Source organism: Pocillopora damicornis, chromosome 3, assembly GCF_964200805.1.
Source record: "Pocillopora damicornis chromosome 3, jaPocDami1.2, whole genome shotgun sequence".
Taxonomy (NCBI): Eukaryota; Metazoa; Cnidaria; class Anthozoa; order Scleractinia; family Pocilloporidae; genus Pocillopora; species Pocillopora damicornis.
This window is the reverse complement of record NC_142672.1, coordinates 9,962,210-10,228,141: the sequence shown is the minus strand read 5'-3', so window position 1 is coordinate 10,228,141 and position 265,932 is coordinate 9,962,210. Positions and strand designations below refer to the sequence as shown.

Below are 265,932 nucleotides of genomic sequence, written 5' to 3'. Positions count from 1 at the left end.
GCAACTCTACAAAAATTTTGTTCTCGATTTGTATATTTTTTGAGTCATTAATAGGTTTGCATCCACAGCCTAAGATAAGAAATTTAAAATTTCCATTAACTGTAGTTTTTTTAGTGTTTATTATGTAAAATTCAATCGCCCCATTTCACGTGGAAAAAGGCAAGCGGGAAAACACTGAGCTTCGAGAAACAGCCAAGTCGAGGCTAATGCGTTTACCATGCTTAAATATTTATAATCAAGGCAACTCGTTTGGGAGATCTTTTTACAAAAGATCCAGACGTTAAAATAATTCGGTTTTCTGTTCGAAGTGTTTTTTTTTCCTATTCAATTTAACAAATGCACTCGGGATGAAAACTTAACGTCCGAACCGAACGGCAGGTGAAAGTTTAACAAGTTTAATAATACTTTTTACCATTGTTCCAGATAACAAAACAAAACTGTGTACAGGGATATTCAGTAATCGAGTTCTGAAGGAATTCAAACTGGAAGCTGACATCACAAAATTAGTTAAAGAGTTCCAATAAGTTTAAATAATGTTGTGTGGGCGTCTCCGTGAAAGGTATATCCAGACGACTTACATGGAAAAACTGGCCTCAGCTATCGCAACTAATTTTTTTAAATTGTATTTAAATCTAAACTGGTGAGCAGCACTCTGCGAACAGTAGTTGTAAAACTTCTCTATTCTCCGACGCGTTTCGTCTAACTGTCGTAGACTTCTTCGGGGAGTTTTACAAATAACACTAAACGCCTGTATTTATAAGCCACGGTTAGCGGCTATACGGGGGCCAATGACCATAAAGGCTTGGCCAGACCTACGAACAGGAACAGCCGAAGTTGCGAAAAATTTTAAAATTTTTTGGGGAAAGGTGGGAGAATTCATTTGGGGAACACGGTTATAGTTTTCTTTTTTCGCCACGCACGTCACGCAGTAAGTTACAAAACGTAAATATGATTCTTCTTGATGCCCTTCCTGATGCCACCGATGCCCTTTCCAATGCGTCCGTTGTTTATTACAGCAGTAACAGATATTTGTGCAATAAACACTTTTAGGAAGTGTTCAAGAAAAGGGCTTTTCTTAGGTACGTTGAAAACCTCGAAATGGACAACTCGCTAAAATGGTTTCTTTTCATCGAAGTAAGCGGTCAGATAACAAGTGATACACTTTGGAAGAAAGGTGAGGTATTTCTATTGAGAATTTGACGTATTTTTTTATTCCTTAAAGCGGTCGTAAATATTCCTAAACAAACTCTTATAATAGTCCGCCATGACTGTTATTGCACAAGATGATCATCTCACAGCTGGAGTCTTGGCCGCCTGTGTTTTTAGCCACAATGTTAATGTCTACTTTTGGATCTTTTGAATTAAGCTGTCTATGTTAATGGTACCTTGAGGTATTTTTGAACTGTCTATGCATCTGTAGAGCAGTAATTACGTAGTATGTAGTACATTAGTACCATAGTTGCAGTCAAGTTTTATGTTTTGCACAAACCCAGCAGATAATGTGATGGAAGGGGTGAATTTCTGTTTATTGCTAGCTTTGTGGTTCCCACGCAGTGTTAATAGTGTACCAAACACATGCCCAAGTCTTGCCATAAATCATCATTAGATGTGATTTCTTAAGTATTAAACAACATTTTGAAAATTATTTACATGGAATGTTTTCTGAAGTTGCCAAAAAATGTTTTGAAGTTTTGATGTCAGTCAAATTCTAAAAAATCGTTTTCCATTGTTCTGTTCTTAAATAGGAATTATGAATGTGGAATGCATGTGGAATCAAGCCAATGGTTAAAAGGGATTATACTCTTCCAGCTTTACCTAAATATCCTTCCAAGCATATATATTTTTTAAAGACTGTAATGCTTTGAGTCTGTCTTCATTCGGTAGAAATTTGGTAAGAATGTAACAAGGGCTTAACGGCAGAACAAGTAAAAGTAATATTATAATTGTTTTATTTCTTCCCAGATGGTTGAGAACAATCTCAGTAATACTATTTCTCAACAAACAAGATTTGCTCAAAGAAAAGGTGCGGGCTGGCAAGTCCAAGATTGAGGACTATTTCCCGGACTTTGCGCGTTACAGAACTCCTCCTGATGGTAAGACGTACAGAAGAAAATCAACCTCATAATGGTGTAGCTCACTGTAGAGTCTCTGTGTCTTAGTGTTAGGAAATGGGAACACCTAATACGAACCCTGTGGTCCGATTCCTCATGGGGATCAGATTTTTTTTGTCAGAAGCTTGTGACGAGACGGAAAAAAAAACCCTTTTCTCTAGAAAAAATGGAGTTAGGTTTTTGACGACGGCTTTATATGCTGTTCCTTTCAATGACTTGATGTTAACTGTGGAAGACCTCAGAGGTTTAAAAAGGTCATGTTTTTGAGTCGTGATTGGTGCATTTCTACTTATTTTGTTTTGTGCTTAGTTACTATGTCATTAACAAGCACGTTAGTGTATTTTTTAGCCGTATCTGCTCTTTAAAATTTGATTATAAATTGAGCTACAAAGTATTCACTAACTTTTCGGAAATTTAAACATTCCCTACTATCTGAATCGTGGCTGTTTTACGTCTTCAGTCAGTTCCTTTGGTTAATGGTCAGGAAATATGTTTGATTTGGTGTAGGTAGTGTATTGAGTGCAAGTGAAAGTGCATTAGTGCTCAGTGTGCACTGATTTGAGTCAGACAATCTAACGTGAATCTATGATAGTTTTTTCTAGCTGATAAGTTGATGTGCGCCACAATGAGCAACATAACAGTGTCAACGCGGTTAGGAAACTAATAGCAATTTATTCACCGGGTAGTTGCTACCCATCCTTCAGTTAACTGAAGTCAAAACGAATTTCCTCTTCTCTTGGTTATGCGGTCACTCAGATTTTATATTGTAGAAAGCTCTCTTCTTTGTGTCTGAATTTTAAAACAAAATGAATGAGATGGGCACTAGCCTGTATCTTCTGTAATATCTTCTCTAACAAAAGTCCATCGTCTCTTCACTTACCTTCTTTTTTTTGTTTAGCCACGGCAGAGCCTGGGGATGAGGAATAGGTGACAAGAGCTAAATGTTTTATTCATGATGAATTCCTTGTAAGTACTGCTTGGATTCTCATTTAAAGGGAGCCTCGTCGATGTCTTTATTTCCTAATTGTTGGACAGCCTTCAAAGTGATGTAAAAGATTACACGAGTTTTCTCTTTTGGCATTACGATTACGTAACAATCACATTTAGCTCTCTACTTCTGATAGATATCAGCTTCTATCCGTTCGAGGAATTAACCGCTTGGGAAACAACTCCAATATTCCATTTTGGAAACTTCCTCTCCCCCCAACCCTCTACCCTCGCCGCGTGTCATATTACCTTGGGATTTCATGTAACAGTTCCCTTTTGTCTCATCCAGCGGATCAGCACAGCCAGCGGAAATGGTAAGCATTATTATTATCCACACTTTACGTGCGCAGTAGACACGGAGAATATTCGACGGGTGTTCAACGACTGCCGCGACATAATCCGGTGGATGCATCTCCGCCAGTATGAGCTTCAGTGATGGGTTCCCTCTTCTCCTTCCCCAACTTTTCATCCAGCTTTCTGAACAGCCCTGACCAAGGCTGCTTGCCATGTGCTGTGCTATTATACCACACAAACATTCAGCTGTTTTATTCCGATATGGGACGGGGAATGCAGCGGGGCGTCGGCTTCAATGTCTACTCCAAATATACCAGCGATTAAATTATATCAGAAACCAGCCTTGTGAAGTAGTGTACAAAAAAAATTTAATGCAGTGGAATAATGTAGCGTTTAGTTTTCTGTGGCTTTTTTTTTGTCTATCAGCTGTATCGTTCTGTGCCGAGAAAAGGAGAACTTCGTTTGGGGTGGGGGACGGGGGATTTAGCGCGTGGTGTCTGTCCACATAACGTTCTTTGGTTCTTAGTCTTTGAAACTCGAAAACTTATCCTAGAAGATGAATTTCTTATCGCACGTTCCTGGCCGTAGGCGCCAAGAACTCAGCTAATGAAATTTTCTAGATCTTGAAAAAAAACTCAACAGTGTGCAGGCAAAGAAAATGTATTTGTGAGATTGGTTACTCATGTCAGTGAAGACGAAGTTGTCTTCCTGGTAGTTACCATAGAAACGAAACGTGCCAGCTCTCTTGGTAGAAATTTGTCTTTCTTTTTTAAGACGCGTGAAAACTCTTAACAAGAATTTTCTTTTTTTCATGGTACCTGGTGACCGAGTAAATTAAAATATTCCAAATTAAGTAGTTATTGGTCATTTCTGAAATGAATGTAACTCAGGCTTCGTACAGGGGGGGCCTGTTACACTCAACTGCAGTGTACCAGGGCATCTTGGATTTTCTTTGTTTGCAGATTCCTTATAATATTACTATCAAATCTGAATATTGTCCTTTTGAAGTGTGAATAAGTGCATATAATAATTTAGATTTATATTATGAACATGGAAAAGGCTTTTTAACTCACCCGTATTGGAAGGAAACCATAGTGTAGGCAGCCTGGATTAAAACGTGATGTAATTGTAATATTTGCCTCCCCCCCCACAGTTCTAAACTCCCCGATTTCCATGTTTCGTTGATTGAAAACAAAACTATTCCGTTGCTTCTAGTCGAAAGCAGAAGCGAAGAAAGTTCATAAAAAAGAAAAGTTATAAAAAGGAACCTGTCTTAATTTGCTCCTTACTAAGATGCTGTACAGTAAATGTGTTGACTATTTCTTCTTGGTGTTTGTGTCCGTGAAAATGTAAGTAGATTAGGTCATGTAGACCCAAGTAGATCATAGAGAAGCTCTGTCCCTTTTCCCTGCTAATCGTCGTTTTCTCTTTTCCTCTCCAAGAACTTGTTTTGTTCAGAAATCAGTTTGCAGAAATATGCTGCAACCCTCAACATATTGTGTATTGACCCGAAAGCGAAAAAAACAAAGAACACAAATCTTAATTTTTTTTCTGACATGCAGGATTGTGTGTTGTTGTGTCTTGTGCCGTCAGTACGTGTGTTTGTTTGTTTGTTTGTTGTTTATTTGTATGTATGATTTAGTCTGCCTTGGTAGATTTAGTGGCTATTCCAGAATGCGAACGAAAGAAAACTCTTGGATCTGCTTTGAAAAGTGTGATCAAACTTCCCGAATCAGTGATCACGACAGTTGATATCAGAGTAACTATGTAGAGCTTTAAGCCGGAGCTGTCATATTAAGTTTTATGTCAAAATAAACTATTACTCAATAGTTCGTGTACAGTCAGAAACCGTCTCATCTTTGTGTCTCTGAAATAACAAGGGTTGCACGTGGGTTGAAGACAGCGGTCTAGCGTCGGGCATGGGTCAGGGGATTAATTCTGGTTAACCGCTTAACTCCCGCGCAAAATTTCAAAAGAAAACGAGAGAAACCGTTGTCTCGCAAAAGAAGCGAAAGATTAATGGAATGTTCGAAGAAATCTGTAGAAGGAAACAAAGTGCACATGCGCAGACGATTGACAGCTGTGATGTTGAGTGGTAGGGATAATTAATGCAACTTTCAACTTGCTTAGAACGTCAACGAAGCACTGTTCTTGGTGTGAGGGTTAGGGCGCCGTATATCATTCTCTTTGTAACTTCACTTTATTCGCCGAGTGTCCAGCATAGACGATTGACGACTTCGTAAAAGGATTAACCTATTTTTCCAGGAGTGGTGTAAAACGAAAATGCACGGCGACGTCAAATAGCCGACAGTGATAAGTGAAGATACGCCGGTCAGATCGGGAAAGTGGTAGAGGAACTTTAAAGCTATGATGAAAGACCTGGCTTCCTTGTAGTCGGCTTCGCAGCCAATTTTGGGTGAAATGGCCGAGAAAAGGACTAGCTTGCCCTGCCCTTTAGAAAGTCGGGATCTCGAGTGCATTTGAGTGAAGGACAATTCAGAGAATATTGTGTGCAAGTTGCCACGGGCAGACCCATCAGGGTCAGTTCTGGGCACGAAATACTCTTTTGAGTGTTTGAGTGATAAAAACTGTTATGAAAGTTCCACTCTCACGAATACCGTCAAACACTTCGAATAACTTCATAGAAAATATACCATTTATTTGTCTAATTGACAGCCACTTAACAGCACTCTCCTTCCTTTACGCTCATCCTTTACAATCACAATTACAGTTGACCGGAGCTTGGATTCAAGATCGCCAAAGACCTCTCCAAGACAACGATTTCACCTTAAGAAAGCCTACGCCCATTAGGAAGGGGTGCAGGGAAGAGAGATCAGACCACAGCTGTTCGAAGGTCTGATCACGCTATCTACTTGATGAATCTCTATCCAAAAGTTCTAGATAACGGTACTCGATTAATAAAACAACAGAATTGTTAGTTACATTTTATCTGCGACGTAATGCGAGCCTCTACTTGTTTCTTATCAATCACTTTATTGACTCGTTCCGCAATCGGGAATGAAGTCTACTTCAGATACGTTTGATTAAAGGGCATGTAAACCCAAAAATACATGTTTTTCTCATGCTATGTAAAAAGTGGCGTAGAGAACGAATCTGAAATTCGTTTTGTCCGATTCGACTTATCTTAGGAGAAAATCGGCATTTTCGCTTGAAATTCCATTGCCGGTAAAAACAATAGCGAGAATCGTGACGTAAGCGGTGGAACTAAAATATTGCGCAACACATATTCCCTAGTAGAACTGGTGTGGTAGCTCGTGTAAGTAGCGGTAGTTCGAAGATGTTTTTCAGAAGATAGCGACTCGAATGCCCTAAGCTTAGTATATGACGGCGATGGGGATGATCTAGAATCTTTAGGAGAGTCTGGGCCACGTCCTTAACAATACGAGCTGCGTAAGGTTCACCGAAGCGATCCGCACGAACACAGTGTTGACAGTGATGCGACCTCCTCGGGAAACTCAGACTGGTATCTAATTTACTGTGTGATTTACTTGTATTTGATATGAAAATCCAATAAAGCAAGGGCACAATCTAAAAGAATGCAACAGAAATTTTTTAAACCCGCTGAGCTTCCGTGGGTGTTTTATATAAAATTGTCGAAGGTGCGAGTGTGGAACTTGTCAACCAATGCCGACAACTCGTGAAAGTGTTTGTTGTTCGGAAATCGGGCAATTGTGGCAAAAAGTAGAGGAGCGAGGGTCTGAAACCCAGATAAGTTGTATCACTGAGTATCCAGGTTTTAGTCAATTTGCCTCGATTTCTGGGTGCTGAAGACGGCCTATTACGCGTACAGGCAGCAGTAAAGCACAGAGAATCACACCGGAAACGAGTAAGCTAAATGTTATCCGTTTAATCTGTTTTGTTACATTTTGAGATCGATTTGCTTGAGTTGTTTCTGTCATTGATTTAATAATACAGTACTACAGCTAGCTGTTTATAGTTTCGAATAATTTGCTTCTGGTAGGGCCTGAATTGTCGGTACAACACCAGGAAGAAAAATGACTGCTAAAAACAACAGAATGTTCGAACGGCTCGACGAAATCGGCTATCTTCATTTGAACAAGTGGCTTCAAATTTGCGTCATTGGAAATATTTGCGTTGTATGCCGTTTTGTTTGAATCAGTACAAAACTGGACGACACAACGCTTTACCATTATGAAAGAACTGAGTATATTGAAGCAAACTGTGAGTAAAAAAATCATGACGAGACCGGCAAACAACGGCTGTGGGAAAGACTCCGTGTCTCACGCTATTATTAAACGAAACTTTGGAGGTTCCACCCGTGAAGTCACAGGAAAGATGGCGCCGTTCAAAATGGCGAATGTTTCGAATTTGGAAGAGCTTTTTCAAAGTGAAAATGGACTTTTGAGAAAAAACGAATGGCACCTTTGGTGTACTTGATATATTTACTAAACATCTATGTGAAAAGAAAATGAACGTTTTATGGGTTTACATGCCCTTTAACTTCTGCCACGAAAAGTGACTCTTTAAAACAAATGACTATAATAACATGCCCTGCTTACTACAAACTATTGTTAATAAGCACTACTGAAAGGTATCGCGATCCTTCCATAGTTTTACTCACAAGAGAGACACCTTTCAAGGCGCTATAGTCGTATCACTTTTACAGCCTTTCAAAGTTTGGCCCTCAATCAATAACGGGTAGGTTTCGGAACCTCGGAATCGCCATGTATTCTGCAACGATGTTTCTGTTGGCTCGCTTGTGGCACTTGATGAAAATGCGAGGGATTTCAAGCAACCGCTGAAAAAATACGAGACGACGTAGATTGAAATTTTGGTAGGTCTAAATCTACCTCTTTTTTCCTTTTCCTAGTTTGAGTTATACTCAATGGTTGGATCACGATACAAAACTTATTGCTTTTGTTACTACAGCAATACCGTATTAGCAGTGATACTGCGCAATACCTTAGTCAATATAAATATTTATCAACATTAAATACCGATCTTCAGTTTTTTGTGCTCACAGGTCAGCTATCCTCGCAACAAAGCTAAAGATAGCGTATGGTAATCATGTCCCATAAAATTTCACAACTTTGGTGATCGAGATAATTTTTTAGGCATGCGCTCAGCTTAATCATCTTACACGAACGAATTCCACTCATAGCAAAATTTAGTATATACTAAAACAGTGGATAGTGTTAAAGCACGTTCTGATTGGCCGCTCAAACTTCAAATATCCTTTGCTATTCACTGCCGAGCAACTCGCGCGGAATTGCACTAGAAATTATTTTAATTGCTGCAGGAATAAGCGAGTTGAAATCATCTTTTTGGGCTATATTATCTCACAGTTTTAGTATATGTTAAAAACAGCTATTCCCTCAATGTCAGTGGCTGGCGGTGGATATTTACCTCGCCTCATCGCGGCTCGGTAAACATTCACCACTATCCACTTCCACTTCGGTAAATAGTTGTTTGGTAGTAACTTGTTCTCATGCATAACACGCACATTCGCCTTCCGTTCCCATTGACATTTGCAAAGATTTTTCTTGAAGTGTTCATCATTTCCCCTCACGGTCCGAGTTAATGGGTTTCTACAGTGTCGTAACCAAACCTTTTCTGTTTGAATCGAGTTACTTACACATTTTATCTTAACACCCACTTTAGGCTTGAATAAAAGAAAAGCACTGCCTTCTTTCATGCTTCAGTTAATAACTGAAATAAATGACAAACTTTCTTCAATCTGATTGGCTGGGAGATATGCAGTTTTCTGGTAACATAATGCAAAAGAGAGGTACTTCTTTGCAGAAAATTGCTCATTCGCTGCAAAAAAGGCAACAATTTTAAACCGTATTTTGGACCTATTGGCAGCTCAAAAACCCGATTTCCAGTAAGAAACATAAACTAATCAGTTAACTATCCGATCTGTTATTCTGCAAGCACTCCTACCATTATAGCTCCAGCAAACGGTTGTGTAGTTAAGTTTTTTTCGTTCTTGTTTTAGTTTTGATTGAGTTCGTTTGTCTTTTTGTATAGCCTACAAAAAAAGTTACAAAGCATACCAATATAAATCCATAGAGTATTTTCGTATTATCAACCATAAAGAGTTTCAAAGCTGATGTTTCGAGCGTTAGCCTTCGTTAGAGTGATATACGAAGGGCTAACGCTCGAAACGTCAGATTTTGAACACTTTACGGTGGCCAATTCACGTTATCAGCTCGGTCGATAATACTTAATTACCCCTGTCCACCGACGCAGCACCACAGTTTTTTAGAAACTTACCCCCTCTATTCAATATAAATCTATGTTTACCACGTCTAAACTTCAAAACAATAAAGAGAAAATGTTCCGTTCCGTTTATAAAGTATTTCTCTTTCATCTATGTTCACAAAAAAAATCGTATCACGGTGAACCTGATTATCTCTCTCTTTTTCACCTTATGCATATTGTCTCGTAGCTCAAAACAGCCGATGTGAAATCGCCCTATGTACAGCATTTCGTACAACATGCTGAGATCAATTATCCTGTGCGCTTGCGTGTACCATTATCAGCATGCGGAATGTCAATGCGCGCAGAGGACATCCAAATTGACCATCTTCACAATTTAAGGCTTTGACAAAACACATCGTGACAACTGCTATTTTTTAAGTACCTCTCTCTAAATTACCCTAACGATTCAAACTTCAGCTATCTTTTCTAACATTTTACTGATTCAGTACCAAATTGTTGATAAAAGCTATCGTCATCTATAATTGCATTTTATCAGTAACCACTCCTCTATAACATCATAATAAAATAATACTGATCGTGTCTGAAGACTTACTAACTACCTTACCGAACAAGTTATTTCGGAGAAAATATCTGTACGCTTTATATCTAAATGAACACAACCAATAGTATCAAAAATTGTCTCACGTTGGCTGTTCAAGTTCATCGATTATTTCCTCCATACACGGTCTCGCCTCAGGCTCTGTTTGTAAGCATCTCCGGATGAGAGCTCGAATCACGCGGTTTTTTACAAGTGCAACTTGCTGTTCACGCTTTTTAGGATCTGGCATTTCCTGGATCGACATCTCACAAAGAAGAACACCAAAACTGTATACATCAACCTGAATATCGAAAACAAATTACAGAAAATTCAATGATAATAACCACAATAGCGGCAATCAACTCGGTGGTAATGATAATGTCGATGATGATGTGATAATGACCGCAACCTCGCGTTAAGTGAATAAAATTTGAGGATACACACCATTGACAAAGGGTCATTGTGGAGAAAAAAACAAATATTAAATCAAACATACCTTAACGGTTTGGTTTTTAGTGACTGCTTCAGGTGCACTGTAAATTGGCGCTCCAGGTGCAACTGTCATGGTATGTTGCATGAAATTGGCTGTGCCATAATCTGAAACCTTGGCTCGCCATTGGTCACCTTGTCGCCATAGTAACACATTTGCACTGCTGATGTCCCGGTGAATGATGGGAGATGGTTGCCTCTGATGAAGATAGTTTAATGCTCGAGCCACATCCAGGGAAATAACGAACAATTCAGTGGCGGAAAGCGGTCGCTTTAACAGTGCTCGTAAACTTGTTTCCATCAGCTCTGTGACAAACAAAGGACTTCCTTCGTCATTTGTGGCCCCAACGAACTGCAACAAACATGGGTGACGACATCTTGAAGCAATGTTCATTTCTCGCTCAAACAAACTCCGGTTGTGATTGGAAAGAATCAAGTCATGGGTTTTTTTCACAGCTACGGCACAGCCACAATACTTTCCTTCCACGACAATTCCCCAGCCTCCCCTTCCGAGGCATTTATCTGTCACCTGAATTTGATTGCGTGAAATGACCCAGTCAGGTGACTCCTGCCGTTGACGTGCATTTAACGCTAATTGTTGAGCTGTCGAGAGACTCATTTCGAGTTCGGTCACCTGATTTCTTAAACCAGCAATTTCTTCATCTTTTCCCTGTAGTTGCTCTTGGATATTGGTCAATTGCTGTGTCGCCTCTCTCACTTGTGCTTCGGAGTTCACTAACTGATCATGCTTCTCTTGTAACTGTCCTTGAGCGTTTGTCAGCTGTTCCTCCATCTTTTTCACTTGTTCCTCGGAGTTCATAAACTGATCATGCTTCTCTTGTAACTGTCCTTGAGCGTTTGTCAGCTGTTCCTCCATCTTTTTCACTTGTGCTTCAGAGTTCACAAGCTGGTCATCCTTCTCTTGCAGTCGTTCGTGTTCGTCTGCCAACCGTTGCTCCATCCCCCGCAGCTGTCTCTGTAATCTGTCACCTTGTTCCTGTTTTTCCGATTCTTTATCTTCCAGTTGTGCTCGTAATTGAGTCACCTGCTGCTCCATCTCTCTCAATCGTACGAGTAAACTCTTTTTTTCTTCGTCATTTTCTCTCGGTTTCTCTTGCAAGCTCGGCAGCTGACCTCCCATGTCTCGTGATTGTCGCTGCTTTCCTTGAGGGGAATGAAACATAAATGACAAAATGGAAAACCTCTAAATGCAAAGAACCCACACACAACACAGGTTGTTCCAACAAGTTGATACATACTGCCAGGCTCCTTTCTAGGGGATATAGTCACGAAATGGTTGAAAGAATCTAACAACTGCACCTTTTACAGCTCGTTGATCTTGTAATCAATTCATTCTCATGAATTTGCCCCGTTTTCCCCAAAGTTTCCATCGTAGTGACAGGGAATAATGTCTATGGAGAAATCTGATCGAACAATTTCTACATTATAGAGCGAAAAATATTCTGCTCCGATTGAATAGCCTTTTTTTAACCGGAAGAACAAATTCTCAACATTTAAATGCTTTAAGATAAGCTTATGGGAATTGAGCGATAGGGTAATCCGTTCACAGATTATGATTGCTTCTACTCCAAAAGAATTCAATGAATTAGTTCATCTTAGATTTTTGGCACCTTTATTGCATGTATCTCAAGAAAAGGAAACAATAGAGTAAAATACTGTGCGATTTTCACGTTTTGCTTCAAGCCATTTTAGACTCTTACTCAAATTTGTCACAACTATAGGGTTAAGCTTAAATGCTGTTCAAATTTCACAAATAATTTGACAACACTTTTGCTAACCTTTCATAATAGGAATCCTGCCTCTCACTGACTAGAAATTCGTCAATTGCATAGCACCTTATCATAACATAATTCAGGAATTTAGTTCTTAGTGTTAGAAAGGCTTGTTCACACCAATGAAGCGATCGTCGTAATCGCAACCACAATTGTAAGCGTAGTCGCCAGAACGTTGTGACCAAGTGTGAATCAATAAACCGCATGCTTTTTTAAAGATTAAACATGGCGACTAAATTAACATGAACATTTGCTTGCCTTTCTTCTTTAAAGGTTCATTTTTCATTTGAAGTCGTTAAAGGGACGTATAAAAGAAAAGAGGAAAACAAAATTCCCATGCTTGTCTTTAAAATCTTAGCACGATTCATTCTTAAGACCTGGATATTTTCGACACTTTATCGCTAAAAAAACCAAAGTTGCGCAAAAAGGGATGGAACAGAAGGTGTATGACATCTTATTACGAAGTCTACACGAACCCACGAATTAAAAATGAAAGGTTTTTGTAAAAAATTTGTACCTTACACGTCCCCGCATAAATCAATGATCTCCTCGGAAAGAAAAAAGGTATACAAACATCCAACTCTAAAGGAATTTGTGACACTTTTTTCGGCTCTGCATCTCACACAACAACAACAAAGATCAAGGCCGCGCAAAACAACATGCCCTTTGAGGGACCTGGTACAGGGTTGGCCAATCCCGGCATTCATTCTGACCCAAGTTATGCCAAAGTTGCATATCAATCTGTTACAAACCATTCATACTAACAATTCTACCAGCAAAAGACCTAAAATTTCAGAAAAAAATGCACTTTGGGACACCACGTCATCATACGACTTGAGTGTTTCAAAATGTCCTGGGCAAAAATTGAATGTCTCAATTTCAAATACTTTTTTGAACTAGAAGAACAATTACTCAACATCTGAGTGTTTTGAGGGAATTAGGTAAAAGAGACAACAGTTCACAGATTATGATTTTCTGCTTCATAATGTATGGTGTGCTTGACTAAGTGAATAAAAAATTTATAAAACAACTGAGATATCAAATAATTTGTCTACCTGATGGTACATTAACACAGCTCATTGATCTTGTATACATTTCATCTTCACGAATTTGCTTCTTCTTTCCCCGAGCTTCTTGTCCCGCAGCTTTTCCAGGATTACCATCAAAGTCATTTTCTAGTATGACAGTTTTCAATGGTACAAATTCTGCATAACCTCTCTTGCAAATAAACTTTTGAGAGCCACATCTTTTACCACAACCAGATCCCACTCTTTCATCCTAAATAAAAATGTGACAGACGGACACAACAACTTTTAAAGCACCACATTGCCAATTCGAATTTTACAGTGTAGGTATTTTTCTTACAACCAGTTTAAACTCTATCGCCCAGCCTGTATAGGCACTTGTAGTTTCAGTAGGTTCACATAAAAGATCTGCAACAACAAAACAAAACAAAACCAGACCTAATTTTAAAGAAGTAACGCTTGAAATATATTCCAAGAAAAACCAGCAACGTCCCAGTCAGTTTCTTTCTAAATTATGCCTTCAGAATGTAAAATGAAAATTTTTGCTTCTTTGTCAACTCTGTTCGTCATTGATGCACGAGCTGACAGGGGAGAGAGCACGTTGCGTGACGAGACCAAACATCGGATGTGGAGGAGACTACGGAAGGCGTGGCACCAATGTAGTTTATTTTTGCTAACAATTATTTAGGATACCAGCAGCAATAGACCATATTAAACGTGTGTCATGGTTTATACCAGATATTTTATGAATGATATTTTTTATGGGAGTCTTTTGAAAGTAAACGCTCTTTTTCTTTTGCAAAAATACAAACGTCAGTTACTTAGTGTCTCTTTTCAACCTACCCATCTTAAAAAATAACTTTGCATGTGTAGCATACCAATGTTTTACAAAAGACTGGCCTAACTTGGTTAAATTCCGCATCATTTGACAGGTAAAAATTGATCCCTTCATAGGGTATGTCAAATTTTTAACAACTCTGGGATTCATAGCTGCATCTATGAACAGCTACCGTCACTACACTATCATTTGGACGAGGCTGGGGAGGGTAGTGCACCCCAGCCACTGGTCTAACCCAGGATGATCAAACCACAATCGTGCTGGCTAATGCATGTTTAGTAAAAACTTTTGACTTGGTAATTGGTTTGGCAGAAAGTCCTCAAGTTTAAATCATGTCTTTGTTTGATCTTTTTCGAACTCAGATAAAACCAAACAAAACATTGAACCTCAATTAGTACTGCAATAACAAGCACAATTCACTCCTGTTAATACTGCAATAAGTTATCCTCCTGAAATGTTTCCTTACTAGTCCTTCAAATCCACTTTTCTTATAAATAAAAAAAAAGTGACCACCACAATTTCATAGTTAACTAAATTCTCATTCTCACATTTGGATAGGAAAACAGATCAGACATCTATGCTTTTACTAAAATCGGGCTACACCAAACAATCATTTCTTTTTTTTCTTTTATTTCCTCTTTGCAGAAATGATAGACCCATTTTCACATGCAAGAATGCAAAGGGAAAATGAAACATAATCACTCAGCTTAATCTCCACTGATTAGCTGGATAACACTTCAAGACTCAGTCACAGTTGGTTAAATAAGCATGTTAATAAACTTACCAGTTCTAATCCTACAATTATGTAAACATTTCCAGTTGAATTCGTCTCCTCACCAATATGTCTCACAGTTCCTCTGGCTGGACTATCCTTAATAAACGTCACAACTCTGTCATCAATCTTAAGCACTCCATCAATTCCTCCAAATGACCTTTGCTCACATTTTGCCTTCCAAAATGACGATATTGAATCCTTAAGACTTGACTTAAGTTTAGCCTGAATATCTTCATCTTTTTTTGCAATTTTTGAAGATTTCAAGTCATCTCCATCTTCTCTGGGCCTCAATTTGTCCAGTCCAACAAAAACCCCAGAGTCTGGTTCACACACAAAGTATCGCTTGTTTCTGAATGTTCCATTGCATGTTCCTGACCCTGGATGTTTCTAGATATGTTGAACCACAGATCATATTGAAGATTATTTTCATCATTAACTATCATTATGACTTTCATTATTATCATCATCATTAACATTACCATACTTGCCATCGTAATCGATGAAAATTTTATCCTATACTAACTGCTCAGCATCCAGTGTGTGACATACATGTACAACATACTATCAAGAAAGCAGGAGATTTTAAAATCTTAACAGTAAACATGACATGTTCTTAAATAGAGATGACACCTTACAAATGATTGTTTAAAGGGCAAGTTTTTATCATAACATATTGTTTGTGAACTTTACTAGTATTTCATGACAGTTATGAAGTAAAAAATTTATAAATCCAAGTCATGGGCAGAATTAGCTCATTGAAATCTTGAGATGTTCATTCTAAATAATGGTCAGTTTATTTCCACTAGATCTTACCACTATGACTCTAAGAATTCTCTTTTAATGACATGTAGCTGCTCCTTGCTGCTAATCAATGTACAACTTCATAGTGCAGTGATAATAAGATACTTGGGTATGATGGAGAAAATTGTCTATGCCTTTAAATTCAACACTCACATGTTTCAATCAAAACACTTGCCATTGTGAAACTTAGAGAAATTGTTAATCAAACTGGTATGAGAGTTTTTTAATAGATGCAATTTGTTTGCAATTGTTTGTCACCCCCTCCCCACCCTCTTGAAACAAGAGGAGATATTAACTGAATATATGCCCAAACAGTTCAAACAACTGTGCCAGCTGTTTCAACAGACCCTTAAGCTAGAAAATATGCTAGCTTGAATCACTACTTTGATTTAACAAGAATCTGCAAGCAAACAGAATTCTGTAAGAAATCTAAATCCTGTGGTTGTGTGTTTTTCTAGAGCAGGTCACGAAGGTCACCTCAGAAAAGTGACAAGGTTGTCGTAGATTAAACTATTTTCATAGATTGCTGTATTAATTAAGTGTGTCAAAAGTAAACAAAATCATGAATTTTCCTAAGTAAGGTAATGTTGAGTGTTACTTTCTTGGCTTTGACTAGCAGAATCTCCCTCAATGCTCACAAATGAAAGGTTAAGAGGATGAACAATGACTCTTTGACAGTTTCCTGAATGGTGATTAAACTTCTTAGCTATCTTGGTAAAAAAAAGGTGGAAGGCAGCTTCAAAATTTACTAGCAGAGAGGCAGTTTCCATGCTAATTGACAAAACTTGACACAATAAGACTTTTCTGTTGAATTTTTTTTGTTCTTTATGAAAAGAACACAAAAAGGAATCAACAACATTGTTTACTGTTAAATTATAAATCCTGGAAAGGAAGCCCGTGTCACATGAAGTTGTCCATATTGTTATATCAAGAGAGGTAAATTTTCAAAACTATACCCAGGCCTGTCAAAACTTATGAGGCTACAACGAAAACGAAACCAAATTAGAGTGAATAAAGCATTTAAATCTTCCCTTCAGCCTAGGAGTCTTCTAGGAGGGTAGACATTGAAAAAAAGATTCTAAGAGTTGAAGTCAACTTCACTAAGTCTGAGAAGGTTAACTGAAATACTAACCAAATGAAAAAGCCAGCTTAACTCGGTGTGACATGTTACCTTCATGTTGATTCATGATAAGTTTGTACAATCTGTTGTGTTGCTGTCTGTACGAAATTTACATAAATAAATGCAAATTGTTACAGTCAACAAACCGACTTAACTAATGCACCAGTACTTACAATGAGTTCAACTCCAAACCAAGTTCCAAGACTGGGTGGTAATACACCATTGTACCGAACAATACCTGGCAAAACCTTTGAGGCTCCTTTCACTTCAACGAAAACAGCACTTCCGGGTGACAATTGTCGGCCAAACATCAAACGTTTCCTATAGTTTTGTCCTTTATGACGCGAGAGAGCAAGATAGTGAGTCTGAGTCCAGTAAGCTTCTTTGAACACAAACTTTAATCACTTGAGAGGCAGGTTACCTTTAGAGCTAACGAAACAACAACAACGCGATAGCGACTCTCTTATTATAAAATATGTTTTTTTTCCGTGTAACCCGAGAACTGACACGTGAGTAGTCCGAAGTGATTACATAACCAGTCCAGAAAGTTACATAACAGTTGAGAGTTACATAAGAAAGAAAAAGCAAACGTTGATGTCCGGAAGGTTTTTTTTTGCATATCATAACATCTTTCCCTTTTTCCTATTTTTCTTTTTTTTTTTTTAACTATAACTCAATGTCAAAATTTTTAGGTGGCTTGATCAATCGTCCATGTCGTGTCCGTATTTCAGTTGTAGTAGCTTCGTGAGGTGGTCTTGCACTCAGCTCTGTTTGAGGTGTTGGGGGTAGTTGAGATCTTGGAGGGGACATGGATGTTCCTACTTGAGAACTTGCTGGAGGGGGTTGGTCCTGTTCCTGCAGATTGTCTGGAACGGTCAGGTCATCTTCGTCCATTTTGAAGGGGGTTTCTTGAAGTGGTTCCATGGTAGAACGCAACTGCTTGCGATTACGCCTGTAGGATCTACCATTGACTTCAACCTTGTAACTGCGAGATGCCACTTTAGAAGAAACAACTGCTTTTGACCACTTTGTTTCTCCAGGCATCTTCATGCGCACTATGTCACCTGATTTGAGTTCTGAGAGTTGTTTAGCATGTTGGTCGAAATGTTTCGCTTGCTTGACACGATCCCTTTTGAGAAGATCACTAACTGTTTGGTCAGTCTTGAGTAAAGACTCTGAGAAGGGTAGAAGTGTCTTAGTTCGGCGACCAAAAAGTCGTTGACACGGAGACATACCTGTCGCAGCAGTGGGGGTGTTGTGGTGATCCAATAAACCAAGATATGGATCGGATTGAGACAGAAGAGCTTTCTTCATTAAAGTCTTGCAGGTTTTGACTGCGCTTTCGGCCATCCCATTAGCTTGTGGATAGTGTGGTGAGGTGGTGATATGAGTGAACTTCCACGTTACTGCAAATCTTCGGAACTCTGAGGATGAGTACTGAGGACCGTTGTCAGAAACTACGTAATCGGGTACCCCATGTCGCGAAAAATGCATCTTCAGCTTGTGAACGACTGTCTGGGACGTAGTATCGGCAAGATGATCCAGCTCGATAAAGTTGCTGTAGTAATCAACTAATACGAGGTAGTTTCGGTTCTCGAAGGTAAACAAATCTGTTCCAACTCGTTGCCATGGCCTGTCAGGAACTGGGTGAGGCTGAAGAGGTTCACTGGCTTGTTCAGGTCTCACACTTTGGCATATAGAGCATTTATCAATACGATTCTTGAGTTGTGCAGACATTCCTGGCCAGAAGAAAACCTCTCTGGCCCTTCGAAGGCATGCTTGGAGTCCCTGATGGGACTTGTGTGTTTCCTCTATCATGTCACGGCGAAGGCTCTCTGGGACAACGATCTTCGTTCCTTTGAAAACTAGGCCATCTTGGAGCGTCATTTCATCTCGGTATTTGAAGAAAAGCTGTGCGCTTGTAGGTACCATGGAAGTTTTTGTAGGCCAGCCAGCGCGTATGACTTGTGACAACGCTAGTAAAGATTCATCCTTGGCCGTTTCCACTTGAAACTTGGCAAGTGTCGACTCTGATATCGATAAGTCTTCAACAAAGTTGACAGTTTCTAGATCTTTATAGCAGGATGAGGTGCTAGCATTTGGTACCTTTGACTGCTTAGGTAGAACGCGAGAAAGTGCGTCAGCGATGTACATCTCTTTGCCTGGCTTGTAAGTGAGATTCAGGTCAAATCTTTGAAGACGTAGCATCATACGCTGTAATCTCTTAGAAGCTGTATTGATTGGCTTCTTCTGTATAGCAATCAGTGGCTTGTGATCTGTTTCGACTGTGACGTGCTTGCCATAAATGTAATGCTCGAAGTGCTCACAAGAGAATACAACAGCTAAGAGCTCCTTCTCAATCTGTGCGTAATTTTGCTCTGTCGACGTCAGTGCCCTGTTGGCGTAGTGAACTGGCTGTCCTTCCTGAAGTAGAGTTGCGCCAATGCCATACTGTGAGGCATCGCACTGTATAGTGACATTCTTACTCACGTCAAAGTACTGTAGGACTGGGGCTTTAGTGATGAGCTCTTTTATCTCCTTAAAGGCTTTATCTTGGGGGTGTTGCCAATGCCATTCTATTTCCTTCTTTTCCAACTGTCTTAAGGGCTGTGATGCTGTAGACAGATGTTGGCAGAATTTCGCCAGATACTGCACCATTCCCAGAAACGTTCTGAGTTCAGCGAGATTGGTAGGCACCGGATAGTCCACTATAGCTTGTACCTTTAACGGGTCAGGTTTTAGACCTTCCGCTGTAAGGAGGTGTCCTATGAAAGGAACTTGTGACTGTCGAAGTTTCAACTTCTCGCTGTTGAGAGTGAGGTTTCTTTCTCTTGCGCGACTGAGGAAAGCCTTGAGATTCTGATCATGGTTGGCAATTGCAGCTTCATTAGAGTCTCCAAAACCGCAAACTAGGAAATCATCGGCGATGACTTCAACACCTGCGAGTCCTTCTACTAGCTCGTGCATTCGTTGTTGCCATACTTCTGGGGCTGAGTTTATTCCGAATGGCATTCTGAGCCATCGATAGCGACCAAAAGGTGTGTTCATGGTTGTCAAGTAACTACTCTTTCCATCAAGTTGTACCTGCCAGAATCCACATTTGGCATCTAACACGCTAAAGACTTTAGCACCACTAAGGCGAGTTGCTACTTCCTCAATAGTTGGAAGTGGATAATGTGAGCGTTTCACTGCGCGGTTGAGATCTCGAGGATCCAGACATACTCGTATTTTCCCGTTAGATTTCTTCACTATGACAAGGCTAGAGACCCATGATGTCGGTTCAACTACCTTGGCGAGGATACCACTCTTCACCATGTTATCCAGCTCTAACTTGAGGGTATCTCGAAGTGGGACTGGCACTTTACGAGGGGGATGTACCACCGGGCGGAAACCTTCGTCCACTTGAATGGAGTAGGTTCCTTCAAGGCAGCCAATTCCAGTGAAGATATCGGTAAATTCATATAGGATAGGATCACTTCTAACATTTGACGAGACGTCAATTCTTTCGTCGTGAATCGCATTTACGTCAGCATCCAAGATTTTGACCAGGTTCATCTTTTCACACGTCGTTCGACAGAGGAGGGGTGTCAAATCTTGCTTCACAATGTGATAAAGAACTCCATATTTTCTTCCTTTCCGTTCAGTTAGTAGGCGGATTTGACCAAGTGGCCAGACTACAGTCTTGTTGTGCATGATGAGCCTTGTAAACGACTGTTCAAGGTTTGTACACTGTTTGTCTCCTGTAGCCCGGATGTAGGCACTTTTGGGGAGAATATTACATGAAGCACCTGTATCAATCTGAAGTTGTACTTGGGCATTATTGTTAAGGCACGCCGTTACATAAGCTGATGTGGGGGAGGGTTTGTGGCTGTAGATTTCACAATCTTGTACGTGATTGACAGAGCGAGAGTGGCATTTTTTTGCAAAGTGTCCGTCTCTGCCACATTTGGTGCATTTCTTGCCAACTGCTGGACAAGCTGACTTTTTCATCTCGTGAACAGTACCACAAAACTTGCATTCTCGTGTGTATACATTGTCGGGGTTACCAGAACTTTTCCCTCTTGACTTCCACGGAGGAGTCCGCTTCTTACCTGAAGTGTGTTTATGCGGTGTTGTATCCTCAGTCTGGGTCTTAGGCGGTTTCGTTTTCTTGGCTTTTACCCTATTCACATTGGCTTCTTCAGTTGTCATGTCTAAAGCGCGTATATCAGTTAGCTCTTGTGTTCGCAGGATATCCAACGCGTTATCCAAAGTGAGATCTTTCTTCTCTAAAAGTTTCTTGCGTGACCGATCATTCTTGACTCCAAGGATGAGGCGGTCTCTTATCAAGCTGTCTCTTAGGGTTAGGAACCCACAGTGTTCAGAAAGGCGCATCAGTGCTGTGCAATATTGATCGACACTTTCTCCTGGTTCTTGCTCTCTCTTGTTGAAGAGGTACCGTTCATACGTCTGATTTCGCTGCGGCAAACAACGAGATTCAAATTTAGCCAGGACGTCATCAATATTGTCAGCGCTTTCGTCTTCAGCGAAGGTAAAGGTGTCAAACAATTGGACTCCTTCTCTTCCAACGATGTTAAGAAAATGAGCAACACGGACTGGGCCGTCCTTTTGACTTATCCCAGCCGCCCGTTCATAGATTTGCCATGCTCTCTTAAAGTGTAACCAGTTATCGCCTCTACGTGACCTGTCTTCGAGATTAAAAGGATCTGGAGGTTTGGCTAGCGGTACTGTGGTGGTATAGATCGGTGCAGCAGCCGATGAACCAGAAGGTTGCTGACTAGCAGAGGTCGAGGTCATGACCAATATAAAATAAACTTCCACCAACAACAACAAAGCTCGTGAAACGTGATCCCACTCCTGACACCAAGTTTTGTCCTTTATGACGCGAGAGAGCAAGATAGTGAGTCTGAGTCCAGTAAGCTTCTTTGAACACAAACTTTAATCACTTGAGAGGCAGGTTACCTTTAGAGCTAACGAAACAACAACAACGCGATAGCGACTCTCTTATTATAAAATATGTTTTTTTTCCGTGTAACCCGAGAACTGACACGTGAGTAGTCCGAAGTGATTACATAACCAGTCCAGAAAGTTACATAACAGTTGAGAGTTACATAAGAAAGAAAAAGCAAACGTTGATGTCCGGAAGGTTTTTTTTTGCATATCATAACACCTATCTGTATACATTTGGTATCTTCCTTCAGGTGAAGTAATTGCTAAAAGCAAGTTGCTTTCTTCCTCAGATAGTCGAGTCACATCCTCCATAGGACATTCAAGACGTAATGACTTACGTTTAATTCCAACAACAGCCACTTTAGTAAAGTCTGTAGGCTGATCAGCCTTAGGAACACCTTCTAATATCTCGCCTCGCAAAACTTGTATTGGTGTACAATCAGGAAAAAGGGCGAACAAGATAGAGTCTTTTTCAACTACGTGTCCGAGTCTATCACAAAGAAGAATATACTTTAGACTGGGTTCTTCCATTTCGTGCCGAGGAGACAGGAACGACGATTTCACCTTCACTGTGAACAAACTATTCAGGAATAGCTCCGACCCAAGCCTGGCAGTGTGCGCACTCCGATTGCGTTGCATTATGGTAGCTTCATTTTCAATATGGCGGTGAAAGCAGCAGAATTCAGCAGATTTTGACTGAACATTCCGTAAAAGTTAGGCCGTTCCTTTTTCCTTTCACCATCGGTAAATGTAATTTGATTTATTCTGAATATGTAAAAGTATTTTTTGTTCGTATTTGTCGCGTATTCTATGGTTCTCAAGGACAAACGCGATCACTGTTTTTTTTGTATGTAACTTGAGACCGGATTTCAAGAAGGTCAAATTTGATGTACGTCGTAGTTTGGAGCCTTTCAAAGATTTGGATGGCTGCTTTGATCCTTCTTTAACAGCTCTGACTAAACGATCTCAAACGCTCTCCAACGGTACATGTGTTTCTCGCATTTTAAGTGCGGGTGTTTGAGACCGATTATGGCCGAGAAAAAGCTTATTGTTGCGTTACACAGCGTTACTATTTTCTACTCAATTGTGTTGTAAATCTACTTTCCTACGTAAAAGGAAATTAACTTATCGCGAGTGTTGTATGGTAAATCTATTATCTTGATCATTGAATGAAGGACAGTTGAATTTGAGCCATGAATAGAATCACTTGACCAATGAATAACTCCACAATACACAAGGCGACACACCGGGTAAGCCGGAAAGCAAAAGGTAGTCGATCGTTAAGCGGATGTCTACAAAACGAAGACCGAAGACCGAACACCAAATACCGAAGACCGAAGCCCGAAAAACGAAGACCCTACTAATTTTTTTGCCCGAATAAGGTCACCATAGCTGACTCAGTGACAGGTTTCGCATATGGTTTATGTCAGTGGGCGACAGCATCGGAAACTCACGCCCACGAACCGAAGCTCCGTCATAAAATTGGATAGCTCGTTCTTAATCAGGAGCTCCGAAATCATGACCCCGTCGGGCAGCACATACCCCTATAAGCAATGTATAGGAGTTCCCCCCCCCCTTCCCCGGGGTCTGACAAAGCGTTTTAGCAAGGATCTTCGTTTTATAGATTCAAGCGGCTTTTTCTACAAAACGAAGACCCCATTGATTTCGCGTCAATTGGCGTCTGACAAAGCGTTTTAGTGAGGGTCTTCGTTTTATAGATTCAGGGGGTCTTTTCTACAAAACGAAGACCCCCTTGATTTCGCATCAATTGGGGTCTAACAAAGCGTTTTAGTAAGGGTCTTAGTTTTGTAGATTCAGGGGGTCTTTTCTACAAAACGAAGATCCCCGTTATTTTCACATCTGTTTGCGTTGAGGAACGCTTTGGCTTGGTTTTTTAACTGTCCGTGCCTTATTCGGGCAAAAAAATTAGGGTCTTCGTTTTTCGGTCTTCGGTCTTTGGTCTTCGGTCTTCGGTCTTCGTTTTGTAGACACCCATCGTTAAACGGTGTTGATTGCTTGAGCGACTTCTGCCACTCGCTTGCGCTTTTAAATCTTCTAACCTGAAAGCTTAGCTGTTATTAGGATATCCTTTAATGACTTCCGTTTACGATGTGATATTAAGGGTTAGTTTTAAGGTGTCATTTCCCCATCTGTATGTTCTTGAGATTTGGCAAAGCCGGATGAGATTGTGTTACAAAAGGTAATATTTTCATGTGTGCGCGCTATTTTTTTTTTTAAGTATCAGTCTCTCCTGCAGAATACAACTCCAAAGATACGTTTGTCAAAACCTTATTTTAGGTATTCTATATTCTTTAAGCATATTTGAAACTCTGTACGTTTTTTAATAAACGTTGAGCATGACGAATTTGGTGTTAGGAGGTGTAAGGCTTCTCCTTTCGCGAATCCCGTATTCACGGCTTTAAGTGTATGACATGGAAAATAGTTCGTGTATTAGAAGGTCGCTGCCTCTTTGGAATGCGCTTGCATGTCAAGGGACGATTCTCCGTTAAATAACTTGTGGATTTGATATTATTCACACAGCCATCAGCTGTGTGTGAAACTGCTGCAAAATGAATAGATTCTCGGGCAAGACTGCTGTTTCGATTCTTTCTGAATGTCTTCAATTGCCTCCTAACAACGAATTTGTCACGGAGGAATAACAGGAGTCGCACAGGCCCGCAAACGCTTTTTAATTTTCGAAGGAACTGCAACAGACAGTGAATTTCCATTAAATTCCACGTTTATTCACGTTATCTTGCTGCGACCAGAGAAGTTCACTCGACCACGACAGGATGCAAATGACTTATTGTTTCATTTTACGACCATGATACAACGCAATCAGAGTGCGCACACCGCCTGGACCCAAGCGGTGCCTGGCTCCGACCCAGGCGGTGTGCGCACTCCGATTACATTGCATTGTGGTAGCTCCATTTCCAATATGGCGATGAAAGCGGTAGAAATCGGCAGATTTTGACTGAACATTCCGTAGAAGTTAGGCCGTTCCTTTTTCCTTTCACCATTGGTAAATATAATTTTATTTATCATGAATGTATAAAAGTATTTTTTGTACGTATTTGTCGCGTATTCTATGGTTCTCAAGGACAAACGCAATCACTGTTTTTTAGTATGTAATTTGAGACCAGTTTTCGAGAAGGTCAAATTTGATGTACGTCGTAGTTTGGAGCCTTTCAAAGATTTGGATAGCGGCTTTGATCCTTCTTCAACAGCTCTGACCAAACGTTCTCAAACGCTCTCCAACGGTACATGTGTTTCTCGCATTTTAATTGCTAGTGTTTGAGACCGATTATGACCGAGAAAAGGCCTATTGTTGCGTTACACAGCGTTACTATTGTATACTCAATTGTGTTGTAAATCTACTTTCCTAAGTAAAAGAAAATTAGCAAATCGCGAGTGTTGTATGGTAAATCTCTTTTCTTGATCATTGAATGAAGGACAGTTGAATTAGAACAATGAAAGGAGTCACTTCACCACTGAATAACTCTACATTGCACACGGCGACACGCCGAATACGCCGGAAAGCGAAAGGCAGTCGATCGTTAAAAGGTGTTGAGAGGCTTGTGCGACTCCTGCCATTCACTTACGCTTTTATATCTTCTGACCTGAAAACTAAGCTATTATTAAGATACTTCCTGCTCGTGAGTATTGTTTAATCGTGTCTCTCGAAGCGGAAAATGAAATATCAATGCGAGTGAAAACACCGATGTGTCAAAAAGAATGCTCCATCTTAGCCAATTGTTTCCTTAAATTTTCTTCAAGTTGTTCTTTTTTCCTCAGCTGTTCATATAATTTGGTCTCTCTCAACTCTTTCTCTCGTAGTTCTGCTTGCAAATGTGTCACCTGCACCATCGGTTCTCTAACCAGTCTCTGACCATTTCCTTTTTGCTCCTCTTTCTCTGTCAGTAACTAGTCTGTTCACAAGACAAGAAATGTACAATTTATTGTAAATTGTAAATCCTGTGCCTGGCCTCAGGATTTTCTTGGTCATTTTACCTATAAATTTCACGTGCAAGCGAAATTTGCTGAGTGAAAAGCGTTAAAAAAATATGGGAAAAATGTCACCCCTTCAAAAGAGCGCTCTCAAATGCTTTTCACTACTTTCTGAAGTTTTCACGTGAAAAAATTGGACTCGCACAAGCGCTTCAGAGCCTGCTGAGTGGTGACTTGTGACTGAACGCGAACGATCCTGAACTTCAAACACACGTCTCCTAAGGAGCACCTAAGTGGTAAGACACCTCCGTTGTGCACGTGCCCTCACGTTACGTAAAGGATTACGGTTGATTAGATTGATAAGATGGATAAAAAATAACGATGATGAAGATTATGATAGTCATGACGATCACTCTGTAACTAATGATAATCTTGCGCAGTCAGTGTTCTTGAATCGAGAAAGATCAAATATATCTCAAATGCATGGAATTTATACACAAAAGACATAGGCGAAGAGAAAATCAATAGGTAATCTATGTGGTACAAAACTAAACTGGCTAGCAATTAAATACCGTACATGGGGCACTTTGGCTCAGTAGTACATACCATGTAATGATCCGGCCGCCTCTGTCATGATATTAGTCGCAGCTCTCACATATTCCCTCAAGGTTTTAATGATTACCTCGGCCTGAAGAGCAAAAACTTGATACAATATATCAAAAGCTCGCAACTCATCGAGACATGCACTTGCGAGTCTTAAAGTTGTAATCTGAATAATAAATGAAGGGTGTTTGCCTGAAGACAAGAATTTCACCTTTAGACATGGGGTAAAACTGCCCAAAAAAATACTAGTAGGATTGTAAAGTCATTTTCAAAAATGGTCGATAGGTTTGTAATATTTTACCCTTGTAATCATCCTCAATCATCAAAGAGAAATGTGTAACTAAGAACGTACGAACCTTTCATTCTCAAATGTTTATGCGTTTGCTAAAATAGATGTTTGATTTGAATATTACATGGAAAATTTTTCCTTCGGTAGAACTTTAGCAAATGTAATGACATCACAAAAAAATTATCTTTATATTTCTAAAAATTATAGTGTCTGTAGGTATTCTGGTCGGTCTACAGCATTTTTCTTAAAGTTTAAAACCTTCACTGCTGCGGTGAAAAGGAGATATTTTACGATTTTACTACGAAAGTTATTCTCAACCTGAGAACCAAACAGAGTGATACTAGTTACCGTAAAGAACTGCGCCAAGGGAAGTCTTAGGGATAAAAACAAATTTATTTCCAGAGGTTTTCTGTCAAATATGACTCCATTCTAAGACTAGACAGGCTACCCCTGTGCAACCCATGGAACAAATCGATTTGCTTTGACAACCTTAGCTCTCTCTACCTCTGCCCTAAATAACTGGGCAATCTCTATTGGTTATGATGAAAGAAACCCTATGAGTTCCAAAGCCTGGTCTTGCATATTGTTTTTCTTTAAAGAAGACAATATTCCCACTTTAAACTCGTCCATAAATAAACAGGCTACATGAATTCCTAATAATTCAGCTAAATTATCACAAGGCCTCTTTAATTTCACTTACTTCTTCAGACTTAAAAGCATAAATACATGTATTCAGTGTGGTAAGGTTGACTGTACACATAGCTAAATACTGTTTTGTCATCTGGATCTTGAGTAATGAATGACAGTCTGCTGATGGAATGAAAATGCTTTCCAGGCTATAAAAATGTAATCAAAGAAAAACTTGACATACACCTAAAAGATGATTTGTAAGATGTCCAAGAAGACATCTCTGTAGGGAACTTAAATATGATCAAGCAAGTCTGCAGCCCAAATTCTGATAAAATGAATAGACTGTAAAAAATTGGGATTGGATTTGAGAACTGATTAAAATTTTCGGGATAAAATTTATACAATATTATGATAAACAAATTCTAAACTCTGTCTAGCCATGAGTCCTGCCAATACATAGTTCACAATGTGTCTTCCAGTATCCTGCCCAAAAACGTCTCGCCTGTGCCTACAAAGGCGAATTTCAATGTACAACATCATTTGGCTTTCTACGATTGATTTATGCATGAAATGTTCGCAGCCCTTGCCAAATTTTAAATCTTGCATGCGATAAATGAACCACATGTTCTGCTTCCAAACATAAATGTTACAGGTACATAAACCCAGGTATGTTTATTCACAATCAACATATCAAATTTGATTGTTTTGCAAAGTTCAAAATAAACGTGTGTTACAGTTTCAGTGTCACCTTAATTCTGCAATAATGCAGTGTATTTAAGGTTGCTCTGAACATACTTCAAATATTATTTTAAGACTTCAGTTACAATTCAGGCCGGTTTGAGTTAAGTGATTTTGCCTCACACACACTTAACGTAATTAATATTAGTATAATTGCTGTAATGATTATAGAGATGCACATGCTCTAATTGGTAGAGGATTGCATCATATCTTGTTTGAGGTGATTATAGCAGGAGCACTAAATTTCAAAATGGCTGCCTCAGGTTTTGTCAGTTTTACAGAGGAAGTGATGAACATGATAAAGAAAATTCAATTCCATATAGCACAAAAGATGCTAGTAAGTTTGGAGTAACACTTTTCAAAAGAAAGACATGAAGTTTTTGCTGATTGAATTTAATGAACCTATCAAATTCTAGTGGAAACTGAGCTTTTACATGGGGTAGAAGAGCACAGAACTCTTCATCACAATGGAATGTGCTGCATATAAAATTAATTACCTTAGAGTAACCTTGAAACGTGAAAATGAGTGATGTGCGACTAGCTTACTCGCATATACCTTAACTTGGTAGTGTGGAAGTGTGGAAGTATGGGAGTGTGGAAGTGTGGAAATAAACAAATATGCAAATGAGCCTTTACTCTACTGACATACATTTATCTTAACTTGGTAGTGTGGAAATATGGAAGTGTGGTAATGATAAATGTTCTCGCAGAGGAAGATTTCTTGATCACGGCCTACAACCTCGGGCGGTGCTCAAGACCTCGGGTTCAGTTTTTCCCATATATGTTTATTTATGGCATATATTTATTGACGCACATATATTAGATAGTTAATAAAGTACAATACGTTGGGTAGTAAGAAATTTAAAGGACTAATATTTTTTACCTTATATTCATTTGTCACCATCTATTTAAGATGATTTTTTTAAGGAAGATGTCAGAAAGAAGAAAATTCCTTCAAAAAATTTCACTTACAAGACTTAGTGCTTAGTCTGTTCACATCTTTTCCACCCTTTTCCATTTTATTAATTATTCATTTATTTATTCACCTCTAAAAAACATCTTTGCTAACTCCGCAAATATGCATAGATGTTACTAAAAGCAGGAATAGGGAATGGGAAAATGAAATGGGAGTTTGAAAATGGGAAATTATTCAGACATGGTTTGATGCTACTCTGGTATAAAGAATTAATGAATGTAACTGAGAAGTTACAATTCAAAGACCCAACGTTTCGACACTCCTGTCTAGTGCCTTCATCAGGGGTGATCTAAACGCTGCAAAAAGAGGTCCTTTTATACGCTCACTAATTAGCTGCACTTTTTTTCGGCGAGGTGTAAATGGGCGTTAGGAAGTAAGCCGCCATCATCACGATTTAAAGGATTGTAGGCGGAATTGATATGCCAGGCTTCCAAACAAAGGCGCTGGTGGTACCGCATATATTTTTCAGTGGTGGTAACGTGATGGTAATTTTAGAATTATCCCACTCAATTGCATGGTTGGTGAGACATGTGTGCTCCGACAAAGTTGAAATTTCATTTTTGCAAAAGAAAACCGCTTTTTAATGCTCTTTCAAACGTGTACCAAACTGACGTTTGGTCTGTCCGATATACTCGTGATCACAGTCATTGCACGGAATAGAATAGATAGCGTCGGTTCGTTGTCCTTTCGTGACAGGATCCTTAGGTTTTGCGAAAAAATGCCCCAAAGTCTGAAAAGGTTTATTGCTTTTTGTCCATAACCACAACACAATTACCCTTGTCAGCATATGGTACAAGCCTGTCCGGATCCTTTCTAAGAGCTATAAGCGCATTGAAAACATCCTTTTGAATGTTTTTGGAAGGAGGTTTAGCACGCCTGAGTATACTGCTAACATCTGCTCGTACCAAGTGCTTATGGCTGAGGAGAGAAAATATCTTTCTAAAGTCCTAAAGGCAAATGGCTATTCCAAAACTTTTCTCCGTAACTGCTAAAAGCCAGTTACAACTAATAGCACTCCTGATGAGAGGGAACCAGCGACTTGTTTTGCCTTTACTCCCTACATTCAGGGTGTTATGGAACCCATATCAAGAGAATTTTGAATAGCCACAACGATAAAATTGCTCGAAAACCTTTTCATTAAGCCTTTAAATCAGAGTAGCATCAAACCATGCTGATTATCCAGCTGGTCGCCATGTGAACTTTAATATATCTGGGAAATTATTAATTTTTTTTAGCTTTACTGTTTATAATACGAAACAATACGAAACATATATTTTTCAGCGGTCATTATCGATAACCACGTTTTCTTTCAAAAACATTCAGGGACAAAAAATAAGAAACGGAATAAATTGATGATATGGAAAGAAGTTACACTAACTTGTTTCGTTAAGTCACTATCTGAAGCTTAGCGCGTAACCAAAATAATTTCTATGATACTTTCAATCAATTTTCCAAAGGAAGGAATGATTTTGGTTAACATCAACAATCGAGGCTCTGTTCGGCTGTTTGTTCACACTTACAGGATGAGAGTACTCATATTTGCGGGAAACCCACGGAAGTTCAGGAGTCTGATGCATCACGCGCTATTAATATTTATGCGAAATTCCCACCAGCTTGGCGCGTCTTAAGTACGGGGCCATTGAGTTCTATAAGGAACCGCAAAGCCGTAGAAAAAAAAATCACGCAAAACCGCAAAAAAAATTAGATCAAACCGAAAACCGTATGCAAAACCATCACAACCGATAATTTTTTCACATCCCAGTTATCAAAACCCTAATCGATCCGATACAGAGGTGACAAGTAGAGCAATAAGAGGTCTCGCGTCCATGCGAGATCTGTAGAGGCGAAAAATTGTCGCTCAGATCGAAGAGGAATGGGAACCCAACACAAGCAGACCACGCTATTCGTGGTTAATTATAGTTGACATGAGACGAACAAAATCTATGAGGGTCACGAACAAAGTTCTGAAAATTACATATCTAAATTACATCTCGGTCTGAATATCTCAATGACAATAAATGAAATGTTGATCGATGCATTCGTGGTATTTTTTTGCCTTCATGGGCCGTTTGAAGGGTCCTCATTTACGAAATTACTTTTGACCGGAGGGTACGAGTCACAGACATTTGAACTAAAGCGGATCCTTCCATCACAGGCCAACCTGGAAAAGTGGACCAAAGTTTTTTTTTCTTCGATGAAATTTTATCTTAACATATCTTGCATGTCATGACAGCTAATTGTTAAAGAAAGCATAAATGTTTGTTAAGCCAAAATTTGGAAGCATCCGAGGCAGGACATCGGGTCCCTCGAAGATTGGCTAAAATTTGGCGACTTGCAAAAATTGGGAAAGGTTTTCGAATTGCATGTTTTTCCTTTTGAAAAAAAAAAAACAGAAGTGTATTTATCGATTATCACCACTGAAAAAAGATGAAAAACCGCATCTCAGGCAAACAACAAATCTAAAAAATATATTATTCTTCCATTTTCAATTTCCCATTTCATTTTCCCGTTTCATTTTTCTGATTCCCCATTCCCCATTACTGCTTTTAGTAACATCCTAAATATTCACTGGGAGTAAGGTGCACAAAAAGTAATCACTAATTTTCGTTCACCCCACTCCCAGAGTTCCGCGCTAGAACAATCGAATTGTTAGGGAGACACCGATATGCAAATGAGACACTCACTCATTCACCAAGATGTAAACACTGTGGTAATCAGTCGTCCCGAACTTACCCGAGCACGAAACCATATTGGATTAGAAACCGCGCATAAAAAGAAAGAGAAGCTTTGTTACGGTTTATGCTCAGCATCGTTACCTTCAGAATATCACCTCCAAGTGAACAACAAAAAAATTTTTTATCGAGTTCAGGCACAAACTTAATGCTGTAAATCGCCTCGATTGTTTATGATCTGATATAAGAGGGCCCAACATAGGTTTGGCGGGATGCAGGATGCGGGATGCGGGATGAGGCTTAAATCAAGGCAGGATTTGGGATATGAGGGATTTAAAAGGCGAGATGCGGGATGAAAATAGGAAGACGAGACCGGGATATGCTCCGTTTCGAAGACGGGATAGGGGATTGGATGGGTATGGGCCAGATCATAATTAGCTCAAGTTACCAGTCACACGACCTCAGACACATTAAACAATATTTATTTGCTTTAAAAACGAGCTTAATTGGTGCCCCCGTGTAGACTGGGGTTGACTAGCCTCAATGACTCCATAATATGTCCAGTGTTCTCTCTATTTGTCACAAGTGTTAATAGGCCCTCACGGCTCCATTGTATGTTATAATTTTGCTTTTGCGAGTATTTCTTTGGGTGAACGCCCCTTTTTGTATGATATTATCTGTTCTTTGAAGATTTCTCTTAGCAATAGTTGTAGCAGTATTAAATGACACTTGCTCATGAGGATTTCTTTAAGTTTGGAACTTTTGGATGTTAATATGTTACAAAGGGCAAGATTCGATTGTCTGTTTTTCCCTGTTGGAGGAGGGCCCGTTTACGTCCTTAAACTTTCAATTCTAAGAGCGTGTGGTTAATTAAGTTTTTCGGGTTTCCTCTCTCTGCCTCTTTCTGCCGCAGGTTTGTTTGAAAAAATCTTTGTTTTGCAAAAGTTGTCCAAAGAAGTCAAGACGCTTATTCTTTAGCGAAGCCTTTTGCTTCTGGTGGGTGACACTATGTGTAGAACTTGCATTGTGTACTATGTGTAGAATGTCTCTATTGGTTTGAAGCGGGTTCTTATATCAAGAACCGACCTCCTGTTGAATCTTTCACTCTCATAGATAGTTGTGTCTAAGAGAGTAGCTTCTTAAACAGATATTTCAGTCGTTAATTTGATTGTTGGGTTGTGTCATTTGCTCAAGCTTGTTAAATGAACTGATTGACGACATCTCTGTTGGTTTGCAAGAGGGATATTATGTCGTCGATGTAGCGTTTGCAAACGAGCGGTTTGTTAGCATTATTATCGAAGATTTGCGTTTTGATTTTTAGCCATGAAGATGTTTGTAAAAAGCTACTGCCTTTTTGGTGACCATGGCAGTTCCGTGCGTTTGCAAGTAATTTTTCCGTCGAATTGTAATGAATTCCGTCTAAGTGCTTTCTCTTGTAAAGGTTTTGAAATGGGGGGGGGGGGGGGGAGGGGAGAGGGGGGATGTCAAAAATGTATAAAGTCTTGTACGCTGTGTATACTAAGTTTATATGCCCTCAGCTTGTGGAATATTTGTGTATAAGCTCGTACCGTGCATTGAAACGAGTATCACTTTTTTCGGAAGCCTTGTTTTCAGTCTGTGAAGTTCATGAAGTTTGTTGTATCTTTGACTTCTATTGTTGTGTGATCAGCTGAAGAATTTGATAGCTTTTCTGTTACTTCTCCCGTGGGTGGTGTTTTTGTGCCCCACTTATAAAGACTGTAAACACATCGAGGAACAACTGGTTTTTTTTAAGCCGACCAAATATGCCATAAGTAAGTCTTTGCCTTTCTCCATAATCATGTAAAGGCTTTCATTTGTCCATCAGTTTAAATAAGGCGGTGAAGTAGAGCAACCTGCGTTTAACCCGGCAGGATCGGAATGAAACTGTTCATTGCGGCTGGATGGCGGGATGCATTGAAAAATAGCGGCGGAATGCAGGATTGGATAAGCCGGTCGAATATGGACCCTCATATAAAGCAAGAACCGCGTGATTATCGATATCCTCTCTTTCTTTCCATACGTCCATTAGCAAAATTAAGGTAAAGAATTTCTCGATGACAACGAAAGAAGTGATACGTGACACCTAAAGAATGTTGTAAAACCAAACTTTATTTGTTTCATTAACAAATGATATGTCAAATCGAATTTGTTAATATTAATAAAAGAACTATTTTCATGTTTATCTGAAAATTAGTAAATTAGTAGTTTCAAAGAGGTTAGCCGTTAATTAAGTGCTTGATATTTCAGAGTCCAATTCTCTTCTCAACTCCGAACGACGAACGAGCTCATTGTTGAATATTCGTGTTACAAAGGTATAATTTTAATTTTCGAAGGAAGTAGAAGCTTTTGCCAAGTAAAGAAATTTCGATCAAACAAAGCATGCAATTGTCTCTTGAGATTCTCTGCTCTCATGGTGTGCTGACAGATGTCGCACAATCCTGGGGGCCGTACCTTGAATGATCCTTCGGGAACAGTTCAGGCAACGGATAAGTGTTTGTACTTGTTCGACAAAGTGTTTGCTGACTAGAATTCCACGGGAGGGTCATCGGCGTTTATTTGGTTTTCAGAGACCGAAAGTTGAGCGAGTAACCAACAGCAACAGCATCAAACAGTACCCCAGAATCGAACAACACGCAGAACTCCTTTTCGCACAACTACAAGGCCAACTATGTGCGGATATTCTTCTTTCATCGCGTACAACGCATGCGCAGAACGTAAATGCGCTTACCGACCTAACTTTAATCTAAGCTCAATATAAAATCAGCAGGTTTCAATGTAGCAGACAGCGACGAGACTTTCATTGTGTAACCGCATTCACGACTTGAAAAGGAGTTGTTTTTGAGCGTGGTTTCGTTTGCATCCCGAGCACACTGCACTGGGCGTCAGCCGTTGGTAAGGGAGGTATATAATCTAATAGAACAAAAATTGACGAGGAAAGTGAAAAGTTGAAATAAAAACTTAAATCACTGTTAACAATTTATGTGAATGAAAGACAATACGTGTCCAAAGTATAGCGAACAGAGACGATATTCTTTTCCTTACTTTTTCACAGTCAATTTTTTTTTAGCGATGTCATGAACTGAAACTCAAAGTGATAGATTTGTAACATTAAAGAACTAACAAACACACCGATGGATTCTGTTACACTGTTGGGTTTAAAACCCGTAGAGGCCTGTACTACCTTTCTTTAAAAAAAAACCCTCAAAACATGGATGGAAATATATCTAGTTCCGCGAACCTTCAAAATAACACATTTTTCATTAAGGATAAGTTTCAATTTAATTATTTGATATCGCGGTTGACTGGCGTCCTAGCTTTTTGCCATAACCGCTCTACGCAATATATATGCAAATACATTTTATTCTAGTTTTTCTTATAAAACGACCATTTGTTTTATCATGAACTAGTAAATTATTTGGCCCATAAACCCGGTTACCATGAAAGCTGTAATATTTCTCGTACTTTTTGTGGTAAAAAATATTCCTGGCGCTCCTATTGCTCTAAACGGCAATGCATATATATCTCTGGATTTGAAATCGACTGAATCGATAGAGATCCATCCCCGGCAGCTGATTTTACAGCTAAGATTCCGCACCATACACCCGAATGGGCTTCTTATGTACAGTAAAGGAGCCAGTGGCCGATATTTCAGACTGGAGATCATCCAGGGAAGAGTAAGGTAAGAAAAAAAGTTGTGTTTTAACCTCTGGACCAGGAAAGAAAAAGATTCTGATCAAGTAAAGTAATCCTCGACAGTTTTAAATTGAGAACGCATTTCATCAAGTGATTCCAATTTGTCTTTGCTATGTAGATGTATAGACGATGAATTTGTTTTGTGTCGTCCATTTTCTCCTACATAAAAAAAATTGTGTATTTTCGAGCCGTATATGTATTTGAACTAAAGCTTATGATCGCTGATGAGTCGGATTAGTCGAAGCGTGGTCGGTATCAACTCTCCAGCGTGTCCTCGTGCAAGGCTTAAAAGATGAATAAATTTGCTGATTGACCGAAGCAGTACGTACTTAATTTTCATCGCCGATCACAACGACGTTTAACACTGATCCCAAAAACTTTCATTTAACTTTTGAAACTGGACCGGAGAACTCGTTAAATCTTCTTAGACTTTCAGTGAAATATAAAAATGAAATAATGGTTTAATAATTTACCTGAAAGAAACGAATTGTTTTCTTTTACTGCGCATTGTTTCAGAAAAGTCTATTCACGCAATAGGCTGAGGATCGGAGATAAGATAATTCTCGAAATGATTCCGTACCTCATAGAGGCTCAAATAATAAGCTAATTTATTTTCTTGGTGCCAGACTTATTAATTTTTTATTTTAAAAATATTCAGAAACTGTTGGACATTTGGTGTCCTGTATTCTTGAGTTTAAATCAATATAAAGCTTGGTACGTTTGAGCGGCTAAAATCTCGATCGCTTCTCAACATAAACTAACTTGAAATAAACCAGCAGGAACCTAGGGAACAATGAGGTCATCTATGATCTCTTCTGAAAATTCTTCGAATTCTAAACGTCGTATGAATTATTTGCAATTGGCACTTCAGCTATTTGAAAATATCATATAATAAGAGGTACAAATGTCTTCTTATTGTAAGAGAAGTCTAAACATTAGTATCTCACCACACGAGGGATAGAAAGAAAGATTTACCCCCTACATCAGGAAATCTTGCTGTAGATAACCAGATCCAAAACCGCAAATAAAAATAAGGATCAGCAAGAAAAGATGTATTAAAATGAACATGCATATGTGATATGTTTATTGGCATATCTTTATCATTTTTTAAGCATAAACTAGTGTCCCAGGAGTTCAAAGTTTATTGGGGAATATAACTATATCACGTTATTACGAAAAATTGTCTAAGTTAAGTCATAGAACATTCTACAGAACAGTCTAGGACTCGAAGTCATCCAGCCGTAACCTTCTTGTATTAGAACATTCTAGAACGTTCTATTTCTTATGTAATTACTCAGAAATCGTGTTAATCTTCTTAATTTAGTTATTTCGAGAAGTTTCTAGATCCTTAGACTTTATGTATATAAGAGCGATAGTTTTGTCTGAGACAGAGAAGTGTGAAGAAGCTCAGTGCTGTAAAGTCGAGAAGTTAACTACCTGGAAATAAATCAGTTTGTTGCTGATACCGACGATCCTGAGTTTTGTCTAGGAACAACCCTGCTCTACATTGACACTCGTAACACATGTCACAATTGGTTTAAAAAGACTGACTCCTAGAGTATCATTAGCATGAACTTGTAGCATTGATTCAGCAACGTCCAATGAAGCAAGCAACCTTGTATATGTCTGGGTGTACGCGTTCTGTTGGAATTCTCAAACCGTTAACCGAAAGAAATTCCATGTTTAAATACATGATGCAAATCCACTTCTGTCCAATAACCCTAAAAGATCCTAACTATATTCACGACTCACTACTCTTGGGAAGTCTTTTCGAACATCTCACCACTTCCAGAGCGTTTCACATAAGAACTCGGCGTCGTTTCAAAGTACCCTAGCATACCACACTCTTACATGAAATTCACAATTTCCACTTTTCCCTACATATGCTACTTACCCTACCTTATAAAAGGGAGTGCAATCTTTCCCTCTGTTCACCCCCTTCCCCCTCACACGCACAACCACTCCCACCCACACATACCCACCCAGACAAACGAAGGGCGGAAAGGTTCACTATAAATAAGTTACTTACAAACCTACACCAGATACTCAATCAACAGGTCATAAGAACATCTTATTCTAAATTTGAATTTTTCTACAGATTAAAGTACGGAAAATACACGATCCTTAAACCTTCCTTTTACTTTCCAGCTATTCCTCCTATTTTCATGGTAGCTACCAAAATGGCCTCCTCACAATCTTGTCCCCAAATAAAGACCTGAATGATGACAAATGGCACAATGTGACACTCATTAGACACGGACGAAAATTTTCCCTCTGTGTCGACAAGATCACTGCATTCCAAATACACCAGGGAAAGTATGAAAAGCTCGACATAAATGACGTCATTTACGTCGGTGGAATGACGGAGCAAAGTTACCACTCCCTACGCGTTACAGGGTCTAAAAATTTCCGTGGATGTCTTAGAGATGTAAAGTACGGCAACGTAAATATTCTGGCTGGTGCTGTAATGGGACTACATGGTTTTGAAATCCATAAAAAAATTTCATTCCAGTGTAAATCTGCAGCTCATCGCATTTTTTCAAGCATCAGTCCTAATTTGAGCGTGCGGATACCTTACAGAGCAATGGGTGACTGTTTCTTTACGACAAGTTTTCAGTTCCGTACCTATTTTAAAGAGGGTTACTTCATTTCGGTTATTTCACCCAGAGTGAAGTCTTACCTTTTTCTCTCGAACGGCGTTCTGGTCTTGAAAGTCGTTGACGTTAGTGGATTCAAATCAGAGCTGAGACTAGGCACTAACCTTAATGATGGTGAATGGCATCAACTGTCAGTGCGTATCGCAGGCTCGGAAATTGCTTTACAACTTGACGGACAGGTCACGACGAAAGAGGTTAATAACTCTCTTTTATCGATTAGAAATTCCAGAAACAAGCTCCGACCAAAGATTTCTCTTGGGAAAGAAAGGAAAATGAAATCGAATATATCGGGCTTTGTTGGGTGTATATTGGATTTGATAATACAGGATCGTCAAATTCCATTGAGCGGCATACGAAGAAGGAAGTACGTTCAGAGTGTGGTGATGAAATCTTGTCATTTGGAAAACTACTGTGAGCCTAATCCTTGTAAAAATGGCGGGCAATGCTCGCAAGATTGGAAGCAGTTTTATTGTAATTGCGATCACACAGTTTTTGAGGGTGAAATTTGCGAAATTTCGATTTACAAGCCAACTTGTGAACATTACAGATTCATGGGGCTGCAGACGAGTACTTTATGTTTGTTGGATTCCAAGGGAGAAGGACAACCTTACACTGCATTTTGTAACGTAACACGCTCGTCACGAACATACACGATTATAGCTCACAATAAAATGACGGAAACTCCCGTTGGAGACGGGGAACTCTTGGACGCCCTCTACAGCCATGAAATCACGTATACTGCCCGAATAGGAATGGATCAGATTAAGGCTCTGATAGAGAAAAGCAAACATTGTCGTCAGTATGTAGAATTTAATTGTTTTGCTTCTAAATTTTTTAACACACCCCGTGGATTCTCACAAGCGTTTTGGTTATCACGTGACAAGGTAAGACAGGAATACTGGGGAGGAGGACAACCAGGGAGTAAAAAGTGCGCATGCGGAATGACCGAGCCACCTTCATGTGTGGGTAAGAAATTCTGCAACTGTGATGCCAGGGATAGGCTTTGGCGCGTTGATGCGGGGTACTTACGTGACAAGAGCACTTTACCTGTGACTGGGCTGCTTTTCAACAAGAAAAGCAAGAAATCAGATTTCACAGTTGGACCATTAGAATGCTGGGGAACTGAGGAAGACAGCGAAGCATCAGCAAGCTTCGGTGAAAATCTGAACGAAAAACAAGTTGATCGTCGATTGAAGAGGGTCTGCCTAAGTGAGTCAAAGTTGGAGAAAAAGTTTGTGAAGGATTCACTGGAAAGCCCACAATTTTCAAGCACCACCCTAGAACAGAGTCAAGGGTCGCCAAGTAACATCACGTCTGTAACAGCAAACGCTTCTCAAAACTTTTCTATCCTTTCAGAAAACAAAACGTTTGCTGTTAAGACCCTTCAAAGTGGGAATTTCAGCCTGGACAATTCCCAGAAAGCCAATGCAATGGAAAAAACCGCAAACACGGATAAAAATGAAGAAACTGGGTTGTCAACTATGGCCATTGTTGTAATATCATTTACACTCACCTTCGTTATTTCTTTTTTTATCGTATTTGACAGAATCAATCGAAAATTCAAGTCTCCATTCCCTTGTAGATATTTTGGGGCAAAAAAGGTCGATGTTGCTGACTAAAATGTGAGAAAATCTCACAAAAGCACAATTTTAAAGCTGCATGGTTTGATTTCCTAAACAGAACTTGCCCTCTAAGCTTTGAAGATAAGCAAAGTATTCTATCACCTTACAGTACATTTATCTAATTAGCGAAGTAGTCTATTTAATTAATCCATACAGGTGTAGGTGGGTCGGTCAGAATCTATGTTGCGCCTGCGGTCAAACATGGAGCATGCACAAATGGGTAAATTTGAGACGCTCTTCTGAGTTCCGCAAGGACACAGACTGTAAACAGATAAGGACCCGTAGACTTTGTAAAATCCTCTTTGTGGTTATGGTTTCATTGCAAACACTTTTTTTTGTTATCTTTGTTACCTGATCGCTAGAGAGAGTTGACTTGGTTCCATATCGTGGAAAGCTTTACTGTGATGAAAAACGTTGAATACCAGGGCACCTTACGTCGCGTGCAACAAAATCAAAAAAAGAAAATGAAAAATGGGAAGAACACTTGGATGAGAGGGGAAAATGAGTGAATTGATAAATGAAACTTGAATAAAAGTAAATGAATAATTAATAAAGTATTGATATGGATTTTTGCCGTCCAGGAGATTGGTTTAAGATACACCACCCCTTGCGTAGCAATTATTTGTTTCAGTAAAGAAGGAACTCAATGTGATGAATTATTTGCCCGATATACGCATCGTGTACATCTAGCGGATTTTAAAAAATCTCATTTTGTAATATTTAATGCTATGTTATGTATGTTGCCGATTTTAAAACGGAAAATACTTAATTTCACGCCATTAATTCCATTTGAGACCATAATCTTCGATAACGAGAAATTTTCCCAAATTCCCGTAAAACACATATTTCAGCCTTGATAGCCGCGCGATATCAACAGGGTTCTTATCAACTCAGTGTCTTAATTGTGTCGGCCGCTCACCGAGACATTTTGATCATCGGATCTATAGATTATTTTGGAGGTTCTGTCATATTGTTGTTTGCGAACACGAAGAATCTCTAGGAATTTGTAGCCTGATCTCCAATTCTTTTTCTTATGGCGGTTAGCGCCAGTTTTACGTATAATACAACTTGAAGAAAGTTACCATGTTATTTCAGTTTTGGTTGAAATTTTCTTTTTTCTTCCAGAATATCATTCACGTAACACAATTTAATCAAAGTCTCTCCTGTGGTTACTTGCATACTAATCAGTTTACTGAATCTTACTGAAAAAGGAAAATGTTTTACCCCCCAAAATTTAGCACCTTTGGTGTTGCGATCAAAAATCAACTTTTAAAATGTGGATATCGGCGAACTAATTGAATTTTGATTCAATTTCACTTCATCATCGTTTGGTGTTAGTGTAATCTTTATACTCTGATTATATCCCTATTTACAACTTAGTAATTTTTCTTTTGTGACCTTGTCCGCGACGACAAATTTAAGTAGATATCCGAGATAGCGATCACAGAAATAAACGCCGACGAGGCAGGTTGGAAAACACTTAACGAGCAAAATTTATATTGTTATTAAAGGCGAAAAGATGCAAATTCAGAATAAAGAGGTGATGTGTAACAATTTCCACCAAAGGATTTATCATTTGTCGTAATTTCAAAGCTTTAAGTCCAAGTTTTAACAAAACATCACAATTTCGACCAAAGTAGTCCACTGCAACTTTTCATTCTGTTACAAATATTTTCGATGCTGTTTTAGTTTGGATAGAAATTTCGAGAATATCGAAAACACAATTTTCTTTTTTAAGATTAAAGGGAAATTTAAAAATGTATTTAAGGAATCACTGGAAGAGATCCGAATTTGGGCTCAATGGTAGGTACTGGTTAATATTTGTAAAGAGAATGTTCCTCAAAACCGAGTGTCCACCAAAAACGACACAATTTCAAAAAGTTGCAAATTATTTCAGTTAACATTTGTTGTCGATATTTGACAGCGGTTCAAAAACCAAATACGCCGAGAAGTATTCTGATAAATCTTTCTTCTCTTGTAGCTACATGTGGAACCTCGAAATCAAAATATACTCAGTTGGCTTCACGGCCTAGCGGCAAGCAACTTTTTTACATGCCGCGAAATTGTTGCGACATGTTAATAAATTTCACGCGAGCTAACAGCGTAAATGAATCAATTCCATCATTTTGAAGCTCCTTCCTTTTCAAGGATATGCGAGATAAGCGTTAATAATCCTAAGAGAATCATTCAGTGGTATTCCTATTAAATGAAGATATATTTTTGCATGAAATATTCACGAATTTGGGCGGCTCGACGCAAAAATAATAGAATTTGAAGTGACTGAGATTATCTCGTAGATTTTACTTTCACGCGAGTGTATAACAGCCTGGGGCATGAAAATATCTCCGAATTTGTTTTCTGTGAGCACCTCAACAAGACATCCATGATAAGCTAATTCTGTATCCTCATTGAGCCAGTTGTGCTCCTTGAATGGTGCACATTTTATAACATAAATTGAATTCGATTCCTTCGCACTGCGATTAAAATTGAAAAGATCCCTCCCTATGCGACAAATCTCGTTGTTAGCCGCTGCGGACAGAGCGCGGCTAAGTAGAGCGCATATATTATGTAAGCTCATTTGTCTTAGTTAGAATTGTATGTCCTTATTAGAAATCCAGTCTTGATTATAATAAAATTCATTCTTCCTTGGACAGGAAACTGTATCACATTTTGAGACAAACACATTGTTCGAGTCACTATTGTTCGAGAATTAAAAATCGTGTCCATGCATTTTTTTCGACGACGTTAAAATATCCTCGATATTCCATGCCGGTTTTCTTTTAATTTCAACTAGCTTTTGAAAGGTTATTAAGCTTGTTTTCCTTTCGTTGATTTCGTGGATTGAGAATCCTCGAAGTTCGCCGAAGAAGTGTCAAATGAAACACCTGGCTCGTGAAAAGAAAGAAAATCAATTAATGTTTATTAACACGCTATCATCTCATTGGATGATTCATAATTTCCAATCCCCTTCTGACCAAATTTTCCGCCCTCTAGAGCTTCGAAACCGAAACAGCTTGGTTCTTCTTGCGGGGAACACTCGTGTTGTGTTTCATTCTTTGATGCAAATCGGCATGTTTGAAGTGCGACAGAGCGCCCGCGGAGGCCATCTAAAGTTTATTCGCTTGTAATTACTCGGCTTGTAATCTGCAATTGTGCTATTCTTTTGAGGCGCCTCGCAGAGTCGAACTTGCAAGTACGCGATGGGTCTGCAATACGGTTGGAGCCCTCTACTGCTTTTTCTCACTCTCGAATTTTCAATTCCGATAACATTTGCCTCTCAAGTGCAGCTCGAAGGCAAAAGTTATATCACTTACGGCATAAGAGAAAACACTGATCCTCGAAAAACTAAAATAACGTTGCGATTCCGAACCATACACCCAAACGGCCTTCTCATCTTCGGAACCGAAGAAACAAAAGTGATGGATTACCTCCAACTTTGCCTCCACCATGGACAAGTGCGGTGAGTTTATTTATTATTGCTATTTTTAACAAGCTGAAGAGAATGGGAGTGTTTTGTGAAATCGTAAACAGGTAGACATAACTTTTTTCTCTTCCTATGCAAAAGCAAACAAGAGGAAACTAAGGGCAGATTTCATTGTATACCAATTACCTCTAAATAAATAGTTTTAAATGCTTGATTTCAAAGTGAGTCTTTGTCCAAAAAGAAATGATCATTTCCAAGCGGTTTATTGAGCTTCGTCTGATAGGTGACTTATCCACATAACTGGAATTTTTGGCTAAAAGAGGGCTGATTCAAACTACCTAAGGAAGTAATTCAAGTTTGCATGCTGAGAAAGTTAACAAATTTTAGGATAGAGTAACACTTTAATCCAAAAATATAGTAATACATCGGTATACGAGTTCCTATTTTACACGTAATTTCATTCGTATAATAATCGATCGAAACAAAGAGATATTTACATTAAGCACCATAAATAGTGTACCAAACAATACTGTCAAAAGAATGAAATCGTAATTTTTGGACATTGTACCGAATTTATCGTGCCGTAAAAGAAAAAATGCGGACATGATTTAAAAAGGGTACTTTGTTGTCCACAAGAAAGTATATTCAAAATTATTGTTTCTAGTAAATGTTGAAATCTTCTTATCTTGGTTATCAATGCAAAATTCGTGGGTTTTACGATCAAGATATGTTCACAATAATTTCTCTCTTTCGGTCAAGCTCTGTCCAGAGTCGCAGAGTAATGATAAATATTTTGCCCAAACCACCAACTGCGATAAAGTCTTTTAATTCTATAAAATTAGCAGGAAATCTTTCGAAATCAGAAACAACCTTATTGTCCCACTGTTTTGAAGCAGACGAAAATTGTTTCTTGTTGTAAAAAAGAGGGAAATAACTGAAAATTATATAAAACGATAAGGAGTACATTGTTAAAAGAAAAGTTACTCCAAACTCCTCACAGAGAGCTCGGTAGGGAGTGATTTCATGTTTTGAGATTTTTTCGAGATTTTTTTCCACACGTGAAGATGGGATTAAAAATTCTAATTGAAGAAATTTCTCAGTTCAAAGAAAGGGCATCTCTTGGTTTCGTTTTGAGTGGGTAGGTTTCCTCCTCAAGGTTAAACAAAAAAATTGACGGTTCGTTTATATTTGTTTATCAGTGAGAACGAAATGTTTTATTTTTTTTTCCTACCCAAATGCTAGTTCCTACCCTCCAATAGAAGAGGAAGGAACAATGATGATAATGACAAGATAAACTGCTCTTAATTTCTTATTCTCAGACTCCAAATGAGTAGAACATCATAAAGTGATTTGAATGTTAATGTCAGGGTTCATGATTCCCCTTTAAAATTTTTTTCATTTTTTGAAGCATGATTGATGGTTAACACTGACATTTCTAGGATCTGAAAACTTAGTCTCCTTATTGTCTGCCATAAATCTGTGATGATGTTAGTAATGAAGAATCTGCTGTTAAATCGAAAGTATTCTTCTATCAACATTTTGGCTTTGTTCTTTCTATTTTCACACGTAAAAATATATTGATATTACGAAAAGAAATTGCCTATGGGTGAAACTGATTTCTTTGCTGCGTGAAAATTTCACTATTTATATAGATGTATTGGCCAAAAACTCAACTTTACATAAGATGACGTCGGTTTGGTATTCTTGCATTTACTTTTTTAAATAAGTTGATTTTGTTACCAAACTAAGCACGATTTATCATATTATTCATCCGAAGCAACTCTTCGACGATTCAAACTCTCTCCGCTTTTTGTCAGACTTCCAATGAAAACCTACTCATTTTGCAAATGCAGATACATAATTTGTTACACCTCTATAACGGCTACTTTGAACAAAATGTGTGATTAATGCTCAGAGTGCTTCACAATTTAGACACAAATCGTAGGAATTGCGATAAAATTGGCTTTAACAACAAAAAAGGGAAGCTGCCACGCCAAGACCAAATTAGCAGTTTTACCGCTTATTCTAGCCAGAGTCATTTTCAATTCAATTTCGAATGTCGTAAGTGATGTTGTGGTTTTTGTTTACAATGGTATGTGATTGATATTGCAAAACTCGTTCCACAACCAATTAGATGTAAGAAAAAAACCATGAATTATATGCGTGATGGTTGACTCGAGCTTAGCCCTCATCAACTATCACGCGATAGAATTTTCACGGTCATAATCTTAGTGCTAATAAATTAGTGGTTCTCGTCTAAGAGAAATAAGACTAATTATTTGATTATTTCATATTCATTTATCATGTATGACCATCGATCGGTACATAGACATGAATGCATCCAGGAAGAGGCATTAAGGCGTGTCACACAACGGGAAACTGACCTTAAAAACTCAAAAATAGGAATGAAAATTCGCCGAAATCAAGTTCTGAAATAAGGTTAATACGATGCGGCCTGTGAACTAAATCCTCAAAAGAGCCAATTATCACAAAGACCAAAGTTTCACACAAAAAAAATTTGAAGGGTTTGAGAGCAAAATTTAAACCCAACAAGGACACAAAACCTCATATTATTTCCGGAGGGGGAGGGGGGTGGGGAAGTAACAAAGTAACTGTGACTAGTGGCTGGCTTAACCTTTTGTTCATACTCGGTTGTAACGTGTCTTCCTAATGATAAGCAATAATTGGATGAGGTTAAGCATGATATCATGAATCATTAAAACCAAAGTCTGAGATATCTGTCAAAGCCGAGGTCTGAGGAACACCGACACGATGATTGATAATTCATGTCATCATGCAAAAACCGAGTTCTGCGGCAATAATTATACATTTGTTTAAACGATCTACAGAAGGAGACACTTCCCTCTAAGTTTGCAAAAGTTTATGAACGCTGCACAAATGAAGGGCTTGGAAACTATGCAGACTTTTAACTCGACATGATAAATGCAATATCCGCTGCAGATATTGCATTTATCAATTCAACTTCGAACACTATCGTATATTGATTGAATGCTCTTGAACAATCAGATTTTTGATATTAAGTCTACTTGGTATTATAACAAAGTTCGGATATAACGCGCGCCGTCTTGGTTGAAAGAGCGTGCTCTATCAGAGCTAAAGCTGCCACGCCATCTGCTAAATTATACTTTGTCCGACCTTTTCCGGGAATTCTCTTTACTAAGCTTTTTTTCGGTAATTGAAAGTGAAATTTCGGAACAAGCGAGCCGGCAAGTTACAAAAGAAGGGCCAAACAAAGGTTTGTAAACATGCCAAGCGCCGTAATTTACGTTATTATAACGTGAGCAGGGACAAGAATCCTCAAAGAGAAAACGAAATGGACAGTCCGAGTTATGAAGGTTAGATTGCAAGCTTACGTACGGTAATAAAAATCAAACACAGCGAACACTCGTATAGTACGTATAGTTTCGTGTTCAAAAACAAAACAGAAAAAAACAGGAATGATAAAAAATGTAGCCAAACTGGCATAACTGTTAAAATTCATACTAATTATGACGATGTCAGACCGACTACGATCATGCTGAGGTCCATTGCGGCTAGCACATCATCATCAGAAATTACATCGGCCGCCCTTCAAGTGAAGAACTAAGAGCTTGATCTGATGTCCTTTCCGATGCGTTGAGTGGAAGGCCACATCAGTCACAACAGGCTAGTTTTATGGCGCTGTCATCACGAGCAATCTTCATGTTCCTGTGAATTCGGCTGTCGTTCATTAATAAAAAACACACACCTTGAGCAGTTTGTTTTCAAATTGCTGTGTTGAAAAACTCGCTTGTTTTTATGAGCCACAATTCGGCCGGATTTCAATAAATATTTCACTTTTACATTTTGTTTTAGAGACTTAAAAAGACCTCAGGCAAAAAAATTGAATAAGTGGGGAGAAACACGAGACGTAGTCTAGTGTTTCTCCCTACACTTCTTTCGTACTCTAACCGCTTCCTACGCGCTTTATAACAGAACACAGTCAAGGCTTGTCTATTTGTTAAATAAAAAAGGCAATATGTATTCGATGGGTGGTAGTAAAATGATGGAATTAAGCTGACTCATTTGCGCAGTTTTGTGCGAGAGTCACTCTATTATTCAGTCAGCGAAATCTACTGATATTTCATCTTCTTACTTGTAGTTACCTTGCTTATCTTGGAGGCAATCATAATTTGGGACAGCTAGACATTGTTCATTCAAAAAATAATTTGAACGATGGCAAATGGCACAATGTGACTGTGCTGCAAGAGGGCCGGAAGGCGGAGGTAACTGTAGATTCTGTACCGAGTTTTGAAATTACGCGACAAGAATATGAAGATCTTGGTTTGAAGAAGGTTTACGTCGGTGGAATGACACCCCCTGAATACAAGTCTTATGACTACTTAAAATGTCCAAAAATCAATTTTAATGGTTGTATAGAAGATTTGACATTCCGTGATAAAAACGTCATCAGAGAGGTTGAACGCGGTTCTAACTCTGGATATTATCTATTTGGACAAGCGCCGTTTAAATGCAAGGAACTCGACTATCGTGTTGTAACAATGACTAGCCCTAACGAGGGTTTCAAAGTGACTGTCAAAAAATTACCGATAGATAATGACACATTTTCTGCCAGTTTTCGGTTCCGCACGCTCGTGGGTGATGGTTTTCTTCTATCGCGTAGCGCCATCAAAGTCAAGTTATACATCTGTCTGTCAAGTGGCTCTTTGCGTTATAACGTCATTGCTCCGAATGGATCTAAGACTGAGTTGGCTATGGGTTCTAATCTTGACGATGGAGAGTGGCATAGTGTGAACGCCAGTATCCGAGGAAGAGACGTGAGTCTTCATGTGGATGGTAAACTGAGAACAAAACAATTTAATCATTCACTTTTAATGCAGGAATTCTCAAACAAGTCTCGTTTAAAGATTTTTCTTGGGAACTATGACGCAGAAAGAAGATTCTATCCCGGTTTCGTTGGTTGCATATTAAATTTAAAAATTGACAGTCAAAAGATATCTTTAAAGAATCTTAGAATGAGTAAACACACCAAAGATGACCTGAAATATTCTTGCCGCTTACAGAATCACTGTCAGCCGAATCCCTGCAAAAATAATGGTAAATGTTCTCAGGATTGGGAACGTTTCTATTGCGACTGCAAATATACTGAGTTCGAAGGAGACAAATGTGAAACATCCAAGTACAGGCCAACTTGTGAATATTACAGGTCCCTTGGATTAAAGAGAAGCATGGCATGTCTGCTAGATTCACAAGGAGATGGAAAACCTTACACAGCATTTTGTAATATAACGAATGAACATAAACGGACTTACACCGTCATAACTCACAATAAAATGAACAAAATACGTGTTGGCGATGCTCCGGTCGTAAAAACGTTTTATCAACATGATGTTACGTATTCTAACTCAATTGAAAAGGAGCAAATCACTCAGCTGATAGAAAGAAGCAAGGAGTGCCGCCAATACATCCGGTTTCATTGCTTCGCTTCCAAACTTCTTAACACGCCTCGCGGACCCTCGCACGCGTTTTGGTATACACGTGACAACTTGCAACAGAAATACTGGGGAGGAGCTGAGCCCGGAAGTGACAAGTGTGCCTGCGGAAGCAAAGAGCCTTCTTCTTGTGACGGCCCGGGAAAGTTGTGCAACTGTGACATCAGAGATAACCGGTGGAGAGTTGATGAAGGGTATTTGACAGATAAATCTTCTCTTCCTGTTAAAAGATTGCAATTCCATAAGAAAAGTGAGAGATCTGATTTTACGCTCGGCCCACTGGAATGTTGGGGCAATTCTCATAGAGAAAAATTTCCTCAAAAAACTCAAGGGAATTCAAACCCAGGTTACCGCACAAACAATGAGATTATAGCTTTAGCTTGCCCGTCCACCACTCTGCCCCCTCCACCGGAAACACCCAGTACAACTCTTACAACGCCGACAGGAACGACTATGTGCCCCAGCGAGGATGAAGAAAGGTGCTTAAATTCGTCTTCGTCTTCGTCTTCTTCACTATTGGTAAACTTTACATCGCCTACTGTGACGGCAGAAATGATTAGACAGGAGGAGCCTTGGGATGAAGGAGATATTTCAACCATTGCAGTTGTTATGATTTCTGCTGCTCTGGTTGTTATAGTTCTACTCTCAATGAAATTCGCCCTTCCACGTGTTATCATGTGTATTCGAACTCATAGTAAGCGCGGTGAATACATTGTCCCCCCAACAGGATCGTCTGGATATACGGCAAGATTATTTCCTATTGTGACCAAGAGGTCGTCCATCCGAGGAAAGCAGCTAACACAGTGCAGTGGCAATGGCAGGTATGTGGAGGGAAATGGAGCAGCTGGGCTCAAGTCATATTGGGTGTGATATGACGTTTATAGACTGAAAATGAAATAAATGAGTTGAGGGCCCGTGATGTTGAGGAGTAGTAAAAGTTCAAAGACAGAACGACATGCTAAAACTGCGCTTGCGCAAGTGAGATCAATATCTAACGTGTACATTTCAGATATAAGGAAGAATTTGGTAAGTGTCTAAATTGCTTGCAGTACGGTCGGAACGTTCGTCACACTAAAAAAAAAAATAAGAAAATTTTATTAATACAATATCTTTACGATGGTGTATTATACACGTAATTTTGAAAAAGGAGATCATTAAGTTCAATTTATTAGTATTCATGGATGTAAAGTCAATTAAAACAATTTTACACAATGTAATGTTTCATCAGAGCTGAGCTATTAAATTGCACTATACTGCATTATCTATCAGAATAGAAAACAGTGGTGTAGTTTTCTTCTCTGGTAATACTTCCAGTTACAATCGCGGGAAGGCCTTAAACTTTTATCGGCGAAAAGCGAGACGACACGTTTTGACAAACTTGAGCAAATGGAAAGGATGAAATGTCTTTTTGGTTAAAACCTGAGGAAACAATCCTTTTCTCAACTCCCAATGGTCCATCTAATCTGAGCTTATTCTGTTTTCCATCAAATGGAGTTACCTGGAATTTTTCTCCCCCCCCCTTCCCCTCCCTCCCCCCTAAATGGGATGTTTAGTGATCCATGACATGCGGACACTGCATTTCCATCGTAGTTTGTGAGGTATCAGTGGGACTGGGAAGACGTACTTGGAAAACAGTGTCTCGCCTAGGAACACAGCACAATAATCTTCGATCCATATGTCTGCACATCAAATAATCTAGCCGTTTAGCCGCCCTTTCCCCTTCTGGTAAAGAAGTCAACGTCGAGTTTTATCAGACAACGACAAGATGTGTGATTGTAAGGAGCAGGGGTTAGGGCGCTGCTGAACAGGATCAGAAAACACGATTGAGCTTAACACTTTGTGAAAATTTTGATTTCATTTGTAACTTTAATAGTCGATTTCGTATCTTATGTTTTTCTGGCCTTAAATTTTGCCCTACAGTAAGATAATATGATATGATGATTTGGCAAAAAAATCAAAAGCAAGTTTAATTTTTGACCCTGAATTAGCGCTTAACGCTTTTCGAATAATCGACTCTTAGGGCTTAACATTTAACTTTATGTCATCACAATTAAAAATAAAAAAGAAAACAGTTTACTTGATAACTTCCCTTTATTACGTTGTCACGTCGTACAATACAGATATTCCAGGATTGAACTCGCCAAACCTGTTTCTAATCCGGAGTAAAAAAGGTGAAGTTGAATTAATAATAGTTTTTCAAAAGCAGGCTGAGACGCACAAAAAAAAATTATATGTCATTTGGAGCAAGGTGGAATACTGCTTGTCCGTTCCAATTAAATTGAGTTGATTTGACATAGCATAAACTAAGTCGTATCTACACGAAAGTGCTAAAAATCACGGGGACACTCATAACTTCTTTTTCTTGTTACGAGTCATACCTTCTTCAAATTTTTCGCCACCGATCTGGTCTTTTGCGAATCAGTGGGCTGACCCTAATTCATTTTTGAGAAATTATGGTTATGTCCATCTTAACGGTGATTGATAACGCGTTATGCAGGTACGCCAGAAATCTTTGCTTTCATTTCACAATCAACTTTTCTCATGGATGTCATAAACCATCTTTGTAGTAACTCTGTAGTAAAAATTGATCAGTGTAACAGTTTTGCTGAAACCTTTGTCTTTTCAAATTTATCCGGTGTTGGTCTCATAACTACTCTAAAACAGAACCCACCCACTAAAAATGAAACGGAACACTGCTTTGCACGTGTAAAACAGACACAAAAAGTGATTGACAACAACTATATGGTAAAGCTATGGTAAGCGTTACCTTAAATGCGTCGCTGTTTCCCGTATGTAAATTGTCCTATTGAACTTGTTGGAAAGGTGACAATGATAATTTCACTTAAATTAACTTCTTCGAGAAAGAATATGTTGATTACTCACTCCCTCTCTCTACCTTGACCGTGAACAGTCCTTCTGTGAGATCTAGCTATTATGAGTACTAACACCATTATCTACCAGTTCAAGCATATCCTTAGTAACTACTTCATTTGCTACGTGTTCTAATCGGTTTAAGCCAAGGCTAATCGTTTTTATAACGTAATTATTTAACTTACAGCAATATTCGTTATGATAATTTCAACTCAAAGCACTAGTTCTAATCAAGCCTTTTCATTTTATCCTACAAGTCGGATATTTTTTGATCAACTTATAGAAACTCTCATTAATTTTTTCAGCTGAAGCAAAAATTTAAAAGAAAATAATTAGGTTGTGATAGGTGCAGGCTTGATATTATGGGTTTGAATTTTGATCATTTGGAACAATTCTCATAACCTTCGAAATTTTCCAGACAGCACACTACGTCAGCGAAAAGCTGACACAACAAACTGGAAAATCAAGTTCGTGATTCCAGGGGTTCCTTTATCGAGTTTCTATTCCACATCTGTTAGATGTACACACGCAATGCGTGCTAATATTCGTGTATATTCCAACTATCTTCGCCCTTTTGTTCTAATTGGTTCGTTTTCCATTGCCAGAAGTTCCTTATCACCCAATCCTGAGTCAGCATAGATAATATCTTCCTTGTAGACCTCAAATAACTTGTGCGTAATTAAAACAAAAATTCTTCTGTCACAGCATGAGTCAAGCTTCATTGACAGAGTCAATCTAACATATTCCTGTAAAGATAGCAACGATGATAATCAAAAAGAACAAAAAAACCAGGAAAAGTTTGTTTAAATTGAAATCTTTCTCCTCTACTTGAACTTCAAAGATAAAATGCATATCTTCGTTTTTTCCGCTCGATTTATGGCCCACACACCTCGCGCATGGGCCATAAATCTGTGCGGGAAAAACTCGATCGGCATCTTACAGTACAGACCTTGAACTCGAATAGTAAAAGATATGTAACTAATGAAGGCTTAAGTCAAAGAAGTGGGCCGGGAAATTCTTCAGAGTTAGTGCCATGCTTTGGTATCTTATGCTTTCAGCAGGTAACTGCCTAAGATTAAGAAAATTAAAGTAAACTGATTCATTGAAATTAGAGCATTTGAAGTGAATTTCGTCTCTGATAAAAATAAATACCTTGATATCCGGTCTGAATTCAGAGCTTGGAGGTGGAAGCTGAAAAGGACACGTATTTTCTGACGTGCGAATCTCGATGCACCGAGTGGTAAACTGTGGTGCCGTTACTCATATTGTAGGCCCCAACCTCCATCGTGCCGTGCCCCATCTCATCCAGCTGGACCACATCCGGAGAATCCGTACGAACCGAATGGCGATACACCTCAATATCCGGGATATTCTTGTTCCTCCTGAAGCTCTTACAGGAAATGCAGCACACGTACCTGCGACCAGACCGCTTCAGGAAAACGAAAATGAGAACACAAATGAGAAGAATGAAGGCCAGTACGGACGAAGCTACCAAGATTATAAACCTTGCATCGTAAACCACTCCTCCTTCAACCCGCGTGATGTAGTCAATGTTACTTCTTGTTATAACGGTCACGTTGCGGCTTCTGTTCGGCTCCAACGGCGTGACAGGAGGCAGTGTGACAGTCTTTCCTTTGGTGGTGATGCTTGTGTGCACTGTCACGCCAGATTTACCTGTGGTAATGGAAGAATGTACTGTCACACCAGCGCTCTTTGGTTCGTGAGTAAACACTGACGTCACCAGGGTTGAGTTTTTATTCGTTGCGATAGTGGTCGTCATGGTAACGTGATGTTTAAGGGAAGACAACGAATTTCTATTGTTACCTGGACTTTTAGTGGTAGTGCTGCCTGTCTTTTCCGCCTGCAGCTTGGGAATAGTGGATGGGGTTGTGGTTCTTTGCACTGGCTCAGTTTCAGTACGCACTGTGGGGGGCGGGTTAACCAATCTGCAGGCGGACGAAATAAAGTTCGCATTGCTCACTTCTTCGGGAGCGCGACCCCCAGTCCCAAAACATTCTAATGGACCAAGAGTGAAGAAAGAGTCCTTGGCATCCGAATTGAACTGCAACATATTCACTGGTAATGATGATTTGTCATGTAAATAACCTGTAAAGCAAAGATCGCGAGGGACATGAATTAGTTTTAGTAAATGTAAACATGAACTTGGTTTTAAATTTTCACAAGACGAGTGATTTACTCTTTCAAATAAGCTGACAGTCACACCAGTTAACCTTTGGCCGAAATAAATTGAATGCACCTTAAGATATCAAAATCAGTGTGATACAAAATTTTCTGGAGGGTTTTCCTCTTTTCACGTATAGGAATGCTGCCAACGAAGCGTTAATACATATTGTTAAGTAATTGGGCCTAAATGCATCCAACGAAGCCCATAGCCATGCCACTGATTTTTACTCACCAGAATCTTCCCTCCACCGATCTTTGCTGTCGGCATCACAGTTACAATATTTTGAAGGATCTGCACAGCTCTTCGTCTCTCCACATGCGCACTTGCCACTTCCAGGCCTCGCACCTCCCCAGTAATTTTGTGGGACTGCAGTACTTGATAACCACTGCACATTCTCAGGACCAACGGGAGAATTCAACAGTTTTGAATTGTAACAGTGATAACTGATGTACTGGTGACAGTTTCCGCTACGCTGAATCAATGCACGAATGCTGGCCAAGTCAGTTCCATACGCGATGCGTTGAAAGTAATAGCTATCGACGCGCGAGGCTTCCCGCGTCACGGGATATTTGCCCTCCTTGTTGTGGTGTAGTACTGTCTTGGCCGCGTCAGAGGCTGTCATGTTGCACAACACTTCAAAGGCCCCTAACGGTCCAGTGCCATCAGGATCCACTTTGCAATATGCATCCTGGACCATACCCAGTATTTTGTATTCGTGGCATGTAGCACGGTAAAGAGGATCCTCACACTGGGTTCCTCGGTAAAACGTCCCTTCGCAGTCACACGTGTAAGTTTCCCATGTCTGTAAACAGCGGCCACTGTTTTCGCAAGGATTTGGAAAACACTTACTAGTAATTTTACATCGGTCGATGACCGCTCCGTTTATACGAGAGCCGGATAATCTTTTCAAATTTACTAATTCATCGTTCAACCTTATTTGGTGCATGCAGCCAACAAATCCATCACTATGTGTTCCATAGCCAATATGAACACGATTTTGGAATTTACCGATTCGGTCCAACAAGGGGTTTTCGTGACGGAGCTTTGGTTTGGAATCCAACTTCAACCAAAGTTCTTTACGTGTTACTCCAGCCATTACGTAGTGCCACATGCCATCACTTAAATCTTCACCAACACTTATTTTGACCGGTTTTTCAGTTCCTACAGATATTTTAAGCTCAAGCCTGCTTGATACCAGAGAAAGGTAGAGGCGCGCATGAGAAGCTTGTTTGTAAACCAAAATACCTTTATCGTAGTAAGTGCGAAAGTTGAGTTCCACCGTAAAATTCTGAGGAGAGGCCTTACTGAGTTTCAAATGCGTATTTGGAGTTGGAAAATTGACCGGAACGTACGTGTTGACTGGACAGTAGAAGCGCAAAAAACCGTGCGTGTCATATCCAAGAAGGTCAACCTTAGAACAATATAAAATGTCTTTGTAATCGAAGTGCAGATTCCTCAAACAGCCGTTAAAATTCGGAGTAGTTGGCGCTCCGTGTAGATTAGAGGTCTCACTCGTATCCAGGCCTGCCACGTAGAGGAATGAGTCAAGATCAAGTCGAACGAAAGAGCCTGGTGTGGTTGATTGGCTTCTGACATCATCAACAGTCACCACAAGTGTTCGTTTGTTTCGATCCACTTGAACCTCATGCCATTTGTTGTCCGCTAAGTTATTGCCAACAAGTACTGAGTGTTCTCCTGATACGGTGGAACTTCCAAGATTGATAGTAAACCTTACAGAAAGTTCATAAATGCAAGTTATTTGAAGCATTTTAAACGAGAAGTTGCCATTTCAAGAAATGCGCAGTCTTTCCCGGTTATAAAGTCTAAGAACATTTGGTATCCAAATAAATACGAATTGAGGGGTATTTAATTCTTTATTGTTTCCTTGGCCGAGAGGCCATGTCAATCTCACAAATCATTTTCTACCAAGCAAATTGATCCAAAGGCATTCTGGGGGTTTTGAGAGCTATGCATTTGTTTACTAAATTTTGCTTCCCTAATAATTATGTAACTTTGGCTGTTGTCAGTGAGTGAGATCCTAAAAAGTAAATCGATTGATCAGCATGACACGACTTCGCTTTTGCGGCAAGGTGATTAAAAGAAAAAAAATAAATAACAAAGAAACAAAACTGCCGAAGAGTAAAAGACGAATTTGGAAGTCCTTCTTCTGTGGCAGAGACGAATTTAAAGCAATCATTTAAAAAGCAATTGTAAGTCGAGCTGATAACCCTAAACATTTTATTTGCATTTAACTGCCCTCGGAAAATAGACCAGGATTCGCTGGTTTTCGACTGATCAGCCAACAATTTTAAATCTGAGCAATTTTTAGAAGGTTGATTTTGTGTTTTTTTGTTGTTAGTTGTCAAATCTCTATCTATACTGTAATATATATAGAAAGATTTATAGCGAGATACCATGGATACCGTGCTGTCAGTCTATGCAGAATATGTGGATGTAGGGCAAAATTTTACATGTACAAAGATGAAACCCTAAGATAGAGGAATTTCGATCATGAGATTTTTTATGGGAAACGTCGGAAATAATCACAGTGAAAGAAATTCTTAACAAAGTGCCTCTTGAAAATGTCCTCAACTATTATGCGGCAAAGAGCTGACTTTAGTCTTCAGCACGTTTGAAAACAGGTGAAAGAAAAAACAAAGGATAAATCTGCACCTAGGTCAACAGGGTGCGTCGGTCACGAGAGCAGAGAGATTGTAAGTGTCTGGCAAAAGACCTACTTTGATTTCATGAACATGAAGTTCACAATGAAAACCTTGCATATATGTAGGAAATTTCCTCATCTTTTCATTCCTCTTAGCTTGAGGTGATACACCTTCATCACGGAGACCAACTGGAAATCCTATAACTGCTTTACGAGCACGTACAGCAATTAAGATTAAGTTCCTTAAGTGTTTGTTTACAAAATAAACGTTAAATGATTAATTGTTAAAATTGCCGATAATTGTGTTTGGTTCACGCGCATATTATCGCAAAACCACAAAACCAGGACAACCTTAGTCTAAGTCTAATAATAGTAATAGTGGAGACCGGCAGAGTACAACACTATTCAAAGTTAGTTTTTCTGCTGATATTTTCCTAACTTTCAGTGTTTCCATAGTCCCACGGTATCATTGCAATTTAGAGCCGGAAAGGAGTACCGTTTATTCGGTGGAAGAAAAATATTCCTCTAAGGGCAGTCGTAGAAGAGAACTAAGATGACGTTGAGTCAGGAGTATGCTCGTTGTGAGTGTTTCAGTCGTATTAGCGAAAACGCGGTTCTTAACGAATCGAGCTGCAAAGAATTCGTTTCTACGCTTAGCCATTTACTTCGTCCACGAAAACTCCGTCATACTAGTTAGATCAACGATGCCACAAGCACCCTATGAATTTGAATTCAGCGCGGCAATCCAACTAGGTCACGGGCGTGGGACATCTGCAAAAGGATATTACCTTGAAAGACGCTGTTTTCGTGGTCGGATGCTCCACAAATTGAAGTGGGTTTTGAAATAAAATGCAAAGAAGATATTGACGCTAGTTTTATCTTCATGAATTCAATAAAGGAGGTCAATTAGTTTTATCGACGTTATTTATCCTCGTCACTCGGCGTGGAGCGGTCTTAGACATAATAATGGTAATAATGTATACTCATAACTTTCAACCGATTCTGATCAACGGAAATATTTTAATCGGAAAAGCCGAGCATTGCATAGTTTGTAACAGAAACCTTTTCGAGTGTAATTACGAAAAGATTTTATCTAAAATTTCCCATGCTATTTATCGCGGTTTTTGTTTTTTATGGCTATCTAACTTTTTCATATTATCTTAGGTATAGGACCCCACTTGCTCGGTGTTCGTGGGAGGTCCGCTATAACGTAAAACCACTATTTGAATGGGTTTTGTTTGATTTTTTTATTCTGACGGTACAAAAGAGAAAAATTTATTACTCTAATTCATCTTTCATCAAGGTTCCTTTTATATATTTGAAGTTTACGTAATTAAGGAGCTCTTATGACGCTGTCTTACAAAACTTACTGCAATAGTTTGACACACCCTAATCCGAATGAGTTGCGAATCAATAAACCTTTCTATCGCCAGTAACGAAACAATAGCAGTGTGTTCATTCACAGGCAGCTGAAATACATAAAAGACAAATTTAAGTTTTCTTTGATAAGGAGGATTTTCAGACGGGATGGTTAAGTTGAAATTGTCTAGCACAATTTCTATCAACTGGCGATAAATTCAAGCTCCCTTCCTATATTTCCCCTCGTTTATTCTTCGAAGCAAGCACGGAAAGAGTTCAAACTAATTTTATTTGTTGTTGCCGACCCCAGTTGATTTGGAAAATACTAGTGTATAGCGTCCTTTGCTCTCCAAAATAAGGGGTTTCATTTTCTACGAAAAAGAGATGTTACAAGATAACAATCTATAAAGTTGCAAAGCGTGCCATATGTCTGGGAAGGAACGAGTGATCAAGGACAAAAAGTTGACATGGTTTTCTTGACTCTTACAAATTCTTTATCTGCTAAAATTTAGTGGTCCCGTTCGAAACATTACCTTTGATGTTTATGACCGAAGTAAGAATAAAATTCACAGCACATTTCAATCTGTCTTCACCGTCTTAACAGGTACTATTACAATAATTGGGCGCGTGCCTTTGTGTAATTATCCCTCGGTTTATCTTTCTTTCAGGTTCTTTTTGTCTTTTTCTCTTGCGACAGGTGACTAAAACCAAAACGTTGCAAAAAAATACACATTGTGTTATTTGGCAGGTAAACAAAGAGTGCTAAAGATATCTAAACTGGGTTTTTGTGCAAGCTTCCTAATAAATACACCGTTTGCATATATGGTGAACACCGATTCAAGATAAAGAGAAAAAAACAATCACGATTGCAGTGCAAAACGATGGTTTACATCAAGTAGGTTTTTCTTCAAGCTCAAATCTTCACATTGTAATGATGAGGTTTATTTCACACTTTAATTACTCCGATACCACCTGGTAATTGCAAAAACAATTTTCAGAGAAGAAACTGTGTTCCTGCATACACTCTCTGTTAAAATTGTTATCTGCGTGTTATATTAGTCATTTATTTAAAGAAATCCTCACTGAAAATTTTCCTGACGACATTGATTGTTCTCATGGACGGAAGAAACATTTTCAGATTTGTTAAATGAGATGTTCCCATGTTTAATTGAATATGCCATTCTATCCAGTATGGTTATCTAACAAGGCTTTCTCGACAGCTGAATGATATTCTACTCAGCCAAAGAAAGCGTCATGGTCTACAATTATTGGTTAAGTTGAATTCTTGGCCAGCTTCGATGTTACGTGAGAAAGAGCGTTTGACTATTTGTCGATGACCAAGAATCAATTTGCATCTCTTAGTCACTAAGTGAAATATAAGGCTTGATATGCGCCGAGATAACAATACATTATCAACAATTCTGTGAGGCTTATTAGAAACGCTGAGCTATTGATCATCTACTTTTGTTCAAATTGAAAACATCTCACTTCTTTGGTTGACTAATTTTCACCTCTTTTCAAAGCAATTAAAACATGATATACAAGATTTCTGGTCTTTGTTTACCTAGCTTGACGCTACAAACTTTTAAAAAAACTTCTCTGAAGTTGACAGAAAACTATATTGAAGGGGAGAGGCTCTCTTTCGAAGCAACTTTTGCGTTAGAGATAGTTTAGCTCGAAGTCGAGAAAAAAATCATGCCCATTGGTGGACATACTCGTACTCGTTTTAAACATCGATCGTTTAGTTCAAGAGCTTTTTAATTCTTCGGCGTAAACTATGCCTCTATGTTTTTGACATCGTTTTCTATAGAATCGAGTTTTACCAACTGTCCCAATTTTAACAGAAATTTCGAATGAACTGTGCTTACCTCAATCGTCCATGAATGAGCTCAATAGATATAAAATCTCCCTGAGACCCGCTGCTGTAAAGCAATAATCCAGAAGGACGGAACGTTTTAAACGAAAATACGATATGGTTTGTTAGGGATGCGATAATATTGGAACGAAGATCGTAGGTAATGTAGCCTGTTCCTTCCATATTTACTTCAGTTGCCGAAGAAAAACAAGAATTCACGAAGATTAACGCAACAAATATGGAGAACCCCCGACTCGAAGTCATGTCGATTCGGTGTTAGAGTCTCGACTCGTGATACACATTCAGTTTTATCACATTTGAACGCTTCTCACAGCATCCGCTTATCAGAGAACTGTATATTTTACGAAATCAAAACACCATTTGTCTCTACAAACCCTCTTTGGCTAATTAGCGGTGAAACGGCGCTAATAAGCGATAAATAGCACTATGCAACACAAAGCGACAGTTGGATCCGTAGGCGATTGGAAGATACTGATAAATTAAGTTAATACAGTGCGCTGTTATCCAATCAGTACCACTCTTGTGGGTTGTGTCGAACAAACCAAACCAAGGTATCAATCTCAGTATAAAGCTGTGGTTAAAGACTCTGTAATGATCGCTTTTCGCCTTTTACTCTCTACAAAGGGCCATATTAATCACTCTTTGGTCGAATATTCCGCTATCTTTGGTTAGCGAAAGGACTAAGTTTATTTCAAGTCAGTTTTCGATTGCGCGTGAAAATATCTTGCTTAAAATGCATAGCTATTCCGTTTATTTATACTTTGAAACTAAAGCATTCTCACCTGCTGCGCAAGTTATTAAATTTGCTTAATTTCCTCATAGGAAAGAAAAAACACTGTTTTCCTTAGTTAATTTCATGACTCAAAAAACAAGTCAATCAATTTTTAAAATGTGTCACGTAGAAAAATACTTCCGTTGAAGACGATTTCCATATTCTTATCCTATTAGAGGAAGTTTGGTAGTTCTCGAAAAGACGAAATTGATATACGCAACTTAAACAGAGCACAGAAAATAATTTAGAAAGATGTCGAGGCCGAAACAATTTGTACGTGGAACCTATATGATAAATAAATGAATAAGATCGGCTCGTCAAAACGTATTCTCTTTTCACGAAAGGTAACCGAGGCGTAATGAAAAAAACGGCCCACTAATTTCGCGTAAACGTTTGTAGTTCAGATTCACAGCGAATAATCAGCGACTGCAAGAAATCATGTATTTATCATCGACAAGAAAACTCTTTTTTAAATTGCATCCGTGGATTTATTTACCCTGATCAGTTTGTGATTCTAAGCTTTCAAAGCAGCTAAGTGGAGGAAACACAAAATTTTACAAGAATCTATACTTCTGTTTAATATTTCTTAAAATCATTATAATTTCTCGTTAGTTTCTTTCTTGACACCAAGAAATCGAGTTTAATTGTTACGCTATAGTCGTAGAAAGCAACGCGAAGGAGAATGAAAAGGTATTACTCGGTAACCGAATAGTAACGTCGGTGTGACGTAGGAATAGATGTCCATTATGAAGTGGAGACTGGAAACAGATATTTTTTTATTAAAAAAAACTGCACAAGAATCATAATTAACAAAGACGTTAACACGTGTTCACCTCATGGGGTTTAACTCAGCTATCGCGGAAGCAATAGCTATAGATGATGAAAGAAATGTGATAAATCGAATTTGGTTCAGGTAACCACATTGTGCCTACTCCTGTATATTCAATTTTAGCAGCCCAAGTAGGAATTTGTGTTAGTTTTTGTTGAAGGTGGAAAACCGAAGAAACTTCAAGAAAACCCGGCTCCGACGAGAAAAAATATCAAACTCAAAGAATAGAAATCGGACCACAATAGTAGACGGCGAGTGCTCTCATTTTTTTCAAATGGTGTGGTATAAGAAGTAAATTTTGGGAGCGTTCGGTGTTAGCAATTTTAACACGAACTGATTAAACGCTGTATTCCAAAACGCTTCTTGCTGACGCCTCTTTTTTCGAAAAAAGTACACGCTGTTAACAGCCCTACGGAAATTACGCTGTCTAAGGGAAAAAAATTGTCATATCTTTTCTAACAAAATTTTTTTAGCCTCTATTTCTCGAACTACCAAAAACAGACAGAGCATGTACACTCATTGCAACTGTTTTCCCGGCGATCTGATGTGCAACCTAAGAAATTACTTAGGAGCATCAGTTCAAAAGCCCAACAGTAGAGAAACACCATGGATGGGCTACGAGGTTACTACAGTGAAAACTGGGACGAAATATACGACAGATCTCGTTCATCAGCTTCCATCATTTCAACGAAACGGCGCGTGCAAGTCTTCGCGCGGCTTTTATACTTTTGGTCAGCAAGAGAGTGTGACGAAAGTTTCGGGATTACTTCTGGTCTTCCTTCTCCTTCAACTCCAACTGCCATTGAGTGTCCTTCGAACCGCCTGCATATAGATAATTAGTCAGAAAATCACACAAAATACCAATTGATCAGTTTTATTAAAAAGTAGAGAGGTATTAAGTACAATTCCAGTAATATAGCTTAAATTTTCCCCGATTTATCATGGTAGCAGTCACTTTAATCATATTGCTTCCCGAATAAAAAAATATTGCTGTAAATTATGGTTGAATTTTCAGTCTAAGGGAACACAATGGCCGTTAGTTAAAAAAATTCTATATATTACGTAGGGATTCACAGAGAAGATTTATCGTCACACAATGTTTTCTAATTTCAAAACGCATCAGTAGCTAGAAAAGGGTACAACTGCCTTTGGTTGACTTTCCAAAATAGCCTGGTGGATTATGCGTACAAAATCTTTCTGAATTTCAGCAATTCTGGAAAGGGATCTTCAATAAATATCAAGCTTTGTCTCTGATTACGATAAATATCTTTTACTGTTATTTCATAAATAAACATGCAATTATCCTCTACTTGCTGGATAGCAAGTAGCAGTATGAATATTCTTCATGAAATATTTTGTCATCTTGTTTCTCCCTTTTCAGGAAAAATAAATTTGCAAATTCCCCATTATGATTTTCAACTTTGAATAATAAGAAACATTTAACAACCTTACAGTCGTTGGAAAGCATCCAATTAATTATATTATACTTTATCATTACTTCTTCATTTCAGTTTTCATTCTCATCAGTAGTATTTCGCAGACTCAATCAATCTACTGAACCGCCTGCTTGCCGGCATGAATTAGATGCTCTAAGTAGCATACAAAGCTATACCCACATTTCTCTTTCAAAGTTTTTCCTTTACGAACTTAAACAAAGGAAAAGCACTTTAAATGGTACCCTTACCAACAAATCAAATAACACATGCTTGAGTTGTGTGTGTCAGTCATATAAAAGGCGAGTAAAAACCACATAAACAGACAAAAGAAAGAATGGAAATAGTGCGACGACTACGATTGTGCAAGACGTTCGAAGGCGCACCTCAGTCAAATCGTTTCTAAAGTGAATATCAATTCAGCAAAAGGTACGCCTTCTTTTCTAATCTTTTTCTTCCGTACATGTCACTAATTCCGTTTGTATTTCGTCCATTTTATGAGCGTCTGCGGTGACCGGTACAGAAACATGAGCTTGGCAAACAAATCTTCTTCTAACTTGAGTTCCTTGCTCTCTCGCACCATGAAGATATCCAGGCACAATTTGAGAACCTTATCAACGTTTGGCATCTCGTCAAACATGATACGGTAGGATATGGAAGTGAAAAACAGACGGACAAACTTGCCAACCAACCAAACGAAACCCACATAAAGTCCGATTATCCTGAAAGAGATCATCGAAAAAACCAAAATGAAATAAAAATCCGTAATAATTCAGCAGTGGCACATCCACGGGATGGCTCCTTGCCCAAAGTTTCCAGGTCAAGTTGATTTTCGTGGATAGACAAAAACCGCAGAATCCAGAGAAAAATTAACAACAAACTCAACCCGCATGTAATGTCGGGAGTCGTACCAAGGCTACAGAGGTGGGAGGCGAGGCACCCTCTAATGCACCATCGTGGTTCCCTGCTCCCAAACAAACTGAGGCGCTATGACTTTTTCAATTAACAGTTGTCTCAATCAAGAGTCAACATATTGGCGACAAAGTGCTTGATCTTACATGACACACTTTACCATACCAACAGGCTTATGTTTTTTCTTCAAACTAGCAGTCTACAGAAAATAATGATACAAATCCAGCCCCCACCCCCCCCCCCCCTTCATTTAATTTGTAAGAGTAAAAAGACAACAAAATTGCATGAGCCTGGAGGGCGAGTGCAATGTGTAGTCTTCGAAAAATTTACAAGTGCTTATTTACATCAAATTGCACGGGAAATCATGTTGTTACTTGTTAATAATTTACATGAAAAACGCATAACAGAAAGTCAAGACGGACGAAATTTTGGCAGCGAGCGAGCGCGCTATTTGTAATTGGCACTCGTGTTGCAACTTTTATTCGTGCTACATGAAAATGGAGTCGTTTTCACCCAATCAGACGCTCGTAGTATTTTCATGTATTTGTTCATTATTCAATAAACTATGTATCCTGTGGACTGTATGGAAGACAGAGCGGAAAATTGAAATAAAAATCTTGGAAGTTGAAGGGTAAACACAATAATTTAAACCTCCTACCCAGTGCTAGTGAAGAAAGAGAAGTGCAGCGGCGGTACTAAGTCATTGAATGTGATCATTTCCAGTACATTGTCCTTGGCACCAAAAAGTGGAGTGGGACTCTTCTGTGTCAGTTCCCACCAATCAAACACGCTCTTTGATCGCATGCGCAGACGGCACGTCACAAAGTTCTTTCCGTCGTTATTTAAGACCGCAGTGACCGAGCCACTAGCTGGGACGCGTACGAAGCTTGGGAACAAGTCCTTAATCAACCTTGAAATCGAATATGAAAATTAACTCACAAAATGATAAGAATGATCAGGAGAGTTGTGGATGGCAAGGTGTGAGGAACTCGAAAACATTGAAAGATAACAAAAGAGCCTCGGAAAAGTCAAAAGCCTATTTGAATCTGAGCAGGAATCAACTCGTAACTTTTTGGTTATGGTGTTGTTTAGCTTTATTCTCCGTGCAGAATATCCTCAATCTTTCCTTTTATTTCAAGTTCACAGATGTATCAATTCACGTTGAAACTGTAAAATAGGAAAAAGAAGATAAAAAAAAAACAGTTACCTAAAAATTTCCACGTAAGGATATTTAACAACAATATAAAGCAGGTTTCCTTACACGTCATCTTTGGTTGAGTTCCCTTCTAACATAGCAGCCAGTTGACTTTTAGTGGAATTGTCGAGGAGGACCTGGGTCACACCGGATATGGTCTCCTGTGCAAGGGCCGTTTTAGGCTCTCTAATGACAAATGAGCAGAATGAATAAGCAGGTTTAATGAGAGTAAGATGAATATACCATATTCTCTCTCAAATTGCGATTGATATTAAAAATTTCACGGGTTCTATTCTGCAGAGCGGGAGCGAAAACAGCACAAGTAGTGTGAAGGAAGATTCTTTACTCGAGGAGATGACAATCTGAAATCGTTCATGCGTACTAACATTTACACAAGTTACGGGATAACCAACACATTCTTTCATACTGATTACTGAATTTTAAGCAATTTAAAATAACAGTTCCTCAGCTACATCGACACTTGAAAAAACGAAACATTTAAAAGATTGCCAATTGAAATGTACTTACTTAGGGGCTGGTATGATTTCCTTTATAAAATGTATTTTAATATTTTCGATAATTTTCAACCACTTTTTCCGGAGAAGTAGATTAGGGGGAATGTGGAAATAGGAGTTTGTGGATTAGGAATACATTGAGGAGGAGAAAATGATGGAGACGAGGTCAATTAAAAAATGTGTGATAGCGGGGTAATGGATGAAATGGGATTAATTGTCTATTGTAACAGCAGGTTCTCGTTGACGAGAACATGTAATACGAGCGGCAAAGAAATGCGGACAAACGAGCCATCTCCTCGCTAACCGGTTGGTTACTATTGGCCTCGCCGCTTGTAAAACAGAAAGCACGAAAACCTCGCAGGATAAGGGAAGACGTGCAAACGATCACAGGTAGCCCAACTCTCACCTTGTAAACTCATAACTGAAGCGCATTGTAACGTTGTTGTCGGCAAGGTACTTAGTCATTAGGTCACGTGATGGTGGACTGATGGTCCAGATGGAGCTAGAATTACCAACAATCTTCACCTGAACCACTGTACCTCTCCCTTTAAAACTTTGGAAGAATGTCTCCAACTATGAGAGAAACTTGTGGTTAAAGTCAACAAAAAAAGTTTGATATGCAGAAGGATGATATTTTACATTCCTCGACCACCTTGACAAATCCAATCAAAAGCGTCCCTACATAGCCATTTAGAAGAATATGACGTATTCGTGTTTTCATAAAGCGCCGTGTTCACTCGAAGCGCAAGCTACAGCCAGTTGCAAAATACTGAATTACCTTGAGCAAAAAGCGTGTTCACCAACTTTATCAGATAACCCAAGAGAAATTAAGTGCAAAAAAATAAAAGCTCTCCCCCTTTCTCGATTCAAAGTTTTTGATCGAAGTATTGTACATGATACTGCTTAGCTACCAACATTGCAAATAGGGGAGTGGGGGAATACATTACGTTGGGTCACAAGGTGAAAAATTGTCTTTTGCAACTGGTTGTAGGTGCATACAACGCTAAATGGACCTACGAGAAGATTAAACAAATTTTCTTATCGACATTCTCATCACGGTTGCTTATCAAAAATCCTTTTGGCTAGAGAAACCAAACCTCTCGAAATGACTGATCTAACCCTAGGGTGTTTGCAGGCTCCATTAATTACACAGTAATAACTTTTATAGCACTTCATAAATCACACGGTTCGAGTCATAAAGTAAACAGCTTCCACATCTACTCTCAGAGAATATGAGTCCACAATACAACGAAATGATTATCTTTCACAATTGAAGGGGGCTTGGTGAACAAACATTTTAACTGTCGTAGCTTGTTACAATTTAAGAAAAGGTAAAAAGTTGAATGGAGAGACCACTTTGATTTGACGGTCAATAACATTAATTTTAATGGGCGAAACGAGATTTTTTGGGGGTTTCCAGAAATTACTTTAGGGCCAAGTCAAGTAAGCACCTCAGTTTCTGAATATCCTCCTGGACGTTCTTTTTTTATCTTGTCGATTTCCATGTCAGACAACACGTTCAAAGATTTCTCTTGTGCGCTGACTTTGAATAATGGCTGTGGAGAGGGAAGATAAACATAAAAACGTTTAATGAAGTACTGAGCCGTGACTCGCATTATGAACTTGATCTGGGCATGAAATGCTCTTTCACGTGGAGATCAGCTCTTCACTTAACCCAACAGAAGGCTCTTATTACTTCCGCCGCCGCACGAGTGTTTCCTCTCCCGCGAGAAAGTTGGAGGCCTGGAGCAAAGCGAGCCGGAGAGAGAGATCTGCAAGGGGTCTGGGTCCAGATGCAGATAAAGACCTCTCGCCGGTGCGCTTGCCTCCAGGCCTCACACTTTCCACGCAGGCGAAGAAAAAATCGCGTCCCAGCGCTGACTATGAGGGCCAGCTCGCAAGTCACTCTTTATCGATCTTATTTACTTTCTCTTTATAGAACCTCATTTATCAGTAAAACGTTTTTTTTTAAACGATAATAGGACCGAAACAGATGTTTCCGTGTGATTTAGTGCTTTTGACTAAGTTGCTAACGTAAATTGGCCACCGTGATGAGTTTAAAAGCTGACGTTTCGAGAGTTGGCCCTTTATCTATCGCTCGAAACGTCAGCTTTTAAACCCTTCACGGTGGCCAATTTACATTATCAACTCAGTGTTGATACTATTAAATTACCCTGTTATACTCTCCCACCGACGTAGCCCCACAGTTTCTCCAAAAACTTACCCCCTTTATTTAGCAGAGTCCGTTAGCTTAAATGAATCGATCTCACACTGGGAATTAATTTAAGGTTACTCCTGAGAATTAAGGTTTAACTGCCAGAAGTAAACATACAACTAAGTATGCACAGACCTGGTATCCTCCGATAGACAGTGTGAACGTTGCGTCCTGTGGCAAGTTACTTGTATATACAGAATTGATGTAGGACATAAACAAAAGAGGGAACCATATCACGATCACCAGGAGGGCCACCAGGAGTCCGCCTAGGCCCCATTTGCTCATAGTCCAATACTTTTGGCCCCTGGCTTGAAACCATGTCTAGACACCAAAGAAAAAATGGATTAACCTGTGAATCAAGTTTACTTCACCATAGCCGTGGCCAAAGTTACCTTCTCGGCGTAAGTCACAGTCAACTGAGAGAGGTTACGCGTGACGTTTGCGGCAAGTGTCAACAGCAAAATTTGAACTTCTCGCCATCTTTGATCTACCGTTTTCATTTTACGCATAGACCGATCACATCGACCATCAATAAGAGACTTTTGCAATACTTCATCAGGTTTAAAATCAAGTAAAATTTTTACCGCTTGCCTTTCCTGTAAACATCCCGTTTAAACTCAGGAAAACAACGCGTTCCACCCCAACCACACTTTTCCCAGCCGCCACTTGATATCAGTTCTTGAGACGTTTTGGGTAACGCAAAAGCACACAACTTTTTTTATTTTAACATGATGGACAAGGGGACAAAAGCGGATAAAAGCGGATAGCCGCCATTTCTTTTCTACCGGCTCTAAACGACTGAACCATTCATTCAATAACTCCAGTGGACTACCGCTGGCAAAACTGTTCTCACCTTCTCGGATTCTCTGTAACACTTCAAGACATAAATGTTAGCATAAATATCCTCCATCTTGAGCCAGTGATACAAGGTCAGCGTGGTATCCGTACAAACCCAGTCCAACACACTGCGCAACTCAAGAAGGAAGGGAATGGCCTGGAAACTAGTAACATAACAGATGATGGAGACAAATCTAATCTTGAAAATAATTTCGTGGCAGATCAAGGAAATTGAAAATAAAATTAAAGCTCATTTCAAGTGGTGAATTGAGGGAGAAATTTCGACGTTAGAGATCATCTTTTCAATCTCAAACGGACTTACCCCTGGAATAGAATTCCACTGGTCAAGGTATAGCTCTTTGTCAAAAAATTACCCAGAATCCTGGTCGGGTAACCGCAACGCACTTGATAGGCGGACAGACCGAAGTACATACACATGAAGATGTACATGAAGATTGCGGGAATGTTCTTGATAAAAGGCCTAGAGTGATGACAAAAAGCATATTCCGTACAAATATTCCTTCATGATTTTCTCAAACTGCCACCTTTAAGAATGGCAATCAACCAAGAACAACAAAAAAAATTCGGCACCAAAGCTAGGGCAATAATAAATCTAAGTGTATATGTAAGGATTTAAAGCGTAGTATGTTGGGATCTGAACATCTCTATGTTCGCAGTATGTTCGAACTGAGCTCCCTGAGAGTCGCTGGCGAACTAAACTGCAGGTGATGTATAAGGTTTGCATTTGACAAGTACTAAGCACACTGCTAAGAGCAACAATGTCGAAACTGATCTGTGTGCAGTAAGAGAGACGTAATGTACTGCGTTCCGTCGTCGAGAAACGTTTTTTTTTCTTTCCTTTACATACCTTTGCGTAACGAGCGGCACGATAAAAAACATGAACAAGTGGAAAGAAATCACCAAGAAAACATTGTACATCAGCTTTGCAATCACAAACTTCCTTAAATACAAATATCTGTAAGGAAAAAATAACGAAGTGTTTTAAAATAATCATATCACTTGCAACAATAACAATACCCAAGAGTCACACATGCACTTTTAGCCAAGGAAATCATATTTACCTGTCGATGACGATGAGAAAAAACTGCGATAACAACATGTAAAGAAAGGTTTTCGGCACCTACAAAAAAATTAGGCGAAATGTCAATTAGATTAAGTCTGAAACACATATCTTTCTACCAAGCCTGACCTACAATCCACAGATGGCATCGAAAACAGTCTCCAAAGAGGAGAAATTGGAAAGCGCCGGCTAGATTGAGTGGTATGGAGATGACGATCAAATAGATGACGTCAAATGACCAAGTAGTGATTCTAACAGTCCTCTTTTGAACCATGCATACGCATGCTCTACCTATACCAGTCGTCGAGGACTAGAAAGCCAATTTATCCATATTATTGAGAGGAATAAGATGAAAAACCCTTTTTCAAATTCATCCACATTTGTAAGGGGGATTTTGGCTCCTGCTGAAATAACACTTGAAGAAAACACAACTTACCACATTTTGCTCAATTATCTGCATAAATTGCGCTTGCGGTTTCGTCTACATACAAAAGAGAAGAAACTTAGAGAGAAGAATAATGAACAAAAATACATTAAGCTCAATTAACTCGTATATTTATTTCTCCTGAATTCTCGTTTAAGTCTTAAGACTACTACGCGAGTTTTAACTCCAATTAATATATCACCTTTTGTTCTAAAGGGTAATACTACATTGCAACTAGTGAAAAGATCATCTTGTACTAAAAAGGCGTTCCATTTTCAGTCGATAGGAGAGACATACTTGGCGGGTGTTAAGTTACGTGGAATGGCAGAAAATGCACGTTTGAAGGCACTAAAGTCTCATTTAACTAAACATTACACATCCCTGTAGGCTGACACGGGCAATTCCAGGGATATCATTGGAACTCTTAAAACACCCATAAGCAGTAACCTCTAGGTAACTACGGTGATTCATACCGCTACTCGTCGCAATAATGTTAAAATGAATGTCAGTTCAATGGCATGTTTTAGCGTTGTTGTAAATTGAAATCGATAGCCGCTGACATGTACAATTAGCTGCAAATTTCCATATCAAAATGCAACTGGTTCTTGTACGACAAGTAGTCCCTTTGAGGGGTTAATCTCGAAAACAGCCAATTTCAGTCCCTCTAAACACTTGTTCTACTTCCCTGATGATGCCGTGAAACTATGAAAACTCGGAGCTTTCATTCTTTTCTAATGGTTACAGTAGTTACGGCCTCACTGGAAACTATCACGCCATCTGCTTCCGAAGTCTGTCTAATCAAGAGGTATTGAAATGTTCCACTTTACCGACTATTCTGATAGTCCATTGGTAAACCTTCTACTCCCCGCTGACATTTATACCGTTTACTTTCATTAAAACTGAAAGATTCCTTACCTCTGAAGAGGAAAAAGCCGACCAACTGAACACAATTATGATGAAGATGATAAACTGACACGCGAACATCATAGCATAAACATCCACAGCACCAGAACCAACTTCAGGATCATAAATACGACGCAAAAACGTAGCCACTGGATGGCACAATCCGCTGAGGAAAGAACAAAATTGAAAAATGTATGTTAAGAGGAAATGCATTGATTGAACTGCATGCTGTTAAAATGCGCAAGGAATGTTATTTACCATTCTTGCTTGCTATTTCTCTCTTCACCATCCGTCGCATTGGTTGTCTAAAAAGAAACATTTGATTATTTTTTTACTTATTTTACGTTTTACTTTGAAATGGTTTCTTGGCAGAGCAGATGGTAGAAAATGAAATGTTTTTCATTGAGCCTTCATGTCTACCACCTAAAACGGTCGCTTTTGGACATGGAAATCTGCCCTGAAAAAACCTTGTCCAGGACGAGATCTGCTCATGTATGCGAACTTCCGTGCACACTTTCCAAGGAAAGGGTGCATGATTCAAGGGAAACCAACTTCAGCAAATGTTAATCGACAAAGGACGCTATCACGTTTTCTATGCTGATGTATAAAGGAAGGAGAAGTCAGCTTGTGAACCTATAGGCACATGCCGGTTTGTCTAAAATATCAAAAGAGGAAATTACGGTAAAAATTTTTTTTTGATCGCGAAAATCTCTCTATGAGGACGGTTGGTTTGAAAACGTTTCCCTCCCTTACTTGCTAGCGATAAGGCTAAAATCATGAGAGCTACAACACAGTCAGCACCGAGATCTTCCATAAACAGTAGTGACTGACGGCAAAGAATACGCACCACCTTCGCAACAGCTTGGTTCAGTGTTAATTTGCCAGATTTCTTGCGCAGGCGAACAATATATAAGCGAACATTTAGACTAACCTGCGATTGCTGAGTTGATATGCTGCTCTCGATGGAAGACGATCTGTCCAGCACTATAGAGCCAGAATTTACTTTACTAAAAGGACCTAGGAAAATATGATAAAAAAAATTACAATTATCCATGCACTTCAAACTTCCAGCTGCAAAACGTCGGCGCTCTGGAAGCCTCGCTTCTCATTTTAGCGGCTATATCACTCAAAACTGTCACAAAGCCACTAGCTGTAAATACTGGATGTACCTGGTGATATGGGTGACATTGGTGGTTCATCAGTGTCCTCACCGTCTTCTCGATTCGCGTGGTCTCTCCACAAACCGTGAACCTAAAGTCGAACATACAAAGATACAAAAAAAATGCAATGTGGGGAACATATTGCAAACGGTTGTGTATTGAACTCCCATGTAGTTTGATATTTGGTGGTTACACCTTTGAGCCATAACTGATCAGTTCGATGGTTTAACAGCACAGTTATTTTATAGTCTTTTTGTAATCCATCCGTTTCTTAACTAGCAAATTCAAATTTAATCACACAAGCGTGCTTCATATTTCCAATTTGGATACTGATGACGTTGCGCCTCCAGAAATCCTTACACATCTTTCATGCCCTTCAAACTTCCCCCGTGCTTCATACCTCGATGAACGCACAGAGACGCACGAGCCAATTCTTAACTGAGCGGGAGTTTTACTGGTCCACCAGGGAACCAAAGAAGGAAAGCAGAGTCCCTTAATGCATTTAAGCGTGGTCTGTCTAAAATTATATTAAAATTGTATTATATTTACGACATTTCCCTGGTGCTTCTACTTTTATTTGTTTGCTTCTTGGCTTTTTTTTCCTTTTAGTTTCTAAATTTTAGGACCCTTATGTAAACCATATCTTGTAACGTTGGCATCCTCAACAAAGATCATTACTACTAAAAGAGAATGTTACCTTCAAGGAATATCTGTGAAAGAACAGCACCAAAAGCAACAGCAGATCATAGGCAGACGTGTGTCCAACCCGTTCAATACCAATTATTCTCGGTGAACACAACGGACTGTTCTTCTCCAATCCGTCTGACGGATTACAATCAGTAATGTCGATAAACTGAAACTTGAACAGATACTTCAACACAATTACGACTTGTGTGTACGTCATCACGGTGATCCAAAAGATCTTGGTCGGCCTGGGAATGGACAGCATACCCCACAGGAATACCAAGAAAGGAAGAGGCATCGACAAGATGCTGGCGTACACCATGTGGTTTAAAATCATCAGCATGTAACACAGGATGTCAGTGTTTGCCAAAAGCGCGTAAATGAAAGCTATTGTTAGACGAGAGATACGCATGTTGGATTTACGCCAGCTTGCGCTTCCGTCAATATCCTCGAAATCCAAGTTTGAGGCAGACCATGCGTCCTCGTCCTCCATAGTAAAGCGTGACGTCATACTCTGTGTGTTAAAAAACTACTTGTAAAATTACTACTTGAAGGTGAGGCTGAGTATAGCATATATATATATATATATATATAAATAAATAAATAAATAAATGAATATATATATATATATATATATATATATGTAAAAATCTGACTTAAAAAAGATAAAAAATTTAATAAAAACGTTTCGGTCAAAGACCTCCTTCAGTTATTTGCAGTATATGTATGTTTATATATATATGTATATGTATATATGTATATGTAAAAAGGCACACGACTTTCGTGCTCTTTCTAACTGCATATTTAATGACTATCCTTAACGTGCTCCTGGACTTTGAGGATGTTTACCACGAAAAAGTTGAGATATAGCCGCCTGCCATAGCTCTCAGCTACAGAGCATTTCTCTCTGCTTACGAACACTCGATAGACTGGGAGACTTAGAAGGCGGCTGAAATCTTAACACCATGTTTCTAGTAAAATTAAAATCCATCTTGCTGACCCTTTGGCCCCTAACAGAGACTAGCATCTATTTTTTTTTTGTCACAATATCAGCCCTGAATCACACATTGAGGTCACAAGAATAAAGGAAATGAACACCAACTAACAAAGCTCGATCAACAAATTCTCCTTTCCAGCACCTCTGGAAATGTATGGAGATAAGTATGGAGAATATGCATACTGATATTTGGGCGTAAAGGGTTGAATGTAAGTTACAATATGAAAGAAAAAAATTATTCTCACGCGCACCTTCGTATCTGCTTCGGGATCCGAAGCTTCACCGAACCGAATGCGAGCACTTCCGTAACCAAGCTTAGCACGACGTAGCTTCTCATGTCTCTTCTCTTTTTGTTCTCTCTTAAGCTGACCGGCGATCTCTCTGTAGTCTTTGGAGATGTCATTTAATAAGTCGATGACTTTATCCACAGATATGGCGATATAGTAATACAACCAGCTCCACCATTTTTTAATTTTGTTGACAAACCCATCCGCCTGGCCGTCATCGCTACTTGCTTCCGGGACGAAAACTTCTACGAATTCATCTTCATTGCCAATTGAACTGCTAGAGCTCTTCCGACCCCAGGCTGCCCCTCCTGTGGCCTCTACTGGAACTTCGCTCGGTTTCTCTGTGATCAAAATTGTTTTAGCAAAATGAGGAAGCAAGAAAATTCCTCGCAAAAGTTCCTAGTTACAGGGCAGGGTGACCACTTGAGCTAAAATTGATGTGGAATACTAAAAGGCGGTCTGATTAATGAAGAGGCCTCATCAAAGAGATGGTCATTGCCGTGTGTTGGGCTAAATGTAACCAAATCTCGAAAGTTTTTCACACCTCATTAATAATGTCATAACTTGCTTTCTTGAACTTCGTAATTTTTTCAGGGTTGAAATTGATTTTAAATCTCGACGTTTCGGAAAAGTACGCTTTTTTTCTCGTCACTTTTCTTCTCTCTTCCTTCTTTAACCTTCCTTCTTTTCCCTTTTTCAATAAACAAGAGACATACCCTTGTCTCCAGTCTCCTCAGCTACACCTCGCCCTCTTTCTGCCTCAGTGGGACTGTGACTCCTGTCATGTGTTGGACTCCCCGTCGCTGATTCACCCTCGGACTCTGCTTCTGATTCACTTTCAAACCACTTGTAATCGCCGGAGTAAATTGCTGCAAAAGATGAGAGAAACGAGAGCGAGACATGTCAAGCGCTATAAGCCAAATACGAAGAAAAAGAAGCCAAAAAAATAAAAATAAAATAAAATAAAAAAAAGCTTGTGTATGATGGAGCAAATATACACCAAGCCAAATTAATGATCCATGTCATATCTATACCAAGTAGCAATGCAGAGCCAATTTTATTTACGTGTAAAATACTTCAAAACAGGTTGCCGGCGGAGGTAATTATAACCAAGTGCGACGCCGGATTGTAACGGATGCAATGGTTCACAAAGAGACTAACGACCCTGCATTAAATCAAAACGTCGATTGGTTGGTAGCTTTGAGCTTTCAGCGGTTGTCGTAAAATTGTACAAATTTCTTTTGATTTGAAAACCGCGTGAAGAAGACACTGAGTACGTTAAGTCTCTAGCAAAAGGTTTTCCAAGAGCGAAAAGCTAACGGTGGCATTACAGACAGTGTTACCTTCATAGTGTGACTGGGGTTCGTACTGCATTCCTGCCGGGTGCAACTTGGCCAGTTTCTGTTTCAGCTTGTGAAGCCTGAAACAAAAAAGTTACAGCAAAATTAAAATACTGTCAGTTATAACGGGGCACCAAGCTGAAATGCACAGTGGAAAGTTAACCCTTTCACAGTGCGGCACCTAATATTCTGGTTAACACCTCGATGTAGCAGGAGCAGGTTATCAAGCGTTCAACTTACGATTTCCTGATTCTATCCATCTTCCCTTTGTCTTCTCGTCTCACGGCATCTAACTGAGCACGAACATGTTCATTAACTAACTCAGCACCCCTAAGGAAGACAAACATACATCCATAACTTTAATTCACGGCAATAAAGACTTCAGATTTACCTGTTATTGTAATATAAATATAAATTTCACAAATCCACATTAACTGTGAGTAAAATCGTATAAGAATTGATGAGCATCCATAAAGAAATCGAAATTGGAGTAATGCTTTTTAGGGAGGGTTGAAAGGGAGGGAGGAGAAAGAGTTTCATTGAAAAAGTAGAAATTTAAGGCTGGGTTCGCAGCGCAGATCCCTGTGACAGTATCACTAAGAAGATGTGAGCGCTCTCGCTGCTGCCATAACTGTTCTCTCCCTTCTAGAAGTGCAAGAGACATGAATTTTTAGCCGTTCCTGACCTGCTGGCCATGTCTGACTGCTCTCTATGATCACGCACCACGTGCTTGAAATAATCTGATGTGAATACACGATACTGTATGACAAGGAACGTGAAGCATGCGCAGTCCATAGCAAGTCCCGTATCATCAGGAGCCACACAAGGATCATTCTTGGTTTCTACGTTGTTCTTGTATCCACCTTCTCTCAAACAGTACAAGCTCAATAACTGTAACGCCCAGCAGCCGGTGTGCTTTTTCACATATTCTACATACACACAAGACACAAGCTGAAAGAAATCATAAGGACACGAGAGGTTAAGATGTAGTTAATCTTGGATCACAGTCTACTGAAAAATTCGCTGAAAACAGCATATAATAACTGCAATAAAAAGTTAACCAATAAAGCGAGACAAAACAAACAAAAAAATACGAACGGATCCTCAAACATGACCCACAATTTCAAACTGTGGAAGGAGTAGTCAGACGTCGATGGGGTTTACGGGAACCTGTGTTGTCGTAGCCTGAATTTCCTTCATTGCCCTTCACCCACGATGATCAGTTCATTATTTTTGTGATTCCTAAAGGTCAAAATATCCTTCATTTATTTGTGAACGAATGTAAACCGACCATACAGGTCGCGTCATCTCCATTACTCCTCTTAATGTTGGAAATACTATAACGAAAATTTCGGTGACCTAAGAGTGTTCACAAACGAGCAATACTTCAAATTGTGCAAGGGTAGGAAGGGGAAAAAATTCACAGGGAGCAAATTTTATCCTTGACCTTTGTGACGAAGGAAGCGAAAATGTGTTTTTCGGGTATGTACTTCTCACGATCATAAAATCTAGGAAAACATTCAAAATGTATTACAAGGTTTGCATTGAGTGCTTTAAGTAAATTTTCCATAAATAAAATGAGTGTCTTTTACCTGTAAACAAACTTTAGCCAAAAGCGTAAAATAATTGTATCCTATGAAGATTTTCCAAAGTCTGAATAGTCTTGTCCTCGGCTGAAGGTAGAGCGCTTGGCCGTGCCACAAGAAGAAGAAACACCACAAAATAAAACCAAAATTGAAGATGCTGATGGTGCTTTGAACAGTGATGTATACTACGGCCAAAGTCACCCAGTACATGTGTTGAAATACGAACACCTGCGACGATAAAGTTACCAGTTACTTTCTGTAGAGAGAGGCGTGGTTTGATAGAAGTAATGTCTTGAGTTGGGCTGCCAAATGTGCCGAAGGGGGAGGGGTAAGGGTAGGACGGGTGAATTATTAATGTCTCTTACAACTAAAAGTGGGACGGAGAACGTTCCTACTGATGTTGTCTGTCAGTCACTGTGTGAAAATAAAATACGAAGAGTTACCAAAGACTCGGAAAATAGTGGTATTCCTTTGACTGATAGAGCATAATACACTGTTCGTGACGAAGGAGAACGTCAATTGTTGATTTTCGCCGATGTTTACAAAGTCTACCTTAACGAAGTCAAGCCAAGTTATATTCCACATGAAGTCAGGAGTAACAGTTTTTCCGCGGCTTCCACGTCTGTTGGAATTAAAAGCTGAACCCGAAGAAGCTTGCTCAGTTGATCGTTTAAAACGCTCCATAGAGAACACGTTTTCTTGACAACAGGCGAATAGCAGTTGGAAGAAATCACCTAAAAAGAAAACCATCATCAGTCAAGAGTCACTCAATTAGAATCAAGGAAAACTTTTAAGTCCCTCGCGTCAGAACACGTGACATTTGCCACCAAGCATAGAAACCACCTGACAGTCAACCTCAAAGGAGTAGCATCAGTTGCAATAAAAAAAAACCTCTCACTCTCAGCAAAAACAAAAATATTGTAACAGGAAAGATCAGTCAAGGTACGTCACACACGACAAAAAAGTTCACTTGAGGTCACAGGACTTACCTAAAAGAAGCTTAGGGTCGGGTGGGAGCTTCACATCGGTTAAATACAGCCAGTGAACGAGGTTAGGCTTCAACGCATTGGTCCAGGGATAAGCTACGCCGGGAGGATAAATATGGTTATGGTTAGAAACTTGTTTATGTACACGGAGAGAAATCTTCAGCAATAGCTTAATAAAGCAAAATGAGCGCGATCTTGACAGAAATATTCAAATTCTGCGTTGCGGTGTCCTGCCACTGAGCTACAGAGAAATCCTTCCTGAGTTAGTCCATTACCAGGTTCATTGTGCTTTATTGCAGTTCTCACACTACAGCTCTGGATGAACATAAATCCAAACAGAGATTTAAAAAAAGGATACAGCCCGCCGGGTAAATGTTTAGAGAGCAGCTGAAGGATTACCAGTAAAAACACAAAACAGGTATTACACGAACTGAGGGAAGCACTACAAACCGATACAAGTAATCCGTCGATAAAGTTAAAACTTTGATCAAAAGAACGATGTTTCATACCCAGGCATAGTGCAGGAGGCCATCCCAACACCAGGAGATACTGCAGAGGTAGGAGCACTGCCAAGAAGCCCACATAAACAGGCCACACTATCGAGCAGTTCTGTCGGCCCAGTACCAAAAATGTCCCTAGCCAAATGGCATATACCACTGACGTGATGTCACAACGAACAGCCATGTTTATTACGATCATAACTAAGCAAACCTGAAAACGGTGAGAGGATAGCCAGTCATTTCTAACAACCTCTACTCAGCCTAACATCCGATACAGTGACGAGTAACCAATCGATCTCATCACTTGACGAAGAGTAGCAGTACGCAGTCTTTAAGACGCGAGTTACAGCACAGGTGACTAAATTGTGAAATACAGCATCAGACACCACTAAAACAATGCATGTGAAGGTGTTGGGGGGAAGTGGAGGAATTGGGAAAAACTAACGTTCGACGCCGACTGAATACGATGCCTTTACAATATGGTGCAAATGTTAGCATCAGTTCATTCGTTTACTTTCCCACCCCTGGCTTGTAAAGCGTTTTGAGAACCAGTTTAAAGGCTATGTCAGTCAGTTTAATAACCAAATTGATGAAAAAGGTAGTTTTGCTTTTTAGGCAGACGTTGTCACGTTATCGGAAAGTGGAGGGGTACCTGACTGATATGGCGAACTTCTCACGCGCCAGACTACCGTAGTAACTAAATATGACATAACCCATGATTTAGTTTAAACTATGATTCTTATACAGTCCTATTTTTTTCTTTTTCGGTTGGAGATGAGTACTCCATTTTAATTGGGATTGACTTCCTAGTCGGAGTTTGGTTAACTTAGGTTTGGTATGGGAGTAGCATGGTGTTTGACTAAGAGGGCTTCGATAATAATCTTGTGTATGTATGTGTTTTGGTTCAATTTTAACCTTGGTTCAAATTTTATCTCCTTTTGTTTTTGGGTATTGTAATGTATGATAATGAGTTTGAAACAAAGGAAAATAAAATTTGAATCAAGGATAAAACTGAACTACAACATAAACATTGAATCAAAACATCATAAACTATTCTCTCGTTGTATCAAGAGATTTCATTCTCTTGATTGTTTGTGTGTCAGTAAAACAAAAACCATGATGCAGGTTAAGCAAGATTGTTGGGGGCATCAAAAAGATTATTAATAATTCATTGAATGTATCGTAGAAACTGAGCATCCTACAATTACAATCACTTTTAGTTTTTCGTCATCTAATAATCATAATAAGGATTAATGTAAGCTTACCTCCCAACCAAAATGGAAGAAAAACTTGTTAAACAAATACTTGATACAATCTACAATTCCCTCATCAGCATCTGGTCGTGTTATTCCCGGAAACAATATTCCGACATCTGGTTCTTTCAAATTATTTCTCCAACGGTAAAGTTTCTGTCGATAAATAAAACGACGGGGAAAAAATTTTGATTAAGAACGTTTAAGAGATGATCGTTTTCAGCAGGTTAGCTAAAAAAAGAGACTGTAAAGACTCTCCAGAAGCAGTGTGGTTGAGTGGTTAGGGCGCTAGGCTTGTAATCCGGTGCCCACGGGGTTCAAGCCCCCCACCCTGCTACTCACTGGATTGGTTCTTGGTTGTTTGTATACAGCCAACTGGTCTCCCTCTAGCCAGCTGAGATTTTTAAACACTTTGTTTGTTAATTCATCATTCATTCACTGGTATTGGCCTTCAAAATCTCCATTTGGGGAGTGGTTAATTAAGTCTACATGCATAAGCACAGGACAACAACGAAAAAATAAACCTAGTTACAACAGCTAACGAATATCGACAACAACGAAGGAAACTGATGTTCTTCAAATGGAACCAAATCGCCTACCTGATGATGTTTAATGACAGCATGTAAAACAATAACTATCACGATCAGCAGGTATCCCTACAAAAAAAACAAATAAAATAAAATAAAACTAAAAAGTGAAAAAAAAACTTTAAGACTCTCGTGAAAAGGACAAAAAAGAGAAAACAGTTTTGCTCAAATGTCAACCGCGTGTCTGCACTCTGGTAAATCACAGGATCACAGGCTACAACTAATCACAGAAAGCGTAATAATCAGTTCAGTGGATGAAAAGATAGATAGATCACAAGGAATGACCATTCACGTAACGTGTAATACGCAATACATTGGATAAAAAGATAGAAATGTTTTCAATACCTTTATGTCTTCCGAGATGTTATCTGTCTTGTAAAAGCCAACCCACAATGCATTGTTGATAAAATGATTAAAAGAGGACGGACGAGGCAAGGTCTGAGGACAAAGAAAGGAGAATGATAAAACGATCAAAATATGACTTTTCAAATCTCTGCTAGCTCTACTTAAAGCCAGACTGACTCATTCCCGCTATACTCAACAAACATACTGAGAAGATTTCTCAAAATATAGCAGAGCCCGTTCCAACCTATTGGCCAAAAGAGAAGAGTTGAAGCGCCAGCGACAAACGATGTTTGTTGTTGCCGGTCAAAGAAACTGCTTTTCAATTTCTATTCTTAGCCTGCCCTCTTTGTTTCTCGCGCCCACACTTTCGCGCATGTTCGCGCATCTTAGCCTTTTCTTTTCGTGACAGTGACACTCTGCTCTGTTCGTTGCAACGAAAATAATAATGATGCTCCCAGCTTGATTCGGCGTCAGATCGCATTCGCTACTTTCAAACGTGATTTAAAATATTAGTTGAGAGGGAGTTAACTGCGCTCTGTGGCTTACTTTGTGAACGTGGGCAAAATCTGTTGCGAATCGCTCTTAATTATTTTTGTTTTGTCTTGTTTTCGGTGTTTTTTTCCTGTTTTCCTTTTAAGGTTTTATTTTGTGTGAGTGCGCGCGCGCGTATGGTTTATTTCACCCCGTTTATCGATGGCTACACAGCACTAGTGTCTAATAAATTTTAGTTTCCACTGGGCTTGTTCTGCTGGTCTACTTTGTCGTGACTATTTCTAACACTCAGGCATAAATACTCCCCGAGACTTACCTGGTCTGTGCAGTTGTGTTGAAATAAATCGGCTTGTACAAATCTCAGCTGATAAATCATTTTACTTAGAATAACAAGCGAGCTCCAGATCAGAAAACAGTAAGATAAGGCCCTCTGGAGAAGATGTGACGGCATAGAGATACCAAGCAGAATAATAATTACTGCGTTGATAGCACAGACCTAAAAGAGAATGACACATCGATGAATAAATTAGTCCTCAAAGACACAAATAGTATTCGTATTCTACAAGCCTTAAAAAATGAAACTGCATAAACCAGCAGATCAACCATTAAGTGTAACAATTTTTAATAATGCTCTTCAAAAAGAAAGTGTATTATTCAAAATCCTCCGTTACTTATTTCACCGAATGGGTATCTGGTTGGCAAGAAAAACCGGCTGAGAGCCTAACTAGTCAATTGACTACCAGACAAACAGGCAGACAGACCGGACGACTGAACAAACGACTGACCCATTGACTAAGACCTATTAAAAGCTTTAGCGCACGTTTGCCTTTGATTTGATTGGTTGCCTAAATTCCAGCACTTTTTGTAAGCGTGCGAACTATGGAGATGTAGATCATGTCCCTCAGACGTGTCGCTTACTTTCCGAATATCATTGCCACGTTTCAGAGGGTTTTAAGGGTGATTTTTTCAAGTTGTGATTGGAGGATCTCGATCCACTTTGTTTGTTTCTCCTCCCAGATACCCGCTGTGATGATAACTGACGGCAACATAAAATAAATCGCAAAAAAGACGTGCTCCTAACGTTACAATTAGCATGATATTGAAAGTGACATTAATCTAACCTGATGAAGCACCACGCAAATCAGCGTCAAATTGACAAGTTTCAACATGTGTAGCTCTCCTACTCTCCAAAGAAACACAGTCAGATCATTGTAAAAATTCACTATCCTGATAAGTGCCACAACTAACAGAGACTTTTGGGTAATCGGCCTAGTCCCTCGTGCAGTGCCTACTGGCCCAGCACCATCTTGTTGAGACGTAGGTGGTGGGACGTGCGGGTCAACAGCTCCCCTGGCGGAGGACTGGTGCACGGTAGAGTTATTTCGCACTTTTAGATCAATCATGGCCAGAAATGGACGATGGAAGAAATGAAGTTGTATAACAATGATGATTGAAAAGGCGGTAGGAGTGAGAAGTTCTAACAGAAGGCTGGCTTTTGTATGTTGACGAAGCCCAAGGTTGTATAACCTGTAAACAAACAGGATGACGATCGTAATTCATGCAAAAGTTAACTCTTGGCGAACAACGCAGCAAACAAAAATCATAATCTACGGAAAACGTTCCTTTTAAAACTATTATGCACCCTGTTCACACTGCAAATTTTGGTTAAGGAAAGAAACTCATTGGTAAAAGAAAGAAAGAAAAAAGAGCTGAAGTGCTAAAGACGGAAAATTTGCCGTCAGGTGGGAGGAACAATTTGCTATTGGAAATAAATCATGAACGCTTTTAAATTTTCAATACCAATTTGGAAACCGATCAGCCTTTGTTAAAGATTGTCTCCGTAGAACTGTATTATGGATAAATTTATGCATATTAATTGTCAGTTTTAAAACACAAGTCGTATAGCATTGCCAAAAATTCTTTTTCAAGGGGCATTTTGTATAACACAAAAGTCACATTACTGAAAACAAGATCTTACGAAACAAAAACGAATGACAAGATGATTGAGTTGAGACATTTCTTGTGGAGACGAGCCAGCAGGTTTGTACTTACCATTGGTCTGATAGTCCAGTAGCATTGTGCCAGTAAACTGGCATGTTGTCAAACTGGTAAGTGTAGATAAGTAACAAGATGCAAATTGAATAAATGACCATCACCCACCACAGGGGACGAAGGATTAATCGCCACGTACCAATGGATATCTTCAACAACAAAAAAACAACAACATTGACTTGTTAATTCATTCATGCTTGGTGATTAAATCTATGGTAAGGTAAATTCTGTACTCGAGCCCAGTGTCCCACCCAGCCAGAGCCTATCCCGGCTTCCCTATAAAATGTAGCATGAGGCTACTAAGAGTATTACGACTCCCCCTCTGGATGGGATCCTACTCCATCGCAAGGTTACCTCCCAGTATTTTACCAGGGTTCCCTGACAATTCTTCAGTACCCATTTCTACTCCTGGGTAGAGAGAGGCACTGTGAGAATTTAGTATTTTGCCCAAGAATACAACACAATGACCTGACCAGGTCTTGAACCCAGACCTCTCGACCCGGAGTCTAGCGCACTACCAATTCGGCCGACGCGTCTCCCACACCCACTGACAAGGAAAAGCAATATGTAAACCAAGAATAAAATTCAACAACAACATAACGCATTCATAAAACGCTTTCCATCTACAGGCTTCCACTGGAGTACTGTTCCGCACAAACAGGTCATTGTGATGAACTGTACTGTATGGACATCTGTATGAAACTACATAAAGTTTTTAGGGCTGGTAGATTTTTCTGGGATAAATGGCTGTGGGTCACCTATTGTATTATTTGCCTTTATGTCCTCATTCAGTTTGTTTGGCAAATAACTACATCACCCCCACCAAAGTTATATTGGAGATCTAGTAACGTCCGTAGCAGTCATTTTTTAAGGTGCCTAAAATAAATATAGACGCTGGGTCGTCAAAGCCAGCGGCTACAAATCAAGTAAAAAAACTGACAGTCCCTGCAAATCCTCTTTCTGCTTCACCACTGATTTTCTGAGCTCCTCTGTTCAACACTTTCAATATATATATATATATAAATATATTTGGTATCCTGAAAAATAATTGATACATATGTATGATCTACTCACCTGATAACAAATTAATATGAAGAGGAATATTGCCATGTATCCAATCTGATAGACTGACACCTCATTCTGCAAACCAACCAATAGGAATGCACCACAGCATAGTAAGATCCAGTACTTAGCAAGTACTGATTTTACCCACATCATGAGTGCTTTGGCATCATCTGATGCTTTAGGATCCAAAGAATCACCTTCCTCTGAACCAACAGCTGAAAAAATAAATAATGTTTGTATCATCATCAATAATTGGCAAAACTACTGCTTAAGGTAACTCTATTGTTTCTAACATTAAATACACCTGTCAGATAACGTACAAATACTTGCACATTAAGTGGTTTTATTGATCAAGAAAAGAAAACAAGACAAGTGGAGTAGCCAAATAGACAAATATGAAAATGGTGAAGAATTCAATTCAGTTTAGGAAACTAAAATAATTATGCTGTGAGCTGTATTAGAGGGGTAGTCTGCTCATTCTTTTCAGTCACTTCAAGAGTAATAAGATTCTTGATTATATATTGATAGGTATTAGAAAAGAGGGCAATGTCAAAGTCCTCAAAAGGTGAACAGATATCATGCTTTTAAAACTTTTTTCATTTCACACTAAAATGTATGATAAGAAATAAACATATGCACTTGCACATAAAACATGTTTGAGCTTTGAACTTACATAGATAAGATTAGTTCTGCAACTAAATTTAAACAATTATCATCAATTCACTTTATTATACAGATTGCAATCACAGGAAAGTTTTTAAAAGACTTTAAGAAAATTAAATTGCCAAAATCTTCTTTACAGTTATTGAAAGTTAAAGGGCAAGTATCACTAGTTTATTCATTGATTTTAGGATTGAATTATTTTTTAATTGTTCATTTACGTCATGTATTCACTCATTTACTTATTTCTCTCTAATTGGGTAATAATTAGACTTAATGACTAGAGATTAAAGATTATATACAAAAGATAATGGTTGATTTATACTTTATCATAAAACTGTAACTAGGTATAAACATGGTAATTTGGTATTATCAACTGAGGTGATAACATAAATTGGCCTTCATTAACCCTTTAACTCCCATGAGTGACCAAGACAGAATTTCTCCTTACAATAGCTATACAATATCAACCAAAGAAGTGACGAGAATTAAGAAAAATATCAATTTAGGGATAATTAGTTGATCCAATACTAAGTTCTCTGAACTAACATTATAAGAACTGTATGGTTGACAGTAAAGAGAATTACAAATTTGATCTGGGAGTTAAAGGCTTTAGAAATAGAAAGCTGACATTTCCAGCACTAGCCCTTTGTCATTTCCTTTGATGAAGGGCTGATGCTCCAAATGTCAGCTTTTAAACTCTCACCACAGTTCAATTTACGTTATTCAACTCAGATGATAACACCAAGCTACCTTGTTCTGCTATCCCACCAATGCAGCATCCCAGTTTCTTTAGAAACTTACCCCCTTTATTCATTTTCTTAAAATATATATATATATATATATATATATATGTATGTATTAGGTTACATTTAGTTCATTCATTTACACATTACCTGAGGAGGAGGATGGTTCCATGGAGGCTTTAGAAAAATAACCAAAGAAAATTTTACATTTTTTAAAAAAAAAAATTATTATCATTAATGTAATTTTATTTCATATGTGCTTGGATTGGCAAAAATCCAAACCTGATGTTTATCATATAACTAAAGAAGTGTTTAATGACCATTTTTAATCAATCACTGATGACTTCCATGCGTTAAATAGTCTACCCTTACACCTTCATATCGATGAAAAGATTTAATTTGCAGATTTAGATCCTGGCTAGGAACTCATCTTTTAAAGGTTGACATTAACTAATGATAAATGTGAAGACTGACCAGTGCTTTAAATTTATAGTTTAATTTAGTCTTTTCGTTATGTCAAATGGTAAGTGAGCTGTACCATATAAATTGTTCCTTCCAAGGTAATGTTTCATTCAGTAAAACACTTTTTATATAAATTTTGCTTTATCATTTTTTCATTCTAATTTTTGTCTCTACAATATACTTACACATCTTTCGAAGTGCCCTTAAAAATGGATGAGCCAGGTTTCTCAGTGGCATAGATTCTTCATTTTCTCTCTCCCTTCTTTTCATTTTCTTCTCTCTGATATGCTGTCTCAATGTCACCCAAAACACCCAAGTAAAGAGAGTCTGAGGGAAATGAAAAAAAAACTTCAATTGAAACCCACTTTCAAATAAAGGCAATGTTATGTGTGATAGTACTTCTACAGTTTAACAGTGTAGTGCAAATGAAGCTCTAAAAGGACATGCCCTTGCAAACCAGAGCAAAAATTTTAACTTAAACTGGAATTGACATTTTGCAGGTAAAATTTTTGAAATTGTTGGTGGATAGATAGAGGATATTACATGGCTGTGTGGGGATACGAATTTTATCTTCTCCTGCTGAAAGAGATACTTTCAGCATGAGAAGATAAAATTCATATCCCCAAGCGGCGATGTAATGTTCTGTTTATTTTATAGATACTGATGAAATTCCTTCATAAAAGACAACTATTTTTTAATTTTCAAAGAACCGGCTGCACGCCTGAGCAGGAAGCTCTCTTGTAATTGGCTAATCATTTAGTAACCATGGCAACACCAATATCCTCACACGTGAAAGATAAAAATAGTATCTTCACTGAGCAAAATGAAGATATAATTTTTTAGTAAAAGGAAAAATCCTGGTATTTCATCGGTATCTATATAATAAATAACCATTTTAATAAATTGTGTTGCCAAGTTGTTGTCTGATATTGATTTTCACCAACAACGATGCAAAAATAAATAAGACTGACCACTCCTGAATTATTATGCAATATAGCATGGTAATTGTGAAAGACAAGTGTCTTTTCAATTTTTCCACATGCAAGTTCAGTTTTAGATCATAGAGGAAATGAATGTGCCAAGAACATCAGTGACACCCTTCCCTATTGAATTCCAAGCCACTTTTTTTCCTCACCAAATTTTTATATTACCTGTGATTGGATGCACACACAAAAAGCACAAGGCAAACTAGAATCCATTTATTATAGATATTTTAAAAAATATCACATCACTGGCTTCAAATGATGTTACTGAAAGTGAAAATCTTGCCTGAGCACCAAGGTGCAAACATGGGAACTCCCACTTCTTCAGCCCAAGTTCAGAATAATCAAATGTTCCTGTAGGATCTTGAAGTGGCAGCTCATCATCGGTGAGCTGAAGGCCATAAACATATTGTACAAGAAGAAGTAACTCAGCATAGATGACAAGTCCCGGCGATGAAACCATACAGAACCAACGTGCAAATGGAGTAATCCAGATAAGACACGCCCACAATAGGAGGACAAATGTCAACCAAGAATGGTAGGTAATACTCCAGGCCTTTGGACCAGGACAAATATAAAATTAAAAATGTGCACTGCTTAAAATAATGTGATAACCCCCACTGAATATGATCATTTAAACTCTCCTGGAAACCAAACTTTGGGGGCAGAGCACACACTTGTGAGGCAAACAAAATACCTATGGTATATCTAATACAATTTCTTACCATCAGCTTCAAAAAAATCATTATCTAAACTGACAATCTTGGAAATGTCAGAACCTCCTCACTCAAATAGTGATGCATGGTCCCATGAGCCCTTTCTCCTTTCTCCACTCTCCCCAGTGCCCTCTTTCTCAAATAACCCTTTAACTCCTAAGAGTGACCAAGACAGAATTCCTCCTTACAATATCAATACAATATCAAGCAGACAAGTGATGAGAATGAAGAAAAATATCAAATAGGGGACTATAAATCGATCCCATAACAAATTCTCCAAATTAACATCACAAGAACTGTATGGCAGACAGTAAGGAGAATTATTAAATAATTAAGATCTTGGGAGTTAAAGGGTTAAGCATCACAGCGAGACAAAATTTACAGTCATTTAAAAAAGAAAGTCTAATGCCCATTTTTCAGCTTGTAACAACTTTTGCCATGAGTATGAATTGATTTACTTGTCCACCAAGCGGGAAACTGGTTTTCTTTAGAAATCACCAACTCAATATAATCTTGGCTAACATTAAAAAGATATCAGCAAAGAGTCACTCTACAAAACTATTACTAACCACGTCTGAGGTCTATACAGTAAATTACTGCCTGATTTTTTTCCTCAAAGATTTATGGCCAGATCACAAAAGCACTTGGGTCACAAATGCAGAGGGAAAACCCAAAGTTCTGTAATTTACAGTAAAGACCTTGAACTAAGTTAGTAAGATATTTGTTTTATTCCTGGATTCAGATAGAGGGTGGAGATTTCAACTGAAACATAATATTGAATTTAGCAAGCTCCACTGTAATAGCTAAACGCAGCCTGCTGAATTGACCAATCATAGTGCACATGTATACTGACTAGGAGATGTAATGAAAAAAATACATACGAGAGTCACTACACAGAAGTCAATCTATGATTGAAACTTACCATCATAATAATAAGAGCTGCAATGTAGCTTTGTCTCATGAGGAACATCATGATGCTTCCCAGAGTTCCCTGCACTCCTGGATATTCATAAGGCTCCTGAATTGGTTGGACTGGCTCCTCAGTGACAATGCTCTCAGGAACAGGTCCCAAAGTATTGTAGTTGGTTTGGCCCCCTACCATTAGGGACTATGGAATGGAGGTGAACATTTAACATAAACACCACATCAATTTCATGCAAATCTTTTCTTTCTTCAGTGATAAAAAACAGCTGCAGTTTACATGAATATTCATTTGTTGATGAGTAATAGTCAAATCAAAACTTAATGTTTGTGGGTATAATATGTTTTGGGCTCCACTCAGAACAACTTTAACCCAGAGGCAAGGGTTAAAATGAGTTCTGAAAAGGGCCCTTGATACATTTTTGTCCAAGGAAACTATATTGCTATGGTTATCACTCTTGAAGGCAAGAAAACAAGAACAGTGTAAACAGTCTTGTAAAGGTGCCAGTAGGCTAAAGCCAAAATCTCCATTTTGACCTACAAAATAAACCATAATGCCCCACAAAGTGATTATCATAATGTTTGGTTAATGATGTACATTTTCTATCCCTAGAACCTTCTTATAGTAATGATCTGAAACTTTTTAATGCACCAATTCCCACACTACAATCAATTGTAGCTAATCGTGGATATTATTAATTTAATCACAGCTTACATAAAGAACTTATTTCTAAGATTCACTCTGAAAGGCTGTTACCTGTCTCTCAGCTGAGTAGGTCTGGGGCCAGGTCCTGGGGTCCCACCAATGTGTTTGCCTTTCATATCTTGATCCATTTTCCTGTTCATTATAAAACCAAAAATATTCAAATAATCAGTAAGAACTTTGTTAATTACCTCTCTACTGAATGAAAAACCAAATAAAACTGTTAAAAGTAATGAATACAATAGTGAAAGCCAAGCAAGAAAATTTTAGTAGACATAGAATGAGCCACTAGAATCTGATAAAAATTATGATGATAAAGCATGCAAAGTGCATTAAGACAGAACAAAAAAAGAAGTAGATGTACAGTATTGGAAGTGGTTTGAACTCCAGAGTAACAGTTGATTGTGCTGTCATATCGTCATCTTAATAAAAATAGCTCTTAAAAAGGAGTCTTGGCAACAGTGGCCTACATCTTGACAACCTAAGCTGGTGTTATCACCAGGATACATTTCAAGATAATTTCTGATCAGAATGTAGAAATGTCAGAGAAAGGAAAATTCAAAATTTTCAATACAAAAATAAAGCTCTAAAATGACAATTCACACACAAAAACAATGTTGCTTACACGAATAAAGTAATATCGTGTCTCTGTTGCTAAAAGCCAATAAAGTGCCAAGATCACCCCAGGAGATGCACACTGAGGCCAGTCCAAGTAAGGTCTTACATGAAGTGCTAAAGGAGCACTACAGTCAGTGTATATTATTCCCACAAGGCCAAATAGTCTATAAGAAAACAAAAACAAATAAAATGTAATGCATCAATTTACACAGGGATCAACAAACATTTGGTTTAACACTAATGTAAGGTTGCATGTAGCCAACAAGAATATGGCAGGCACATGTTTGAATCCCATGAAAACCTGATTTTTTTTTTTTTTTTGGGGGGGGGGGGGGCTTCTTTTTCTTCTCTTTATTTCTTGATAGCTGCAGTCCACTGGTGAGAACCACTTCTCACTTGACTTTAATCCACAGGTCAAATGAAATTTACTTCTTTACAAGTTGTTCTCTAAATTACAGCTGTACATGTATTTATCCCTTTAATTCCCAATAACTGCTAATTCTCCTCCAGTTGAGACCCATTTTCATGTAAATTAGTGACAAGAATTTGTCATAGTTCTACCTGATAAGTTTGGGTATTCTCATTACCTGTTTGCCAGATAATGTACGGACATTTTAGGGAGGAGTTACATGTTAATCACTTCTAAGAGTTAAAGGGTTAAAACAGTATCCACTGTTAAGTACCTTTGTTTTACATTATTGTATACCAGTACTAGATGTCACTGATTTGGTTTAGTGATCATTAACAGCCTACTTTCAGGCTCTCTGACAGAGTGTGCAGGTCATTATGGATGTTTTAGTTATCTTACCTGGCAAGTAAACTTTCAGGTGGAAGAACATCTTGAAAAAATTGGAACTGGTACATGTAGAAAGTCAAAACATGCACACCAGAGTAAACCATCAGAGCAATTCTAACAGAAGCAAATGCTTTCTTGCGTCGTAGTCTAACTGCCTTATGGCATGCCCACATTGTTCCCAAGATCAGGAACATTAAAAAGTATATTGCAGAGGCTAGAGATGGAAGCATTATTCCACCAGAAAGTAGCATAACAGCAATAAAATATGGCATCACATTATCCCATGAGGAAGAGTCAGATGTTATCCTAATACGCTGTGGTGTTGTTGAGTGGAGAGAAGAGGAGTCCACTAACCCTCGGCAACAGACAACACATGTTATAGATACAGCTACAACCACCACATCTGGGACAATGATTCTAAACACATCTAGAGCTGAGACACCATCAAACCTGTTTATAAAATAAAACTCCCTGTTATCAAAATGTTCTTCACTTTGTCACATACAGCTGTACAATACACATTTCAAGAATCTAAATTTGTTCAGACAAGTCAATATGGCCATGACTATAACCTCATAACAGATATATTAACTGTATCTAGGCCACAGATCACCATTTCTATCAGTTTATTAGAGGTGTGTGTTTAATACATTTATATTGTTTGGAGATGAAAATAAATTTCTGTATAAAATACAATAATTTGAGAACTTCTCTTAACCCTTTAACTCCCAAGATCTCATCAGTAATTCTCCTTACTGTCTTCCATATAGTTCTTGTGATGTTAGTTTGGAGAATATACTATTGGATCAACTAATAATCCCCTGATTGATATTTTCTTTATTCTCATTACTTGTCTGCTTTGTATTGATGTTGTAAGGAGAAGTTCTGTCTTGGTCACTCATGGGAGTTAAAGGGATAAACTTCTTTGTGATAAGACCACCCAGAGAAAGTACATGAAAACACTAGCTGAGTTCCACTTTTAAAAGAGCTACAGGCTAGTGTAACAACAAATTCAGATTGAAAAGACGTATGGGAGAAAAGTCAGATGACAAAGAGCAAATGTTTTACCTACTGAGTCCAATTTGCCTGGTAAGTTGCTCATACCTAGAACCTACATTGAAAATAATAGTAAATGATTTATTGCATAATATTTCAACCCAGAAATATAGATAAAGTTGAATCCATATACTATTAGTATACTATCCAAATTATATTGAAAAACAATTAAATCTAATGATATATGTGACAGAAAAAAAATCAAATTAAATATTTAGCATCAAGATTTCTCAATTCTCTTCATTATCTGCCATACTCTTTCTGTTCTTTACCTCTAAGAGGTTGATGATATTAATAAACAACATCCTGTAGTTGTTATTTTTCTTGCTCCACCTCACATTTTTGCTTGAAATGTTATTGATATTGCAAGGAGAAATTCTGTATTGGTCACTCCTAAGGGTTAAACCTTTGACCACTGAGAGTGACTAACATCTTACTTCTCCATACATTATCATTACTGAATCAAACAGTAAGGTTATGAGAATACAGGAAATGACTACCTACTCACAAAGCTCTTGTTTATTGTACAAATCCTCCTCATCAATACCATAGGAAATGTATAGAGAACAGTATAGAGAATATGCATACTGATGTTAACCCTTTCACTCCCTAGATCTAATTAGTAATTCTCCTTACCATCTGCCATACAATTCTCACAATGTTAGCTCAGAGAATTTGGTATTGGATCAACTAATAATCCCATGATTGATATTCTTCTCTATTCTCATCACCTGCCTGCTTGATATTGTATTGATATTGTAAGGAGAAATTCTGTCTTGGTCACTTGTGGGAGTGAAAGGGTTAAGGTATTCAGGGCTAAGGCATTGAAAAAAGCAAAGAGAACTCACACAGTTCCCCTTGTACTTACAGTTTGGAAAGAAATGTCCATATGGTGGTAATGCTGCTAAGACTATCTGGAATGCAATCTGTGCCATCAAGGCAAACACTGATAGGCCAAGAAGGGTCTTCTGAAAATTTCCTGTGGGGCCTAAAGCTGTTCAAATAATCAAAGTGCTCTGTGAGCAAACTCGTGAATTGACACATGATTTTTGAGATTATGTTTAATGTTATCTGGTTTAGGGAATTTTGTGGTTGATTGTCATCTAGAGTACGAGCAGTAGTTCAGTGTTCGCTAATGTAGCAAAGAAACAAAGTAACGTTGGGACAAGAAGGCATTACAATTGAAATGATCATGCTATTACATTTAACAAGGTGGATGATGTCATGTGTTTTAAACGTCTATCATTTTTGTTTCTGGTTCAAAAGAAAAGGTTGGAAGTAAATGTGGGTGAAAAGTGAAATTTACTGTCTTTCGTTGTAAATATTAGAAAATCAAGGCAATACTGTCTTAATGAAAACATTAACGATTCCCTCTTTATCAAATGAGACAAACGGGAACGAGTTTTGAGTGATATAACTAGGCCAAGCCTGCCACCGTCATTTTAGATCTCCGCCTGGGTAGATTTAAGTCACGTGCTAGGCAACGTATAATCAATAACAAGATAGAATTTCATTTCAGGCCTATTTATCAATTTTGTGGTGTGTAACTTTCGCATTTTAGTACGTTGTATATATGTTGAATCTTCAAATTGTCTTGAAACTTACGAGAAAATTGTTCTTTAAAAATTCACTGAAAATCGGTAGCTAAAATTGTTTGTCTAAGTGTTATTTGATTTTCGTGTTAACTTGTTATTTAGTCAGTCGCCGGCATCTTCTGTTGCTTCACACAGGAAAAACACACGCGACGAAACGTAATGATCAATTTTGTCCTCAATCTCACGCTATAACAGAAAAAGCTTTTGAACATCTGTAAACTCCGAGCGCTTCGCAGTAAGTGATATTTTCAATGAATCTTCGGATTGTTTTCAAGTTCAAGGATTGTAAATTACAATTTTATGAAAAACGAAGGTTGTTGTTATTTCAGTGTGAATCCTTGAATGCTTGCCAGTCGCTGGCGCCGCTTGTTGAAACTAAAATGAAAAAAAAAACTCTTTTAAGATTATCATTGGCTTCTTTTTCACCCCACCACTATTCTTAGCAACAAAGATCGCCATTTCGTCTGTTTATTGCTCGCCAAAAACTATCAAATGTACTCAAAAGCCTAAAATCTAAAAAAAGTTTACAGGAATCGACCAATCGAGCGAGCGAGCGAGCGAATGCTATTCCCCACATCGTATCTATAACTCGCTCTTGCGCATGCGCGCAATTCACGAGTTAAAAATTATGAGTTAGCTTAGAGTTTGTTTAAAATTTCACATATTGTGGATAGAAAAAAAAAATTATTCAATTCATAGGAAATAAAGCAAGAGATATTTCAAACCTCGTGATGGATTTGGAAGAAGAGGAACTGCTAAGAGGCAGCATAAGTAGATAACAGAGAATCCATTAAATCTGAAACAACAAGCTAAAAACGAACAAAGAAGGAATAATTTTACAGATCCAAGACCTTGGATGATTCTATGCATCAACAACATGTGACAACAAAAGGTTTATTGATCAATTTATGTAAATGAAATAAATACAAGAGAAAATATTTGATTAACTTCTTGTTACTGCAATAAAGAAAATTTTAAACACGCACTGATCGATTGATGTCTCTGCGTGATAATTCCGCCTTTTACAGCGTTCACAACATAAGAAATTTGATAACCAGAAAACAATGGATCAACTGATATTGATTTATATCGATTTTCAATGCCTGTTGATGGCTATGATGCAATGTGTAGATTTGTAAAATGGGTAATTATGATACTGGTTCAACTTCAACAGATTACGTCACCACCAAAATACTTGTGGTAATAAAGCAATTAAGAGCTTTAGATACTTGAAATTGAAAGAGGCACAGTTTCGATTATACAACTAATGCATTTACTCTTCAGAAAGAAAACGAATGTGCTCAGTAAGCGACTTTCACAGTCCGCTGGTTTGATGACATTTGAATTAAATTCTTATTCGTCTGGACAGGTTCGATCTGGGAGATCGATCTTCGCCGGGTTAGCAGGAAACTTTTGCTATAATTATTTCTCCACCGTTTACGTACATAGAAGAAGTTGAAGCTCGAAGTACTGAAAAATATCCAATACTTAACAAAGATAGGCAAAATGAAACTTAACTTAGCCAAATATATTACAGAAATCCCCCAAAATTTTCAGTTTAAAAGGTCCTTGTGTAATAAATGTCGTGATACCGAAATGGGATAGCTTGCTGTTATGAAACAATCGTTCAAAATTTAGTACCCACCTCCAAGCAAAACGAGTGGGAGAATCCACCTGAAAAGAAACGCACAAACCACAGGCGAAGACATCTTTCAGTATTCAGCAAATATACGCCTCTCTTTGATCTTCTACCCAAAATATCACGTTGTGTCGTACGCGTGTTTCTCAACCCCCGAAACGGGGGACATGTCCAAACGTCTTCGTAAAAACGCTCCTTGTAAAATGATTGAGTAAAGATAAGCTTGTTTTAAAGATTCTGTAACTAACTTTAGTCCTAGGTAACTCTCTTTCCCTAAATTTCAAGCGAAGATCAAAAGTTCACCAAATTTTTCCCTCCGATCATTTGGAAAACGAAAGCATAACATGAGCCCACAGCGTTTTCCTTAGTGGTCAGCTGAAAGGAAATTGCGTTTCGCAGTAACATAATGTTGTATAAAGCATCCTATTGTGTCAGAGGACGTGTAAAAATAATCACCACTGCTAAATGTGTAATTTCAGAAAGTGACGTCTGTTTCCTTCATGCGAATCACTGTTTCAGCGACCAACAATAAAGAAAACCTGGCTGAACCTTAGGAGCAACACTATTCATGTCTAAGTTTCAGTTGAAAGGTCTTACTAAGGGAAAGAAAAGTTGATGATTTTTACATGTGTACTCCCGCATGCTAGGCGGGTATTTAAAATATAATTCAGCTTTCATTTTCACCACTTCCACAAACAGTTTAACCACGGGAGGACCACACTAAATGTTCGTTGTGAAGGGACGAGCTACGCTGAGGAGAAAATATCTACCGAGATAAATGCAACTTAGTCATTTGAGAGAAAACCTCAATGAAATTTGATTGAATATTAATAGACTTAACTAAGTTTCAAATAAATCACTTAGCTTTATGTTTAAGGGAAGGAAAAAACATGTACAGAAACACGCTATCAATCAGATACTGCTGTTTGCGACACTTCCGAGCTTGAAGAGAACTGAGGTTTGGGGCCTGTTGTCCGTGAGGTTGTATTGACCATGCCTTACCTCGTTCTCCGACACATAGCTGGTGGGGAGGGGGAAAACTGAGATAGGGGAAAAAAGAGACACGATTTAAACGCCCCAGAAAGGAAACAAAACTTCTCAGAGAGGTACATGAAGATTTCATTTGCTCCGAATCATACGGATCTATATTGCGTTAGTTGATATTAGGATGAATTACATTAGTGATGGCCTGTTTAGCTGAAGAGGAGAGAGGGGATATAATTTCATTTCCATGCTAAAATCTCAATCTGTTTACGCAAATGGTTAAGCTGAGACTTTCGCCGTCTACATCTGGCAGCAACAGAATTACCAATGTCGTTTTCAGACAAGTTCAGATAAGTTAATGTAGCATTGGCTGAAAGAGTCTGAGAGAGTGAGTTGCAGCACCAGAAACACTAGTATTACTGTATTACCCCTCAAGTTTAAATGGTTCAAAGGGCCTGAGAAAGAGTAAAGTGTAGTATTGACTGAGAGAGCCTGAGAGAGAGAAGCAGCACCACAGTCACCAATCCCTTTCCATTTCAAGTTCACATCAGTGAATGTAGTGTTTAATGAAAGATTCTAGGAGTGACGAGGATCACCGGTATCACCAATTTCCCCATTAAATCCAAATGAGTCAGTAAAGTACTAACTGAATGGGCCTGAGAGAGAGAAACAGCAACAAAAACGCCAATCCCATTCCACTCCAAGTCCAAATTGGTCAATGTTATGTTAACAAAAAGCGTCTGAGAGAAATGAACGAACACCCAACTAAGGCCACGATCTTTGATATCAACCCTCCACTGAAAACTTGATTGACAATACCTACAAAATTATTTTTGCTACTTGCCTAGCGTCAGATAACAATATAACAAAACAAATCGGGGCAACTTCCAACCAATTTATTCTGATCCATTCACTTTTATGCAGAAAGAGACAAAATAAATCCAAGACTTTCAGACTCCTGGACCAAAAAATCGTTAACATTGTTCTTGTAATTTTGGCCTGATCTAAGAAACCGTAAGTAATTGAAGTGCAGCGCGGAAGATTGAGATTAACCAAGGAGAAAAACTCTTTTACCTATTAGAATATGCATTTTACGACTGGTCTGATAGAAATACTGAGTTTTGTCACCCCTAGATTCTCATTGTGCGAGCAGTAGCGGTAATATTTATACTGCTTTTGATGTGGAAATAATCTGGTGTTTTGCAAGAGTTTTACTGAACAATTTCGTGTCAAGCGACACATAACTGGTTGAAGTACGCGTAAATCTTCTACCAGTCATGTTGAGATGTCGTTTTGGCTGGTCAAACAATGATTGCGCGTGTTTCCCCAAACGTTCACAAAAATACTCTACAATATTTTCTTTCCTTTCTTAGTATACCCCTTCGGTAGTGAGGGTTGTCCAATACACGCAAACCGCTACGAATCGTCAAAGGCAATTGACGAATTGTTAAACCGAAAGTCGATTCGCGGCATGGTGTTTTGATACCGGAGGTCTGAGAAATCATCTCTTATGATATGGAAACGCATACCGGAAGTAAATTTGCAGGTGACTTAGAAAATATTCCGCAAGTGTCTGCGATAGGGGGTTGAAGATGTTGTCGAACCGACACGAATCGAAAGAATCGTGACAACAAATGACGACCCGTCATTCCGGATGTCGATTTGCAAGACACTTAAGACAGCTAAGTTTTTCGTTTGTCTCACGATGTAGTCACGTATAGTCGCGACGTTTCGGCTGCATACTGCTAGTCTTCTTCAGGCGATGAGGTGGACTGGTCATGCGTGATCTTATATAGCATGATGCTCTGCTGTAATTAGTTGTTGTTTTTTCAACAGCTGTAATTGGTGCATTTCGATCCTTGCTGTTCACTCAGTGATTTGCTCCCTCAGCCGTCCGCTGTCGTACGGCTCTCTTGTTGTTGTGGTTTTTGATCGTGGGCATCCACGCCTGGAATTTCTATTCCACTATCCCTGTTGACGTTGAAAGGGGGAAGTCTTATATGAAATGCCTCTTTGACCCTGCGCGTGTAGTAATAAGGGTCACGATCAAAAAACTTTACTTCGTTACAGAGTGACTTGTGTCCGGTGTTGTGGCCATGCTCTGAAACGGCGGAGGTCTCGGTTCGGGCGAGTCGAATGTCTCGATCGTGCTCCTTAATTCTGTCTTGCATAGGTCTTCCAGTCTCTCCGATGTACACCTTGCCGCATTCGCAGGGAATCCTGTAAACTACGCCATCTTGTTTAGCCGGGTCGACAGCGTCCTTTGGTCGTACTAACTGAGATCTTAGTGTAGTCTCCGACTTGAAAACAGCGCCTACGCCTTGTTGTTGTAGGCAACGGCGAAGCTGTTCGGACAAATCTTTGACATAAGGTAAAACCGCAGTAGTTTGAACTTGTTGGCGGGTTCGGTACTGTTGTTTGGTTTTTCGGTCTTGGTAAGTTTAAGAAAGAAAAAGGATAACCATTGGAAACCAGAACAAATGACAGATGTTTTTTCTCCTCGGAGATGACGGAGGGTTTTGTTACGAGACGTTTGGCGCGCTCTTAAAGGCACTTAATAATACCGCGTTTTACTGTTTTAGGGTGGTGTGAATCATACGCTGAGTATTGATCGGTGCGCGTGGGCTTCCTGTATACGTTGGTGGTGAGGCGGCCGTCAGGTTCTCTTAAAACTACGGTGTCTTGGAAGGCGAGTTTGTTGTCTTTCTCTGTCTCCATGGTGAAGCGGATGGAAGGCTACTGGTTGTTTAAATGCTGAAAGAAGTCGTCTACGTTTTCGCGATCCAGGATGGTAAAGGTATCGTCCACGTGGCGTTTCCAGATCCTAGGCTCATAGGATGATGTAGTTATTACCTGTTCTTCGAAACTTTCCATGTAGAGGTTGGCAATAACAGCGGAAACCGGACTCCCCATGGCTGCGCCGTCTTTTTTCTCGTAAATCGATCCGTTTTACTTCTAGTATAACGGATTTTTAGGAGAACCTGACGGCCGCCTCACCACCAGCGTGTAAGACAATAGACTTCGGGTCATTTCACGCTCTAAGAACGTGGGAGGTCCATGTCTTCTTCTGCAAATCGACATCCGGTATGACGGATCTTCATCGACTTCCGATATGTTAACGCACGATTCGACTTCCGGCATACTATCGTAATTTCACATGTTGCTTACGCCTCTTGACTTCCGGTATGTTAACGCACGATTCGACATCTGGTGTGACGATTCGTCAACGAATCGCAATTAATTTGTTATTTCTTGACATCCTTCCAGAGGCAATCTGTGGTAATAGATTAAAATTCCTTTTTTAATTAATTTTGTTTATTTTGTTTTTTATTTTAGGTCCCTCGCCTCCTTTTCCGCTCCTATATAACTTCTAAGAGAGTATTGAAATATTGAGTTGGAGTTGACCATTATACAGTCTTAATCTTAACACCTATCTATATCCTAGTCTCTGACTCAAACACTGTCGGAAACGTCTTTCTTTGGATTAGATGCATTTTTACTCTTCCCCTTTCCGATCTCCTCACGTGGAAAAACTGTGCCCCCTCCTTCTGCTCCGAAAAAAAGACACGAAAAAATGCGATCCAACTGTCTTGATAAAACTTTATTTCCAACTCTTATTAAAGTTACTTGACAGTGTTTAATTCATGAAACAGTTGTTTTTTTTCCAATCAATCATTCGAATACAACACTTCATCTTTTCAGAAAAAAAAAAACTAGTACCAATAATTCAAGTCGTTTTTTCGCTTGAATTAATCAAGTATACAACAAGGTAAGATAATGGTGCATATACCTGAAAGTAAAGGTGAGGTCTTCTTGCACATTTTATACTTCTCTGAGTGAGGTGCTAGAAGTCATTAAAGACTGACACTCATCTTTCGTCGTTCACGCGAGTGTAAATATTTACAACCCATGCAATCATGATATTGAACTAGGTCTGGAGCAAAACTAAATCAAATGTCGAATCATTTTGCTGTTTCCAGTTAAAATACAATTAGCTTGTAGCTCATTAAAGAGTATAAATGCACATGGCTGCTAGAACTTTTGATCATATCTGGATACATTAGACACATTACTAGAGATATCGATCTAAATATCCAGATCCGCAAGATCAATCACATCACATCACATCACCAGCAAGATCAATGTTCTGCCCATTCAAGATCAAATGAGCCAATGAAGTATTGACTGAAAGAGCATCAACGAGACATAAACAATCACTTTTATCGCAATCCAAATTCAAGTCAGTCAACTTAGTGTTGGCTAAAAGAGCCTGAGAGAGAGCAGTGACACCAGAATAATCAATCTTATTGCCACACAAATTCAAATTAGTCAAACTTTGATTGACTGAAAGGGAAATAGAGAGAGAAGCAACACCAGAAGAACCAATCTTATTGTTAGTCAAGTTCAAATTAGTTAAACTGCTATTGACCGAAATAGCATGAGAGAGAGAAGCAGCACCAGATGCACCAATCCAATTGAAACCCAAGTCCAAATGAATCAATTTAGCGTTGACTGAAAGGGCACGAGAGAGAAAAGTAGCACCAGAATCATCAATCATATTGCCGCCCAAGTTCAAATTAGTCAAACTGCTATTGACTGAAAGGGCATGAGAGAGAGAAGCAGCACCAGAAGCACCAAGCATATTAAGCCACAAATTCAAATCAGTCAAACTGCTATTGACTGAAAGAGCCTTAGAGAGAGAAGCAGCACCAGATGCACCAATCCTATTGACACCCAAGTCCAAATGAGTCAATGAAGTATTAACTGAAAGAGCCTGAGAGAGAGAATCTGCACCGGAAGCACCAATCTTAATGTTAGTCAAGTTCAAATCAGTCAATGTAGTATTGACTAAAAGAGCCTGAGAGAGAGAAGCAGCACCAGAATCATCAATATCATTGTGACCCAAATCCAAATTAGTCAACGTGGTATTGACTGAAAGAGCCTGAGAGAGAGAAGCTGCACCAGAAGCACCAATCTCAGTGCTAGTCAAGTTCAAATTAGTCAATTTAGTATTGACTTTAAGAGCCTCAGAGAGAAAAGCAGCACCAGAATCATCAATCTCATTGTGACCCAAGTTCAAATTAGTCAATGTAGTATTGACTTTAAGACCCTGGGAGAGAAAAACAGCACCAGAAACACCAATCTTATTTCCACTCAAGTTCAAATGAGTCAATGAAGTATTGACTGAAATGGCCTGAGAGAGAGAAGCGGCACCAGAATCATTAATCTCATTGTTACCCAAGTTCAAATGAGTCAATGTAGTAATGACTGAAAGGGCCTGAGAGAGTAGAGCAATTCCTTTGTCGCTAATCACATGACCACCGAACTCGAAATTCCTAGAAATAGGAATTAGAAAAAAAAAATCTAGACCAGTCAAAAATGTATTGCATGAAAGACTTTCCAAAAAAAAGTCTAGTCGCGGAATCATTTCTAAGGTGCAAGCGTTAAGCTGGAGGTGAGTCCCAAACTCATGAAGCAACTGGGACTGAAGGTTTTTCTTACATTTTCCACATTCCTCTATTAAACCAAATGCCAATTTTATGATTCTCCCAACTTTTTTTTTCGCTCTTAACCTATTTACATAAGCAGTAATTTTCCGTATAAGGAGTTTAGCAGTTTCCTCGGATTGCATGGCAACAACTCCACATATGTACAAAAGCACCTGCTGCAGTTCACCTAGAAATCTTTTATCTATGAGTGTGATTTCTGCTTCCTCTTCTTCTCTGACATTCTTTAAAGCAAGATAAAAACCGGCAAAGAACTCTTGAAAGCTCTTGTGCAAAAAGCCATATCGAAAGCAAGGCTTTCTCTTACTACCTCCAGACTGAACTGACAGAAATCCAAACTTCTTTACAGTATTAAAATGATTAGCGTTTACTTTGCTTCCTTCGATATATAGCTCACCCTCAAGAAGAGATTGTAACGCTATACGCCCCAAGCTTCTGAGTTCCCCTTCGTAAACTTCAATTAAATCTTCATTGTTGCTGGAAAATCCTTTCTTTTTTTCATATCTTCTCAAGACACACTTTACGATTTCAATGTACAACTGAGTTCTGCTCTCTGGAAAGGCTTCTTTAAAATCTTCACAAAGAATGCACAGTAGTGCGGTGTTAAGAGGATTTGATGTCAGTTGGCGTAAGTCTGATCTTGACCTAATCTCTTTAAGAAGTCTCTCAGCTAAGTTTTCCATGTTTCTAAAGTACTTGTAAATAAAACGTTCGGCGTCTTCATTTGTGAATCCCACAATCTCCCACAGATTGTCACAGTAGGGCCTCATTTTCATCCCAGATTCATGACGAGATGTGAAAACAAAAAGGCATTTGTGGAGTCCTTTACTTTGAGCGAGATCGATAAACATGTCTATTTCACTATGGTCTGCTTCGTCTAAGCCATCAAGAACAAACAAAACCCTGGACTGATTCTCACGAATGAACTTGAAAAGGTTTTTTTTACATTCTTCGTCGATGTCGTCAGGAAGAAGTTGGTCATCAATTGCTTGCCAAAGGTTAGATTTGATATCGTGGCACCTGAGCAGTAAAAGTAAAGCAATCATCGGGAAGGACTTGTCCCAGTGTTCTCGTGAAGTTGCCCAGTCGTACGCCAGCTTCTGACAATAGGTTGTTTTTCCCATACCTGGATCCCCTTCGATCAAAACTGTCCGGGGTGCAGTCTGGGGCGCAGTCTGGGCCCGAGTCGAGGCCCGAGGCGTCGAGCCAAAATGCCTGTGCAAAGTCTAGGGCGAAGTCCTGGGCCTAGTCCGAGGCGCACTCTGGGGCCTAAACCGGGACTTTCTGTATTCTTCATGGGTTTTGGTCCAGGGCTCTTCGCATTCTTCATGGGTTTTGAAGATAGCTGTCATGTTTGTGATATCGTCCTTCATTTCTCCTCTAGTCTTATCTTTGCCTACAATTCTGAACTCAATAAAATTGACCTCGCTCCCAATGTGTGGCTTCATAGCTCAGTTGGTAGAGCATCGCACCGGTATCGCGGAGGTCACGGGTTCGAATCCCGTTGAAGCCCTGATTTTTTTCAGGCTTCTTCTTTCCAATTGCTTAAATTGGAAAATTTACTGCGATGATCACATTTCACTTTCATCTACAACCGCAGTACAAATATGAATTATTTCATATAAAAACTTCACATCATTTCACTGCACGGGAAGATATGAACTCAATAAAATTGACCTCGCTCCCAATGTGTGGCTTCATAGCTCAGTTGGTAGAGCATCGCACCGGTATCGCGGAGGTCACGGGTTCGAATCCCGTTGAAGCCCTGATTTTTTTCAGGCTTCTTCTTTCCAATTGCTTAAATTGGAAAATTTACTGCGATGATCACATTTCACTTTCATCTACAACCGCAGTACAAATATGAATTATTTCATATAAAAACTTCACAATTCTGAGCCTGGTGAAAATCTCGTTCAGACTAAAACTGAAATCTTCGCACCAAGGGACTGGCAGGAGTCGTTCTTCACGTATTTTGTACAGTTGACGAATCCTCTCAATCAACTCGCAAGGCTCAGGAATATCTGCGGAAACGAATTATCGTATTATCATGTGGTAAATATCATGCCTTTAAGTAGAAAATCTGTTAAAGAAGTCGTTATTTCATTTAGGTGCCAACACCACTCTAGTTGTCTAAGGCACAACACCTGTTTCAAACACCTCGCCTGATATGAAAATATCCAAAACGTGGGTGGAGCCAAGGAAATAGTTTTAAACAAAGAGTAAAACTTTTCATGAGTTTATCGTCCGCTTACTGCTTACTGTCTAATTTTAAGGCCCCATAGCAGAATGAAGATTTAGCTAACTGAAAACCCTATTTCTTCCCTTTTCTCATATCGACGCGGCTATTCCTTTAACCTGCTGCTATATACTGCAAGCTACCATTTATGCACCCTTCTACTTATTGGCCTCGCCGCCTATATACCTACCAAAGATTACATCTGATTATTAGCCTCCCCGGATATAAGCCCCCCCCTCTATCTTTTCTTGTTTGGGAGATAGGAACTCTGCCGTGAATTAGACATTACAATTCTTATAACAGGAGAGCATGATGAATTTCAAGGGAAAGCTCTAGGCTTCCGTTTTGTTATGTCTCAGCTTTCTTCGTGTTGTTAGCTTCAATTCATTCAAAAATGTATTTGAATGAATTCGATTTATTGTGACGTTTTGATTTTTGATTGGCAGTGCTATAGCTCGTTTTGAAGTTCTTTTCCTATTCCGGTTATAGGCCCCCTTGGAGATAAGCCCCTCCGTTTATAAACACATCTAAAACCTCTTCCGAAGTTTTAGAAGCCCAGGGCTCCTAAGCAGAAGACTAAAGCACATTCAGCTCTTAAAGAGGGTAGCGACGAGCTAAGCTGGTGAGTTGGTTCCCTCGATGACCGGTGTAACTCGTTCATTGTTTAAATATAAAATTTTTATGGAGGTGTCATTTGCATTTCCATCGCGTCTGGTCAATATATTTAAAATGTGGAAAATAAGGGGATTGGAAAGAGAAGTACAGTACATTTAGGTGCTAACGACACCAAGAGATTATCTGCCAAGAGTATTTTTATCCTGCACCTTGTTTGAGTTGAAGGCTTACATAGTGCTTCTCATGAATGTGACCAACCACAAATGTACTGGTGTTGACAAAACTGGGATGACTTGGATTGATCGTAACATCGCAGCCAAGACTGCTGATCACACGAATACTAGTCTTGTAGCAGTTTGCTGCAGCATGAAGTATCACGTGATCACCCTAAGTGCCGTCTTTCTTCATGTTTCTCAAGTAATCAGACCAAGATGGATATCCGTGGACAAACTTGAACAGCTCTGCTCCATCGGGCTTTGGGGGAGAAAAATAAGCAAATTAATCAAAAGACTTAAAATAGCTATCAGTCAGTGGATTTTAATGTGTTCATTGGTAGTCAGCATACTAATAAAGTAGAAAGATAAAAGACAAGAGTTTTGTCACGTGATTCAAAGTAAACCATGAGCGCTCTTTTCTTCTCAAAAGATTTCCATCAATATCTTGCCAAAGTTTGCGAGTAACTTTAAATCACTCGGTCACTTTAATAAAGTTTAGTGTTAATGATCGCCCGAGCAAGGGTCTTACCAGGTTGGGAAAGTTTTTGAGGAACCTAACTAACTCCTTCCTTATTTCTTTGTGTGAGATGTTGATTCCTTTCACGTGTTGTAGTTGTTCTGACAATGCATAGAACATGCAGTTTCCAGATGCTGGATTGTCACAAATGACAAATCCTTTGTCTGCAGCAGTTTTCTGGAGGTCCAACAACGATTCAGTCTCCTTTTTTGTTGGTTGTTCAGAATTCAATTGTTGCTGATCATGAATGATGTTCGTAGCTGGAAGAAAAATGAAAAGCCTTTCATCACAAAACGATGTGACCGTCCTCTACTTGAGCTTTGCCACAATTGTCCTCTTTACAATATTTTGGCCATGTCCAATGATCTTCTGAAATATCGTTTTCACGCTGACGACATTTAAGATTTAGTTCTATGGTATACTGGGTTCTGAATATTTCGTTGCGTGTTCTACTCTTATGCCAGTTTCAGACGGTATTTTTAACTTTGAAAGTCATACATGGTAAATTTATGATGATAAAAGAGGGATTTATAGTGCTGAGCTATGTAATACCTGCGTGCTGATCATTATCCTTTTGCGCAACCTAGGAAAGAGATAAACCTGATGATTGGTGTGGATGTTGGGCTCTGCCCACCTCACAAACAGAAGCATCTACTGGAAAGCAAAAAAAAAACTATTTGCATGTCTTAATTCAATGACGTCGTTAAAGTAATCCAATCAAAACTTAGTTTTCTAGTTGATCTGTAGGGGTTGGAACTGATCTATCAGCATTAATCATGGTTCTAGATTTCTATACTGGTCTTTTAACAAACTTATTATCATTGAATCATCCTGTTAGCAGAATATTGAAAGGCTCTCCCTTACCTTGATTAAAATCTTAAAGTCTATGCTTTGTCTCTTGGAATCACTCTCTTGATAACACTAAATATTCTCTTTTTATGGTTCTCACTAATCCGCCCCCCCCCCCCCCCCCAAAAAAAAAGTCAGTTTCAATCAATCTATGCGTTTAATTCACATCAGTATCACCAGATATTCGCCACTATTTTTTTATGTAGGGAATCACCTGGTCGACCGTTAGAAGTAAATGACGCGCTTATAGGTAAAAGGAAAAAAATACTTTCGCCGATAGTTAAAATAACCTGACGAAGATTGTTAAGCGTTGTCTCTGCAAGCCATACCGTTAACAATGCTGATCATTTCGGTGACGAAAGCTTGAATTTGCTTGGCCCAGCTGTATTTGTTGCCGCAAGAGGTGCGGAGTGCATCAGCCTCCTGTAGTTGTATCTGTCTTTTTTTCTGCCGGACTTTCTTGATCTCTTCAGCCCATACCTTGGAATCTTCTGAATCAATCACACACGTTGCACCAAATGGTACTTCATTCAGGGCTTCTCCGAACCCTGAGTTCTTACTGACAAGCACAGGGAGACCAGCTGATAAGGCTTCCAAACCAGTTAAGCCAAAACCCTCAGTCCTTGATGGCATAAGCACTAGATCCACTTAAAGCTTGGTATCAAGAAAGCTTTATTTTAATTTTTTTTAATGCAGCACTAGCTTAATTAAATTAGTGTTAATTTTTTTAATATAATGTATGTTTTTCTGTTTTATTTTTCGATTGTATTTATATTTACATTTTTACGTAATTATATTGATTTGTAGTTACCTTTAGAGGACCCTTCTGTAAACCACTCTTTCTGTGATGTTGGCATCCTCAATAAAGATTAACTATTATTATTATTATTATTATTATTATTAAAGCTTCCCACAATAAGGCGGTCGGCAGGCACACCGCATTCGCGAAAACGTTTGGCTATTTGTTCGTGTTTTCCTTTCGGAGCACCAACGAAAATAAGACGAGCGTCTTCAACGTTAGCAACAGCTTTCGCGGCAATATCGAAACCTTTCAACTCAAAGTCTTCAGCATCTCCTCGGCCAAACACTAGAATGCCACATTGTTTCATGTCTTTATCGACGTGTTTAATATTCACAGATTCATTAAAAACACCTGGAGTGAAGTCAAGAATGCTTCCATCTTTCTTTACCTGCACGAACGCAGGTATCTGCGAAATACCTCGCACAACTTGGGTCCAACTCCTACAATCAAGTCTGCCATCTCATAGAGTTCTACTTCTGTTTGGCGCTTTTTCTCGCCTGTGGAAATGGAATTTTGATAGGTTTTGAACATTCCAAGCTCCTCCGGATCAGTGTGGACAACTTGAATCCACTTGCATTTGTGAGACTCTCTAATAACTTGAGCTTGGTGCCCAAGTTTTACCCCATGGCCAACCACGACATCAATTTGGAGCTGAGCTGGTGGAAAGCTCAGCCATTCAAGTTCATCGTAGCCAGGCCGCCTTGTTGCTTCAACAATTTCGATGTTGTGGCTGAGTGCAGCTCTCTTGTCCTCTTCGCTACATTGTGGGACAAAGAAGGAAATTTGCACTTCAGGAAACTTAGCCAACTGAATGGCTAACTCTCTGTTCAACTTGGATAGTCCACCTTTGCTTGATCCCCATTCTGATGCAAGGATTGTAACCCTTATCTTGTCAGCTGCTGGAAACAGTTGATCATTATTCTGGGAGTTATGTTTGGACAAACTCATGCCGGCTCAAGACACAGCCAGCTGACTCCTATGGAAGAACAGTTGTTGTTAAAGGAAACCATTAAGCAGAACGCGCAACTGACGATTATACAAAAAACGTATGAATCTATTGGATTCAAATCAGCAAGATGTCAAAGCTAGGATAAATGCTGAATAAGATTGGCCAGGTCTTCGATTTCCAACTGAGCTTTTAAAATTCGGACTGCCTTAAAAATGTGGGAGTGTTGTGTGAAATTCGGAGTGCAATTGTGGCAACCGTACATTGTTGCACATGAAAGAGAGATTAATTAGGACGTTTACGGCAAACAGGAAACGGCTACTTGACTTCTGACTAAAAAGTTGCCTATGTTTTTGTCACGTTTGAATGAAATAAGTGGGGGTTGCAAAAAGATAGTGCCAGTCTCTGAATCGTTTTGGAGTAATTTAAAATTTTTAAGAATGATAGATTTAACTGCGTGGTTGTGAGGGTGAAATGTAAGAGTAAATGAAATGCGGTCGGTGTTTTCCTTCTCAGCCGTTTGTAGAGCTGACTGTCGATCGATTTTGTTTTTTAGTCAGGAGTTCATTTCAAACCAGTGACCAATCTGGAGCTTTTAAATGCGCTCGCTCACGATGCAAAACTTGTCCTTTCATTCGTAACGTAGAGATGGCTAATTTACGTTTTCAACCCAGTTGTTAACACTAAATCACCTGCTATACTCTCCCACCGACGCAGCACTACAGTTTCTTTAGAAACTTACCCCTTTATTCACCTAAATCAGGATTCACAAATTTTCTCTTACTCTATACGGATATTAAGCCCAGAGCCAATTTTGATTTCGCTGAAATGGTTGGTACAAAATGTACTGAAGGCTATGAACTAGTGTCAAACTGAGTCAGTGTACGGAATATTCACTTAATGCAAGGTGTGGCGAGTAGTATAATACAAGAATCACAAGACACCGAAACTCTTGTTTGAAAATCTGGGATCGAGACTGAACGATCTGGGCGCTACACTGACTCTTTATTATCACATGTACCAGCGGTTAACTCAGTTCATTGCAAGTTCATAAAGATCTGACAGTAAATTATTAGAGTTGCACTACTCTTCCGTTCGTTAGCTTTTGCGATGTATCAGCATCTCCATTGCGATATTTTTTAAACGACAACGGTGTTAAACAGACTTTCTTCGCTAACTCTGGCTATCTTTTGACGAGACCATCAGTTGCAATACAAGAAATTTCCAGAACTTCAGAACTTTGAAAGAAATGGGAGACTTGGAGACTTACGACAAATACGAGATTTAGAGATCGGATATAAAACGTTGCGAGACCCACGATTTTTAAGCATACTAATTGAAACCCCACATACCATTTCCGCGTCTTAATACAATTTATAATCGAAACACTGATCGGCATTTCCCCGTAAGATTCGTCTGTCGACTCCTTGAACAAAATGAGCCCCCAGCGTCACAACACAAAACAAGCTATTAATAAAATTATTTCGAGAGGACATTAAAAGCACAAACGCTTTCGATAGTTACTGATGTTAAGAGCCAGCTTGCTTCCTTTAAAATTATGCGAAAAAATACAGATGTTCTTTAAAACTATTGAGCCCGATCACATTAGCACGACCTGAACCTTCCAGAAACCAAAAAGCGGCATGTACGAATAGTTAAATTTTTTTACACACCAATATCTCGAGAACCTAATTTTGATGCCGCCAAATGGCTCGTAACTCTGTGCATACCATCAGAATATGACTTTAGATTATCCATTTACCTTAAAAAAAATACAGAGTAATTCAATTTTGTCTCTAGCGAGTTCCAAGGAACAGAGGAAAGAGATATTCTTGCATAATAGACGCTGAAAATTAAAAAAAGGAGGCGATTTGAGGGGGCATTCCATTGATAGTATTACTTCGCGAAGACTTTTAAGAGCACAAGCGCTCCGCTCAATAAATACGTCAAGACCTGGCTTCTTTCAGTTAAAATTATGAGTAAAATTAGAGATTAGAAATCAGATTATTGAGCCCAACAGCACGGGCTTCGCAGAACTCACCAAAAAGCAAAAGCGGCTTGTACGAATGGCTGAGTTGATAACTTTGCCATATTCAAATATACCCCAACCTCACGATCATGCGCCAGTGGCTCGTAACTCTATGGTCTCTATGCACACCATCAGAGTAAACCTTTAGATTATTCCTATAGCTATAACAATATACAGAGAAATTCAACTTTAACCAACCTGTCTTTAGATGTCCTAGCGAGATTCAAGGAACAGAAGTTGCATAATGATTATTAAAAATAAAAAAAGAGGAAGCGATTTGAGCAGTAATTCAATTGATAGTATATGATTTCGTGAGGACACTGAGAGCACGAGCGCTTTCCATAGCTATGTAAAGAGCAGGCTTGCTTCAGTTGAAATAATGAGTAAATTGATTACGGAATTGACATAAAACTATTTAATTTAAGCTCAACCAGACCAGCAAGAGCTGAACCCACCAGGAATAAACCAGCTTGTACGACCGAACTGGCTTAATATCTTTGCCATATTCAAACGTATCAAGACCCTAGTGGTGATCGATCAGTGGTTTTTCTCTATACACACTTTTCCGGATATGCCTCAGGTTATCAATACAACGTTAACATTACAGAGTAATTTAAAGCTAACAAACCTGTCTCTGACGAGATCCAAGGAACAGAGGACAAAATAAAGGGGAAGCGATTCTGCTATCTATAGCATTATTTTGAGGAGATATTCGTTAATTACATCAAGAGCCGATTTGCTTCATTTAAAATGATGACTGAAATCACAGATCTGAGATCAGACTACTGAGCCCGATCACATCAGCACGAGTAGAACCCACCTGAAATTAAAACGCGGCCTGTACGACTGGGCTAGCTTACCCTACACAAATCAGTGTGCCGCGATTGAATGCCGAGGCGTCAGTAGCTTGTGTCTCTACACACCACTAAACATACCTTAAATTAACCATAAAGCTTTTTAAAACATCATAGAGAAGTCAAACGTTAGCAATCCTGTATTTAGAGGGATCCAAGCAGAGGACAGTGATGCGTTTGCACAGCGAACACTGAAAATAAAAGAGGAAGTCATGTGGGGACGCTTAGAGGATATGATGTGACGTAATCGACGGATATAGCAATGTAACCTAATAGTTTCCAGAACTTTCTCTGCTTCAACAAAGGACTGTAGGCCGTCTGGAAAGGTAATGACGGGAAAGGATAAAGCATCTTTTATGACTACCATATTTAGATACACGTTCCGAGACGAAATTTACATTTTATAGAGAAATTGTAGTATTCTCTGTATGCGGAATTAAAAATAATCCTTTGGAAGAAACTTTTATAACTATCATACTTAGAAACACGTTCCGAGACGAACAATTCATATTTTATAGAGAAATTGTAGTATTCTCTATATGTGGAACTAAAAAGAATCCTTTGGAAGAAACTGATCAGAAACCGTGTCACGCAACGTTTCTGTTGAAAACAACGATTATGATAAAGACATTTGATTTTGCACATTTTAACCTCATAGGGTGTCAACCCTTGCAATATTGTTAAAAAAAATTGCACTATGATTCATATTGTATATCCGAGGCAAACAAAAATTTCGGTAATTTTAGAGGTATATACTAACACGCCCATCCTTGCTCATTTTACTAATTCTTAGCTAAAATTTAATTTGACTGTGTCCGACATATCATGCAGTGTAGTGACAATATTTTCACGCTGGCGCTGCGGCTGGAGTAAGTTACTCAGAACATTACTGAGGGGTATAGTATTCCGTCTGATTCATAAGGACAACGTGCTTTACCGAGAAAATATTTCGGCACTAAAGACAAATTAACCCCACAAAGGCATCTCAGCTTGTCTTCGTAAAAACAGTGACTTCCAAGAATTAACAGGGGTCTGATTGGTGAACTTTGAGAGTGTCGGCGGCCAATTGCGAGTAAATCTGATTTATCTCAATTGTTAGATAAAAGTAAAAAAAAGCACCACAATAAATTCAAGACTTTCAGACTCTTGAACCAGAAACTCGCTAATGCTGTGATCGTAACATTCAGCCTGATTAAATTGTAGTGCAGCACGGGAGAGATTCAGATAAGCAATTAAATAACATTTTCGTGATCTGGTAAAACTCTTTTGCCAATTACTATGAGCAATTTATGACTGGCCCAGAGGGAATACCTAGTTTTTCTCCCCGACATCCTCGGTATACGAGGCAATAGCGGTAATTGATTTCGAGATATTCTGACGCTTTGGAAGAGTTTTAATTCAGAACAATTTCGAGTCACGCGAGATAACGTTGGTTAAACACGGGTCAAGTACTATCGTACAAATTCATGTTGACATGTCATTATGGCGGGTCAAGCGATAACTGCGCTTGTTTCCCCAACCGTACGCCGATAACACAAGCTAGAATTATTTTTCTTTTCTTTCTTAGTATACTCTTTCGTTAGTCTGGCTGGTTCTTAAACCCTTTTCGTTGAGGGAGCAATCAGGAAACAAGGTGGGTTGATAAATTATTTCATGACGTCTTTTCAAAGGTAATACGTGGTACTGGATTGAAATTTTCTTTTCTAATAACTCTTATCTCTCTCTCTCTCTTTTTATTTTAGGTCCCTCCCCTCCTCTTACGCTCCTATAGATCCACCGAGTGAGCATAAAATATTGAATGGCGTTGGCCGTTATACAGTCTTAATCTTAAAACCTATCTATATCCTAATCTCGGACTCTCACACTTGCGGAAACGTCTTTCTATAGATTAGATTTATTTTTACTCCTCCCCTTCCGATCTCCTCGCGTGAAAAAAGCTGTGTCCCCTCCTTCTGCTCCGAAAAGAAGAAACACCGAAAAAAAGTACGATCAAGCTGTCTTAGAGAAACTTTATTTCCAACTTTATTTGAAATAATCAACTATACAACAAGTTACATTAATGGTGTATGTGCCATTTAGAGTATAAATCTCCATGGCTGCTAAAACTATTGATCATATCCAGATAAATTCGACACATTATTAGAAATATCGACCTAAATATCCAGATCTGTCAATATATACAGGATCCTAGTAGCTAAGCAAAACCAATAACACTCATTAAAGCTCCGTCTATTCTCAAAACAGTCGATAAAATATTTAATAAAAGGGCCATTAAGGAAAAGCAATAACCAGCAGGACCAATGTCCTTCCCATTCGAGATCAAATGAGCCAATGAAGTATTGGCTGAAAGAGCGTGAAAGAGAGAAGTAACACCAAATTGACCAATTTGATTGCAATCCAAATTCAAGTCAGTCAATTTAGCGTTGACTGAAAGGGCCTGAGAGGGGGAGAGAGAAAGAGAGAGAGAGAGAGAGAGGCAGTACCAGAATCACCAATTTCATCACCACACAAATTCAAATCAATAAAAGTGCTATTGACTGAAAGGCCTGAGAGAGAGAGAAGTAGCACCAGAATCACCAGTCTCATTGCTAACCAAGTTCAAATCAGTATTGTCAGTATTATAGTCAGTATTGACTGAAAGGGCTTGAGAGAGAGAAGGAGCACCAGAATCACCAATTCACCAATCACATTCCATTTCAAGTTCAAATGAGTCAATATAGTATTGACTGAAAGGGCCTGAGAGAGAGAAGCAGCACCAGATCACCGATCTTATTAAAATGCAAATCTAAATAAGTCAAACTGCTATTGACTGAAAGGACCTGACAGAGAGAGGCAGCACCTAAAGCACCAATCCTATTCTTACTCAAATTCAAATGAGTCAATAAAGTATTGGCTGAAAGAGCCTGAGAGAGAGAAGCAGCACCAGAATCACCAATGTTATTGTCACTCAAATTCAAATAAGTCAATGTAGTATTCTTTGAAAGGGCCTCAAAGAGAGAAAAAGCATCAGAATCACCGATGTTATCACCACTCAAGTTCAAATGAGTCAATGTAGTATTGACTGAAAGAGCACGATAGAAAGAAGCAGCATCTGAAGTACCAATCCCATTGCCACTCAAATTCAAATGAGTCAATGAAGTATTGACTGAAAGAGCACGATAGAAAGAAGCAGCATCTGAAGCACCAATCCCATTGCCACTCAAATTCAAATCAGTCAATGTAGTATTGACTGAAAGAGCACGATAGAAAGAAGCAGCATCTGAAGCACCAATCCCATTGCCACTCAAATTCAAATCAGTCAATGAAGTATTTTTTGAAAGAATCTGAAAGAGAAAAGCATCACCAGAAGCGTCAATCTTATTGTTACTCAAGTTCAAATGAGTCAATGTAGTATTGAATGGAAGAACCTCAGAGAGAGAAGCAGCATCTGAAGCACTAATCTCATTGCTGCTCAAATTCAAATCAGTCAATGTAGCATTATGTGAAAGAAACCGAAAGAGACTAACAGCACCGTTAGCGTCAATCTTATTGTTACTCAAATTCAAATGAATCAATGCACCATGGCGTAAAAGAGGAAAATAGACATAAAGTTCATTGGCATCAATTCCATTGTTACTCAAATTCAAATGAGTCAGTGTAGTATGTCGTAAAGGAGATTCACATGTCTGAAATTTAAAAAAATCAACAAAGTAATTGTCACTCAAATCTAAATGAGTCAGTGTATCATTTTCTGTAAGGGCCCAAAAGAGAGAATTAGCATTTGAATCACCAATGATATTACCACTCAAGTTCAAATGAGTCAATGTAGTATTGGATGAAAGAGCATGAAAGAAAAAAGAAGTATCGAAAACACCAATCTCATTGCTACTCAAATTCAAATCAGTCAATGTAGTATTTTCTGAAACAACCTGAAAGAGAAAAGCAGCACCAGAATCATCAATCTTATTGTTACTCAAGTTCAAATGAGTCAGTGTAGTATTGTTTAAAAGGGCCTGAAAGAGAGAAGCAGCATCAGCATCTGAATCACCAATCTTATTGCTACCCAAATTCAAATCAGTCAAAGTAGTATTACGTGAAAGAGCCTGAAAGAGATGAGCAGCACCAAAATCACCTACCAAATTCCCATGCAAGTTCAAATGAGTCAGTGTAGTGTTGAATGAAAGAGCAACGGAGAGGCGAGCAGCACCATGATCACGTACCAAATTACCATCCAAGTTCAAATGAGTCAATGCAGTATTGACTGAAAGAGCCTCAGAAAGAGATTTAGCACCAGAAGCGTCAATCTTGTTGTTACTCAAATTCAAATGAGTCAACTTAGTAGTATGGCCCGAAAGAGCCACAGAGAGAGATCTAGCACCAGAAGCGCCAATCTCATTGCCACTCAAATTCAAATGAGTCAATGTAGTATTGACTGAAAGAGCCTGATAGAGTAGAGCAATTTCTCTGTTGTTAATCTTAGCACGGCTGAACTTTGTCCTCAAAAAACTAAGATGTAGGTCTAAATCAGTCAAAACGGTATTGGATGAAAGGCTTTCCAAGAAAAAGTCTAATCGCGGAATCATTCCTGAGGTGCAAGCCTTAAGCTTAAGGTGAACCCCAAACTCATGAAGCAACTGGGACTGAAGGCTTTTCTTACATTTTCCACATTCCTCTATTAACAAAAATGCCAATTTCATGTTCCCCACAACTTCTTTAAAATTCGCTCTTAACATATTTACAGCATCGGTAATTTCTCGTAAAAGACGCTTAGCATTTTCCTCGGATTGCATAGCGACAACTCCACAAATATATAAGAACACCTGATGCAGTTCACACAGAAATCTTTGATCTGTGATTTTGATTTTCGCTTCATCTTCTTCTTTGGGATTGTTTAAAGCAAGATGAAAACCGGCAAAGAACTCTTGAAAGCTCTTGTGGAGAAAGCCATAACGAAAGAAAGGCTTTCCCTTACTACCCCTAGACTGAATTGACAGAAATCCTAACTTATATACAGACTCAAAACTGTTAGGATTTACTTTGCTTTCTTCGATATATAGCTCACCCTTAAGAAGAGATTGCAACGCTATACGCCCTAAGCTTCTGAGTTCCTCTCTGTAAACTTCAATGATGTCTTCATTGTTGCTGGAAATTCCTTCCTTTTCTTCATATCTTCTCAAGATACACTTTACGATTTCAATGTACAATTGAGATCTGCTCTCTGGGAATGCTGTTATAGAATCTTCACAAAGAATACATAATAATGCGGTGTTCAGAGGATTTGTTATCAGCCGGCGTAAGTCTGATCTTGAACTGATCTCTTTACTAAGTGTATCAGCTAAGTGTTTCCTGTTTCCAAAGTGATTGTGAATAAAATGTTTGGCGTCTTCTTCTCTGAATCCTACAATCTCCCATAGATTGTCACAGTAGCACCTCATTTTCATCCCAAATTCATGACGAGATGTGAAAACAAACAGGCATTTAGAGAGTTCTTTACTTTGAGCGAGATTGATAAACATGTCAATTGCACCATGGTCAGCCACTTCGTTTAAGCCATCAAGAACGAACAAAACCCTGGACTGATTATCACAAATGAACTTGAAGAGGTTTTCTTTACGTTTTTCATCGATGACGTCAGGAAGAAGTTGCTCATAAATTACTTCCCGAAGGTTAGATTTGATATCGTGGCACCTTAGCAGTAAAAGTAGAGCAATCGTCGGGAAAGACTCGTCCCAGTGTTCTCGTGAAGTAGCCCAGTCGTACGCCAGCTTCTGACAGTAGGTTGTTTTTCCCGTACCTGGATCCCCTTCGATCAAAACAGTCCGCGGGGGCTCTTTGCACTCTTCATGTGTTTTGTAGATACCTGTCATGTTTGTGATATCGTCCTTCATTTCTCCTGTAGTCTTATCTTTGCCTACAATTCTGAGCTCAGTGAAATTCTCGTTCAGACTAAAACTGGTATCATTGCACCAAGGGACTGGCAGGAGTCGTTGTTCACGTATTTTATACAGCTGACGAATCCTCTCAATCAAATCGTTAGGCTCAAGAATATCTGCGAAAACAAATTATCATGTGGTGAATATCATTCCTTTGAGTGGAAAATCGGTAAAAGATGTCGTCATTTCATTTCAGTCTGATATGAAAACACCCAAAAAGTGGGTAGAACTTATGGAAATATTTTTAAAAGTAGAGTAAAACTTTTTATCAGTTTATCGTTCGTTTACAGCTTAAAATCTATTTTTCATTGTGGGTTTGCAAGTCGAACTGTAAGGCCCTATGGTAGAATGAAGATTTTAATTAAAAAAAAACTCCAATATTTCTTCCCTGTTCCCATATCGACTTGGCTATTTCTTTAACCTGCTGCAATATACTGCAAGCTACAGCTTATAAGCCCCTCCACCTATGCCCCCCCCCCCCCCGCGTATATTCCCACCAAAATAACACATCTGATTAGAGCCCCCTCCCCCCGATATAAGCTCCCCCTCTATCTTTTCTTGTTTTGTGAGATAAGAACTCTGCTTTGAAGTAGACATATCACGATTCTAATAATTGGAGAGAAAAGATGAACTTCAAGCGAAAGGTCTAAACTTCCGTTTTGTTACGTTCCAGCTTTCTTCGTGTTGTTAGTTTCAATTCTGTTCCAAATGTATTGAAATGAATTTGATTTATTTTGACATTGTGATTTTTAATTAGCAGTGCTATAGCTCGTTCCGAAGTGCTTTTTCTGTTCCGGTTATAGGCCCCCTTGGATATAAGCCCCTTCGTGTTGTTAGTTTCAATTCTGTTCCAAATGTATTGAAATGAATTCGATTTATTATGACGTTTTGAGTTTTTATGTTGGGCTCTGAATATGTCATTACGTGTTCTACTCTTATGCCAGTTTCAGACGGTATTTTCAACTTTGAAAGCCATACATGGTAAATTTATCCTCATAAAAGAGGAATCTATACTGCTGAGCTATGTAATACCTGTGTGCTGATCATCATCCTTTTGCACAACCTGGGAAAGGGATAAACCTGACGATTGTTGTTGATGTTGGGCTCTGCTCACCTCACAAACAGAAGCATCTAGTGGAAAGCAAAAAAAAACTGAATGCCTGATTTAATTCCATGATTTGGATAAGTTGTTCCAATCAAAACCTGCTCACTCTTCCATCAGTTTAGCTGTAGGGGTTAGAACTGACATATCAACACTCGAATCATGGTTCTAGATATCTATATTAGTTTGGTAACAAGCTAATTATCATTTAATCATCCTGTTAGCAGAATTTTAAAAGGTTCTCCCTTACTTGAATTAAAACCTGAAAATCTACACTCTGTCCCTTGGAATCACTCTGTTGACAACAATAAATATTCTCCTTTCATGGTTCTCGTTAACCCCACCTTCCCCCCCCCCCCCCCCTCAAAAAATAATAAATCTATGCGTTCAATTCACATCGGTATCACCAGATATTCGCCATTCTTTTTGTGTGTATAGAATTGCCTTATCAACCCTCAGAACTAAATGGCATCCTTCTAGGTAAAAGGAAAAAAAAGACGTTCGCTGATAACTTAAAATAACTTGACGAAGATTGTCTAGTGTGGTCTCCGCAAGCCATACCATTAACAGTGTTGATCATCTCGGTGACGAAAGCTTGAATTTGCTTTGCCTAGCTGTATTTGTTGCCGTATGAGGTGCGGAGGGCATCAGCCTCCTGTAGCTGTATCATTATTCTGGGATTAATGTTTGGACAAACTCATGCCGGCTCAAGACACACCCAACTGACTCCTATGAGAGAAGAACAATACAATTGTTGTTGAAGATAACCATAAAGCGGAACGCGCAACCAAAGTATATGCATAAAACTAATTAATCTTATTACCAATTGAAAATTTTGTAGAATCTAGAGTTATTATAGAAGGGTTAAAAAGCCAAATTCAGCTGAATTGAATCCATCTTCTAACTTGCTTTCTTCCTAACATACAAGCCAGCCGCTAACAACCCAAACTATGGCATGCATCTAATCTTCAAATCGATGAACGAGGTATTCTAGCGTCGTTTTGAAACGGAAGAAATTGCAGAATAATCGCGAGTACAAAGCAGACTGAAGAATAGAACCTACCGTACTTGAAATGATCGAAAATGTCATGCAACTTAGTGCAACTCAGTATCTCATTTTGGTTACGCCAAAGTGCATTTCCCGAACACGCTACAATTAGACCTGAGTTGGTCTTCTCTTGTTCTGTGCCGGTGAAGTAATGAATGGTTGCTTTTGATCCGCATCAACTTACTCGCGCGTGTCGTGAGTTCCAAACCAAAATCATCGCAAGAAACATAAATGCCAACATTTTAAGCAAGGAAGAAAGCCATAGAAGATGGTTTTCCTCATCGTGATTTAAAGCAAGTGTCCAATGGGAAACATAAGCAGTTCTGTACAAATGCACAATTATGTAACCGCAGGGAAAGAAGAATTGAGAAGTTTCGGCAATGATTATGCGCCAAAGGTTCTTTTCATTAATCTACAACATGTCTTCCTTGGTTTCTAAGGAGTCGACGACTCCCTCGCTTTCATTATGTTGAGGTAGTTGCGTGAACCACCAGAATCAAACAGGAAATCGTGGAGAAGCTCTTAGCACGTTTCATTTAAAACATTGATCAGAACTCAAAGCGCGAAGAATTATGAACACAAAAATTATTTCTACGTTTCATCAAAAATTGCAGATTGCAGACTGATCCCGTATACAGTCTTCTGATTGTCCAATACTAAGGATTGCACTTAAAATTTACCAAGTCCAACAGAAAGAGTATCAAGTTCATTAATACAAACCACCTTTAGCAAAGTAAGACTAAACACTTATCTGAGATGCTACCTCGAACAAATTAACTCCCACGCCTACGAGCGTGTTGAAGCAATAATCTTGAATAAATAAGCTATGTTTGCCTATTGCGATAAATCCTCCCTTAAGAGAGAAAAGAGGAACGATCGACAAATGCCGAGGTGGAACAATGGAAGACAATCCTTGTTCGAAATTGTTTCCACACTGTCATATTCAGACACTAAGCTGAAAATCACGCATGAATTCGTTCGCCGCTTCTTCAGTCGAGCGTGGAGTTGTAAGTAGCGAAAATAATTTATTTGAAATAGCTGCAGCTTTGTGAAATGTGTTTTACATTGTTATAATTGGAATTCATAGTGAAAGTGACAACGCCGTTATTTACTCCTTTGTTAGCTTTACGAGTTTTTCTGCCGTTAAGCTAATCCAAAGGAGTTGTTAAAGAAGGCGATGTGCTCCCATCTTAGCTGCGGAAACTTCCTTGCAAAATTGAAACGTTCAGTTGAAAACAAGAAGTTACAGGGAAAAAATAATTTCATGTTTTCGTCGACTCGCAGTGAACTGGGTAAGTTGTTCATCATTAAGACATTACAGAATTAGGTGAGAAATCAAATTTTTCCAGCCACAAACGGTTTCCCTCATTTTACACTCAAATGATCTTTATCCATATTGTATGATCTTTCTGTAGTTAAGAAGTGCCATTCTATGAAAAGAATCTATGTATAACAGTTGTTAAAGGAGCTCTTCTAAAGCATAAATGAATAAAGGCCCTTCGATTGACGAAGGGGTATCGCTCGAAACTTTTATTAGTTTTTGAACTCTTGAACGGTGGCAAAGTTACGTTATCAACTCAGCTGATAATACTCAATTATCTTTGCCGGAAAGCATGAAATAGTGGCTGATGCATGGGTACAACGTTCAATTCTGTTTGATAAAATTATCAAAGATAAATAGTTTTGCAATTGGGAAAAGTCAATCGAGCCAACGTTAATAAAGAATATTTTCTCGCTAACAAGATATCGAAATGAGTATCTCAAATGCACTCATCGGATGCTGGGTTTTTTTTAGCATCACGGTAGAGAGGTGATGACGACTGTTCATTCACAATGATGCATGGGAGAGAATGATCACCTACAAAACTGAAAGCTAGATTCGTCTGTTTCCTGTAAACTGACCCGCTGCAAATTATGATTTCAACGATTTTGCTTGACGGCGAATATAACTCATATTACACGCCATTAAGGGCTTGTTTTGATAATAGGTCGGTTATCATAAAGAGTAATGGAGCTTTCTTTTGCTTGAACCATTTCTGATATCAACGGCCATTTTGTCTACCACGACGAAGTCACTCGTATAGCTCTCTTGGTTAAGTTTACACAGAAAGCATGGTAGGAACCGTTTTGGAACTGTGGTATGTTGCTTCCACTTGCATAACTCTATGAAAGACTGGTAGTTAAGCGAGCCAATTCCACTCAAACCATCAGATTCGTTGGCGCAGCAAATAGTGGGGGAAAGCGGTGGATAACCAGCAAAAGCCTGTTGTGTAAATCTAGATACTGTAATTCCGAAAAGTACTCACACGTAATTCGCAAAGCCACACACGTGCACCCAGTTAGTAGTAGAGGTAGATAGCAGAGAAAACTAACCTGCATCGATGATGATTCATTGCTACGTAGTCTCAACTTAACGACAGTTAAAACTGAAAGAGGAAGTTTGAGAAAGAGGCGCTCCCTTTTTATGACGTCATTTACTCAGGCGAGTGTCCCTGGCACTAGTGGCGTCACGCTACGATTCTCGAGATTTTGCACATTCCCTCCGACTGATTTGCAATCCGCTGACTTCAGCGTCTTCTGTAATACGAGTGCTTCTTGAAACCATTTCCATCGCTCAGCGAAATTACTCGCCGCTTCCCTCTTCAAACTCCTATACAATTCAATTGGAGATTTTTTGGGGGGAGGGGAGGGGCAGCCGACCATACATCATGCGTAAAATCTCTCGTCAGTTATTCATTCATGTCCTATGTCAAGTGAGAAGTACTTTCTGATAAAAAACACTTAATGTGAATTAGAGAACTTCTGCTTCATTTTTTGTGAATACTGCAATTTCATAATAGTACTGCAATCCGTTAGGATTTTTTAATGAAAATACTTTTCAATACACATTCCGTAGATAAATAAAATCGTCTTGCATTATCTTCGTTATCAACCGTACAGCACATTTCTCTTCAGTATAAAAGACAAGGCTGTCTGAAGAAGAAAGACTGGCATCAAAAAAATTAAATAATCGCCTAATGTAAATTAGTTGGGATGGGTGCTTGAGTGGTGAAATTACCAGTAATGTTACCACTAACTGTCTTATTGTCAACGGTCGCTGTTTCATATGACGGCGGTAAAGGAACAAAAAACCGGACAAATACGGCGGCACCTAATATCAGCAATGAAATACCCAACGGAATAAGACGTTTTAGAATGAGGGACTTTTTCTCTGATGATGTTAGTCTAATATGATGATTTGTACCACACGCTGTTTCTAACGCACTGTCCTCTAGGTTAGATTCAAGTTCGCCATTACACTCAGTCCGTTTGTTCCCGTCACTAGTCAAGAGTTCAAAATGATTGTTTGCGGCATGAAATCGGCTTAAGAATGGAAGGGATGAGGTCTTGTAAATCCAGCTGGACAGCATCGCATCTGATGAAAAAATGAAGAAAACAAGCAGATAATCTTTCCGTTTTACTTCATATCAAGGGTCAGAATTAGGAACATGGTTATTATTGATGGTTCTCCACTACCCGAGAATCTCAATGAGGTCAACCGTTAGCCGTAAAATTGTCAAAATTTTTAACCGTTAGCCGTGAAAACCATCAGAACTGACAAAAAATTCCTGGGCGTTTCACGTCACGCGGAAATAGATGAGCTCCTGCAAAAGATGGGCCCGTTGGCGCTAACACTTCACATCACATGCCGTGAAGAGGTGACGTCTTTTCAGCGTTTGGGGCAGGCTAGCACAGGTTGAATTGATTCGAATAATTATCACAGAGAAGTTACAAGCACCCTAGGACCCCTTTTCACCTCCTAACCACACCCTTGATATAACACCACTACCTCTTTCTCTTCTGCTAACTTCTACATTTATCCAAGTCTCTGATACATTGTACAACGCTGCCTTGATTGCTGTTCGTTCTTTCGCCTGATTGAGGCAAACAAAAAAGAAGCAAAATGAAACGAAGTAACGAAGTAAGAAAAGAACCCAAGGTGGGGGAATTAATTTACTGCAAACTAACAACAACTGTAGTATTCAATTTAATAAAAACCGTAAATAATATTACGTAAATAGCTGAAAATTCAACAAAGCTACTCTAACGCCTCTTTTTGTCTTTCGTCCTTTTTTTTTTATTCACCAAAACCTCTCTGGCAAAAGACCTCCCCACGTAATGTTCAGGGAGCTTCCAGTTAACCCATTGAATAAAATCGCCCTAGAAAAGGCTCTAAGACACTACCATTACAATGAGAGGTCATCTAGGACAGATATGTCTTTCTCCGCTCTATTTCAAGGTAAAAGTACATAAAATAACGCCCAAATACAGACCACTACAAATATTGAATTACACTACAATAATATGAAATAATAAATATTAAATATGATAAATACTGATTGATATACTAACCAGCTGTGCTTGCCTCTCCCAGTCTGTTCTCCAGAGTAGAATCACATATAAAGACGCCTAAAATACAATCATAAGAGAGTTGAATTTTGAGGAAAAGAGATCCAAACTATTCCAAAGACACCAAAAGTAACCGGGCGCAAAAGCTGAACAGTAATTCAATGGCAATCAGCGGCTCACCTGAGATACGACTCCAATCCCCAAGCCTATCCAGAGACCTTCAAGCGAAATGACATCGGTAAGATCTCATGACAAACTTAACACGCTCCCACAAAGCAAAGCGAGCACACATAAAAAACGATCATATGACCTTACGCGAGCGCGCGCAAAAGAGCACACCGAGTGAAACAAACGAGGAACTTTAAATAGATGAGTAAATTTCGCCTCCAACAATACGAATTCATGTTCCACTTGTGACCTGTCAGCGCTTTCAAAGGTGAAATAATAACATCCAAAGGCTATTTCATTACGGTTTTATTTTTCCTTCTTTTTTTCTCCTCGACCATACCGTCTAGCATTCTCTAAGACCATCCAATTCCTTATTAAATTTTTTTACACCAACCCTCTTAATCTGCTTTTTTTATGTGTCATCGAACATGGCAAGAAAGTACTAATGGTATAAGCTAAACTTTGTTCGAGCAGGAACTACCACAACCCACACGTATCATAAAATTTATTCTTTCACCGAAAACGGCTATCAAACATTGACATATTTGCTGAATTTGAACGCTGATGTAGCAATTTTCAATTCCTTTACCTGTAATTTCATGGAAGACTAAAAACATCAACGTTATCCCACAAGGAAGCCCAATACAGCAATAGGCAACAAAATTTATCAGTACTCCTATCGTCTGCCGGCCTGATCCTCGGACAATACCACTGCAAACACCCTTGAAAAAATATTAACCGAAAGAAAACTCATTTGACAATGACTTGAGTCTTGGGCCCTGCAGTTGCTTTGAAAGTTGTGTCAGCGGTCTACTACAAATGCGGCTAATGCGATGTTTTTGGCAATTTTGACAACAAATCATATAAATACCATTTAGAGAGGAAAGAATCTTTGAACTCTACTGACAGCCCAAACATCCGTTACTACCTTGCCTGACCAATTTCCTTTGAATTTTCACCAGAACGTAATGAACAAGAAATCGTTATTCGTCAATAATCCATTAAACAGTTAAATTTCATGAGAGCGAGAGTGGCTTGATTACATCTTCTTTTCAGTTGCTATGGAAGTACAAGATTAGCAGCTAGATATTTTCGACTATAAATACTCTTGTAACATTGTAAAATACAACGTCGAAGAACGGAGGTGACGAAAACAGTCAAGTAAAAAATTAAAGTTTACTTGACTTCTGGTTGTTAATTTAAGACACTAAACGGCTAACAATTGTTCTTTACCTGGACTCCATCAAAGAGAAAATAGGCAGACATGAAGCGAATATTCTTTGTGTATAATGACAACACTTCGCTGCACAAAAAAAAAAAACGATTTTCATTCAGTAAACATAACGTTAAGATGTTTAATAAACAAACAAAATGACAGACAGAGAAATGGTCTTCGTCGCAGGTGCGACTGATTTAGACTGACATGCATGAGCGAGGAATTTTGACCGGCACGCACGAGAAGTTAGGCGAGATGCACACAAGAGCAAAACCTTTCTTTGGAAGGGAGCTCTATCTCGCGTGTCTGTTCCCTCGCACGCGTGTTTCTTTGGTGCACGCGTGTTTCTTTAGTGCGTGCTTTTTTTTTTCTACGCTGACTAAGAGACCATTGCCTTAATTTTGAGATCCTTTCAATGACGAGGTAATAAAGCGGTAATCTGAGGTTCATACGTATATCTATCACAGCATCATAACTGATAACATTGCTAATCAAAAAATTACAGTTCACTTGTCAAGTTGTTATCGGACAGTTCAATAAGCCAATCACACTCAGAATTGTAGTGCAAATCAACCAATCACAACCTGGGTCTCAATCACCATTGAAACTGTGTACAGACTCCAAAATTGAGGTTTTCTTTAATATGGAGAATTTTTTCTCCTCTTCATGGAAATTGTAATTTTATGATGAATTAGTAATAAGACTTCGTGTCATCCAATTTTCGGTCTGTAATCATACTCGTGATAAACAAATCGGAATGTCTGATTTTGATAGCACTCACATGATTACAGACTGCTTTGGACTCCACTCAGTCCTATCACCATTTCAAATTACCAATGAATAATGTACGAACCTGTTATCGGTAAACACTCTTCCAGTCATGTCTTGCAGTCCAAAGAAAACGGCAAACACAACAAGATCTATACAGACTGTAGGTAAAAGAGTTTTATCTTCAACTAAGAGTCGAAATCAATCTGCCTTTATTTCAAGAAGTAATGGCTATAGGTGACTGCAAATTTTGGTGAACTTGTATTGGTATCTAGGATTCCACAACGAGTTTAAGGTACTTTTCGAATAATTTTCTACAAGTTTTTACCGATAAGTCCAATGGCCACTTTCGCTGTCCTTTTTGCCGCAGCTGGGTCGCCGGCACCCAAAGCATTTCCAACACGGACACCAGCGGCAATGCTTATTCCAAGAGGAATCTACACATGTTAAACAACGGGATTAAATGACTATACCATATATCTTATTTGTGGAAAAGTCTATTGGCAGAGACATGTATCACGAGAGAGTGTTGATCTAAACATTCAAGAACAATGGAAACCTGAATGCATTGTCATAAATCTTAGTGCTATTAATGGATACCAACGATTTTAACCTGCATTTAATCATCATACTTTTAATAAGTTTTGTTTTCTCACTCACCATAAAATGAAATGCGGCCCACTGGAAAATTACCCCATATGTGGCCAGTTGGTACTCACCATATGACCCTTTCAAGGTAAAATAACAGAAACTATCGTATTACTTATCACCGCATGGTTATTAAAATAAAATTAATTGTATATCATAAAAAGTAAGTGCTGGACAAATCTCTAATTGAGCATCAACAATAATCCTTGACTTTTAGATGTTAGTTTTATTTTACTTCACTCTGTGATTAGATGCTTTGAGTTCTCATCAGGTTGTTACATGTTATTTTCCTTTGCTCTAGAATGCCTTAGTTTAGCTAAGTTTTGTTTTAATAACATTAAATCAAAATTTAAAGTAGTAATAATGGTTTTGCTAAAGACTATACCAATTGAAACAAAGCAAATTGTGGAAAAACATCTGTTGTCTTTTAGATAAGAATTAGTGTAACAAGCAGACACAGGAGTGTAGGGTGTGTCTGCTGAATTCAAACTTATTTCAAGTTAACACGAGAGGAGAACTTTACTTCCTTGGGCAAGAATTCACTTAGCACAGGGTATCCACTAACAAAATAGCATCTGCTTGGCACAGGTTTCGCTTGTTGTCAATTTTGCTTACTCATAGGCCTCAGTCAATAATGAATTTCATAACATAAATTAAGTATGAGCCAGTACATGGAAAAATTGCTACAAATTCAAATACTATATATTGGACTGACTTAAAAATTGCCCGAATTCCCACTTAAGAGTCCAGGAATAACTTTCTGTTGTTTGAAACATTTATCTCAGTACCTGCAAGAAATGATCCCATTTCAAAACTCCACCACTCAATACAAATCATCACCATTCCAGCCACAGCAAGCTTGATAAACTGTCCCCAGTCTAACAGACTTTCTATGGTCCAGCCTAAAATGCAATATAATAGGACAAACTATATAAGAGAAGCTTGTAATCTCCCATGGTAGAGCTATGCTATAGGGCAAATCTACAGATAATAAATACAAATAAATATCCTTGATGATGAATTTCTGGTTAAATTCTACAGTGCATGATGGTTTTGGTGACCAACAGATCAAGAAGGTTTAAGATAAATGAAAACTAGTTTCCATGTAACCCCCTCCCATACAACAATTCCCAATTGAAAGCTTCCCTAAAAGTTGGCCTCTACTTATTTTTACTCCTTGGTGTAGAAATGCACATTGAGAGTAAAGTTTCTCTTGCCAGGAACATAATGCAATGGCTCTGCCAGTCCTCTAACTTCTCTACCCACAGCCCAATTTTGTGCTAACCTTGGGGCAATCCCATCTATATCCTTTCTCCCTAACCAACTGTTATTCTTATTCCAGAAAAGGAGAGAGGATAAGATACCACCCAAAATAATTCATGCCACCCTGTTATTCTTCCCATGTGAACAGTATAAACAGGAAACAAATTTTAACATATTTCTATACAAATTACAAAATTTGTCCTGCTACATGTCAGAGCACCATCCTGATTACTGAAGTGGCCCTTAATGTGTGTATCCAAACTGACTCAAACAGTCAAGCTGTTAATTTAATTATTCTGTCTACCAGTGAGTTAACAAAGCAGGGGTGTGCTGTCAATATTAATGATGTAGGTGTGTTTTGAGTACCTGGCCATGTTTTTGCATCCAACTTCATAACCTTCATATAAACAAAGGTCAACAAAAATAGAATCACATTGGTAAAAGACCAGCTGATGGCAATCCCACTAGAGAGTCAAAGCTAGATTAGCAATATTTAGTATTATCAAAAGTCCCACACATTCAAGTGTTACAAAGTTAATAAACCCCACAAACAGTCAAGGGAAATGAAAAAAGTTTAAAGTATGGTGTGAATTTAAGCCTGAAAAGTGTTCTTCAAAGAAAATGGCTCTATGTCCACTTTAGCATGAAGTTAAATTCAAATTAACCCTTTAACTGCTAAGATCTGATTGTTAATTCTTCCCTCAAGCTGCAACTCATTTCTTCGTAAATTAGCCATAGATCTTGTTTGCTTTTTTATTTTTATATATTCAAGACTTTATCCAAAGGAATACAAGTTCTATGTCAATCATATGTTTGTTTCTACAGCTGTACCTAATTTTAGTGCAAATTTCCCTATTTTAGCAGGTTCACACTAGCATTTTGGCTGGGTAATTATTCAAGCTACGATTTAACAACCTGCACTGTCAAAACAAGAGATGCACCAACTGATTAACTGACCAAATGACTGCAAAACAATTTATGAGACACTTACCTGAAACCCCATTTTAGGACATATACCATCAAAGCACTTACACCAATCTGAATAGCATTGGAGACAGCACCAACATAAAGAATTGGTTTCACAACACCCTGCAAAGAAGATTAATAATAAATAAATAAAGATCATAATGAATCCACCTGTCAACAAGCAACATTAAAGTGCACTGAAATGGCTTACTGAGAGACAGAAAGAAAGCCAGACAGAGAGATTGAGTCAATCATAAACAACAGGTTTCACCATTGCACAAGGTATTGTTTCTTCGATGTGAAATATACATGCATCATCCATTGCCTTTCAAGTAAGAAACGAAAAGGTAGATATATTGAATGTATATTTTCAAATTGCAGTGTTTTTGAAAATGGGTGTATGTATATGACTTCTGTATGAATGTGTACATACATGTACATGTGTTAATTTTCAAACTGTATACATGTATTTACTTTTTAAAACATTTCATATATAGGTGCAGCATAATATGAAGTGTGTGCAAAATAGTTAAACACATTATACCTGGGTCTGAAGATATCTTTGTAATAGAAAGAACATGAAGATAGCCTGTGGAAACCAAGAACATTCACTTGTACTTAATGAGATTTCTGATCGACTAGGATGATATTTGAGTAATACTAATATTGATGTATTTTTCTATGGTAACTACAAATCAATCTTAAATAGCCCAGGTAGGAGTTAAAATAGAGACTAGGGAAGTAGTATGTACAGGAAAAAATCCTCCCTGGTCTCCCCCCTACAACAAAGTCTGCTTTACCTGTATGGATCCAAGATCATGGTATAGCTACAAACTTTAATATGAAATAATAATTTATGGAAAAAAAAAATTGAGTTACTTACTATTGAAGCAGGAATGCATGTAAGGGTAAACTCCTGTGTTAGACTATGGGAAAAATAAAACAATTAGGTACAAGATATCACAATTGGTAATATTGGGGCACAGCATCCAATTTCTGCATTGTGTTTTAGTTTACATCTAGCATTAGGTCACACTAGCCTGCTCTCCCAGCTTCTGAACCTCAGAATCTTATATGCTGATCAATTTGAAGCTTTAACATCCCCCAGTCAACCCACAGGGATTTGACCATCATCCATGCCCAGGGGGTGAGGAATTTGAACCAAGCCAGGGTGAGGTGAGACATTTAAACTGAAAGTGTCAAGTCTTTCTGGCTTAATACAAGAAGAGGAATTAAAAGGTAAAGAGACTACGTTCATGAGCAAATGGCTTAGAAAGACAATTTCCACACAGGAGACTGATACTCACAATCAAAAACCCTTGCAGCAGCCCCCCAAACTACTTTGTTACTTTGCTAAAATTCTACCAAAAAAGAATTGGGCAGAGCATTTGAATGCAGCTTTGGCTACAGGGGGGGGGAAGGGGGAGGAGGGAAAGGAATATGAAATATATGAGCTATTCTCCAAAAGTTCAAATGCATGGAGGGAGAGAATTTATAAGCTTTGAATTTGACGCATTATTGTCTGCTGTTTATTGCAAAATGTATCAAGCAGATTAATTATTATTAAAATTTCATTTGTATTTTCTTTTACCCTTCCTCTCTCCACCTCTAAAATTCCTGCATCAAGCCCTTTTGTCTTTTGTTGTAATCAAGATGATGTCATACACTGTTGAGTCCTGGTATTTCGCTACTGTCTTCATAAATTTTTTTTTAAACCCTTCAAGAGATCAGGGCTTAATTGTTTCAAGGGCAAATAAAGCTCTCTCGGGAGTGGATAAATCCCCATCCAGTGGATAAGTGTTAACAAAATGTATTGTGTTATCCATCAGATATTTTTCTATCCTTTGAGCAACCACGGCATTTGTCTGTAATTCTCCTCTCTAGCTTTATATAACATATCCTTGCAAATTATTTATGAGAATTTAGTGTTAGATCAAGACAGCAATCTCTATCTGATAAGTTTAAGTACTCTCACTACCTTATGGCTGTGTATAATGGATTGATGTTATAGGAAAAAGTCACTATTGTTAATCATTTGTGGGAGTTACAGAATCTGATATGAAGACTGGACTGAATTTTCTAAGGCTAAACTTGCTAGTGAAGGATTCCTGACATTCAGATTCATAAAAGTTTATCATTATCATTACTTTCTAAGTATTATAACTTACTGGAAGTTTCTTTATACTTTACTCACTGGGAAACATTTCTTTTCTGTTCTACCCTCAGCAACAGCAGTTCAGCATTGATCCAGAGTGCCCAGGTTAATATACATGCAATACCCAATATCCAAATCCCTCTCTGAAATGCGATGCCTGCCATGCGATAGTTCTTGGCTCCAATGGCTTGTGAGCCTAATGTCTCCAAAGCTGAAGACAAACCAGTGAACAAAGATGGTCCCGTGACATTGACAAATGAAATAGCTAATGTCCCTGCTGCTAGTTCAACTTCTCCAAGACGTCCCGCAAAAAACAGGGTTATCATGGAGATCAAATGGTAGAAAAAATAAGAAAACACAGTGGGCCATGCAAGAGTAAACAGTCCTCTGATTTCAAGACAAGTACCACTTGATAACAATCCACCTAAACAGCCAGATGTCCTTTCCAGTCGATAGTGTTCATCCTTTTGTCTAATATGTATATCAAATTCATTGTTTGGTGACACAGATTCCAATGCATCATTGGCCATTAGGTTTTGGGTATGAGATCTATAAACAAGATCAGTCAAACAGAACTAAGATAAGAATTGGCTACCCAAAAAATCCCAAGTCATATACACCTTTCCAGCTAAGTTACATTATTGATTTTATGTTCCATAAGCAAAATTGTATCGCAAGTTACTAGCAAATCTTCAAGGGATGCTTGAAATAGTAAACCTAACTACCAGTATACACCAAATTTCCTTGAAAAAAATGTCCACGCTATAAATAACCACCCTCCTTCCACCATTAAATCAAACAAGTGCCTGTCTCAAATTAACATCTCCCCCCTCCTCCTTCGTCACTTTCTTAAATAGAAGGGATATGAGGAAAACCTGTTTCTACTGCCACTTAAGTTAAACTTTTTAAGCTGCAACTGCAGTAGAACTAGTACAGGAGAATAATAAGCACCCCTCTTGATTAAGTGCCCTCCTTCCCTTAAGCAATGCTCCTTTTAGCAAAAATTTTAAATAAGTGCCAAGGTGCTCATTCAGGGAAATACAGTATCTTAAGTTTTACCTGTCTTGACATATTTTCAAGTTCCATTAAAATGAATTCTCAGTCAAAAAAGTTATTATTGCAAATGTATCATTTCAAATGCATCCCTCTTTGGGTTACACAGTAGTGAAATTTGCCCATATTCTCATAGAATTCTTAAAATGAGTTGTTGAAGGGCTAGGAACAAAACATCCCCATCCTTTCCCCGGTTAAAGGGGGTAAGAGTACAACTGTCTCCCCCCTTACTTTCAGTCTACATCAAAAAACAAGAGTGACTCACTGACAAGGAACAATGGTCACAATTTATTCTCACTGAAAAAAAGTAGTATATCAGTGGTGGAAGAAAAACTTTCAGCGTTGCTACATAATTATTCAACAGTTTTATAATAGAGATGTAAAAGAGAGAAAAACAGGAAGATGAAACATGGACTACGGGACGATGGATCGGAATACGGACTTGCGAACCAGTCGCGTAACGCGAAGAAGGGTATCCAACGAAGAATAGCAGTTACTCGAGAGAATCGTGCGGAGCGACTTAAAGAATTTTAACTTCTATTCTTGAAGAATTTCATATTAGGAGTCCAAATTTCTCAAGGTTGTTGATGTTGACGAGTTTTTGTACATCACAAAACTTTTGATCGACGATTTTCGACGCGCGTTCAAACAAAGCCTTTGTTATTAGCCTTTGCCCACTCTTTCGGGTAACCGCCACACGTTCATAGCCTTTGCAATCGTACCTTGCCTCGAAATGCTAATAGTTGTCTTTGCAAAACGGATAGTAAGTGAAAGATCGGAGCTTTCTAATTTTAATAGTGCATTTATCCTTTTAATATTGGACCGATAGGAACCAAATTAACAAGACAACCGCACTCGAGGACCTCAAAGCTAAGAATCATACCGTTCTTACCTATTTGAAACGCTACGGCTTTATCCAAAGGCTCACGTTTACCACCTTGTCGCGTGACTTCCAACACTCCAAAAGATCTACACAACGTTTTCGCTGACGTAACAAAATTCACCTTCTCAAATACCCTTCTAAGGCCTACGACCTTCAATGGTTACCCCGACCGAATTGCCATTACTTACCCCGAGTCCCTCCTGTGTCCAGCCGCCCCCCCCCAAGTTTTCCCAGACCCTATTGGGTGCAATTCACTAAGACAACAAGAACAAAAAGATTACCTTCCCTGTAATATTCTTGACTCAACGTGAACTGGGCAGCTGTTTTTGAGCTATATTTTTCCCCAAATTGAAAGAAATACAGTTATCTTGCACCCCATTAGTCTCCTGTAACCTTTTCATTCCAGTACTAAGTAATCTACATGATCTAAAGCTCTTGATACCTGATTGTTTCCCATGCTTCAGTCACATTTCTTTCAACTTTATATTGGTTAGAATTACTATTTGACTATCTAACATCACAAAATAGTAATCAGGAAATTAAGTTTCACCCTTTAACTCCCATGAGTAACCATGAGAGAATTTCTTCTTACAGCGTCAATGCAATATCAAGCAGACAATTGATGAGAATAAAGAAAAAAATAGCCATAAATGAATTGTTAGTTGATCTGATTCGAAATTCTCTAAACAAACATCATAGGTAAATTAATGATGAGATCTTGGGTGTGAGAGTTAATGCTGGCTAGCATTTGTCTCTGGAGATTCATTAGTGTCAAGAGTTTAAGACTTAAACAAACAGCAAGGAAAGAGTAAATTTTAAAACCCTTTAATCCCCAAGAGTGACTAGCATGCACTATTGCCTCAAAATCAATGGCAACATCATGAGAATACAGGAAATAATTATGTTGCCAAATATTGAAATAATTTAGGGGCCAAAATTTTTTGCTACTTGCCATGGAGACAGGTAAGGTTGAAACTTAGAGCACTGGGTCAAGAGTATGATTCTGTTCCTAGAGGGTTAACAATAATAATAATAATAATAATAATATTAATAATAATAATAATAATGATAATAATACAAACATTTCTATAGTGCCCTATTTTAGAGTTCTAAGGCGCTTAACAATAAAATGTTTAAACAGTAACTTAGCAAATAATAAATTCGAAAAATACCAAAGCAAAACTACAAATTGAAATAGCACTTAAAAAGATGAGTTTTAAGGTTGCTTTTAAAAGATGTAAGATTTAAACTACATTTCATATGCTCTGGAAGATTATTCCAAAGTTTAGGGGTACAGACCAAAAAAGCACAATCACCATAAAATTTTAACCTTGATCTAGGTGTCACTAACAAGTTCCTGGTTGATGATCGTAAACTCCTAGTTGGCTTGTAAGCTTGCAACAAATCACGAACATAGCTAGGACCTAAATCATTTAAAGATCTATAAGTCAACAGTAGGGTTTTGAAAACAATCCTCTGCTCCACAGGAAGCCAATGTAGCTCCCTTCGTAAAAGGGTAATACGATCATATTTAGAACCACATAAGATTAGATGCACCGCACAGTTCTGAACTAACTCTAACTAACTCAATAAGTATTTTTACTAAGATGGAATATTTCACTCTTTAACCCCTTAGCCCTTAAGAGTGACTAGCATCTGATTTCTCCTTAACATTTCACCCCTGAATCAAACATGAAAGTCATGAGAATAAAGGAGATGATAACAAACTAAAGCAGCTCTTGATTGTTAAACAAATTCTCCTTGTCAGCCTCTTTGGAAATATATTGAGAACAGTATGGAGAATGTGCAAACTGATGTTAGGGTGAAAAGGGTTAACAGGAAAATTAAGAATGAGATAATGGCAGTTTGTTAGGTACATAATGATCTTAAAACAAGATTTTACTGCACAGAACAACAACTGAGACTGCAAAGAGTCACTGAAAATTGTGTATTTAATACAAGTGTGGACTTAAATTGATGACATTTTGACAGCTCACTACTAGATGAAGCAAAAGAAATGGCTCTATCTTGTTCCTGAAGGTTGTTTACAATTACTATAAAAGCTTCCTCAACCAATGAAATTCATGACCACAAGATGGAGAATGATGCTGGCAAAGATAAAATCAGCAAATGCTCTCTCTGGAGAAATCCCTTTGAAATCAGAATAGTTGGCTGGGTTGCTTTGCACTCGTAGACAAACTGTAACAAAAAGTATTACACCATTACACAAAAGAAATTGCTTCATGGGGGATCAGTCATTCAGTGATTTGTTATAAGCCAAAACAAAGAAACTAGTAGACATGATTTGAAATCAAATGAAAAAATTATAAATTAAATGTAAGTGCATAAAAGTGCAAGATAATACAATGCTAAAGCACAAAGCCACCATCACTCCAATTAAATTTCCTCTCTGTTCCTGTGCAACAGGAGTTGCAGGTAAAGCTTTGTCTTGAGCATATGTTAAATTCCACTATTGTAGAACATTTGGCCATTAATTATGGTTTTGTTATTTTTTTCTCTCAAAATCAAGCCCACAAATGATCTTAAATATTTCAGAAAAACCAATGCAAATTGTGAGCTCAGTGTTTCCGGAAAATTACAGCAAATTGTTGGCTATAAAATTCTGTGCTAGAGTGGTATACTTCACTTACGCAAATACCACGTGTCTTGTAAGATCTTTCAATGTACGTGTCACACGCAGAAACTGAGACAGTAGATTGCCCACAATTTACTCGCAAAACATGCTAATATAACGAGTGAATATCAGCGTTCGCTCTATATATCTTCTTACCTCCTAAAACAAAAGATCCGACACAGGAAATAAATCCAGACAGGAATGAGTTGAATGGAAAAGTTCCCACTAAGCAACAGTACACAAATTGAATGATTCCCGTTAGCATGATGTAAAACAGATATGCATCGACTATCTTGAGCTTCTTTGGTGTCGTCTGGTTGTATTCATCATAGAATTTCACCAGGATGTTCTTTATGTTGGAGAAAGTATCCATATTCGTATCCCCTGAGGTACGTGGTGATCTTTCCACACGACAAAGAGCTCCAAGAAAGGAAGAAGAATGAAATGCAAAGCATCATGGGTTTTGTTGACGTGTTGGACTGGTGCTAGTTTTAGAATTTTGGCGCCGAAAGTTTTTTCCTGATCGATGTGATTTCTGCGAAGATTTTTAAAATTACGCTGTGTTTGCTTTTTTATTCCTCTACCAGAATGTTGTGTTGGGAAGAGCTACAAACGAAGTCGTAGATCAGAAACAAGGTTAACACAAAAAGAAACGCTACTTCGTCGAAGAAAAATATATCCATTATGAGTTCTGAAGGGCCGCCGCTTCGTTCTCATCCAAGCTCAGAGCTTGATTACTATGACATCGACGACATACTGGCCACACAAGGAAGAATTCCATGTAAACTAGAAGCACAAGTTTATAATCTGGGCTTCTTAGATCCTAGTTCTGAAGGAAGTGATCTCCAGGCTGGATCAAAACTCGAGCTTCCATTCTGGCTGGCGAAAGAACTTTGCAACAGAAGAAGAAAAATTGTTTCGGTGGACATTCCTAAAGCTTACAAAGACGGCTACCGTGAGATTTTTAAAGCTGACGCTAGTGTTGTGGATCTTCATCGATTAGGACCGTATTTTTACGAGTTTGGAACAAAGTTGCTGCTTTTTGATTTTGAAGAAAATTCCCAAATGGCTTCTTCCATGCAGGAGGTACGTTAACTTTGTGTTTAACGAGAGATAGGCGAGGTGGGGATGAGGTTTTTTTTTCTTTGTTTGTTTGTTTTTCTCTTTTCTCTCCCTGGGTTGTGTGGGTAAGGGGGAAGTTTGCGTAGTCAAAGTCTTAAATAAAGAAGTGGGTAAGATTTCTGCAACACCACCATACTTTATCATTGAAAACAATGACAAGGACGTACCCAAACCAGTCGCTAAACACTCTAATCTCCCTAATCTTCCCAAGAAGTAATCTTTCCAGGTCTGTTACGATAAAGGAAAATGCAGAAGAGAGTGTTGAAACAAATTCAGGCTTTCACTGGAGTTGAACCCATGCCCCCCTGCCCCCCCCCCCCCCCCATCACTTATTAGGTACAACTATTTAATGAGTCACAAAGCCACAAGTAAGGAACATTGTAGGTTCTTCATTCCCACAGAGGAATGAGATCACAATTAAGGGACGATTCATTTGATTGCTTGGCTGGTAAGATAATTTTAGATGATAGTAAATTCTGTTGTCAGACCTATCGCAAGTTCTGCCCTTATAACCTTCTTATAATCTGACATTTCTCTATGTAGAAGTTGATATTCCAAGAAAAAAACCGTCCAGTAATTTTCCCTTTTAGCTAAACAGTAAAATGTGCTGTTGTGGAGATTTCCCTCATTTAGTTTACTTGTTTGTTTGTTTTTAATTTTCATCTTCCTTAGACCAATTGATGGAAATACTCATCTCAATGTTAACTGCAAGTAAATTTGAAACACCTATTGATGTGACTGGGCTTTCCTTTCAGACATTCATGAAGAGATTTAGAAAAATAATGGATTCATCTCAGAATGCTGCAAATGAGGATACCTCCTTGTTAACAAACAAGCTGGAGCACATTGAAAGACAGGTGTTCACTGCAGGACGTAAGGGAGTGAAAGAATTTCTTCAGTGGGAGGCTGGCAGAACATCCAAACTTACAACATCAGAGAATGTGGTCAACCATAAAAAACGCAAAAGGTCTATGATTGAGTGAAATTTCACACCAGGCTGGGTCAACAAAGAGGTGTGGACAATGCTATAGACTTACTTTGTTCTTAATTGTACAATCGTGATTTAAAAGAGAAGTATGCTCAAGAGAGCATGTTATTTTTAATCTCCCCCCTAAAATATCTGAAATTGACTTTGAAAGCAAGAATTTTGTCTTTTTACAAGATAAGGCCTATAAGCTGATAGGTTTTTCTGTTCTTGTCACCTGTTAAGTGGATTAAGTATAAGCATAGTGAAGAGAAGTTATACCAGTATGTAATTTTGGTCCATGAGGTAGATGGTTGACTTATGTCCACACCTTTTGATGTACTGCTCTGTCCTCATTTTTTTTAAAATGAGTCTGCTAATTTATTTTTTGCAGCCTATTAGATTTAATATACTTGATTTCATTCTTTCCCTCACTTTCCTTAATTTAATTTACTGTTTGAATGCGATTAACAACTCTACCATGGGATCTGTATATGTTTTTGGCCCAAACACATCTTGAGAAACTAAGGAATTTTTTGAAAATCACCTATCAGCCGTAGCACCATTATAACTAAATGTGAATAGGATGTAACTTGGAACCATCTGCTTATTTTTAGTAGACTTTTATTGAACACAAACTTGTTTTAAACAAAACACTCTCTTGTAACAAATAACAATTATTAGAAATATCACACGAATCACATACTGTCAGCACCCAAAAGTGGAATTTATAAATCTTGAAGAAGTAAATTTTTTCGTGAATATCTTTTGTACTGTTATTTAAATTGATAATTATTAATTAATATAGACACTAAACTTATTATAGGCATTGATCTGAGTTTTCTTTTAGAATCTAATTTTTACTTACTAGCTTTAAACCCTTAAACCCACAAGATCTCAAGGGTAGTTCTTCCTACTGTCTACCATGCAATTCTAACTTATAAGATTAGTTCAGATAATTTGGTATTGAATCAACTAAGAATTCCCTAATTCATATTATTCTTCATTCCTTTTACTTTTCTGCTTAATATTGTTTCAATATCATAGGGAGAAATTCCTTCTTGGTCACTTGGGGAGTTGAAGGTTTAAAAAGACCTACAAATCTTACTTTATTGCGAGCTCACAACTACATTTTGGTTAGCATGGAGGTTGATTAAGGAACAAGTCAGATATATTAATATCTCTACAAGAGACATGTCAACATGTCTCACTTTTTCAATCTTTGTTCAGCTGATGATTTGAAGTTGAGGATGTGGTACTGAAATGGCTTGCTTCTTTGAGGGTAAAATTTCACAGACCACAACATCACCAACAAATTGACCTTAATTTTCTATTTTTACTACACTACTTCTATTGGTCATAGAAATGACATAAACAGTGTTCAAATCTCTAAATACAGCTTTGCTCTGGGACTCTGCCCTCAAACTACTCATAAACAAATACATTTTCTCCCAACTAGCCATCAGCATGAAACAGGATTGGCATCTCAAATTTGCAATTAGTTTGTAAGGTTAAAGTAGTTCTAAGAAAATTCATCCTTTCACTCCCAAGATCTAATTTCAATTCTCCACATTATCTGCAATACATTTTTTATGTTTCAGATCTGATTATTTTTTGTGAAATCAAATTATAAGCCTTAATTGAAATTTTCCTTCTTCTCATCACCTTTCTCATGGAAAATGTATAAATATGAAAAGGAGAAATTCACTGTTGGTCAATCCTGGGAGTGAAAGGGTTAAATTTCATCAACTCCTTCTTTACAATCACAATTTAATAAATTTAACAGCTTCAACCTAGGTTCACTCATGGATATCTTACCACCAATTGTTTTGAAATGAGCTATTTAGCTATAGTTAACAATAATATTTACTTTATTGTTCTACAATAACTTTAAAAAAATAACTCATTATTTTCCTTTCTAAACACCGATGAACAAATATATTGCCCCTCATCAAAAAAAATAATAATAATAAATAAAATATACACGACTGTTTATGGATGACATGGTCATTCTTTACATGAAAGCGATCCTCGCAGTACTGAAACAGTATCTTTCATGAAGATTGCTTTCATATTCATTTCTTAAACTGCAGTTCACACATGATTTCAAATATTCATGGTCAATGGTCAATGGTCAATGGTCAATGGTCAATGTGTTTTTACAAAGCTCACCCAATCCATTGTATCTTGATCCTTGTTTACTGCCAATAGTAAATAAAAATGTCAGTTAAGATAAATGATTACTGCTGTTGAAGAGGTTCTTTCCAAAATATTATTTGAAATTACTTTTTGAATAAAAACACACTTTTAAATTGGAGAGTGACTGGGTCAAATGTAATATTTACATAGAAAAGCCTTCTTTTATCAAAGTTTCTTGAAACAGAAGATCACTTTTAACATGTAGAATTTTGTGAAAAAGGCTCCAATATTTTAGCTTGTGAATGTTAACATATAACCACTCTTGTATTGATGTAAAAGATGATACAATATTTAACAAATTTAATTTTGTGAACAACTTTAGAATCTTGGCAGACTAAATTTCAGTGGCTTGAGCCACACTGAATCCAGATGTGGAAATTCTATGTTGCTAAATATTGCCATGCGATTGAGAATTTAATCTTTGATTATTTCCAAAAGTATTGTAGACAACATGGTCTTCCCATCATTTCTAATTAGAATACCAGTGCAATCATCATTTACACAAGATGTGTGTGGCCCGATGGTGGCTGTACTCTTATTGAAAAGTGTCATTAAATAAAAACATCCCCCTATGAGAGCCATATGCCATAACATCATAACATGAGCAGGACTAGAATTAGATGTAGCACCCTAAAACATGCCAGCTGAAAGCAGAAAGGAAGAAAGTGAAAAAGCAGCCATCCATTGAAAGCAGTCAGTGAACTCCCTTCTTTGATTTTGGGTTAGATTCCAGGTTGGACTAAGACCCAACTTTTCCTTTTATGTCTTCCAATATGGCAAACACTTCAGAGTCGGCAAATAGGAACACTCCAATAACAACATAGCAGGCACCAAGACCAATCAATAGTTTTCTTGTCAAGGTGAGAACTGGATATTGTAGCATCTCTTGAACAAGGCACATCCCTGAACAAAAAAAAAAAAAAAACAGGAAAAAAGAAGATGAATTTGTGTAAGACACTAGACATTGCAAGTGAAGAAATTTGAGGTCATGATTCATGTAAGGCTAAAATTATGTTGGTGTTTTTGCATGTGCTACCCAACCGTGCAAGGAGGATTTGTTGTATTTATGGCAATTTTGAATTAAGACATTATCCACTCAAAATTTGTAATATTTCTTCATAATGTCTGCAAGATTCGCTAAGTCTTCACCATTTCACAAATAGATACCATGTTACCATGCATCTATTCAGTAAAAGATCACTTATGAGGTCAAAATGCAGTAAGAACAAAGAAGTGCAACATGAGGCACAGTCTGATCTTACCACAATTTGACATCTGTGATCTACTACTGAACAGGAGCATGCCAATATGGAATCTGTTGGCTTTATATAACAAGAAGCAAAACTTGTCAGTAGTAACAACATCTATGCATAAGTCCCCTGATAGGTCATGAGGAAGAGCCAATCAAAATGCATCTTGGATGTAGAATTCAGCCTCTTAGGATAGAACATTTTCCCTCTGCATTAAGTGTTTGCTTACCTGGGTAGAAGAAAATGAACAAGGCTGCTAGTCCTCCAACGAATGTTATGGCATACAATACATCCTGCACACATAAAGAAATTATAAGGGATAACCCAAACCAAAGTAGTATTTCAATGATTCTCCGTTGTTTTTCATCTGTTCCTGCTTTTGTGGGAGGCACACTAAAGGCTGCCACATACAAGCCATCCAAACTGCTCCTGTAAGTAACAGAAATGAAATGTTGTTAAATTTGAGCTTTGTAAGAATTTTAAAATTCTTGGAATGTGTACTATATTTGACAAATAGAGAAGCCTGCTCAAACTCCCCACTCAAGAAGTGGGGAAAAACTCAACTATGTCTCGTTTTTTTCCCAACACTTCTTTCATGCTCTAACTGCTTCCTGTGTGCTTTGCGACAGAACAGAGCACAGCCAAGGCTTCTCTATTTGTTTTATAGTAACTAATCTGTTAAATTCCCCACGCATTATTTTCAATTTTCAAAACAAACTTTACTTCCAAAGCAAACAAGAGCATCATCAACAAATGTGCTCTATACTCTGATGGAGCAGGCTTTCAATCAATGACAGCTTGTGTTGTATCCAAACTTTATTATAAACATCCTCACAACTGAGTACCAGGGAAATTTCACCAATTTTAACTTTTGCGATTTTGTAAATTTACCTGTACTTTTGATAAGTTTCTTTTTTATTGTTGTTGTTATGGTAACTGTCAGTATTTGATTGTGAACTTGGTTTGTTAGAAGTATTGACTCTCAAACCCCTAATAATGTTCCACATCTACACTGTAATTTCTCCTCACAATATCACCCCTTAATCAAACGCTAAGCTGGACGAAATAAAGAAAATAATCACCAACTAATGAAACCCATGATTACTGCATAAATTCTCCTTCTCAGCAACTCAGGAATTGTGTAGAGAGAAGTGTAGGTAATATAAATGCTGATGTTGCATTGTAAATGGTTAATGATCAAAAAATAACTGCCTAACTAAATAACTAAATAACTTACCTTCCACAGAAAACAACCACTGCTGCTGATGTTAAAACTATGAGACACATTGTGACCCTTGCTATATTCACTAGAATGTCATTAGATGGATAGCTCTTCAGCACATCACTTTCGACATTTGTGCCAAATGTAAGGTAACCAAATGTTCCAGTGATGATGTACACAGTGGAACAAATTGTCATTGCTATGACAACAACAATGCCAAATCTGGGTACACTTGCTCTTTTCAGTTCTGCATAAACAGCCACTGACTGTACATGACACTAAAAACATTGGATAGACCACTTTAGAAACAGTAGTGATTGCAAATATCAAGAACTGTGTGCTAATAATGCATAGAATATTATTTTTTGGGGTGAGGTTCTCAGACTGTGAATAGTCAGTTGATGGTTTACCATTGATTGTGTAAGGTGTTACAAGATAATTAGTGAGACGAAAAGCATTTGTGGATATCTTAAGGATTATAATAATAATAATAATAATAATAATAATAATAACTTTATTTAAGTGTCTGTATTTTAGCACTGCTGTGCTAATAATTGTTTCCTTATTTACAGTGTCCCCAATTATTGGGGACACTGTAAATAAGGAAACAAATATCGTAAATGAACAGAAACTTGTTAAAAACGCCAACTGGTAGGAGGCAGACCAGTTGGCTATTTACAAAGCGTGCAGGAGTTGAATTCGGGGCCACCGAAGACAAATCCATCCAGTGGCAGGGAGGAGGACTTGAACCCGGGACCTCCGGCTTACAAGTGCAGCGCCTTAACCACTAGGCCATGCTCGCCTCCTAAAATATAAACAATTGGATGATAGGAGGATAGGAGTGCTGATTTAAAAGTTAAATATTTTTTCTCGAGTTTTGTGACTTTCCAAACTGCCTAGATATAGAGGAAGGCTGCAGACTGCCCATATGTTAATCTGTGTAGAGGTATTTCATCTTTAAAGTGAGTAACAATGGAACATGGTGATAAATGACAAGCAAAACCACAATGTTGCTATTTTGCTACAAAATAGATGTTGTAGTAAGTGTATATTGTTCTTCAACCCTGACATTTTCTGCAGAAACCATTTACTGATTGTCCTTCTCTAAACACTGGTAAAGGAAGGTTGCATGCTCTCGGGACAGAAAAGTTGTATAATTTGCATTTATGATTTGCAATGATAATTTAAGTCCTTCCTTATTGCATAACTTGGCCCGAGGAGATGGCAAAACTGTTTTTCCCAATCCAGATGTATCAGAAGGGCTCAGTATTTTGCACTTTCATACTGCATGCACCTTCCCTGCAATTTGTTACTGTTAGTAATAAACAAAACTCATGATGATAAGAAGATTTCTTAGGTTGATACAAACCTGAAAAGCAAAACAAATAATGGGAACTGAAGAAAATGTGGTTGTCCAAGGCAGCTCAATCCTAAGATGTGACAACAAAATTAAAATCTTGTCACTAACAATATATTCTTTCTAACAAAGAGGTATAAATTACAATTGTGATGTGATGTTATTTCACTAAGAAAGTTCAAGAGAATGTCCAGAATATATGTTCATCTCACAATGTAGTCTTCTAGTTTGACCATTTCGTGACAAAGCAAATATGACTGGAAAAGACAGAAAACAGACCAATAGCATATGCCTATACTGGATCAAAAAGGAAACAATCACTAAAACATTTTCATAGCATGGCATGTCATTCATCTTCCCACTTCATTCAATCAATCTAAGGACTTTTCAGGGACTTGCAAGGATAGCACCCTTATTATAATTATTTAGCAGCTAGAAGAAAAAACAAAACTAAACAAAATGAGTGTTGCTCTGTGGTCAATGTGAAGGTACAGCTGTAGGAAGGTACCCACTAACAATTTTGTATTCTGGGTCTGGGAATTTGGTTGCACTTTCTAAGAAGAACCAGGGTAATAATAAACACCATGCAACTTGTAAAATATTTGCAAATCTTGTAAGTCAAACCAATGAATACAAAGAAATATGTTTAACTTACAGAGTCTATTAGTACTGATTTTGTCTCCATTATCAATTTAAATGTTTTTCATAATTACTGCAAAGGGTAGAGTCTACACTCTAGCCTATAAACCCTTTAACTCCCAGAAGTGATCAATATGAAACTTCTCCCTATAATATCCAAACATTTATCAGCAAAAAGGTAATGAGAATATTCAAACTTATCCGGTAGAAGCTGTTATCCTGATCTAGCACCAAGTTCTCATGACTAAATTACAAGGAAATGTTAAGCAGGTGTAGGGGAGAATTAACAATCAGATTGTGGGAGTTAGAGGGTTAATCCACCCTGAAGCTTTCACAGTCTCTAAGTAGCATGAAGTGAGTATTACTACTTCCCCCCCCCCAGGATGGGATGCTACTCCATTGCAAGGGTACCCCCAGTATTTCAACAGGCTTTCCTGACAATTTGCCAGTACCCATTAACACTCCTGAGTGGAGAAAGAGAGAGGCACTGTTAGAGCCTGGGTCTTGAACCCAGACCTCTGGACCTAGAGTCCAGTGCACTGACCATAAGGCCATTGTATGATTCTTCCCTAATAACCCTTTACCCCCTAAGAGTGACAAGGTTCTAATTTCTCTTTACAATCTATCCCTTGAATCAAATGTTTAAATCACAAGAACAAAGGAAATGATCAGCAAATAACAAAACTTTGATGGTTTTACAAATTCTCCATAGTAGAACATAGGAAATGTAAAGAGAACTGTATGGAGAGTATGCATAATGATGTTAGGGTGTAAAGAGTGAATTACTGTAATTACTGCACTTACTCTTCAAATTCCTTTCTACCGCTGTGATGTCCTTCAAAGTATTTTATGGCAGTTACCATGCTAACAAAAAATGCCCCAAATGTTCCACAAAAACTATAAATGAACAATGTATATCGACATTAAAATTAAGAAGAAAATGGGGACATCTGCAGGTGAGAAGGACAAAGAGTCCAAAGGGCTCCTGCATAAATGTAAGCTAAAAATTATAATGACACTTTGTTAAGTTCCAGATGACAAAAATCACAATAATATAGGTTCATGTTGATAGCACCCAACATGATAATTTCTTAAAAGATCATGGTTTTTATAATCAAAGGAACACACCTGGAATAGCTGAGGACCTTCAGTGTCTTTGGTAGGCAAAGAGGCAAGAGAAAGACAAGGCTTGCGACACCAGTAAGAAATTTCCGTCGTAAATACCAGCCAGGAGTAGAGTCAATAGCCTCCCCAACTGAAATAAATGTATGATCAACTCTCTGAGTACCTACACTATAATGTGTGGCTAATTCCCATATGGATTTCCCTGACTATGGATTTCCCAGGGAAAACGAATGTTGTGTGCCATTACAACTTTCTTTCAGAGTGAAGAGAGTTTGAATGAATGCCCTATATTTTGTTGTATTTAGTGTTTCAACTGAAAGGGAAAAAGTTTTGATTACAAAGGACATAGAGGCACTTGATCAGAAAGCAGCTGTTCACTCTTTGGGGTGCGCTTCAAATGAAAACTTCTTTACATTTCAAAAGAACTATTTACTATTTACTGCTTCCGGCCAGTTTGGATTTTTTAACTCTTTGTTTATTTACAATATTTATTCAATATATTTTTTTAATGGCCAGTTAAAAGCTCTGTTGGGGGAATGGTCAATCAATGTTTCAATCATTATTACTTTTGAAATTAAATTTACCGGTACTCACCTTTCTCCAGTTGATCACCAATCAAAATCATATACGCCACAGTGCAACCAAACATATACAACGTTATTACAATCTCTGTTGCAACACATGCCCTCGGTCCCAAGACTGCTCCGATTATCTCTTGGAAATTATGTGAGCCATGGTTTTCAGCGCAGTATGCTAGGATCAGGAATGCTCCCGTAATGAACACCAGTAAGCACTGTAAAAGAGCAACCACCGTGATTATGCGACAACGCTGCTACTTCAATGTCTGATGAAATTTACTAAGTAAAGTGAAATCATCTTGCAAGCTTTAATGTAGCCCTAAAATTCATTATTGATGGATTACAAACTTTTCAATCGGTTTTTATATGAATCAGTCAATCATTTACCCCAAAGAGTGACTATAGCATCCTTACGACTTCACCACTTTACGGTCGCAATTAAACAGGAAATAATTACTAACTCAAGGAGCTTTTGATTGATACGCAAATTGTCCGTGTCAGCACCATACGAAATGGTGAAAAATTTACAGAATATGCATACCAATGTTAGTGTGTAAAATTAAGGGGGCATTAGGATTTTCGGTTTTGCGCTTTTGCCATCGGTTTGCAGCTTTTGTGCCTATGCACTCCGGTTTTTCGGCTTTGGTGTTCGTTTCGGTTTGCGGATTTTCCGTTTTTCAGCATTTGATTTTCGATTTTCATCAAAAATACTCAAGAGTTTTCGGATTTGGTATCTGATGTGGTTTCTCTTCGATCTGAGCGGCAAGTAAGCGTTAGCCGTGAAACGCAAAAGTTTTTGAGAGGAATGCGTGATAAACCAAGTCTCGACTAACGCTTGCAATGTGGAGCAATTGGTTGATCATTTTTCGAACTATTAGCCTGTCTCACGTGCCGGCAACGGTAGAAGCTCAAGGACCTCAAGAAACACTGTATCGCGTTTTACTTCAAAAGAGGGAAAAAGCGGCGGTAATTTCACGCGTTCGGTTTCGGTCGAATTGTTTTGCGAATTTTTGCGGTTTTTTAAATAGACCCTCGTAACAGTGATGAATGTGATGAGGATCAAGTGACCCTAAAAGCAGGATCGATGAAATGGCGGAAGGGCGAAAAATTACCCTAAATCCTAAAAAAAGGAAGGCGGAAAATTACCCCAGATCCTAAAAGACGGAATGGTGAAAATTACCCTACATCCTAAAAGACGGAATGGCGGAAAATTACCCCAAGTCCTGAGAGACAGAACGGCGGAGAATCACCCTAAATCCGTAACACTTCACACCCTGACATCAGTTTTCATATTCTCCATACTGTTCTCTGTACATTTACTACGGTGCTGACAAGGAGAATTTGTCTAACAATCAAGAGTTTCTTTAGTTGATAGTCATTTCCTCAGTGTATTCTCATAACATTAATGAATGATTCAGTGGTGATATTGTAACAAGAAATTAGATGCTAGTCACTTTGAAGATGGAATGGTAGCACACACATCCCGCTCAATACTGTATTTTCCTTTGCTACATCACTGCGGGGTTCTGGTCGTGTATGTGAGTGAGATGAAATGTTTCCTCACCCTTTTTCCCCTCATGATCACAACTTCCGCGGAAATTTAATCAATACCCAAAAAATCATCTTTGCTCGTAATGTGTAACATTGTGTTGTTGGCTGTTCAGTTTGTTTGATGTGATTTTCTGTGTTTGTCGAGGTGTTGGGTGGGTTGACAGGCCGACGCGAACTCTTGCTGTTTTCACGATTAGGTTATTTTTAACTGACCTTTAGACCTTTGCCCTAATGAGCATGTCCTTTTAAAAATGATTTCCCCATTTTACATGAAACTATTGGAAGCCCTTTATAAATCTCCTGAGGCTTAGGATTCTTCCCAGTAATTTGTCAGTTGCTCAATAAAATTTTTTTAAGGCTGATTGCTGATGGGTTATATTGTGAAACAAAAGGCAATGTGGTAAGTCACACTTTGTTTTTCTCCTGGAGTGCTGTTTTCCTACCATTGAAATCAAACCCCATGAAGATTCTTTCAAACAGATAATTCGGATAGCCCCTTACGAGTAATCGCGACTTGGAGTGTCTCTTCAAAGCTTGTTTCTGATGTTGAGTTTTGTTCCATGTAAATGGCTCTGTAAAATCCGCGTATTTCTGTCGCCTGGTTGACATAGTACAAGTGGTTTGTTTACGGGTCTTATCCCCCACCCAAGGGAAAATACCGTATTTATAGTTCCGTCGGTTAGGATTTGGGGTAATTTTCCGCCATTCCATCATTCCACCGTTCCAGCCTTTAGGGTCACCCAGTAAAAAATTTTATTATTTTGTTCAGTCATCTTCTTGCCTGTTTGATGTATAATAGGTTTATTTTTATGAAATTTCGGATGATAAGCCGAAGTGAGAATTTCAATTTTTTAAGTCCGAGTTATTCTACGTCAAGTTGATTCCCAACCCCTTAACTTTCATTATTTTGGCCCAATATTGTTGACGCAATCAAAAAATGTTGACAAGAAGAAAAAATTACAGTTTGTTATTTCCTACTCTGACTTCCTTCAAATTGCATCGTTATAGAACGCTCTGATGAAAATGGGGAGAAAAAAATTGCATTTTTAAGTACCGGTCACAACAACCAGCAAAAATCCTAGTCATAGGCACTTAGCACAATAACTGATCTTGGTCAATTGCTGCGATCGTGGTTGAAATTGCTCAGCGTTGTTTTCATTTCTATATAATATAACACGCACCATATGAATAATCAGCGCGGTGAAAATGCCTCCAGCTTGTGCATAGGCTTGAGGAAAATTCAAAATTCCAGCACCAAGGGCAGAATTTACCACCAGAAGAGTTGCTCTCCAAATGGGTATTCCCTTGCTGAAATGACCCGATCCATCCGATCGTTGGATAACTGTGCAAGAGGCAGAAATAGTGTCTCTATCACCATTTGCGACAGGCTTGCCGATTACATTGTCTCTACTACTATTGTAGTGAATGACTGTGCATTCATGATGACCATTCGGCACGCCGTTCTTCTCTAAGAGGGCTTGTTTTTCTAATAAATTGAGGCTGTGGTTCATGTTCTCTGGAGCTCGAAATTTCTGAAGACTTCCAATGAAAAAAGGGAATACTTCGATTTCGTCGGAGTTTTTCACTTTGTCTATAACGAATTTGTCAACAACGGGTTTTTATGCCAAAGAAATCTGCACGTGAATTTCCAATGAAACCGGTGTCCCGTGGTTAGGATCAAAGTTTACAAACATCACGAAATTTACTTAAGCCTGCTTTAAGATATGCTCTCAAGTAAAGGCAAAAAAAATAACATTTACCTCTATTTGATCCACCAGGAAAAAAAAATCCGCAGAGTGAATGAAAGCGATATTTTGGCTAAATCAGCGCGCATAGGTAGTTAAAGAATACAAAGACCAATTGATCAACAGGATGCACTGTTTACATCTATATCTCGCGCCTCTTCAAGTTCAAACAGATATTTATGACTTCGGTACCGTGACATTTGACGAGACTCTTTGATTACATTTACTGGAGTTTATCGCTGGATCCTGAGACTTGGTCGTGACTTGCGCATGACTTGCAAAGCGTGGCTTGCTTTGCTGTGTTTTTCGTCGAGTAGACTTGTGCCGCGCCCGCCTTACCGAATAACGGGAAAAATATGCTTGAATTAAAAAGGAATAGATGAAATACTGCCCGTTCTATAGGCAAGTTCTGTTCAACAGGGCAAAGTAATGGTTCGCGTGCGCGTTCTTTAAAGACTCGACAATCTGGTGGAAGCAACGCACAGCTATTTCCCAGTCGTGTACCACAGAATGCGAATAAATAAAATGTATCCGTCCAAAGCCCTCGATGGCGATATCTTTGAGCTCTTCATTGACGTAGGCAATTTTCTCTTTTAAGCGTCAGGGAAAAATGGCATCAACTCACCTTCATGTCTATGATATTTACACTTCCGTTTCGCATTTACATCTAGGACCAGTATAAATAAAGCTTTTATCCCTGGAAAATTTTAATGTTCAACCTCTGTCGATTTGCCAGTAACGCATGAGAGAGTCACTGCTCATTATTATTTTCACTCAAGACTGGAAGGAGGTAACCATTATATCTTGCTTCCATACAAAGGAAAAGCCACGAGATACACTAAACTCCCTGGCAACGAGCCGAGCAACTGAAAATAATTAAAAACGTGACCAAAACGATTTGTCACTGTCGGCTTTCCCATGCAGCCACATGCTATGCCTCTTGTTATTGCTTACACTGGGAACGATGCCAAATTTGACACTTAGCAATAAGAACTCAATCCATAAAAAGCCCCACAAAGCAGCAGGAGGGACTAAACTAACCTGTCCCAGGCCTGAACCTGTCCCATGCGTTAAGTCTCGTTTAGATAGTAAAACGAAGAGCAATGTCAAATGACTCGATATTATGAAGTCAAATCGGGGACAAAATTGGTATCCTTAGTTCGTGTTGTCGGGTCATACTTCGTGACGTTAAAGTTCTCGTTTTCTGTCCTGGTATCCTTTGATCGTGTCGTCGAGCCATTCGTTCGTGTCGTCGAGTCATACTTGGTAGAGCTATAGTCCTCATTTCCAAACCCCCTCGTCATGTCGTCGGATGGTGAAACAGGTAAGTGTAACCATGGAAAGGCCTCTCCAAAACCTTTCTATTACTTGCTGATTGTGACGGCTCTTTCCCGCTATAAAGCTTCCTCGTCCTGGTCCACCCTGTGGATGTGTGAGAACATGAACCATGCCACATCAACAGTTTCAGTGCCAGGTCTCCCCTCACCCTTGAAGGAAGACCAATGCCTGAAACAGCTTTCAAAAACAATGCAAGAACTGTACATTCCTTGTTGTTATTATTGCACTTTTAAAAACATTGTTCTTCGAGAAGATCAATCAACACAGCCACGGATGACAAACCCCCACCCAACTAATTTGTGGTTTCCATCCAACTGCCTGGGTGCTAATGGGCCCTGGACAAAGTAGTGTCGACGATTGACAGTGTTTAGTTGGATTGTTCATAACAAAACACTAACAGGGTCCGTTCCAAGCAGTGAGGAGCCTCAAGAAAGAATCCTTTCATTCTGCGAATGCCGAAGTTTGGAAAATTTTGCAAGGTTTTCTTTACAAGGTCATCAGAACAGTCTTCAGAAAAAAAAAAGTATACCTTGGTTCCTCCTTAAAAAGCTGAATTCGTCTACAGATTATTTTCCTGCTCGTGCCCAACATTGCGACATTTTTTTAAAATGAAAAACCGTAGCATAAGTACAGTTTCAAATTCCCTCGTGGTACCTCGAAGGCAAGTCTTCCTACTTCGCCAGAATGTACTAATGGCAAGGTTAAAGAACACTCAGCACTTTGTTTATTTCTATCTTTCAAATGCAGATAACTGTTTGCTTCTACCAAGAGGTCAAGAACGTCATCGAACACGCTCGCCTTTCTAAAGAAAGAGACGATATACCACGTGACGATTAAAAACGTGGTTACGACATGAATTATGTTTCAACGCCACAAAATGTGACGCGACTCGAATTTTTAGGAGGAAGCGACATGAGACACGCCACAAAGATAGCACGTGAATCAGAAAATTCATCCGGCAACATGACGAGGGAGGTTTAGAGGACAGGAAATGAGAACTTTCGCAGAAGTATGACTCAACGACACGAACAAATGACTCGACGGCACGAACAAGGGATACCAATTTTGTCCCCCACATGACCCATACGATACTGAAGGTAGCCGGGAGGGGAGTAAAAATGGGAGGGGTCGCACCCCGACCCAAGCCTCTCTCGTTTTTGCTCAGCCGTTACTATCGCAACGCTTACTTTTTCGCTTTTTTTGGGCCTGTTTACATGGAGTAGGGGCACCCCCAGAGGGTGAGGTAACCCGCCTAGGTGGGTTAACCCTCCTGTCTATATATATGTTTTATCTGGAGCACGTTAACTTGATATAGATGGGGTAACTAGACAACCCGTCTGGACCTCGTACAGCAGGACAAAAAGTAGATGGCACATAAAAACAGAAATTTCGTTTTCTGCAGTACATCACGCGACTTTCGTAAAGCTAGTGGCTGGCGTCTTCGATGGCAAATTAATTCATTGGCCAGTTGATCCATTGTGGCTTTGGAAGCTACGAGAGATCTATAACGCTTTACTTTATGTCTCGTTATTCATTCGCATTCTATTTCCGTGAAGCCAGCATTTATGTACTTCTTGGGTTCTTTTTGCCACTAGGGGTAGCCCACGTGTAGCCAGGCTCCCTCGCCTCCGTTTCACCTTTGGGGGGGGGGGGGGAAGAGGGTGCGGCTACACGTAGGCTGAACTGGGGGGCCTCTCTGCACTTGCGAAAAAGTTGTTTATTTGGACCAATTTTCTATCACCACCAACACACAATTGTTGATGATTTGTCGCGACTTAACAAATTTTAGGCGAAAAAAAGAAAAAAAAACCGACAAATCTTCGAACGCACGGCCGACAAACTTTTGTTCCAGATAAAAACTGGACGAAATTGACTAGATAAACAAATGTGTGAACTTTTCTATCATTCTTAGCGTGCGAACTCAACATCACGTAGTTATGACGATGGAGCCTTCCATTCCATTCTTTATTTTATTTATCAAAAAAGAAGCAATTTTTGAATGAGGTCATGTTTATGATGATTGTCAGTTGCAGGTTTTGAACCAATGCCATGTTAATAGCCTAAATTGTAATCCACAAGGTCTTTTTACTCTTCAAAATATCAGTTATAACAATTAATTAACAAACACAAATTGATTCCTGCTAAATGACAAACTAGCGAACTGGATTGTTCTAAACCTGTACAGGGGCATAACCAGGATTTTTCAAAGGGGGAATCAGACTGAGTCAAACAGAGGGTACACACCAGATTGTCATGTTGACCTCCGTGTCGTGTTTGACAAAAAAAAGGCTTACAAGTTTACCATACTTTTTTTAACGCCACTTTTCACTGCAGAAATCTGTCAAAGGCATCCTGGGCTCTGCATTCTTTAATTATGATTAGGGTTTTGGTTCTTGCACATTAACAATGGATTATTCCTAGTTACCTCTTGTGAGTATCTAACTTAAACTACTATAGGCAGTAGTAACTTTGGAGACTTGAATTTAATTCATACTAATTTTATTAGTGATTGGACCTCATGTTATACAATTTGATTCAGATCACAATTGTGACAAATACATTTGTATTAAATTATAACATAACTATAAAACTCAGAATACCATGATACCTGAAATATCTCTGGAATGTTTTATGAGTTACAACCAATCACAGGATGGTATGTAAGTAATCCAAACAAAACTACATACAATACATTAATAAATATTAATGCTATCATGTACAATCAAGATTTTCTTGTATTTGATTGGCTTATTTCCTAAATGCAATTACATTCCATAAACATTTTCAGTGCTCACAGACTTCAGAGTTTCACAGTATATACAATATTATTTTTGAAAAAAAGAATTAGACGACAATTTTGATTTGAGTCTTCGACATGGCAGACCATGGTGGTTTGTCCAACATTTGCGCCTCTCATTGTTTGCAGCACTACTGTTTGAATGCCATGGGAAACTGACATCTGAGTCTGTCATTGTAAACAGAATGATCAATACAAACTTCCTCCTTTTATGTCTTGCATTATGGCAAATACTTCAGAGTCTGCAAACAAGAACACTCCAACAACCACATACCAGAGACCCAGAAGAATCAATAATTTCCTTTTCATGGTAAGAACTGGATATTGTACCATCTCTTGAACAAGACAGATCCCTGAAAATAAAAAAAAAAGTGATGTAGTATTTGTAAACCAGGCTCATTTTCACAAATGCAGGAACTTGAGGTCATCGAACCAAGGAATAGTGGTCACTTTTAAGTGCCATGATGGGATACGATAAGTTGGTGTAGAACATGCCATTTGTTGTAAAAGATACAAACTAGTTGTCTAAGTTTCAACTGGCAATATTTTCAGTGCACAATTAACATAAATCAGGGCTGAAAGAGCCTTTTTCCATAGTTGCCACTTAGCAAACCAAAATGTGGAATAGTAGCCAGAAATCCAATTCTGGTCAACCAAAGAAACAAAAAAAAAAAAAAAAAAAAAAATATATATATATATATATATTCTTCCAGCAGTATTCAATGACAACTAAACCATATAAATAATTTTAAAGTAAACAGCATGTCTCATATTTGTTTATAGAAATTCATGCAATTTCTTACAACCAGCTACTCAAGCAACTAAATATAAAGAGGCAAAGTTTCACAGAAGAAAGCAACAAAACATGATAAATAATCCACTAAAACTTTCCTCTCTCTCTAATGTCAGCCCATAAAAAGTAAGCAGCCAAAAATAGACACATTCAGGGTGTAAAATTGTGCTCAATACAGGCGCCAATGTGACTCAATTTTTTACTTTGGCGACCAAATCCTGAAAATTAGTAACCAAATTGGTGACTAGAATGCTTCATCATAACCTAAGTACCTAGAGATACAGTGAATTAAAAAGATTTGCAGAGATGAATCTGTGGCAAACTTCCTTGTTAAGTTTGTTTCAAAAATGCAGCACATGCATCTCGATTGATAACTAGACACCATCTTGGATTTAGGTGAGCTTGAATGTTGTATATCATCCAACCTAGTTTCCACTTTGTTGCACGTTAAAGATCTTTTTCCTAGCTTAATATTGGAGGGTCTATCAAGAATGCTGACAGGGTAAAAAAGGTTTAGTTTGTCTTTAAAAATGGCGAACAAAAGCTTTTGAATTGGCCACCACTTTGGAAAATTCAGGAGCTGAGAGGCTCTCAGAAGAAAAAAATTAAATTCATATCCTTACATTGCAACAAAACTGTTGAGCACAGATTGCCAGATTGGCCATGCCCTGCAAATTTAGTCATCAAAATGTTGTAGGACACCATGGTGACCAAATCATTGCAACTTATGAGGGTTTGCTTACCTGGGTAAAAGAAAATGAACAGTGCAGCCAGTCCCCCAATAAGTGCAATTGCATATTGTATGTCTTTCACATAAACAGCAATAATAAGGGCTGACCCAAACCACACTAATGTTTGTATGATTCTTCGCCGTTTTTCATATATTTCAGCAAGAGTTGGAGGCATTCTGAAGGCTGCCAAATACAATCCCTCCAAACAGCTCCTGTAAGTAACAAATTCGACTGACATCAATTTTGTTGAATCTGTACTTTACAAATACTATACCTCTTTGAGTAAGTGCCTGAGGGCTTACTTAAAATTTCAGCTAAAAGGAGGGGCAGTTATCAGAAGAAGGCTGCTTAATTGAGGGGGCGCTTATCATTCTCCTGTACTGATTCTGCTGTGGTTGAAGTTCAAACTGCTAGAAATAAAGTGGCACTATAAAAAGGTTTTCCTTGCATCTCTATTATTTAAGAAAGTTAGGGAGAGAGGGGGAGGGGGAGGGGGAGGGGGAGGCACTTACTCTTGACTGACATTATAGACAAAATTATAGACATTACCTTGATTGACATTATTGACAAGAGGGAGAGGGAGGTACTTACTCTAAAGCAAACCTTTTTAACATTATTGACAAAAGGAAGGGGGAGGCACTTACTCTAGAGGGAACCTTGTTTGACATTATTGATAAGAGGGATGGGGAGGGAGAGCCACTTGCTCCAGAGGGAACCTTGTTTAACATTATGATCTAGGAGGTGGGTGCTTATTTGAAGAAGGGTGATTATTAGAGCTTGGGCACTTAACCCTTTAACTCCCATTGTTAATTCTCCCCCATAGCTGCTGCACATTTCCTTGTAAATTAGTTATGAGAACTTGGTACTAGATCAAGATAGCAGCTTCTACTTGATAAGTTTGAATATTCTCATGAGCTGTTTGCTGAAGAATGTATGGATATTGTAGGGAGAAGTTTTATGTTAATCACTTCTGGGAGTTAAAGGGTTAATCAAGGAAATAGGGTATCTCTATTACCATGATACATTAAAAATTCTCAGCTTTTAACTTTTTCAGAATGTCTTTTAGTCCCAAAAATAAGAATATCTAGATTTTTTCTTTTTAAAACTATTATTTTTAAATAATTATGAAATTACTACAAACTTAGGAATTTAGTATCTCACCTTCCACAAAAAACAACAAATGCCCCTGTTGATAAAACTATGAGGCATATTGTTACCCTTGCAATATTCACCAAAATGTCATTAGAAGGGTAACTTAAAAGAACATCACTTTTAACTGATGTGCCAAATGTTAAGTAGCCAAATGATGCCGTAATGGTATAGGCTGTAGTACAAATTGCCATTGCTATGACAACAACAATGCCAAATCTGGGTACACTTGCTCTTTTTAGTTCTGCATAGACAGCCACTGAAGGGACATGACACTGAAACACAAAAAAGACTAAGTTAGCAAAAAGCTATTGTGTTCCAAAGAGAATTTCTAATGTCCCTAAAAATTTTGTCCATTGAACAACATTTAGTATCTTTCCTAAGGTATTGTGTGACTTAAATGTTTGGAGGACATCTTGCTCCTTCTCAGATTTTTCATACAACTATTTCAATAAGATTGTGATGCACAAATTTCTTTAAATAAAATTCACATAAACAATCAATGTATATTTGAATATGTATATACACCAAATCAAAAATAAAAATGATACAAACCTGAAAACCAAAGCAAATTATAGGAATAGCAGCAAAAGCCTGAGTCCAATTCCAAGATTCCTCAATCCTAAGGAATGAAAACAGAATTGTACACTTAGCCACTACAGGAAAGGTGCATGCCAAGATTGTATATGACATCAATCCAACTGTTAAAATGATCAGAGCAGTTTTCAATAGACTATTGAAAATCCAAACCTAACTAATCATTACAAAGGTTTACATTATTGTTAGCCAATGAGCATTTAACCCTTTAATTCCCATAAGTGACCAAGACAGAATTTCTCCTTACAATATCAATACAATATCAACCAGATAAGTGATGAGAATAAAGAAAAGATCAATTTGGTGATGATATGTTGATTCAATACTAAATTCTCTGAACTAACATTATAAGAATTGTATGCTTAATGGTAAGAATAACAACAAATTTGATCTGGGAGTTAAAGGGTTAAAGTAAAACAGGCAAACCTTAAAAATGCAGGAGAATCTGCGCATTTGTTTTACATCTGATTGGTTATAAGGATGGACAGTGTTTTGTAAACCAATCACAGACTAAATCACATTAATAAAAAAAAGACAAAAAAACTCTTGGTTTACTTTTGACGTGCAATTGCTCTTCTTAGGGGTACTTACTCTACATAATCTTTACTATCAGTGTGATGCCCATCAAAGTATTTTATTGCAGTTACTATGCAAACAAAAAGTGCCCCAACTGTTCCAAGAGCACTGAAAATAATTTATCAACAGGTCAGCAAAAAATGTGAACAAATATTACCACTGAATCATATTACATGTTATAAGCTCACAACTGATTGAAAGCAAACTTGTCAAGTTCAAGTGAAGCTCTAGAGCATTTTGACAGTTTGTCAATATTACTTTAATTTAAAGGAGCAAAAAAAAGTATAATCTCATGCCTTAAAACTATTGCTTCACAGAAGAATTTGAGTTGATAGGAGAATCATGAAAAATGTGAAAGGGAAAGATGCAAAAAAAATTCTGGTCATGGACCTAACAATTGTATTTACATGAGTTTTGTACACGTAAGAAATATTTTACAAATGCTTCTTGCCTCTCAGTTCTTTTAGTGGTCAGTGGGACACTACTTCAAGTTCCAGAGGTCAGAAAGCACAAGAAATCTGGGGCTCAAGTTGCACAATGTTCACTTAAATCATGAACTATTTATTTAAAAAAAACTCATGGTTCTCAGTTGTTTAAAGTGTGCATAAAGCTCTACACTGGACAAATCTCTACCCAGGACAAATCTCTACCCTGGTGTCCTTGTCTCCCACCACATATACTGGAGAGTGATTTATCCCTCAGATAGCATTATCCACCCTTAGAAAAACTGAGTCATGATTGTTAAAATCCACGCACCTTGAATAACTAAGAACTTTCAAAGTTTTTGGAAGACACAGTGGTAAGAGAAAGAGAATGCACATCGCACACATGAGAAATTCACGACTTAAATACCAGCCAGGAGTAGAGTCAATAGCTTCTCCAACTATAAACATAAAATAGAAAGTGTACCATTAAGCTCTATAGTGCATGCTCTATCCTGCATGCTGTACATTAAATAAAAGGGGTTTTGTCCTGAGAAAAACTCAACTTCTGTAAGAATTGATTAAAGTACACATACATATTTTCGGGTAGATATATAGAATATCTGTATTGGGTATGTTTGACACTAAAGTGGGAAAACTTGTGTGAAGGCTCTCCTTTACTGCATGTTGTACAGTAAGTTTGGGTCTCCATAGAAACCTTTTTTAAATCTATGGTGCCAATAAAAGTTGCTTTTGGTAGGCTAGGATTTTGACCAAATCTTATAAGGTCCAGAGAACCAACATCTCAACACAATTTTAGCCTGGTGTCCATGTCTCCCACCACAAAAACATCTAGCAAAAATAAGTGTGCACTTGTGCCCAGAGTTATGATCAGATCACTGAACAATTTTGTTAGAAGTCTAGTGAGAGGATAAAAACCATACTTTAGGCCATGATAACCGTAAAAAAAGGAAATTGATTATAACTCGGAAGTGTCACATATCACTTTACTTGCCTTTCTCCAGTTGATCACCAATCAAAATCATATAAGCCACAGTAGAACCATACATGTATAACATAATGACTATCTGTGTTAAAATGTATGCCCCTGGACCAAGTACTTCACGGATTATCTCTTGAAAATTCTGAGAGCCATGATTTTCGGCACAATATGCTAGGATCAGGAATGCTCCAGTAATAAACACCAATAAAGACTGTGAAAGATGAAAAAATAAATGTTGTATTACAAAAATTCTGGTTCACCATCAATTAGAAATTTACAAACTGAAAGGACATTGTGCAGCTTGGCTCTTAAGAGTAACTAGCATCTAATTTCTCTTTTAATATCAACCATGAATCACATTTTAAGATAATGAGAATATAAGGAAATGATCACCAACTGAAGAAACTCTTGATTGTTTAACAAATTCTCCCTGCCAGCACCTTAGGAAATATATGGAGAACAGTATGGAGAATATATATACTAATGTTAGGGTGTTAATGGTTAACAAAAGTCTACAGGTCATTTACTTGTCATCTTATTCTGACCTTGGTATAACTAAAACTAGCTGCGAGGGCCAGCTACCACAACAACAGTGATAATATGGGAAGATTTTGTTTGTCATGTCACTTAAATGGAAATAAGCAAAAATTTGAGTCTCACAAAGGAATAGAACCCTAAGCCATCAGATCCTACCCTCTGAGTTACAAAGAACCTTCATGTTGGGCTAGGCCAATTTTAGGTTTATATGTAAAACACACACCGGATCAGCACTTTAGAAAGCACTGTTTGCGGCAATACTATAGGGAAGATGATAACTTTTGAGCTTAATTACCTTGAAAAAAAATCGTGTAGGACGAAGGAAAATTATATTTCCCTTCGAGATATAAATCAGAGATAATTTTTTCAGTAGAGGGGTTTTTCAATCGGTAAAATTTCCGCACAGCCCCATACTACATTATGCATTCAGTTCTTGAATAGAGAAAACAATGACAAAAACAATACATTTCCATGGGGAAAACAGATTTGTTTTACAATAGTATGGGGCTGTACGGAAACTTTACCTTTCAATCTAATAAGAAAACGATAGCATGCTGATTTGTTACCAATAACCCTGCACCAAGGTCTAGTTCATGGGTCTTCAAATGTGATTAAGTCGTTTCTTTTTCTTACTAATGACATAATACCCACCATTTGAGCAGTAAGAGCGGTGGTAATGCCTCCACATTGCGCATATGCTTGGGGAAAGTTCAAAATTCCAGCACCAAGAGCTGAATTTACCACCAAAAGAGCTGCTCTCCAAATAGGTAAACCCTCCGCGTAATGATTCTCACCCGGTCGTTGGATCACTGAACGAGATTTAAACACACCAACACTGGAGGTAGTGTCTAAATCACTTGTTGCACCTGGCTGATTAAGCATCGCTACTTCACTACCACTGTAGTATGGGCTTTCATAACGACTTCCTTGTAGGTTCCTTTTGTCAAGAAGGGCTTGTTGTTCCGACAGATCGAGGCTGTGGGTCATATTCTTTGGGCTCACGAATTCTTAGGACTCCTTATGAAAAGTGAATATCCTGCAATCAACGTTTCGTGTTCACTGGTAACTATTTTGGCTTCAGAATAGTAGTTTCTATATTTAACAAATCTGCACGTGAATCGACAATGAATCCAGTTCAGCCGGTAAGTCTGATAAACCGGTCTCCCGCAGACTGGATCAAGATTTACGCAACCACCGAATTTCCTTCGCCGGTGGAGTAGAATTTTAGAGCTCTCGAGTTAATGAAGGATGTCAAACGCTTGCTCTCCCTAATAATGAATTATAAATAATGTTGAGTGTGGTCTACCGAAAAGTCGCACGATTGAAGTAGACCGGCAATTGGCGCAGTAAACTTCGTTAGGAGAATGGAAGGGTGGTGATCAATTGTGCATATGACGTAATTTCCACATCAATTCTTGCGCCATTTTACATTTCTTAGGCGAGAGAAATGGTGAAATAGTAACTTCGTTGCGGTGGAAGATGACAAGATCTAACGAAGAAGTGAGAAAGTTTTGCGATAGTATCCGTAGAGGAGGGATTGTCGACGAAATTAATCCCCTACCTTAAATCTCGTGATCTTGACCTTGAGAATTTCGGTGCCTCAATCCCGCGCCCTTTTCCCGCCGATCGGTAGGACCCGCAGGACTTTCTAACCCACGGATCCGTATGTTAATGCCATAGGTTTTTTCTATTAACTTTTGAAAGTTTTTTGGTCTTCTCTATCCAACTATATAATCATTGAGGGTGATTTATACTGAAGACAAATGTAGGCCCCTTCATACTATGACTTATGGATAGAGAGCCGGGAAACACTCTTACATGACCTGGTGAATACTATTTCCAGTACCAACCGAGATTCATCTAAGATGGCGGACGAAATTTGCGCAAAACGGATTAAGAAGTCTGATGGTGTTAACATGGTTACTTGTCAAGCCCCAGTCAATATTGCCATCATAAAATACTGTAAGTGAGATATAATTAATTTACAGATAGCTTTCAGATGCTGAAAAAATTCTATACTTATTTCCTGTAAAACAAAAACGATAAAGACTGAAATGTGAAAAAAATTTTATGTTGTAGGGGGAAAAAGAAACGAACAGCTTATTCTACCTTTGAATTCTTCGCTAAGTGTAACTCTTGATAAGAAAGAGGTAACGTAAATTTCGAATATTTTTGTTGTTTTTAAAAGTGGTCGGGTCACATAAACTGTCTATAACTGAAAACACCAGCATAAACGTCAATATCAAGCTTGTCCCCTTTCATAATATAGTGTGGTCAGAAAAAAATCAACATGACCAAATTTTATAGTTTCTTTAGAAACATATGTGCTGTGTTGACAGGGATTTAAGAAAAAACCTTGTTGTTTATCATCGAGGAGTTAATATGAATGATAAACCGCAGTCGCCAAGTTTGAAAAGTTGATGTTTTGAGGAAGTGGAACAAGGCTAATGGTAGTAAGTCAGGTTTACATAACTCATACCGATGAGGGACTCACAGCATGTACACCACAGCATTTATTAACTCATGCCAAAAGATATTTTCACCCCAGCACCTACACTAAGAATAAAATAGATAAACAATTTTGTACCAACAAGTTAAAGACCAAGATCAAGATCAAGATTAGTAATTGTAATCTATGGTTTGTTCTTACTTCAGCTCCATTCTTCTACAACTGTTGCAGCAAGTGAGGATTTTTCTGAAGATTGTATTTGGCTCAATGGAAGGTTTGGTAGCATATAATACCAGATGAGATTTGTATCAAGACTCATTGTCTAGGAATTTTAAAACATCCTATTAGCAGTAAAACTCTGATATTCTTACACAAGGAATATTGAGTTTTATTGATATTGAGTTAAATTTTCATTTTTTTCTTATTTTGGGGTATTAGATGCCAAGCTTTACTACATGTAAGTCTTCCACCATGATAAACAAAATTTTTTAATACATTATTCTCAAGGCCACATTCCAAAAATGTACCCTAAATATAGTATTATTGTACAATAAGAAAAAGGAGATCAAGATGAATTATAATTTCCAGGGCACATGCATGTAACTCACTTTTTCCTTCTTATTCAGGAAGCATAACATTGCTGAAATGCCACGGATTCAAAAGTGTCTAGCAACAAGTGAGTTCTGGTTTGATTTAGTCACCATTGGAATTTTTTTTATATGCAATCAAATGAATGGATTTATTATCCAATTATGATAACTATCTTTTTTATTTACGGTATAATATATTTTGAAAATTGAAAGTTTTAGAATTAATCTACATTTTCCTTAGAAGAAACTTTAGTCAGAGAGACTTAAATCGTATCTGTTCAGTCTCAAATGGAGGATTTCTTGATCAACACTGCTATAAAAGTCACATCATTTTCTTTTTCAGTGAGGAAGCTGTCACACAATGAGTCTCTTAAGGACTGTTGTATTCACATTTGCTCACAGAACAACTTCCCTACTGCTGCAGGCCTGGCTTCATCTGCTGCTGGATATTCCTGCCTAGGTAGAAAAAGAGGAATCCTACATGTAAATTTACACACACAAAGGTTTGATCTTTTGAGACAGGAGACTTATTATACTCTTGAGTTTAGGAAGGCACAGTGAGATGAAAAGGTCATGCACAATGATCCTACAACGGCTCAAACTTTGACCTCCTAATGTTGATTTCAGCGTTAAAACCATTAACTCTTGACACCCTAACGTCAGTATACATATTCTCCATACTGTTCTCTATACATTTTCAAGGGTGCTGACGAGGAGAACTTGTTTCACACCAAGAGTTTTTTCAGTTGGTGATAATTTCCTTTATTCTTGTGACCTCAATGTGTGATTCAGGGATAGTGTATGGAGAAATTAGATGCACATCACTCTTAGGGGTTAAAGGGTGAAGCCAATACAATTTGCCTGAGAATTATGCTTATTTAATGTTAGCCTCCAGGTGCTCTTTCAATTGGCAGAAAAATGAAGTTAATGTACTCTTACACACACACACACACATTCAGACTTTCCAATTTTCACAAAAAGTTGTATAGCTTTGAATGTCAGTATGTATACATTCCAATTTTATTATAGTGATGATAATTTTTGTACACAGTTTTTGCTCTGTCAAGATTACTTCAAGTCAAGGGTGATCTTTCAAGAATAGCAAGGTGGGATAACTGAACCTCCTCCACTAACAGAAAGAAACAACAATAATGATGTGTACTTTTATGAGTAGAAGAAGTCACCACCATAAACTTTACAGAGAATGGTTTTATTGAGAACTCAAGAAACGCCAAAAGACTGAAGGGCATGACATGTTCTGATGGCTGATTTTTTTATTGCTTGTTTGTCTCCCTTTTTCGTTTTTATTGTGATGTTATAGGCAGGGGTCAGGAAGTGCTTGCCGCAGTATGTATGGAGGGTTTGTTGAGTGGGAAAAAGGTGATGCAGAGGATGGATCAGACAGCATTGCTAAACAGGTAATCATATCATTGTTTGTTTCTTACCCCTTGGTCCAAACAAAGAAATTTACAAAGAAATTTTCATAAGATATTGGTTTACAATAAGACATTGAAGAGATTAAAAAACATGCATCCAACAGTTTGAGAGAAATTGGAAAATGGTCTTACACAAAGGTAATTGGGGTTTGCAAGCTTTTCATGATGTTCTTGTAGATAAGCCACCCCCCCTGATTTGTAACCAAAATTTTGGGAAAAGGGTTGCGGCATATATTCAGGTGTTTGCAGTACATCGCAATTCAAAATTTTGAGTCACAGGTCATGATTTATTTTAGGTTTGTTTCAAAATTATTGCTCTCACATCCATTCCTTGTAAAAATCACATGTACTGATATACACAACAGGTTAAGCAAAAACATTTTGATAATTGCATATTGAAACGCTGAAGATCAAGCACGAACTTCAGTATTTAAAGTTCCAGCAATATATAGAAAATCTTGTTTTTGTTTCTCAGATTGCTACTGAAGATCATTGGCCAGGTTTAAGGGTACTTATTCTGGTGGTAAGACCATTGACAGAGAGACAATTTCACAGTACATTACGATAGTTGAAAATCAATGATACAATTCCCTAAACAAGGATTATTGATAACTAAGTACCTCATACGTATTGGCAAAACGAGCTAAACTGCACTTGAGGTCAGTCAACATCTTCTAGAACAAAATAAAATGGATCCGAGAATTTTTCGCGCTCTTTACAGATTTCAGACATGCTTCTTGCCTCCACAGGAATTTTGGATCCTTAAGCGTCCTTCGTCTTCTTGTGCTATTTAAATATACACTTCAGCTTTTTGCCTTAAGATATCAGTCTTTGTTTGACACCAACCTGAGATGTTGAAGGAACGTAACTCATTCTTATTAGAGAGCAGAAAAAGAAGCTACTTGGCGCAACTGATATACATCCTTGTCTCACTTCTAGGTCAATGAACACAAAAAAGGCACAAGTAGTACTGATGGAATGAAAAGAAGTGTAGAAACCAGTGATTTACTTAAGGTACGCCCTGACAAGTTTTCACGCAACAGTTGGGGTATAGCAAACATTTGTGTAACGTTTGCCTTTCCAATTAACGGTGTACAGCAGTTAGAAAAGAGAATTCGTATAAAGGCCCCAAATCAACGAGGATCTCATCTTGGAGGTCGTAGATGTCATTTTAGCCTCACGAAAGCCACAGTTTAGTACCACTGTGGTGGTTTTGCAACCATTTAACGTATACCAACACGTTTACACATTTTGGGCTCTCTACCAGTTTAGATCTGAGTTTTGTGTTCCTGAGAGAATGAAGATAATGAAGAAAGCAATCTCGGAGAGAGATTTTGAGACATTTGCAGAAACTACAATGAAGGTAATAGTTTTTGTTCTGATTGTTTAAATTCATTTTCGGTTATTCTTTGCTGTGTCACGCGATGGGAAAAGAGCTCTCATTACTACCTGAATAAAGGTGGTAAGTTTCTAAAGAAACTGTGCTGCTGCGTCGGTGGGAGAGTATAACAGGGTAATTTAGTATTATCAACTGAGTTGATAACGTAAATTGGCCACCGTAAAGAGTTAAAAAGCTGACATTTGAATCCAATCCAATCTCTCTGACGAGGGGCTAACGCTCGAAACGTCAGCTTTTAAACTCTTAACGGTGGCTAATTTACGTTATAAACTCTGTTGATAATACCAAATTACTCTCTCTACCATCGTGGCGTTGCGGGACTTTTCCATTGCATGCTAAGAGAGAAATCTCCGCGGAATTCTGCGTTGAATGTGAACGTTTCACATAGTTGGTTAATTAGTGCTCACATGTGGAATGTGTTCAGTCTATGAGAACGTTTCAAGGCATAATTTTGTTCTTGTGTAGGAAAGCAATCAGCTGCATGCAGTGTGCCAGGACACCTACCCTCCCATCGCACCACCATACATGAATCAGACCTCACACAGTATAGTTCAGCTGGTCACCCTGTACAACAACTTCTGTGGTCAACTTAAGGTAATAAAACTTTTGGTTAGCGTGTGATCAATTGCCCATTTTTGCATTCTACAGGTGTTGCTGCTTGAAACGTTTTTATGTTTTACTTGAAGGACTATTTAGGTCTCTTTGAATCCTACTGCGTAGAAAACTTAACCACACATCAGAGATTATAAGAATCACCTTAGAACTCCTTTTGCGTTAACGTCAATCGAACTCACGCGGTGTGCCTTCTACCGTGCGCGTAATATTTGCTCTTTTGTCCTTTTATCTGCATAGCAATTAGAATTGGCCAATCGTGTTTGCGGTGGGCGTGGCTCTAAATCTATCCCGAGAGTCTTTCACCACATTCTCAAACTGCCTCATATCGAAATCCTTTGGTTTCAGACTAAAATAAAATAACTAGGCTGTTTAACTGGAAAACTTCAGATTGCATCTCTGAACAGAAGCAGATACAAGGTCTGATATAGTGAAGCACGGATCAAACCACACCAGGTACTACTGACGGACTCTGTTGTATTCTCCACGTCATTAGGTTGCCTACACGTTTGATGCCGGACCCAACGCGTTCTTGTTTGTAATGGAAAAAGATATTGCAGAAATTTCGTCGCTTATTAGACACTTCTTTCCTCCAGAAACCGACAAAGGGTAAGTAAACCAGATGAGTGACAGAGAAAACGATAAATTAGCCATCTGGAATAACAGTTCTGAGCTTGTTACGTCTTACTTTGCAAAGCGGAGCTTGGGAGTATTTCATTAGTGATTTTTCTGTTCGCACTCTCTCTCCATTTGAGATGCTAACCTCAGCCCCTGGTGTTTCTCGGTCCAATTGTTTTTCCAAGATGGCGGTTGATTTTTAAGGTTGAGAGGTATTTTTATCTTGAAAACTGACCGAGAGCTTTGGAACGAGGCTGACGAGTTGCTTGTCCATCATCGTTACTCTTAGGCGTATTTGTCCGGTGTCCTTGCAACACATTTCCCGCGCTGCCCTGGCGAGGAGATTCTTTTTGAAAAAAAAAGTGCCTTCACGAGTTGCACACCAAGGTTTTTCCAACCAGGGAATACTTAATCCGCCGCACCCCACTAAGGTCAGTGGATTTCCAACTGATGCTGCGAAGTTTGGCGCTTCGTGGAACACGCGTAGTTGCAGTTTGGTCGCCCAGTTCTCCCAGTGTTTGGTTTTCAACCTTTGCGTGCGTTTTCTAACATTTATTTTTCCATTTATAGATTTATTCAAGGAATGGAAGTAAAATCTCAAACTGATTTAAACAAGGTGTGATGTATTTGTCGTGTGAAGGGTAGCACAGAGATTACATGCTCCTGATATCACAAACTCCCACTTAAGGTAAACAACCCTCGAGTTTTAATCCAGGGTTAAGCTCACAAATTTTTTTTTCGGTTTGCAGAATCTTTTGAAGTCGATTACTATTGAACCATCTCCAGGAGCTGTAAAGTACGTTATTTCAACAAAGGTGAGCATGTTATCCTTTGTTGTTCACCTTTGACAAACTGAACCATTCTGATAGCACGGCGCGGCACACTCCTAGGAAGCCAAAGTTTGCCTGTTGCTTTCTCATTTCTCTCCGCGTAAAGGAATTGGTTACAACTCCACGTTTTTTCATTAAAAACAGTATCTCGTCACAGATCAGCAATAAGCAATGTTTGGTGACAAACTTTCAATTTTAGTGAAAGCCCCGAACAGAAGCGAATACAAAGGGAGAAATCGTGCTCTAAGTGCATAAGCATATGAACTCTCCCGTGTCGCGAAAGTGTGTGTTTTGTAACTCAGTGTGACAGTAATGAATTATTATTATTTAGTGATATTTCTCTCTTAGGTTGGCAGTGGCCCAAGTGAACTGGGCGAAGAACATAGCCTTCTTGATGAAAATGGGCTTCCCAAACCCTAACATAACAAGAACTGTCTTGCAGTACTGTCTTTCCAAGAACTCCAACAAGATAGACGCTTTTGAGAGACTTTTTCTACGCCTGTAACGTTATTCCTTCGTTAGCTTGTCTGTAACTGAAAGTTAAAATCAATTTCTCCCGTGCTTGGTTCAAAACTGACATCATAGCTCATACAAGAAGTGTTTTCATTTGCAAGAGTTAAATCGTGAATCTTAGTTGGCGACTTCACAAAGTATACTCCTTGCTTTGTGTGGCGAACCCAGTTTAATTTGGACATCTCTTCTGTACCATCTTGTTTCTGTAAGCAAAGAAGAAATCGGTGGATCAATCATGTATTTGAACAAACAAAACCAATTTAACCAAACAGAGAAACTTTCCAGGGGTGTCGGAAGAATTCTGGTGTTGCATTGCTTTTGCTTTACAATGCTCTCTGATTGGCCTGAAAATAACACGCCACTTTTTCAATTGACTAATCAGATGCAAAACTAGAGCCAAACACGACTTGGCCACTCGAGTTTTCTGACGTTTGTGGTTAGATGTTTCTGCTGTGAGTTCTCTTTTAATTTTTTATGTTACCCTTTGTCGTAATCGGCTGATGTGATTACCTAGAATTTTTTGCTATGGCACACTCAGTCAAAATCTCTTAACTCAAACAAATGAAATTAATGTTTCTTAAAAAATAAAGGAAATAATGATTTAGTCATGTCTCACCTGTTGTAATCCTGTAGTAACGGTTAATTTATCACTGAGGTGGAAGTCCATCCAGATTGCTACACCATGAAAAGTACCAGGCCTAATAACAGAGACACAGACCCTGAATAAATTTACAACTGGGAAATTTTGGATGTTCGAAAGTATATAATTGTTACTGACAGGAAGTAGTCATCCTTCTTTCGTCAAATCAGCTCTCAGTCTCTGCATCGTGAAATTTTCCCTCTTTGTACCCACTTAAGTACAACGATGTTTTCATGTATCTTTTGTATGTTTGTTTGTCTGTTTGTTTTTTCCATCAAAATGGTAAAAATCAGACAGTGCGTTGATTTTAACCCACCGTGAACTGCCTACCTTAATTCGTGTTTGATCTTAAACATTGCTCATAGGAGTAACATTACACATGAATGAATGACAGCCATACTGAAGGGGCGTGAAACATAATTTGTTGCACACAGATGTGGACAATATCGACCCTGTGTTCTCTTAGAGTGACTAGCATCTAATTTCTCCTTACAATATCACCCCTAAATCAAAATTTGAGGTCACAAGATTGAAGGAAATGATCACCAACTAAAGAAGCTCCTGATTGTTAACCAAATTCTCCTTGTCAGCTCCTTAAAAATTATAGTGAATAATATGGAGAATAGGCATACTGATGTTAGGGTTTATAGGGTTAACAGAACTCCAAACTGGTAAATAACCGTAGCTGTTTAATAACCTCGTAAGTTTCGCTTCTCCTTTGCTTGCCATTTTCTGGCTTGGTATATTTGAAGTGAAGTCAAATTCCATTAGGGTGAATTCCTGAGTTAGAGGATGGCACGGATACTCCCACAAGTGATGAGGCTCCAGTGCTATCCCATCACTACTTTCACTGTTGATTTCTTCATTTGTAAGTTTTGATCCCTGAAAGACAACAATCGATAGTCGAACTGGCTCTGGTTAGCCTGCCCAACTAGCACTTGATCAAACAGAGCGCGAGAGATTTAGATAGGGGGAACGAGAATTCACGCGCGCACGAGAAAAGAATGTCTGTGACACGCACGTGTTTCTTGCGTGACATCTTGGATGACATGAGACTAGCGTGTTAAGATGCCACACGTGTAGCTTCTTAGAGCTCGAGAAATGAGGTAAAATTATATACATTTCCGTTAACCGCAAGACTTAAGTTATCTGTGTTTCTGAAATGGCTCACTGCGATAATAAAATGAAAGGCAGTGAAGTCTCAGTTCCTTTTCTCTTCGCTCAGGATGCGATTTCGCACATGGAGATATCAATTTCTCCCTTTGATGCATTGAAAATTTCAAATGGCAATCTAACTTATGACTTAATGCGTATGCAAAAGTTTATTAAGTCTATTTTACCTCTATTAGTTCGTCAAACAGTGAGATATCAAATCCTTCCACGATATTCACAGGGGCATGAAATTTCCAAAGGTCATCAAACTCCACTAAAAAAGTTAAAAGGTAAAATTCCTGAACAAGGGTTGTGCTCTTTGAGGTTGGTAGCTCAGAAAGAATTCTCAGTGAACCGATTATATATTGTAGGTAATCTTCTCTACAAAACAAAAATCTAAAATGCTTTGGTGAGTGTCTAGTTACATGCCGCGGAAAGAGAAACTAAAACGAAACCGTGTAAAAACTACGAGCATAGAACACCCGACGCATCCCCCTCAAACCTCTTGTACTCTTCCCTGACAACTCTTTGTGAATTGTTTCGATTTAACCACAAAAGAGAAATAAATTTTGGGCTGGTTACAGTATGTGCAAGCACTTATTCAGTGACTAACCTTACCTCACACAAACAAATGAAACAAAAGGATTGAATGAAACATACGAGACTTAAAATTTTTGCCAATATCTTTTGGTAATTTCCATTAACCCACCTGCTATTGCCTTCAAAGTTGCACCCTTAGGTAATATCTTGACTGCTGGTTTGCTTACTCTAGCGGCACTGGCTGCCGCGTACCAGAAATATAGATTGTGCCACGGAAACAGGCAACTTGTAAAAAAAGGCTCACCTATAATAACATCAACCTGAAAAGAGTATACACAGACATCAAAAGGATTCTTGTAAACTGCTACAACAGCACGGAATAATTATTGTAGGCATCTACAACAAATCATTAATATCTTGCCACTGGCTATAAAAATGATTTTATGGTGTGGCTTTCTCCGCGAGTAGGCAAGATGAAATGATTCCTGTGTTCTAAATGTCTACCCGCTCGCCCGCTTTGAGATTCCGTAGGAAAAAGTAAAAATTGTGACCAGTTTAATTATTCCATCATTTCCTGTTGTAAGAAAATTTTTTCACAGTAGTAGGATCACAAAAAATATTTTGAAGACGATAAACTCAATGAAGGCCGCAGCGAGTTTCAGGAATTTCTTTCCATAGTTTTGTCTTTTTGCCAATACTAAATCCTTTTGATTAATCTCGCTCGCTCAAATTGGCCAGACGCTGTCTAGCTTTTCATTTATTCGTTCATATTTTTTTGGCGCAAAAAAAAAAAGAAATTGCCAGCTTCCAAACTACTTGAATAAACTAGACGCATGTAATGTGCGTGCATGTACTCATGCACTCACATTGGTAAAATCTAAGCTCAGTCTTGATACAGTATTCACACTTCTCTCACGTGAACCTCGCATTGTGAAAGTCATGTGAAAACCATTTGAGAAGCATGTGCAAAATGTCATCCCTTTAAAAGAATGTTATCACATGCTTTTCAACTAGTTCTTGAAGCCTACACGTGAGAAACTCGGACTTACTCAGGCGCTCATAAGCCTCTACGACGATTTGTAATAACTAACCGCGCTTGACCCGAATTTTTAAGCCGAGCTTTCTACGGAGAGCGTCTGAGTAACAAGCTGGATCAATATCTCGAAGGACTTTGTGAGATCCTGATAGTAAAATAATGCGTCGTCTTTTTTTTTAAGTTTTCTTTTCTTTAACAAATTCCGCAATTTTTCTGACGTGTTTTTGCTGGCTTTTTCAGTCTTTTTCTCTGCCTAAGAACCCAGTAGGGGCTATACAACTGTCAGTATGTAAATGTTGAAACACTGGCACTTAAACCCGGCTTTTGGATGAAAAGCTAAAAAACTTCAACGGTTAAACAAATACATTTACGCCCACGACAGGAAAAAAACAATTACCATTCAATATGATTTTTTTTCTTGTCTGTGCATAATACGTGATCATATTTATTTCAATTTACCTGGACAGTTGATAGGTCCCTAATCTGCAGATCTGACTCTTCTTGACTAAGAATCTCTATTTTGTCAGCTATTCCATTTAAATCCATAATCTGACAAAGAAAGAAAACGAGATGGTGAAAGGGTGTAATGATTCAGTGAGACGCCATTGGGGAGAAATAAATGTAATGGGGGAGGTAAGTAAGCCTTTATACGGGCCCAAGTGGCCCATGGGGCCGGTGCTTAACTCCGGTTTTCTAGTGCTCGTCCATCGCAGGGTTACCCCCAGCACATTTGCTGATACCCATTTGAACACCAGGGTGAAGAGAAGCACTGTGAGAGTAAAGTGTCTTGCCTAAGAACACAACACAGTGACCCTGGCCAGGGCTTGAACCCGGACCACCAGATCCGGAGTCGAGCGCACTAACCATGAGGCCACCGCGCCTCCACAAGGGGGAGGTAAACAGTCAGTTATTTCCTTGCTGTTGTTACTTTTCTTAACCTTTTAACTCCTTGGAGCTACTAGCATCTAATTTCTCCCTGTAGGAACACCCCTGAATCAAACATGAAGATCACGAGAATAAAGGAAATGATCACCAACCACAGACGCTCTAGATTTTTAAAACAAATTCTCTTTGTCAGCACCTTAGGACATAAACAGTAAATAGTACGGAGAATATAAATACTGATGTTAGGGTGTAGTGGGTTATTTTAAGTAAACTGAACAAAACAATTAAGCCCTATGTAAATATGTGAAACACAACAAGAAGTAAAGGGATCAGTTTGACTGAGTTTGAGGAAATCAAAGTTACAGCAGCACAGCAAAAAGATAAAGATATTGCTAATTTCGTGTACCAACCCAGCTTAACATTTTTAAAATAAGCCAAAACAGAATATATCAGTCAACTAAGATAGTAGACCTCCTTAACAATAAAAACAGCTCCAACTCACCTTCTTTAGAAGCTTTTGAAATAATACTGATGATTCTACTGTAATGACCTGCAAGACAGACATGTCTAATTACTACTTCATTACCAGTTCATTTTTGATCTACATCCACGTTTTTGTTTTTGGTGACATTTCATAATTCACTGTATAATTGCTTTAAATACCTTCTCAAAACCGAGTTTGGCTGCCATGACAGGAAGCAATGACCCATCACTGATACACAAACACCTAGAATGACCCTCTGCAACCAACTGGCAAAAAAAAAATAAACATCTTGTTGGTAACTGATCTTATTAGATTTATCCTTCAATTTCTATTAAGTAGACTCCCCTGCAACATATGTATGGAAGGGGTAAAAGTGGGAGGATAATCTGGATAATACAGTGGAAATGCATGTAGGGGTAGCTGTTTTTACTTGGTTTACAGGAACTCCTCTAAAATTATCACATAACAATAATCCAAACCTTGAACTGGCAAGAGGCAAAACATTTACCAGTAGGTTAATTTTGTAGTGAAATGGAGTTGTTGAACTAGAGACAAATCCAGCTTGAGGCCAGCTTAAGATCAGAGCAGAACTTCAAGAATGTGAGTTTACTACACTGAGCATCTGTCTTCAATATGTCTTTAAACAAATTGTATCACCCAGTGGGCCTGTCCAGATTCCCAATGCAATTTACCAATTTGACTAAGAGACCAATGACCTGTATAATTAAGGATTCAACTCCATAAGGAGGGAGGGAGGGAGGGAGGAAGGGGGGGGGGGGTTAGGGCATAAGACTTAAAGTACTTGTTTAAGAGGTTCAAAGAACTAATTTGTAACCTGTCTCAATGCCTCTTTAAAAGCCTGTGATCTTTGCCTGTCATTCAACATAGCAAATCTGTGACGACTCCAGGTGACATGGGCACCACACGTGCAGAGTGGACGATCAACTGTTGTTACAATTCTGCATACACAAAACATTAATACGTCACACAATTAATAACATAGTAAAACTCAGATCTTTGCATAATAAGGCTAATGAGGTCAACGTTGCTCTCAAACATTATATACCTTTTGCCCCAGTTATAATGATTAGTTTCTTTTCCAGGGTCTAGATGTACAAAATGACAGGGAACACAAATATGACAAATTCACAATCCAGAGTGAACCTGTTTGATAAATTAGTAAACCTATTGAAACCTTGTGAACAAATACCTCTTAAAGAGAGGCTTGATAGAGCATGAAGATAATATGTAAACACTTACAAATAGACCCCTCAATAAATTGAGCTCCTTATGAAATGAGAGGGTCTGAAGTAATCAAACTCTGCCACTATGTGTTGGACATACCTATTCACTGGTGTGACATCAAACCAAATGCTGTAGTCATCATGGTAACAGTGAACATTTATTTTGTTACCTGTGGGGGAGAAATTTCAGTTGATCAAAAATTTGTCCCATTCTTATCAATTTTTTGGAGTACAACAACTAATTTGCTGAGGGTTTCTACCATTAATGTCATTAAACCCTTTTAAAAGATAATGTAAGTGCTGTTAAATTATCAGATTTCAAATTTTTCAAATCTGGCACCTTCTTGCATGGTCAATGGTGTCTTCAAGAAATAGACAGCCTGCATCCAGTGATCTCTCCACTATCAAACAAAACAAGAAATGAAACCCATAATTAAGTTCATTTGAAAAAATAGTAATAGATGATATATGTCAACTAAATATCACCCTCTCCCCAATCTTCAAATCAACAGAACTTATCTTCTTAGGGAGAAATTGCCAGACATAATAAACTCTCAAGAACATCCAACAAAGTAACATGCAGTATTGGTTAGGAGAATTAGTTTTCAAATCTGAGAATAGGAAAGGTTAACCTTTTACACCCTAACATCAGTATTCATCTTCTCCATACAGTTCTCCATACATTTACTAAAGCACTGATAAGGAGAATTTGTCTAACAATCAGCAGTTTCTTTGGTTGGTGATCATTTCCTTTATTCTCATGACTTAAATGTGTGATTCAGTGGTGATATTGTAAGGAGAAATTAGATGCTAGTCACTCTTAGGGGTTAAAGGGTTAAGTGAAAACAACACTTTCTAAACACCTGTCTTTTGTGGCCATCAGGGTGTACCCAGCGTGGAGCAGTTGACAAGATAATTTCACCATTCATGTCCATATCTAAAGACCACCACATGACCACTCCATGTACAGGACCTGTCTGGGTGACTGAAGCCTCAACATGATAATGAGACACTGTTTTATCACTGTCAACTTTGTCTTTGGTCTCTGGTATTGACACTCTGTTGGTGCAGTGGGTATTCTTTGACTGACATCCACTACAGAATTCAACCCTGACAAGAGAAGGTTATTATCAATGACTATGCTGTTAGGTTAATACAAATAATGTCATGGTATTTATGGCAAAGACAGGGAGGAAGCAGAGAAGAAAGCAAATTCAACCACAACATTGAAATGAGAGAAAAAAATAGTTTTAGAATGGACATGCTTGAACAAACAATAACCTAAGTAAACATGATCTAGCAATTGTCGCAGTGATGAACAGCAGTGGTGAAAATAACCTAAATAATAGCTAGCCAGTGCGAATATGGAGGGCAGGTATAGTAAATACAGAAGAGACACAAAAAACAAGAAGATTAAGATGGGGGAGGGGGCAACAATTGGTTCAATTTTAGCATAGTGACCTGTGAAAAAGACAACAACTGGCGAATTAATATTCCTTCATTGCTGTCTCTTTCACCAGTCAGAATATAATTTGTTATCAAATAGCACCATCCATGAGCAGATTCCTTTCTGGAGAACATTTAGTATAAGCACTAAACTGAGTTAAGTCAGTTATCCATTGGTTCAAGCTCACTGAAGCACAACTGATTTTAGCTTTTTTTTCTGCAACAGTTATCCCATTGAAGCACGTTCAACTGATTTTAACTTTTTTTGTTCTGCAACAGTTATCCCGTTAAAGCATATTCAACTGATTTTAGCTTTTTTTCTTCTGCAACAGTTATCCCATTGAAGCACAGCTGATTTTAGCTTTTTCTTTTCGGCAATAGCTTCAACTGCAGTTTACCAGCCAGTCTTGCATTTATGCATGTCTAAATCCTGACATTTGATTTAAATCTCCCTATCTAAAAATTAACATTACATCATCATGACTCTGGATGTGGATTTTACCTAACAATTGGAACAGGTGATGTAAAAATATGAATTTCTTCATCAGAAAGCTCATCAACATGTAGATCAAAACCACTTGCAGTCCCACGACAATCTTTCATATCAGCAGGTAAGGTAATATCTTGGTTGTCTAACATCTGAGCAGAAAGAACTTACAACTGAGTTTTATCAATGTTAGCTCTACCAGAGCTCCCTTAGAGTAAATGTCTTTAAATGTCACTTGCAACCTCAGTTCGAGCCATCAATAACCTAGAAAAGTTGACTACATTTACTTAAGACATACATGAAAACAAGACATAAGGTTAAAAACATTTCATACATGTATACTAGGCCTACAAGTATAATATATATTGCATGTCACACTGTTCACTCCCAGTAACAAAGCAGGGTATTATAAAAATCAACCAAACAAGGAGGCTAGGAAGAAATTAATTCAAATTTCACAAATTCCACCCTTCTCATTTGCTTTTGTGGTTTGGTTTGCCTTTTTTCATACTCATAAAAGAAAGACACATGTGATGTTCTCCTTTCTCAAACTGCAATTTACAATTGTTAAGGCATTCTTACTACCTGCTGTGGATTTAACTGGTGCATACTCCAAAGTGCATCACTTCCTATAACTTGAGCATAAATTGTAGCTGCTGCTGGGACACTGACAAATCCTGGCTATAGAGATAAATTATTGTTAAAGTTTGTGCTACATCTTTAATAAAAGCAAACTCAGATTCTATAATTAACCTGATTCTGACAATTTACAGTACTTCAAGAGTCATGCTGTTTTGTGGACTGTAACATAGGCAAACAAGATAAGGAAATAAAAAATACTTGCTGAAAACAAAATTTACCATTTACATTTCCTATTTACTATTGACAAAATTAAAAAAAATTTATACCTCCAGTAAGCGATTGCAAGCATCCCTTAGAGTTGGTAGTGCACCTTCTCCAATAAGTTCTGTATCCCAAAGTTCTGTTACTAGTAAGTTAGCTCTGCTTTGGCAATTTCCATCTGTAAGAAAAACCAACAATTACTTGTCAATTGAAACTGAATTTTCTATAAGCACCTTGTAAAAACAATCACCCACTACATTAATTGAAATAACAGTTATGAGTATTGCAGGATTTACAAATTATATTAATTAGCTGCCAAGTGCATTGCCCACCAAATCTGAATACTACAAGGTATATATAGAACTGACAAGATTTATTAATCGAGTACTATCATTTCTAATTCTCTTTACAAGATGATTCTCTCCAATTCTCTGATGCTCTTCCAGATCTCTAAAATCATGCTGCAGTAACTTCCCAAGGCTGAGACCCAATACTTCTTGTAACACATAGGTAAGTTATTGACCATCCTTGGACCTGTATTGAGGATGACCAATAACTTACCTAGTAAAAAAAGTAAAGCTTTTATACAGGCCCAAGTGGCCCATGGGGCATGAAGCATGAAGTGGCTAAGAGTATTATTACTACCCCCTGGATGGGATGCTAGTCCATTGCAGGGTTACCCCCAGCACATTTGCTGGTACCCATTTGTACACCTGGGTGAAGAGAAGCACTGTGAGAGTAAAGTGTCTTGCCTAAGAACACAACACAGTGACCCTGGCCAGGGCTTGAATAAGTTACCAAAGCCTGGTAAAAATGGTTTCAAGTGCAATTATCATCAATTTTCATCATCATTGTCATTATCACTCTGCACCATATTCCACCCACAATAGATAATTACTATTACATCTATCAAAATGATAAATTTTTTTACCTTCTTCCATTGATAATTCAGTTGAGCGTTTCCCAATAACTGAGATTTTGTCACCAAATCCATTCTTTTTCACTATTTCACTAGCTACTTTAGCAATAGGTTCAAATGCCTGGCAAATACAAAGTAAGCAGATTTGAGAATCCAGAATAACACAATTTGTTTCATGCATACTAAAAAGGTGATTGGTTACCTCGCAAGCAGTGGCCCCATCTGCCCCACTCCTCACAGCCATCATGGCCAGAAGTCCAGTCCCTGTTCCAATATCTAGCATGTGAATTTTTTTCCCAGCAGCTTTGATATTTTTGACAGCGTCTTTGGTTGCCTGATAGTACATTTTGTTCTACAGCGAAAAAGGATACAAAAATCTAAGAAAAAACCAGTTTTCTTTTTTCTTTTCTAGCGGATCTAATGAGTGATTTTCCTAGCTGAACATGTCCTGAGAAACTCCTTCATAAGTGTCTCTTTTTTGCTCAACAATTGCAACTTATAGGATTCTATCAAAATCCTACCCTCTCGTCATCGTGAAGCATGTCTGCATAAGACGATCTGTGGAAGAAAGATGGAAGAGAATAACTTCGCTGAGTTTGTCTCTGGCTCGATCGTATTTCACTTTCCACACTACAGTTATCCTGTCAAACACGAATGTAACGATCTCCTAAATTACCTCGCGATTTCATTCCTCATGTCGTAATATTCATCCTCCATGACCCATTCCATTCTTCCTGTAGTTGGACTGAACCTCTGTAAAAACATTTCGCTTCTCAACCGACCAGAGAAGCCGTAAAATCTCTTAGCTATTTTAGAAGAAAACGTACACAACTTCCTCAAATATATCGAAGAGACCATTCCCAACAACATGTGGGTTTTTCTAACAGGTTATTTGATTGGATTCTGTACTCCTGGCCAATGAAATTACGCGTTGTATAAGACTATAGTGAGGAGCGCCTGGTTTATACGGCAGCTTTTATAGCCTCTACTGCATTCAATAGCGGTGTAGACCTCACAGGAATGGACGGAGCTCTAGATGGCAATATGAAAACCCCGTCAAATCAGTCTCATTTACTGGACTTGTGCCACAGTAGAGTAAAAAAATATGCGGAAAAAAGACACGTAATTGCCCACGAAGTTCAAACAAATCCGGAGTTCCTGACCGCAGGAGTTCTTGTTCCAATTTTTATCAGAGAGGGATCTCTTTATACCCTTCTCACATTAAGATCTGAGCATTTACCCACTCATAAAGGAGAAGTTGCATTTCCTGGAGGAAAAAAAGAAGATGACGATGAAGACATTGTAGCCACAGCTTTAAGAGAAGCTTACGAAGAAGTTGGTTTATCTCCGGAGATAGTACAAGTCGTTGCAGTATTGAGTCCACTGACATCGCGTGCGAGAGCAAGGCCGATGTACGTGTATCCGGTAATTGGCCTCGTAAAGTCACAATTTGACTTAGTAATCAACAACTCCGAGGTTCAGACTACGTTTGAGGTCCCTCTGGAGTTTTTCCTTTCGAAAGAAACACATAAACGTGATAAAATGAATTTCAAAGGCAAGACATTTGAATTTCATTTCTTCTTGTATGACACAGGTGTAGGTGAAGGCGAGAGCCAAAAAGAAAATTCGACCTTCCATATTTGGGGATTAACTGCTTCAATTTGCTTAAGGGTGGCTATGGTAGCTTTGAGTAAACTACCCGAGTTTGACCTTGAAGAACACTACACAGAACTTATGCAGTACATAACAGAGATAAATGGAAATGATGATGATGATGAATTAAAACCTCTGAGTAGAATGTGAGAAAAATAAGGCCATGCTGAAATTTTGTGTTCAATAATTCTGCTAACCATCCTGTAATCCTTTTGGGGGAACGTCACAAGACAGTAATAAAAACCTATGCTTCCGACATACCACGTTATTTTTCTAAATATATTTAAAAAGTGAGGTTGTAGATTAAAAGACGCTCAATGGTAGTCTTACAAAATGATTGAGAGTTGAAGCCAGACAGGTCTTAATTATTTTTATCGGCAGCTTCACCCTGGTACCCTTTATCTTGATATTGTGACTCATAGATTCATAGATTTCATAGATTGAATCATAGATTGTTCATAGATTGAACTTTAATATAGATTCAATTTGATGGCAATAGGAATTTGCCTTTGCCCCACTTACCCCTCCCTCCCAAAAAATGAAGCCTGCTTTTGAAAGTCTTTTTCATTGCTAGTATTTCTCTGATTTAAGATACTAAATTTTTCAGACACGCGATATGACCGAAATCCCTAAAACTTTGCTATTGATTATCCGCAGAGAAGTATCTTTGTGACTTACCCCTCCCTGCTGCAACAAAAAGGTCCTATCTGGGGTCCCCATAGAAATGGTGACGTCACCATTTTGCTGCACGCACCACTCAGACAAATGCTGAAGTCGCGATTAATTCGACGATCGTGGGCACTGTAAAGGCTTCCCTTCTCTTCTTTGCTTTAGATACGTTTGTTTTTCACATCCTTTGAGTTGCATCATATCTAGAGGGAAAATGCCGTTGGTTTTTCTCGAACAACTGCCTCTTCCCTCTCTGCAATCATATGTGACTGTAAGCGTGTTGTTGTTCGTTTCGGCCGTTCTCTACGCATTGAATGTTACTGTTGGTTCTGATGAGAAGGAGAAGTTGAATATTTACGATTTTATGTCTCAGGATAATTTTTGTTTTTGGGTAAGTGTTTTTTCGCTTTTACTAAAGTGCTTTTTAGCCGAGAATTGAGTATTCCTTTAATATTTGCCCTTGCATTTTACTCCCTTAGTCGAACTTGAACATGGCCTACTGTTGTTTGTTTTTGTTCGGGAAAATTATCCAAAGGGTTGTATTTGGAGATCTTCGCGCCAGTGAACTTCAGGTAATTGATAAAACGACAGTTTAGGATGGTATGTTTTCTGAAAGTTATAACCGTAGCCTAATTAAGACTTGATAAGCTTTGTACACCCGCTAAAATGACCGACCGGACAACAAGTAACTCCTCGAGAATATAGTAATTATGGTCGACTTTCAACTATTGATCTTTTGTTTAATTAGCTGTGCATCTTGCCTTCCTTCTTATATAATGTTTGATTTGATTCAATCTCGTGAGAAGTAAAAAGTTAGGAGAACGGTAGTGATCCAGATCGATTTCCTTTGCACTCCAACGTTTTCTCAGACTTCCTACTCTTACTTATTTTGAAAAGATATTTTGAAACTTACCCAAACGTGTATACATTAACCATAATAACGTGCTCACTTTTTCTTCACACCGTAATCAATTCGCTCATCATGACAAAGCTTACAAATGCAGATTTTGGTTTTACTTGTGAGCTAAATATTGGCCATCTTAAACTTCAGTCTTGCTCAAATATTTGTTCCATTTGTGGTTTGAGGTTTGGATGTCTACCTGTGAGAGCCAGTCTAAAGTGATTGGTTCACATATGAACAACATTTAAACCAAACCATGTGGAGAGTTTAAATGGATTTTGGTCTTTGTCTTACAGCAAATTCAAGACAGATTCTGGAACTTTATTTTCTACAAGTTTATTTTCATCTTTGGAGTTCTAAATGTGCAGAAATTCAATGAAGTGATGTGGTGGACGGCTTGGTTTACTCTACTCGGCTTCTTTCATTTGTTCACACAGCTCTGTAAAGACAGATTTGAATATGTAAGTCATTAGTGTCTTGCCTTGATTGTTAGCTGTCTGAATTACGCCTGCTATGGTAGCTTAATTGAGGGCAATTTTGTGTCCCATACCCTCAGATATCACATTGAAATTATTGAGAAGTTTTTGTTAATTTTTAGATTGTTGTTTCGTTTAGTTTTTTTTTGTTTTTTGTCAGAATCAGTACATTGGACTTCAGGGTAAAGGGTCATGGTGTGAACAGAGAGTGATATAACAAAGCCATAGTCTTTTGAAAATCACTTACATTATGATTCAATCTCTCATGGGGCATGCAGACATCTCAAGAGAATTTTGAAAGAACAATTGTTCTTCCCTAATGAGTATTCTGTCCTTGTAGGGAGTGGGAGGGTATAAACAAAGTAAAAGAATTATTATTCTACCACCACTTGCCTGAGCTGATATGTTTTATCAGTTGAAATAAATATTGAGGAAATGTTTCTCCTGGTTCTAAGAAATGATTGAATCATGACCATTTACAGAGGCACATGAGAAGATACATCATAGTAAACAAACAAACTGAATTGGCTTTTGTTTCTTCTATATTTTGTTACTTTTTTTTCTTAATGTTCTTTATGCCCACACATTTCATTCTACATTTTCTTGTATAATATTAATTGTACAGTTAATCATTATTCTATGAAGGCTCTTTTCTTCCTGGTCAGAAGGGTGTCTGCTTACAATTAATAGATTTTTAAGCAAGTTTATCACTAAATATACCCCTTTAATTTTTTCCTTTAGTTGTCTTTCTCACCAACAACGTCTCCTTGGTCTCATGCAAAAGTGATTGGTTTACTCAATACTTTGGTGTTATGTTGCAATGGATTGTTCTTCATCTGTCTTTTTATTGGTTGGCCAGATGGCATACACACTTTCACATTCATGTTGGCTGAGGTACATGTATAGTCTATCTTTGCAGTTACTTTGTGTAGATGATTACTGATTTTTAAATGTTATCTTCTCTTATGAGAAGTTTCACAGTATATGATTTTATTTTTCAGTGTATGCTGTTACTGATCAAAATAGTTCATGGTCTGATAAGGTAATTTCTATTTTGATAGTTACATGATAAGTATAAAATGCATGTGATGATGTTGTTCTTCTTTATTATTTTAAACTCTTCTGCTAGCAAGCTGTGAGTGACCTTGTGATTGAGGTGGATTAAGGTGTTTGTATGGCACTTTATCTTAGACAGGCACTTCTCAGAAAATTTTCAGGGATGAAAATTACCAGGATAGTTACCCCTTGCTCCCATCTCCAATCTTGAATAAAGCAGTCCAAAATTTGAAATTCATTTGATTCACAGTATCCAGACTTGTTACCAATAAACCTCTTTATATCCTGTAGGTATGGCATTCATCTGTGGGATATAGGTCATACCAGTATGTGGGAAGGAAGAAGCACATGGAGTTACAACACAGACATGATGATGGAATTGGCCTTGTACATTGTGGACTTTGCTCATCACCTTCACATGTTGGTGAGAATGAATTAAATATTAATTCTGTTGGTATTTCTGTTCGAAGTAAATGTGCCCCTAAATGTTCCATTCCCCTGAGCAGTAAATGAGATAAATGATATCCAATGAAATCTGTGCTGTGTCACAAAGATAATTATTACTCAAATTACAATTACACAAATGTTTATTGATAGTAATTCTGGTAACTGACAAGACATGAAATTTTAAGAATCATTTGAAAACACTGAGGTAAAATCAAACAACAGGTGGAAGTTTTTGAAAGTTAATTTGTATTTGTGTTTCATTTGCTGTAAATGCTGCCAGTTAACAACTTTCTTGTAAATATAAAAAAGTTCCTCATTGGTTATGACTGTGCAAGCTTTACTGTATTATACTTATCCAGACTGGCCAAAATTAGAACTATGAAAGGTTTTTCTCTCTTTTTTTTTTTCTTTGTGCTTGCAGAACCATCCAATAAACAAAAATATCTGTTAGTGGTATTTAAAAGCAGACTTTTTCACTTTTTATATTTAATTGTATTCTTTTGTTTCATAGTTGTGGTCAAACATCTTCCTAAGCATGGCCAGCTTGGTGTTGTGTATGCAACTTCGTCACCTCTTCTATGGGATCAAGAAAAAGCTGGCAAAACATCGGAGTTATGTAAGGATTATCAAGTGTATGGAGTCAAGGTAATTTGTCTAGTTTGATTATAGGTTTGAAATATCTTTTGAAAAATAAGAGGTGTAACATGATGAAACTTTAAATGTATTTTAACCCTTTAACTCCCAGAAGTGATTAACAAGTATCTTCTTCCCACAATATTCATGCATTTTCCAGCAAACAGGTTATGAGAATACTCAATTGTATCAGGTAGAAGTTGTTACCTTGATCTAACACCAAATTCTCGCAAGTTATTTACGAGGAAATGTGTAACAGCTAGAGGGGAGAATTAACAATTGGATGTTGGGAGTTAACCCTTTCTCCCCCAAGATCTAATCAGTAATTCTCCTTACTATCTGTCATACAATTCTTATGATGTTAGTTCAGAGAATTTGGTATTGGATCAACTAATAATCCCATGATTGATATTCTTCTTGATTCTCATCACCTGCCTGCTTGATATTGTATTGATATTGTAAGGAGAAATTCTGCCTTGGTCAATCGTGGGAGTGAAAGGGTTAAAGGGTTAAATGTGACCATGTAGCTTACTATTTTACATGTGCAGTAATGAGATGCAGATGAAAGGTGATAATTTTGCTGCAGTGGTGAATTTTTTTTTATTTTTTATAGAATCATTTTACACCTCTGTCAGTGGTACAGGCAAAATTTGTATATTTTTGTTGAATGCAACTTGTCTAATTTGACATCTGATTGATGGTTGTCTGCATATGATCCTCAGGTTTCCCTTGGCAACAGAAGAAGAGTTGATTAAGAATAATGATGATTGTGCCATCTGCTGGGATTCCATGGTTGCAGCAAGGAAGCTACCATGTGGTCATCTTTTCCATAAGTATGAAATTGTTTGAATTGTTCAGATTAATTTCCTCCAATGAGGAGCATTCCAACTTGAGCCTTTACCATCCTTTTTACAGCTATATGTACACACTCTTTCTCTCTCATGTTAATTCTTCAGCACTCAATATGGTAACAAGAATTACTTCAGATCTGTACTCAATAAAACACCCATTGATGGTTAAAATGCTGATCAAGAACTTTTTTTCGGTTAGTTCTTGTCTCAGGTCGTGGCTGGAGAATGACACCTCCTGCCCTACCTGCCGCCAGTCACTTGCCAGCGATCTGCAGCCTGAGCAGGAGGAGCAGAGGCAATCAAGAGGAGTGGCTGCATTTATGATGGGGCGTGGGCTAAGAAGAAACCACTTTTTCCACTTTGATGGTAAGGTTAAAGCCATTTGCTGCTAATGGCCAAATAGTCAGACTGGGATGGTGGTGATTTAACACCACTTTAGACAAGTTGCTTGTTACTTGGTAATTAAGAGAGTAAACCATTCTTTGCCATGTTTTCTCTTTAGGTTCTCAGATAGCCAGCTGGTTTCCAAGCTTCTCTGTGGAGGTCATGCACACTGGAGTGGAAAATGCAGCTGAGGGTCAACTTCCAGAGAGCCGCATTGAAGCTATGGTAAATCTTTATCAAACAATCACTCCATGAGCACACAATGGATATGAGATGACAAATAGCCAACAAGGCCTCATTGGCTAAAATCACCTCATATCCAACAATTGGTAGTGGAATAGTTTGTTTATTAAAAACGCCCCCAAATAGAGATATATCTTACCAACTTTATTTTGTAAGAACAAAGAAATTGTAACAGTTAAAATGTACAAAATATACTTCCCATTTAACTTGTCTTCATGTGTGTGCATAGTTTAATGGCTCATGACCCATGATGAATTGCATTATCCCAAGAACCAGTTTTTGATAATTAGGGATTTTCAGTCAATAATTTGTTTTTGTTTCTTCCATTCTTTTTTTAACCATTTTTTTATTGTGCAATTTATTGGAATGAGCCAAGGAGCAACAGTCCGTTCATAATGTATTGTAATCAGTTGTGAGATTTACTGATGGATGACCAGGCCGAGTGAAAGTCATCGTCAGATTCGACATCATCCAAGCATTACTCACTGTTAGAACCATGGTTCCTTTCCAGTATTTAGGTCATTGGATAATTTCACTCAGCTGTCAATTTCCTAGTTAAAATTGACTAAGAATGGTGTGATGCTTATCTTTAGGCACACCAAGTACAAGCCATGTTTCCAAATATGCCATTCAACATCATTATGGAGGACTTAAGACACACTCACTCCCTTGAGGTCACCACTGATAATATTTTGGAGGGAAACATAGCAGTGCCTTCTGTAAGTGATATCCCTCAATTAGAATTGAAATATTGCAAGTGGGAGGATTTTGAAGTGGGTACCAAAATGATAAACAAAGTGACAACAATATAGCTTTCTCTAAAGATTCCAGGTTGAAATATTACAATCTCCTTAAATAGCAAGTCTCTAACCATAGTAAGAACTTAAAGTCCTTTTGTTAATATGCACGTGCCAATCACATGTAAAATTCATGCACATTACATTTTATATTGTGGGCGAATTGAAACTGTAAATGTAGGTATCTTCTAAGAGACTTAGATGGCAAAGGGGAATAACATCTGGTTTCTTCAGTGTATTCTGCTTTTGCCTGTATGCATGCTTACATACAAATATGTGCATGAACTTTGAAAAAAGGTTATTGAGAAATTGAAGGAGTGAAAGAAAAGTGAACCAAATAGAGTTTATTCTTTCCATCAGTAGTTAACTCTTTAACTCCTGTAGGTGACCAAGACAGAATTTCTCCTTACTTTATCTGTACAATGTCATGCAAACAAGTGATGAGAATAAAGAAAAATATCAATTATGGGATTACTAATTGATCCAATACCAAATTCTCCAAACTAACATAATGAGAATCACTCTGAAGACAGTAAGGAGAATTAGTAATGAGGTCTTGGGAATTAAAGGGTTAATGTGATTGTCATGCTTTGACTCACAGGTCGTGCTTCAACTCACAGGTTATCCTGATTTCTGGATCTTAACACTGTGGCTTAATTTGCCTTGTTTAGGTCTGGACACCACCTGAGGAACAATCAGAGGATTCAGAGCTCCTTCAGATAGCACACCCAGGTATGTGCTCAGAAAAGACTTTTTGTGCTAGGCTGGATGATATTCCAAGGAAGATGATTTAATTTCTTTATAAATCATCTAACCCTGGGATCCCAAGCCAAAGTTGCTAGAAGTTGTTGTTAAGGTAACAGGAACATGACCCTGGCCAGGCAGGTTACCCTAATCCCACCTTGCAGCATTTACATGGCAAATTGTGACCCTGGCTGACAGTGTTACCCTACCTCTCATACTGGACAATCTGCGGCAATCTGCCCAGGCAGGCTGCCCCACGTGTGTTGTAAACATGATCAACATAAGTTAAGGGATTTTATGGACAGATGGGTTACCCATCCTAGGCGTATCACTTCACCTACCTGGGGTGCCCCACCTCCATGTAAACAGGTCCTCAAACTCAACAGTGTATTTGGGTGAGGTGGGGCAAAGTGAACATCAATGCAGTCAGCTGGGAAAAATTAGCATCCCACGAAACTCTTGCCACTTATCGTAGATATGCTTATGGATCCTTGCATACTCATATTTCAGACTCACTGACACCTTCAAATACACCTGAAGAAACTGAAAGCTCTACAAGTGAGACAGAACAAGACAGCACAGAAGCATCTAATAATGCGGAAGTGATGAGAGAACAGGCACTTGAAGAGGCTGCCTCGTTGGAGCAGCGTCCAAAGCGTGACGAGAGCCCACCACCTAATGAAACACCACCGGGAGAGAGATACAGGAGTGTATCGCCATCTTTGATGGAGTTTTCAACACAATCTTCAGTGAGACAGTCCCTGTTGTTAAAGAGAAAAGAGATGATGCTTCAACAGGCAAGGAGGTGAGTGATAAAGTCAGAAATGAAGAATACAAAACTATCTTAGGATCTATGTAGATTTTATAGGTGTAGAAAGGTAATGGAGTGTTAGCAAGATTTGGGGCCAACTTGCAATGGACCACTGCGCTTTGCAAGGGTATTTGATTAGCAATTCTTCCAGTCACTTTGTGCGGTAGAAATCTAGATAAACTTCAGGATAGGCCGCAGGGATTTTGAACTGACTTAAACTTTTAAATATTTTTTACATGTATGCTTTCGACTTTATTTGGCATTTCCGAAGCAATAGAATGGTTTCTTTACACAATATCAATCTTATTACGTCTTTCAGGCGTTTTATGGACAAAGAAGTCTCCAATCAGACTGAATCCAGTCAGTAGTTGACGCAAAGTGACAGTCTCTCACAGTGGAAGCAGCTGATGCCAACGTTCCAGATGATAGGGCAGTTTTAGCCCGGAAGATGAACATCAGGCTGCTGTTAAACTTTGAAAATCCCTATGGGGAGTGCAAGAAACTACGAACAATTTAATCAACTTTATGACTCAGTAAAAACCAACTTTAGACTCAAAGACAAATTAAAGATATCCTCCTTTTGAGGAAACGGGCGTAAGATATTTTTCGTAGATCGATGGTAAAAGTCACTCAAGGCGTGGTATTCAAATGACATTACTAAGTCAGTTCCGCTTAATCTCAGTTTCCTTTAAACTTGCCCGTCCATCTATTACTGGGTACATTTTGCATAGGTTAGAGTGACGAATTTATAGCTTCGACTAAAACTTTAGTGTAGCTCACATAGTGTGCATTTAGAAGTATGCAGTGTAGTCGTATGACAGAAAAAATCACGAAATATTGTTTTTACTCCGTGGCAGATACCTTACTTGTTCTATAGTGCACGCGACTAAATTAATAGACCTACGCATCGGGTTTGATATTATCTTTAGGAACCTTGAAAAACTTTGACTAGACCCTTGTGTTGTAATCGAGGCTCTGAATGTGATCCTTGTGCTGATTCGAGGCTGGACGCTTATTTACTTTCCATACTTACAAGGTGGGCGCTTATTCGGGTGCTTAATCTAATAAATACGGTAGTTTTGTTTTCCAAGGCTGAAAAGTCGTTGAAATTTGAAAATTTGTGTTGTCAAATTTCGTATGAAAATGATTATGTTAAATGGCTCAAACTGTTGCAATAATCATAATTGTATAACGTTATGTTGGAGTGTTTTTCTTCATAAAACACGGAAAAGCCTTTTGAACAGTTCCTGGGATTTCATGAGGTTAAGATAATACAAACTCTGTGGTATTTATGTTCAATAGTTTTGTAGTTAAATTTGTAAATAAAAGAAGGTAGTTATTAAATGATGATCACTGCAGTGGATGAACTCACGTAGGCTTCAGTTCTTCTTTCTTTTACAATCAACAAAGTTGATACTACCCATTTTTATTCTTGATAATGCTCAAGAAGGGTTGAGGAAGTTACTCCAGCACCCATGGAACTACTGCCACTTCCAGGCGCTCAGTTTGTGGGGCCGAGCAAAAAGTTGGTTAAGTAAGGGAAGTACAAAGAAGGGACTGGGGTGACATTCTTTCCCAGACCCTTGGCGATTTTCGCGCGATCTCTAACTTACCGAGAGCCTAACTTAAACTTAACTCGTAAATAAATTGACGTTGATTGATGAATGTAGGGTTACAAGCCCCCTTTATGAAAAGACTCGCGTTTAAATTGTAATCCTGCCTAGGTTTCTTTATTCCTCCTTTCAAAAGCCTTTTTCGGATAGTTTCCTCCATTTGGTTTAGAGCAGCCATATGTCGTGAATGCCTACAGGCAGCCGAACTTCACGATATCTCGAAAAAGATTTATCAACAGTAACAGAACTATTTAAAGAAAAAAAAGTGTCGTACATCAGCCGTGCTCTATTTCAAAGTTTACACAAAACTTATTAAGCTATCAAATGAAGTTCTTAGGTTTCTATTTGCTAATCACACTAAACAGACGCTAAATCGACGTCATTAAATTGCTGCACTATTCAACTAACTTAATGTCACTGTCACGCAACCTTTTAATATCAAAATAAAATCGATTTCTAACCCTAAGATTTCTGATGCGCAATCAGATTTCACATTAACTTTGGGTTACCTGAAAACAGCTTCGAACGACCCGACCCTACGCAACACAACGAAACCTGTCCACTTAAAAACGGCTGTGAAGGTACACTGATCCTTACTTTATCCACAATTTAACCGTTCAGCTCCAATGAGAGACCAAGACAGAATTTCTGCTTACAATATCAATACATCAAGTAGACGAATGATGATAACAAAGAAAAATATCACTTAGGAGATTATTGATCCAATACCAAATGCTCCGAACTAATATCACAAGATTCATATAACAGACAGTAAGGAGAATCACTGATGAGATCTTGGGACTTGAAGGGTTTAGGGTTTCAGCGCTTTGGTATAGAGTTTCTGTTTCAGGCCTTCCGGCACGTACACACTCTGATGGCAGTATCAGCTACTGCGGAATTGGGAACTTGAAGTTCCACTTCCGTATCAGCAGGTTAGAGATAAAGGAAGAAAATTCTTCCTTCTGACTCTTAAGTTATTACGATGTCCGATGTGATTCAGTTGGCAGAGATATGTAAATAAAGCGAGCTTCTAGCTTCCATCTGAATTGCGTTCATACAATACTACATATAAACTGACAAGGAAAAACACAAACTCTACCCTTTGACATTTAACAATGAATAATGCAGAAATTCTGTTTTTAGGCACCAACCAGGTAAAAGAAGAAGCATGCAGAAAGGAAACTGGGACATTGGAATTGAGGCTTGTCTACAATTTCTCCATTTTGTTGTTAACAGAGTAAACACGCTTTGCAACTACGAACGTCTGTGTCCACTTTCTACCATAATGGAGCCCTATCTATTGCCTTCAACTCCCCACCCTCTTGCGCTCAAACAAACAGCTCCTGCCATCCCGTATAATTAGCTAGTAATGCCACCGCCATATCTCTCTTTCTGGGCTTTGCGAGATGGTAACGTCGCAGATTGATGCGTAACGCCGATTGATGCGTGACGGAGGAACTTGGCCCAAGGTGAAACGCTCTTCCGTGAAAAAGCTTCGGCGTAGTGAACTTCTTCACAGAGTTCGCAAATGCTAAACAACAAAGCGTCACTGTATTTATATTCCCGGTGAGAGATATACTCGACAAAAAGTGAAAGTGGCGTTCTGAATGCCGAAGAAAAAAAGAAACGCCAAAATCTCATGTCAAATTTTGAAAGCCGAATTAATGAAGCCACATATTGCGATGAGACAAAGAACCTCCGAGTTTTATTATGCAGAATGCTAAAACACGAATAGGCCAGAAACTGACAGCTCGGAAGTTACAGAATCTTAGCATTTTGGAAATTAGAAGTTAAAACGAAAGAAAATGGTTTGAAATAGCTAAATCAAACAAATTTAAATTATTACTCAAACAGTTAATGATAGGCTGCAATGATACATTTACCTGTCTGTCTGAGGCCTTTCGCTGCGTGCGCACCTTGATGGCTGTCAGCCACTGAGGAAAAGAGTACCTCAAGGTACACTTCCTCAATAGGAGGTTCAGAAATAAGGAAACGGATTGTTAGCTTTGGACTGTTATTAGGTAACTCTGGAGACACATCAAAACAAACTAGCATCCGACCAATTAGTTTGTAGTATCGGTTATCCGCGTGACGTAAGTTAACCCTTTCCCTATTTACAGCTAAAAGTGCTTCAGACCTAACATAATTGCTTGGTTGGCAGAGGAGCATAAAGGGCGATCAGTTGAAGGTGAGTAGTTTGGTTCAGATAACGAAGTTATGATGAGGAAGACCGAGAAGGACAAACTTGCATTGTATAGTTTAACATCATTACTGTGATAACACTACCTTTTATTGTACGTGTGTGGTGTTAATAATGAATTAAGTTACCGAAGCGCGATCGATTTTTGTCTTCTTAGCTTAGGTCAGAGATTAAGAATATGCTGTGTTCCTCGATTGAAGATCACCTATTATAAATTCATTACAGTTTCTTGGCGTGAAGTGGTATGTTAATCTGACGTGGAAGAATCCTTTAATACATTTGTGCCCCATTACAATTATTCGAAGTAAAAGGAAAACGTATGATATTCGGTCTCGGAGCCATTTTCGTTGTGTTCCCAATCAATTGCAAAGCCATATTCAGACTAATTAGAAATGATTTGCGAGGAAAAATACGGAAACAAACGAACAAACGAACAGACAAACCAAAAAAAAAAAAAACAAAAAACAGCCAGATATTCTTAAGGCTTTATCACGGGTTGTAGATATGATGTGGAGAATGGCACTCGCTCGCTCGCTCGCTCGATTGGTCGATTCCTGTAAACTTTTTTTCGATTTTAGGCTTTTGAGTGCATTTGATAGTTTTTGGCGAGTAATAAACAAACGAAATGGCGACCTTTGTTGCTAAGAATAGTGGTAGGGTGAAAAAGAAGCCAATGATAATCTTAAAGGAGTTTTTTTTTTCGTTTAAGTTTCAACAAGCGGCGCCAGCGACTGGCAAGCATGCAAGGATTCACACTGAAATAACAGAACAACCTTCAGTTTTCATAAAATTGTAATTTACAATCCTTGAACTTGAAAACAATCCGAAGATTCATTGAAAATATCACTAACTGCGAAGAACAATTTTCTTTTAAGTTTCAAGACAATTTAAAGATTCAAAATAAATATTATGTACTAAAATGCGAAAGTTATACACCACAAAATTGATAAATAGGCCTGAAATGAAATTCTATCTTGTTCTTGATTACACGTTGTTTAGCACGTGACTAAAATCTACCCAGGCGGAGATCCAAAATGACGGTGGCAGTCTTGGCTGAGTTATATTACTCAAAACCCGTTCCCGTTTGTCTCATTTGATAAAGAGGGAATCGTTAATGTTTTCATTAAGACAGTATTGCCTTGGTTTTCTAATATTTACAATGATAGACAGTAAATTTCACTTTTCACCCACATTTACTTCCAACCTTTTCTTTTGAACCAGAAACAAAAATGTTATACGTTTAAAACACATGACATCATCCACCCTTGTCAAATGTAATAGCATGATCATTTCAATTGTAATGCCTTCTTATCCCAACGTTACATTGTTTCTTTGCTGCGAACACTGAACTACTGCTCGTACTCTAGATAGGACAATCAACCACAAAATTCCCTAAACCAGATAACATTAAACATAATCCAAAAAATCATGTGTCAATTCACGAGTTTGCTCACAGAGCACTTTGATTTATGTCAGGTAGCTGTCACAGTTCTTGGTTTTCAAAATGGGATCGCTGATCCTGAAATTAGTGTACATTCTCACTGCGTTGAGCATTGCTGCAGATTTACTTCATTTCGGAGGCTTCAGGTTCAACGCAAAACAATATGGCACTGAGATTAGTGCGCAATCGTCCGCCCTGTTTTTTCCTGGGGCTCATGGTTTGGCGTTCCGGTTGGCAAAGAGTGCGATTAAAGCTGCCAAGAGAAAGGCAAAGAACCAAGCCAAAAAAGCAGGAAAGGCGAAGAACAAAGCTAAAAAGACAAAGGGAGGTGCTGGTATGTGATACGAAGAGGAAATTTATCCGTTCACACCTAATGCTAGATTGTATCCTAAAGCACGCGTGCGTGTCAAGGGTCTAATTGATTCTATTGTCATTGCGTGAGGGGAACATGACAACCCGATTAAATATAGCGTTCAAAGTATGCCTAGTTTCCAGGCCCCGCGTCCTTGCAGTGTTTTCGAACTGTTGCAAACTTAGACAGAAGTGTCGTCTTTTGCAGATTTCTTCAAAAATGTATAATAAAACAATAACTGGACTAGGTTTTTGCATGACACGATGAATCATCAAACCTCGTGTCTGTGTTATCTACCGCAACCTCAGACTTCGACAGACAACTTAGACCGCAGTTTTGATAATTCAGTTCTACAGTTGCTGAATGTCAGAGCATGAATGACGGTGGATATTTCATTTATGGTGTTCAAGACATGAGTTTCTGAAAAAGTCTTTTTTCTCTCTCTCTTTCTCTCTTTCAGAGCACACCAGTAATGCACGCAAAAGTACTAAGGGTAAGCACCAGAAAGGACAAGCCAGAAAGAACAGGGACCAACAAAGATCGAATAAAAATCGGGGATAAAATATCAATTTAGTTTATAGTATTGATAACTATGGAAGCTCAATCTGATTTAACCTAGATTAACTTTGCCTAGCTTGGTCATTGTAATTGGATAGTAAAACACGAAGCGAAACTTACTCAATTAAATTTTCCTGCTATTACAAAGTCATGGCTTCTTACGCTCCAGTGTCATAGAAAATCGAGGGTTGGATTTCGGTCCTTTATATAAGGCTCTTCAGGATTACTCCCTTGTCGACATACGATATTTGGCTTTGGCTGAGTTCAGTCGACTCGCCTCATATATCAAAAACAGCGGACTGCCGGCCATTAGGTGTTTTCAGCTCGAGGTGAAAAGAGTGTCGCTTAAATTTCCGTTTGAACGATCGACTCCAATGGCTTGCGTTTCACCACCCCAACTATTACTCACTATTTTTTACTCAAAAAATTGTACTCAAATCACGAGGAATTACTCTAGTGTCCATCTTACTATTGCCTGTTCCCGGCACTCGGTTTTTGGGGGCGAGTGAAAAAGATGGGAGAACGAGGGAAGTACGACAGGGGGACTAAGCAGACACTCCTTTACAGATCGACGACAATTTTGGCGCATCCGCGAGCGCTTCCCCTCCCCTTTTTTCATCGATTGAGAGCCTTATACAATCTTATCAGTCAGATAAGGAAGGAATGAGACCCGAGGTTCACAAGGCCCCTTTTTCACCGGTTTAATTGTCACAAGTAAAGAGATCGACCCAGTAGTTTTTCCTTGACTCATTTTTTGATTAACAGAGCAGAACGATCAACGCTACACCCTTAATTTGCTAAGGAGCAAAAGCTTCACAAAGGACATACCGAAACAAACCTCTCTAATTCTCCTGCCTCTCAAATCATTTTCATGTCCATCCATTCCTCACTGGTTTTCGTACACATCAACCCCCCCCCCTCCCCCACCACCTCCTGGTGAGTTATTGGATCATAAGGACCAAGTGGCATACTTGGTACTTGGTTGTCCATTAGCAAACGAAATATTTTAAAGAAAAATAATGTTTATTAGTTAAGTGCATCTTAGTCCGTTTTCCTACGTATAAAAACTTGTAGCATTGACCAGTTACAAAAAGCTATAACGCCGAATGCGCAATGAAGACCTTTTATGATTTGTTTAGCAAAACTCGTCTAATCTTTGGTTATTGTCAGTATTACAGCTGGGCTTACATATAAACCGACACCTCATTAGTTTTTGCAGAGAATTTTTAGGCTGGGAAATATTAGGCGACACGAAAGAGGAAAGGTCGCGACAATTCACTTCTTGTTCAATGGGGATGTGGAAGTCTCTCATCCTGCCACATCTTTTTTTTGATCCGAAACAAGTTGCACAATTTTTTTAAATGGTTTGAATTAGAATGTGGCGCGCGTAACAGGATGTCGTTTTCCAATCAGGCACCAGTGCCGTAACACGATCGGTGTCCTTATAGATTCGGAGCCCCCAGCCCATTTCCATTACCGCAATGTGGCAAAAACTGAGTTTATGGTCATTAGCTCGCGTCAAAAAATGCAGTCTTTAAATGACAAGACAATAAATGTTAATGTAGAGGGCGTCAAAATAAACCAAACAGATCATAGCAAAGCTCTCGGACTGAACATAGATGAAAACCTATATATCCTGGAAGGAACACATACACGCAACTTCAAAAAAGGTCGCTTCCAGTATCGGTGCACTTAAGCGAGTCAGACCTTTTATTTCAATGCATATCGCTATCAAAATATATAAAGGTCTTATCGAACCACATTTTGACTACTGCAGTGTTGTTTGGGATGGCTTGTCTCAACAGCTGTGTGAGAAACTACAAAAACTACAAAATCGCGCTGCTAGAGTAATTACTAAATCAAGTTATGATACGAACTCTGGCTATCTTCTCAACTCTCTCAGCTGGGATAACTTATCAGTCAGAAGGACGAAGCAAAAGGCAAATTTAATGTACAAATGCGTTAATAAGCTCGCCCCAAATTATCTTTGTAACATGTTCACTCCGAGAACTCTGCCCTTTGATCTTCGTGACGCAAGTCAAAAATTGTACTTGCCAAACCCAAGAACTGACTACCTGAAGTGTAGCTTCAGTTATAGCGGAGCTTCTCTTTGGAACGATCTTCCTGAGGATATCCGCACTACAAAATCTCTACGCAACTTCAAGAGAAGAATTGATAAATGGCTCTCTGTATCGGACTCCACACGGCGAATTTGTAAACCAGTTAATAGAAAATTTTACTTAAGATAAATTTCTCCTTTGTTTTCTATTGTCATACTGATATTTTTACCGTGTTTTAAATAAAGTTTTCATTCATTCATTCCGCAATCGAATAAGGCGCCCCTCCATCGAAAGTATGATTGTAACAACTAATTTTTTGAAGCAACGCATGTGTACCAGTTTGTCATAGAGCCCTGCCGTAGTTATATGTCGCCTAATATTTTCTTGATTACAAAGAGGAAGTTTAGTAAAGTGAGTGCAAGTTCAGCAACTAACAATTCAGTAATAAATGGTTTATCCTCTACGATTTCCCTTGGCGCGTTGTCGGTCCCTGTTCTTTCTAGCCTGTCCTTTTTGGTGCTTATTCGAGGTACTTTTCCGAGCATTTTTGGTGTGTTCTGGAAAAAAAAAAAAGGAAAATGTTGAGAGAAAGGAATCTTCCCTGATATTTTTTCTTCATAACAAGAAAAGAAAGGAGTTTTCATTGACTGAATGAGCACTTTTGATTCAATTATCACTTGCCTGCACCCCCTGAACTCTTTCTTGATTTATTTCTGCTCCTTCCGGCCTTTTTGGCTTGGTTCTTGGCCCTTTTCTTAGCAGATTTGATTGCACTCTTTGACAAATATCTCCCTACCCACGGCCAAATCGGCGCGCCACTCGCCCCAGGGAGAAACAGGGAGGAAGACTGGACACTTATCTCGCCGTCATGTTGTCCCGCGTTGAACCAAGAGCTACCGAGATGCATAAAATCTGCAGCAATGCTCATTGCAGTCAGAATGTAGACAAATTTTAGGAACAGCGATCCCATTTTGACGATCAAGAACTGTAACAGATAACTGAAATAAAAAGAAAATTATTGAAACAAACAATTATCCGGTACAAAATAAAAATGATATGATTAGAATGATTAAAAAATAGGCTCAAACGTTAGCCTTCGGTGACAAAATATTCCTATTTTAATCCGTGAACAAACTACTTACCTCGTTCACCGTTCTTTGCTCGTCCTTCTACTCTCACCTATCTTCAACAAATATGTGCAGTAGAGTGGTGACAACTAAAGCCCTTTAAGGTTTTTTTTTCTCCCTTCACGTGATAGCCGGAAGTAAAATCTCGTTGGTCGGAAGTTACTCTGTTTTGAAGTGTTTCTAAAGTTGCCTTAGAGACACCCACACAACAATTTCTTCCGTTGCAGAATTAAAAAAGCTAAACTTGCGCTAGAGCTAATACAGTTGAAGTGCAAACGTGCCGAAAGGTCAAATAACTGAAACCATACACTGAAAGACCTGAAACGCCCAAATATTTTTTAGACTTCCGCTTTATAACCAATCTATTATTTTCATGTAACCTACATAACTTTCGGTCCGGAGCTTTTATCAAATTCACTTATTGGGTTAGACTGAATGAGGAGTTCAGAACGTGGACAGTTCTTAATACAATAGTGTCATTAACGCCGTTGAAGACTGCAGATTTTCATGACGGTGACCCTTGACTTAACAGTGGTGTGTGGAAAAATAGGAACAAGGTCATTATATCGGCCCAAGTGTCTGATGTACCGGTAGCTTACCCTCTTGGCCCGCTGGTGGTACCGTTTTAGGTCAAATATAGCAAAAATGATTACTTGCTAATATTTATCAGCACTTGTGGGTTTGATCATTATAGATACCGCTAAACCATGAGTAAGAGAATAATTTATTACCTCACTCCTTTGATTTTTTATTCTCGAAAATGCATCTGCTTTGATGCGTAAGAAACCATTCGGTCAAACTCAGATTTATAGCGTCTATTTGTTACCGAGGTCACTTAGACGAAATTGACCAATCACATTACAGAAAATGAACAGTGGAAAAAAAAAAAAAAAAGGAAAGAAAAAGGAAAACAAATCAAAGAAAGAACTGTAGAGTAAAGCAAGCAAAGAATGGCTCGTTTCCTGTAATTGATAACCCTTTTGGTGTTACTGTTAGAAGAATTACTCCCTAACACTCGGTTGAATTTTCTTTATTTCCTGGTTGAGCTCCTGGTACAATTCTTACTCTCGGGAACTAGCCCAGTATTGACCTTATTCACCACAGTTCAATTTATTTCTTTCGACATAAGTCCACACTGTTCTACTTTGCTATATTCTCTAATTGAAAGATGCTGTGCACCAGCTTATAAAGGTGACACCAAAGGTGCCACTTCTAAGCTGTCAATCTTCTTACATCGCGATCGCTCCGTTTCAGCCAGCAAATCACGTTAGAGTACGTACGACAGTTCCTGCATACTAAGTATGCACCTTCGAATTGTTTACGCAATCACAAAATCATCTTCTACCTTAAATTTCTTGATTTTACGGTTAAGATCGGCCAGAACGAAGACAAGATTGATAATATGAAAATTATAATTAACCTATTGGCAGAATTGAAATTACACTGGAAAAAATAGTTTACGAGAAAATAGCATTAGAAGATTGTTATATAACAACAGAGTAAACAGAAAATTCGGAGAAGAAGGGGCGTACTTAAGGTACCGCCCCTAAGAAAACTACGTGTTATTCGCATAAGTTAAATAATTACAAATTCAGTGCGGAGATGAAAAAGCATAAGCTATTTATAATCAGAGTCACCATTTTAAGAAGAGGTGTTGAAGGTGTCAACTTAAAATTTAACAAATATTCTGGAATCGTGAATTTGACTTAGAATTTGACCAAAAAAAACCAGTCTGAAAGTAATCAATAGTATAAGAAGAAGGAGTTTCCAAGAATTCCTGTGCGAGGTTAACTTTTACCAGAAAGATTTACAACTAGAAAATTGACATAATTAAAAACATAGCTTATCACAAAATAGTACAACAAGATCTAATCACCGTAGAGACGGAGCAACTGTTTCCGTACCAAATTCACAACCGCAATAAGAAAATTAAAAGGTGAAAGAAATTGTACTTAGATGAGATCGCCAAAAGGAATAAGAAATAATCAACCTGTCTTATTATAATTTTGTATCGAATGGCTTAAAGTAATATTATATTTCCATTCTTTTTCCCAACACCAATATAAGGAAACCCTTACAATATTTCAGATTAAATATAGTTCTATTTTTATCGTTTAACATTACTAACTTCGGAAAAAGTAATCACTCTGTTTCTAATTTCATTGTATTTTATATCACAGGGGCACGTGAATTGTGCAATTTTACCATAATCATGACATAAAAAGAAACCATCAGTCGATAATTGAATCACCTAAAGGCCTTAATGAATTTTTGTCATCGTCTAACTCCCATCGGTAATATTGAGTATCTTCATGTAAAGGCACGGAGACAGGAATGAGATCAATATCTTGGAAATTGGTCGGCAAATGTTTTCATTTTTTATAACTAAAATTCGTGATTCGAAGTATAATACAAGCTTGGACAGGGAGCTGTGTTTCTGATAGGATGAAGTAATAACCCTTTGCATTAATTATAAATTATGAATTATAAGAAATTTGCAAATCTTAACGTGGAAAATTCCACTGTTCGAAGCTAATCGAGCGGCTTTTGCCATAAATCCTGAGTGATCCAAGTATTCACATCAATGTTGTCATAGAGAAATATGTAGAGAGATGAACGCCAAACGTGAATTTATCATCTTATCAGCGGAGTTTCCCTCTTTTGATCATGATATTGATTTAAATCAGATTTGCCTAAATTGAAATTCTTATTTTGTTTTTTTGCGTTTTTCTCTGAAAATGTTATTGCAGTAAGGAGTACGGTGTATATCGTATTTGTACAAATATCGGTAAAGTTTTTAGGAAATAAATTTGACCGCATACATATAGGTGACCGTGCTCTTTCAAGAACAAAAGATAATTGTACCTGTTTAGCTCATCCATTGATTGAAAAACAATTCTATGTTCTGGGAATGCATTCGCGCTTGTTCGCCTGATTACGCGATTTTTATGCGCAGTGCAACACTGAGGAATCACCTTTAAGCAGTTTGTTTGCCATTAATTTGGGTTTGTAATATTTATCTTTCTTCTAGTTCGCTGGAGGGTAAACTTCCATTGTAGTCGAATGACAATAAATAAAAAAACGCTCTACAGACCTCACTCATATCACCCTTGGCCTCACGTGATACAAAAATGCACAAAGCCGAGCAAATCATTTCATCGGTTCCGTTAAAAACAGCTCGCTAAATTAAACAGTAAAATTATCTTTTTTTAAAGGCAGTTTTTTTTTTATCAAAGTTTCTATGATACGCTGATCACATTTTCCTGTTTTCTCTACAAGGAAAAGTTAAGATTTTTAATCACGCAGACGAGGGGCGATGATGAAGTGATTTTGAATGTAGCGTCACGGCAACCATTGAGAAAATCATATTTTGGGTGTTATTAGGCACGAAATAATTTGTTTCAAACGCATTCTTCTTTCTTTAGAGTGTGCTACGCCCAATAAGTAGAACAACGAAGATACTCCGAAACAAACAGGAAGTGACATCGGGTCAAAATCGGGTGAAGTTCGGTATTCTATTTTTACCCCCTTACACTCGTAACCCTTTTATCCTTTTTACATTTCCATGACATATGTGGCTTCCTCTTCTGTTATATAGGAGGCATTAGCCATAATAATACTCACCGATCCGAACAATGGTGCGCAGGAGGCGAGGCCCCACTTGACGGCAACAAATTCAGTTTTTATTTTGCAATCATAATTTGTAACGTGTTCGGGAATCAAAGTACTTTCCACTCGAAGTTCATTTCGTCGCTTTCAAGGTTGAACTAACTATTGTTTTCCAAACCAGGTACATTCGCTTTTCATTTTGAGGTTCAAAAAATATATTTCAATCGGGATGGAATGGAAAAACCAACTTGGAAAATCTCAAAGCAGCCAATTGCTAAGAAATATTGCTTTCCAAGCCATTTCTTTACCGACACATTGAATTTAATTATACGAATAGTCAGTCACGCAAATAGCTGTCACAACATCATTTGCGCACTTTGCAATATCTACCGTGTCCTTTCTTCTAATCGGGCGCATTGTAACTAATGCAAACTAACTCAAAGGTTAAGACAAATCAAAACAATTTCAATCCTCTATTGGCAACACCAACACACACCAACACCTTTAAAGCCTTTAGATCAAGGACCATATATTTGGTCCAAATTAGAAAATGGTATGCGTGAACTACCAAGCCTTAGTATCTTTAAAACTAGAATCCGTAGAGTTGACCTGGTCAGCCTAGTGGAAGACAGTGGCAACTGCTGCAATCTTTGCAGCACGTGATTTTTTTTAATTATCTGCATGGTACAAGTATTTTTATGTTATCTGAACACTGTTGATATTTCTAAATATTTTAAAATTTTAATGCATAGTTTATCGGCTGTATTGTTACTTATTATGAAACTGTACATAGTTTTTTTTTTTATTAATTTAGTAATAGTAGGTGTCCCCAATTAGCTCTATGAGCTAAATACATTGACACGGTAATAAAGATTTTATTATTATTATTATTAAAGCATTTCACTGTAAGAAGAGTTAGTTTTGGGCTGCAGCACTGCAGAAAATTCTTCAGAATCTTTGGGATAGATACAGATCAGCAGTATTCTAGAGCTTGAACGTGGTGATGGACTGAATATAGGAATCAAAGAAATACTTTTTCACGTCTTATCATATTTTTTTGACTCAAAGATGGATCAAGGGTTCGAAGTCCCTTGTTCGACAGTAAAACGTTCCACTGGGATCACGATCCCATGAATTACGACGATCAATGTTTCTTTTGTACAGTATACTCGGCAACCTCGTTTCCAAGGTCCTCTCTCTTCCTCACTAGAGAAAGTACCCTGGTTGCGGCTGATCGCAAATCGAGGGAGGGCTTTTTCGAAACACTTTTTCTATGCAAACCTTGCTTATTAAAATAAGAGCATTTTTTCAAATGCTTGACTGACTTTTAAATCACGCACCACGTTTCTTACAATATTTTCGTAGCGATTTCCTCACTCACGTTGTGAATCTATGAAAGAGCTAACAGAAGGGAGGTTGTGCGCGAAACTGCCCTAAATCTACCTTAAAATGGAGAGATGGATTTTTTTAAATTGAAAACCATTTTTATTCAGTGACTTAACGCCATTAGAAAGCGAAATTGCGCTAGTTTTGCTTTGATTCGCTCCAGTTTTAGTTTCCCTGTTATTTCGCCTACGCAACTATGTCCTCGTGGTTATGTTGTTCAGCAACTCAAGGCGAAAATCGTATACCATTGATGATGTTGAAAAAGATGCCTTCCACCATAGATCTTTTTTTTCAATTACGCACTGGACTGAGTTTCTCTCACCACACGCTACATAACTCTGTCATGGCTCCAACTCAAAACTCTAGTTAAAAATAACGGATACCTTATTTTGATCTGGTTCACAATGTCGGGCTATAATTCAAGGACTTCAATTCACAAGGTTGTTCCAAATTTTTCCCATTTATTTATTAAAATTTATATTACCATGTTATCATAATCACCTACCGATGACAATATACCCCCAATCACCAATATAAAATCTCTTTACTCATCAGCCACTATTTCAAATAGCGATTTCATTTTTGTAATTAAACACATGTTGAGCCGGTGGGAGTCGATCAATCACGTGATCAGAGTTTGTGAGTTGCAGCTGCCACTAACCAGGCCGGGACATAGACAAACTCAGGCATCATCCAGGCGACAGAGGGGTAGGACCTCTCCAGATGAAACTTCACTTGACGAATGGACAACGGTTGAGTTCCTACAAGAAAGAACCAAGATTTCCTCTTGTTTGCACTACTACAAACTGAATTGCTCAACTATGACATAGTTAGTTGTTGGGCTTCTGATAAGCTGTGATTTCTGGTACACAGAAAGTGGAACAGTTTCGATACAAAGTCATGTATCTTTTATCCTTGGGTACCCTTCAGGGTCAATAATAATAATTATGATAATGCTAATGATAATGACGATTATGATGATGATGATGATGATGCAGATGCTGATTATGTTGATAACAAAATTGAGAATGATAATGAGGAAGGGGGCGGGAACCCACGATGGTCCAACATCTCATCCAGGAGGAAACATGTAACTACATCATATTATACGATAAGCTGAATTATACACGAATTTTTTGATTGGTTCTTACATATGATCTATTGGAGGACAGGTGCATCGAAAGCGTCAAAATTTATCAGCATCTTAGATTCTATGTTGCCTTCTGCTTTTACAGTAATAGATCACTAAAGACATCAAATGTCTTAACCCTTTGACTCCCAGAAGTGACTGACATGTAAATTCTCCCTATAATATCCTTATGTTTTTCAGCAAAGGGTTAATGAGCATACTCAAAATTATCAGGTAGAAGTTGTCATCTTGATCTTACACCAAAGTCTCGTGGCTGATTTACAAGGAATTGTGTAGCAGCTAGAGGGGAGGATTCACGATCAGATCTTGGGTGCTAAAGGGTTAAGAACATCAGTGAAACACTCGGCTGCGCCTCATGTGCCACTTTTTTGTTCTAACCATATTTTGACGATATCTGTGATCTGTCACTGTAGAGACAAACGGCAACATGGTATCTATTTTGAATTTTCTCTCCTATTCTGAGAGTCCACATACCTCCGACATCTTTGAAACCGTATTCTTTGGCCAACTCTGCCACTATTAGAATCCGACCAGTCTTTTTCATGATATCGCTATCTGAAAGAGGTAATCAAATTTCAGACGTCAGAACAAATGAAGAAGGCGTATAGCATGTGGGGTGCTTTTACAATGTAATCGAAAGCTCTCACATCCATTTGTAACAACTCTTGAAGAATAATAACATTGCAATGAAGGATGAAGGATGATACTTTTCTTGTGTCATCGCGAGCTTGGAAAAAAAGGAAAAATCCATTGAGTCTTCATAACGGAGCGAACGTAATAATTTCAAATTCCGTACTCCGATACTCAACCACTAGACTTTAGAGAGCGCTGTGATTAGCAAAACCATTTCTAGACTCATATAAGATACGCGTCTAGCATACTGCAAGGACCAGTGAGGTCGAAAACTTCGTGTGAGCATATAGAATAAGAGAGATGGTAAAACTAGACCATGAAATACAGCGTAGCTGAGCGAAACCTTCTGTGTGAAAACTGTGTTGCGCAATGCCAATATAGACAATGATGGGAGTACCTGATGCAAGCCACGCCACAGCCTTGCCGGAAAACGTGACATCTTCAGCGTCTTTGAAAATTGTGGCGGCTTTACTCGCCTAAAAAACGTAAAACGGAAGAAATACTTACATACTCATAGCCGGCAAGCAGAGCCCACGAGCCCACGAAGCGCTTGGCTTTGCAGATCGCGCCCGGCACAGAGTTAATGACATCCAGTTCACAGTCTATTTAACAGTTTGGTTATGACATCGAGATTCCTATCCCGTCATAGCTGATGAGAGCTGAGCCCGAGCAAACCGTGGATTACAACAAGGAGCCAATGACAATGCACGAAAGATAAGGACCGAACGAGGCGCGGGAAAACGTGGGCGACGTAGTCGCATTTGACTGGTAGAGGGGGTGGCTCTCGACTTCCAGACCAATCACAGCGCGAAAACTTATACACTCTTAGAATACTTTTGACACTCAATTCAAAATTGCTACCGCTCCTGCTCCTGCTCCTGCCCTAACCTCTCTTAAACATAGCATTTATAATTAAAGAGTACCTTTCCTCCTTGATCCGCTTTGCTGAGAATCAAGTCCGTAACAATCTCAGTTTTCACAGCTCCTGGCCACAGAGAGACACACGCCACGTTCTGTTTGCGTAGTTCCACAGCCATGTCTGCAGCCATTCTGTCCGTCTGGGTAAAATGAGAATATTACGATAAGACGGTTGAGAACATCTTAGTCTGTTGATCATGCTGCCGGTACTTAATTCGGCAATTATGGGATAATGTTTTAGCAAAGTCGCTGAAACCGTCAGAAACCATTGAAATAACTTTCAATGTACGATATAATAGCACAAACATGTTGTGCAAGGGAGGGGAGGGGAGGGGAAGGGGTAAGAGAAGGGAGGGGAGGGGGAGGGGGTTAAGAGAAGGGGGAGGGGGAGGAGGGTGAGTGAAGGGAGGGGAGGGGGGAAGGGGGTAAGAGAAGGGAGGGGAGGGGAAGGGGGTAAGAGAAGGGAGGGGGTACTCACTGCAGCTTTGCCGACGCCATATGCAACATTAAAGAGATATCTTAAGCCTCCGGCTGACGACACATTGACAATGAGCCCCTGTTTTGCTGGAACCATCATTTTAGCTGCATGCCATGCAGCCACATAACTAGATCTTTAATGGGAAATAAATCAACAGAGAAGTATAAGTATCAGGCAACTCAGTCAGTGACTCAGTTCATCAAGTTATGGTCTGTCATTCAGTTGATGAGTCAAGCAGTTGGTCTGATCAGTAAGTTGGTAGACACCCAAAGTCACTGAGTCATTCAGTTTATCTGTCAATCAGTAAGTCAGCCAGTGGGCCAGTCATCCAGTCTTTCAACCATCAGTCATCCTGTGAGTCAGCTATATAGTCAGTCAGTTGAAGAGATAGTCAGATAGTTAATCAGTACGTCTGTCAATCAGCTGGTCAATCAGACAGTTGGTTAGACAGTCAGCCAAACTGCAATATTTCATACTTTGGAAGGGCTACTCAAACTAATTTAGCTTTAGTTTGTTTTATTTCATGAATTGAACTGGAATCATATTCAATAAACAAGGATAATTAGCAACTGCTACACAATTGCAGTGCTAAATATACCTAGCAAATAAGTGCTCAGTATTTTCTCTGTGAAATCATACCTGCCATCTTTGATTTTTACAGAAGCAGAAGACTGGAATGAAAAAATTTGCACCAAGCAGGTGTGAGTGACAGTCAAGGATGGAGACAGGAGAGGGCTGACAATGTCTTTCTACCTTTTCCCACAACCTCCCACTGTCCCACTGTTACTCCAATTCTAAATTAGGCATATCCAAGAATATACAATTGCAAGTTTTTAACGTCAGTGAATTGGCCCTCAGTACTGCAAGCTAGATATAACTTAAAAACACTTCTCATAAAGAATTAAGATCAATAATTACCTTAAGCCCACATTGTTGACCTCATCCCACATCTCCACTGACTAGATAAAGGACAAAGATAGGGAGTCAATCATTTTTTTTTTTTAAGACTGCATCCTACATATTGTTAAGGTTTGTTGACTATGCCTTTAAATAAAATGCAAACTGGCTATTAGAGTCTGAACCTAACTTGCAAAAGCTGTTTCATGAGACAGTCTTCATCAGGAGAAGTATTATTTTAACTGACCTGTTCATAAAATGGTTTCCCAGCACTCTCCAATATAGCCTAAAGGTGAAGGATAACAAGTTAGTGAATCATAAGTGTATCGTGATACAGTTCCTTTAAAAGTACTCCCAGCCTTAAATAGTAATGCAAGGCCACAAAACAAGGGAGGTGTGAGACAGGTCCTGTTCCCTATTTTAATCTGCTATATCCAAAAATGCATTGCACATGCTCATGAATACAGGTGAAGTATGGATAGTGGCTTTTATTAATCTATCTAGATTATCACAAATACAGTACACTAACTTTCTTCAAATAGTGATATGCACAAAATTCTCTAATCCTTCACCTCAGTATGGACACTGATATGTTCTGTTTATAAAGTGGATGACAGCTGTTATGCACTTACTTATTTATCACAGATATACATCACCTTAACTCCTTTGTAAGCATTGTTCACAAGAACATCCAGTCGCCCATTTTGTTCTTGACTGACTTTTTCAAACAATTTTTTTACTTCCTCATCATTTCCATGGTCACACTTTACAGGAATACATTGACCAGCACTCTCCTGACCAATCTATGATAAATTTACAAAATTCATACTGTATTGACCCTTTACACCTTAAGACCAGTTTCCATATTCTCCAAACTCCACTCAGTCAATTTTCTTTGTTACTGACTAAGAGAATTCATTTAACAATCAAAGGTACTAAAGTCCATGATAATTCTCTTCATTCTCATGACTTTAATGAATGATTTAGCAGAATTACGGTAAGGAAAATTAGATGCTGGTCACTCTAATGCATGTATGTTGATGATGACAACCTAATAACTTAACAGGCATAGGGATGCTTTTCTTCTTGTTGCAGGGGCCTACTTCCCCATTCCTTCCTCTGTGCATTCATTATTATACTTGCAGCTCATATTTTACTTGCTCTCCACACAATGATTAGAGAAAAAAATTACTATTTTTAACCTATACATGCCTTCATTACACAATTTAGTATCTCCAGGTGTAAGTTAGAAAGAATAAGTATGACAATTTTTTTCTGTTTAAGTGAGAAAAGATATATGAAGATATAAAAGCAAATACCAGAAGGGAGCCCTTTTCCTCTGGTTGGAAGACACTGTGAGAGTAAAGTGTCTTGCTAAAAACAAGGCTTGCAGCTGGACCTCTCAATCCCACTTCCTGTCCTAAGTACGCCCATTCGATCAACATACTGCTTTCACTTAATGGTGATTTGCAGCTTAATAAAGTACGCCAGATTTCACAACCTACTGTAACCAATGCGACTAGAACTTTACACTGAAATAAAATTCAAGCCACTGTCTCTTTTTTGCAAATACCTCTTCAGCTGTTTCCCTCAATGACCCTTGCTTGCCTTGTGCAGCATCAAGAGTCCTGCCTGCAAATTCAAGTAAGGATGAGTGTCTAAAATGTATTGTCTGTCCAACCCTTTCCTTCAGACAGAATACAAAATTGTTTAACAGACTCCGAAAATTTGCTGCAGTAGTTATTTATCCAAGCTAGTCATGGGAAGTGATGTCAGTAAGTATCTTTGACAGTCCATGTATAAACTGTCAAACAGTCTCCTTCCTTCATCTGTTTTATGTTCCACTTGTAGAGGAGGTAAAATTAAGAGAGAATAAATCTTGAATATACCTTTTCTAACTGAAAATTCTATTTTTGTTACTTGCCTGTGATATAAACAGTAGCTCCTGCCTTGGCCAACATCAAAGCAATACCTTTGCCAATTCCCCTGGAAGCTCCTGTCACAATGCATACTTTTCCTGTTAAAGAAGGCAGCTCGGACGCCATCCTGTCTTGAACTACAGATAGGAAAATTTGCAATAGAGCGTCAGCATTTACTCAAGGTAAATTTTGTTTTGCTTTGCCCTGCTTTCCTCTCCCTTTGGTCTTGAAATCTCCTGCCACCTCAACCAGACAGTTGCAAACCTTACACCTACTGGTTTTGATTTCATGACAAAAAACACTCTACTCAAAAAATCATCCTTGGCCTCACATTTCATCGAATTATTTCATTTTATTCATGATCATGAAGCAACATCGCACAGAATCACCAATAGATTAGGCTGGCTGTGGGCAGTCCCTTGAAAGATGTCAACCTATTAGGGGATATACATCATGAGACCTCAAGTTGTTCCATGTACTCTTCATCCAAGTAGTCAAAGCACTACTGAACAAAAGATCACATAGCTTAAAGAATCTGAACATGGCCAACAAGGTGCAACGCAGTGTTAAAAAAATTCACTTCAGTTAAATGTAGTTTATTCAATGTATAACGAGCATGCGGAGGGTAAAAGTAGAAGACTTCGATATTATCACTCTAACAGTCACATCATTTGCTAATTTTCGAGTAGATGATTCATTCTCAAAGGCTGTAAATTTGTCTTACGTAACAGTGCCTGGCATCTTATTATCAGAGAAAGTCACGCAAACAAGAACAGGCTATCAGAATATCATGTACGGGCTTTGCAACGCCTTTTTCTTTAATTGAGTGCATCGTGGCCAATGCAAACGAACACGAAGGTACAGCAATGTTTACACAAAGCAAATCATTTAAATCCTCTTTAGACAACATCTTGAGCAGATTTCAACACATTTGGCTGTGAGAAATTGAGTTCTGAGCTGCAGCGCCTCTTCAAATCTTTAGAATAGGTAGAGATCAGCAAAATTATAAGAATAGGGAACACATATTTACGCCTTACCTGAAGTTTTTCACTCAAAGATCGAAAAAGAGTTCGAAGTACTGTAGTCACGAGCCCGCGAAATAAGATCACCGAATGGATGTTTGTTTTTTTGGAGTAAAGTCGGGTAAAAGTAAGTCATTTCCGTAGCTACGACTTTCGTCCGTCTACCTTCGACTCAACGTCTTGTGCAAAGGTGCGACTTGATTGGTGGAAAACAGTCGGAAATTTCCGGTAGTTCGATTTTAATTCCCTTCAGAGTAGGGGTAGGTGAACTTTCCTCAAACAAAATTGGTACATTAGCGTACTGCATATCGTCTTGGAATGTCACGGCGGGTCTCTGTAAGTAGATTTTCTGGAACCTTGAGGTCTCTGAGAATGAGCACAACTGCAGTCTCGAGTCGCAGCTTAGAAGGAAAAGTCGCTGTTGTAACGGCATCAACAGAGGGGTTGGTTGATACAAGTGTTCATGCTACATGAATGGGAGCGAAATGGTCTGAAGGCAGTTTCAACGTAATTTACAAATGACTTCGAGTCAACTTTAGTTCTTGTGTGTTTGAGTTAAGCATGACGATTCGATGTTATCCGACTTTTCCTGGTCTAGGTAGAAAACAGTATAGCACAGAAAGAGTTGTTCCCAGCTAGCATGGATTCACTCTATTTTAGAGCTCTTAGTAGGCGGCGAGGGGAGGGAGGTGGGTTGGGTGCTGGTGCTGGTGCAGAGAGGGTCCATGATGTAAAGTTATACTCATTATTAACACTGATCTCTGCTCAAACTTTTGACACATCAAGTAGTAGGCTTGGATTGTTAGTCCACTCTTTTTAACATCATGTTCCCAAATACAAAAGTGTTTCCTTTACCAAATAGGAGATCTATATCAGATCTTGATGTTTCTGAAGTAACTACTTTTTCTTCTTTTGGAGATCCGTCCACTGAAATTTTAATACTTTCTACCAGAGTCTTGAATATTACTCTTAATGTCAGGGTAGGTCACAAGTAAAAAATATTCCTATAAAGAGATGTTAAACAAAAACATTAATTGCTGAACTTTTTTAAATAGTGAATTACATATTTTCGTTACAAATCAGCACAAGTCACTTGTAGTTTGATTTTTGCTTAGTAATGTGAATAATTACGGAGCATTTTCTTAGGATTGGGTTTGCCATTGCTAAACAACTTGCTCATGATGGTGCAAAGGTTATGATCAGTAGTCGCAAACAAGACAAAGTTATTGATGCTGTCTCTAAATTGGAGGAAGAACAAGGTTGTACAGTGAAAGGAGTTGTGTGCCATGTTGGGAAAACTGAACATCGTAGGAATCTTATCAAAGAGGTACTATTCAAAGTGCTAACTTCTGATAATGTATGCGGAGAAAACATAGTATTTATAATGAATGATATTTGATAATGATATTACTATGTTTGTAACAAACATTTCCCTCTACAGACATTGGATACTTTTGGAGGAATTGACATCTTGGTTTCAAATGCTGCTGCTAACCCTACATTTGGACCAATCCTAGAGGTAATACTTGACTTAACCATCATTCTAATGTGAGCATGAAAAGGATTGTTATGATGATAATGATAATGACAATGAGAGTAATGGTGCTGGGAGCATTTTGATTGCTGTGAAAACCACAGTCATGATGATGATAGTAATGCCAAGATGGAAAAGGGCTAAGATTAAAAGGTTTGAAGCTATACTGCTTTCAGTTTCATTTTTGTGCATGAAAAACAATGGTACTTGTTTCGTGGTTATATTCATTTTGTAATGGAACACTTTTTTATCAATATGGAAAGTACTATGAGTGACAGGGATCCTTTGGTTTTGCCTAATCTTGACCTGTAATTGTATCAGAAAACTAGTAATACCATCTCAACCAGTCAGACTTAAAACTGAAATCAATTGTGACTTAAAAGATCAATTACATTTTCATATGTTCCATGTATTTTTTACTTTAATTTTCTTGGATCATGTTCTCATGGGGTTTTTGTCATTTTAATCTTTTTTTCGTGATTGCATGGCCATTATAAGTGACTTCTTTTGATTTTACAAAACCTAATCCTATTGTGCTCTAAAATGAGAGGAACAGCAGGCTTCAAGGAAAAACTATATGTTACAGAATGAAAAAAAATTGGTCATGTTATGAAGTATCGTCTATAACTATGATATATTTTATTTCAGACACCAGAGGAATCATGGGAAAAGGTATTATCATTTTTGTGAAGATTACATATTGATATATTTTTTTGGCATACAATGTGCATTAGTTTGTTAATGACATGTTTAAATCAGCTCTTGCCTGCAAGTAGGAATAGGGGGGGCAGAGGAACTAAAAGGGAAAGAGAAGACAAATGCACTGCTACCTAAATATGTGTGGTTGTCAGTAGTTAATATAACAAAGCAATTCAAAGAAGGTGACTCTATGATTGCTTGAAAGTGACATAAAAATTTTCTTTGAAAAGTAATCTCAAATGACCCACATGGTTTGAAAATTTTTACAATTATCTGGGGAAGAATATGTGGAACCTCTCAAGTCCACAACAATTTCATTTTCAATTGGCTCCCCCTGCACACTTCAATGTTCCTTCATTGGAGCCTAACCTTTTACTGTATTATGATAATTAACCAATGAAGGTCAATTTTAGAGCACTGCTTAATTAAAAGTGTAACAGACTTTAAAATCATCTTAAATTGTGAAAACTGACAAAGTATCAATTTCCTGGTCTTTCTGTTCATTTTGTTTTTTTTGGTCTTTTGTTAATACAGATTTTTGATATCAATGTGAAGTCAGCTTTTCTTCTGGCAAAAGATGTTGTTCCATTTATGAAAAAGAGAGGGTTTGTATACTGAGTCCCAATTTGAGATATTGGTATTGGTGGTACCATAGTTTAGTTAACCCTTTAACCTCTAAGAGTGACTAGCATCTAATTTCTCCTTGCAATATCACCACTGAATCACACATTAATGTCATGAGAATAAAGGAAATGATCACCAATGAAAGAACTCTTGATTGTTAGACAAATTCTCCTTGTCAGAACCTTAGTAAATATACAGAGAACACTATGGAGAATATGAATGTTAGGGTTGTTAAGGGTTAATCTTAACTGACTTGTTCCAGTTATCAATAATGAAGATAATTTGAGATGCGGTTTATCTAAAGACCAAATTTTGTTGCTTGTTTATTTCAGAGGTGGATCTATAGTGTTTGTTTCATCTATTGCTGGACTCCAGCCATCCCTGCAGGTAGATATAACCCTTTTCAAACTTAATTGCCCTACAAGACAAAACTTGGTTTGAAAAGTATGCCATTCTTATAAGTTTGTTTTAATTTATTCAAACATTCATGAATTTGAGACCCAATCTTCAGTTTTATTTTTGAGCGGCTTTGAAACACTTTGTTTTTCAAATGGTTTGAAAAGTGTGACTTACTGGTAGTCATACTTAAATCAAACCCCCAAAAAATTACTTTTAAAGTAACTTTTAAAAAGTTACTTTAAAAAGTTACTCTCAAATTACTTTAGTCAACCTTAAGATGGAAAAATAGGTAATTATTTATGACTGAAAAGCATTTTTGATTATTCAGTATCTTAATGCCATATTGGTTTCAGGGTCTTGGTGCTTATAGCGTTAGCAAGACAGCTCTGCTTGGTTTGACCAAGGTTCTAGCCAATGAATGTGCTCACATGGGAGTGAGGGTGAATTGTGTTGCACCTGGGATCATCAAGACAAAGTTTAGTGGAGCAGTAAGTATTCAAATGTCAGAGCAATCTACTTTAGCTACATTTGCCCTTTTATTGCAAATAACCATGAGACAAAAATAAAAATGAAATTCATCCAGACGATGTGACATCTATGAGCCAGAGGAGGATTGTTTTCTGAAATGTAGTGGAAAAGCTGGAAATGATAATGTTTGTACTGGTAAGTGGGATTGAGACAAAAGAAAAAGAAAACGAGAGGGGCTGGATAAAAAAATGAACAAAGAAATAAATAAATGCATGATCACTATGATCTGACTTCCTTCCTAGGTGGTTTAAAACTTGACTTGTATAAGGTAAATAAAAATAGACATTGGGGTGTTATTTTTTGTAGCTTTGGCAAAGTGAGTCCTTAACTGAAGCCGCACTTGCTCAAATTCCCTTGAGGAGGTAGGAGTTGTGATTTACTGGAAAGAATTACTCAATCTTTTTCTCCCAGGATCTCTTTATTAACCCTTTACACTCTAACATCAGTATGCACCTTCTCCATACTGTTCCCTATGTATTTCCCAAGGCACTTTCAAGGAGAATTTGTCTAACAATCAAGAGCTTCTTTAGTTGCTGATCATGTCCTTTATTCTCATGACCATCATGAGCAATTCAGTGGTGATATTGTAAGGAGAAATTAGATACTAATCACTCTCAGGGGTCAAAGGGTTCATTCTCTCTTCTGTCTTTATATTTCTTATAATTGTAGCTCTGATAAATTGGTAAACAATATCTGCCTGTTGATAATACTCTATCTTCTCATCACCTTTCTGTTTGATATTGTGGTGATATCAGTGCTGGAGAAATTACTCATTGATCACTCTTAAGTGAAAGGATGTATACAGAATGATTATAATGTTGTAAACAACAATTTGCAAAATTGTCCCAGTTCTGTAAGTGAGATATGTTGTATCTGTTTGTTGCTTTCAGGCTTGGTGAGTCAGAGGATATAGGAGGTGCAGTATCTTTTCTATCCTCTGATCAAGCATCGTATATCACTGGAGAAACTTTAGTTATTGCTGGTGGAATGCATTCAAGACTGTGATTTTAATTTAGATTAAAAAAGGACTAAATTAATAATTACTGTTAGTGATCTCATTGAAGAGACCTTTGGTAGAATATTTTACCTCGCAAGAGAAAGCTTTGAAGGTGATTTTGTGAAAACTTTGGATGTGATGTCTGAAGGAAGCACAGTTAAATAAATGTAAAAAAAAGGGAAAACCAATGAAATGAACTTGAGTCACAGCAGACAAGATTTATGTCTTTGACACTGGCTTGTGATGACGTTTATTATTCATTTGGTCACTTCTGGTAGTGAAAGGGTTACGCTAAGAATCCTACAGTTTTCATACTGGTGTCACTTTCAGTTCCAACAAAAAGAGCCATATAGTAATGAGATGTACTTTGACCAAAGTTTTGTATTTTTTCCGAACTTTGGTAATAAGCCTGAAACTATAGAAGCATAGTTCACCCCACCATTGTCCTCTTTCGTCCACGCAACCTCACTTCATCCAGTTTCTTTATTATCTCTCCAGCCTTGTTTGCTTTCCCCTTGTAACTTTCCAAAACAATCTTGAACAGCTGCTCAGTGTTTGGATGAGTGCTGAGGAAAGCCCTCTCCAAAACGTAAAGATCAACGCCTTTGTCTTCTGTCAGTGATGATATAAAGCTCAGTCCGAAGTCAATCAGAATGATATTTTCAAACCCTGACTTTATCAAGACGTTTGAAGTGGTCAAATCTCCATGAATACAGTCCACGTTGTGCATTACCGCCAATGTAGAACCAATTTTTTCCGCAAGACTTTGTAAACTTTGCTCAGATGCATCAGAAGGGCCATCCAGAAGCTCGTTGATGTGATCTCTGGCTGTCACGCAATTTTCGATTTCTTCCATGTAGATACAATGAGTAGTGTAATCAACATAATAAACAGCTGGAGTGCAGATTCCTGCTTTCCTGCAACGAAGCATTGATCGTACTTCTTGCGTAGTCCTTCGATGGGTGAGCTTTTCGTCTAGAGAGGGGTGCCTGTAACATTTTGAAAACCTTTCCTTCACTATAGTCTTCTTGGTGTAAAACTTCGTTCTGTAGACACGTGCCTCTGCGCCTTGCTTCAACAAGCCCCAACCTTCCTTTGGAGACGCCATTTTGGACATCGTTCACGAGCCTTTGTGCGGTCAGCGTGAGCCTGTGAAGTTCATGTACAGTTAACTGTATTCGCCGCCATCTTCGCAACACAGAACCACGGTATTTTCGTTGTAAGTTTAGCTTAATCTCGTCTTATTTTGCCATCGTTTACAGTATACATCATTTCAACTTTGCTTTATCTTCGAAATCCCACAGCACTCCAAGATGGGTGTACTGCTAAGGATGAAGAATCACTTTCAACAAAACAGCCATATAATTTACCGGGTGGTTTACGATTTGCGATTCCTGATTGCCGGTTTTCTGGTCACTGGCTACGGAGTTGGAGAGATTGTTTCTGCTTCACAAAAAAGTAAGTTTATATCTTATTGAAGGGTGTATTTTGATCTTTGAGTATTTGACAAGGCATTGATTAGATCTTGTACCGGTTTGAAGGCTGCCTAGACGGGTAGGCAAACTCGTCGAAAATATAGGACTGTGTGAACAGATCTAATGTGTTGCCATCACATGAATGTTAGAGGAAGAATTTTCGCTTTTCCCAAAATTATATTCTTTTGGTTCCGATTTGTTTCGCAGCAGACTCTTCGGGAAAAACACCACAAGAAACGCGGGAATGATATTAATTGGAGCAAGGTTCTTCTCCCGTATAGTCTGCTGGAAAGCAAATCATAGTATTGCGCTGGAATGAAAAAAGAAATTAATTGGAGCAAGGTTCTTCTCCCGTATAGTCTGCTGGAAAGCAAATCCTAGTATTGCGCTTTGGATAGGTAGTCAAAGTTTGGTGAAGCACAAAACCAGGGGTAGTTGTTATAAGTCTAGAAGTGAAAAATTTTCTGCAGTTTAGTCTTATTTTAAGTTACAAACGTTGTGTTGCTAGTTAAAAAACAAAACAAAACAAAACAATGATAGTGCTGTCAAACAGTTTGAAAGTGGGAGACAGGTGAGAAATAGAGGTGGCCAGGTTATAGTGGAAGCCATGTTGTTCTATTAGAAAAATTTTACCAAACCTGGGAAATGTTCACCTAAAATGTGCCAGGAATTCCATGAAGGTCATGTGAGTCTATGGGTGCATTCTGAATGTGAAATCCAAAAGCAAATCTATACCTGTTATTGACAAATTTTGCATTCATTTCTAATCCATAAATGGACAATGGCTGCTTTCCAAATATTTTTTGATGGCTCTTCAATAATTGTACAGTTTTTCATTAGCACTTATGGTTTAATGAGGTAAAAACAGAGGGCTAAGGATGGCAGGAAAGTGATGGTGATTTGGCCTGTTAACTGGCTCTTTTAAAGAGCTCTGAGCTATGTTATGATTATGGTAGTTTAAATAACTATTTGATATCTCTTTTCTTTTTTTCCAGAGGAAACTGGTAAAAAAGGAGGTGAGCGTAGAAAACATTTTTTCTTTCAGTACTGGTGTTATGAATGATATTCTATGAAAGATTTGAATCTTTTCAATGAAAGCTGTTTCAGAGCAAATTTTGGGTATTTAATAGTGAAGTGCCTAAAAGTGTTAAAGGAGGCCTTGGTAACTGGGCTGGTAGGTCAGGGGGGTGTAATGATAAGTTTTGGTTAAAAAGTTCATTTTATTGCTTCAACGTAAAATGAGCAGTTACACATTCAAAATATGGTATAAAAAACTGACTATAACCCAAATGCACACATCGTTGTATAATCATTAGGATCATGCTCATTGTGACAAGTTCAATTGCATGTGCCTATGTTCTCTGCTTCCATACAGCCTGGTAATTTATGCCGGCATACTACTAACAGTATTTTGCCCTCTGTTCATGTGAAAAGAAAGTCAACCAGATAATATTTCCATTCAGCTGCTATTTGTATTAGTATTAAATTTCAGCTTGCCTCCTTTAGTTAACCTCCCTGTGATATTTATCAGTAGTTTCATCCTGGTGATTAAGAGAAAGTGTTTATTGGAGACAATTTTGAGTTGTATAACTAAGATCTTGGTCCCAAAAATCAAAATATCAGCCACCCTGTCTATTGGGTATTAAAAGATTTCCAGAGATGAAGGAGATAAAGTGAGATCTTAAATACTAAGTCACTTGTATGTATGTTGATAAAGGTCACCCATAGAGGCCCATGCTCTATTCATTTTATACTTTCAGCAAAACTAATTGATGAGGAAATTCTTCTTTCTCTGTAAATTAAATGACAAGAGGACAAATTAGGAGAAGAAAACTTCTCCATTTTTATGTCCTTTTAGTATTTGCAAGTAAATCAGCCAAGTTATGTTATATAGCCAATTTTTACACTGTCTAAGAGAGAGATTTAAAAAATATATATTCTTTTCATTAGGTGGTCACCACTGAAGTTTGACAACAAAATACAAGGCTTCTTCAGCCTTTGTTTCTAAATAAAGGAGCTGGATGTAAGATTGGGAGACTCCTGAGGATGTTTTCTTGGAGACTACTTTTGCTTTGTATTTTGGACTGAATTGACTTTGTGGTTGAAATTAAAATGTGATCTTTGTTTAGAAGATAGTGTTTACTTCTGCTTCCTGCCTGCTGTGTACTTAACCTGTAACTCATACTGCACAGGCATGTCCACTCATCCGAGATCTGAGACGGGGGGGGGGGGGGGGGGGGAGATGAGGAGGGACAGAGGATGTGTTGGAGGGAATGAGCTCTAGTGGCCGAGTTGGGAAAAAGAATCAAAGTGAAAAAACTCAAAATAGAGATATTAAAAAGAAATAAATGATGGATAAGAAATAATTGATGCATGGAAGGAGCCTGGATGTGCGTGTTTACTTTCTTCACTGTGTTCCAGACTAATATGGCATACAGGCCAGAAGATTGGAAAGAAAAAATTTCTATCTTAAATGAAGCTTTGTGCATCTCGTTTTAAAGATTGTGAATTTTGTTGAATATTGGTATCTTGTTGATTGGACAGTGTAACTGGAGTGGTTATTTCATCTTTCTTTTCTTTGAAAAATGGATCTGCTAAGTGATGGGGAAAAAAGTTATATAGGGATGGCCTCTTAACTCTTGTGTGTTTAAAGGGTTTGGGAGACCATTTCTAGTAGTGCAGAACGGCTCAGAATGCGTAACATTTTTCTTAAGCATGAGAAGTCGTCAGTACGCTCATCAAAATTTGCCAAAGGGGAAGATTTGAACTTTTTATGCACCTATGAAAGTTAAGAATTATTGATGAGTCTTACAGATTCCTTTAAGTGAGGTTTGCATAAATACACTTGAGGAAAAAAAGAAAGAGACATTCAAAGCAGAGAAACAGAAAGTTTTTGAAGTCACATCCAAGTCACTCACTCAACGTCTATGTGTTCAGTGGCTTACAGGGCCTCAACGAAGTCCCTCCAAATCGCCCTGTTTTGGGACGAAGACGATACTAACATTCTTTATCTCTTCTAATGGTGTTCTCCATGTTCTTTGCGTCTCTCGTTCATCCTTAGTACATGTCAGTACGGTTCTTGCGTATGCTCATTTTTAGCAGATGGCCAAGCCATTTCCAGCTTCGTCTTGTAAGATGGTTCTCATAGTTTTTTGCCCTGTGGCTTGAAAACAGTCTGACAGTGGAGATTTTATTTAGCCAGAAGACTGGCATGATTCTCTTAACCCTTCACACGGGAAAATTAACATGCATTTTCTCCATAGTTGTTCTCTATACATTTCCTTGTCTTCCTCAAGTCCCGACGAAGACAATCGAGAGCTCCTTTTTCCTTTGTTGGTGATCAGTTCATTTTTTCTCGAGACCTTTGTATGATTCGGAGATGATATTGCGAGGGAAAATTAGTCGGTCTTAGGGGTGAAAGAATTCAAACAAGTGGCGTGGAACATAGCAAGCCGGCACTGATCCAGTACCGATACTGTATTACTTTTATTAGCAGTAGGCTGAAGAGCCGAAGTTTGTGGTTGTGGTAGTAGGGGCTGGATATCCATGTTGATCTAATGTGGACAAAAGCAGTCCTTGATTTACCTAATGAAGTAGCTGCTTCTGTCCCACCGGTCTGCGAAGGTTGATGACATTCAGTCTAAATAAGCGAACTTGTTCACAAACTGTAGTGTTAAGTTGCTCATACATCCAGGTAGGAACTTTTGAAACTTCTTTGAATGGATGTAAGGGGTGAAAAAGCATTAAGACTCCGCTTTCAGGCCAAGGCAAGATATTATCTCTTGACGTGGGTGAATACATCTAGAGGATATGATATTATCATATAGACTAATGTGTTATACAAAGATTTTCAGCCCTGAGAAAAGCCGTAACACGTGAAAAATACGTTATTTTTCACGTGTGTTTGATATAGCCACCGTTAGTCACCTTCCGACACGTCAATCGCCTCTCGTGCCACTCGGTCAGGTCGATAAATGAACGGCGAAGCTTTCACCGTTGTTGTCGGAATTTTCTCGGATTACGGCTGCTAAAACACTGAAAAATCCGCATCTCTTACAAACAGTGACATTTAAACTTTCCTAGAAGGCGAAGAAAACCAAAATACATAAGAAAAACCGAAAGTTACGTATTCAGTGGTTTTGGGAATGGTATTTCTCGCCGCTGAGAATGAAAATCGACAACTGGAAGATTTGCCCCAACTCAATTTTGGATGTGTACCCGAAAGATTTCTCCTGTCAGTAAGGAAAAAGTCGATAACTGAGAATTTGAACATTGAAAATTACGCCCATTGTTGTTTTCGTAATGATTCAAGGCGTTTTTCATCTTGAGCCCTAGCGCCAACACGGTTTTTATTCGGGGACTGTCGATCCTTTTACTTTCATTCGTAAATAAAGTCGACTTTTCTTATCATTAAAGGGCTATGCGTTTATGTAATAAACAAAATAATACATGGTTGCTTGTAGACATGGAATTTCTTTTCTCATTTCGACTCGACATTGCACTCGCTCGCTGCGCTCACTCGTGAGCTATCGAGTTGAACACTCGAAGAGAGATTCCATATCGACGCCCGCCCATGTATTATTCTCTATATTTATTACATAATAAAGGTGTCTGGTATTATGAAATGAGTTGATAATGTGTATTGGCCACCATAACGACTTTCTTAAGCTGACTTTTCGAGCGTTAGCTCTTCGTCAGACAAGGGGCCAACGCTCGTAACGTCAGCTTTGAAACTCTTAACAGTGGCCAATTCACATTATCACCTTAGTTGATAATACCAAATTACTTTGTCATACTCTCCCAGAGATGTAGCACCACAGTTTCTCTTGAAACTTACCCTTCATATATTATGATATAGTCGACTTCTGACTTGAAATATCTTCTGAAATGAAGAGAGGGCTGGGAATTCGTTCATTGTGAGTCGACGGCCAAAAAAAAAAATGATAAAAAACGAAGAAGGAATAAAGTTTTGGTCGCTCAGTGCAAGGCGAGGCCTTAGCGTTGGGGGAGAATTTGAACGACATTCTCTGTAGTCTATGAACAGTTAGCTGTCTATCTGATTTTAATAGTCAGTGTTTCTGAAGTGAAATTCAAGTGTCTTAATAACGTAAGAAGTCAAATTGTGGAAGGAATTTATCTACTTACAGTAACCACATAATAATAACCACTCGCACACTTAGGCAGTAATTTAAGTCATTAAAGGATCTCTCGAACTTTGATTGTCTTGCTACGCGAAAAGTAGACGTACGTTTGACAATCAGGATTGTTAGTCAGTTAGGTTCTTCTTCAAATGGGAATAAAAAGGAAAAAGATGCCAGAATGATGGCTTATTTGGGGATAAACTCTGAAGAACTAAGGCAACGATGCATAAGCTGAAGACTGAATTGCCCTTTTAAAAGACGGATTCTTTTATAACTACTGCTGCTATAAGAATTTAAGGAAGATTTCCAGTAATAGAAGATAGACGATTTCCAGCCCTTAAAACAACAAAATAAATTATTCCATTTAGCCCCTCGTATGTTGGCAGACTTAATCACAGAAAGCCCTTTAATTTACCTTGTAACTGGTGCAAACATTTAAACCTGACATCAAATATAACCTTCAATTTATTTCATTTGTTTTGTTTACTCTTTTTTTTTCTGTTTTTTCCCTTTTTTGATAGCTTGTGCTGAAATTTCCTTCCTTGTAATTAATTGGATATCAGCCTTCCCTGCCGATAAATTTGCAACGTTTTGGGCTTCATGTTTATAAAGCGACATAGAAATATATTTACTATGCGTAAGGTGTAAATAAATAAAATACAACAAAACTTCCGCACACGTATGTTCAGCTCTTACACCGCAAATACCGAATCCGGGTTTGCAGTTTGGAAATCTAATTACGTTTAGTGAGCCTATCAAATGTTTCGGTTGTGTTGTTCATATATAGATTCATTGTCAGCATGCACCTGTTTGGTTTAACTGAATGCCATTAACTTTATGATAATGTCTCGTCTTGTTTTTTTTTTTTCATAGCTTAGTTCAGGCAGTTAAATCATAGAAGTTATAATCGAAACTCTGGGCTTAGTAGAAATTTTGATGATCTTATATTTCGCTCTCACTTTGGAGTTGTGAAAGGCATCTGTCGGCACATCATACGCAAGAAATAGGAATGGTGCTTAAATCGATGAAAATCCACGTTTTTTCAATTTAAGGTTAGCTTTTAAGCGAGTTGTATGAATCTATTTGAATTGATTTCTTTTGACTAGTCATTAATTCAAGGTAAGGGCGGACTGACACGATTTTCTAACAACGGACCCGCAAAATTTGCATTGCTCTATTGTCCTACTGTCGCAGTATTTGTACTTTGAAAATTAACGACCACACGAAGTCGAAATTGGTCAGAACGAAATTCGTCCGCTCGCCTTCACTGGTGTGTTCTCAGTTTTAATGGGAAAATATCGAAACTTGATTCCGAATAATCATCTGCAAAATTAGTTTTGTTATGGAAAGGTGCGAGAGAACCAACAAAAAGATAGCTTCGATTTGGAAAATGGAAAGCCCTATGATGTTGCTTACACCGGAGAGTTCCGCAAATATTGGCCGAGATATGGAAGGAAAAGGCGAATCTCCAGAAGCTAGCCCGCCGATGGAGGTCGGCAGACGAAGGGGCTCCAACTGCCGTCTTCCAAGCTTAGCAACATTGGTGAGAAATTCACTTATTATATAACTACTTTTTGAAAAATCAATATGAAGAACTCTACAGACGGAGAAGCACGCATTTTAATTGTTGCAAGACTACTCTCTGACGTTCATTCCAATCAGAGATTTGTCAGGAAGCGGATTTATCTTCATTTATCATTTTCGTTGAGTGCTTTGTGTTTTTTTTTCTCTGAGCTTGCTCTGCAAAATGCTCATTTAAGTAGTGAAATAAATTAATTTGTGTGAATATTATTTCAGCTACATGTTACGTATGAGGCTCAATGTGCCTAAGTTGCCTCTTTTTTTAAACCCTTTGTGAATGAAAATTCGCAGTGAACGGTCACGTCATAATCGCAATACTACACCATAAAAAAATTGTTTCATGTGTTTTTCCAAAAATCATAAACATCGCATTATGTTTTCTCTTGCCGCAAGGCTTCTCGATCAAAATTCAGCCTAAATCATTTTCATGATCATACGAGTGAACAGATCTTCGACAATTTTTGGTTTCGTGGCCATTACAACTGGATTAATGACAAGAGGAAACACCTCCGCGGCGAAAAGGACGGAACCTGGCAATTGAAGCAGGAGGGTTTTAAAGAGCTACGATAAGGCCATAATTAAAACTGGCCTCAGTGGTTTCGGTGGAAATACATTAAACTTATAACTGAAACATGTAGATTTATCTGTTTTTGCAAGAAGAGGCTTCCTAAGCTGTGTAAAGAAAAGGCAGACAGACCTCAACGGCTGTATTTGAACTTAAAAACAATGTCGCTTTCCGTGCAATTTTTTTTAAAAAGCTACTCATTGAAAAAAAGCTTTATGCGATCAAAGAAATATTTAACAAATTTATAAACAGCAGTTCAAAAACCAAAAATAGTATCCATTACATTTGCGCTAATTTGTTAGTGTAAAAGCGGTTTATCGAGGATGTGCCCCGGAAATTGGAAGGAAACATGAATGTAGCGAAGATTCAAACAACATTGGCCTACACAGAGAGGTTTGCTTACGCTATGAATTAAATTTTTACTTGAAAGAAGGAAAGTTAACCAATATTCAGTAAAAATTCCTTTAACATGCAAATGCTTTGTTGGTTGCGACATGCATATATGTACTTACATCACTTCGTTCTTTTAATACACGCTGTGAGGAGACAAGATAGAAAGATCCTTTACATAATGACCAATATGAATTTGAAAAGAATCTCATAATCAAGGTAAAGCTGGAAAAATTTTGCAAAAGCAAGGGTTGTTTGATTTAATATCAGGATTTCTTTCAAGGAGAGTTCCTTTACAAAGGACAGGGAATGGTTTGACCAGAAAAAAAATTGCAGTCTCAGTACAAGACATTTTTAAATTTAACAGTTTAGCAATCTCGTCTCTTAGACTCGTCCGCTGCTTTTCGAGTCTTGATTTATTGTTTTTTTCGGAACTTTCTCGCACAAGTGACCTTTTAAAGATGATGATTGTCTCCAACCCGATAATCACAGGTTAACTTGAAAAAAAATCACATAAAGACCAAAGCGCAAAAGTTTTCTTAAGAAACCACAGTGACTAAGACTGCCGTCGTTCTTTGTTCTTCAAATCACATGATGAGAACTTCCCAAAATCGTGCCTTGAGTTTTAACGGCTCAAATGGATTCGGGCTCGCCGGAAAAAAAAATACAACCATGTTACAAAGTATTGCAGCTTAACCTTTCTTTTTCCAGATTAGTCAGTGATAAGTTACGGAATTTGTGAACAACTAGTAAGCTAGAAAACTCTTGAAGAAATGGATAAGTCGTTTCGTAGTTGGCCTGGCGCCGTGGTAATTTCGACGATCGGTAATCACCTCGCTCACTAGTCTTTGCAAAAGTCTTATTCACTCAACTTGATCGAACCTTTGTTGATATATTTTGAATTTACAATTTTAAAATGATACGTAGAGGATTAAAACACATAAATTATTCTCAATCGGTTCAGATTTGTCATTTGATCCCAAAAAACTCTATTAATTTCAACTGGTCTTTTGAGTTCTTTGACCCTTCCACAAAAATTCCTCGCTTAGAATTTTTAGTTATCCGTTCCAGTTGTTAGAGGTGATTTTTCAAGTATAGCTCGGAGATTTTAAGTGTTGTATCAAGACAATACCTTGTGGCTAATAAGTTTGTCTGTTCCTGGATTAAGTTTTCAAATTGAGAGAATAATTTGATTACATGTTATATACTTTACGGACCTAAAGAGGTGAAGGCTGGGTTGTCCCTTATTGAGATACGAGACTCTTACTAAAGTGGATAAGAAAGATAAACTGGGCGACTTGGTGGCTCAACGACTACCTCACGTTTTCCTTGAATGATAATTTTGTTTTATCGACTGGGTTGATAATGTTTCAAAGCTGACGTTTCGAGCACTAGCCATTCGCTCTGACGAAGAGCTAACGCGTTGATAAAACCAAATTATCTCGTTATTCTACCCCACCGACGCAGCACTACAGTTTCGTCAAAAACCTTCCCCCTTTATTTACTAGGTTCTTTCCGTTTAATTGAAAAATAAATGAAAAAATGAAAAATAAATTAAAACCTTTGATTGAATATAACTTAGAAAAGATAAATATGAAAGGATTTGAGTCCTTTAGTCATGTTTCAAGACTTTTCCAGTTTAGCTATGTCAAATTATTTAAACATTTTGTGACAGATTTTAGAGAGTTCGTTCTAATCTCTTGTCATTCTCGTAAAAAGGATGAAAAGTTATGAGACTGATGGAAACATAGTCCTATAACGATCAAATTAAAAACAGCATATGTTGTTTTCCACATTTTTAATTCAAGTTATTTGAGAATTCGCTCACACATCGTCCAAATCAAGCTGTTAAGCTACACATGTGGTCCTATTGGAAATTTTGTTTTTCTGACTGTTGGGGTGTATTTCGGTTCAATGGTTGAGTCGTTTCACAGTTCGTAGGTGTATGTTCATATCCTGGCCACTTGCATTGCTTTCATTGTTTATGAAGTGTATTTGTGAGTAGAATGTATAATTTGTATTTATTTAGAATAAATATACGACCGACTTAGTGTGGTTTTGGCCAACATCAAAGAAAAAAGGTTAGAGCCGTTGGACTTCGTTTCAATATCACCTGGATATCTTTTCGAGAGAAAAGTGAAATGCACTACACTGATGCTGCAAAAATTGTGTCAAATTCGTTTCATGTAAATTACTTAATTTATCTAATTTACTGCATCGAGATGATATCAGAAACTTCAAGTTATTTCGTTTATTTGTATTCCTAAACCGTGGAATCATGTAAAATAAAGAACTTGACAGAAACTAAACCGTTAACTTGACTGTAAATTTGGAATACGTTATTCCCCCTTGATCCAGCGTAATTTCATAGCTTACCAAAATTTAATTAATCAAATTCGGCAAATAAAATATGGCAGATAAATTAATGCACGAATTAGATCATCTTCACGTAATTCTTACATTTACATGTATCCAAATTGGATCTTTTGTGTGGTTACAATTAGCATGTTTCAGTGGTACCTAGCAAAAGATTTCTACATTCATTTATTAAAAATGTTGAAACACCGTATGGTAAATTTTCCATTTGCTTATCAAATTATCTCCTTTCATGATATTAACTAATTTTTCATATTTTGTGCTTATTTCCCTCGTTTTACGTTTTATTGTAAATGTCAGTTTTTCTTATCCAAGTGGTACACATTCATAAATAAAATCGTGAACTCACAACATTTACTGATTGAATTTTTATTGGCAATTTCATTTCTTTTGGTATTTACATGTAAATCACAAATAGAACTCAAGTTTATTGTCAATCAACTTCGCTGATACAGAAATACAATTTCAAATATTCGTATCATAAAGCAAGGGTAGCCTAATTGAACTCCTTTTCGTAATGGTTATTATTATTGTTATTTTATAAGTCTGATCGACTGGTTTAATTTTGACATATTGCTTTGTTCAATGCGGAGCTTGATTTGAAACACATCAAAATGCACATGAGGTTATATGCATTATTCATACTTCCGAAATTAGTGCATTTTTGTGAGGAGAAATTCACTCCATGATAGAAGATATTGATCGGCAGTTTTCTTTCCGCAAGCGAAGTTCGACTATTTTGTGAGAAGACACGTTGCTTTTACTCGCTCAAGTATTGTCAGACTACACAGACTTCGCGCGAAATGAGCAAGCAGCGTTGAAATCAAGATGCAATCTTCCCTGGGGACGTCTAGCGGTTTGAGGGTCGAATCTTTTTTTCCCGCATCAGAGAACGAAACAGACACTGATAGCGACTCTGGTGCCTTTTCAAACAATCGAAGTCGAAGATCAACAAACGAAGAAGGAAATCGACTCTCTACACCAGAACTTATTCGACACGCGTTCAATCTAGCTGTGATAAAGGTACGATTAACCATAACAAACGAACTGAATCAATCGTTTAAACTCAGTCCATGACGGTGATCTCAAAAGCTATAATTTTAAGTGGTGGTCAACTGATAAAATTTCATTAAATCTCCTTATTTCTTTCAGGTTCTTTCGAAATTTCACATCGAATGAATTTTATTTAAGAGCTAATTTCATATTTTCATCTTTATTCCTGATCTATTCCTGTTGATTTTGAATGCGCACTTAATCAGCGCACCTGCAATAACCTTTTCGTAATAACACAAAATTTTTTGAATCGAAAGACTGGTTAGCGCCCTAATTCTCACATTCCTTGCATCAGCACATCATTTTTTAGCACTTTTCATATTATATATTTATTTTTTGTGAATTTCCCCCTTCATACTTAGCTTATATTCTTTCCATCGTATAATATTGCCGTTATAAAAAGTGACTCTCTGCCAAGGGTTTTCTTCTTAATTTCCGCTATTTCCATTTTAAAGATTAGTGACTCAATACAACAGCCTTTATTAGACAAAATCCGGAAAACTGTGCATTTTCAATAACGTGGGTTCACACATTTTAGTCTTAGCTGTCGTATAATTTATGTGCTAGACCTAAAGCGCACTTAGGAAAAAAAAAAACGAGAACTTAAAAAATTGCTTCTTGTGGCTTTGTAAACGACTCTATTGTCTACTTGAAACATAGTCTGTCCCATTTTCATAGAAATTTCATCTGAACCATCTATGGACAATCAATCTCGTTTTACGTTATATATTGTTTAGTACAGGTTACCACCAACTTAGAAAGAACAAGTCCGTTTCACAGCTGAATCATAAGTGTTTTTTTATTCGTTAGGCGGCAAAAAGCCGTCAGCTGCAAAGCTTACTGTAGTTATTGAGATAAGAAACGTCAAATGCACAATTTTTTATCTGCGCCTCAAAATGCATAAACAACGCATTCAACTTTCAAGATTCTTCAATGAGATCGAATCAACGCTTTTAGAATGCGAAAATTTAAGTGACACATTTCTTAAGGATTGAATCAAAGCAAAAACAGACTGAGACAAATTGTAGCATGCTGTGACGGTGAAAAATCAATTACAGATTCATTGAGCGACAATTTTCGTCATAAAACCTAAGATATACTTATACGCTTGGAGTGACTTCACAAAATATGCTAAGTATTTTACATTTGTGCGCGCAGTTCCCGCAAAAAGCAAACCGTAATGTGCTGTTTGCTGAAAAAATAAAATTTTAAACCAATCCAAGACTTAAATCTACTGCTGATCCATAGAAACAGCTTTGAAGATATATTTCCAGGGCATAAAATTATCCTTTTTTTTTTATTTCCAGAGGCATAAAGCTGTATCCTTTTGTTTTCATTTGATTTCATAAGAGCCATAGAAAATGAATAAAACTCCATAGGGTTTTTACATATTGCTCCGACTCCCGCTCTGCTTTAAAAAAAAATTTGGCAACTTAAGATCATCTCATAATGTTACATAATAATATTTTTGACGCTCGTAATTTCTCCTTAAAAGATCAGGTTTGGTTTTCCTATTTTCCCTTTAATCTTAGCGGGTCAAATTCAATTTACCAAGGTCATAACAATGCAAGGAAGTGAAAAAAATTGTAATCTGGCATAGTGAAAATACTGTTTCATGAATTTTTTGCTAAAGATATAACGATATCGTTTGGATTAATTCATAGGTTACCGAAATTTTCATAATGAGAAATTTAGAAATATGTATGGCTTTTCTGGTTTGGCGCTTTGTTTCAACGCTATCACTTGAAACAATATTCACTTGCCTGCCAGAAATAATCCGGTTTACAAGTGTTTTAGCTTGAATGATACATTTCTTATCAGCAAAAGCGAAAAGAAAATTTTCCAAAATGGCGGACGATTCTTTACGTACTTTGTGGAAATTTATATTGAGAAGATTCTAGTTTCGTTTGTTTTTCAAACAAACTTAAGAAAAAATGCGATAGTTCCTTGAAATATTTTGAAGATAATACGAAAATTTTTTGATAATTAATGGAAAAATATATTTTAAAGGTGATTTTGCACGTTATTTGTCGACATTAGCGAAAAGTGCGTCTGCATAACATTAATCTTACTTAACGTTATCGTTAGAAATTGAACTTGTTTTAAACACGCGACATATAGTCAAACTCCAATGACACGGTTTTAGCTGTAAGGGAGAAATGCTTGGTGTGAGTGTTCATTCAGGAACACTACTATGGATTTTGCAGCACTTTCATCAAATATCAAGTAGGATCGTTTAAATCTCTTTATAGTTTATAAATAAAGAACTTTAGATTTCTTTGTAATTATCTGAAAAAATGTTATAGATTTCTGCTGTTCCCGTTTCAAGGGAGTTGAAAAAGTGACTTAGAATTTGAACTTTTCCTTTTTATTTGATTTTGCCATTCTTGGTCCAGTTTGGCTATTTCTAGCAAGGTTATGACGTCACGAGTCATGTGACCAAAGCGAACCAATTTCATTGGCTGAAATATTTCTTTTTCTCCTTTTCTCTTTTCTCAAACAACGTAAAGAAACGATGAAGATAAATAAATTAATTCATCAAATTCCTTGTTTAAATCTAATCAGTTAACTTATCTGATCAAATGATACCAACTGATGCTGATGAATTGCTAACGAAAAGTGTCGTCAAATAAAATTCAAGCGGGAGTTGAAGCGATCGTGGCAATCGTTGTGCACATGCCCCAAACATCTTGGTTTATTTCTTATCCTCTTTCGTGTTTTAGAATTTTCGACACGTCCTTATGTGGCCGTTGACTTTGTTTGGTAAACGTAATTCTTTTGTTTCATCCATTTTACGGCTTCCGACCAACAGGAAAGACGTAAACAGATGTTTTCAAGTTGCGAGCGTGATCAGTGTGGCTGAAAACTAACCGAGTTCACACACTCGTATACTACCTTGAGCGAACATCATCGACCTAATAGCATACACTTATTACAACCCGTTTGATATCAAATATCTAAGTATTTCTTGGATAATATCGTTAATTTTCGATGGTTGAAAAGTACTTTATCATGTTTAGATTCAGTTCGTGATCTTTTATCATTTTCGGTTATCATACAGTCACGTCATATTTAATGTGTCTCTGTTTGAATACTTTTTCAATAGTTTACATTGATGCACTGTAAACATTGTTTCGTGGAGGACGTGAAATTATGACTTTTTTTAGCGCACACGGCAAACTTTACATTTTATTATAAACCTGTAGAGACTTAAACAGGGATGAAACAGAGATTAAACTCTCTTTTTTCAGTTTTTCAAAGCTACCTGTCCGTAAGCCATCACTGAACTCGAGCGGAAACAAGTGGAATTAAATTGGGGAAAGGATTACTCTTGCCTCATGCGCATCTTTAAAAATATTTTAAAAAGTTTCTACAATTTTATCGGGACTTTGTCAATATTCTATATTCTAGTCATTTCGTTTTCCTTTCCATTCTGGGGTTTTCTCCGATGACAGCCTACTTAACGGAGATATAATCTTTAATATTGAAAGGCGCTCAAGGCGCTCCGGCAAAAGCGCTTTTAATTTGAAGACAGATGTTGACGGAACTTTTCATGCGCCTTGACAGCTCACTGCACTATTCTAAGACCTGGTTCTTTAATTTGAAACAAAATTATTACGTGGATTTAGTTGTAGGGAGAAAGAGAATGAACAGTTTTTAGAATAAATTTCTTTTGCAACTGACTTTTTTAAAGGAGAATTGATAAAATACTCTTTTCTGAAACCAGTTTCGCTCTGATTTTTATTGTCACTGAAACACTGAGGTGCTATCATCCTAAATAAACATAATCACTATTTGCCTGCTTTTGCTGCAATAGCTTTAGGTATACAAGTCAATCCTAAAGTGACAGATTAATTTGTTTGCTAAGAGACGAATGATCACTAAAAACAACTGAAGTTCTTCTATAAATTCTCACGGATTATTGCTTCTATTAAGTATAGTCCAGGAACAGATAATAATTTGTTTCTGGTAGATCATCGCAGATTTGACTTTAAGCTTTGAGGCCGACTTAAATTAATAAAGACGGTGTTTTTCTTTTTCCAAGTAAACCGCTAAAAGCTTGCTATTTACCCACCATTTTTACCAACAATGAGATTTCTGTTGTACTAGCAAGTGTCATAGGTTATGTTTTATTATCGAAACTGAGGTGATCTTTTTTCAAACTAAGGTTCTATTTTCTCCAACTGTGGTCAGATCACGTATAACACTTCAGCAAAAGACATTTCTTTCTTTCAATGGCAAAATAGCTTAGAGACAAAAACTTTATTTTCTAGTATATCAAATTCATTCAGCTCCACTGTTCTGCCAAAAGAAATTTTGATATGCTAATTTCCGTCCGATGCAAGTAGTTAAGAGATGCAAATATGATGTGTGAAAAGTAAATAAGAAAATCTGCCTCTTCTCGATTGGTCATGTTTATGAAAAATGAGCGTGCCTAATTTCCGCACAAAAAAAATTTGACGGGTTTCTCCGAAGAAAACGCTTCTTGCCGGGAGAAAATGTCTAAGCTGCGTACAGCGTAAAACACACACAATCTTTCCTCAAGTGAGCAACACCATTTTCAGATTCGGAATTGAAAGGAAAAGACGAGGATATAAGGGATAAACTACGTGTGAAAAACGAGGAATTAAGATGCTGGATTTAGAAAATGGAACATGCTCGAGAACGCGCACTTCAAGCTACGATGCGAGAAACGCGAGGGAAGAAAACTGGCAGACTTTGGCTCACTTTGTACATTTTCGGGTAATTTAAGGTTTTTTTTTTTTCATATCTTTGTTACCAGCATATTTGTTAGCAGTTTTTATTGGGGACCCTTCAGTTATTCGAAAATCTAGTCTATGTTTACTTTGGATTTTTCGTTCTCTGTCTCTTTAAGGGCTGAAACTATCCTAGAAATGATCACTATTTGTGAAGTGATTTCAGATTAGTGATATAGAGAACTGAATAAAGAAGAAATAAGGCTAACGGACTTGAAAGAAATTTTTCTTCCCGCCTTTGCTTATGGCACAATTAATTGATGTACAACGCGGTTAATTGTGGTAGCTAGGAATGTCAACGGAAAAACGAAAAGTTATCATTCAAAGATTCATTTGATTTTAACATGATGAAAACGAGCTTCTGAAAATTTTAACGGAATGATCCAAGACTACTTTGCCGTTAAAGCGGCGGATGAAAATATAAAATATATGTTTTTCCTGTAATTGCTTTACATCCGTTTATTACAAGGAGACTAAATGTTTAGCGGCATATTTTGACATATGTAACAGTAATTTTTAAACACGGGAAGGACTGATGCTTCAGAAATAATTCATCGTCCCTTTTACTAGTATTTTCTCGCCGGCTCTTTTCGATTACACTGAATTAGAATAACAAAATAACGGCGACAGGTGCTTATAGAAGAAGTCTCGCCGATAAACTGTGTTCGCCATTATTCATCGGTGTGAGGCAGCTGTTGAAAATTAAGCTGGGTGTTTGACGTTTACATAATTATATTTGGAACTGTCAGAAGGGTTGAATATATTCGCTTAGTACTCAGCAATCTCCCGCTGATTTGCTATAAAAAAGCGTTTAATGGCTAAAAAGGTGATTTAATAAACCAATCTAATTTGGATGAAGGAGACTGAGACATTAAGGTTAAAATGGAAGTCTAAATGACTTTTACCAAATCGCGAATTTCGCGGGAGGTCTACGCTCTCTCACTTCTCGCGATAAACCGGCAGCTTTGTTTTGGTTATTTTCGTTGTATACAGGTTACGCAGAGACATGTTTGAAATATAAATAATGTAGTAGAAATTTACCATTTTTATGAAAAACGACCACTAAAGATTTCCTCTGGCCTCCTTCTTTATCAATCATATGCAAAAGCAAAACCGAGATTTTTGTTACTCGTGTTTACACACGACACAGGCAGTGTGAGTGATTACTTTCACTTTTGGTCAGCTTCTGCTAGTATTTCAGTTGCTTTGTTCCGTTTGGATCTTGAGATTACACGGCCCTGGTTTTCGACATTCAGTCGTAAACCGCCCCATGACTTGTTCCTACAGAATAAAATTTTTTTTAAAAATTTCAACTTTGCAGGGAAGAATCAATTTACGGTTTAACAATCGAGATCATCATGGCGGGCTTCATAAAGCTGTATTGAATGGGAAGGAGGCTGACGTAGAGCAACTTCTCTCCTCCGGAAAAGGTAACTGAAAAAATTGTAGTCTAAGTTATTGCTTATCTGGATGGGCTGTCGATTTGATCGCGAGAGACAGGTTTGTCAAAGTAATGAGCCAGCTTTGGATGAAAAAGGATCTAGTTAAGGTCGGAGACGAGGTAAAGCAATCGCATTGGACTGCGGGTCGAGAAGTTGACGTCGCTGTGATGTGATCTTCAACGAAACACTTGACCTTCAATGTGCCTATCTCCACTGAGGAGCTTAAAAAGGTACCGGCGAACTGTACGGGGAACCTGACAAATTTTACAATCCCATCCAGGGGGGAAGGGTGGGGGAAGCAATACCCTTACCTGCGGAGTGATGCACATGACTCAGGAGCAGACTACTTTCATTGTTGAATCTTGCAAAAGGTCGAGATACGCTTTGTTTGTAAATTGATAAACTTCAAGTTCTTTGTCAACTTCTTTCCCCTTAGATGTAATTTCCATCGAAAACAATTATAGAATGTAAACTTTGTGTTTGCAGAAGTTACATCAATTTGACTGGGAAGCTGATTTTGATGCATTTTGTGTCGTCAAGTGAATAAGTGTTATTGAATCAGGAATTAATAAATGCAATCAATCATAGTAATAACAAGAGCAATTGCTAACCTGCTCTACCATGATAAATTATCATCTCACTGCTAATTTTCTTATAAATTACGATTGCCATCTAAACCAGTATAAGACTTAAAGGAGCTTAAATCGGTATTTTTTATGTAATGAACATTTCAAAGAGCAAAAACACACTTCATGCTCTATTTGCTTATTATGTTGCATTGGTTCTTGAATAAAAAACCAACTGATCTAGTCTGGAGAACTCAACACCTGAGAAATAAATTAAGAGAGGTCTTTGCTTCGTTTTTTTGTGTTGATGTTTATGCAGACATAGATGCGCATGACGAGTATGGGAAGACACCACTGCATTGTGCCGTGGGGGCTCAGAAGCTTGATATTGTTCATTGTCTTCTCCGCTACAAACCTGATGTGGATGCTCATGACGACAGAGATGACACAGCGCTACACACTGCAACAAGGACGGGAAACTTTGATATAGTACTGGTGAGTTGCTCTACATCTGAGAGCGTTTTCTAAATTTCAGGCTTCTCTTCTGAAATTGCTAAAAATTGCCGCTGACCTGCAAGGACCATCAGTATCTGGGCAACTGCCCACCCAACCCTTCCCCTTACCCAACATTAACCCTAACTTGTTATCAATTGACTGTTGTTGGGTAAGGGGAGGGGAGGGGTAGGTGGGCAGTTACCCAGATACTGATATTGATCCGGATCCCAAGGACCTTTGCTTTACTTGATTTTTGATTCGCAGGTCAAATGAAATTCATTTCATTACAAATTGTGATCAGATTTTTCCACGGGGAAGAAGAACCCTCCAAAATTTTCCTTGCTTCGTAGTTCTGTTGGCATAAGCGCTCAAATAGTTTTTTTTTCTAAGACTTTTTTCTACACTTGCTTAAATTTCGGCCCACCAGCAAGAATTCTTACTTTTCTTGAATTTGACGCGTGGAATTTTGGAAATGAGTTTTTAGATTCAGAGGTCACCGAAAAGCCGGTAAATGCGTTTCTCCACGCACACTATGCTGAAAATTTAAATGTTAGATTCTTTCGTTACATGACTATGTAGGCGTTGCTGCGTGAAGGGCACGCCAACCCAAATGCTGTGGGAAATTCCGGATGCAACCCGCTACACATTGCCGCTCATTTGGATCACGTGAACAGCGTCGCCATCTGTAAACTGCTGGTGAGAGACTGCATGTCGTTAAAAAAAGGTCAAGTAAAATTTGGTGACTGGGTTGATTCACCGGGAGATGTACATTAAAATACATAAATGGTTTGGCAGGTAGAAATGTTTTCAATTGTTAGATAGAACCTTGCAAAAACAATAGTTCAAAGACGGGAGACCTTTCATTTTATTTAACTGGAAATTTTCTCGTGAACTTTGATTTCGAGATTAAACCCATTACTTACGTTGAAACTGTTATCGAGTAAGTTCAGTACAGTATTGCACCTTGACATCCTTTCTTTGAGTTAAAATTACTCGATTCTTTTCGGTCAGAGGTTTAAGTTCAAGAAATGTGCCTATCACAAACAGCGAACAAAGAAATGACCTACCTTCCGATCGCGACGCGTAGTCGAATCCATCTTCATTTTATAACCTGTGTGTTTTGTCTGTGTTTTGCAGTTGCAATACAATGCTAAGATACTAGCACGTGACCATAAGAATATGACACCTATTGCGCATGCTGCCTTACACGGCTGTTATGACGTCATGGTCTGCCTCTTCCATTACTGTGAGTAAATCGTATTCTAAAATATATCTGCGTTCTTTTTCCAGATTCTCTCTCAGCGACGCTTTCGCTGCTGTAAACAAATTCTTGGTTCGTGTGATCCGATGCAATAAACCACCATGATTACAAAGTCACTGCTTTGTGATTGGCCGATAAAAATCGATCAATAATGTTAGTACTTCTTTTTTCAGCGAATGCATTTTCTCAATTCTCAAAACACTTTTCATTGCAGCAAAAGGTCAAGGGATTTCACGTGATGATGTTCTCTTGCATGTTGATAACACTGACAGTACATTGCTTCATCTGGCAGTAGAAAGTGGAGTCGCTAAGGTGGGGAGGGAGTATTTTCCTTTGTTGTTGTTTATCCTCTGTAACTTTAATTTTTTATCGATTTAAGTCAGGTTGGGATGAGCAGGTGGGCGAGGTTAGGAGGTTTTTTTTCTTGTTTTATTTTTTTCTTTCTTAAGTAATATTTATTTATATCTGACAATTCTCTCAGCTTTAATAGATTTATCCATTTAACTCCATCAAACGAGCACTTTGTGTGCTGATCTTATTACTATAATTGGAAAATGATAATTAAAATTGTTATCATAAGTATCATTATTGATGTTATTGTTACTAATTCATAAACAGTACAATTATGTAGAGAATTTTTATCAAATGTTTTATTAATAAATTTTTATTAATAAGTCATCATGTAATAACTGATAACTGAGTACAGAAGAATAGACCATTCCTTTAACAACTTTTTGTGTATTTCATTATTAACCGGCTTACGAAAGAGAGTTTATCAAACCCTGCTACCAACAAACTGTGGTAATTAGCTTAATTTTTTACCCATAATAACGCGCAGATTCTTTAGCTGAAGAGCCAAAGAGCTTCTCAGGCTTTGATAACTCATTTATTTTCACTACAGGTTGTCGAGCTTTGTCTTGAAGAAGGAGCAGGACCAAATGCAGTGAAGGTAAAATTTTTATTTACTATAGGTATATTATCAGAATGCTTTTTGAATAAGTGTTGTTGAACGACGGCCAATCGCAATGAAGGTCAGTTAAAAACACAGGCGGCGTTTGAGATTTAAAAGAAAAAAAGTCGTAATTAATTATCAAGGTTTTTGTTGTTACTGTTGGTGCGATACATTCATACTTGATTGTATGGTGGAAATTTCTTATTAGTTCTTTAACTACATGTTTTAAGAAATAGATTGCCTGTTGACGTGCGTCTGTTCAGTTATAGATCAAAGATTTGTGAAAATTTTGTAAGAATAAAAAAGTGGCACAAGAGGCGCAGCTAAATGTTTTAGTGATGCTCTTTCCTTATTTTGACGCGTTTTATGATCCATTTTATGAACAGAGGCATGGCAACATAGAGACTATTGTTTGATGTAAAAAGGAGCAAAAAAATATGATAAGTGACTTCATCTACGAGTCTGTCCTCCAATAGATCATCAGTAAAAAACCAATCAAAATGCTGCATGATTCAGCTAATTATACGAAACTGAATAATACCGCAATAGATAACAATAATTCTTATTCAAATAATTTTGATCTGTGCAGAATTTATCTCGACTCTTACTTTGTATATGTTTCTCTATGCAGTCATCTGATGGCAGTACGCCAGTTCATTTAGCTTCCTCATACGGGTACATGGACATCCTTGATATTTTGATGAAGGCTGTGGCATTCATACTGGATCCGCCTCCTGATCAAGATGGAATGTTGCCCATTCACAAGTAAGCACTCTCGCCTTAAGTGTTCGTCAGTCATGCCGTAAGCGCTAGTTCATCCAAATCTGCAAACGATTCTTGGGTGACACACTGATAAATTTACCCCTCGGTGAATGTTTTCCTGAGTAGATAGATTGGCAAAAAGACTTTAAGCGTCTTTAGGTACCTGTTACAGATTCACATTACGTTGAACATTTTGGCAGCAGGCGAAGAAGCTACGGGGGGAGGGGGGGGAGGGGAGAGTGTAAAGGCCTTTTTGAAACAAACGTTTTCGCAGGCTGTGCTGCAATAAAATGCGGAAGTTATCCAGTTACATCCAACATATTTTAACATTGTATTAGATTTAAGTGCAAGTTTAGCACCACCCACCCCACCTCCTTCCCCCCCCCCCGTGGGTTTATGATGGCTCAGTGGTAGAGTGGTAAACCCATCAAATTCTATGTTGCGCTGTCCTCACCCTTTTAAGCGAAATAAGAGGCTTATACAATTTGATATTCGCGTCTCCGTTTTTAAATTTTATGAAGAAAGTTTTCGTTTTATTATTTGCCTGTTAATGCTGTCAGAACTATGGTCTTTCGTTTAGAGAGATCATAGATTGATTTTTTCGTTTAGAAAACTACATCTCCGCAGCTGAAGTTTTAGTTTGACTCCAGCATATTGTCTGAAAATTATTCGCCATGTAACTCACCTAATTACATTCTCACAGGGCTGCTCAGTCAAACCATTCAGAAGTAATCTCTTACCTCCTCAAGCAGGTACGCTTATTAAGAAAAGCTGCGTTGTTTTCACAGGAAATATTAGCGGAAGTCGCGGTATCACAACTAGATATACCGGGGATTCCTTGATTTGCTTCGTCCTAAGGAGAAAAAAAGGACTGCCTGAACAAATTGTTGTTGACAGAAAATACTATAGCAAAGGCCCCATAAATTACAGTTTATCATATAGCCGTGCTCTCGAACAAGCAGTCAGTATAATTTCATTAAGACGTTGGTTCCATCCTGGGTTTTTGAAGTGGTAGAAGCGCGGGAGAGAAAGCAAGAGCAGAGCAGGTTTGGGGGAGGCGTAAGGGAACGATCGCGATCTTGTGGCAGTAACTCCTGTCTTCAGTATATGTAATAATATGTTTTGTTTATTGTGTAGGATATGGATCAAATCAATGCAACAGACCACGAACGCCGCACACCTGTGATGTTAGCGGCACAGTGTAATTGTTTTGAGACCGCCAAAGTTCTTCTTGAACACGGAGCTAATGTGGACGTCAGAGACTCCGAAAATAAAACAGTTTTACACTACGCTATTGGAAGCTCTGATATTGTCAAGGAAATCCTCAAAGTAAGCACCAATTCATCACATTTTAATTACATCTTGGTTTTTCAGTAAATTTTAGGAGACAGAAGTCTTCGAGAGAGGAGTTCTTGAGATGCTTTTTCCCCCCAAGGCTCATGGCCACGTTATAAATCGCATCTTAGGCTACAGTATTCAAATAGGACTGAAGAAATTTAATTAGAGCGGGCACTTTTATCGCCATATTTCTCTAAAATACACTTTGGATAAGTATTCAAAACCAGATATTTGCTTCACCAGGATGTTAAAGCGAGTGCACTCATCCGAGCCAAGGACCGACTTGGAAACACCCCTCTTCACTATGCAGCGTGTAAAGGATGTGTTAAGGTGAGAGATTTGTGGGTAGTTTTGCTGAGGCTATTTATAATTAGAGAAATTTTCAACTGAGGTCCCATCCACTTTAGCCGAAGGAAATTAGAAGACGCAACTGCATGCTTATCATCCCCATTAATCCGGATAGATTGTCCACCAAAAACGACAAATTTTGAAAAGACTGAAATCACATCCTGTGTTTAATCGTTTTGGCGGCAGGTGTGAGTGGAAAAAGTTTTATCATTTAATTTAGGTGGATTTGAATTTTTGGTTGTGTTTTCTTTGTGAAATGGGAGACTGGAACAGATTTCTATTCCCAGCACTTCACACGAAATTTTTTTGTCTGATATTTTAGAAGCTTCAGTTACCCCATTAATTCGTTTAATAGGCTTCGTTCCATTTTCCAGTTCTGGCCAATGGCGTACAAATATATTAAAATGTTTTAGTAGCATTCATTTAATGACAAAATAGTAATAGTCTACTTGTGATGTGACTAGGTCGTCACTTAACACTTTGTAGGGAGGGTAAAATGACCAAGCGAAAAACGGAAATGTCATTGATATCTGTTTTTTTTCAAACGCAGGACGCGTCAATCATTTTAATGAAGTACCGAGCGGGAGCTACCATCACAAATGGTTCGGGGGAGACGCCGTTACACATTGCTGCAAGGTACCACAGCTTTGTAGAGCTTATTTTTCCTTCGAGCAAGCGCAATTTTTCATTGAGTGTGGAAAGTAACCCGTGATTGCAATTGGACTGCCTTGGTATTGCTTTATTTTGATACGTAATCGGTCCAGTAATCGCGCGCCATTTTCTCAACCAGTCACATTTAATTCGAATTTTACATATTTCATGAACGTTGTATCCTCACGACACGCAGTGAAAATACCACTTTATCTTCATAAGTAAAGATTACAATGTAACCATAGTAACTTCGTTTATCATCATAGCGAAATAACGAAGATTAACATTTCATTTATTTATAAACCCTACCAAGGTTGAATTGGATCTTTTTTTTTCGGATGGAAACATTTTTTTATGGGAACTTACCTTATCTATTTGTCAAAAGTCCAGGTAGCTTTCCGGCTGTGTTTCTCTATTTCGGTTCCTTTTTGTTTTACTCGTCCTGCCTGAACTTGACCATGATGACTGTGGACCGATACATCTGCATCGTGGAATCCTTACGATATCAGACCATCGTTACAGAAGGCAAAGTTTGTCTCACCATTTTTATCAGCTGGTCAATTAGTGTTGTATTGCCCGTAACGCATTTATTTCGTTCGTTTATGGTGGTCACAATTTTTCTCCAGATAATCTTTATATCCTCTCTATTGTTTATCATAATTTTCTGTTATGCAAGGATTTTTTGCATATCTCGACGCCACAAGAGACAAATTTCGGAACAGCTACAAGCTGTAACTCAGAGAACCATAAAGCAAGACTTCAAAAGTGCAAAAACTGTTTTCCTTATTATTGGAGCAGTGTCAGTGAGTTATGTACCACTGATTATGATAAAGCTTTTTTCAGCTGCTGGCATTACTAGCGATTATGTTAAAATGATTCATCCTTTTGCCACAGCTTTTTTCCTTCTTAATTCCAGTGTTAATTCATGGATAGTATTTTTCAGATCGAGAAAACTTAGCAGTTTTCCGAAAAGGTTGTTTAAATGTGACTCTTAAAAAGCTTGGCGATATAAAGGTGCACGTTCTTATGTGCAGGTGCTTCGAGAAAGCTCCGTTTCGAAAGAGACACCGAGCACTGATTGGTAACGAGCGGACGCTTCAGAGAGTACAAAAATTTAAGTTCTGAGTCAAAAAAATTATTATTACAACAACATGCCAATCACACAAATATAACAGACAAGGATAAACATAAAATTAAAACTCTTCGAAAGGAAAATGACCTTTTGAAAAGACGACTTGGAGATTTAAGAGCAGAATTCAAATCCATCAAGAACAAGATGGTGGAGCAGAATAAAAGCCAAAGCAATGTAGCGTCTGTGTCTTTCCGGACGTGAAAGATGTGCAATTTGTTAGTGATAGTTGAGATGCTTTAGTCCCGTCCAACATTGTACCATGGAGAAACGCTTTTCTAGTTTTGCTCGAAGGTTGGATTAGTTGGGAGCTGGGCATTATAACTATTACTTGTTACGTTGACTTGTAAGCTCAGTTGGTAAAGCATTGCACCGGATTTCATTGAACATTTCCCTTTCAGATTCTGTATTAATCTAGAAATCTAAATTTTAAAGGCTTTAATGTGAATGAAAGTACATTTACAGAGTTTTAACACAATGCTGATCTTCAAAAAAATGACCCATCCCTTCTTAAGTCCAGCAGTGCAGTTTTTTGTTTTATGAACAATAAAAAATTTTCATTGAGTGGTACTTCGGGAATTTTTTTTTTTATCTATCTTCAAGTTCGTATGATGGCAAGCTCTTCTCCAGATTCGAGCGCATTATTTTTAAACTATTCCAATTATGGCCCCTGTTGGCAAACCGTCCGTGAGCAAAGCGTTTCATTTGCCGTCTTTGGAGCAGTTTTGTCTTTCGTATTGCCTTCCCCGAGTATTGTAAGGAGCATCTTGTTGATTACAATTATCTTAAGATTACCACAGCTTCACTGACGCAAAGTGTATCACAGAATGTAATACTGACGCAAAATGTAATAATCTTAGCAAATATTTGTAAAGTTCGGATATAATGCGCGCTGTAATTGGTTGAAAGAGCTTGTTTCATCAACGTACATTCATTCAACTTTCATCTATTAAACAGACGCCTTACGCAGTTTGTTTTCTACTTTTTATGTAAAATAACTTAGGTGTTTTTATGTGCAACAATTCGGCCGGATTTCACTGAGCATTTCCCTTTCAGATTCTGTATTAAGACTACAAAAATATAAGCAATGGTAGCGAATTCGACCTGATGAACTATTTCAGTTTGCGAACTATTGGTTTTTGAACTTTGATGATTGGAAAGTTTTGACAACTTTGGTCTTATTCAACCGATCAGTTTATTGAACCTATCTTAGCATGTTTTACGAGTGTAAAACAAGCTGACGACACTTTTTTTCGCCTCTGAAATTATAATTTTTTTAGAAACTAAAAAAGAAATGTGAGGGGAATTTGACGGATTCTCTTTCATAAGACAAATAATGAAGCTTTGATTGTGCTCTGTTCTGTTGTAAGGCACCTCGGAAGCGGCTAGAGCACCCTAGAATTGGAAAGAAACAATCGACTACCTCTCGTGTTTCCCCCCTACACTTCTTTCGTGCTTTAGCTGCTTCTTTGCGTCCTTTTCAGAGCAAAGGAAAGGCCTGTTTACCTATCAAATGTAATTCTGACACAAAATGTAGTATTGATCGCAAAATTTAATAACAATCGCTGCAAAGGTAATAGTCTCGACGCCAAGTTTAATGCTAATGCAAAATATAATGATATCGCCGCAAAATGTAGTAAACTTTAAGCATTCATCGTATCGCAAAATGTAATGACTAAGTTGAAATGCGTTTAATAATGTGTATTTCGTGGCTTGTTGAGCAGTCTCATGATTGGTCAGGCTTAGTCCGCTAATCAATCATTTTTCCCATACTTTATTACAACTGAGCATGAATGTAAAGGTTAGTGAATAGATCACTTTTCAACGCAAGATGTAATAACTTTTCTAACAAGTAAGCAGCACTCTGTGAAGCGTAGCTTTGAAACAGATTTAGTAATAAATCTGTGGCCCCCAAACACATTATCTACTCGTACCTATAACGTCCGAAAAATATCATGCAAGTTTATTATCTTGTCAACTGAAGTACACCTTGCAAATTATTTACCACGTGCATCATACTATGCGTAAAGGTTAAAAGTAGATACATTATTTACGATTGGTCTATCGGCAACTTATTTGCCCTATCTGTTAAAACTTCCTGATGAATTCTGCCATTGTCAGACAAAACGGGCGGAAATTGAAAACAAGTCAATATTATTTTCGTTCGCGCAGTGCTGCTCAGTAGTTGATCAACAAAAACGGTTCTCGTGAATAAAGTAGCTTAAAGTAAACTGATTGAAGAATTTCGAAGGCAAAGGCAAAACCTACAGCAAATCCTAATTCCGTTTTAAAACTTTTTGAATGAATTGTGTAAGTGTAAGGAGTGAATTTTCTTCAATCCTAACATTTTTTAAGCTTCTACAGTGTTAACTGGACATTAATTAGCACTTTCCCTCAAAACACGCTGTTACTTACATGCCCACACCTTTGTTTGATTGTACTCATTCGAAAAAAAAAAACAGCAAAAAAGCAAAAAGTAAGGAAAGTACTAAGCTCATCACCATAGGAACTGCGAGGGGTAAGGCGCGTAAAAAAAGCAGTCTGGGAAATGAAAAAATACAGTCGAACCTGTACTAAGCCACACCGTATTAAGCGGTCTGTAATCAAGGTCCCAAACTTTTTCCCTTCAAAAAAGTTTGCCGTAGCCCTCTAATCTAGTACTTTTTGACTCCACTTACCGCCCTGTATCACATTTTGTGCTAGCACATCATACGTTAGTGGCAGAATTACATTCTTCATAATTACATTAAGTGTTAGAAAAAAATTTACCATATTTTGTGTTTAAAAGTTATCACATTTCTTTGGTATCGAATGGTTTATTACGTTTCTCTTCAATATCTTTACTTTTTTAAAATTCATGAGAAAACACGAGAAAAGTCTGAAAATCACCTGCCGAAGGCGAGCCATTCACAAACTTTTCTTGTGTTCTCCCAACATCCCAAGTGGGTTATTATGCGAATAAACCGATGGAAAGTGCGTTCTATTTTCTTCATAACGTAAACTTCAATTTTCTGTGAGATTACCGGAGCGATAAGCGATAGGTTTTTGACCAATCAGGGCAGATGTACCTCTGTGATTTATAATAATATAAATTTTACTGATGTTTGTATGACAAGCAGAATGTTACATGTTCGCAAGTGGATGTGGAATTACCTTTTACGTTGACATAATATCGCTCGCGAATAAGCCAAGTAAACGACTTCATTTATTATGCACCTGTGCTGTTTACTTTGTTACCTATGTCCCAAATTCAAATTTTCAAGTTTTCTTTACCTAACTTTAAACATCATAGTAAATAATCATCATTTTTCTAACAAGTTGGTCAATTATAACTTATTTTTTGAGATACTATAAGCGCCCTGATTGGTCAAAAACTCAGTATCGTTTGGTCTGAATCAGTGGTGCAAACAGAACAGGCTGTTCCTAACAAGGAAAACGCCTTTTTCGCCTTGACGCTTGCTTAACTCGCAATGCAGAAAATAAATACTGAAGAATTCAGAACCCCCTGAAACTCCGAGAAAACTGCCTGAAAAAAAATCCATGTTGAACGAGAAAATAAACGAATTTCGCTGAATTAGACAGTTCGTGTGCAAGTCACATTAGAGACAAAAATTGTGTTTGTGAGCACGAAACAAAATTGAAGTGATGATCATGAATCATGTTTGAATGAAAGTTTAATTCACTTATTACGAAATTTAAAAAACTTTAAAATTTAAAAAACTTTAAAATTTAAAAACGTGAGAGTTCACGAAAAGAGAGGGGATTCTTTGGTTTCATCAAACCTCGAAGATGAAATTCGTGTTCACGCGCAGCCATGAAATATCCTCTGCAAAATTGTAATTAATAGTACAGCCTAGACTATTAAAAATTCACTTTTAAGTACTGCCTGTCTTTATGAACAATTACCGTTCCGCCATATTGAATCTTGCAACGCAGTTCTTTGTCTTGTTCAGACAAAGATGTTGTTATAGTGGGAACTCTACATATGTGCAACACTTATAACGCGTTTCTTTCAAGCGAGGTAGACATTACATAAACTGATCACACAGGACGAAAGGTTGTTGTACAGGTTGCTCTATCGTCGAGGCAGAATCATGGAAAACATCTCTCAGGCCAATGACACATTGATATCAATTGCCCCCTATCTTTACAAAGGCCTCAGCTGGCAAAACGTCCGTAAGTACAGCGTTCCTCTCGCCCACTTTGGAGCGGTTTTTACTTTAGTTCTGCCTTTCTTGAGTATTTCTGGAAGCATCCTATTAATGGCAGTCATCTTAAGATTTCCGCAGCTTCGTCATATTCCATCCAATCTTCTTCTGATGTCTCTCAGTGCATCAGATCTACTGATTGGACTCTTGGCTCAGCCACTACATGGGCTGTGTGCTCTCTCGAAAGAACGTTGTGCATCCATCGTGCCCATCCCTCCAATCTTTCTTCTCTATTTCGGTTCCTTTTTGTTTTACTCGTCCTGCCTGAACTTAACCATGATGACAGTGGACCGATACATCTGCATCGTGGAATCCTTACGATATCAGACCATCGTTACAGAAACAAGAGTTAACATGGCTATAATTATCACCTGGTCGATAAGTGCCGTAATTCCCTTAGTACGCTTTAACCTGTCGTTAATAATTATCTCCAAGATCCTAATGATGATCTTTCTAGTCTCTGTTTTGCTTATCATAATTTTCTGTTATACAAGGATTTTCTGCATATCTCGACGCCACAAAAGACAAATTACACGTCAGCTACAAGCTGTAACTCAAGGACGCGCTCAACAAGAATTCAAAAGCGCAAATACTATGTTCCTAGTGATCGGAGCTGTGTTAGTGAGTTATATACCATTAATGATGATAAATATTTTATTAACTGCTGGCATTTTTAACTATGTCGTTAAAATAGTTCATCCTTTTGCCGCAACTTTTGTAGTTCTCAATTCCAGTATAAACCCATGGATAATTATCTATAGGTCGCCTAAACTTCACAGATTTCTGAAGAAACTCTTCAAAAGGCATCCTTAGAAAGTTCTGCAAGCGACATACTTGAAAAGTTCTGCGAGCGACATTTGTATATCCACATATAATATCCAAAACGTGTTGAGACCTCAACGCAGTTGTTGAAGAATAAACGAATTTGCTTGTTTAGACAAGAATCACGTTCTTTCTTTTGTTGTAGGAGACTATCAACTTCGCTTCATTGTTCTGATCTAAATCATTTATCTAATTATCGGGTTGTTTACGTCAGAAGCGAAAAAGAAGTGATTTAGAGTTGGGGTAAATTGTTTCCTTTCAAGTTAGAAAGGCCTTTTGAATGATACAAACCATATAATTCATATATCCAAGCTATACGTTCCCAAAGTAACAATACCTTCTGAATTGGTTTACTCCGATGTAATCCCTAAGATTTGCCATAATGAACGAGATCACAAACCCTAAAAAGGATAGGAAAAGTAACCAAATTATATCTCCCATTAAATTGTTACCTTGAATCTTGGCAGCAGTTTTTATGACTAAACCTGTTCGCAAAAAAAAAAAAAAAGAAAAGAAAAACACATGAAATCATTATAATATCCTGAGGAAATTCTAAGAGAAAAACTTTCAATAATGATTCACAGAATAAGGAACCAAAATTTAAGTTTATTTTTATCAATACACCGAAAAAACGGTCAGAATGAAGCTTTTAACAATAATTATGTCTCTACGGATGTTAATAGTACGTACTCGCTAATCACTTGCGAGCTGACCAATCATGCAGTGCGTGCGCAATGCACTGTTCACCTGTTTGTTATACAGCTGCATATTAATACTTGATACCGTAAAAGCTTTTATAAATATCTCGAAAACCCTCTTCGTCTCTTTAGTTTACTGATAAAATATATTTTCAAGGAAATAGAGAGCAAAACACAAGGTGCGGCCAAAAGAAGCCTGGTTCACTTGTAATACACTCTCAACCTAAACTTTATACCTCAATACTTCCTCAAAATCCCTAAAAATAATAATCCCCAAGGTATCCGAAAGTTTGTGAGAGGGTCAACTATGGTTTGATTTAACTCAGCCATACCACAAAGAAAAACGGTTCTTGTGAATAACGTAGCTTAAAGTAAACTGATTGAAGAATTTCAAAGGCAAAGGCAAAACCTACAGCAAATCCTAATTCCGCTTTAAAACTTTTTGAATGAATTGTGTAAGTGTAAGGAGAGAATTTTCTCCAATCCTAACATTTTTTAAGCTTCTTCAGTGTTAACTGGACATTCATCAACACTTTCCCTCAAAACACGCTGTTACTTACATGCCCACACCTTTGTTTGATTGTACTCATTCGAAAAAAAAAAACGGCAAAAAGGCAAAAGGTAAGGAAAGTACTTAGCTCATCACCATGGGAACAGCGAGGGGTAAGGCGCGTAAAAAAGCAGTCTGGGAAATGAAAAAAATACAGTCGAACCTGTACTAAGCGGCACCGTATTATGCGGTCAGTAGTCAAAGTCCCGAATTTGTTTTCCCTTTATCACCGTAATTTTCGCCTCTATAAAGCGGCCACCTCTATTGGGCAGTCGTGGTCACCCTTGCCTGTTATTATTGTCCTCCACCTGTATTGAACGGTCACCGAAAGCTGAACCAACCACTCCAATAAGCATAAACAAAGAATAATCTTTTAAGTAATTTTTAATCCCAGCTTCTCTCTCAAAATCAAAGTATTACTAAGTAGTATTTTCGAGCTAGACTCTGTACATGATAATCATGGCATAAAGTGCCGTTGTTTATCGTTTTTCATAATACCCCTAATCTATGAAACATGTATTTAACTTCTAACCTGCATTAAGCGGTCACTCCGCTATTCCCCTTGGGTGCTTTCTTAATACAGGTATTACTGTGAAACAATAAACTGAATAACTGACGCTCTATCCTAGTAGTAATCAAAATGATTTAATTCACCTTTTGGGCTTTAGAGTTTAAGTGTAGTGTCACGTGACTTTTGATGTAAACAAACCCCGAAAGTTCGGACATTGAGTCGAGCTCGCAGCACATGTCTTCAAACTTCGGCTTGGGCGATTTTTCTTAATTAACTTCCCACTTTCAAAAAAGTTTCTTCGCTCAAAATTAACATCTTTCTTTTATCGTTTATCTGATCGTTTGTCAAGCAAGTTGTCTTTTCGCTGCCGTTGAAGTAGATGCGAAGAATGTTACAGGCAGGGTTGCAGCATAGAATAATCGAACTAGATCTGCGAACAATGATGTATCTGATCAGGTATTTTCAGGGTGTTTAGTACGTAGATTAATAAGGCTCCAGATCAGGAGGCAACCCAATCAACTTTGGATTGTGTCGCAAATTTAGGTACGACTGTGTTTTCCTAACCAAATAACTGACGCTCTCTTCGTTAGTTATCAACATAACTAAAAATGGAATTTCAAAGGGCTCAAAATCTGCTTGGAGCAGTTAGAGGGTTTTTTGTATTATATATGTAGGTACGGCTGCACATCTGTTGCTAAGAAGCTGATGGAAGGACGTGGAAAGCGGACGGTTAATGGTAATGACGTTTATGAGAGAACGCCACTCCATCTGGCAGCACAACAAGGCCATGACGAACTGGTTGAGTTTTTCCTCAAAAGGGGGGCAAAAATTGACAGGTAAAAGAACAGAGCGCGCCATCATGCCACTACCTTGGCGGCATAAAGTCAAGTTTTCGAAACACTTGAAGTGTCATCATTTTTTAATTATGAGGGAACGGCTTTAAATTCGGGGCTCCAATCGATTGACGGCATTTCTTCGTATTTTCATATCGTTCACTCAAATTGTAATTACAACTTTGACACATAAAAAGGGTAGAACTCTTTCTAACATTGACTGTTTTGTTTCAGTGACGTACATGGTCAAACACCCTTACACTATGCAGCTCTGCAAGGATCGAAAAGATCAGCTGAACTCATCTTAGCGAGTAAGCCTGAGAGTCTGAATGTTACCGACAAAAACCAGGTATGTTCTTAAGGTGTACGTTTGGATAGTGAGTGTAGTTAGAGGAGGGGTGGAACAATTATCTTTACACTGCCATGATTAAGGAGTTACTTCATCACTTTGATTTCAACGAAAATTAGGTTGCTATTGCTTAGATCAAGTGTATGAACTAAGGGAACCATTCTCTCTTGTCTAGAACACAGCGCTTCACATGGCAGCCAAAGGTGGCCACGCAGAAATCCTGAAATACCTGCTTTCCAAATCAGAACAACTTGTGTCAGTGAATGAGAGAAACCAAAATATCTTGGATATTGCCATTGAAGCTAGGCAAGAAGCCGTTGCCATGGGAATTGTTGAACATAGAAGGTAAGGTTTGTAAAGAAGTCTTTAGGAAGGATTGCAATCAAAAAGTGATGACTAGAAATTGATTTGACAGCAACGGTTTCCCTTTATTTACATGTACTCTGCATTTTAATGCTCTACTTCCAAATATTCGCGAGAATTGATAAGAAAGCTGGCAAACCTGAATTGCCCAAGGGGCTGGAGAAAGTTTTTTTAACCAAACTCGATGAGCATCGATATCTATGTAAATGACATGTGTGATGGCGAGTTAGTAAACTATATTGGGCATATGAATTTGAAGCTTCATTTAAGTCTCCTGAAATTATATGACTTTGAATAAAAATGAACGAAACGAAGTTTCTTTCATGTGTTGGACTCAAGTATTTTGGCTTTTCCTTCTTTGAGAGGCCTGATTGGTCTTGGCGAAGGGGTTTATTTAACCTGAAAGTTTTCCAACAAGGACCTCATTTTCGTGTTCTTTTTCTAGGTGGAAAGAAGTGCTTAGAAGTACAACACACGGTTCGCATACTCAGATACAGCTTCTAGTTCAACACATGCCTGAAGTGGCAAAGGTACTCACTCCTCTTTCCTTTTAAAATTTCTTAACTGTAATATTACAATCCTTTCCAATGTCCTAATCTTAGCCAAAACAGAGTCCCCCAGTTTTGTGAATCTTTCTGCGTTTTCCCTCTTACAAATCTTAAATTTTGCAGTCTCCTGCCAAATGAAAAGAGTTTTTGATGGCACCAAAAATAACCCTTTATCTAACCGATTGGAACGTCACACAGATGTGGCATATTTTGCATGACTTGCATTTTGTGTTTCAATATTTATTTGACTATGCAACAAAACAAGCTGGGCCTAAAGCTTTTAACTGGAGATAAGAAAAGAACGGTGAGAGTATTTCTGGAAATCAAAGTAAGAGATTGTTTTCAGTTTCCAACTCATATCTTGAAAATTGCCTCTGCCATCTTTATTAAGGATGATATCAACACCTTCAGGTTTGGTTTCCAGACCAATTACTGTGTGTTCATAGCATGAGTCTTGATTTATTGGTATTTCTATGCAGAAATTTCTCGATCGCTGTATTGTGGAGGAGGGCGATCCAGAGGACGAAAATTATAAGGTAAAAGACAGATTTTTTGCATAATTCTTGGCTATTTAAGTCTTTAAAAGCCCTTTAAATAGTGAAATGACTTTTAGATCAGAGCAATTTTCAATGGCGTATCGAAAGTAATCGGAGATTGCTTCAGTTTCGCTTTCAAACTTCGTTCAGGGATTGTTTTATAAAAAAACTCGCTCTACCCTCGAGCTCTCGACCAATCAGAAGGAAAATTGAAACTAACCACGACTTCTCCGCTCGCGGTTTTCCACTCGCTTGTTTTTGATTCGAGTTCTCTTCAGGACCCTGTGATATTTAACCCTGTTCTCGATGATCTCTTTTTTAGGAAGGTTTTATTCGGGTTCACCGATAGCTGTAAAACGGCCAAAAATTTAACCGTTAGGCGTAAAAATTTACAAATTTTAACCGTTATTCGTAAAAAAAATTAACCGTAAAGAAATTTTTCTGGTGACAACATTGGAATGATGTTGACCTTTAGTCGTAAAATGGCCAAAATTTTAACCGTGAGCCGGAAAAGCCATCGCCCCATTGAGACCTCTTCTTTTGTCCCAACTTTGGCTTATGTTTTTTTTTAACTTTCAATCGAAATGCGCTCTAATGTTACATGCAATGCTTGTTTTTCAATGAAAAATATAACATTACTTCAATCCATTGTCTGTTTTAAACTCTCATTGTTTATTAGGTCTCGTACGATCTTCGGTTTATTCAAGGAATGCCCGATGAAAAAAGAAAAGAAAAGAACGCTAAGGAATCTCTTAGTGCTCTCCATGTAAGTATCATCATTTATCATCATGTCTGAACACAGTTTGGTTATATCCTTCCCATGAAAAATTGGCCTGCGGAAAATTCCACTCTGTCTCTAAGATTGCTAAGAATGGGATGGGTGGTTTTGTTTAAGTCCTTCCAGAGCTCTGTAATGATATGCTATAAGGTTTCTTTTTGAACTCAGACGTTTTGGGAAGAAGGAAGTGTTTATTTGCTTTGGGTTTTGATCGAAATACTTCGAGACGACTCAAATACGTGCTAAATCTCTCTTTTCCTTCTTCAGACGATGGTAAAATATCAACGACTCCAGTGTCTCACACATACTCTATGTTCAGTGCTTATGGACATCAAATGGTAATGATTCGTTGATTAAGGATTGAACGAACTCGTATATTTCATCTCTGTCTATATTACTCAGTCTATTAATCTAACTTAAAATGCCACCACAACACAGTGCATTAATAGCATACTTTTTCGGTTGTACCTTTCAACAGAATTAGTGGAACTTTTCACCTAAGTTTCTCAGTGTCTGCTCCACAGTGAGTGGCTCTCGTTAGTATTAAAAATTGTTGTATTTTCATACCACAGGCGAAAATTTGGCTTGGTCTGCGCATTACTGAACCAGATTGTTTACATTTTGTTTGTGTTGCTGTTGATGATAATGATGAAAAAACAAGTTGATGCAAAACATACATCGGTAATTATTTTGAAGTTACATTTGTTTATCTCAATGATTGGCGGGAAATAAACTTCGGCTGATCATTGTAAATTCATATAATCTGGAGAGTGGAAATTGACTATTGCACAATTCTAATGGATCGTTGAAACCTGCAAAGGTGGGGCGAACTCGGTTTATACAAGGGGCGAACTCACAAAGGTGGTCGGAGGCGAACTTGCAATTGGGTGAAACCTCCAGTTACCCAATGAGGTAGAAGGTGCTTTGTCTCGTTTATGTGGTTGTGGTGGGTGGAGCAAGCGATATCACATAATAGTAAAAGAAGCTTTTTGAAGACTTCCAGCGGACCGTTCTTTACAGTTAACATGGGGCGAAAATCTTAACTGAGCTCAGCTTTCAGGCATAGCTATTGAGGGTCCACACAGTGGCCAACAGGGGCTTTCGTAGTTCATGTATGGGCATCGCAAAGTCTTGGTATTACTTTGTTTAAGGCTCAGGAGAATACATACAACCCTAGTCATATCTTCTTTTGTTTCTCTTAAAATCAAATCAGTTAAAGGTAAAAGTCAAACAGTGACATCTTTAGCTCTAGGGTGACTTGTATTTGTGATTAATATTATCTTTACAACATTCATTTCATTAACAGGGAACCGATCCATTGATAGCGCTGTGTTTTAAAGACAGCTGGATTCATGCCAGTGTGTCAGTGTTCCTCATAATAGCGTGTGGATACAATTTGGCTAAAGAACTTTTTCAGATGTTTGATGAAGTAAGTTATTTTGCTTTGAAACTATTGACGTCACCAGATTAAAACGCACACACCAACTACGAAAAAGTTACGAACGATCTCAAATCCCCCCCCCCCCTAAAATATTTCTCAATGCCCCCCTTCCTTTCTTTAATAAAATGAGAACGTCAGAGATCAATCGTCCACAATCTTTTTTTCCTCATAAGGGTGTAAAGTATTTGTTTACGCTTAACAACTGGCTTGAGGTGACCCTGTATGTCCTGACGTTGGTCACGCTTGTCAGACCACGTTCCGAGGATATTTCTGAAATGGGAATCTGTGTTTTTCTGGTGTGGATTGTCTTACTACAGTATATTAGCAAGTAAGATATTTTTTTATAATTTCTTAAATAGACTGAACGTCTCTTAGCTGATGATAATACTTTTGAGTTAATATCGGAAAATCAAATCTAGTCAAATCTCCCAGTCAGATAAAAGCTTCAAGGCAAAAGGAAGCCATTGAAGTCACGATCATGTGACCGGCTTCAAAAGCAAAAAAAAAAAAAAAAAGCAAATGAACAGGACGCTATTGGTTTAGTTCTGCATCTGATTGACTGAGAGAGTGGCTCGAGTTTTCTGAACCGTTCAGAGAGAGGGGTAAAGCAAAATCACAGCAATCCCAAATGAAATCACGTTTGACGTTCTTTTTCAAACTTAAATTGTACAAAGGGAAACACGTGTCGTCAAAGAAAAAACATCCTTTGTTTCAGGCGATTACGTTTCTTTTCCTTATCATGAGTTTTTGCCTTTTTGTATTTCGTTGCCTAAACAGCCGGTTGTATTTCCAAAGTGGTTCCTGTTGTTTTTTATCTTACCCGACCACTGTACGTCTCTGTTTCAGATTCAATTACGTTGGATTGTATATCGTGATGATCACGAAGACAATCAAAACAGTTTCCAAAGTGAGTCTTCATAATGATAACGATGATAATAATAATAATGATAATGATAATGGGAATTTAGGAGTGGACACTCTACGAAGCGATTTCTCTCGTCTGCTGTTTCTACATTGGTTTTTGCAAGAAAGAGAAAGAGGGGCGGTCTTTATTAAAATGGTTATCGACTAAGTAAGGTTGGGACCGGGAAAATGTTGGTCAAAATTAATGTTTTCCCGTCCTTGCTTACTGAAACGTTTACTTGCTTTTCTTGTAGGTTATGGTTATTCTTCTTATTCTTCTGGCTGCGTTTGCATTTTCTCTCTACGTCGTGGTTCCAAAAGACGAGGTCAGTTAAGTAAACGATAAGGAAGAATCTTTACTTCCCTAAAATTAACGATAAAAAATTGTTGGGCGGTTAAAATTTTACGTGTATTCCACCCCTAGCTGGTTTAAACCATGCTCGTAACTACGCCCGAGCGCAGTTAAGTTAATGTCTTATAATGTATTTGAACAAAGGATAATGTTATCATCCTCATCATGATCTCTGTTAACATGATAGTTTGATCCCTATAAATTTTGAACCCTTACTTACGAGCAGGCCTTCATTATTAGCAGAATAATTAGGTTTTATCAGTTGAGTTGACAACGTAGATTGGCCACAGTAAAGAGCTTCCAAAAGCTGACGTTCTGAGCGTCAGGGCGAATGCATCCCTGACGAAGGGCTACCGCTCAAAACGTTAGCTTTCGAAACTCTTTACTGAGGCCAATTTACATTATCAACTCAGTTGATAAAACCAAATTATCTTCTAATACTCCCACCGACACATCACCACAGTTTCCTTGGAAACGTACCCCCTGTCCTAATTATAAGCAATGAGGGACGCATCCTTATTCACTTTTTAAATGTTCACTTTTGCTTATGGTTCTTTTTTAGAGCGACGCAGGAAATCGTCGCTTTCACAACATTTCTTCCTCATTCGCTGCTACATTCTTCATGATGCTGGACAATTTGCAATATGACAACATCCTTCTGAATTACGATAGCGAGGACAGCGGTGTAGGCAATGGCTTGGTGCTGTATGTGTTGTATATTGCATACTGCTTCATGATGCCGATAATATTCCTGAACTTACTGGTGAGTGATGAAAGATATTTCCTTGTTGGTATTGTGCTATGTGAGTATGACTAACTCCGATTAACTGTTGCGAGGAACAGGTCCCTGGCTAATTTTGAATACGGTGGCATATCTTTATTTTTGCCATAAAACAAGCTATAAGCAAATGACGGATGATACAATAAATCGTGACATTAAAAAGAAATTTTCAATCTAATATCAGATCGGGTAATTTGGTATCATCAACTGAGCTGATGACTTAAATTGGCCTCCGTAAAAGAGTTTCTATGTCAGAGTCATTCATTCTGATCAAGGCTAACATTCGAAACTTTAAAACACTTTATGGTGGCCAATTTTCGTTATCAACTCAGTTGATGATACCAAATCACCCTGTTGTACTCTCCCACCGACGTAGCCTGACCACAGTTCTCTAAAAACTTACCCCCTTCTTGATTTCAGATCGGTTTGGCTGTTGGAGATATTGACACTATTCGAAAGACAGCTGCACTGGAGAGATACACGAGTCAGGTCTGTCGGATTCAGAGGATTTGTTATCACTTTTGTGAAGAATCAGTCGGTATTTCATACAATGTCATGAAAAAAAATATTATTCCTGCGATTGAATTCCTACCGAAATTGAATCAGCTGAATTACAAATGACTCTCAGGACATTCCATGGTAAACATTTCATATTCGAAACCTTTGGTTGACAAGTACATGCGTATGCTTATAACGATACCGTTTTCTTTCTATACTGATATTTAGGTGGAGCACCTGTCTCAACTAGAGCGCGCCATACCAACCTTCATCCTCAATAGTGTCCTTGTCACTGAATATGTAGAATATCCCAACAAACCAAAGAATTTCAAGACCAAGGTTTGACCTCGCGTATTATTGCGTATTCTGTTCATCTTTCAGTAGACACGAGTTATTAAAGTTAAAATTCTTGTTCATCTCAAACCTTTGATTCATAACAGTGATGAGCATCTCATTTCTCCTTGCAGTATCACCTCTGAGTCAAACATTAAGGTCATCCGCAGAATAAGGGAAATGATCGCCAACGAAAGAAGCTCTTGATTGTTTGAAAAATTCTCCTTGCTAATACCAAAGAAAATGTGCAGATAAAAGTGTGGAGAATATGTATACTGATGTTTGGATGTAAATAGCTTATAGTTAATTCTCTAGTTTTCCTCTTTTGGACTTTCAGATTGTGGACATACTCGTAAAACTTTTGTCTCCTCGCCAAGAGAACGATGAGAAACAAGAAATTGCGGAAGATCTCAGAGAGACTATTGAACGACATGATGAACAGTAAGTTGGCTTATGAAAATTCTTACGCATCGGAAGAACTCATATTAAGATAGATGGATATTAAGGCAGACGGCCGTTGTGTAAAATTCTACCCGAAAAGCGATTGCATGCACCCGAAGTCATGAAGTTACCTTTGCACTCATTATATGTTTTGCTAGGTTGAGAGAAATAACTTCATCTATAAAGAAGCAAAGCGCATTACTTGAAGAACTTCGGGACATCTTCATGGATAAAAAGCGAAGACCTAAGCGGGAAGAGCCAGCAGAACAGTATCCAGACGGAACTGAATTTTACGTCTAATTGCTTACTACGTGGATCCGGAGTATGATTGAGTGCAATATAACCGCTGCTACATGGCATGGCGGACAGGCAGCCTATTTGCGAGACCTCTTCCCGACGCCATTTTTTTTCCACTGTAAGGTATCTGTTGGGAAGTAGTTGCATTACTCAAGGTGGCAGGCACACCGTTACAGCAGTAAACGCAACATATGACAACAAAATAAACGATGGCCGCTTCTGAAAAGCCTACGATGAACACTCACGGAGATTTCGAGAAGACTTTCTTTGTGAGCTTTATGGCTCAATTAAAACTGCAAAGTTCTCGAATAAGCTGGCAAACTAAGCCAATTAGCGAAAGATAATTAGCTTAAACTTAAAAGAAAGCTTGACAACTTCAAGGGAAATTAAACACGACAACAGAATACATGTTCACGGCATAGTTCGTAGGATGAGTCATAATCAGTTGAGTACTTGAACCAGTGAAAATGATCCTCGTCCTTCGGAGTTTTACGTTCCATGAGTCAATTTTCAAATTAGAGAGATAGATAATTATATAACCGTAAGAAAGGCTCATTACTATATTGTACAAAAGAGGGGCTTGCAACAGCACTTTTTTACTTCAAAATGACGACGAGCAATTTTTATTTACGATTAAATCGTCTTCACCAACTTCAAACGAGGAGGGTGACAATTACCTAATTTGTTAGTAAAGTTTGATATTTGAAAACTTATAGGTTTTTGGCAGGACCATATCAATTATTAACAATGTTTTTCAAATGAATTACCCTATCGAGAAGGTAAGGAAAGACAGTTTAAATGTTTTAGAAGACCAAACCCAGGTTTTCAATGACTCTCCCTGTCGTGAGGGCAAGGAAGGACAATTTATATTTTTTGGAAACGAAACGATTTTATTATTTTCCAATTTACCTTCGCAGTTACTGAGCGCTTTGTCTACTGCATTTTAGCTGTCTCTTGTTTTATCACGTTCCCGTGCTGACACTACAGTTGTCAATGAGAAACTGAGATTAGAAAACAATACGTTTTTGTGTTTGAAAATATGTAATTTAGTTAAGCTTTTCAAAAGAGCACTTTGTTTTAGTTAATAGGAATAAACTCTAATGAGAAAACAAAAAATCAAGCAGACAGACCGTCGTCACATATTGTTGGTTACGTCTTTATTTTTCGTGGGACGGGGGAAAAAGGGCGAGCTTAATTCAGTACAGTGGAGGAGAGGCAAGGAAGACAGTTTGAAAGGGAAGTCTAGAAATTATCTCTAAAACAGAGAGTAACAGATACACCAAGTCTCTCAGAGGACGACAATTTTTAGCTTTCAATCAAAGAAATTTATGTTGTGTCTGGAACCATTGCAGTCGGTCTTCTCTCACTCTGTAAGATACCAATGAAACTGTGCAAATTTTAGTATGCAGCCCCCCTGCCGTTTAGCAATTAACGTAATCCGGGTGATGGAAAACCTAAAATCACTTGTAAATTACTACGTTATCAATTACCGCAAAGCTGAAAACTGTGAAGCCACTTACAGCTGATTTCCCGTAAAATTAGCGAGAAACAATCAATTTGGACATCTTTCATTCTTGCGATTTCAAGGAGGTCTTCTTGAAGAGAATATCAATTCATTTTTCCAGTTTTTCTTTTGCTGAATATGAGCCAATCTGTAGAGAGAAGGCGGGCGTCCTCGCTGATTGTGCAGTTAACAGCAACACAAGAGATCATGGGTCTACCAGGACGAGCTGGAGATTACCAAGGACGTAGCCGCGGGTTAAGTCTAGATTCGAAGCTAGAACATGTTTCCCAACAGAACTTACTTTCTTCTGTTGACAATAAATTGCTTATTCAAGAAGTCAAATTTCGTCTTATCTCGTTTGAAGTAGAAGACCGAAAGAAGAGACGTGGTTCTGTGAGAGATTTGGTGAAGGTTTTTGATAATGAGCAGCTTGAGGAAGGACCTCTGAACAAAGAAGAATGCGGCTCTCTTCGCGTTCTTCTCAGACAATTTACGTTCGAAGACCTGTGCGAAGAATTGCTAAAAAGGCTAGAACCCGATGATATCTCTCGTCAGACTGAGTCTTACGATTCACAAGACAGAAGATATTCACAAAGTTTGCGCAGAATTTTGTTTCAAAAAGGTTCTCGAAGCCTTAGTAAGGGTTCGTTTGGCAAAGAGAACTCTCTAGTTGACATTCCTGAGATAGAGTTGCCCTTAGACCAAGGAGATTCATCTGTAAATGCTCATAAGTGTAAACCTGAAATGCCCCAGGATAACCACAGTTTACAGCTTCCATCAGCGGAAAGCAAAATATCTTTTGAGCCCAAGTTGCAAAAAGGAGCCCCTGTTTTTAAATCAAAAGAAGAAGTCGAAGAAGAAATGCTTATGGATGTTTTGGATGATATTTTTGCTCTAAAGCAGACAATGTGGAATGCCGCAAAAGATATCGAAGCATTATCTGCAAAAATGACAAAGGTGCGAGGTGAGTTGGCAATACTGCGACAAACGAGGACGGCTTACACGAGACCTGACATTTTTTTTAGTAACAGGGAAACGACTTCTTTGCTGCTGTAATGTTGAAATGGCATCGCTACAGGTGAACATGGAGATTTCACTGCACGATTTCAGCAAAGTATGAAATGCCGGAAGTAAGAAAGCAATAAAGTTTCGCGAGCTTAAGGAAACAAAATATGACAATTACTGCAAATTCAGATTGAAGTGGCACACTATTCTGGTACAAAAAAAAATTATACTTTTCTCTATTCTCCTTTTGCATGTTTAATATAACAGGATCAATTTTTAAATATGATGAGCACACTTTAGTTGTTGGGCCTTAAATATGGATCAATGGTGTGAAATAAACATTCAAAATCACGAATCGCGAAGTGCAGAACCTGCGTGAGGAACTTTCAGGAAGGACGAATGTGAAAAGATGACTTTTCATAACAACTGTATGATCGACTCAACTACTGCCAAATTTGACTTGTAATTGGTATCGATACAATAAATGGCGATATTCCACTGAATTCCATTTTCCCAGTTAAAAACATTACAGCAAAAGGCACTACTCACTTGTGTGGTATATACTAATACAAGATATTTTGGGGTGCTGAGACCGCAAAAACTGCCTGCTTTGAGTATATAACCCTTACAAGCCGAGAGCCCATTACTGGGATCTTGAGAAGCCGATTTGTTTTTATTTGGATCCCGTGCTACCTATTCTAGTTCACAATCAGTTACACTTTGGAAGGATCAATAAGCAATCAATCTGTTGAAAGGTAACTTTTAAATGTAGATGTACGGTGACTGAAATAATTGACGGCTCATTTCTCTTTGTGCTCTCTGTATCTTAGTAAACTTATGTCTGAATATTAGCAGAGGTATACTTACTGACTTAAAAAGGTTCTTCATGGCTTGATTACCAACACCAGCTCTCCATATCCGTTCGCAAGTGTAACCTTAACTCAGAAAGTGGAAGTTGGGCCCACGGGCTTAGTATCGGCGTACTTCCTGAGAGAGGTAGTCTCGAACCAAAACCAGCGGTCAAACGTCAATCAAGCGTAAGCGATTCAATTTTGTGGATCGTGTGGTTGTTAGGGAGAATGGAAGGAGTATTTTGGCTGCGTCACAATATAATTTACTCGATCCCCCTCTAGGGCTCTGTGGTGTTCTTCGTATTATCCCCCTTATGAGATGTTCAGTTTCAAATACTCTTAACGAGACGATGCGTTGCGTTTTTTCCGTATTAATCTCACTATAAACAACTGGTTTCTGCTCTCTCACAAACAAGGGAAGGGTGAACTGAAAATTCTCGCACACCTCATTGATAATCAATTTTCTTTGGCTCTCCTTTTATTTACCGCCGCGCTTAACAATAAAAGCGTCATGAAAAGTTGCGAACGACGCGTTTCCGACAGCTTATGAATTATGATCCGTCCCTTAAAACCATTCTTTTGAAATATCTTTCATTTATGACCACAGAAATAAGCTCAGACTAAGCATGCTTGAAGCAAAATGATTAGTTGATAGAGCGTGACTCTAAAGCAGTTTTCTCGGTGTCTAAATCAACCAAAGGATGTTTAATTCCTTCTTCATAACCTTGACCAAGAGAATATCAATTCTCTTGCCTTGGCTAAATAATGTTGTTTTTGGTATGAAAATCAATTTTTATAAAAATCCAATACCATCCAGCTGTTAGTTCCAATTATATTTGACGCGCCAAAAAAATAACAGTCGTAGTCGAGTAACAAAACATTTAATTTCTTATTAAATCAAAAATTGAAAAAGAAAGGAGAGATTTCTTGTAATTCCTACTTACATAAAATATTCATTTTCAATTGTATTTACAACAACTCAAGATCGATTGATCCGGCGAAAAAGACAGGAATCCTTATATTAAACGGTTGAAATGTCAATTATGAATATTTTCTAGAATTTCTATACGTGCTTTACATATATTTTATGTAAGTAAACTGTTAGCACCTGCTTCTTTCCACCAAATAAAAAACACATTTTGGGGCGTTTAATCACGTTCCAATTGCGAATCACTAATTAATATCTCAGTTCGAAACCAGAGAATATATCCTCTTGTTCGAAACCCCATGCAAATAATACTAGCTATGCGATGAAAAATAAATAGGATAAAATCTCATTATTTCAAAACAATATAAATACTTTTAAAGGCTGAGTACAATGTCGGGTGATGATTAACAAATTAATATACGTCGCATTAAACCATTTTTGAACAATTGTAAACAGACCAATATGAATTCAAAGAAAATGAATAAGCAAAATAAAGCATGCCTAATGTTGTGAAGGATTTATGAACTAGTAAATGCATTATCGAGATATTTTGATTTTTTGGTGAATAAGTGAACTGATCTTTCTAATTGGAGGTCGTGCACGACCATTTTTGCTCTTAGTACTCCCGTTGTCGAATAAGTATTCCAACACTTTCTGAAATATGTCCTCAACGTTTTCGTTCAGCTTGGCTGAACAGTCGAACCAATGGCAACCATATTTGCCCTCTAAATACATCCCTACGCTAATATTTAAACCTCGTTTGTCCACAAACTTTGGTGGCGACAAGTGGGAGAGGTCTGATTTGTTTGAAATCACCACAACAGGTTTGTCACTCTGCGTGGCGTTGTTACTCTCCTTAATTTCGTCCATGTAGCGTTCGATCTTTGTAAATGATTCTGGTCGGTCCATAGAATAAACCAAGACAATGGAGTCTGCTTTTTCCATGTCAACGCGTCTCATGGCTGGGAATTCATACGTTCCTGAGGTGTCGATGATCTGAAGTTCACAGGTTTTGTTCTTGTAAGCTAAATGCTTGACGTGAAAATCTTCAACAGTGGGTAGATGTTCGTGATTGAACGCTGTTCCCACAAGTCGACTGATAACAGATGTTTTACCGACTCCGGAGTCTCCAAACACCGCAATGGTGAACTTTTGCAAATAGGTGGCTTTTTCTTCGTTGTGTTTCGCCATGGTACGCGAGAGAGCACGCTGGAAAGTCAGTGCTCACTCGGCGTGAGATTTGGGTAGAAAGGTACTTTAAATGACAGGTCTCGACGTCACCTTCAACGGGCGGAAGCTAATGGCTGGGTGAAAGATTGATCCAAATATTAACTGTCGCTACGTCGCTTTTACACTTCGATTACAACGAAAGCGGTGAGTTCACCCCACGTTCCTTTTTCATTCAAAATATGCGACTTCTGGTGGCACAATCGACTAATTTCATTGCAACAGCGATTCCACGTTTGAGGCCGAGAAGGCATTTAAAACAGTTGTACATTTGCATATGTCGGACAAAGCACTGTGTACAAACAATAGCGTTTGATTTCTTTTATTTTTCAATCCTTTCCAAGGCTGTAGTTGTTAAGAGTAAATCTGTTACTTTACAACAGTGAAAAGTCTTTTCTCGTTTCCACATCTCATGTTAAGTTATTAGAGCCAGTTGTAGCCGTCACAGTTCAAGTTTCTCATGAAAGAGTTCATTAATTAAAAAAATTTATTTGTGCTTAGAACAAACAAATGTGCATTTACATTAATTAAAGAACTAAAATAAATGTCTTTATCCGACTCAGTCAGTTAATCCGTCAAGGAAGAGGTAAATTATAGCGCGCGTTGTAAAGCAAAACCTTTATTTGCGTTAAGCCTGCCACGAAAATGATCTCCCAGTTCATGTTAGTCGGTTAGGGAGGAATAAAGTTTTCCTTAACTCAGCATGTGTTATTACTCAGCGAACCGGATGTCAGATTTACGCTTAAATCAAATTGATTGCATAACATTCTATAATACCTTTCTTCGTCCATTAGTGCAAACTTAAAATTTAAAGAAAACATAATTGCAAATTTAAAGCTTAGAGATTCAAACACCAAATGCTAACACTAGGAACAGTAAATGAAAATGAATGAGGCGCCATTACACATTGCAAATATATCGCGAAAGTTTGTTTCGACGTCCAAAAAAACGATTTTGGAAAGAGATCAACACCTTTTCGCCGCAGTTTTACCATAAACGGATTAAGATAATGTTTATACGAGGGAAGTGTAAGTTTATGTCCAAATTACCATAAACCATGATATATAATATACCGATAAACTCTCTGAAATCGTCAACGCGTACAAAACATAGGCATGCGCAGCATGCGAGTTATTTTTTATACTGGGTGGGTTGAGATGAGACAGTTTGTGTACTTAATGTTTTCATTTTTGTCACCAAAAAGAGCATATTAAAAGAGATTTCTTAAAAGATAAAACGGTAAAAACGAGCAATAAAATCCGACGTTTCGGAGTAGTCATGACTCCATTATCAAGGTGAAAGTTTAAAAACATGCAAATAACAGTATTTAAGCGATGTGGCGCGAAAAATTAACATAATAGGTGCGAAGATTATACAAATACTTTCGCACGAATAGAGTCCGATTGCACGTTCAGGTTTGGCTCTAAAGTTCTTATATGAAGCATTTCGTACAATAAGCAGTCAAATTTGTTCCTGCACTTCTTAAGAACTTCGAAGCATTTCAGTAGGTCCTGAGGGATCGTCCCGTGTACGTTCTTGCAATGTTTGGCAATGGCTGAGGATTGTTGTTTATGTCCTTTTACACGATTGTGTAAATGTCCGCGTGTGTATCCTATATAACCTGCATCGCACAGGTCACATTGGTATTTATAAACAACACACTGTTCATTTACGATCGATGGCTTTGCTTCTTTCACATTCAGTTCTTGATCAATTTTTCGGCTGACAAATACGGGCTGGATGTTGGTGTTCACTTTTAGGCTCAGATCCTTGAGTTGCCCTTTCGCAAAATTTGCTGAGGTTTGGTCTTTAAATGGTAGAACCAGTCGAATTGTGTCATCCGTCTCTTTAGTTGGTAATAATGGTCGCTGCTGGTCACAAACCTTTGAGTCAACGAAATTTTTGGTGGCAGAGTCGATGAGGTGTTTGGGGTACTTTAAACGCGAGAATACTGTCTTCAATCGGTCACATTCGTCTGAGAAGTGTTACCAAGAAGAAGATAAACGATGTGCTCGGCCCAGCATAGTTCGGAGTAAACCCTGTTTGTATCGATTGTCAACGTGACTTTGGTAATGTAAGAGGAGACTTGAATTCGTGGGTTTTACGTACACCTTTGTCTCTATTTGGGGCGGTCGGTTCAGTAACTGGATGCCCAAAAAACAAATGCGCTAATCTGGAACCTGTAGGACGAACAGTATCTGCTATGGACTTAGGCTGAATTCTACGAACAATGGCGTCTAAATCTTTCTCTTTCTTTAGGAGGGGTGGTAATATGTTGGCGGTCTACCTTTACTCGAGGGCCTTTCCATGGGAACAGCTTGAAATTTACTGGAATCATTGATGGAAGCTTCGGATAATAGTCGCAGATATTCGGACTTATTCATTACGACTACTCCCGATCCTTTATCTGGTTTGGTGATGACGATGTCGTCACGTCGTTTCAGTTGTTCGATGGCAACCAAAAGTGTCTTGGGAGGTTTGTGTACTTTGCGCTGGATGTAATTCAGAGCTACGGATCGTAGGGTTGCGGCCGATACTGTTCGTCCTACAGGTTCCAGATTAGCGCATTTGTACGGCTTACCGAAAACACACAAGGAGCGCTTGGCGATGCGCCCTATACTATCAGCAACGCAAACTTACAACTATGCACTGGCGAAATGGCTCGACACTAAACTTAAGCCTCTCTCTCTGAATCACTACACAGTAACTGACATTTTTGAATTTGCCGACGAAATTCGCGAATTGGAAATATCAAACGGCGACATTCTGGTTTCTTACGACGTGTCCTCCCTCTTTACCAACGTACCCTTGGATGGAACAATTGAGATACCCGCGAACAGAGCTTTTGACAACGACTGGTTTAATTCAACCTATGACCTGAACCTGACCAAAACGGACCTTGTTGACCTTCTCAGTGTAGCTACAAAAGGACAACTCTTCCAGTATAATGGAGCACTTTACGAACAGACGGATGGCGTGGCCATGGGTTCCCCACTTGGTCCCCTGCTAGCTAATGTGTTCATGTCTTCAATTGAAGAAAACCTCGAGCGAGATGGTAAACTTCCTTCCATCTATCGAAGGTACGTTGATGATACACTAACTATCATGCCAAATATCGCAACAGCATCTAACTTCCTGGAAACTCTTAACAAGGCACATTCTTCCGTAAAATTTACGATGGAAACCGAATGCAATGGCATGCTCCCTTTTTTGGGCATCCAGTTACTGAACCGATCGCCCCAAATAGAGACAAAGGTGTACGTAAAACCCACGAATTCAAGTCTCCTCTTACATTACCAAAGTCACGTTGACAATCGATACAAACAGGGTTTACTCCGAACTATGCTGGGCCGAGCACATCGTTTATCTTCTTCTTGGTCACACTTCTCAGACGAATGTGACCGATTGAAGACAGTATTCTCGCGTTTAAAGTACCCCAAACACCTCATCGACTCTGCCACCAAAAATTTCGTTGACTCAAAGGTTTGTGACCAGCAGCGACCATTATTACCAACTAAAGAGACGGATGACACAATTCGACTGGTTCTACCATTTAAAGACCAAACCTCAGCAAATTTTGTGAAAGGGCAACTCAAGGATCTGAGCCTAAAAGTGAACACCAACATCCAGCCCGTATTTGTCAGCCGAAAAATTGATCAAGAACTGAATGTGAAAGAAGCAAAGCCATCGATCGTAAATGAACAGTGTGTTGTTTATAAATACCAATGTGACCTGTGCGACGCAGGTTATATAGGATACACACGCGGACATTTACACAATCGTGTAAAAGGACATAAACAACAATCCTCAGCCATTGCCAAACATTGCAAGAACGTACACGGGACGATCCCTCAGGACCTACTGAAATGCTTCGAAGTTCTTAAGAAGTGCAGGAACAAATTTGACTGCTTATTGTACGAAATGCTTCATATAAGAACTTTAGAGCCAAACCTGAACGTGCAATCGGACTCTATTCGTGCGAAAGTATTTGTATAATCTTCGCACCTATTATGTTAATTTTTCGCGCCACATCGCTTAAATACTGTTATTTGCATGTTTTTAAACTTTTACCTTGATAATGGAGTCATGACTACTCCGAAACGTCGGATTTTATCGTTCGTTTTTACCGTTTTATCTTTTAAAAAGAGCATAACTTTCAAAAAACGAAAAGTTTACAGAAAGACAAAAAAAAAAGCAAATTTATCTGAGCAAACACAGATAATATATGGTAATGCGTTGTTTGGTCTCGTCACACAACGCCCTCCATCTCCCGTTTAAGAGAGAGTGTGCTGCTGTTCCTCCAACAGAGAGAAAATCAAAATTATTCGTCTACAGTTAGTTACCTCAAAAATGTAATTCTGCGTAATTTTACCACGAAATGCAAACTGAACCTCTGTTGTACCTCAGATAGGCCTTAACCAAGGATATATTGCGATCTCGAATAAGTGAAGATACACTGAACAGGAGAAAAGGAGAATGTTTCAAAGAGAAGGTTTGAGTTGCAACTTTGAATGTATCACGATAATATTCAATGCTCAAGCACTATTTCAATCTCCTGCTGCCTCGAGGGAGCGTTGTAGCGCTCTTTTGTATTACCAAGCTGAGAGAAAAGCTAGAAGTAGACTTAACACACTGAAAAGTCTTTATTTAGTTATTTCCTGGCGATTTATAGGTAACATTTCTAAATTTCGAGACCATTACGCGTGTCAATTGCACAATAATGAAAGGTGTCAGTTAATGTTAATTGATGTTAGAAATGAGTCCAAAAATAGAACCGAGGGCCGCAAAAAGTCCAAAATAGAATCGAGGGCTGCAAAGAGTCCAAAATAGAACCGAAGGCCGAAAAGAGTCCAAAATCGAACCAAGGGCTGCGAAGAGTCCAAAATAGAACCGCGGGCCGCAAAGAGTCCAAAACAAAGAGTCTAAAATATAACCGAGGGCCGCGAAGAGTCCAAAAGAGAACCGCGGGCCGCAAAGAGTCCAAAATAGAACCGAGGTCCGCTAAGAGTCCAAAATAGAATCAAGGGCGTTTAGGATGCTAACTGGCGGTTTTTCGTGCGCTTTGAAACTTCACATTTATAAGATAATTGTAACTATCAAATTACTTGTCCAGTCCCACACTTGCAATACTATAGAAAACCATATTGAAAGCTGAGGCGAGCCGGTCTGGAAAAAGCCGTCCGGCCTTGGAGCCCGTTTTTGGAGGTCCCGGTAACTTAACGGGGCTGGTAAAGCTGAATTTTTTTTAATTCCAGATGGGGGACGGGTTTCGAAGGTTTTAAAAACGATACAAAAAAAACTATTGGCTAAAGAAACAAAATGGGCGGGCGGGTTGGGGTTTTAAGAATTGCTGATACTCTTATTGTATAATTTTCAAAACTTCCCAAACCTCCATCTTTGATGAAATCAGCATAGATTTACGAGCCCGTTCATCTATCGGGACTTTCGATAAACAATCGTACAGCTTCGTTTCAAAAACAAATAAACAAACATGGCTCGCAGGTGTTGCTGAAAAATTAGTGACAGTAGTGAACAAAAATGAGAAACTAAGTTACATTTTTTGGTGAATTGTGAGTTTCTTGTTCTGACAAGAAAGAAAAATAAGAAAACTTTCTTATTGTAGAAGCTTTTTTTGTGGTTTTCCCGCACGCGCCAGTCTATCTCGTCTCATTTAGTCACAACAAACTCGACGAAATTTTAAATCTTAGGTCATATGATGAAATGCTTATTGACTGAGTTAGGTCAGTAATTTAGTATTATCAACGGAGGTGAGTCTAAGCGGTTCGGAAAGCCGCAAAACTCTAAAAATAAAATTTATTTTTCAAATCGGAACTCTTTAATCCCCAGGGTATCAACAAGCGCTTTTTATTCAACTAATTTGTTCCCGTTTTCTCGTCACTATATTCCAACCAATGGCATAGTTCCATGTTCTGCATAGGAATGCACACATAACCCACAATTCCTCCAATCGCTCTCGATCTGACGGAGAGCTATCGCTCGAAACGTCAGCTTGTAAACTCTTGGCGATGGCCAAATTTAAATTACGTTATTAACTCGGTTGATGATACTAAATTACCCTGTTAAACTCTCCCACCGACGCAGCACCACAGTTTCTTTGGAAACTCACCCCCTTTATTCATGAGTTAGGTCGGGCTTGATGTAAAATAATTGGCTCTAGTTCATGACGCACCGACCTCTCTGCGCTTGGTCCCGTTCGTCAAGACCTTGAGCCACATATTATCTCGTTTGGCCCTCCCATTCAGTCAATAAGTTACAAATTAACACATGAGTCAAGGAAATCTGTACTCTTATGTAAAATTTATGGATGAGTTAGCTGACACAGAAAGAAGAGACATAGGTGCGTAAGAAGCTTAAGGCGATTGCGATAATTTTTATGCAGAGCGAGGGAGGGAGGGGGAGGGAACGAGGGAGTCATGAGTCAGGTTGCAACCCGACCCAAGTCTCCCTCGGTTTTT

The 265,932-nt window shown here is 38.2% G+C and overlaps 26 protein-coding genes, 1 long non-coding RNA gene and 3 pseudogenes across 47 annotated transcripts; 14 read left to right on the top strand and 16 right to left on the bottom strand.

Annotated features, from left to right (window-relative positions):
• Positions 1-6,368: 6,368 nt before the first annotated feature.
• LOC149048165 (uncharacterized) lies at positions 6,369-22,565 on the bottom strand. Of its 2 annotated transcripts, XM_089201664.1 has the most exons (7): positions 22,188-22,565; positions 17,191-17,338; positions 15,106-15,483; positions 13,514-13,736; positions 10,673-11,829; positions 10,284-10,477; positions 6,465-8,172 (listed from the first exon to the last, which is right to left on the bottom strand). In XM_089201664.1, the coding sequence occupies exons 1-7, from the start codon at positions 22,496-22,498 to the stop codon at positions 8,010-8,012; spliced, it is 2,574 nt and encodes an 857-aa protein (XP_089057790.1). In that variant the 5' UTR covers positions 22,499-22,565; the 3' UTR covers positions 6,465-8,009. The 2 variants fall into 2 exon arrangements, with proteins under 2 accessions (XP_089057789.1, XP_089057790.1); XM_089201663.1 differs by having other exon boundaries at positions 6,369-10,477.
• Positions 22,566-35,193: 12,628 nt separating this feature from the next.
• Positions 35,194-40,383, top strand: LOC113684638 (contactin-associated protein-like 2). The gene is made up of 2 exons (XM_027202030.2): positions 35,194-35,523; positions 37,686-40,383. Exons 1-2 carry the CDS (start codon positions 35,282-35,284, stop codon positions 39,811-39,813), a joined length of 2,370 nt encoding a protein of 789 aa, XP_027057831.2. The 5' UTR covers positions 35,194-35,281; the 3' UTR covers positions 39,814-40,383.
• A 2,418-nt stretch (positions 40,384-42,801) lies between these two features.
• LOC113684640 (contactin-associated protein like 5-3) lies at positions 42,802-50,010 on the top strand. Its single transcript, XM_027202032.2, has 2 exons — positions 42,802-43,276; positions 47,382-50,010. The coding sequence occupies exons 1-2, from the start codon at positions 43,017-43,019 to the stop codon at positions 49,600-49,602; spliced, it is 2,481 nt and encodes an 826-aa protein (XP_027057833.2). The 5' UTR covers positions 42,802-43,016; the 3' UTR covers positions 49,603-50,010.
• Positions 50,011-50,804: 794 nt separating this feature from the next.
• Positions 50,805-60,066, bottom strand: LOC113684641 (contactin-associated protein-like 2). Of its 2 annotated transcripts, XM_089202308.1 has the most exons (5): positions 59,678-60,049; positions 54,020-55,518; positions 53,428-53,709; positions 52,756-53,277; positions 50,805-52,349 (listed from the first exon to the last, which is right to left on the bottom strand). In XM_089202308.1, the coding sequence occupies exons 1-4, from the start codon at positions 59,926-59,928 to the stop codon at positions 52,775-52,777; spliced, it is 2,535 nt and encodes an 844-aa protein (XP_089058434.1). In that variant the 5' UTR covers positions 59,929-60,049; the 3' UTR covers positions 50,805-52,349; positions 52,756-52,774. The 2 variants fall into 2 exon arrangements, with proteins under 2 accessions (XP_089058434.1, XP_027057835.2); XM_027202034.2 differs by having other exon boundaries at positions 52,756-53,709; positions 59,678-60,066.
• A 2,078-nt stretch (positions 60,067-62,144) lies between these two features.
• LOC113684639 (piezo-type mechanosensitive ion channel component 1) lies at positions 62,145-95,396 on the bottom strand. 2 transcript variants are annotated; one of them, XM_089201653.1, is made up of 43 exons: positions 95,037-95,396; positions 94,117-94,200; positions 92,665-92,790; positions 91,809-91,851; positions 90,753-91,190; positions 89,952-90,108; positions 89,381-89,461; positions 88,625-88,810; positions 87,273-87,542; positions 86,189-86,330; positions 85,692-85,718; positions 84,145-84,350; positions 83,071-83,219; positions 82,140-82,545; positions 81,335-81,514; positions 80,527-80,619; positions 80,194-80,250; positions 79,607-79,750; positions 78,351-78,552; positions 77,845-77,937; positions 77,408-77,589; positions 76,862-77,083; positions 75,955-76,220; positions 75,510-75,599; positions 75,273-75,349; positions 74,646-74,798; positions 73,894-74,270; positions 72,659-73,159; positions 71,971-72,052; positions 71,733-71,818; positions 71,060-71,106; positions 70,814-70,967; positions 69,911-69,955; positions 69,476-69,534; positions 69,262-69,369; positions 68,716-68,874; positions 68,410-68,557; positions 67,692-67,877; positions 66,793-66,897; positions 65,748-65,914; positions 64,893-65,012; positions 64,290-64,541; positions 62,145-63,441 (listed from the first exon to the last, which is right to left on the bottom strand). In XM_089201653.1, the coding sequence occupies exons 1-43, from the start codon at positions 95,098-95,100 to the stop codon at positions 63,189-63,191; spliced, it is 6,987 nt and encodes a 2,328-aa protein (XP_089057779.1). In that variant the 5' UTR covers positions 95,101-95,396; the 3' UTR covers positions 62,145-63,188. The 2 variants fall into 2 exon arrangements, with proteins under 2 accessions (XP_089057779.1, XP_089057780.1); XM_089201654.1 differs by lacking the exon at positions 85,692-85,718.
• A 2,352-nt stretch (positions 95,397-97,748) lies between these two features.
• Positions 97,749-98,846, bottom strand: LOC149048164 (uncharacterized; annotated as a pseudogene).
• Positions 98,847-100,131: 1,285 nt separating this feature from the next.
• Positions 100,132-107,725, bottom strand: LOC113680957 (uncharacterized; annotated as a pseudogene). Its single transcript, XR_016184713.1, has 8 exons — positions 106,765-107,725; positions 106,283-106,600; positions 105,739-105,758; positions 105,117-105,413; positions 104,582-104,846; positions 103,404-103,542; positions 102,836-102,925; positions 100,132-102,679 (listed from the first exon to the last, which is right to left on the bottom strand). The product of XR_016184713.1 is annotated as an uncharacterized LOC113680957 (transcript).
• A 4,861-nt stretch (positions 107,726-112,586) lies between these two features.
• On the bottom strand, positions 112,587-121,139 carry LOC149048163 (uncharacterized). 2 transcript variants are annotated; one of them, XM_089201639.1, is made up of 4 exons: positions 121,020-121,139; positions 118,160-118,327; positions 117,529-117,627; positions 112,587-116,612 (listed from the first exon to the last, which is right to left on the bottom strand). In XM_089201639.1, the coding sequence occupies exons 2-4, from the start codon at positions 118,176-118,178 to the stop codon at positions 113,296-113,298; spliced, it is 3,435 nt and encodes a 1,144-aa protein (XP_089057765.1). In that variant the 5' UTR covers positions 118,179-118,327; positions 121,020-121,139; the 3' UTR covers positions 112,587-113,295. The 2 variants fall into 2 exon arrangements, with proteins under 2 accessions (XP_089057765.1, XP_089057764.1); XM_089201638.1 differs by having other exon boundaries at positions 120,953-121,088.
• Positions 121,140-121,494: 355 nt separating this feature from the next.
• Positions 121,495-132,371, bottom strand: LOC113667558 (multidrug and toxin extrusion protein 2). Of its 2 annotated transcripts, XM_027183403.2 has the most exons (16): positions 132,165-132,371; positions 130,259-130,768; positions 128,948-128,990; positions 128,609-128,653; positions 128,090-128,187; positions 127,465-127,562; positions 126,624-126,737; positions 125,848-125,915; positions 125,516-125,624; positions 125,273-125,348; positions 124,437-124,506; positions 123,793-123,925; positions 123,216-123,253; positions 123,039-123,095; positions 122,476-122,560; positions 121,495-122,061 (listed from the first exon to the last, which is right to left on the bottom strand). In XM_027183403.2, exons 2-16 carry the CDS (start codon positions 130,747-130,749, stop codon positions 121,661-121,663), a joined length of 1,926 nt encoding a protein of 641 aa, XP_027039204.2. In that variant the 5' UTR covers positions 130,750-130,768; positions 132,165-132,371; the 3' UTR covers positions 121,495-121,660. The 2 variants fall into 2 exon arrangements, with proteins under 2 accessions (XP_027039204.2, XP_089057768.1); XM_089201642.1 differs by lacking the exon at positions 123,216-123,253 and having other exon boundaries at positions 132,165-132,367.
• A 1,718-nt stretch (positions 132,372-134,089) lies between these two features.
• On the bottom strand, positions 134,090-135,228 carry LOC113667533 (dolichyl-diphosphooligosaccharide--protein glycosyltransferase subunit DAD1). The gene is made up of 2 exons (XM_027183372.2): positions 134,947-135,228; positions 134,090-134,354 (listed from the first exon to the last, which is right to left on the bottom strand). Exons 1-2 carry the CDS (start codon positions 135,161-135,163, stop codon positions 134,224-134,226), a joined length of 348 nt encoding a protein of 115 aa, XP_027039173.1. The 5' UTR covers positions 135,164-135,228; the 3' UTR covers positions 134,090-134,223.
• Positions 135,229-135,285: 57 nt separating this feature from the next.
• LOC113667532 (DNA replication complex GINS protein PSF3) lies at positions 135,286-139,193 on the top strand. Its single transcript, XM_027183369.2, has 2 exons — positions 135,286-135,876; positions 136,668-139,193. Exons 1-2 carry the CDS (start codon positions 135,475-135,477, stop codon positions 136,893-136,895), a joined length of 630 nt encoding a protein of 209 aa, XP_027039170.2. The 5' UTR covers positions 135,286-135,474; the 3' UTR covers positions 136,896-139,193.
• On the bottom strand, positions 137,487-149,382 carry LOC113667534 (sodium-coupled neutral amino acid transporter 7). 2 transcript variants are annotated; one of them, XM_027183373.2, is made up of 8 exons: positions 147,979-149,382; positions 145,263-145,461; positions 144,672-144,798; positions 144,348-144,440; positions 142,917-142,977; positions 141,563-141,825; positions 140,555-140,754; positions 137,487-139,978 (listed from the first exon to the last, which is right to left on the bottom strand). In XM_027183373.2, the coding sequence occupies exons 1-8, from the start codon at positions 148,306-148,308 to the stop codon at positions 139,815-139,817; spliced, it is 1,437 nt and encodes a 478-aa protein (XP_027039174.2). In that variant the 5' UTR covers positions 148,309-149,382; the 3' UTR covers positions 137,487-139,814. The 2 variants fall into 2 exon arrangements, with proteins under 2 accessions (XP_027039174.2, XP_089057770.1); XM_089201644.1 differs by lacking the exon at positions 147,979-149,382 and adding an exon at positions 147,299-147,630.
• Positions 149,383-149,609: 227 nt separating this feature from the next.
• Positions 149,610-152,470, top strand: LOC149048162 (uncharacterized). 2 transcript variants are annotated; one of them, XR_016185249.1, is made up of 2 exons: positions 149,610-149,866; positions 150,628-152,470. XR_016185249.1 is itself a non-coding variant. In XM_089201652.1 (2 exons), the coding sequence occupies exons 1-2, from the start codon at positions 149,845-149,847 to the stop codon at positions 150,226-150,228; spliced, it is 306 nt and encodes a 101-aa protein (XP_089057778.1). In that variant the 5' UTR covers positions 149,738-149,844; the 3' UTR covers positions 150,229-150,364. The 2 variants fall into 2 exon arrangements, 1 of the variants encoding a protein (XP_089057778.1); XM_089201652.1 differs by lacking the exon at positions 150,628-152,470 and adding an exon at positions 149,945-150,364 and having other exon boundaries at positions 149,738-149,866.
• On the bottom strand, positions 152,363-159,516 carry LOC113667513 (sodium-coupled neutral amino acid transporter 7). The gene is made up of 8 exons (XM_027183339.2): positions 159,137-159,516; positions 157,961-158,159; positions 157,280-157,406; positions 156,539-156,631; positions 155,906-155,972; positions 155,363-155,625; positions 154,214-154,413; positions 152,363-153,030 (listed from the first exon to the last, which is right to left on the bottom strand). The coding sequence occupies exons 1-8, from the start codon at positions 159,470-159,472 to the stop codon at positions 152,867-152,869; spliced, it is 1,449 nt and encodes a 482-aa protein (XP_027039140.2). The 5' UTR covers positions 159,473-159,516; the 3' UTR covers positions 152,363-152,866.
• A 766-nt stretch (positions 159,517-160,282) lies between these two features.
• Positions 160,283-167,536, top strand: LOC113667514 (diphosphomevalonate decarboxylase). 2 transcript variants are annotated; one of them, XM_027183341.2, is made up of 15 exons: positions 160,283-160,447; positions 160,565-160,635; positions 161,141-161,208; positions 161,561-161,610; positions 161,868-161,984; positions 162,576-162,630; positions 162,846-162,942; positions 163,436-163,483; positions 163,900-163,974; positions 164,228-164,323; positions 164,825-164,953; positions 165,468-165,580; positions 166,160-166,205; positions 166,339-166,404; positions 166,768-167,536. In XM_027183341.2, exons 1-15 carry the CDS (start codon positions 160,351-160,353, stop codon positions 166,837-166,839), a joined length of 1,200 nt encoding a protein of 399 aa, XP_027039142.2. In that variant the 5' UTR covers positions 160,283-160,350; the 3' UTR covers positions 166,840-167,536. The 2 variants fall into 2 exon arrangements, with proteins under 2 accessions (XP_027039142.2, XP_089057771.1); XM_089201645.1 differs by having other exon boundaries at positions 161,141-161,391.
• LOC113667512 (protein arginine N-methyltransferase 7) lies at positions 166,141-178,120 on the bottom strand. Its single transcript, XM_089201640.1, has 19 exons — positions 177,285-178,120; positions 177,130-177,166; positions 176,811-176,960; positions 176,621-176,729; positions 175,755-175,867; positions 175,432-175,527; positions 174,862-174,998; positions 173,777-174,023; positions 173,254-173,314; positions 173,014-173,083; positions 172,505-172,628; positions 171,849-171,935; positions 171,688-171,735; positions 170,760-170,849; positions 169,434-169,584; positions 168,913-168,998; positions 168,270-168,454; positions 167,549-167,630; positions 166,141-167,135 (listed from the first exon to the last, which is right to left on the bottom strand). Exons 1-19 carry the CDS (start codon positions 177,476-177,478, stop codon positions 166,938-166,940), a joined length of 2,265 nt encoding a protein of 754 aa, XP_089057766.1. The 5' UTR covers positions 177,479-178,120; the 3' UTR covers positions 166,141-166,937.
• On the top strand, positions 177,629-178,584 carry LOC113667515 (uncharacterized). Its single transcript, XM_027183345.2, has one exon. The coding sequence runs from the start codon at positions 177,629-177,631 to the stop codon at positions 178,409-178,411; it is 783 nt and encodes a 260-aa protein (XP_027039146.2). The 3' UTR covers positions 178,412-178,584.
• Positions 178,585-178,983: 399 nt separating this feature from the next.
• On the top strand, positions 178,984-187,617 carry LOC113667542 (E3 ubiquitin-protein ligase AMFR-like). Its single transcript, XM_089201643.1, has 14 exons — positions 178,984-179,321; positions 179,410-179,502; positions 180,128-180,292; positions 181,049-181,201; positions 181,309-181,349; positions 181,655-181,787; positions 182,322-182,455; positions 183,166-183,276; positions 183,494-183,660; positions 183,797-183,903; positions 184,515-184,640; positions 185,390-185,450; positions 185,973-186,267; positions 186,593-187,617. Exons 1-14 carry the CDS (start codon positions 179,145-179,147, stop codon positions 186,639-186,641), a joined length of 1,812 nt encoding a protein of 603 aa, XP_089057769.1. The 5' UTR covers positions 178,984-179,144; the 3' UTR covers positions 186,642-187,617.
• Positions 187,618-190,028: 2,411 nt separating this feature from the next.
• On the top strand, positions 190,029-192,584 carry LOC149048161 (uncharacterized). 6 transcript variants are annotated; one of them, XM_089201650.1, is made up of 5 exons: positions 190,029-190,074; positions 190,244-190,328; positions 190,796-190,878; positions 191,563-191,861; positions 192,340-192,584. In XM_089201650.1, the coding sequence occupies exons 4-5, from the start codon at positions 191,591-191,593 to the stop codon at positions 192,438-192,440; spliced, it is 372 nt and encodes a 123-aa protein (XP_089057776.1). In that variant the 5' UTR covers positions 190,029-190,074; positions 190,244-190,328; positions 190,796-190,878; positions 191,563-191,590; the 3' UTR covers positions 192,441-192,584. The 6 variants fall into 6 exon arrangements, with proteins under 6 accessions (XP_089057776.1, XP_089057775.1, XP_089057773.1 ...); XM_089201649.1 differs by lacking the exon at positions 190,796-190,878 and having other exon boundaries at positions 191,567-191,861; XM_089201647.1 differs by lacking the exon at positions 190,796-190,878.
• Positions 192,585-193,441: 857 nt separating this feature from the next.
• Positions 193,442-195,733, bottom strand: LOC149048160 (uncharacterized). Its single transcript, XM_089198938.1, has 3 exons — positions 195,640-195,733; positions 195,179-195,482; positions 193,442-195,054 (listed from the first exon to the last, which is right to left on the bottom strand). The coding sequence occupies exons 2-3, from the start codon at positions 195,465-195,467 to the stop codon at positions 194,951-194,953; spliced, it is 393 nt and encodes a 130-aa protein (XP_089055064.1). The 5' UTR covers positions 195,468-195,482; positions 195,640-195,733; the 3' UTR covers positions 193,442-194,950.
• A 5,327-nt stretch (positions 195,734-201,060) lies between these two features.
• LOC113667507 (dehydrogenase/reductase SDR family member 1) lies at positions 201,061-207,822 on the bottom strand. Of its 2 annotated transcripts, XM_089201634.1 has the most exons (12): positions 207,652-207,770; positions 206,946-207,048; positions 206,616-206,751; positions 206,269-206,323; positions 205,352-205,498; positions 204,943-204,981; positions 204,717-204,757; positions 203,799-203,931; positions 203,326-203,460; positions 202,800-202,878; positions 202,244-202,324; positions 201,061-201,380 (listed from the first exon to the last, which is right to left on the bottom strand). In XM_089201634.1, exons 2-12 carry the CDS (start codon positions 206,950-206,952, stop codon positions 201,250-201,252), a joined length of 984 nt encoding a protein of 327 aa, XP_089057760.1. In that variant the 5' UTR covers positions 206,953-207,048; positions 207,652-207,770; the 3' UTR covers positions 201,061-201,249. The 2 variants fall into 2 exon arrangements, with proteins under 2 accessions (XP_089057760.1, XP_089057761.1); XM_089201635.1 differs by lacking the exon at positions 206,946-207,048 and having other exon boundaries at positions 207,652-207,822.
• LOC113667508 (dehydrogenase/reductase SDR family member 4) lies at positions 207,783-213,546 on the top strand. 4 transcript variants are annotated; one of them, XM_027183329.2, is made up of 9 exons: positions 207,783-208,079; positions 208,783-208,963; positions 209,078-209,155; positions 209,819-209,842; positions 210,404-210,474; positions 210,826-210,880; positions 211,246-211,380; positions 211,727-211,782; positions 212,311-213,546. In XM_027183329.2, exons 1-9 carry the CDS (start codon positions 207,955-207,957, stop codon positions 212,423-212,425), a joined length of 840 nt encoding a protein of 279 aa, XP_027039130.2. In that variant the 5' UTR covers positions 207,783-207,954; the 3' UTR covers positions 212,426-213,546. The 4 variants fall into 4 exon arrangements, with proteins under 4 accessions (XP_027039130.2, XP_027039131.2, XP_089057763.1 ...); XM_027183330.2 differs by having other exon boundaries at positions 207,906-208,143; XM_089201637.1 differs by having other exon boundaries at positions 207,950-208,124.
• On the bottom strand, positions 211,820-213,534 carry LOC113667509 (EKC/KEOPS complex subunit TP53RK). Its single transcript, XM_027183334.2, has one exon. The coding sequence runs from the start codon at positions 213,532-213,534 to the stop codon at positions 212,848-212,850; it is 687 nt and encodes a 228-aa protein (XP_027039135.2). The 3' UTR covers positions 211,820-212,847.
• LOC149048159 (uncharacterized) lies at positions 213,496-216,023 on the top strand. Its single transcript, XR_016185248.1, has 4 exons — positions 213,496-213,636; positions 213,722-213,875; positions 214,888-214,908; positions 215,843-216,023. It is a non-coding gene; the product is annotated as an uncharacterized LOC149048159 (long non-coding RNA).
• A 3,932-nt stretch (positions 216,024-219,955) lies between these two features.
• Positions 219,956-255,057, top strand: LOC113667510 (transient receptor potential cation channel subfamily A member 1). Of its 3 annotated transcripts, XM_089201782.1 has the most exons (30): positions 219,956-220,085; positions 220,369-220,576; positions 231,077-231,185; positions 232,083-232,258; positions 232,838-232,954; positions 233,396-233,504; positions 233,734-233,831; positions 234,421-234,468; positions 235,103-235,236; positions 235,937-235,985; positions 236,371-236,562; positions 236,815-236,901; positions 237,470-237,555; positions 246,163-246,324; positions 246,556-246,670; positions 246,846-247,015; positions 247,479-247,563; positions 248,061-248,117; positions 248,797-248,883; positions 249,163-249,233; positions 249,468-249,576; positions 250,202-250,324; positions 250,510-250,664; positions 251,183-251,243; positions 251,494-251,565; positions 252,154-252,354; positions 252,793-252,861; positions 253,099-253,209; positions 253,541-253,644; positions 253,803-255,057. In XM_089201782.1, exons 2-30 carry the CDS (start codon positions 220,376-220,378, stop codon positions 253,942-253,944), a joined length of 3,300 nt encoding a protein of 1,099 aa, XP_089057908.1. In that variant the 5' UTR covers positions 219,956-220,085; positions 220,369-220,375; the 3' UTR covers positions 253,945-255,057. The 3 variants fall into 3 exon arrangements, with proteins under 3 accessions (XP_089057908.1, XP_027039136.1, XP_027039138.2); XM_027183335.2 differs by lacking the exons at positions 219,956-220,085; positions 220,369-220,576 and adding an exon at positions 224,516-224,968; XM_027183337.2 differs by lacking the exons at positions 219,956-220,085; positions 220,369-220,576 and adding an exon at positions 229,411-229,741.
• Positions 237,776-239,266, top strand: LOC149048158 (cannabinoid receptor 2-like). The gene has a single exon (XM_089201784.1). It carries the CDS (start codon positions 237,909-237,911, stop codon positions 238,563-238,565), a length of 657 nt encoding a protein of 218 aa, XP_089057910.1. The 5' UTR covers positions 237,776-237,908; the 3' UTR covers positions 238,566-239,266.
• On the top strand, positions 242,653-245,366 carry LOC149048157 (cannabinoid receptor 1-like). The gene has a single exon (XM_089201783.1). It carries the CDS (start codon positions 242,794-242,796, stop codon positions 243,718-243,720), a length of 927 nt encoding a protein of 308 aa, XP_089057909.1. The 5' UTR covers positions 242,653-242,793; the 3' UTR covers positions 243,721-245,366.
• A 3,109-nt stretch (positions 255,058-258,166) lies between the features above and the next one.
• On the bottom strand, positions 258,167-260,151 carry LOC113667564 (GTP-binding protein Di-Ras2). Its single transcript, XM_027183410.2, has one exon. The coding sequence runs from the start codon at positions 259,418-259,420 to the stop codon at positions 258,767-258,769; it is 654 nt and encodes a 217-aa protein (XP_027039211.2). The 5' UTR covers positions 259,421-260,151; the 3' UTR covers positions 258,167-258,766.
• A 571-nt stretch (positions 260,152-260,722) lies between these two features.
• On the bottom strand, positions 260,723-261,480 carry LOC149048156 (uncharacterized; annotated as a pseudogene).
• A 568-nt stretch (positions 261,481-262,048) lies between these two features.
• On the top strand, positions 262,049-263,925 carry LOC149048155 (uncharacterized). The gene has a single exon (XM_089201781.1). It carries the CDS (start codon positions 262,064-262,066, stop codon positions 263,450-263,452), a length of 1,389 nt encoding a protein of 462 aa, XP_089057907.1. The 5' UTR covers positions 262,049-262,063; the 3' UTR covers positions 263,453-263,925.
• Positions 263,926-265,932: the final 2,007 nt, after the last annotated feature.

What these genes read in the sequence shown, in the direction of transcription:
- LOC113667512 (XM_089201640.1), bottom strand. Translation starts at nt 177,478, where the DNA reads ATGTTGTTGGGAATGGTCTCTTCGATATATTTGAGGAAGTTGTGTACG. An exon ending in ATGAGGAATGAAATCGCGAG is followed by an intron (nt 177,167 to 177,284) that starts GTAATTTAGGAG and finishes TTTCTTCCACAG; the next exon opens with ATCGTCTTATGCAGACATGC. An exon ending in AACTTTGAAGGCAATAGCAG is followed by an intron (nt 168,999 to 169,433) that starts GTGGGTTAATGG and finishes TAACTTTTTTAG; the next exon opens with TGGAGTTTGATGACCTTTGG.
- LOC149048157 (XM_089201783.1), top strand. Translation starts at nt 242,794, where the DNA reads ATGGAAAACATCTCTCAGGCCAATGACACATTGATATCAATTGCCCCC.
- LOC113684638 (XM_027202030.2), top strand. Translation starts at nt 35,282, where the DNA reads ATGAAAGCTGTAATATTTCTCGTACTTTTTGTGGTAAAAAATATTCCT. An exon ending in ATCATCCAGGGAAGAGTAAG is followed by an intron (nt 35,524 to 37,685) that starts GTAAGAAAAAAA and finishes TTTACTTTCCAG; the next exon opens with CTATTCCTCCTATTTTCATG.
- LOC113667533 (XM_027183372.2), bottom strand. Translation starts at nt 135,163, where the DNA reads ATGGATACTTTCTCCAACATAAAGAACATCCTGGTGAAATTCTATGAT. An exon ending in CGGATCTTTTGTTTTAGGAG is followed by an intron (nt 134,355 to 134,946) that starts GTAAGAAGATAT and finishes TTTTTGTTACAG; the next exon opens with TTTGTCTACGAGTGCAAAGC.
- LOC149048163 (XM_089201639.1), bottom strand. An exon ending in GGATGATGATCAGCACACAG is followed by an intron (nt 116,613 to 117,528) that starts GTATTACATAGC and finishes TTGTTTTCGCAG; the next exon opens with ATATTCTTGAGCCTAACGAT.
- LOC113667508 (XM_089201636.1), top strand. Translation starts at nt 208,277, where the DNA reads ATGGATTCACTCTATTTTAGAGCTCTTAGTAGGCGGCGAGGGGAGGGA. An exon ending in TCAAGTAGTAGGCTTGGATT is followed by an intron (nt 208,438 to 208,782) that starts GTTAGTCCACTC and finishes GCATTTTCTTAG; the next exon opens with GATTGGGTTTGCCATTGCTA. An exon ending in CATTTGGACCAATCCTAGAG is followed by an intron (nt 209,156 to 209,818) that starts GTAATACTTGAC and finishes ATTTTATTTCAG; the next exon opens with ACACCAGAGGAATCATGGGA.
- LOC113667510 (XM_089201782.1), top strand. Translation starts at nt 220,376, where the DNA reads ATGGAAAGGTGCGAGAGAACCAACAAAAAGATAGCTTCGATTTGGAAA. An exon ending in TAGAAAGTGGAGTCGCTAAG is followed by an intron (nt 233,832 to 234,420) that starts GTGGGGAGGGAG and finishes TTTTCACTACAG; the next exon opens with GTTGTCGAGCTTTGTCTTGA. An exon ending in ATTGAACGACATGATGAACA is followed by an intron (nt 253,645 to 253,802) that starts GTAAGTTGGCTT and finishes ATGTTTTGCTAG; the next exon opens with GTTGAGAGAAATAACTTCAT.
- LOC113667509 (XM_027183334.2), bottom strand. Translation starts at nt 213,534, where the DNA reads ATGTCCAAAATGGCGTCTCCAAAGGAAGGTTGGGGCTTGTTGAAGCAA.
- LOC113684641 (XM_027202034.2), bottom strand. Translation starts at nt 59,928, where the DNA reads ATGACTTCGAGTCGGGGGTTCTCCATATTTGTTGCGTTAATCTTCGTG. An exon ending in CTCATTCATGGACGATTGAG is followed by an intron (nt 55,519 to 59,677) that starts GTAAGCACAGTT and finishes ACTTTCTGTAAG; the next exon opens with GTTTACTATCAATCTTGGAA. An exon ending in TCGGTGGAGGGAAGATTCTG is followed by an intron (nt 53,710 to 54,019) that starts GTGAGTAAAAAT and finishes TTTGCTTTACAG; the next exon opens with GTTATTTACATGACAAATCA.
- LOC149048155 (XM_089201781.1), top strand. Translation starts at nt 262,064, where the DNA reads ATGCGCCCTATACTATCAGCAACGCAAACTTACAACTATGCACTGGCG.
- LOC149048158 (XM_089201784.1), top strand. Translation starts at nt 237,909, where the DNA reads ATGGAAACATTTTTTTATGGGAACTTACCTTATCTATTTGTCAAAAGT.
- LOC113667534 (XM_027183373.2), bottom strand. Translation starts at nt 148,308, where the DNA reads ATGAACCACAGCCTCAATTTATTAGAAAAACAAGCCCTCTTAGAGAAG. An exon ending in TTATTTGTTTTGCTTTTCAG is followed by an intron (nt 141,826 to 142,916) that starts GTTTGTATCAAC and finishes CAATGTTTTTAG; the next exon opens with TGTCATGTACAGTCAGTGGC. An exon ending in GTTCATTTTCTTCTACCCAG is followed by an intron (nt 139,979 to 140,554) that starts GTAAGCAAACAC and finishes TTTTTTGTTCAG; the next exon opens with GGATGTGCCTTGTTCAAGAG.
- LOC149048165 (XM_089201664.1), bottom strand. Translation starts at nt 22,498, where the DNA reads ATGGAAGAACCCAGTCTAAAGTATATTCTTCTTTGTGATAGACTCGGA. An exon ending in CTGTGTTAATGTACCATCAG is followed by an intron (nt 11,830 to 13,513) that starts GTAGACAAATTA and finishes ATTCCCCTCAAG; the next exon opens with GAAAGCAGCGACAATCACGA. An exon ending in CTAAAAACCAAACCGTTAAG is followed by an intron (nt 10,478 to 10,672) that starts GTATGTTTGATT and finishes TTCGATATTCAG; the next exon opens with GTTGATGTATACAGTTTTGG.
- LOC113667532 (XM_027183369.2), top strand. Translation starts at nt 135,475, where the DNA reads ATGAGTTCTGAAGGGCCGCCGCTTCGTTCTCATCCAAGCTCAGAGCTT. An exon ending in TGGCTTCTTCCATGCAGGAG is followed by an intron (nt 135,877 to 136,667) that starts GTACGTTAACTT and finishes CTTTCCTTTCAG; the next exon opens with ACATTCATGAAGAGATTTAG.
- LOC149048161 (XM_089201648.1), top strand. Translation starts at nt 191,591, where the DNA reads ATGGGATCGCTGATCCTGAAATTAGTGTACATTCTCACTGCGTTGAGC. An exon ending in AAAGACAAAGGGAGGTGCTG is followed by an intron (nt 191,862 to 192,339) that starts GTATGTGATACG and finishes TCTCTCTTTCAG; the next exon opens with AGCACACCAGTAATGCACGC.
- LOC113667515 (XM_027183345.2), top strand. Translation starts at nt 177,629, where the DNA reads ATGGACGGAGCTCTAGATGGCAATATGAAAACCCCGTCAAATCAGTCT.
- LOC113667507 (XM_089201634.1), bottom strand. An exon ending in GGAAACCATTTTATGAACAG is followed by an intron (nt 204,758 to 204,942) that starts GTCAGTTAAAAT and finishes TCCTTTATCTAG; the next exon opens with TCAGTGGAGATGTGGGATGA. An exon ending in AAGCGGATCAAGGAGGAAAG is followed by an intron (nt 202,879 to 203,325) that starts GTACTCTTTAAT and finishes TACGTTTTTTAG; the next exon opens with GCGAGTAAAGCCGCCACAAT.
- LOC113667564 (XM_027183410.2), bottom strand. Translation starts at nt 259,420, where the DNA reads ATGGCGAAACACAACGAAGAAAAAGCCACCTATTTGCAAAAGTTCACC.
- LOC149048160 (XM_089198938.1), bottom strand. Translation starts at nt 195,467, where the DNA reads ATGGGATCGCTGTTCCTAAAATTTGTCTACATTCTGACTGCAATGAGC. An exon ending in AAAGAGTTCAGGGGGTGCAG is followed by an intron (nt 195,055 to 195,178) that starts GCAAGTGATAAT and finishes TTTTTTTTCCAG; the next exon opens with AACACACCAAAAATGCTCGG.
- LOC149048162 (XM_089201652.1), top strand. Translation starts at nt 149,845, where the DNA reads ATGTCGTCGGATGGTGAAACAG. An exon ending in GTCGTCGGATGGTGAAACAG is followed by an intron (nt 149,867 to 149,944) that starts GTAAGTGTAACC and finishes CCCGCTATAAAG; the next exon opens with CTTCCTCGTCCTGGTCCACC.
- LOC113667558 (XM_027183403.2), bottom strand. Translation starts at nt 130,749, where the DNA reads ATGGCCAATGATGCATTGGAATCTGTGTCACCAAACAATGAATTTGAT. An exon ending in CAGAAAAGAAATGTTTCCCA is followed by an intron (nt 128,991 to 130,258) that starts GTGAGTAAAGTA and finishes TTTTTCCCATAG; the next exon opens with TCTAACACAGGAGTTTACCC. An exon ending in AGTTAGCAGAAGAGAAAGAG is followed by an intron (nt 122,062 to 122,475) that starts GTAGTGGTGTTA and finishes TTTTTTCATCAG; the next exon opens with ATGCGATGCTGTCCAGCTGG.
- LOC113667513 (XM_027183339.2), bottom strand. Translation starts at nt 159,472, where the DNA reads ATGACCCACAGCCTCGATCTGTCGGAACAACAAGCCCTTCTTGACAAA. An exon ending in CCGCTCTTACTGCTCAAATG is followed by an intron (nt 158,160 to 159,136) that starts GTGGGTATTATG and finishes CATCTTTCACAG; the next exon opens with TCTTTATTGGTGTTTATTAC. An exon ending in GTTCATTTTCTTTTACCCAG is followed by an intron (nt 153,031 to 154,213) that starts GTAAGCAAACCC and finishes TTTTATTTTCAG; the next exon opens with GGATCTGTCTTGTTCAAGAG.
- LOC113684639 (XM_089201653.1), bottom strand. Translation starts at nt 95,100, where the DNA reads ATGTCTTCGCCTGTGGTTTGTGCGTTTCTTTTCAGGTGGATTCTCCCA. An exon ending in CCCACTCGTTTTGCTTGGAG is followed by an intron (nt 94,201 to 95,036) that starts GTGGGTACTAAA and finishes GTTCGTTTTTAG; the next exon opens with CTTGTTGTTTCAGATTTAAT. An exon ending in TTCAGTTATGAGTTTACAAG is followed by an intron (nt 65,013 to 65,747) that starts GTGAGAGTTGGG and finishes ATTTGTCATTAG; the next exon opens with AGAGCCTAAAACGGCCCTTG.
- LOC113667514 (XM_027183341.2), top strand. Translation starts at nt 160,351, where the DNA reads ATGGCGGACGAAATTTGCGCAAAACGGATTAAGAAGTCTGATGGTGTT. An exon ending in TCAAAAGTGTCTAGCAACAA is followed by an intron (nt 161,611 to 161,867) that starts GTGAGTTCTGGT and finishes TTTCTTTTTCAG; the next exon opens with TGAGGAAGCTGTCACACAAT. An exon ending in TTGCAGAAACTACAATGAAG is followed by an intron (nt 164,324 to 164,824) that starts GTAATAGTTTTT and finishes GTTCTTGTGTAG; the next exon opens with GAAAGCAATCAGCTGCATGC.
- LOC113684640 (XM_027202032.2), top strand. Translation starts at nt 43,017, where the DNA reads ATGGGTCTGCAATACGGTTGGAGCCCTCTACTGCTTTTTCTCACTCTC. An exon ending in CTCCACCATGGACAAGTGCG is followed by an intron (nt 43,277 to 47,381) that starts GTGAGTTTATTT and finishes TCTTACTTGTAG; the next exon opens with TTACCTTGCTTATCTTGGAG.
- LOC113667542 (XM_089201643.1), top strand. Translation starts at nt 179,145, where the DNA reads ATGCCGTTGGTTTTTCTCGAACAACTGCCTCTTCCCTCTCTGCAATCA. An exon ending in ATCAAGTGTATGGAGTCAAG is followed by an intron (nt 182,456 to 183,165) that starts GTAATTTGTCTA and finishes TATGATCCTCAG; the next exon opens with GTTTCCCTTGGCAACAGAAG. An exon ending in ATGCTTCAACAGGCAAGGAG is followed by an intron (nt 186,268 to 186,592) that starts GTGAGTGATAAA and finishes TACGTCTTTCAG; the next exon opens with GCGTTTTATGGACAAAGAAG.